This window comes from Copadichromis virginalis, linkage group LG10 (assembly GCF_057382275.1).
Source record: "Copadichromis virginalis isolate Kocher_CV1m ecotype Utaka linkage group LG10, C_Virginalis_male_GT1.1, whole genome shotgun sequence".
NCBI lineage: Eukaryota > Metazoa > Chordata > Actinopteri > Cichliformes > Cichlidae > Copadichromis > Copadichromis virginalis.
The window spans coordinates 7076031-7347690 of record NC_140627.1 but is presented as its reverse complement, the minus strand read 5'-3'; the positions used below and the strand labels follow the sequence as shown (position 1 = coordinate 7347690).

Here is a 271660-nt window from a genome sequence, read left to right as displayed (position 1 = left end):
ATTTTTCTCTCTTGTTTAAACACTCTCAAAGTTCAAACCTTCGTAGAAAAATAAGTCCAGTATTATAGAATGAAACAAGGGGCAATTCTTGTCACGGACCCGGTGCCGGGGACTCGGGGTTCGTGAACAGTGTGGACCTTTATTGTTATTAGTGTATTGGATGTATGTTTGCTGCACTGTGCTCTTGTGTTCCATGCTGGTGTGTGTGTGTGTGTGAGGCTGGAGGATGAAGGACAGCCACCTGCAGGCCTGATGGGTGTGGCCCTGCCAGCTGCTGGTCACGCCTAGCTTACCACACACCTGCTTCTGATCAGGATCGTCGGGGGAGCTACTTAACAGAGCGATGGAGCTTCCTCCGGCGCAGGATCGTTGAGTTAGACTCCATGTCAGTGTTTCTAGTGTTGTTAAAGTGTATGCCTGCCGGAGTTGGTGCCATAACGGCTGTGTCTGTGTTTTTCCCCAGGAGGACAGCGGAACACAGGACTGCAAGACACACGGGGTGTGTGAAGGCACAGGGGCAGAGAGCACGGGATACCAGCACTTGGGAGAAGACACGTCACGGGAGTCGAGGGAGCACTTTTGGAGATTTAATGTGTGGTGTACAATTACCTCACTGTAAATAAACCCACTGTTCATTCCATTAAGTCTGCGTTTTGGGTCCTTTCTCCTACATCCCCCACGGTCTGCCCTCCAGACCGTGACAATTCTAGGATCAGAGCTGTTCCTTCCTGGAATAAAAAAACATACATATCCTAATCTTAATTACTGGGGGTGGATAATGAATGATGCTCATAGTGAGTAAAAAGTGCATGACTGAGTACATTTTTTATGGACAGAGATTCACTTTTAATGTGTAAGTATATTAAAATAAAGATACAAAAAAATACACTCCAAAAATAGAAGAGTCTTCGAAATGTACAAATGTACAAAATATTAATTAAAAAATTATAAAAATGGAGGCAACTTTGCCTATCGTACAATGTACAGCTCCTCATTCCACCAGGGCACTGTTTGGCATTTTCTGAGAGTGCGCAAATGTGGTGCATGTACTGCAGCAGTCATACAGACAACTAGATGGTCCAAAAGTTGGCCTACCTATTATTGGCTGTATATTCATTTTAATCTCCCCAATCAATGACAATGTTACGTTGGAATGTTGTTAAAGAGGTTTAAAAAAATGTTTCAACAAGGCAGAACAGAACTTCCAGATTGTATGAGTAAAATTAGGTTTTTTTGTTTTTTTTTCTTTGTCAGTTTAACAGTTTCTGTTTTGCCTGTCACTATTCCCTGTTTGTTTTCTTACCTGGTTCTTCCAGGCCTTGTACTTTCTCCTCACGTTCCCCACTTTCCTGTCTCCTTCTTTGGACTGACAATCATACACAAATAGATTGTATTCAATTAGATGAAAAAATTACATTAATATGAAAAAATACTATTAAGATCAATAATAAAAAGTCCTCTCTCAGTGTACTTTCAACCAAAAGGCAAATAACCGTGGTTACGTGTACATCTAATAAAAGATATAAATATTGAAACACTGATCCAACATTATTCTTGATTGACGGATCATTTGATCTTACACTTTTACCTGAATGTGGCTCCTTTTTTTGAAAAAACGTCCTTATATCCATTACAGTGGGGCAAAAAAGTATTTAGTCAGCCACCGATTGTGCAAGTTCCCCCACTTAAAATGATGACAGAGGTCAGTAATTTGCACCAGAGGTACACTTCAACTGTGAGAGACAGAATGTGAAAAAAAAATCCATGAATCCACATGGTAGGATTTGTAAAGAATTTATTCGTAAATTAGGGTGGAAAATAAGTATTTGGTCACCTCAAACAAGGAAAATCTCTGGCTCTCACAGACCTGTAACGTCTTCTGTAAGAAGCTTTTCTGTCCCCCACTCGTTACCTGTATGAATGGCACCTGTTTGAACTCATCATCTGTATAAAAGACACCTGTCCACAGCCTCAAACAGTCAGACTCCAAACTCCGCCATGGCCAAGACCAAAGAGCTTTCGAAGGACACCAGGAAAAGTATTGTAGACCTGCACCAGACTGGGAAGAGTGAATCTACAATAGGCAAGCAGCTTGGTGTGAAAAAATCAACTGTGGGAGCAATCATCAGAAAATGGAAGACATACGAGACCACTGATAATCTCCCTCGATCTGGGGCTCCACGCAAGATCTCATCCCGTGGGGTCAAAATGATCATGAGAACGGTGAGCAAAGATCCCAGAACCACACGGGGGGACCTGGTGAATGACCTGCAGAGAGCTGGGACCAAAGTAACAAAGGTCACCATCAGTAACACACTACAACGGCAGGGAATCAAATCCCGCAGTGCCAGACGTGTTCCGCTGCTGAAGCCAGTGCATGTCCAGGCCCGTCTGAAGTTTGCCAGAGAGCACATGGATGATACAGCAGAGGATTGGGAGAATGTCATGTGGTCAGATGAAACCAAAGTAGAACTTTTTGGTATAAACTCAACTCGTCGTGTTTGGAGGAAGAAGAATACTGAGTTGCATCCCAAGAACACCATACCTACTGTGAAGCATGGGGGTGGAAACATCATGCTATGGGGCTGTTTTTCTGCCAAGGGGACAGGACGACTGATCCGTGTTAAGGACAGAATGAATGGGGCCATGTATTGTGAGCCAAAACCTCCTTCCATCAGTGAGAACTTTGAAGATGAAACGAGGCTGGGTCTTCCAACATGACAATGATCCAAAACACACCGCCCGGGCAACAAAGGAGTGGCTCCGTAAGAAGCATTTGAAAGTCCTGGAGTGGCCTAGCCAGTCTCCAGACCTCAACCCCATAGAAAATCTGTGGCGGGAGTTGAAAGTCCGTGTTGCTCGGCGACAGCCCCAAAACATCACTGCTCTCGAGAAGATCTGCATGGAGGAATGGGCCAAAATACCAGCTACTGTGTGTGCAAACCTGGTAAAGACCTATAGTAAACCTTTGACCTCTGTTAATGCCAACAAAGGTTATGTTACAAAGTATTGAGTTGTATTTTTGTTATTGACCAAATACTTATTTTCCACCCTGATTTACAAATAAATTCTTTACAAATCCTACCATGTGGATTCATGGATTTTTTTTTTTCACATTCTGTCTCTCACAGTTGAAGTGTACCTCTGGTGCAAATTACTGACCTCTGTCATCATTTTAGGTGGGGGAACTTGCACAATTGGTGGCTGACTAAATACTTTTTTGCCCCACTGTATTTGCCCCACTGTGCGTTTGTGTGGATACACAAACGCACACACAACAGGAGTTTTAAGGTTAATGGGACTTATAAGGTTATAAGTCAGTTAGCTAGTTAGTACCTTGGGTTTAATATCGGCACATGCGCATATGACAAAATAACCGGCTTCTCCATTTCAAACAGGACAGTGGTAACAACCAGAGGCGGAGCCAGACATTTTATACACCTGGGGCTTAGCCCTAAAGTTTATATAACTATTTAGCCTTGTTGAGCAAACAAGCCTGCATAACTTAATAAATATAGAATTTGAAAAATAACAAACCTAAAAAGATACTAGATACATGTTTTGATGAGTTTTGGCAAACAACCACTTGACTAACATGTCTGTCTCACCTGGCTCTTGTTCTATCTCTGTTCTGTCCTCATTATCCTCTCCATCCTCCTCTCTGTTCCTCTCTCTCCCTCTTTGTGCTAACAAACAAGCCAAACACCAACATCATCAAATATACAGTTGAAACCAGATATTTACATACTCTTCAGATAAAAACACAAACACTTTTTTAATTGTAAAACATCAAATCACACTAAATGTTTATTTTTTTGATTGATAAATATAAAAAACGTATTTGTTAAATTTCACAATACAGAGAGAAATTGTATGCATTTCTTAATTGCAAATGGCACCCAAATTGTATTCAAAATTAAGCCACACTTATGGAGGTCCACAATTCTTTTCCTGGTGTTTTGGTTGATATCTCTTGATTTTCCCATGACAAAGAAACAGGCTCTGTATTTTTGGGGTGCCTTATATGCATCCACAGGTGTGCCACCAATTTACTCAAATGGACTCAACTTACCTATAAGAAGCTTCTTAAGCTTAGAATGGAATCGTCTGGAGTTTTCTTATTAATTGAAGTTTTTCTTATTAATTAAAGACACAATAAACTTAGTGTATATATACTCCTAAATTTATTTCAATATTTATTTATCTAAAACAAAAACGTTTACTCTAAATTGATGTTTAACAGAAAAAGAAATTTCTTGTTTTTCTCTAAAGTGTATAATAATACACTTTAGGGAATAATACACTTTGGGTGCCTTGAAAAGGCCACTATTCATTCACTCTCGCATTCACACACTGGTGGAGGCAAGCTACGGTTGTAGCCACAGCTGCCCTGGGGCAGACTGACAGAAGCGAGGCTGCCACATCGGCCCCTCTGGCCATTGTATGTAAGTATCTGGTTTCAACTGTGGATATACTGCTGTGTACTGAAATTCCTCTTGTTTTGCATAGAAATATATTGAACAACATACAAAGCATAATATATAAAATAACATTTACCTGAGTTTTCTCTTTGAAATAAGCTCCTTATGTCCATTGTTGTGTATATCAGCACATAACTGAAACTGATTTGGAGTGCTTTATTTAGCCGTGGAGGGAGCAACTGAAAATATAAAACACACATGTAAACTAAGACTCTCTAAAAAAAAAACAGCATTGTTGTTCGGCTTTTCATTTCGCCACTTGTTGGTTCACTTGAAGAGCAAGTAACGTAATATGGGTCAAGTGATCAGTTTGATATCAATCTTTTGTGATACACCGTCATATTTACCTTGTTTGTATAGTACGAATGATTTGCTTGGGTACCTGGTCAAACTAAAGCTCTCCTCTGTCTGCCTGTCCGCACTTCTCCAACAAACTCGCAGGCAGCAGCTTCTCCCCCCTCGCTCACATGCGTAAGTGCTGTGCTCAGTTGCCTAGTGTCCGAGCTCAGATCATACCAAAAATAGGGGGGATTTACGACGTGCGCTATGTGCTTCGAATATTGCGTGTAGTTTTTGTTTTATACAGTTGTCAGTCAGGCCTCTAACTATGAAACAAATTACACTATAAAAGACCATACGGTTACGGTGAAACCTTGGTTCTCTTAGTGAGAGACTATCTCTCCCCACCGTTACATATTCCATATGTACAGGGTATGACCCCCCTTGGTCGGGCGTGTGGCTACTTCTTTAAGACACTCCTCCTTCTAACCCGGGCACGCTCCACAGCTCACGTATAAAACAGCTGTGCAGACGTGACACAGATGATAGTTTGATCGGAACGCGTCTCTAAGCGGCGTGACGGTGGAGAGATAGTCACTCACTAAGAGAACCAAGGTTACACCATAATCGTACGTTCTCTACCACATCGAGACTATCTCTCCACACCGTTACATATTCCATATATACGGGGTAACTCTGTAAGACACCCCGCGAGGAGAAAGTGCAACCGAACCGCCGAGAGTGAAGGTACCGGGAGTCAATGACAACACACCAATAGACACACCACCCTGGTCAGGGCTTCGCAGATGCGAAGGCCTACGACATACGGGCAATGCCAGACAGAGAGTTGGCGCTACAGGCTAGAGAACTCTCACCCACCACAGCGAGGTCCAACTGGCGTGTAAGCCGGCGAAGCGGGCAACACGCCAGGGGAACACAGCCAGCAGGACAAGCTAGGGATGTGACCTGTCCATCCTCAAAGCCAAAGCCGCCCCAAGCTGTTGACAGACAGGGTGGGGGCTGGCAGCCTAGCCTGCTGAAGTGGGGGGCACCGTCACCACGTGCTTTTCGGCAGACAGAGGAGCCTCAAGGGTGAACTCGCAAACGAGACGCTCGAGGTCAGACACAAATCCCCAGCTCACTGGGCGTTCCCGTGCTGGCTGTGTAAGCATGACACACAGGCAAAGCACCAGACAGGGAGCCAGCATAGCAGGCTGGGGAGCTCTCACTCACTGGCCAAAGTGTCAGACGCAGCGAGGTCTGACAAGCGCAAACCCACGGCATGCGGTTAGAGCGATGGAAACGCCAGAAGCACGGGCAGTCGGCTAGGACAAGCCCGTGTGCACACACACCAAGGATCCCCAGCTGGAGCCTGGGGAGCCCAGGGCACAAACCTGGAAACCTGGAATCCCAGGAGCGGAGTGAGGAGAGGAAGCGTAGCTCACCGAGCCGCTGAGTGGGGATCCCACTGGCCACGCAACCCTGCAAGAGGCGGGCAACGCCAGACAGGAAGTAACCCTCACGCCCCTGTTAGGGCATGCCGCCCTGCCCCGGGGAAGGCCCGAAGGGGCAACAAGGGATCAGGGGTGGGGCTATCGGGGGAGGAGCCAAAGACACCTACTCCCACCAGCATGGCAGCAACCATCTGTGGACAGGGGACCACAAATGCTGGGAGGCGGGGCACTCAACTGCCTGCCACCAGACCTATCAGGAAGGAGCGGCACCTGAGGTGGGCTGAGGCCGCGTGACATCAACCTCGAGGTCCACTCTACTAGATAGGACCTCAGGAAGGGCTAGTTCCCACACCCGGCATGCTCCAATCAAGAGCTGAAGAGACCCATCTCGCCCAACTCTGTGCCTGGGGACCAGCAGGGGGGCAGCCCAGGGACAGGTGGGCAACACCTGAGGAGAGGATGGAAGTTTCTTCAACATCCGCCACCTGATCGTCAACCTCCACCGGCCCAGGCCTCACAGAGGCGGAGCCATGGGAGGGACACTGTGAGAGGGGCCAACAGTGAATCAGCAACAGGTGTGGGAAGGGACCCAGCCCATGGCCTGCCTATCTGGTGTCCACAGCAGTGGCAGCCATTGTCCCCAAAAAAAGAAAAGCAGGCTTTTGCCTGCTTTCTTTTTTTGGGAGGCATGAGATGGGGGAGGGCGGGCCATTTAAATGCTTTCAGAAAAACAAGCATGGTCTCCCTAGTTCGTGCTGGCAACAAAGCAGTCCATGCAAGAATCAACTTCTCTAGCCAGCACAGCATGCTCTGGGCTCAGGGCTCGCAAAATCGCTAGCCCGACGTCACAGGGCTAGCGATTTTTCCAGTCGGGCTACCAAAATCTATCTCAGCCCTGCCCGTCGGGCTATCATAGGAAGGAAAAATGTATGTCAATGCTTTTGCATGCTTTCGGAAATGTAGCTGGGTAATTATGTCATCGGCATCGGTGAGCCACTGTCAATATGTGACATATTGAAATCGCGTTTGAATTTGCGCTTGTTTGTTGCTTTCACTTTGCAATCGCGCGAACTGTGTATAGAGAGCGACAGTACTGATTGCTGAGTGATGATAATTTGCGCACCAATTCCTCTGACATCGTCTTAGCTTACTATGCAAACATGACAAGTGAAATCTCCCGCAGCAAGCTTAAACATGTGAGAGGTTGATCGCGCAGAGAATCGCTGAGCGTTATGTGAGTGCGTGTGTAAAAGCAGCAGGATATATATTTTAGTTCTGCTGAGCCAAATAAGACAGGTCAGGGTGAAGAGGTGACAGCCAAAGAAAAGCTTACCACAAAACGGAAAAGTTATGACAAATCAGACTATAAGGCAAAAAGAAAGTGCAGCTTTATGGTTTCATGGACAAAAGAATTTCTGTGGCTGCAATATGACAAGCTAAATAATAACCAGGGGTGCACATAAATGGTCTGCAGGTGCGCATTCGCTGTCAAAATAAAAAACGTGCACAAGAGAAGAAGTTGCAATGCGTGTTTGCGTACATAGGATTTTCTGGAGGAAGACAGACATTTGTTTAGAACTCTTAAAGATGTTGAAGAAGCAAGCTCCTTTAAGCAATTACTTTGGTGTTCCTCCACCTCCAAAGAAATGTCAGGAGTCCGAACCACAAAAGAAGCGCGTATTCTCGGAAAAGTGGTTGCAGGAGGTGAGCTGGCTTAAAACAAATGATGAACGCACAGAGATGTGGTGCGAAATGTGCCATGAAAATCCCACTCTAGCGGACAAAAACAGTGCCTTTTATATGGACGCAAACTGCAAACTTGCAACTTCTTATCTGGTGCGCGTCTTTTATTTTGACAGCGAATGCGCATATGCGGACCACTTATGTGCACCCGTGTAAATAACATAATGTTCTGCAGGGTGTGTTGTTGGTTTTCCCTCGATTTCTGAGTCGACAAGTGCCTTTGTTACTGGGACAAGTAATTTTAAGAAAGGATCCCATTAGAACCCGTGAGAAATGCAAGAAACGCATTATTGCTCAGTCTGCAATATCTTTCCCGGAACAAACACCAATTGCAAATAACATACTAAAAATAAACCTGAAAAATCTGATTAGAACAGCTACTACAGTATGTTGCAAAGAGTGAACTATCACTGGCACAATTTAGCAGTCTTTGAAAACTTCAAAAACCCGTGACTTCAGTGGAAAATTCTAAATCAGGATCTGACACAGACTGATTCATGTCCTACACAGTTCTTACAAGTTCATAGAAATTTCTGTTCAATTAGAACCAAGTATTTGAGTTGATGATTGTAATTTTTATACAATGCTGTAATTTGTGTTTCAACAATTTTTTGATTGTTTTGTTTCCGTTACAATATTATACTTTAATGTATAATATTGTAACGGAAACAAAACCTTTTTGCGGTGATTCTAAAGCTGTTAGTTTTATCTCTCTCCAAACATTATTGACCGAACCAGCAGTAAAAGAAGATCCAAACTACGCTTCACAAAAACATCGTCATGAATTCCCTCTGACGTTTGCTGTTTTGCTTCCACCACACTTCATGCACAGCTCTCTCTCTCGCTTTCTCTGCATACTTCAAGAACAGTTTCCCGTCTAAAAATCTGTTTTGTGCATTATTCGCTTGCTTGTTACGCACAAGTCTACCGTTGTTTACAGCGCTGTCGGCCGCTGTTTTTTTCCCTTTTATGTTGCACCCTCAGAGAGACATGACTCCATTCTCCTTTTTTTGCAACTTTATTCTCCTCAGTTCAGGTTTGGAGTTTACAGGAAGCATAGCGTATCATCAGCAAAACATCGCTTCCTCACGTCTCAGAGACAGTTTTTTTTCTGCGCTTACTGATGACATCACACGTCTGAACTCTGACCTCCTGGAGCCAGTAAACTATGAAAATTAACTAGAAATGTGTCCAAAAACAAAACACAATTAAATAAGAATAGTCTTTAAAGATTTTTCCAACAATTCAGAAAAATGTACGTTTTATAACTTCTTTTAGAGCGCAACACCCTCCCCCACAAAAGAAAAATGTTGCAACACATTTTCTTTCTAATCTTTGACAATTTACCAAAAATAGAACATTTAACCGAAGCTGAGTGAGCAAACAAATATTTCCACACATATTACACATTACTGGGTGAGAGGCTATACCATCTCTTAGTATCTCAGGACAAGTCTCTCATGGTCACGATACAAAACTAAATGTTTATAGTCCTTTTGTACTGAAGGGTGGGTTATCCCTCGAGGTATTGGTGGGCCCGCCGAATCTTCACAGTGGGAAAAGGAAAATACCATTTACACCCCAACATCATGTGATTACACACTTCAAAACCATGAGTTCATTAAACCCATATTGTACCCACGTCTTAGCTCTTTGACGCTAGAATGATAAACCTTTTCTCAATTTATAATAGTAATAATGCTCAGAGTACCTGTTTTTCTTTTAACTGTAACATGTGTCAATACCACATCAACATGAACTGCAACTGTAATGTTACGCTTAGATTAAACTCTCTTGTGAAATTGACTCTGTGTTTTCTGTTTTATCTATTCATACTGTAAAGGATACATGAATGATGGTGGGACAGAGGAATGATGGATGGCACTTGAAGGGCTGTTCACACTGACAGGGCATGCGCTCCATTGCTGGACGGTTGGCTGGCCTAGTTTTTCATATGTGTAGACACGCCGGGGCTGTCTCATTCTCTTTGGCTTGTGCCTCCATGTCTCAGCATCGCTCTGCTCACTCTCGGGTCCAACAGCTGGAGCTTCAACCTCCTCCTCCAAACTGCGTCTCTCCTCCACCTGTTCCTCTTCAGGATGCCCCTCTGCTCTGAAAGCAGGCTCAGACTTCTCTCCGAGTGCTTCACTCCGGGGGCAGAAATCCTCTGCTTCTGGGTTGAGGGGTAGATCGGCATATCTGAGTGCTGTCCACATGTGACAGTTGTCTTCACTAGAACTGCCTGTGTCTGTTTGGTCAGTATCGGGCTTGGTCTCATGATGTCTTTCAGGCTGCTTTCGCACACCCCAGACTCGTCAACCAGGTAAGGACATGGCAACAGTAGGTTACGGTGTAACACTCGTCTTCTTCCTGTCCCCTGCAATGGCTCAACCACGTACACTGGACTATCCGGACCTTTCCTTTTGGTGATGACATGAATCATATCCTCTCAATAGCGGCACAGTTTCCCAGGACCTCCTCTGGGTGTGAGATTTCTCACCAAGACATGGTCACCTGGCTGAAGCATAGAGCTCCATGCACGTTGATTGAAGTTTTTCTGTCCCCTTCTTGCACTCTTTCTCATGTTCTGCCTCGCAATTGCATAGGCCTCTTGCATAACTCCTCTCCATTTCTCTGCATAGCCAATGTGTGATTGACTCTTCTCTTCTTCTCTTTTTGGGAAGAGCAGGTCAATAGGCAAGGTTGGTTCACAGCCAAAGAGAAGGAAGAATGGAGAAAATCCTGTTGCTTCGTGCACAGTCGAGTTGTAGGCATGAACTACTTTGTTCAAATGGTCTTTCCATCTTGACTTCTGATTTTCATCACGTGTCCGGAGTAGGGCTGGGCGATATATCAAAAATTTATCGTTACCGAAATTTATGACTCTCATCAACGTCATTTTGCCCATGTCGGTAAATTCGGTATTTAAAAAAAAAAAGAAAAGGCATGTGCAGGTTGGCGATGTTCATGTCCCTTTAAGACGCTGTGCTACGTTACAGACTTGACAGCGTGGAGTCACATGACTCTACTACCTGTAACAAGACGAGACACGGGTGAACAAATGGAGGACGATTTAAATGTTGAAGCAGCAGCGACGGAGGTAGAGCTGGTGGAGGAGGAAGAGGAGACGCTTGTTAACAAAAAAAATGCATCATCAATCGTTTGGCAACATTTTGGATTCAACAAGGATGATATTGATCAAAAAATTGTTAAATGTAAACTGCAAAAAGACTGTTGCGTCAAGTCAAGGTAACACAACCAACCTCTTCCACCACCTGCAGCACAACCATGTGATTCAATTCGAAGACATAAAAAAAGCTCAAAGCGAGAAGAGAGTAGGAGGACCAGCAAAAACGTCTTCCTCCACCAGGCAGCGGTCAATAACCGAAGCATTTGCTAGTACTCAACTATATGAGCGAACTTCAAAAAGATGGCAAGAAATCACAAATGCTATAGGCTACCACATAGCAAAAGACATGGCTCCTATTGCTACAGTGGAACGCAACAGGTTCAGACACTTCATGAAAATAATTGACAAGAGATACGAACTCCCATCACGAAAATATTTTTCAAAAACTATCATTCCCAGCATGTACAGCACAGAGAGGGAAAAGGTTGCTGCTGAATTGAGATACGTTAAGCACGTTGCAGCCACATCCGATCTCTGGTCCAGCCGTACAATGGAGCCGTATATTAGTCTCACAGTTCATTACATCGACAACAAATGGGAGCTGCGTACCAGAGTGCTCGAGACGGCCTATTTTCCATCTGATCGCACGGGGGAGATGGTTGGACAGGGGTTGAGAGCGATGCTGTCTGCATGGGACATCAGTGAAGAGGACCTTGTTGCTATAACAACTGACAACGGCCCAAATATTGTGAAAGCTGTCAAGCTCAATAAATGGACACGGGTGCAAAGTTTTGGGCACAGGCTGCACCTGGCAATCGGTAAGTGTGTACATCTTAATATATTTGGGTGGTGACATCTGGTGTGTTTTAAAGTGACTTTAATTCTGTGCGTCATATTCAAAATTGAAAGTATTAATGTTTGAATAATGTTTATATAGGCATAAAAATACTTAAGACTGCTGAGCAGCAGTGTATCCAGAAAGTTTTTACAGAATAAAGGTAAATACAATAAAGGTATTGTGAGCCAGTGTTGATCATGTTGTGCTGTGAAATGTAGCAAAATGCATGATTTTTAAAATGTTTTATTACTGTGCCAACCCTTTTTAATTTTGTAAATATGGTCTGAGAGGTCTTATTTAATTCTTACTTTATTTTGCTTGCTTTATTTGAGAATTAGACCATGAATTGGGGTGATGTTGGGTGTGAAGATTTGGATAGATATTTAAAATTTATGCCTTTTTTCAGTTTTTATTTTCAAGACTTTTTTTTATAACTTGGCAGTCCCTTTGTAATTTTTCAAATTTTGGTAGAAGTGAGAAGTGTTATTGTTGCATTCAAGTACATCCAATAAAGGTAAATGTAATATTTTTAGTAGCTAAAATCTGATGAGGAATACTTCATTTTATTTTTTCTAGTTTAGTTCAGTTTTTCCCCTGAAAAAGTTCTGTGGTCAGTGGAGGTTTACATGGCAGTTAAATGACTACAACAATTTTTCCTATTCTTAATGTTTGCATGTGTGTGTTTTTGCTTGTTTGTTTCAGAAAACACCCTGAAAAATCACCCCCCTGTGGAACGGGCAATGAAGACCTGCAAAAAGATTGTTAGTACCTTTTCCTACAGCTGGAAAAAGAAGAAGGCATTACGGAAGGCACAACAAGAGATGAACTTACCAATGCACAAGCTCAAAACGGCATGTCCAACCAGATGGGGATCCATGCAGATGATGACAGCACGGATCCTTGAGCAGAAAAATGCCATCACCCGGGTAGGTTAAATGATCCTTCATTATCTATTTTATTGTGTGCATTCAGGTAATGCATTTAGCCTTTATTGTGATTGCTCTGATCTACCATTTAAGATGAAATAAATAATATAATTAAATTAAAATAATAAATAATTATTATTACAGGTCCTCACTGATGACAGAGCATCAAGACATCTTGTTCCGACGTGGTCAGACCTGGATGTCTTGGAGGCAGTCAACAAAGCTCTTGCTCCATTGGTAGAGTTTACGGACGCCCTGTCAGGGGAAGAGTATGTCACCATCTCATCTGTGAAGCCTGTCCTACACATCCTCCATTCACGAGTGCTGGCTGAGAAAGAAGATGATGTGACGCTGACCAAAACCATAAAGTCTGAAATCCTTGCATACCTTGACGACAAGTTTTCAGATCCTCCCACTGTAGAGCTTTTGGACACAGCCAGCTTTGTTGACCCCAGATTCAAAGCTGCATATATTTCTGCCGACCGTGTTACTACCATTCAAGAGAAAGTGAAAATGGAGATGAAGTCAGCAGCTGCAGTCCACCCAGAAAGTACAGCAGAGAGCACAGAGCCTCAGCCTTCTACATCATCCGAAGAAAAAAAGCGAAAGAGATCACTGGGAAGCTGTTACAGGAAAAATGATTCTATGTTTCTTTACCTTCTTTTAAATGTACAAAGATGCCTTTTGTCTGCCCTTTGCCTATGGTTAGATTAGTTTAGAATGATCTTTTTAGACTTTCTCAGCAAAGACATACTGTTTTGGGACATATTGTTTTAGATTGTTTTATCTCTCACAGCCTTCTCCCAGCTCTCTGCTGACGAGACTAGCGCCACATATGGAGTTGTTTATTTTATTTGTTTTGTATTTTCTTATCCTGTTCTCACTGTCTTTCCTATAAAAATTACCAAGCCACTGTGCATGGTGTGAGTTGTCCTTAGCAGCTCACCCGTGTACACGTTTGATAAAGAAAGTAACTTTGTCTCATTGTGTCTTTATTTCTCTTGGGTTTTTTACAGAGTTTTCCCCCAACATTTCTTGGTCCTTCGACAGCCGGATCGCCTCCATCGTGTCCCATCTCCGTGACCAGTCCACGTTGCTCGTCTGTCGACAGCCCACACACTAGGTGTGTGGTCAAAGACCAAGGGCGTTAAATTCGAGTCTTGGCCAACGTTCTTAGAAAGCGACCCACGGTGGTGGGGCCCGATCGAGGTGGACCAGACCCGGCGACACTGACCAGGTAGATACAGACACACTGACACAATCTTGCGTAAAATCGTATTTTAAATTCAGGGAATTTAAAATAGCGAAAGTAGCTCGTCGCGACTGGAAGCTCCCCACTTCTGTGGGTTTAAAGTAGCTCGTCGGCTGGTAGCTTGGAGCTCGTCGACTGGAAGCTCCCCACTCTTGTGGGTTAGGTTTGGAGCTCTGGGTAGCTCCCCCAGCTGGGTCAAGGGAATAAGTAGCTCGTCTACAGAAAGACTGGCAGCTCCCCTTATGATAAGGGTTCCGATCGCGCGAATAAGTGTGAATGTATGTGTGTGTATTGTTTTAATTAACGGAGCAAGCTGAATTTTCACGGTCCAATAAGAGACTGAGCTGCTCCTACTGTGTTTTTCTTTTACTGCTGTTCACTGACGTGCTGGTGAGTTGAGAGAACGGTCGAGTTCCGTCTCGTAAAGTTCACACCGCTTTTGGAAATAGTCCGAAAGTAGAAGGGCGTGTGAGCAACCACTCTCGTCTCTAATACCAGCGAAGGTGATAGCAGCTGTATTGTGTATATATTACTTAAACAAAAAATAAGTAAATACATAAATAAGATGGGTAAACAAGCAAGTGAAATTAAAACTCACTCCTGCTGACGAGCAGTGGTGAGAAAAGAAAAGTCCAGACGCCGGACAAAAACAGTGTCTGTAAACTGAGAGATTTAAGAAAACAAAATATAGACAGTCAGAAGAACAGAACTCAACTGCCAGTTTAGTAAAACCAGAAGACGAGACACTGTGCAGTTCCCACAATCCTTTTAGTAAACCATCACTCACTCCTGCAGCCGCATCTGCAGCAACACCCATATCAGGAAGAACATAATAATCCCTTATTAAGTGAAAACTAGAGATCACAGTAGTTTTGTAGTAATTTAAAAGGGTTGAAAACAGACCCCACTGAGTAGATATAAATATACAAAGTACGAAATAAAGATAAACAAAGGGAAAATTACAGTAGAAATTATCTTTAGAGTATTTGAAATTAATAATAGCAAGGATAACAACCTGTAAAGTGATATTAACAATGAAACACAGTTGGCATGATGACCATGCCCAGCATGTATAAAATGAATATAAAGCAAATAATTCACACGAAAATATTTTAATAAAATAAATAAGGTATATTAAGACTGTGTCATTGTTCAGCCAAGGACAGTGTGTGAAAAGGTAACTGTCTCCACCCTGGGAAAAGGATGATTCTGCAGGTCATCTGAAGCCCTTGATGGATACAAAATAAAATATAAATAATATATTATAATAGAACTGCCTGGTCCGCCATGCAACAGAGAGAACAAATGTGACCGCAGATTGGATGAATTCTAAATTATCTGTTTGCTGAATAAGATGATCCTAACTAACAAATTGGCTCAGGAGTAGTATAGTGGTACACACTGATAAAATATTATAATATGCTATTGCTGTTATATAAGACAAAGAGGATAATATTAACAATGACATAATATTAATATGAAGAGGCACCTTAATCGGTTATGATGTAAGGTGGATAACTGTTAAGCAGTAGTCTGCATCAAGCTTAAGGTTTGCTAAAACTCAGTGTAATGACATGTGAGATGAAGACAATACGGAGAATAACTAAACTAATGAAGTGCATAGAGGCACTTGACCAGCTTGAAACTTATCATCCTAGAATGACACATTGCTGAGATATAGAGCACACCTATAATAACAACCAATAAGCAAAACCCTGTAGACAACAGCTAAAACTACAGGATTGAGAAGCTGAATTAAATATGTAGACACTGCTAAGCTGATGAGCATGTTCCACATTTTCTTTTCTTTTTATTTATTTGTTTCTTTTAGAGCAGAAGCTGCTGTAACACACCCAAAGAAAGACTCTAGGTCTGACCAACCGTCTCAGTCGTGGGCAAAAAGATGTCAGTCAATAAAATTCTAAAAGATAATTTATTGACGAAAAATATATCAAGAGATAAAAGACAAAACAGTCCAGTGTCCCACTTATGAATTGTATAAAAACACACAGTCCCAAGGCCATAGCCAGCTATGCCACACAGCCAAGTTGCACCCCACATGTTGCCTTTAACAGGGTTAGAAGTTGTACTTGGAGACCCACCACCCTGCAAGCATATAGTCAGTGGTCACTCAAGCCTCTGCAACTCTGCTGCCTTTAGGCTGTGGCATATAATAGGCCCTGGACTGTACAGAGAGACAAAACAACACAGCAGTGTTTGTAGTGTGGGCTATATGTAGACCAGTGTATCAGTGCAATCAAGTACACCTGCCTCTAATTAGTCCAACCCCATTCCAGCCATTGGCTCACCAAAATGTGACAAACACAAAACCACTCCCAACCCAGTGCAACTTCACACAATAATATAAAACTGAATTAACACAGGCACATTAGTCTACCATGTTACAAGCTGCATGCTATTAAAAGCCAACATATGCAGACTTCTGCCTTGTTCGGGTGGCAGCATTTTTCTTTTTCTTTTGTGTCCTGACACGTTTATGTTTTTTGTTTTTGTTTGATTATTTTGTTGGTTTTGGAAACGAATTTAAACGAACTTGTGACCATACTTGAGAATCACAGTGACACATAGTGATTAGGCATATGATTGAAAAATGCCTAGGTTTAGAGCTGTGAGCTATGAGCTGTGAGCAATGCAAAGTTAAATATATATATTTGTATAAATGGGAAACAACCCTAACGTGAAAGTTTGAAATGTGTGAGATCCATGCATTGTTTGAAGAACTAGAAATTATCTAAAACTGCCTTAAGTGAAAATGTAGAGTTGCATCTATTCTCCCAAACAAAAAAAACAAAAAACAAAAAAAGGGAGAAGAAGCATTCTGTAACTTAGAAATAAGGCTGACGTGTTGACAACAGACTAAAACACTAATTCGCAGGTGGCTATCAGGAACAGAGAGGCGAGCAAAGTCACAAACACCAAGGCTGCAGACAGCCACGCAGAAACAGCAGATAACATAGAGACAACGCCTGCTAGAACCGTGGAGAGGAAGGTCACTTCACACGAGATTGTTGCGCATGTGAAATACACAAAGATAAACAAATAACCATTTATATAGACAGCCAGTATGTTTTCTCTGCTGTGCATCATTTTGCAAAAAATCTGGAAAACCAGAGGAATGATTACACCAACTGGCAAACCAGCATGCCAACCTCTTACAACGCCTACTGACTCCTTCATTACTACAGGCAACAATTTTGCTGACAGAGCAGCAAAATAGGCGGCACAACAGGCAAACATCACATTGATGGCAGTAAACACACATCAGATTCCACTGGATGTGTTGAAAAATGAACAAAAAAGCAGCAAGCACAGCAGAGCAGGCAAAATGGCTAAAACACGGTGCAGTTCTGACAAACGACTTAATGATGTGTTATGGCAAGCCAGTGTTGCCAAAATTCCTCCACAAAATGGCGGCAATTAGTGACTCATGGCTGTACGCATTTGTCAACGGGGGGACTGACCAGTATTGTCAACTCTCATTTCTACACTGTAAATTCTACACAATACTCTCATTTCTACACTGTAAATTCTACACTGTAAATTTTGAAACCTCAGCAAAACAATTTGTCAGAACATGCATGACGTGTCAAAAATATAATGCTCAGGGAAACCTGAGACCACACAATCCATATGGACTTTATTGAGCTAAATGAATGCCAAGGGTAAAAATACACCCTAGTGGTTATAGATGTATTCTCAAAGTGGCCAGAAATCTACCCAGTGAAAAAGGCAGATACAATTTCAGTAGCAAAATGTATGTCTAAGTTGTAGGAAAATAAAGAGATGATTGTAAATGACGAAGAATGTAATGATGTCTATCAAGTGTCTTGCAGATCACAGCCCGGTGACTGGGTTCTGATCAAAGTGCTCCAAAGGAAAAACTGGAGCTTGCAAAATAGCGGAACGACCATCTTGCATCCATCAGAGCCAGTAAGTGAAGCCATCTAAACACAGCTGACGGCAGGCTCGCCCACTTGTTGTGATCTCGCCCGGTGGAGGGGTCAGCTTTCCTGGCCGGGGGGTCTACTCGCGACAGGAGGGTGTGTTCCGTCGTCATGAGGTGGTGGCTCTTAACAACTGCAGTGGCCCTGACCATGGCCGGGCTCCTCACCTTTGCTTCCGTGAGGGACAACAAGTCACGTTATATGGAGAAAAGGCAGACACTGTATGACAAAGGAAAGTACACCAAGTTTCCCCATGGCTATGCCACTAATTTCTGGTGGCAGTTTATGAACACTACAGCTTACTTGAATAATAAAACTGACTGCTATGCAAATACATATGCACTTTCTGCCCACCGAGGAACGAGAGGAAGTGTATGGACTGTTCACTCAACGAAACCTGTGCCAGTAACACGACGCTGATGAGCCTCAACTGTCGCTCAAACTACAGCTACCGAATGCCACTACAAACAAAGACTCAGTACCAGACAGGATGTGCACGGACGGCACCCAGCAGTAGAGGAACCAGAGTTTTGGCTGACTGGTACTTCCTATGTGGCAACAAGGCTTATCTGTCACTCCCTGAAGGTTGGGGAGGTCTGTGCGCCCTGGTGGAATTATCAGATCACGTTTTCTTCATGCAAAGTGTTGCACATCACCCAAGCAGCCGGCAGAGACGTGAAGTGGACATCGCCTCCCCCAATTCTTTCGGCATTACAGTGGACACTGGAGTGCCAGGAGAGTTTCGCATCTGGGGAGGAGGAGTGAAATTCTTACAGAGCTTGATCCCCGGCATTGGAGTTGCCGAGGTGCGGGATCACGTGGAGATCAACCGATATGCTCTGCTACGACACATCAACTTGACTAAGACCCTGGGAACCGTCTTAGCAGGAGAACAGCAGGCCATCAGAACGATGGTGCTGCAGAACAGACTGACTCTAGACCTGCTAACAGCATCACAAGGAGGAGTTTGCAAGCTGATCGGGGAAACATGTTGCACTTTTATCCCTGATGGATACAAAGCTGGAGGAGACATTTATGAAGCTTTGCAGAATTTGTCCATTCTGCAAAAATATGTCACTGACCACACATCTGGAGCAGCTACACCGCCATGTCTAAGAGTAATGATTTCAAAGATGATAACAACTACAATGACTGCTTATATTGCCGTGCCTGAAGAAGAACAACATCCCGTTGCAATTCTGTTAGAGGAGAACTTGTACTAGCTGCTAATAAATGATGTGGTGATTAAAAATGACTTGTCAAGTGATCATGCACTGATTAAAACATTAGTAGGTTATGCAAGTTTTCATGCTATTATTTTTTGAAGTCTTCAGTTTTAAACATAAAGTTTTCATTTTAAATATGAAGTTTTCATTATTTTACATATAAAGTTTTCAATTTAAGGTTTGCATCATTTTAAATATAAGGTTTTCATCCTTGTATTTTTTGAAGTTTTCATTTTAGTTTTCATCCTTTTATTTTTTGTAGTTTTAGTTTTATTATTTTTTCTTGTTTATTCCACTTGTTATTTCATTTACTATGTTTTTCTTTTTATTATTTTCTTTTGTTTTATTCTTTAGACCAAATGACTGCCATTTCTGCTATGCTGACATTTTGAAGATTTTGGAAATTAATAATTGCCTAACATACTTAATAAATAATTTTCATAGACAATTGTTGTATACATTTAAAATAAGTTAAACAGGGGGGAATGTTACAGGAAAAATGATTCTATGTTTCTTTACCTTCTTTTAAATGTACAAAGATGCCTTTTGTCTGCCCTTTGCCTATGGTTAGATTAGTTTAGAATGATCTTTTTAGACTTTCTCAGCAAAGACATACTGTTTTGGGACATATTGTTTTAGATTGTTTTATCTCTCACAGCCTTCTCCCAGCTCTCTGCTGACGAGACTAGCGCCACATATGGAGTTGTTTATTTTATTTGTTTTGTATTTTCTTATCCTGTTCTCACTGTCTTTCCTATAAAAATTACCAAGCCACTGTGCATGGTGTGAGTTGTCCTTAGCAGCTCACCCGTGTACACGTTTGATAAAGAAAGTAACTTTGTCTCATTGTGTCTTTATTTCTCTTGGGTTTTTTACAGAGTTTTCCCCCAACAGAAGCTTTTTCAAAGAAAGTGAGACTCTCTCTTCAACTGCACCCACTGTGTCACCTGAGCAAGCAATAGAAGCTGAGCTGAGCAGCTATTCAGTGTGTCCTGTCCAGGACAGTGAGGAAAAGTAAACTTTCCCACTCTAAGTAAAGTTGCAAAAAAGTATCTTTGCATCCCAGCCACCAGCTCCCCATCCGAGCGGGTTTTCAGTTCTGGAGGAAACATTGTGACATGCCTCAGATCCTGCCTGAAACCTGACATGGTCAATAAGCTTGTTTTTCTTAGCAAGAACCTGGAGTAAACACTACTCAGGTAAACATCTACAACAGTAGTTTGATTGAACCACTCAGGATACCAAGTCTGCTGCTGCCCCTTTTTGAAGTGCCCTGTTCAAGCCCTGCCTAATTTTAACTATCAGTGTTCTATTGAAGTTTTTTGCAAACAGCACTATTTAATGTTTTTGTTTAAGAGTTTATAGTTTTCACTAGTCACATGGCAGTGCTTAGTATTTATTATAGTTTTTTCTGTGTTCAATTGACATTTGTGTTTGTGACATTATTTGTTTACAAGTTATACTACCTCAAGGCCTTAGCAGAGATAGGCCTTTGTCCATGATGGCATTACATTTGCACAATCATTGTTTACTTTGTGAATAGCCAATGTGAAACATATTTATTATTAAACTATTTTGTTTACAAGGGATACACATTTTTTAGAGAGCATGGTTACATATTGTATCCTACACTTTTTATTTTGTTCAGTTAATAAATCTTAACCACTAAAAGTACTTACTACTATTGTCTTCATTTATTTTCAGTGACATTTTACAGTCCTTTAAAGTGGTAATAATATAATTGCAATGAATAGGTCTAGGGGGAATAATATTATCAAAATAACTGGAGGAACTATGCTGCCTGCCACAGCCCCATCAAATGGAAAAAAAAAAACGTTTGTTTTTTTGGCACTTGGGGTGGTTATCGTCCATTTATCGTTATCGAGGTTAACTGCTCAATTTATCGTGATATTGATTTTAGGCCATATCGCCCAGCCCTAGTCCGGAGCATACCTAGGAGTGTCCTATTGAAGCGCTCTGCAGGATTGGCCTGTGGGTGGTACGGGGAGGTACGAGAATGGCTGATACCACAGTAGCCTTGAAGCTTGCGGAAAAGATTGTTCTCAAATTCTTTCCCCTGGTCATGGTGTATTTTGGATGGGGAAACAGAAGCGCATGATAAAGTCATCAAAGAGCTTTCTTGCCGCAGTCTTCCCAGACTTGTCCCTTGTCGCATATGCCTCAGAGGCGGAGCCAGACATTTGAAACACCCGGGGCTTAGCCCTAAAGGGGGATTTTTTTTGGGGGGGGGGGGGGGGGGGGTTAGAAATGACTGAAAGATTAATAGGCTCTGTTTTGAGTTTTGTTCAAAAAAGAATGACTTCATATAGGGAAAAATATATATCACATGTGCAGGACACCTTAAACTAGTTTTTTTAATTAAGCAGCAAGGCAGAATAAAGTCGGGGCTGTATCAAGACACGAGGACTAAACCCCAATTCAACCAGACCCAAAACTGATCCGGAATTAAAACAGGGCTACAACAGTTCAAAATCAGGACTACTTAGGATTTAACAAAGACAGAGCCACAATCAGAACTAGATGATAGTAGCACTAAAAATCATCATAGACCTGCACTACACTTATTTTTTTAATTCTACCAAAGTCCACTATTTAGATTGAGAAAAGTTTATATAATTATTTAGCCTTGTTGTGCAAACAAGCCTGCATAACTTAATAAATATAGAATTTGAAAAATAACAAACCTAAAAAGAAACACTAGGTATGAGATACATGAGGACCTATGATATGGTGATACTTTTGGTAAACAACCATTTGACTAACATGTGTGTCTCACCTGCTCTTGTTCATCTCTGTTCTGTCCTCATTCTCCATCTCCCTCTCTGTTCCCCTCTCTCCCTCTCTCTCCCTCTTTGTGCTGACAATCATCAAATATACAGTTGAAACCAGATATTTACATACTCTTCAGATCAAAACACAAACACTTTTTTAATTGTAAGATCAAATCAGACTAAATGTTTATTTTTTTAGATTGATAAATATAAAAAAACATGTTTGTTAACTTTAAGAGTAAAGAGAGAAACTATCTGTATTTCTTAATTGCAAATGGCACCAAAGTGTATTCAAACTTGAGCCACACTTATGGAGCTCCACAATTCTTTTCCTGGTGTTTTGGTTGACATCTCTTAATTTTCCCATTTCAAAGAAACAGGCTCTGTGTTTTGCCTTATATGCATCCACAGCTGTGCCACCAATTTACTCACATGGACTCTACTAACCTATCAGAAGCTTCTTCAGCTCAGAATGGAATCGTCTGGAGTTTTCTTATTAATTAACAAACTTAGTGTATGTACTCCTAAATTTGATCAAAGTGATAAAAAATAGACAGCTCTGTCTCTCTTTATTCTGACATTTAACTAATTCAAAAGATATTTCAATATTTATCTAAAACAAAAGTTTACTCTAAATTGATGTTGTACAGTAAAAATGTTTTATGTTTTCTCCCTAAAGTGTATGTAAATATCTGGTTACAAATGTGAATATCCTGCTATGTACTGAAATCCCTCTTGTTTTGCATAGAAATATACTGAACAACATACAAAGCATAATATATAAAATAACATTTACCTGAGTTTTTTCTTTGAAAGAACCCTCTAATGTCCATTCTTATATTTCAGTACATAACTGAAACCGATTTAGTCGGGGAGGGTAAGAACTGAAAATATGAAATAAACACATGTAAGCTAAGACTCTCTAAAAAAATAGCATTTGTTCGGCTTTTCATTTCGCCATTTGTTGATTCACCTGAAGAGCAAGTAACGTAATATTGGTCAAGTGATCAGTTTGATATCAATCTTTCGTGATTCACCGTCATATTTACATTATTTGTACGGTATGAATGATTTGCTTTGGTACCTGCTCAAACTTAAGCTCTCCTTAGTATGGCTGGCTCCGTTTCTCCAACAGCGCACACACAGGCGGCAGCTGCCCCGCCCCCTCGCTCAGTCTCTTAGTGCCTGAGCTCGGATCATACCAATATCAGGGGGGATTCACGCACAGTCGTAAATTCCCACAGTGTGCACTATGTGCTTCAAATATTGTGTGTACTTTTTCTTTTATACAGTTGTCAGCCAGACATCTAACTATGAAAAAATTACACTCCAAAAGACCCCGGGCTTCTGACAAAACAACCCGGGCTTAAGCCCAGTAAGCCACCCCCATGCTCCGCCCCTGATATGCCTGGGCATATTTGGTGAAATGATCCACAACTACGAGTATGTATTCTTTACCTCCTGTGCACTTGTCCAAATGCAGATAGTCAATGGATATCATCTCAAACGGCGCAGAGGTTTCAATGCTCTGAATTGGTGTTCTGGTTATTCTGTTAGGCTTCTTCTTCTTTATACAGCGACACACCTGAGCGACATAGTGCTCCATTTCCTGCCTCATTTTAGGCCAGAAGAAGCGTTCCCTGGCGAGAGCAACCATCCTGTCTGCTCCTAAATGTCCCATGTCTCATGTAGATGTTTATAGACCATGGGCTTTAATGAGTCAGGAACAACTAACTGCTTTCTCCTGGTGGTCTCACGCCTCAGAATGCCATCTCCATCAATCTGGAAATGGGGCCACTGCCGAAGAAGGTACCTAACTGCCTCACTCTCCGCCATCTTTTCTTTATGCTTCAGGTAGGTGTGTGTTCTTTTCAGGGACAAAACGTGGTTTATGGCTATGTCTGCATCCTGGGAGTCTCTGATGTCATCAACTGCAAACGGCTGAATTGGTTCTGAGACGATGCATCCCTCTGGCAGCGCGTTGACATTACAGGTGACAGCTGAGATCCAGTTCATTTCTCCTGTTTTCTCTCTCTATAGGGCTTTCCCAATACATTCAATGGCATCTTGCTGACATTCCTCTGTGCATTCCTGCATGATGTCTTCAATGGGCTTTCCTCTTCTTGATAAGAAATCTGCATCTCGATTCGCTGCCCCTGGCCTGTACTTAAGAGTGAACCGATAATCTGCCAACTCCGCCACCCAGCGGTGTCCAGCTGCATTAAGTTTCGCTGACTTCATGACGTATGTCAGCGGGTTATTGTCACTGTACACAGAAAAATGAGGCGCATGAAACAGATAATCACGAAAGCATTCTGTTATGGCCCATTTCAGTGCCAGGAATTCCAGCTTGCCTGAATGTAGCTTGTAGTTTTTTTTCTGCAGCTGTCAGTGTCCATGATCCATAGCCTATGACTCTCAGGGCAGTCCCTTGACGCTGGTACAAGACTGCACCCAAACCATCCTCAGAGGCATCTACATGAAGAACAAATGGCTTCTCTAGATCTGGATATGCCATGATTGGTGGGTTTTTCAGCTGGTTTACTATTTTGTCCAATGTCTCTTGGTGAACTGTCATCCACTGGATTGGATGGGATGGTGGCAGCTGGGCAGATTTGCGGTGGCACTCCCTACTCTTTCCACGCTGCTTGTGTTCAGACTTAGGCTTTGCTAAGAGTTCATAGAGAGGTTTGGCTGTCCTTGAGAAGTCCTGTATGTAGGGTCTGTAGTAGCTAAGGAAACCCATTAACTTTCTCACCTCTCTCACGGTCGATGGTTTCTCCTGTTTCAGTGCTTGCACTGCTTCAACTTCTTTGGGGTTCATCTTGTATCCCTCTGCTGAAACCACTCGCCCTACACAGCAGACTTCACATTTGAAAAAGTCACACTTCTGTGGCCTTAATTTGATACCACATTCTCTTTGTCGCTGTAGCACTCTCCTCACATTTTGGATGTGTTGTTTGAAGCTTGAGCTAAAGACGAGTACATCATCCAAATATGGGACACACATTTCATCCCTGAGGTCTCCCAGGCATCCCTCCATGTAGCGCTGGAATGCTGCTGGGGCATTAGTAAGGCCGAATGGGACCCTCACCCACTCATAGAGTCCCCATGGTGTTATAAATGCAGTACAGGGTCTGCTGTTCTCACTCATGAAACCCTGGTGATAAGCCTTTCCCTGGTCCAATACTGTGAACCAGGAGTTGCCCCAAGGTTTTCCAGGACCTCCTGTATTCTCGGGATGGGATGTCTCTCGGGCAGTGTCTTTGCATTCAGGAGCCTATAGTCTACACACAGGCGAAGGCCACCATCTTTCCTCCTGACGCATACCACAGGCGAAGAATATGAAGAACAAGATTTTTGGATCCAGCCCCGATTGAGTAAGTCTTGTATGTGTGCTTTTACCTCCTGATAAAGGTGTCTGGGGATTGCATTCTATGTCTTTTGCACAGGCAATTTGTCTTTTAGCTGTATCTCCAGCTCTTGATCTTTAATGCATCCCATGTCCCAGTCATCTTTTGCAAAAACATTGCATTCCTCCCTCAGCATCTGTTTTACCTGCTGCTGTTGGTCACTTGTCAGATGGCTCAAATCCACTGGTGGGTCCCAGGGCTCAGTTTTTGTTGTCTGACTGGACTGCACTGTGGGTAAGGAAGTACTTCCGTCTGATGTCTTAGAAAGCTCACCCTCCATACATTTTAGCTGTGGCATGTAGATAGCATCAACATTGTGCAGCCACCCCAGTGTAGTGCGACCACAGAGGGTGATATAATGGTCAGTCATATTTTCCACAGTCACTGCAACTTTAGCATCACCTTCTGAGGGGAGCTGAATTAGCTGTTCTCTAACAACTAGGCCTGCTGGCCATGGTGTCTCACAGTTCGGCTCCAACACTGCATGTGACCCACTCAACACACTCTTATTTAGCAAACCACTGCACTCCACCATTGCACTGTCATCATGTTACGCTTTGGGATGGTCACAAGTCGCCTTCCTACTCGGGCTATGTGGGGATGGCTGTCAGGCGTTTGTTTCTTTAGGACAGACACGACAGCTCTTGCAGTTTTGTGCCCCACCTCAAATGCTGAGCACAATCTGTCCAGCATATGCCCTGGGGGGATACAGTCTTCACTGGTGTAATCTCTCAAAGCTAATTCTTCTATCACATTAAAGCCGATGATGGGGCATTCAATGTCACCACTGGCGACTAGGATTGGAACTTGGATTGGCCTGTTGGTCATCCCAGCCACAGCATTTTTGGACAGGCTGAACTCAGTCTTCCACTGACCTCATTTCAGCATCAGGCAGGTGTTTCTTTCTCCAATTCGTCCCCACTATCGATACTTGTGAGCCGGTATCCCACAATATTGTGGTGTCCACACCTCCTAAGAAGCCATAGACCTGGCATCTTTTGCCTACCAGCTCGCCATTTGTTGTTGTTTACCAGTGAGGGGTGCTTTGAGGCTGAATGGGTCGGTTTGGTGCTTCTCCCCTTCAGGGTTAAGTATGATTTCGATCTTACTTGAATTAGCTGAGCACTTTTTCCTACGACAACCTGCTGCCCAGTGTTCCGTACTGCCACACATTCATTCACATTTGTGACAGTGGTCACATTTGTTTCCTGTATTGGATGATTGACACTGCTGGCACTGTCTAACGTTTGTGCTCCTAGGCTGTGATTGGTATTTCCGGTCAGGTGGTTCGGCCATTCTCATGTGCTGAGGCTTAATGGTCTGCTAGAGGCTGGCAATGTGAGTGGTGAGGTTCTGCAGAGCCTCACATATAGCCTTGTTGCCTTGATCAACTTTATCCATTAATGTGTCTCGTTTGACCACTCCACCTTGCTTGTTCTTACTGTCTGATGTGTGCATACTGCTTTCTTTCTCCACCTCTTGATCTTCCCCACTTACTGCTGCAACTTTGATCATCTTTGCTCTTGATGCAGCTGACAGTTTATTCTTTCTTTCCATTTCCGGACTGTATGCCGCTGTCATTTTTTCCAGAAGAACCTCATCTGTGATTTTAGGATTTTGCAGATATAGCTTCACATCAGCTCGGATGGTGTCATCATGGAGGCCAGTGAGTACTGTCTGGAGAAACTGATTTTGGATGAGCTCCGAACTGTACTTTAAACCAGACTTAACTCTCTCTGAAGCAAGAACAAGTTGTTGTCTCAAATCCAATGCTCGCATCAAAAACTGGATTGGAGTTTCTTTTGGCTCCTGTACAGCACGTGTGAGCGAGTGATACAACTCTGTGGCATCTTTCTCAATGTAATGAGTCCATAATATTTGCCTGAGAGCTTGCAAAGTCTACTCTACTCTCAAGGTAGCTTTTCAGTTTTGTTCCTGGGGTTATAGCTTGAATGATGGCTTCAACAATTTCTCCTTCATCATATCCCCTCTTCAATGCCCTCTGGATTTGTCTTTCCAAGCTAGTGTATGTTAATTTGTCCTTTTGGTTTGGTTCTCCAATTTGTCCCATTATTTTCAGATCCCGTCGGTACAGTGAGTGTACAAAAGGCCTTCAGATGAGAAACGGGGCATTACTTTTGCATCTCTTTTGCTTCACTTCATTAATTTTGTCATCTAATTCCAACAACAAAGACATTCCTTCATCTTCTCGTGCAGTAACATCCTCTCCCTCTAAGTACTGGAGAATACGCCGCCTCAGTTTACAAGGTAAGTCTTTTTCACTTTCATCCACGGCTAAACTGAGGGCAGCACAAATCTCATTCAAATCCGGTGCTAGCAGTGTAAGTAACTTTTCCTCTATCTCCTCAAGAAGTTGCTCCCAATCAGGAAACATCTGCTGTACTTTAGACATGACGAAAAACTTTTACCTTCACTACCTTTTCTCGGAGGGATGGCACTGCCATACGAGTTCAGGTGGGGGGTAGTGAGCAAGGCTAGTCTGTAGCTCGTCCTTCTTTGCGGTATAAACTCCAAACCGGGCGGAAACACCAAGATTATGTTGCACCCTCAGAGAGACATGACTCCATTCTCCTTTTTTGCAACTTTATTCTCCTCAGTTCAGGTTTGGAGTTTACAGGAAGCATAGCGTATCATCAGCAAAACATCGCTTCCTCACGTCTCAGACACTGTTTTTTTTCTGCGCTTACTGATGACATCACACGTCTGAACTCTGACCTCCTGGAGCCAGTAAACTACAAAAATTAACTAGAAATGTGTCCAAAAACAAAACACAATTAAATAAGAATAGTCTTTAAAGATTTTCCCAACAATACAGAAAAATGTACATTTTATAACTTCTTTTAGAGCGCAACACCTACTTACTTCTGAAAAGAAAGCCTAATTTCTGCTGTTCAATAGGCTACTGAACAAATGTAAACTTTTTAAAATTATGCAAAATGCAAAACGCTTAGCCGTGTCTCTAATAAAACCGCTGTAACTTCAGAGGTAATGTTCATATGTTGATTAATGGTTTTCTTTCGTTTTTGATGTACTGCAGAATATTTTTATAAAATCCCAGGCCAGGAAAATCACCTTCATGTTTTTCTGTGTTTTATCTTCAGCTACTTTGACACAAAGGCATCTGCTGTGATGCTTACACCTTTGAAAAAGTCTGGAAAGTGTCAGCTTCCTTTTTATAGATACAAAAATATGTAAATGTACTGATCTGAATTATAATATTTCTGACTGTCTAAGGCAAAATTTCCCAGATTTAAATCGAATCAAATCGTGGATCGAATCGATTCGGGACCTTGTGAATCGGAATCAAATCGATTCTAGAAATCAGTGACGATACCCAGCCCTACTGCAAAGTACCCAGGCGACAGCGTATGCATGAACGCTGAAGCTGTGCCGCTGCTGTGTTTGCTCACCTAGCCACTGTGACAAACCATCCTACTTTGGCAAAACATCCTACCGTAAGTAGTTTATGCACATTTCTGCAGTCACAGAGTAATTCCACCACAAATTTAAGTATGTATGACGGTTTGCCACTTAACTTTGCCCATCAGAGTATGCTTGTAGCTCATGTTCATAAAGCCAGGACGGTTTGCCACTTCATTTTACCCGTTAAAGTATGCTTTTAGGTAAAATTCACAAAGGTAGCATGGTTTGGCACTTAATTTTACCCGTCAGCGTATGTTTCTAGCTCTTATTAACAAAGGTAGGACGGTTTGCCACTTAATTTCGTGTTTTGCGCATGCGCAGAAAGAACGGGTAGGATGGTTTGCCAGTTTTGATGGATTCCCAGATCACCGGCAGCTGCACAGCGTGGTCTGACCGGCGAATATGGCTGTTTTTCGAGGCGATAAGCCGGGGAAGGGAGACCAACCAAAGGGAAAGCTAAGGGCCAGCTAAGGGGATACCAGGGGAATACCAGGGGAGAGGAAGCGCCCACGGAGGCTGCCGAAACAGGCTCTTGACGGACGCACATACATACAGCACTCTCAAGTAGTGATGTGTGAATCATGAATGAATCGTTCAATACTCGAGAATCACTTTACTGACTCGTAAACAAGCCCAACTGACTCATTCACTGACTCATCCCTGTTGCTGTTAGCAAACTAATTTCATTAGTAGAAATATATCTAGCTTATAATTAAAATTGTGTTTGGGGGGGGGGGAGCAACAGCCAGTTTCCTAACAGAAACATTTCTGCTCTGAACTGAAAGAAAAAACCCTGAGTAGAAAACTCACATCAAGACAATAGCTCCTCAGTTCACAGTGGCATCGCTCTGCTAACTTGCTAACAACACATTTGAGTTCACCCCCTCCCTTACTGTGTGAAATCGTTGAGTAAGCGAATCCGGTCATTAAGTGATGACGTGACGAATCCTACTTCCGGGCCTAAAGTAGTCTGCGTTTAATATGGCTTTTGTGTTGTTAACATGTTTAATGTTTTGTATTTTCTTCTATTTAATCTCAAAAAGCTCCTAAAAAAGTCAGTGATCACTGTTGACCTCCCTCGGCTTTTATTACTGCTAATCATTTATTTAAGCTCAGTTTTTAAAACTGTTGGGAGAAAACTCTGTAAAAAACCCAGGAGAAATAAAGACACAATGAGACAAAGTTACTTTCTTTGCTAAACGTGTACACGGGTGAGCTGCTGAGAACAACTCACACCCATGAACAGAGGCTTGGCATTTTTATAGGCACAAATCACAGAGACAGTGAGAACAGGATAAGAAAATAATAAACAGATAAAATAAACAACTCCATATGTGGCGCTAGTCTCGTCAGCAGAGAGCTGGGAGAAAGCTGTGAGAGATAAAACAATCTAAAACAATATGTCCCAAAACAATATGTCTTTGCTGGGAAAGTCTAAAAGGATAATTCTAAACTAATCTAACCATAGACAAAGGGCATCTTTGTACATTTAAAAGAAGGTAAAGAAACATAGAATCATTTTTCCTGTAACAAAAACCTTAGGATGTAACTACAGTCCAGCCCATGCAGCAGTATATGAATGACTAACCTCGTATTGTGGATGTAGGGTTGCCAATCGTCCCTTAAAATACGGAATCGTCCGGTATTTAGAAACAAAAGTACACGTCCCGTATTGAGCTAATAAGGGACGCACTTTGTCCCGTAATACAGTGAGAATCAAAAGTAGTCTATAACTTTTAATGGAATTAACACTTTGTTTGAAAACATAATTCTCAGCCCCTCTCCTGCTTTGTGACCAATGAGCTGACAGCACATTTATGACAATTCGAGTATAACAATTCAGATTACCGCTCATCTCATTGGTCGAGGAAAGGTCGCTTGCGGAGAAAATACCGGAAGACAACAGATGACCACAACAACAAGCAAGGCCAACAGGGAAACAAACGCCGACACTGCAGTGCAAGTCTCGGATGACAGTACACCAAATGCTGGGCAGACACTGTGCGATTTTTTCAGTCGCGTTATTCAGCTCCTGCTCAAACTGCACGATTGACTCGCAGGGGTTAGAAGTTGGTAGATCACGATGCAGGGTCTCACACTATACCGCCCGATGCTCTGATGCGACCTGAGTGCTCACACTGTGCCTCCATAAAATGAAGGTTATAACAGAAAATCTGTCGCTCGCTCTCTCTGTCTTTCACTCACACAGACACACCACCACCACCATCAACTTTGCTAAATTGCTAATGAAAAACACTGATCAGGCAGCTGTGATTGAGCAGCAATGTAAATCCAACTATTTTCACGGTTGTTGTGGTCATGATAATTTTGTGATGCCACATGGAAAAGGCTCGGATGAGCTTTCCAAAGTTCTACAAGTTGTGCCTCCATCGCTTGTGTCCAGATCACACGCTGCAGTGCCATGCTGCTCCGTCTTTTTCACCGACGTTTACGTGTTTGCGCGTGAGCAGTGTGAGCGCCTGTGGTGACACCCTCACGAGCGATTGATGATCGGGAGCTGGTCGTGAGGTGTTAATCACTTCTCGTTACCCCACGTATACTACACGACGCACGATGAAGGCCAAAATCGGTCCGATCACTCAAAAATCGGCTCAAAATGGGCCTAAAACCACACAGTGTAAGCCCAGCATTAGAGCAGCAATGTTTGTTCCCCTCAGAGAAAGGGAAGAATGGGAAAAGGAAAACACCTGGCTGGAAAAAGTTAATATGGGCATGTGCAGTGAATATCAGCGCTATGTGGCCAGAAGTGCGATAATATAACTTATTCTGTGTAATAAACAACTGCAAGGATAGATGATTACAACAAATTGATGACTAATACATAAAAATAATACATAGATGAATAATGATGATGAGTTATGATGCGTAATCATGGGAACAAGCGGGTTTTCAAACAGGAGCAGCTGATTAGCATTAGAAAAGCTGAAATAATACCTCAACTGAAGCCAATTGTACTAAATGCACTAAATGTGCACTGTTACAAGAATATTTTTCTTTCTATTGTTTTCTATTATTTTAAGTTAAGCAGGACAGAGTTCTTTTAAAGAAAGATTTACTTATATTCTCAAAAGTTAAGCATGACAGGCTTCTGTTTAAGAAAGAGACCTGTTTTATTGTGTTAATGTTGTCATTTTGAGTTAAAAATAAATGGCTAAATGATCATTTGTTTCACATGTGTTCATATCACAAAGAATAGAATATGCATCTACTTAAATCAACTTCAAGTCAAATGGTTAAAAAAATAATTTCACACACAAAAAAAGAGCTAGAAAATTCACCACACTGGGAAGGGTGAAGACAACTGGGTCGCCCGGCCCTGGCCACGAGGTGTCCCTTATTTATTTTTCAGGGAGTTGGCAACCCTATGTGGATGGATTATCTCAGTTGTTCTCCTGGCTGAAGTTTGGTCCTTTTACAGCATCCTGCCATGCGATTACATTTGTTCCTGACCACTCACGTTAACTTTTATCGAGTGGAAAAAAGTTAGCTTGTTTATATTATGCTAACATAGCTGTGTCGCTAGCAGTCACGTAGCACATCATACCAGCTAGCCAAACTTCAGTAACCCTACAAACGTCACTGCTGTTTAGTTTTCTGTCTTCATTTATGCTGGAAGTGATAACAGAGCTGTACATTGTAATTTGTTTCCAAAACCCCGCAGTCAGGACATGCTATATTGTATTTAGATAGAAGCTCGCTAGCTCGCTAGCTTCTATCTCACTAGCTTCTATCTCACTTGCTGTTTAGTTTTCTGTCTTCATTTATGTTGGAAATGATAACAGAGCTGTACGTTTTAATTTGTTTCCAAAACCCCGCAGTCAGGACATGCTATATTGGTCGTGTCCAAATTCATGGGCTGCATCCTCCTGAGGACCTGGCCTTCGCGGTCTACGTGCACCGGGACCTCAGAAGGTCGGGTAGGCCGGAAGTAAACGGCTGGGGAAATTGGACGGGCTAGCATACTGATTAGCGTCACCGCTGTCTCGGTGGAGTTTAATAAACTCGGCCGTCTGCTCCTTGCTATCTAAAATATAACAGGACACTGGCAGAAATTCTCGACCGTCTCACACTTCTGTTTAATCAGTTTTCTGTTTGACGTTTATTCAGCTGTGTGAAATACCCACCCGGGGGACTAATAAAGTTTTATTTTATCTAATCTAATCTAATAACCAAACCAATTTACTCGTGAACAAATAAAACACTGAAAAAAGCCCAACAATAACATGTTTAGGTTGTCTAAGTGACTTATATATTACATTTAACCTGTTGATGTTAAACTCAATTGTTACACCTGGTAGAGCAGAACACTGATCATTTACAGACAGTTTTTCAACTCTCAGTAATGCCATAGTGATCGTTTGATATATGGACCTGCGAGTTTAGGCCCAGACACGGCTAGTGACGTCAGACTTAACGACCGGATAACTTACTCACCCCCTCCTTTCCTGTGCTGAATCGTAGCATGAATGAATCACTCACTCACTCACCCCCTCCCTTGCTGTGCTGAATCGTAGCATGAACGACTCACTCACTGACTCACTCCCTTCCTGTGCTGAATCATAGCTTGAACGACTCACTTACTCACCCCCTCCCTTCCTGTGCTGAATCGTAGCATGAACGACTGAGTGCTATACTTCTTCTTTTGCTACTTGGTAGGCAACCAATGTTAAGGCGCATTACTGACCCCTGGCTCACAACTCAGTGGACATTTAGATGAGAAAATATATATTTGACACATTTGAAGAAAATACTAATAAAATAAAATAAAAATAAATAAAATAAATGTTCCTTTAGAAATCTTAATTTTTTTTTGCTCTTTTTTGCTCTATAAAATAGTTGTTTTTCTTTTTCAATCACTCATCTTAGCAGTAGTATATATATGAAAAGAGAAACAAATTAAGTTTGAGTGAAAATGGACATTTTTTGCACTCTCTGGACAACTGACTCAGTGACTCAAAAAACCTGATTCATTAAAAAGAATCGAATTTACCATCACTACTCTCAAGGCACTCACACACACAACACAAGTGGAGATCAAACGATCACTGGTGTCACATCTCACAGCTGTTTTATACGTGAGCCGGAGTGTCTTAAAGAAGTATCCACACGCCACAACCAAGGGGGGCCGTACCTGTACATATAGAATATGTAACGGTGTGGAGAGATAGTCTCGATATGCTAGAGAACCCGGGCTTCTGGAAAACCACCCTCTCCCTGCTCCGCTGATGGTAACAACAGTAGGCTATGGACAACTTTAAGTTTTTGATTTTAAATAGGCTATATACAATTCAATGGGAGCGACAGGATGGTTGGTTTCTTATCCTGTTCTACATTAGACATGCTAATTCGTGTATGATTTTTGTCATTTTGATATGTCATGTATTTAATAATAATGAGAAAATTCTATAAATTTCATAGAAAATCAGTTTTAATGTCTTTACAGTGTACACACGATCCCCCATTATTTCCCCAAAACAATAAAGAAATAACTAGATAGTATCTAAAACTAAACCAAAGAGTAAAATAGCAAAATGTGGATCATTAACATTAGGTCTCTCTCTTCTAAGTCCCTGTTAGTACATGAATTAATAATTGATCAACAAGTTGCCGTACTATGGTGGCTGGGAAGTGCAAATCGCAACAAAATAAAAAACCGCAACAAAATACAAAAACCCCACAACAAAATACAAAAACCCCACAACAAATTACAAAAAAACCGCAACAAAATACCAAAACCCCACAACAAAATACAAAAAGCCCACAACAAAATACAAAAACCCCACAACAAAATACAAAACCCCCACAACAAATTACAAAAACCCCACAACAAATTAAAAGTCCTTGACAGAAAGGGATTGTCTGAAATACTGGAAGTGACACAAGCGTGATGTCACGAGAGGGGGCGTGGTCAGGATTTTTGGTTGAGGTGCCACATTTCTGGGCCGAACAAAGCGCTAGCGAAAGAGCGAAAGTACACGGATAACACCAGCTATGGTTCGTACTTGCTGTGCGGTCGGTTGTAAAGTTAGATCGCACGACCGGCAAGGGAATAAGGTTGAAAAGGGTTTATCTTTTCATTCTTTCCCCACCTGGAAGCAACATGAGGCAGCTCATGTATCGGATGTTACCAAAAGAATGCGTCTAGTCTGGATAGCAGCTGTGAGATGAGCTGATATCCAGTTCTCTTCCATCTCCAAATATCTGTTGGTGTGCTCCAGACATTTTCATTCCCGTAAGTTATAGATATGTTCATATCAATCTTTATCCGGTCTTTAAGTCTGACGTCACTAGCCGTGTCTGGGCTCAAACTCAGCTGCACGTCCATAAATTACAGGATCACTGTGGCATCACTGAGAGTTGAAAAACTATCTAAAGTCTTTCATCTGTAATAAAATGATCAGCGTTCTGCTCTACCATGTGTAACAATTGAGTTTATCATCCAGGCATCCATGAAAACTGTTGGCAGAGGTATGAAAATGCGCAGGAAAATCTGACATGCATGGCAAACTTCATCAACAGCATTTAGGGAGGAATAAACACACATCAGCCTTCGGCCATTTTTGATGAACGCATACGCCCCCTAGAGCGCGCTAACTTTATTAACAGCCACACAAATGCAAATCACACATCAAACATAAATAAACCATTTGACTGTCTCCATAATTGAGAGCATTTTCTCTTCTTATTTCAACACCCCCACTTGCTCTCATATTATGATGCTCTTAAGTAAACAAAAAAAACAACAAACAAAAGGTTTCTTCCTCAGTACTGTATACATGTCCGTATACCACGTTAATGCCCAAACATAAACTTCTCAAACTTGAACAACTTAACTTTTGTTGCAGGCTTTGTCATTACATCTGCAACCATCTCTTCTGTTGAACAATAATCCTGCACTCACAGTTGACATCACAAAGTGGTACTTTATGTCAACATGTTTACATCTCTGTCTCGTCACAGGATTCTTCGCCAACGCAATTGCACCCTGATTATCTTCATGAACTTTTGGCGGTGCATATTTTTGTCCATCAATACCTTGTAACAGTTGCAATAGGTACAATTTCTTGTAGGGTCGCAGCTAAAGCCATGTACTCCGCTTCACAGGTAGATAATGCAACAGTAGGTTGTCTTTTGGTTTTCCATGAGATTAAAGGACCATCTACAGACAAGCTTATGCAATAACCAGTTGTACTCCGTCTGTCTGTTACATCAGCTACCCAATCAGCATCGCTGTATGCCCACAACCTCAGTTCTTTGTTGTCACATTTCCTGTAACACAGTTCTTTCTCGGTTGTCCCTTTCAGATACCTCAGTACATGTTTTACTGTAGTCCATTGGTCTTCAGTTGGCTCAGTAAAGTACTGTGAAAGTTTACTGACTATAAAACTCAAGTCTGGTCTTGTGCATGTAGCCAAATAGATCAGACTACCAACTGCCTCTCTGTACCTTTTGACATCACTCATCCTTTCTGCATCATCAGCATAGTTCAGTTTTTGCTCACAAGGTGTCTGTCTTTCTTTACAATCCTGCATGTTGAATCTTTCAAGTATTTTTTCCACATATTGTTTTTGTGATATTTTTACACAGTTATCACTCTGGTCAAAATCTATACCAATGAAATGTCTCAGTTTACCCAAATCCTTCATTTTGAATTTTGCTGCAAGCATTTTCTACACAACAGTTAGTTCACTTTCATCACTAGCAGCAATGATCAGGTCATCTACCCATACAATCAGAATCACCTTCTTATTTTCTGTCATTTTTGTGTAAACACAATGGTCAGCGGGGTTTTGCACGAAGTTGTTCTCACTCAGATATTCATGCAACAACTTGTTCCAATTCCGGCCTGATTGTTTTAGCCCATATAGCGACTTTTTCAACTTGCACACCAGTTTTTCATTTGTGTCGGATTTTACCTCATAACCCTCAGGTTGTTCCATGAATACCTCACAATCTATTGGTGCGTGAAGATAGGCAGCTTTAACATCCATCTGATGTAAAAGCATGTTTTCTTGTGCTGCCTTTTGCATCAACACTCTGATACTAGTCAGGTTAGCAGTAGGGGAAAATGTTTCTTCATAATCCACACCTATCCTCTGACTATATCCTTTAGCAACATAACGTGCCTTGTACCTCTCAGATCCATCAACATTGTTTTTGACTGCGTACACCCATCTACCCCCCACTATCTTCTTACCCTCAGGCACAGTGGTTAAGGTAAATGTGTCATTTTCTCTTAGTGATTGCATCTCTTCATCCATTGCACTGACCCATTTCTCTGAGTTAGATGAAGTTATTGCTTCCTTGAATGTTTGGGGAATGTTACACATTGCTCTGTAACAATAATCCATGTTTGTAAGTACTTGATCACAATCCTCCTTATCAGTAACATATTCACTTAAATACCCAGGCCTCTTTCTCACTCTGGAAGGATACCTTGCAGCCTCGCAGTCGAGTTCATTCTCCTGTGACTGGCTGCTCATCTCAGACATGCTTACTGGGATCTGTTCCTGAGTATCTGTGTGTTCTGTACTCACATCAGTCTGTTCTCTGGTCTTGGTGAACCTGTTTGGTGTCTCAAAGTCACCCTCATCATCTGGCACCTTGTCAGTCTGTGTTTGTCTCTCTACTCTTGTTTTAGTCTCAAACTTCACCAGTCTATGCTTCTGTACTTTCCCACTGTCTGGGTAGTAGACCATATAAGCTGGACTGTTCTTGTCATATCCAACAAAAATTCCTTTCTCACACCTTGAGTCTAGTTTTCTCTTGTTCTGCCTGTAGGCATAACACACTGACCCAAATGTCTGCATCCTGGAAAGGTTTGGCCTTCTTCCTGTCAGCATTAAATATGGTGTCTGTTCTGTGCGTCTGTTAAAACATCTATTCCTCACTACAGCTGCTGTTTGCACTGCGTAAGTCCACAACTCTTTAGGTAACTGTTTCTCTATTAACATACACCTGGCCATATCAAAAAGAGTGCGCCAATTGCGTTCTGCAGTACCATTTTGGTGTGGTGAGTATGGTCCTGAGGTCTCATGCCTGATTCCATTTTTGCTAAGGAGTGCCTGATACTCATTTCCCATAAACTCTGTTCCATTGTCAGACCTGATACATTTAACTTGCCCATACGGGGCTGTATCAGCCAAAAACTTCTGTGTTGCTTTTGCTGTGTCACTCTTATTTTTCAGAAAATACACAAACACTGCACTGGAATAGTCATCAGTGAATGATAGTGCAAATCTATATCCATCTCTGGACTCTGGGTCTACTGGACCAGCTAGATCTGTGTGTACCAGCTCTAAGGCGGTTTTGGCTCGTGCATCAGGGTCCCTGTTTCTAGTTTGAACAAACTTTCCCTGTGTGCACACTTCACAATGCAAGACAGATTTATCTGTTTTTCCTTTGATTGCCATACCATCAACAACACCCTGTAATCTCTGAATGTCATCATAATTACAGTGACCAAGAATTTCATGCCATGTTTGCATGTCATAGCAACCCTTACACTGGTCTTTACCTTCAGTGTTTACTGTTTGTAGGTAGTACAGTCTGTTGTACTCATGTATTGGGAAACTTGTACCGTCTTTGTGTTGCAGGGTGTCTTTTCCTTGCTTGAAGATCATAGTTGCTCCATTTGAGGTAGCTGCTTTCACAGAGAAGATGTCTTGTGGATACGATGGGATGTACAGTGCCTGTTTCAAGGTTGTTTTGTGGCACTGCCCCCTGCTGTCCATCAAGCAAAACTCTGCCTCCCCTCTTTGCTCTGCAACTCCAGTGCACTTAGTGTCGTCAGCCAACTCTACGTAGTGTGACTTGGGCTGGAAACTGTCGTTGAATGTCCTGAACTTTGTTACATCTGTAACAATATGCGAAGTTGCCCCTGTGTCCACCATCAGACCCTTTTTGTTGATGCCATGCTCTGACTGGAACGCTGCATCCTCGCTGCTTACCCGGAATGCGTAGTCTTTGCTACCCGACTCCTCGGAAACTTTCCGTGCATTGTCTTGCCGCCGTTTCCGTCTGCATGTTGAGTGGGTGGTGCTTTGTGGTGCTTTTACACTCGCTACACCACTGCTTGCGCTGACACGTCCTGGCTTTGTGTCCCTTTAATCCGCATCTGAAACACACTATGTCTGCGTTGCCGGCCCCACGGTCATTCAATTTTTCAAACGTGGGATTGTCGCTCGGTCGTACACGTGCTTTCATGATGTTGTCATCTGACGCTGCAGCGCGCACTTTCTCTGTGTCTTCAAAGCTTCGCAGTTTAGTTTTAAATTCAGCAAAAGTCACTTCAACTTCACTTTGTGTGACATGGATCGCAAACGGTTTGAACGATTCTGGCAGTCCCTTCAAAACCATTGCTACCAATAGCCCATCACTCAAAGTGCAAATTAGAGTGAGAACATGTGGAGGCTCTGGCTACGTTCACACTGCACGCGAAAGCGCATCAAATTCGACTTTTTTGACCGTATGCGACCCATATCCAATCATGGTATGACAGTGTAAAAACAGCACAAATCCGATATTTTCAAATCCGATCTGGGTCACTTTCGTATGTGGTACTTAATCCGATACATATCTGATGTTTTAGAAAGCAACTGCTGTTTGAATGGTCGTGTCGCATTAAATCCGTCTTTTATTTCACTGACACAAAACATATGCCAATTATCAGCGCTGGAGAAGACATTGAGAACACATGAGCGCTTCGTGTGCATCCCGTGCAGATGTTAGTGAAACTGTTGGGAAGACAACGTGAACATTTTATTTATACTGTATAATCTGCAGATTCTGACAGAAATCTGCAACTATCCTTTGAAGCACCGCTCCTCTCTAAAACAACAATAAGGATAATTATTAGGCCATATATAAATAACAAAATAACTTAAAGCAAAATTGGACAACGTAAAGTCTGAAACAAGTCTTTATATTAAGGGCCATCAGTCAAACAATACTGTTTGGTCTGGGTCTAAACAGAGCGCGTTGTGTGTGACGTCTTCTTTTGCGCATGCGGGCCACTTTGAGGGTTCACAAAGGACCGTATTTGCTGTCACATTTTATTTGTAGTGTGAACAAGCAGACACAAAATCAGATTTAAATTTTTAAAAAAAATCGGAATTGAGCATTAAGACCTCCAGTGTGAACGTAGCCATAGTGAGTTCAGTGCACTGATGTGACATTGTCCTGAAGGATTTAGTTATTCTCAATGGTTAAAGAAATTGCAATTATTTATTCATATTTATTATAAATAATCCTAATTATATATCTTGCTTCCATGTTTGTGTCCTGTGTCACAAAAAATAAATTTTTTACTATAATACATTGATTAATGACCTGCAGAATCTCCTTATCATATTACGTGTCCATAATTGTCACCTAAAGTCAAACTTTATGCTTTCTCCATCTTGAAAGTGATGACATCCTTGCATTACATACTTTAGGTTCATTTTCTGAAGGCAGGTTTCTGAAAGAGAACAGGCAGATTTGGAATATAACATGCAGCGTTCTATAGATGGATACATAAACGACCGGGCCTTTGCATCCGTGGCACCCAGACTCTGGAATAACCTCCCCGTTCATATTCGCACTGCCGAGTCTATCCAGTCTTTTAAATTACGTCTTAAAACGTATTTTTTTACTTTGGCTTTTGATTCTGTCTAGTTGGCTGTTTTAGCTTGTTGCGTTGTTACCTATTGTTTGTTGTCCTCTTTTATTGTTTGTTTTAACTGTCTCATGTTTTTATTGACTGTGAAGCACTATGGTCAACACTGTTGTTTTAATATGTGCTATATAAATAAATTTTGATTTGATTTGATTTGATAAAAAAATGAAAAATTACATGTATGTGCTAACTTTCTAAATACTTTGTTACATTTATGATAAAATGGATTTGAAAGTAGATAAAACACATTTATGTCGGCCTTGGCTCAGTAGAGTCCTTGTCTTTAAATTAACTTTGTATGTTTCAGGTACTGCACTCTCAAAGACTGAATGAACCAGCATTGGGTTCATTGCTGGCTCACAACATTCCCTGTGAGCATCACAGGGGAATGTTGAAGCCGCCCACTGCACCTGTATGGCCGGAGTCGTGGAGACCTGCATCCATGTCACTGCTCTTCTGTTTAATGTAGAAGCAACAGTGCAGATCTGTGGCACAAGGACTGTTACAGATGAACCTGCATACTGGGTTTTTCTGGGTAATATGACCAAGATACAGCCAGAGGTTGGCCATAAGATAGACTTCTCCTCTTCAGCTGCCCAAAAACGGCTCTGGATGAAAACATAAACAGACCATCCGTATTGAAAGGTAAATGGAGCCATCCCCAAAAACAAAAAATCCCACCTGCTAATGTGGAGGAGTTGTCACTGCTATTGGAATCTTTGCTGGAGCACAGTAAAGCTGTGGGTTGTGGGAATGACCCATAATGTTTTATATAGGGATCTAGATTTATGCCTGAAGTGCACTGCCATGTAAATAATTTGCATTTACTGAATATGTACTGACTGAGTACCACTGTTCAAAAGTTGAATAAAGAAACAAACTAATTTTTGCTCTTTTTTTTATTAAAACCACCTTATAGAACATCACATCAGTTACATGTAGAATCCATGTCATTTATAGTTTATAAAGGACAAAATGTTTACACAAAATCATGACAGCATTTACACGATATCACCCACTACTAACGTTACTTTATTTACTATCAATTACTTCAATTTATCTTTTGAAAAATTACCGCTATTTATACAGCACAAGACTTAAGAATATTTGACAGGAGCAGGTTTCATTTTTCCCTGGTTTTATTATCACACTGTTCACCAAAACGCAGCAAACCTTCACCATCTTATCCAGGAGGGTCACCTCTTCATGTGAGGACATGGAAGAAGTAATCTGATTGGCATGGTGGTATGTTTGAAGCAGGTCCCTTGTGTAGCACTGGAACCCAGTCACGATGTCATCCAGGCTGGTTTGCTGCAATAATGCCAAATAATTAGCAAGTCTATAAATAGAAGGTAGTTCTGCAAAATCACTCAGTAGGATGTTTTTTTCTAATTTGCTATGACCTCAGAGTGCATCGAAAATAAAACTAATAGGCTATAAAGAGTGATATGAACATATTCTCTTGCCGGTGTTGTGCCAAAAAGTGATTGTCTGCCAGAAACTGATTGCCGTCTGCGGGAGCGCGCGCAGCTGCTTAAAGCTGCAGCGCCCGGATTACTTGCGTTGCCAGCTACTTCCGTGCAACTGATATAAGGGGGGGGGGGGGCAAACAAACAAACACATTTATGCCTTTGTTATTAGGCAAAGGTATGCATTTAAGGAACTTCAACGTTTCTTGTAACTGAATTATGACGCTTTTCAGAACGTTGCTTTCGGTGTGTAGCGCAGTCACGAATGACTACACGCATCACGATGGAATAATTAATGCCTACAGGTTTAGTATGTCTACTGTCGTTGTTCATATTTGTTATAAGACTGTCGAATAGTAGTTAAAACAATAAAGACCTATTGTGCCAGTATCACCATGACTCTTTCTTGTTTGTTAAGAATAACGACTGAGAGCATGGCATTTTAGCGCTACCAAAAAGTGATTGTGGCCTATAACTCGTCACTGAAACAATATTTCTGCTTCAAACTTGGCGGATGTCATTCAGAAGGGTCATATGTCAAATATTACATCTCAAACAGTCCCTTAGAACTGCTGGATAACCTGTAAAGGAACATTAACATTGATAATATGCCATTTTCAGCCTGCCAAAAAGTGATTGTGGACTATATCTTGTCACTGAAACAATATTTCTGCATCAAACTTGCTGGGTATCATCCAAAAGGGTTATATGTGACATCTATAGCCCATTGTGTAAGCCAGTTCTTGTCATTTAGTTAATATGACATGTATTTCTTGTCTGTGTGTTTCTTGTTGTCAAGCCTCCCTTGTTGGTTCGTGTCATGTCTGTAATTTGTTATACTTGCTGTTTTACTTTGACAGTCCTGTGCTTCTTTCTTCTTAGTGCTTAATTTTACTCTTCTACTGTGATGTCATAATTTTCATTTCATTAAGCTGTTTCCCTATATGTTTCCAATGTCCATGATCACCTCCTGTCTGTATCTCAGACCTTTTTCTTCCTTTGTTTTGCTGTCAAGTCATCTGTGTATTTTACCTTCACGTCTCATCACAATACTCATTGTAGTCATCATAGATAAGATAACATAAGATAAGATAGGATAAGACTTTATTGATCACACAATGGTGAAATTTTTGTGTTACCTCAGATCAAGTAGGTAGGTATCAGAAGGAAAATACAAAAATAACAATAAATACAAACAAATATAAAATACACTTTATACAACGGTAGCATACAAAGTATGTGCTTATGGATGTGCTTGTGGAAATATCCAAGACATAAACTATATAGCTTAACATATTCTACCATTACTGTTCCTGTGAAGTAATAGATATCTATACGTATAGACATGTACATGAACACACACGTAGACAATAAATATACACATATATACATACATATATACCTGCACACCTCCATAAACAGAGAAGGTGCATTTTGCATTAATTTTGATCATATGATGACCACAAAGTCCAGTGAATTATGACATCGTCATTGAGGAGTTATAGAGTTTAACTGCTGTTGGGATGAATGATCTGCGAAAGCACTCCTTCCTGCAGCAAGGATGTTTCAGGAAGGAGCTGTGATATATAAATTGGTTTATATTTAGCATAGTTTCATAACAGTTTTCATAATTATTTTCCAACTTTAGTTGTTTCTCCTGTTCCATCTTTGCTTGAGTTTTGTCATGTTTACCTGCCTTAATAAAATCACTTGCTTTTGGTTCTAGTCTCTGCTCTGTCTCTTCCAGTGTCTCCATTTGTGTCCTCTTTCTTGTTCAACACGAGCACTTACTATGATTTTCTAAAAATAAATATGATTCCAATTTTTGGAATAGCAAATCTTACTTCAAATAATGACTGCATTGTTATATATTTTATTCACAGTTTGCAGAGTGCATCTTAGAAGATGTCCCTTCTTAAATTTAAAAACAAAAAAAATTAAAAAAAATTAAAAACCCACCTGACAAAGAATATTGGCAGAAACTAGCAAACCTGCTGTGTGATTTACAAGGAAAATTGCAGTGTTAATAAGTAGAGTTTAAGAACTCTGCTTCAAGTATTGCAAGTCTGAGACAACAGATTGCAATATGTCTTCTTGAGAATACAGGTATCATTACAAATATAAATTAAATAGTAAACTACAAATTGTTTTATTGAACGTGTTTTTAACATTGTTCTTTTATTGCTATAATCTTATTATGTAGTCATGCAAACAGAGTTCATTATTATTAAAATTAAAGTAATTGCTTCTTGTTGTTGAAGATGACCTGACTGACCTATGTGTGAGAGATACACATATCGACGGGGCCGGGTTATGTTAAAAAGTATAAATGGTTATACTTTGTTCATTGGTTCAAAGGTACCCCACACTTCTTTTTTGGTTGCTTGTTTGTTCTGGTATATTTTTCATTTGAACTGTTATTCTGCCAGAGTACTCATATTAACCAGATGGCATTGAACGCCCCATTGGTGTGTTAGGAAAACTCTTTTGTACATATGTTCCTTGAAGGGGTTTTGGAGTGGTTCTTTTTCCACCGCAGCAAAGGGCTAGGAGTCGGAGAGGAGCTGCTGTATGTTTTTGTTATGATCGGATTGTGAAATAAAGCATATACAGTGAGAAAGCAACTCCAGGAGTCATCCCTGCCTTAAAGCTGCAACATATCATGGCGAGCCAGCCAGGAGGAAGGTTTGAAGAACTTCCCGCACGAGAGTGAAGCAGAAGCCTGGTTAGCGCCATTAGCGGCTAACGTTAGCGCTACCGCACGGCTGAAGAAAAACCTTTCTCCAAGCACCGGACCTGAAATCTGACGGACTAAAGACAAGCTTGTGAGTACCCACAATGGAGATAGAAGCCCGACGAGATAAGATCACCGCCACACTCTGCCAGCTAAGTCGTGATCAGCTCATAGAAGTGGGTTATAAGGTGAAAGGCTTTGCTACACCGCTAAATGAGCCTACAAAAGACACTTCCAGACGCCAACTGATGAAAGTTATAGAACATAAACTGGACGAGGTGGAAAACAGTTATACACCAGACGATGCTGTACAGTTTGTGAAAGAACTTTTATCGTTTTTGGGCGAATATAAAGCTAAAGACAATACGGCCGAGAGTGATTTTTCCCGCCCTTCAGACGCAAGAGACAAGTATGACGAGCTGCAGGAAGAAATTAGAGCGATAGGGCAGAAACTCAAGATGGCGGACGCTGCCCCGAACCTGCTGTCTTCTAAAGTACCAGAGGTGACAATTCGCAGGGAGTTTCGCACCTGTGGCCAAATAGGTGAGGGAGGGCAGCGCGATCGGCTGTCCTATACCAACCTGCTGCATCAGATGGAAAATGGACTCCGCAAAGGCCACAGTGAGTCAGAAGTTATTGAAGCAGTGATAAGAGCCATCAATCCAGGTCTCAAACTGCGTGATATGCTTGAAATAAAGACTGATTTGACACTCACACAGTTAAAGACAATATTAAAAGGACATTACCGAGAAGATGACACATCTGATTTGTACCAAAAACTGATAAATATTTCCCAAGATCCAAAAGAGTCAGCTCAAGACTTTTTATTCAGAGCCATTGAGCTTAAAGATCGCCTCCTGTACGCATCCAAGGACAAAGAAGCAGAACACTACAGTCGGGACCTGGTAAAAAGGAAGTTTTTGAGATCAGTGGGTACTGGGCTGCAAAATGACAACATAAAGTTCCAGATTAAAGCCCTTCTTGACAACCCAGATGTGACTGATGAAATGCTGATTGAGAAACTAAATGAAGCTGCCAATCTCGAGACAGAAAGACTGAACATGTGTATGAGTAAAGGGAAGATGCTTAGTGTTCAGATGAGATGTGGACAAAGTTAATGCCTTTACAGGAGAGTACAAATAGCATGGTAATTTGATAGATTGAATTGTGGACAAAAAAAAAAAAAGCTGAACTGATTATATCAGGAGTATACACAACTACAGTGCACGGTAGTTTGGGTAACTTAAAAAAAAAAAAAAAGGGTGTAATGTAACCTGGTACATAGTCCATGCCATTCTATTGTTCTCTATGGATTGTCGATTATAAGGTACATTTATGTCGGGACGACATTTCTCGAGTGGGGGAGAGTGTGAGAGATACACATATCGACGGGGCCGGGTTATGTTAAAAAGTATAAATGGTTATACTTTGTTCATTGGTTCAAAGGTACCCCACACTTCTTTTTTGGTTGCTTGTTTGTTCTGGTATATTTTTCATTTGAACTGTTATTCTGCCAGAGTACTCATATTAACCAGATGGCATTGAACGCCCCATTGGTGTGTTAGGAAAACTCTTTTGTACATATGTTCCTTGAAGGGGTTTTGGAGTGGTTCTTTTTCCACCGCAGCAAAGGGCTAGGAGTCGGAGAGGAGCTGCTGTATGTTTTTGTTATGATCGGATTGTGAAATAAAGCATATACAGTGAGAAAGCAACTCCAGGAGTCATCCCTGCCTTAAAGCTGCAACATATGCCACTATTGTGGGAACCACGATGGTGACACCGATTGGGTAAATGCTTATGTTTTACATGTCCATAGCCCATTCAGTCTAAAAAGATGATAAAAAAAATCATGAAACAAAAATATAATTTTAAAAATGTTACAAACTATGTGAATACATCATCTGAATTATTGTAGTTGTAATGAATGGTGGACTGCTTTATGATCTGCGTATTTTGCAAAATTGTTATTTAAATACTTCTTTGTATACCACTATTAACATAATACTTGTGTTTCCTTGTTTTGTCTAATTTAGATTGGATGTGACATTTGCTCACGGTGGTACCACAGGGCTGTGCAAAGAAGCCCCGCAAGAGCACAGAAAACAAATTTGTCTGTGAAGCATGCTGGTCAGACAGTTAGGTTCTCTGGCAATTTTTCTAAGGCTTTGAAATGTGTGTTTTGTATCGTTGTCTCCAATAATATTAATTCATTGTTTATTTATTGATTTATTCATTCATTCATTTATGTTTGTGTTGCTGTGTGTGCTTCTGTATTGTTAACAACATTAAAATTCAGCTTTGATTTGAATTAGTTTGTAGGATTATTCAATTATTTCCTGTTTCCTAACATGTTAGCATTATAGTTACTGTGGCAAAAGAATTAATATATATGTTGTTTCATGGTTTACTGGTGTTCAGCTTCCACTATACCCCCTGTTTCTGGTATATTTGTTAGTTTATTTAAATTGGTGGTTTCTTCTTTAGTTGGATGTTATTGTTATTGTTTTTTGTTTTTTGTTTAAATTAATAAGTGCTGTATTGGAATGACATTTTTTTACCTTTTGTTTTCTCTTTCCTATTACTTATTGTTCCTAATTTATTTATGTAGATCTCCTCCCAGCTGTTTCCATTTGGTGTTATATTTGGTTTTATATTTGAAATTTGACATTTTATGCGCTGTCCAATAAAGGCTTTATTTAAATCTTCAGCAGAATGTGTCACATATTATCCTTCTGAATGACATCAGTCAAGTTTGAAGTAGAAATATTGTTTCAGTGACAAGTTATGGTCCACAATCACTTTTTGGCAGGCTGAAAATGGCATATTATGGGTATTATTGTCCCTTTAAAAGTTATTCAGCAGTTCTAAGGGACTGGTGGAGATATAATATTTGACATATGACCCATCTGAATGACTTCCAGCAAGTCTGAAGCAGAAATATTGTTTCAGTGACAAGATATAGGTAGCAATCACCTTTTGGCAGGTTGGAAATTGCATATGATCAGTTCTATTGTTCCCTTAAAGGTTATTAAGGATTTCCTAGAGACTGTTTGGGATATGATGTGCCACATATGATCCTTTTGGATGATACCCAACAAGTTTGATGCAGAAATACTGTTTCAGTGACAAGATATAGGCCACAATCACTTTTGGCAGGCTGAAAATGGCATATTATCGGTATTAATGTTCTCTCTCTTACCCTTTACCCGCCCCTGTTGCTTGTCTTGTGTTTCTATGGTGTATTGATAGTCATGTGCTTTTGTGCTGAGGTGTTTTTTCTGTTATCAAACTGTTCTCCCACTAGGAGCTCAGTCTGAGTGGAGTTTTTTTTCTCCTCCTCTTACCTCATGTAGTGTATTTTTGTTGTTTTTTCCTATCAGCCTACCTTTCTGACATGTCTGCCCAATGTGATGTTTGTGTAAAGTTGGTCAGAAGGTTCCTTTGTAAGTGCACACGCGCCATTAGCGTGCTGCCTGCTGTAATCCTAATTTCCCTCGGGATGAATAAAGTATTCTGATTCTTTTAAAAGTTATTCAGCAGTTCTTGGAGAGTGTTTGGGATATAATATGTCACATGGATGACATCCACCAATTTTGAAGCGGAAACATTGTTTCAGTCACAAGTTATGGGCGGCAATCAGTTTTTGGCAGGTCGAAAATGTCATATTATGGGTATTAATGTTCCTGTAAAAGTTATTCAACAGTCCTTAGAGACTGTTTGAGATATAATGTGTCACATATAACCCTTCTGAATGACATCCACCAAGTTTGAAGCAGAAATATTGTTTCAGTGACAAGATATAGTCCACAATCACTTTTTGGCAGGCTGAAAATGGCATATTATCAATGTTAATGTTCCTTTAAAAGTTATTCAGCAGTTCTTAGAGAGTGTTTGGGATATAATATGTCACATGTAACCCTTCTGGATGATATCCAACAATTTTGAAGCAGAAACATTGTTTCAGTGACAAGATATAATTCAATTCAATTCAATTTTATTTATATAGCGCCAAATCACAACAAAAGTCGCCTCAAGGCGCTTCATATAGGTGGCAATCACTTTTTGGCAGGCTGAAAATGGCATATTATGGGTATTAATGATCCTTTAAAGGTTATTCAGCATTTCTTAGAGACTGTTTGGGATATGATGTGCCACATATCATCCTTTTGGATGATACCCAACAAGTTTGAAGCAGAAATATTGTTTCAGTGACAAGATATAGGCCACAATCACTTTTTGGCAGGTTGAAAATTGCATATTGTCAGTTTTATTGTTCCCTTAATGGTAATTTAGCAGTTCTGAGGGACTGTTTGAGATGTAATATTTGACATATGACCCATCTGGATGACATCCAACAACTTTGAAGCAGAAATAGTATCTCAGTGACAAGTTATAGGCGGCAATCACTTTTTGGCAGGTCGAAAATGGCATATTATGGGTATTAATGGTCCTTTAATAGTTATTCAACAGTCCTTAGAGACTGTTTGAGATAGTCTCTAAGGACTCCAAAGCCCTATTATTAATGTGTCACATGTAACCCTTTTGGATGATACCCAACAAGTTTGATGCAGAAATATTGTTTCAATGACAAGATATAGACGGCAATCACTTTTTGGCAGGTTGGAAATTGCATATTATCAGTTTTATCGTTCCCTTAATGGTTATTCAGCAGTTCTAAGGGACTGTTTGAGATATAATATGTCACATAGGACCCTTCAGAAAGACATGCAGCAAGTTTGAAGCAGAAATAGTATTTCATTAACAAGATATAGGCCACAATCACTTTTTGGCAGGTTGAAAATGAGATATTATCGGTATTAATGTTATTTTAAAAGTTTTTCAGCTGTTCTTGGAGAGTGTTTGAGATATAATATGTCACATAGGACCCTTCTGAATGACATCCACCAAGTTTGAAGCAGAAACATTGCTTCAGTGACAAGATATAGGCCACAATCACTTTTTGGCAGGCTGAAAATGGCATATTATCAATGTTAATGTTCCTTTACAGGTTATCCAGCAGTTCTAAGGGACTGTTTGAGATGTAATATTTGACATATGACCCTTCTGAATGACATCCGCCAAGTTTGAAGCAGAAATATCAGTGACGAGTTATAGGCCACAATGACTTTTTGGTAGCGCTAAAATGCCATGTTCTCAGTCGTTATTCTGAACAAACAAGAAAGAGTCATGGTGATACTGGCACAATAGGTCTTTATTGTTTTAACTACTATTCGACAGTCTTATAACAAATATGAACAACGAGAGTAGACATACTAAACCTGTAGGCATTAATTATTCCATCGTGATGCGTGTAGTCATTCGTGACTGTGCTACACACCGAAAGCAACGTTCTGAAAAGCGTCATAATTCAGTTACAAGAAACGTTGAAGTTCCATAAATGCATACCTTTGCCTAATAACAAAGGCATAAATGTGTTTGTTTGCGCCCTCCGCCCTTGATATATGTGTGAAAGGGAAGTAGCTGGCAACGCAAGTAATCCGGGCGCTGCAGCTTTAAGCAGCTGCGCGCGCTCCCGCGGACGGCAATCAGTTTCTGGCAGACAATCACTTTTTGGCACAACACCTGGTCGTGCGATCGAACATTGCAGCGGACCACACAGCAAGAACAAACCATGGCTATGCTTTCGCTCCTTTTTCACTTAGACCCCCAAAATGTCGGATCGGGCCAAAATCCTTTCCACGCCCACCCCCGTGACATCACGCTCCAAAGCCCTATTAGGCTAATCGTTGTGTCACTTCCGGTATTTCAGACAATCCCTTTCCGTCAAGGATTTTTAATTTGTTGTGGGTTTTTGTATTTTGTTGTGGGCTTTTTGTATTTTGTTGTGGGCTTTTTGTAATTTGTTGTGGGGTTTTTGTATTTTGTTGTGGGGTTTTTGTAATTTGTTGTGGGCTTTTTGTATTTTGTTGTGGGGTTTTTGTAATTTGTTGTGGGGGTTTTGTAATTTGTTGCGGTTTTTTAATTTGTTGCGATTTGCACTTCCCAGCCACCGTACCTTACAGAAACCTGGTTTACAACATGATGATTATGTTAGTATGACTGTTGATTCATTTAAACTAATCGTCAGAATCAGAATTATTTGACTATGTTCTGATCTCAGTCATCTCAGCCGATGGCTGCCGCTCTCTGAGCCTGGTTCTGCCAGAGGTTTCTTCCCCTTAAAATGGCATATTTCCTTCCTACTGTCACCAAAGGATTCTACAATTGGTGTAATTTTCTCTGTAATATTGTATGTTTTTTTCCTTTTATAGATTCTGGCATCCTCAGGTGAAAGTAGGCTGGTCTTGTTTTTGGATTTTGCCTGCTGGTTGGAACCCGTGTTGGCTGGACCATTTATACTACCCTTATCTGTATATAGTGTATATAGTGTATATATATATATGAGTAGTGCGGTGCTCTGAACGGATAATTGGAGGTGAGCTTCCCTCCCTCCAAGACATCTACAGGAAGCGCTGCCTGAGGAAAGCGGGGAGGATCATCAAGGACTCCAGTCACCCCAGCCATAAACTGTTCAGACTGCTTCCATCAGGAAGGAGGTTCTGCAGCATCCGGTCCCGTACCAGCAGACTGAGAGACAGCTTTTTCCATCAGGCCATCAGACTGCTGAACACGTCATAGACACCTCAGCTTCACTACTGGAACTTCAACATTATGCACTCCACACTGTATATAAATGCCACTTGTTTTGCACATATTCAACTCTGTATATTTTATATATTTTTTTATTATTATTATTATTATTATTATTATTATTATTATTATTATTTATTTATTTATTTTTTTTTTTACTATTTAATTTGTAAAAATGTGTATACACACACACACACACACACACACACACGTAGGAAAATATTTAGTATACACATCCAGAAATGCATACACTATTATATATTGTACATATATTTATTAGTTTCAGGTTGGCCATTCTTGTATTTTGCTCGTTTGTGTTGTTGTGTTTGCACATCTCTGTTGCTTGTGGGGCTCGCACACAAGAATTTCACTCGCATGTGCTGTGCCAGTGTGCCTGCACATGTGATGTGACAATAAAAGTGATTTGATTTGATTTGATATCAGTATATCCATACATTTGCCCATAGTACATCTGTATATTTGCTCTCTACGTTTAATAATAATAATAATAATGGATTGGATTTATATAGCGCTTTTCAAGGCACCCAAAGCGCTTTACAATGCCACTATTCATTCACTCTCGCATTCACACACTGGTGGAGGCAAGCTACAATTATATACAGATACGTAACGTATCTGTATATAATTGCTCTTATTGCACTTACAATTTGCATCTAATCAGAAGTGCAAGAGTAGTATTTTGTTACCCTCTATGCGTAATGACAATAAAGTTGAATCCTAATCCTAATCCTTTTGCTGATTTTTACATTATTGACCTCTTGATCAGGTTGTTGTTGTATGTAGTGAGCTATCTGTATCACTGTTTGGAGACTATCTGTTTTGGTTGGTACTCACCTGTGATTCTTGGCTTCTTCCTTCAATGAAAGAATATGCACTGACCTTCTGAGACACATCTGTCCATCCTCCACTATCACCTGGGCCATCAACTCAGTTTTATCCAAATTTTATCCAAGAGGGCTACCCAGCAGCCACAACCGGTTAGGGGTTTTACAGGTCTTTGTTTTTATTTCCTGTAGTTTAAATAATTATTGTGTGTCATCTGACCTAACAGATAGACAAGACCGGGTATCATCTGCATCACAATGAAAATGTTTTGTATCCTTTCTAACGATGACACCTAAGCGAAGTAATGCCATCATGGCAAACCTGACAGTCATATTTCTGAGAGATGAACAATGACTGCAGTTTTTTTTTTAGTTGAACAAGTCTCTAATGAGTCTCTAATGAAATCCAGTTGCATTATTCAAATGCTGTTTCCTATGCTAACCCTTGCTACAGGAAAACTGACTATGTGCACAAAAGAGTTAACATGGTCAATGCCACCAACGCGTTTCTGTCTGATTCCTGAATTAGTGCAAATTGTGAAACATTTATCCTTAATTTTACATGAAACAAGGTTATATTAAAAAGTAATTTTGATTTCTATAATGAACATGCAGTTTTTCTTCACTAAGACTTGAACTGGCAGATGTCAAGCAGTTTGCAGCTCCATACCGAGACAGTCTCCTCAATGGAGACCACAGATAATACACAAACACATCATTCAACTACAGAAAAGGAAGGAAAAAAACACAGTTTGATGCATAACTTTCAACATTCCTTTAAATTGTGTACCTCCAATCACTTTCAAACACTTTTCTCCTGATCTGACTTGAGTAGCTTGTGGTCAGAGGGAAGTTCTGTGTCATAATTACTGATGATATAGCTTTGTTGCTCTATAGTAGTTGGGAGAGCCTCCAGCCCCACGAGCCTGACTTGAATAAGCGCAAGAGGATGGATACCTTTGTTTTTACTGTTGCATGTTCACTAGAAGCCACTGGCTGAAAGAGTGTATTTTAAACACAAGCTGTCAGAAAAGGGCTGTGAAAGGGCATGCACACATCAGATTTAGGGTTAATAACCTTGGCATACATGAACACAAACCATTTAATAGGTAACTGTGACTGTTTATTATTGATTTTAAAAAAAATCAACCAATCAAGCATGAATAACATAAATATAAACATACACTGCACATTATGCATGACATATTATCAATACATTTCCTTCACTAGAGCACTTTCACTGAATTCATTGACATATTAATGATATGTCAATGAATTCAGAACATTAAAATTGCCCTTTGCAACCAAAGGTTATTTAAGCCCATCACAAGGGTGTCCAACAGAATGGACAATACTGAGCTTAGGAAAGATGGTTGCTATACAAAAGAACCACTGCAAAAGCAAACCATCGAGTTAAGGGGGAATGCCACTAAATGGCATATCAGAATGTGGAATATCAGTGTTGTGGTTCCAGATATGTGTAAACTCCCTGTCTCCATTAATACATGAACTAGGCTGGGGTAGAGCCACATTCACATTTTTGCATGTTAATCTGGTAGCTATGTGAGTCTCTTGAACTTTATCATGGAGAAGCCTGTTAAAAACCTTGGCTTGTTCCAAAATATGAACTAAATACTCAAGTAAAAAAATGCCTTCATGCTGGGGATCACACTCACACTATAAATACAACTGGACCATTTAAAGACTAACACACAAAGCCAGTGAGCTGTGTTAGTAGATTTGTGAATATAATTTTCTTGTATTTACGGTATAACAAAGTTTTGACTGAACCATTTTATTTCCATTTGAAAAGGGAGGAGCCTCAATCAGAGTGGGCTCTGTGAAAAATAAACAAACAATGAAACACTATCACTTATCAACTCTGATTATTTTGATAGTCTAACAGTGAATGACCATAAAATTGGAATGTGGAAGTGAAAACAGGAAAATAGGACCTAGTTTAATCTAGGCAGCATGCTGTCTGCGAATGCTATGCAAGCAAAGATTAAACGTATAAATACGACAGTATTTAATCTAAGGACAGTTCAACTTTTTGCCCTCGGTTGTTTGTTTTTGTACTAAGGAGTCTTGATTTACTGACTTAAAAACTCCGAACAAAGGATAAATTGTTCATATGATAAGACACGATGTCAACAAATCCGCAGGTTTGACAAATGCATGAAAGCAATTACAGAAAAATATCAAAATAGGTCTTAAAGAACAGAAATCACCTAGATAAACGATTTACAACGTGTCACATCACCTGAGAGCTTGTTTTCTTCAAAGAAATTGTTCAGGAAATCTCAAAAATTACTTTGGAAAGTAAAATTTTATCACAGTCTCAAATTATGAGGTGAAATTATCATGGAATTTCAGATATTTGACATATTAAAGACACAAATATTAACACCCAACTCCTACAGTGGATTCTGTGAATATGTGGAATTGTTAGGTTCAACTAGTCCCCCTGAAGGGAAAGGTCACTGCAGACCATACAATTTCGATTTTATGGTCTGCATACTCTGTATAAAAGCTGTCTTCAGCTGCTCCCTTATCACAAAGGGATCACCACGTTAGGAAGCACAAGATGTTTGATTTGAGTTTTACACCAGATATCTTTTAATATGCAACCCCATGTGTTTGGCTAAAATTGTAACTTTTGAAAAACAGAATGGGCAGCAGATCATCCAGTTTGGATTTAGGAGACAGGCACTGCACTTTCAAGATTAGGCTTTAAACTTTTCTTTGTGATAAAGAAACCCTGAAACACCGCTTAGTTAGCCTCAGGGCGCCGAGGGGCATCCCATGATAAGTTTCTTTATTATGACACTATTGTGTCTTTTCTTGGTTTAGGCTTTAACCTGTGGTTGTTTTGGTTGATTAACACTGAAGTTGTTGTAGCAGTTTGTGAAGCACCATGTGCTTCACAAACTGCTACAAGTTTTTATGCTTTTTTTCCTGTAGCAGATGCCATATTGTGAGGTAAGGGTTTTTAACATTACAATGACCGTGCATATAATTGGTCTTGCGTTTTGAAACCTGTGCAGTATTTTGTTCTTCTCCATTGTGTTCACGTGCAAGCTATCAAGTCACACTCTCTCAAAATCAGGCTGAGAGTGCTTCCTCCATCATGTGAACATTTTCAGTGTGAGCAGTGGGAGACAGGTGGCTGTGGATCGTCTCATCTCTTAAGATCTAACAGATATGTATGTTTTATGGAACTGCACCCATTCCTGTCATTTCTTTAAACTTGACTTTAGACACAGACAAATCAAACATCCACAAACATTAAACACAGCATCACTTAAAGAAAAAAACTAGGCCTGAGGGAATGAAAAAAGGTAAAGGTCACTTATGGAGAACAAATACATTCCTAGGCTTGCTGCCCAAAAATGAAAAACATAATAATAAACATCCCCCGGTGTAGGAACAGAAGCGAGGAGCATAATTAGCTCCTCGCTAATTATGCTCCTCGCATAATTAGGAGCATAATTTGACAATTACTATGTCAAAATCTGGGCAAAAAATGGAGTATTCTGAAAAATACATACGGGAAGAGGAGGAGGAAGTAAAACAGAAGGCACTAAATAGAGGAGAGGGTGGAAAGCAGCTAGAGAAGAAACATCTTGGAGAAAGGCTCACCCCACTGGTTATGAAAACTGACCCTCTGACAACGTGCAGCTGAAACTGTTTTGCTATTATAAGAATCTTTCAGATCTGAGTAATGTGATACGACAGTAGCAGCAGTAGCATGATCTGGTCTACGCACCCAGACACACAGAAGAATTAAATCCAGAGGCCAGCACTGGCAAAGTTCACTGTAAACATAACAAGCCTCTTCTTTTTTCACAGGTTTAATCATTCACATCCATATCTTTCCCTTTTTTGATTCTCTGTGCTCTGCAGTGATTTGGTTTTAGCCACTTTGTTATGCGTGTCATCTCTGTTTGGCAACAAAAAACTAAGTCTCCCTTGAAATATTTCTGTTTCTTTCCCTCACTATTTTCCCCTAAATTTCTGAGAACAAAGAGAATAAAGAAGCCCTTTTTAGAGGCACGGCTTCATCGCTGTGCTCCACTTTCACACTCTGTTAGGACTAGAGGTTGAGTCTGGGGGCCACTAAGGCAAATTCTCGCAGGATGTTTCGGGCCACATCCACTTTGTACTGAGCAATCATCAGTGCTCGCTTCACATCGTCAAAAGCGAAACCCTCGCCCATCAGTTTAGCTATCTTTGCATCTTCACTCTCCAGCTCCAGGCTGTGTGGTTTTTCTGGTTGTATTTCTGGAGGAATCTTCCTCGGATATGGCTTGGGTGGCCTCGCTGGTGCCTGCAAACAGTCCAGTGATACTTGGAGGAAGAGGAGAGAAATGATGTCAGTGGAAAACTTGGGAAGGAGAAAACTAAACACTGCTTATCAGCGTACTGATCTTTTTCCTGCACCTTCAGATTTCAGACATTTTTCATGAAGTCATGAGATTCTAATCATGTAGAAATCGCCTAGATGTTCCACTGCCTTTCTACTTAGGGCTGCTCAATTAATCGAATTTTAATCTAAATTACGATCTGGGCTTTCAACGATCATTAAAAATTATTGAGCTGATTATTAGCACCTCCCTCGTGCTTTACTCTCGCATTGCTCCGTGTGGCAAATTGAGCGCACCTCTCTGCATTTCGAACACGCGTCACAACAAGTAAGAGGACCCGAGGGAAGCTCGGAAAGCTAAGCAGAAGTTATTTGGAGAGGAGAGTGACTGCCGTTGGTTGAAAAGAGAGGTAAAAAAAAAATCTTCAGTGGTGTGGAAACATTATGGGTTCGTGGAGTCAGACGTGGATCAAGTAGACATAGTGTGTAAACTTTGCTACGGTGTCGTAGCTGCACCACAGAGCAACACTGCAAAGTTCACTAAACATAGATGTTTACATTTTTCATTTCTTTTTTATATTGCAAACATTTGCACTGTTATCAGTATTTGCACACTATTTTATATTATTTTTTGACAATCTTTTAAGCCATTATTCAATACATTGTTATTGTTAAATAAATATTGTCAAATAATCGAGATCTAAATTTCAGTGAAAATAATCGTGATTATCATTTTTGCCATAATCGAGCAGCCCTATTTCTACTCCTCTGACTGAAAGGAATCAAGCCTATTTGTACAAAAGCCGTCTTGCTGTCTTCATTGAAAAGTTGCTAGGGACATAAAGAAGAATCCATGTTGATGAGATTTCTCGAGTCAACACATGAAAAACACCTTTTCTTCTTTGAACCTTTTAACCAAAAATTTCTCCTTTGGTTAACCAAAGGAGAAATTTTTGGTTCTGCACAATTTCAAAGGCATCTAGATCTAAAAAAAATGATCTTCCACTCCCAACATGAAAAGTTTGAAACCTATAAAACATGCAGTCATTTATACACTGACCGAGCACTATATTAAGATCCCCTGTTGCTTAGTCATGGAGTTTACCATCAACTGCACGAATCCACGGATCCAGCTTGCCCAGCACAGGGTTCTGCCTCTGTGACTTTATCTACAATTTAACAACTTTAATACTACTTACATATGTTTTCAGTATTACTAATTGCCCATGAGCTCAGTGAACACTCACTAAAGAGACAGGATGGTCTCTTTAGTGAGAGGTTGTACCTGGATGGTTGTACTCCAGGATGCCTCTGGAGCTTTTCACATTGTCCGTTTGCCTTTTGGCTGGATGCGAGGGAGCAGCACTGTTCACCATTCCAAAAACTGAGTCTGGACAACAGAGAAAGTCAGGCACACAAGCCAACACGAGCAAAGCAATGTTGTAAATAATAAGTTTAACACTTATTACATTGAGAAATATAATGCCCTAAAACGATTTATTTAGCTTGTTTTTAAAAGAAAAACTTTACCTGGAGTTAACAGGACATGCTCGTGTCCAGAGGGGGGCATGTGTAGTTGAGTGATAACAGAGTTGGATGACATGGAAGAGTTACAGGATGAGGGTGATGAGGGCGGCTCAGTAAAGCTGTGTCTCACAGGTGGAGGAGGAGGAGGAGGCTGGGATGGAGGGCAGCTGTTTAAGGTGTCTTCAAATACTGTAAGGGAACACAAGCCAGATGCTAGAGTTCTGTTTTGGGGTTTTTTGCTTGGTCCTGATTGACAGTATCTACTTATTCTATGAGGAGGTAGCTGACTAAGAATTCTAAACTATGTGCAGTCCTACGGATTACATACTAAAGGCATGCTTGGAGGACTGGGAAAGAAAGTACAAAAAGGCTGAAATCGGCATGAATGTGTGACTCTTCTACACCCTGAGGTGGTGCTAAGACATCAAATATACAAAAATGATTATAATCAGTCAGATATATCTGAGTATTCAAATGAGGACCATATGTTGGAGTTCTGGAATGACATCATCACAGTTAAAGTAAAATGCCTGAACATGAAATTTCAGAGTTTATTACAGAGAAATGGCTCTTTCCAAAATAAAAGCTATACTATACGCTTCTTCTGGGCTATATTCTCAGCAGCATATTAAACATATCAGGTAATAAACTCTCTTTTCCAAAGATGAGTGATTTCTCCATCAGATAGATTAATTTTTTTATTACTTTGTTGTTTCAGCAACATTACATTTAAAAACTGTACTTTTGAGTTAAAATATATATTTATAATTTTAATAAATGACAAATTAAAAAAGCATGAACGCCTGTGGAGACGGCTTATGGTTGAGAAATGAACATTCAATGCACGGGCGACAGATCTGGTTGACATTCCTGCTGTCAGCATGCCAATTGCACGCTCCCTCATTGCTTGTGGCATCTGTGGCATTTTGCTGTGAGACAAAACTGCACATTCCAGGGTGGCCTTTTGTTGTGGGCAGTCTGAGGTACACCTGTGCACTACTCATGATGTCAGATCAGCATCCTGATGTGGCACACCTGTGAGGTGGGATGGATTATCTCAATATAGCAGATGTGCCCACTACCACACATTTGGACTGATTTGTGACCACTGTTTGGGAGGGATGGTTATATTGTGTATCTGGAATGAATTTTAGGTCTCTACGTCCATCCCATGGGGAATGGGAGCAGTAACAAAGGTGTTGCGTTTATATTTTTGTTGAGTGTATATATATATATATATATATATATATATATATATATATATATATATGTATAGATAGATAGATAGATAGATAGATAGATAGATAGATAGATAGATAGATAGATGGATATAGATATAGATATATATACATGTATGTATAACAGCAGGGTGCAAGATACTAGCAGCCAAGGCATACATGGAACGGCATAACCAGGTGACCAGCATAGTGTACAAGAACATCTGTGCTGAGTATAACCTGGACGTCCCAAGGTCAAAATGGAAGAGGCCCCCAAGGGCGAAGAATGTCCGAGCTAAGATCCTGTGGGACTTCCAAATACAGACAGACAAAATGGTGGTGGCTAACCAACCGGACATAGTGGTGGTAAACAGAAGAAGACGGCCATAGTGATCGATGTAGCGGTCCCGAATGACAGCAACATCAGGAAGAAGGAACACAAGAAGCTTGAGAAATACCAAGGGCTCTGAGAAGAGCTCGGGAAGATGTGGAGGGTGAAGGTGACGGTGGTCCCAGTGGTAATCGGAGCACTAGGTGCAGTGACTCCCAAGCTAGGCGAGTGGCTCCAGCAGATCCCGGGAACATACATAACATTGGAGATCTCTGTCCAGAAGAGCGCAGTCCTAGGAGCAGCTTAGATACTGCGCAGGACCCTCAAGCTTCCAGGCCTCTGGTAGAGGACCTGATCTTGAAGGACAGCTCACCCGCAGGGGCGAGTGGAAATGTGAGGGTTGTAAGGAAGACATAGTCCAAAGGTTTCATCATACAGTGGGGCAAAAAAAGTATTTAGTCAGCCACCGATTGTGCAAGTTCCCCCACCTAAAATGATGACAGAGGTCAGTAATTTGCACCAGAGGTACACTTCAACTGTGAGAGACAGAATGTGAAAAAAAAAATCCATGAATCCACATGGTAGGATTTGTAAAGAATTTATTCGTAAATCAGGGTGGAAAATAAGTATTTGGTCAATAACAAAAATACAACTCAATACTTTGTAACATAACCTTTGTTGGCAATAACAGAGGTCAAACGTTTACTATAGGTCTTTACCAGGTTTGCACACACAGTAGCTGGTATTTTGGCCCATTCCTCCATGCAGATCTTCTCGAGAGCAGTGATGTTTTGGGGCTGTCGCCGAGCAACACGGACTTTCAACTCCCGCCACAGATTTTCTATGGGGTTGAGGTCTGGAGACTGGCTAGGCCACTCCAGGACTTTCAAATGCTTCTTACGGAGCCACTCCTTTGTTGCCCAGGCGGTGTGTTTTGGATCATTGTCATGTTGGAAGACCCAGCCTCGTTTCATCTTCAAAGTTCTCACTGATGGAAGGAGGTTTTGGCTCAAAATCTCACGATACATGGCCCCATTCATTCTGTCCTTAACACGGATCAGTCGTCCTGTCCCCTTGGCAGAAAAACAGCCCCATAGCATGATGTTTCCACCCCCATGCTTCACAGTAGGTATGTTGTTCTTGGGATGCAACTCAGTATTCTTCTTCCTCCAAACACGACGAGTTGAGTTTATACCAAAAAGTTCTACTTTGGTTTCATCTGACCACATGACATTCACCCAATCCTCTGCTGTATCATCCATGTGCTCTCTGGCAAACTTCAGACGGGCCTGGACATGCACTGGCTTCAGCAGCGGAACACGTGTGGCACTGCGGGATTTGATTCCCTGCCGTTGTAGTGTGTTACTGATGGTGACCTTTGTTACTTTGGTCCCAGCTCTCTGCAGGTCATTCACCAGGTCCCCCCGTGTGGTTCTGAGATCTTTGCTCACCGTTCTCATGATCATTTTGACCCCACGGGATGAGATCTTGCGTGGAGCCCCAGATCGAGGGAGATTATCAGTGGTCTTGTATGTCTTCCATTTTCTGATGATTGCTCCCACAGTTGATTTTTTCACACCAAGCTGCTTGCCTATTGTAGATTCACTCTTCCCAGTCTGGTGCAGGTCTACAATACTTTTCCTGGTGTCCTTCAAAAGCTCTTTGGTCTTGGCCATGGCGGAGTTTGGAGTCTGACTGTTTGAGGCTGTGGACAGGTGTCTTTTATACAGATGATGAGTTCAAACAGGTGCCATTCATACAGGTAACGAGTGGGGGACAGAAAAGCTTCTTACAGAAGACGTTACAGGTCTGTGAGAGCCAGAGATTTTCCTTGTTTGAGGTGACCAAATACTTATTTTCCACCCTAATTTACGAATAAATTCTTTACAAATCCTACCATGTGAATTCATGGATTTTTTTTTCACATTCTGTCTCTCACAGTTGAAGTGTACCTCTGGTGCAAATTACTGACCTCTGTCATCATTTTAGGTGGGGGAACTTGCACAATCGGTGGCTGACTAAATACTTTTTTGCCCCACTGTATTTTTTTTTATAGATATTGTGCGTGTGTGTTCGTTTCAGTGTATGTGTCTTTGTCACTTGAGAAGTCAAAATACGCCAGCTCCACCAGAGGCTGGTCACTACACCCCCAGGGCCCCAGGCTCCGGAGAACCACCCCCACGCCAAAGAAGCTACCCCCAATGAAGCAGATCAACAACCACGCCCGAACATCCAGCCACACGCCCTGGAACCAAAGGCAGGGCCACATCCTGGGGAACTGCAGCAATGTCCCAAAGGGACAGCGAGCTTCAAACACTGGGCTGTGCCCAGCCGTGCCCACACACACACACCCAGGCCATTCACTCACTCACACATACCCATCCATTCATGACACAAAGACATACACATGCTTCCTGCTCATAATCAGATCATACCATAGCAGGGAGCTTATTAAATTGGCTCCAATAATTAGGGTACCACACTTAACTTCACAGAATAAAATTGTGTAATTAAATATCGTGTTTGTGGGTTTTTCCCATATTACTAACATGCCAATTTGTTTGTTGTGATTTATTATCAGCCAGACTCATATTTGCTTTAAATGACAAATTTATTTAAGACGGAGTGATTTATCTAAGTCTGGGATGGTACGTGTTAACGGCCGCTCATAGATCCTACCTGCCGGATCTTCTTTTCATTGATATCGCTGTTATGACTGATGAAGCCGAGCTGGTGAGTTTCTTTGTTAACCAAGTAACGTGTTAAAGCTATAAATATGACTATTACTAAACTGTACTGTCATTAATAGTGTTGCTTTGTTAATGTTGTATGGTTGTTTTATTTTGTGTCTTTCAGTTGATTACCTGGCTTCTGTAAAGGCACGGTTACTGTACTGGTGTTAGTTTATGGTTGTGGAATAAACTTATAAAAGGCAGCAATCAGATGTCCGAGCCTGAGTACGACACAGTTTCATCAGTTAAAACACACCCTTACGGTGGGAGTTTACTAAATTAAAGGTAGTTAGCTTAGTAAAAACCGTAAAGTAATCAACACTTAGCCACCCCCCGCGACGGAGAAGTGCAGGAGGGTCTGTGTCGACTACGGAGAATCCAGCAATTAGACGGAGCCCGGCCGATCGTCACGGCCGATCGATGTGACTTCGTTCTCAAAACACCGTCAAGCCCTCTGTGGAGCAGGGAAATTATTTTACTGCTATTGTTAAATAATCATCATTATTACCATTGCATTAATAATATAATCTGCAGTATGATCATTGCTTTAACAATGTAACAGATAGCTTTAAGATGGCCTTAAGATGTTTATGATGATGTTAATTTTGTATTTCAGATGCAGTTATAACTATTGTGTACACAATGCATATCTGTGCTTATTTGAGTTGATGTTCAGGTTCTTTAAAGGTCTTAAGCTTCACTGACGTGACTGTTCAGGTGATACATGCTGAGGGAAAACTAGAACATAGAAGGAATTGCAATACATGCTTACAAAACACTTATATATCAGGTCATTTCATATTAAGGTTTTAGTAGAGGTTCTTGGTTAAAACATTTATTTAGTAGAAGACATACACATAGTCTCAGTGAGCCTCTGGTCTAGTGAAAGGTCAGAAGTGCAACAGGTGAAGAGGTGACACAAAGAGCATGTGAGGTCAACACACACACACATGAGTTAGATTTATTTAGAGGAGAGATTAGTCATGTCTCGGTAAAAGAGGAACCGTCCTCGTTGTCTCGGCAAGAAAGAGGAACAATTCACTTTAAGACAAGAACGGAAAGTACCAGCCATGAAAATAGAAGATGATCTTCTGGGTTAAAAGTCATTGTGGTGTTGATCTGATCTATGTATAAAATGTATCTGTGACGCATGAAGGGGCGTCAGTAAATCAAACCCTGATGCTATAAAATATCTGTTCATGCTTTGATTAAGTTGAAGACTACTTGCTGTCTGCGTACAGAGTGTCTTCCCACACGTGTGTAGTCATTAAAATCATTGTTTGACCAAGAGCTTCTGGACCATGGGTGGTTTGTACTCTCCTTCCTCAATTTTGAACCTTAACACCTCGTACGTGAGAGACTGTGTGTGGATTTCTTTGCTGGAACTAATAGGGCACTGGCATAGGATAAGCCAGCCGCCGAAAACGAACTTTTAATTCAGTTACTAGCCGCTAAGCGACCGGAAGTGGGTCGCCGCCATCTTTGCTGAGGGCATAGGAATAACGCCGGTAAAAACGAACAAAAAAGTCAGTATGGCATGCCGAGAAGAATTAAAGAAAAGGCGGTCCTCTGCGCAAGCAGTTTTTACTAGGAAAGCCAATTCCATTGCCTTTAACATTGACATTCTGACTGAACATGACCTCATGTCTGAAAGTAGGACACTCAAAGACAGTTATAGTGAGGTTTGTGATAGCAGTTTTGATTACATTGCTGCTATGGAAGAAGAAGATGCAAGTGGGCTTGCAGCAGAAATAGCTGGAGTGGAGAAGAAGCTACAGGACTGCCGCTCAAAATACCAGACCACAGAAATGAAGCTAAAGGAAGCGTCATGGTCTCGTTGTGCATCAGGTCAGTTTGACAGTCTAAGAGTTGACCTAAAAGATGCGATTAGCCAGGTGGAAGCGCTCAAAACGGGTCAAATAAAACAGGATCAGTTTGATTCAATGCTCCCTGCTGTGGAAGGCAGAGAGGAAGCTCTGAGTGAGTTTGTGCATAAGTGGGATCGTTATGTTCCAGAGAAAGAAGTGAACGTTATGCGAGCTTGTCTCAAAGAGCTCAAGGAAAGGAGGAGAGTGGCTATGGTGGTGCTGGCTACCACCCTAGATGGGAGAAGGAGATCTGGGTGTGGCGACCTCAGGAGCAGGACTAGCAGTGAAGGTGAAGGCAGTGATGAAGGTGGCACTGACGGTGGAGTGACGACCAGCACTAGCAAGCCCAGTGGGCCCGCTGCGACCGGTGGAGATGATGGCCCAACGCGTGCCAGTGGTGCGCTAGATGCTGACGTGCACCCTGCTGCATGCCAAAGTGCCGCAGTGGGCAGTAGTAACCAGGTTATTGATGAAGGTGGCCCCGATGGAGCACGAACTACAAGTCCTTCCATTGCAGCCCTTCAAGCGCCACCACAGGGACCACTATCCCAGGGTCTGGGGAGTCCTGTGTTTAACCCTGGCCCCTCAGGCACGCCACAGCAGCTTCGAGGAGTGCATGGTGTGAGACCCAATGGCGCTGGGGTAGGACAGAGCACGTCTACCGTCTCTCAAGGATCACTCGGAACAAGGATCGCACTCGCACCCCTGAGCCTACCAAAGTTCTTTGGGGACAGGAGAAGCTACTGGCGCTGGAAGAGTAACTGGGGGACCCTCCAAGCGTTGGCGGAACCCACAGGTTCCCCGGAGTGCAGGCTCTTCCACCTGATGGACAGTATTGCTGATCCAGTAAAATGTGAACTTAGGCTGTCTCACTGCCGTACAGCGAGTGAGGTTTTCCGAGTTTTAGAGGACTGTTATGGTGACGTATCACAGATAGCAGATGACATTGTACTTGAGCTACAGGAGTTACCGGGCGTGCGCAACAACAAACCCAGAGAGGTTTTACAGTTGATCCAAACTGTAGAGAGGGCGCTGTTGGACTTAATAGACCTAGGTTGTGAAGATGCCATAAAAAATCAGTTAGTGATCCGGTCACTTGAGAGTAAGCTGCCGGACAGTATGAAAGAAAGGTGGCTTTTGTACCGATGTGATCCTGTCAATGATGTCAGTCTACAGAACCGGTTTGATAAGCTATGGCAGTTCCTGAAAGATCAGAAGACAGTTCTGGTGCAACTGGAGCAGTTGCAATCCATCAGACAGTCTAATACTGCCAGGGCAGCCGATCCGAGCCCCCGCGAGAAACCAAAAGAGAGACCTGATCGGAGGATGGAGAGACGTTCGTTCACCAAGGCTACTGCGAGTGAGACGAGAGGTGAGCTGTCACAGAATCCTTGCTGTTTGTGTGGCGAAGAGGGTCACACAGGGCGCTTATACCGCTGTAAGGCATTTAAAAAGGCCAACCCGTCAGAGCGGAGAGTTTACGTGAAAAAGACAAAAGTGTGTCCCAGGTGTCTGGACTCCCATGGGAGTGATGACCCTTGTAGTAAAAACTTTCTGTGTCGTAATGAAGGATGCAGAAGGGGTGATGCCTCATCGGATCAGGAAAGATGCAGCTAGGCAAGGGACAAAAGGGGATAAAAGGAGAGAACCCCGAGGCCCGACGGAAGAGCAAGAGGCTGTGTTTGCTGGCCTAGGTCTGTCCCCGGAGCAGCTGGAGGCTGTTCGAAGGGCTTGCACAAACAAAGTAACTTCAAAGTTGTGGGCTGGCAGAGGCTCGGAAGATGAGAGTTGTCTGAAGGAGCTCCCGGTCCTCATGATGTTGTTGGACGTCACCACCAAGAGGGGAGACTGGATTGGAGCACTCATCGATTTAGCCTCTGACACGAATTATATCACCCACGAGGCAGCGGAGAGGCTTGGTCTGCCTGGTGAACCAATCACCTTAGTTGTTCATGGTGTTGGTGGCATGGAGGCAAAAGTAGAGACAAAGAGATACCTGGTGAGCATAAAAGTAGCCACAAAGAAGGGAACATGGCGACTCCATGAGATGGTTTGCTATGAATTAGAAGAGATTGCCAATGTGGGTCACGTCGTGGACTCGGAGCGCCTGGATAAGTTTTTCCCAGGCTCCGTCGAACCCGGGGAACTGATCCGCCCGGAAAAGATTGAGCTACTCATCAGCACCCGGGAGGGTCGTCTAGCCCCCCAGAGAATGATGAGGTGCGGTGACTTGGTTCTGTGGGATGGTCCGTTGGGGAAAACCATCAGTGGCGCACACCCAGATCTGTTTGAAGATGTGGAGGTGACTGCACGACTCTCATCGACCCATTTGGCATGCTCCATGAGGGCGGAGTCTCAGAGAGTTGTGGCCCTCCATAACTGCTGCCCAAAACCAAAGAACAGCGTAGAAGTCGGTACCACGGCTACATCCAACACTGAGATCATCAAATGGCTGCAGTGGGACAGTATTGGTGCCGCCTGTGATCCCATGTGTGGCGGGTGCCGCTGCGGGAAGTGCGCCCCTGGAGGGAAAGAAATGTCACTTGCTGATGAAAGAGAGTTGGAGATCATCAGAGGGGGTCTAACCTTCAAGCTGAGTGACAATCATAGTGACAAGCCCCATTGGGATGCTAAATATCCCTGGAAAGAGGACCCTGCGACCCTACCTAACAACCGCAAAGCTGTGGAGGCGACTTTCCTGAAGTCAGAAAAGCGCCTCGAGAAAGATCCATTATGGAAGGCAGCTTATGCTAAGCAGGTGTGTGACATGCTGGCTAGGGGGGCCGCTATCCAGCTTTCCCGGACGGTGTTGGACGAGTGGAAAGGAGCCGTGTGGTGGATAAACCATTTGATGGCGCCCAACCCACACTCCAACACCACGCCAGTGAGGCTCGTTTGGGACAGCAGCCAGGTGTACAGAGGTGTTAGTTTGAACAGCATCTTGATGAAAGGCCCAGATGTCCTGAATCCCATTAGGGCAGTGCTGCTCCATTTCTGGGAGGGAGAGCATGCAGCAATAGGGGATGTCTCCAAAATGTATAACTCTGTATGGCTGGAGGATCAAGAGGTGCACGTTCACCGCTTCTTGTGCAGGCATTCCCTGGAGGAGGACATCAAGGATTATGCTGTGGTGCGTGTGAACATGGGTGACAAGCCTGCAGGTTGTATCGCTCAGGTTGCCATGCGAGAGACTGCCCTTCTGCCACAGTTTGTCAACAGAGTGGAAGAAAGACGTGTCATTGAAGAGGATACTTACGTGGATGACATCCTTGTGTCCCACAACGACCCTGAGAGACTGAGCGAGATCCTTGAGGGGGTTGAAACCATTCTCAAGCATGGTGGGTTTTACCTCAAACCTTGGGTGCGGTCTGGCTTTAGTGGGAGGCAAGGTGCTGTTCCTGCCGAACCAGAAACCATCATGTTGCCCAACCAGCTGCGGACCGAGGACAACAAGGCCTTGGGTGTGGGTTATCTCATGGAAGAAGACAAGCTCTTCCTCATGGTGGCTATTAACTTCTCCGCAAGAAAGAAAAAGATGCGTACTCAAGTAGACCTCGCTGAAGAGAACATAGGGGAGAAGACGCCAAATCCCCTCACCTGCCGTATGCTTCTAAGTCAGGTAGCAGGGCTCTATGACCCCCTTGGTCTGGCGATGCCCCTGAAGCAGAAAGGTGTTATTCTTGTCAGAAGAGCCTTTCAGGAGGCCGGGATACTGACTAAGGATACGTGGGATAAGCCGCTGTCTAGTGAACTACGTGGGAGAGCGATCAAGCTCTTTGAGGAGTACGCGCGGCTGAGTACCATCACCTTTCCCAGGAGTATTACACCATCCGGCTGGGTGGGTAAACCCTGGGGGATCACGTTCTCTGATGGAAGTTGTGACTCATACGGAGCGGTCCTCTACCTGTGCTGGGAAACATCTGGAGGGGTTAAGACCCGGCTCGTGGAGTCCAAGGCCAAATTGACTCCAATCGAACAAAAGGGAGATGCTGTCAAGGCAGAGATTTGTGGAGCTGTTTTTGCCACTCGCCTGAAAGGTTACTTTCTGAAGTACAGTCGGTTGGAAATAGATCGTTGGTACCATTTTCTGGACAGTCAGACTGTGTTAGGTGCCATCCAACGGGAGAGTTACGGGTTCCAGACCTTCTTTGCCAATCGAGTGGGAGAGATACAGAAGGCTGGGCCTGTGACCGACTGGTGGTGGCTTCCTGGCCAGTTCAACGTGGCTGACCTGGTCACAAGAGGATGTTCCCCTAAGCAGCTTGGTGAGGACTCTTCATGGCAGACCGGTCCCATGTTCCTAACCAAGCCAGTAGAGGAATGGCCCATAAAGTCAGCTGCAGAGGTGGCCTCTGGGACTAGAGAAGTCGTCAGTCGACTCCAAAGAAAGGCTTTTTCAGCCATCTTAACAAGGTCGCAGCAAAGGGCGCAGACTACTCCAGATGGCTTTGATAGCGTCAAAGCCGTGGTCGGCGGCCGAGTAAGTCCGGAGCTCTTACCATTCAGCAACAAGGTTACATCTTTTGAGACTAAGGGGTCTCCTTCTGTTGCTTCTAATGTCTGCAGGATCAAGGAGTGCTGGGGTTCAGCCTTGATAAATCAAGTAGATCTTTCACGGTTCAATTCTCTAGCCAAGCTCTGTGGGGTCATAGCTTATGTCCACAGAGCCTTGCGCTTTTGGTTATCTGGCAGGGGTCGGACTGCTCTAGGATTAAAGTGGGAGGCGGTGCCCGCGGCTCAAGAGCGGGTAGAGGCATTTCAGGACTTATGCCTTGCCGCTCAAGCAGGTGTGAGTTTCCCTACGACGACGCTCAACCGCCTGGTTGTGCGCAAGGATAAAACAACGGGGCTCTTGATGTGCTATGGCCGGATTCAATCCGTTGAGGAGGAGAGGTCCGGGGTCCCTTTGATCCCCTACAAGTGTCGGTTAAGCTCTCTGCTCGCTGAGGACGCCCATCGTGTCAACCACGAAGGTGTTTCTGCCACCCTTCTTCGGATGAGGAAGAGGGGCTGGGTAGTTCAAGGTCCCAGGATCGTACGGAAGGTGATTGATTCGTGCGTAAGTTGCAGAAAGTGCAGGGCCAAGCTATGCACTCAGGTGATGAGTGATCTTCCTCCCGTACGCACTACGCCAGCAGCCCCTTTTGAGTACACTACTTTGGACTTGTTTGGTCCATATTTTGTCAGAGACTCAGTAAGACGACGAGTGAAGAAGAAAGTTTGGGGCGTGGTTTTTAGCTGTATGGCCTCAAGAGCCGTTCATGCAGACATAGTTGAAGATCTGTCAACTGAGGGCTTCCTGAAGGCATACCAGCGGTTTACTGCCCTGAGGGGTCACCCCAAGAAACTCTGGTCTGACCAGGGGACCAATTTCGTGGGAGCTAAACCTGCGCTGAAGGAGCTCTATGATTTCCTTGCGAGTATTGACAAAGAAGAGATCCAAAGAAAGGCAGCCGTAGTTGGGTCTGACTGGATGTGGGAGTTTAGTCCAGCGGACTCCCCACACCGGAATGGAGCAGCAGAGGCAGCTGTTCGCGTGTTGAAAAGGGCGTTGAGTAACGTTGGTGAGGAGGGAAACTTGACTGCTCTGGAATTCCAAACCCTCCTCTATTTGGCGGCCAACCTCACCAATGAGAGGCCTATCGGGGCCAGAGCTCAAATTCAGGAAGAAATTGTAGATGTGTTGACACCAAACTCTTTGTTGTTGGGTCGGGCAGGGCCCAGGGGCGACAACATGGGTTTTGAGTTCCCTGCCTACCCATTCAGTCGTCTACGTGCAGTCCAGGTGGAAGTGGACAAGTTTTGGAGACGCTGGAGTCAGTTGGCCGGGCCGCACCTGTTTGTTCGGCAAAAATGGCATGCCCCGGTGAGAAATGTTTCTGTTGGGGACCTTGTCTGGGTGGCAGATCAGAACGCACTTAGGGGTCGTTTCAAGCTGGGCCGCGTGGAAGAGGCAGATCCGGATCACCTAGGTGTTGTTCGAGATGTCAAAGTAAGGATTTGTTGTAGTCGTCCCATCAACTGGTCTCAGGCAAGGAAGGACAGGGAACCATGTCATTCCACCATTCTCCACAGGGACGTTTGTCAGGTAAAGTTCAAATAGAGGTGGTTAAAATCATAACTGCCAGTGGTGTTACTGCCAGTAGAGGAGCAAGAGGAACGTGGTTCATCCCCCTGAGTACCCAAGAAATACTTGCAGATTGGGGACTCTTGGGTGTGGGGACCAGGCCCAACCTGTTTAAAACACTGTTATAAGACTTTTTGTTTTCTATATTGGTGTTTATTGCTACTGGTTATTGTGGCACGTAGCCCAAGTGGGAGGTGTGGGTTTTTCCCATATTACTAACATGCCAATTTGTTTGTTGTGATTTATTATCAGCCAGACTCATATTTGCTTTAAATGACAAATTTATTTAAGACGGAGTGATTTATCTAAGTCTGGGATGGTACGTGTTAACGGCCGCTCATAGATCCTACCTGCCGGATCTTCTTTTCATTGATATCGCTGTTATGACTGATGAAGCCGAGCTGGTGAGTTTCTTTGTTAACCAAGTAACGTGTTAAAGCTATAAATATGACTATTACTAAACTGTACTGTCATTAATAGTGTTGCTTTGTTAATGTTGTATGGTTGTTTTATTTTGTGTCTTTCAGTTGATTACCTGGCTTCTGTAAAGGCACGGTTACTGTACTGGTGTTAGTTTATGGTTGTGGAATAAACTTATAAAAGGCAGCAATCAGATGTCCGAGCCTGAGTACGACACAGTTTCATCAGTTAAAACACACCCTTACGGTGGGAGTTTACTAAATTAAAGGTAGTTAGCTTAGTAAAAACCGTACAGTGTTATATAGTAATCATTTGTGTTTACTGAACAAAAACAATGAGTTATACAACATTTTTCAAAGGGCACTTATAGTTAGCACAGCAAACGGCACAGACGCATTGTCATGTCTGCAGGAGGAACACAGACAGGACAGGCAGCATGAAACAGCTGACATGCACAGGAAGCTATGGCTGAGTGAGAGAAGGTACATGCACTGTTAGGGAGGGCTACCTGGTTGGGGAAGTAGAAAGTCATAGTCAGATGGTGTCTTTTGGATGTTGAAGGGGCAGAGGGTAGTATGTGCTGCCCCCGAGACTAACCCACCGATGGATTCTGAACATCCACCTGTGGAAGCAAAGAAACGTTCAAACAGCCAGTCTGACACAATATTGCATCTTTTCTTTCTAAATTAATTTATATTTTTTTAAGTTTTATTGAATAAGGTATGGTAAGACATGTCATTTAGTTAGGATCTAGATTTTTTATTTTACTGTTCATGAAGCAAGTTAATGGATTGTTCCAAAGCAATATATGCTATTGCTGTTGGTCATTTTGTTTATTATTGGTGTGAATGCTGATTCAGTGAAATACTAAGAACACAAAGAATAAAATTATTAATCTTGTTTTGAGAATGTCTTTTGTTTCTTATTTAGTTTATAAATAATAAAATTTGTTACTTTACATGCATATCACCAACAAACTGTTTGAGATGACACTGTTATCTTACAACCATTTTTAGTAATAATTCCCACACTTAAACTTTTGTTGTTCAAACTTTAACACACAGTCAAGAAAATTGTGCAGTGGTTAACACTGCTACTTCACAGCAAGAAGGTCCTGGGTTTGACTCCACCATCTGACTTGGGCCTCTTCCTATGGGCTCTCTTCCACAGTCCAAAGACATGCACTTAACTGAGTTAGGTTAATTGGTTGATTGATTCTAAATTATCAATAGTGAGAATGGTTGTTACCCTTGTGAAAGACTGGTGACCACAATAATCGTCCTCTCAAAGTGAGAAAGAAGTGATGCTGAAAGAAGCATTGATGGGCCAGTGTTGAGTTTATTTGACTTAATAAAGTACTTGGAACGAGTGTCTCAACACTTCTTTTAAGATATTTCTCACTTGTCTAAAGTCTAGATATTTTTTCTTATTCCAAGATATCTTGTGAAGTGTAATTATCTTACAGCACTGAGTGTTTCTTCTTCAATCACCTTTCTCACAATGTGTTTACACCTTACTAGTTATTAATCTCTGGCTCTCTTCCACAGCATGTCTTTTATCCTGTCTTTCTCCTCTCACAACAATGTGGGATTTAATGGTTGTTATTGTTATATATAAATCCTAGCTGTTACGATTTTCTTGCAATCATCAGTACTTTTCATAAAATGGAAGTAAATCATTATGTTTGTTATTTTTTCATGTCTCAGGTCAAACAGGATCTTATGTGACAATAGATAAAATGTGTTCGCTAAAATGAAATGGAGCTCTATAAATAGATATAAACAAATCGACATACAAATTATTGTAGCCTTTAATTTTTCCATTGGTGAGTTTTAAAATCTGTTTTTTGAGATGCTCCAGCTGTCAGTTCTTTCTTTTCCATACTGGGATTGTTTAAAAAGCAGACCACACCAATCTGGAAAGCAAGCTAAAATTACACTACACTAAATTATATACAGGGAGTGCAAAATTATTAGGCAAATGAGTATTTTGTCCACATCATCCTCTTCATGCATGTTGTCTTACTCCAAGCTGTATAGGCTCGAAAGCCTACTACCAATTAAGCATATTAGGTGATGTGCATCTCTGTAATGAGAAGGGGTGTGGTCTAATGACATCAACACCCTATATCAGGTGTGCATAATTATTAGGCAACGTCCTGTCCTTTGGCAAAATGGGTCAAAAGAAGGACTTGACAGGCTCAGAAAAGTCAAAAATAGTGAGATATCTTGCAGAGGGATGCAGCAGTCTCAAAATTGCAAAGCTTCTGAAACGTGATCATCGAACAATCAAGCGTTTCATTCAAAATAGTCAACAGGGTCGCAAGAAGCGTGTGGAAAAACCAAGGCGCCAAATAACTGCTCATGAACTGAGAAAAGTCAAGCGTGCAGCTGCCAAGATGCCACTTGCCACCAGTTTGGCCAAACATGATTTTCATGCAGGACAATGCTCCATCACACGCGTCCAAGTACTCCACAGCGTGGCTGGCAAGAAAGGGTATAAAAGAAGAAAAACTAATGACATGGCCTCCTTGTTCACCTGATCTGAACCCCATTGAGAACCTGTGGTCCATCATCAAATGTGAGATTTACAAGGAGGGAAAACAGTACACCTCTCTGAACAGTGTCTGGGAGGCTGTGGTTGCTGCTGCACGCAATGTTGATGGTGAACAGAACAAAACACTGACAGAATCCATGGATGGCAGGCTTTTGAGTGTCCTTGCAAAGAAAGGCGGCTATATTGGTCGCTGATTTGTTTTTGTTTTGTTTTTGAATGTCAGAAATGTATATTTGTGAATGTGGAGATGTTATATTGGTTTCACTGGTAAAAATAAATAATTGAAATGGGTATATATTTGTTTCTTGTTAAGTTGCCTAATAATTATGCACAGTAATAGTCACCTGCACACACAGATATCCCCCTAAAATAGCTAAAACTAAAAACAAACTAAAAACTATATATATATATATATATATATATAACACCCAGCACGCCCCTGCGGGCGGTTTATCCTTCAAGCTCGGGTCCTCTACCAGAGGCCTGGGAGCTTGAGGGTCCTGCGCAGTATCTTAGCTGTTCCCAGGACTGCGCTCTTCTGGACAGAGATCTCCGATGTTATTCCCGGGATCTGCTGGAGCCACTCGCCTAGCTTGGGAGTCACCGCACCTAGTGCTCCGATTACCACGGGGACCACCGTTACCTTCACCCTCCACATCCTCTCGAGCTCTTCTCTGAGCCCTTGGTATTTCTCCAGCTTCTCGTGTTCCTTCTTCCTGATATTGCTGTCATTCGGAACCGCTACATCGATCACTACGGCCGTCTTCTTCTGTTTGTCTACCACCACTATGGTTAGCCACCACCATTTTGTCCGTCTGTATCTGGAAGTCCCACAGGATCTTAGCTCGGTCATTCTCCACCACCCTTGGGGGCATCTCCCATTTTGACCTCGGGACTTCCAGGTTATACTCGGCACAGATGTTCCTGTACACTATGCCGGCCACTTGGTTATGGCGTTCCATGTATGCCTTGCCTGCTAGCATCTTGCACCCTGCTGTTATGTGCTGGATTGTCTCTGGGGCATCTTTACACAGCCTGCACCTGGGGTCTTGCCTGGTGTGATAGACCCCAGCCTCTATGGATCTTGTGCTCAGAGCTTGTTCTTGTGCTGCCATGATTAGTGCCTCTGTGCTGTCTTTCAGTCCAGCTTTGTCCAGCCACTGGTAGGATTTCTGGATATCAGCCACCTCCTCTATCTGCCGGTGGTACATACCGTGCAGGGGCCTGTCCTTCCATGATGGTTCCTCGTCTCCCTCCTCTTTCTTGGGTTTTTGCTGCCTGAGGTATTCACTGAGCACTCGGTCAGTTGGGGCCATCTTCCCAATGTATTCTTGGATGTTCGTTGTCTCATCCTGGACTGTGGTGCTGACACTCACCAGTCCCCGGCCCCCTTCCTTCCGCTTAGCGTACAGCCTCAGGGTGCTGGACTTGGGGTGAAACCCTCCATGCATGGTAAGGAGCTTTCTTGTCTTTATGTCAGTGGCTTCTATCTCCTCCTTTGGCCAGCCTATTATCCCAGCAGGGTACCTGATCATGGGCAGGGCGTACGTGTTGATGGTCCGGATCTTGTTCTTACCATTCAGCTGACTCCTCAGGACTTGCCTGACCCTCTGCAGGTACTTGGTGGTTGCAGCTTTTCTAGCGGCCTCTTCATGGTTCTCATTCGCCTGCGGGATCCCCAGGTACTTGTAACTGTCCTCTATGTCTGCAATGTTGCCTTCTGGTAGTTCAATCCCCTCAGTTCTGACTACCTTCCCTCTCTTTGTTACCATCCGACTACACTTCTCCAGTCCGAATGACATTCCAATGTCATTACTGTATAGCCTGGTAGTGTGGATCAGTGAATCGATGTCTCGTTCACTCTTGGCATACAGTTTGATGTCATCCATGTACAGGAGGTGGCTGACAACTGCTTCGTTCCGTAGTCGGTATCCGTAGCCAGTCTTGTTAATGATCTCACTGAGGGGGTTCAGGCCTATGCAGAACAGCAGTGGGGACAGAGCATCTCCTTGGTAGATCCCACACTTGATGGTGACTTGTGCTATGGGCTTGGAGTTGGCCTCTAGTGTTGTACGCCACATCCCCATTGAGTTCCTGATGAAGGCTCTTAGGGTCCCATTGATCTTGTACAATTCTGGGCATTCCAGTATCCAGCTGTGGGGCATTGAGTCATAGGCCTTCTTGTAATCAATCCAGGCAGTGCACAGGTTGGTCAGTCTGGTCTTGCAGTCTCGGCTCACTGTTCTGTCTACCAGTAGCTGGTGTTTTGCGCCTCTGGTATTCTTGCCAATCCCTTTCTGTGTCCCGCTCATGTATTGACCCATGTGCCTGTTCATCTTAGCCGATATGATGCCTGACAGGAGCTTCCATGTAGTACTGAGGCAGGTTATTGGTCGGTAGTTGGAGGGGACCGGTCCCTTCTTGGGGTCCTTGGGGATCAGGACCGTCCGACCTTCGGTTAGCCATTCCGGGTGTCTCTCGTTAACTAGCAGCTGGTTCATTTGTGCTGCCAGACGCTCGTGGAGTGCAGTCAGCTTCTTTAGCCAGTAGGCGTGAACCATGTCGGGCCCTGGTGCTGTCCAACTCTTCATACTGGAGACCCTTTCTTGGATATCTGCCACTGTGATGGTTACTGGACCCTGTTCAGGGAGGTCGCTGTGGTCTGCCCTCAGATCCACTAGCCACTGAGCATTGCCGTTATGGGTTGCGTCCTTCTCCCATATGCTCTTCCAGTATTGCTCCGTCTCCAGCCTTGGTGGTGCTGTTCTCTTATTGTTCCCTTGCCACTGAGAGTACACCTTTGCTGGTTCTGTGGAGAACAGCTGGTTTATTCTCCTGCCTTCTATCTCTCTGGTGTACCTCCTCAAGCGGCTGGCCAAGGCTGTGAGTCTTTGCTTGGCAGTTTCCAAGGCCTCAGGTATGGACAGCTTGCTGTATTTCTTATGCACCTTCGTTGTCGCACCTTTCTGCAACTCCGTTAGTTGGCTAACCTCCCTCCGTGCTACTTTGATCTTGCCCTCTAGCCTCCTTCTCCATGGAGGGTACTGCCCCTTGTGGCTGTTCAACTTGTAGCCAAGCATCTCACTGATCACTGCTGCCGTATTGTAGATCAGCTTGTTAGTGTCGGTAATCGTGGTTGTAGGTATCGTCCGTAGTGTATATATATATATATATATATATATATATATATATATATATATAAAACACCCAGCACGCCCCTGCGGGCGGTTTATCCTTCAAGCTCAGGTCCTCTACCAGAGGCCTGGGAGCTTGAGGGTCCTGCGCAGTATCTAAGCTGTTCCCAGGACTGCGCTCTTCTGGACAGAGATCTCCGATGTTATGCCCGGGATCTGCTGGAGCCACTCGCCTAGCTTGGGAGCCACCGCACCTAGTGCTCCGATTACCACGGGGACCACCGTTACCTTCACCCTCCACATCCTCTCGAGCTCTTCTCTGAGCCCTTGGTATTTCTCCAGCTAGATATAATCAGTCCATAAAACCTTAGAAAAATCAGTCTTGAGATATTTCTTGGCCCAGTCTTGACGTTTCAGCTTGTGTGTCTTGTTCAGTGGTGGTCGTCTTTCAGCTTTTCTTACCTTGGCCATATCTCTGAGTATTGCACACCTTGTGCTTTTGGGCACTCCAGTGATGTTCTGAAATATGGCCAAACTGGTGGCAAGTGGCATCTTGGCAGCTGCACGCTTGACTTTTCTCAGTTTATGGGCAGTTATTTTGCGCCTTGGTTTTTCCACACGCTTCTTGTGACCCTGTTGACTATTTTGAATGAAATGCTTGATTGTTCGATGATCACGTTTCAGAAGCTTTGCAATTTTGAGACTGCTGCATCCCTCTGCAAGATATCTCACTATTTTTGACTTTTCTGAGCCTGTCAAGTCCTTCTTTTGACCCATTTTGCCAAAGGAAAGGTAGTTGCCTAATAATTATGCACACCTGATATAGGGTGTTGATGTCATTAGACCACACCCCTTCTCATTACAGAGATGCACATCACCTAATATGCTTAATTGGTAGTAGGCTTTCGAGCCTATACAGCTTGGAGTAAGACAACATGCATGAAGAGGATGATGTGGACAAAATACTCATTTGCCTAATAATTCTGCACTCCCTGTACATATATATGTATATATATATATATACACACACATATATATATATGTATATATATATATATATATATATATACACACACACACGCACACACACACACACACACACACACACACACACACACACACACACACACACATATATATATGATGAACCAAGCATTCCTTTAACATTAAATAGTAATGACTTCATGGATTTATTCACTAATCAAATTTTAACCATTGGAGAAAAAATTAATCATAATCATCTCACAGAAATAACGTACAGTTACTCTCAATATCATTGATGTTTATGTACCCTTTTTCGAGTTAACTTCAGTAATTACTTCTTCCAAACCAGAAGTTATTACTATTTTTAGACCCCATTCCTACTGCTCCTACTGTACTGCTCAAGAAGTCCTACTATTAATTAATGCTTCAATCTTAAATATGATGAACCTAGCTCTAATAATCGGCTATGTATCACAGGTAGGGCTGGGTATCGTCACTGATTTCTAGAATCGATTCGATTCCGATTCACAAGGTCCTGAATCGATTCGATCCATTTTGTATAATTTTAAGTTTAAATTTGTTCAGAAGCCAATTGAACGGCAGAAACTAGTTTTTCTTTTCGGAAGTAAGTAAAAAAATAACGGTAGTCTTGTGCGTAACAAGCAAGCGAATAATGCACAAACAGTGTTGGGGAGTAACGGAATACATGTACCGCCGTTACGTATTTAGAATACAAAATATGAGTAACTGTATTCCGTTACAGTTACCGTTTAAAAAGGTGGTATTCAGAATACAGTTACTTTGTTGAAATAAATGGATTACACTGCGGTACTTTCCTGTTTCATTTTGTCGCGGGTCAGGACTGTTTGGGTTTTGTTTGACAGCTACGTTCTTTCGTTCCAGGCGGCAGCGTTACGGTTGCCATGGTTACAGGGCGACGCTCTCTCTCTCTTTCTGCGACTGTGTGTTTCCTGGGTGAGAGAGCGCCTTTTCGTTGTTGTTGTTGTTGTGCTAAGCTAACAGGCAGAATGCTACAAGCATAGCTCTAAAGAATGTAGCATCATTGGCAGTATAGTCCGTGTTGCAGGGAGAATGCACTGCCATACACGTTATGTGTCTGTGAGCGCGAGGAGGGAGAAAAAGGCGAGTGGAAAGGTACGAGTTGTCGTCGAGGAAAAACGGGAGCTGGAAACATGTAAATATAATAATAACCACTGCAGCCAAGAAGAGTGCCTGACGAGCCCAGTTGTAAGTAAGCTATTAAGACTCGACTGTACACCGTGTTCGTGTTTTCCTCCGAAAACAATAAGTTCCGTTGGAGCAGTCTTTCAACGCCTCTCTCTGTCTCTCGCAAGAAAAATTGACCCACACAACAAAGTAAAGCTATTTTTCGGCTATGAGCCGACAGGGACCCCGCCGTATTAGTCAGAGGTCCCTTTACTACAGTTCGGAGTCGCGGACCTTCAGTAATAGTAATAAATCACACAGCAATAGTACATTCACGTTGTTGTAAAAAGCACGATAATATATTAAGTAATCCAAAGTATTCAGAATACGTTACTGTCATTGAGTAACGTAACAGAATACGTTACAGAATACATTTTGGGGCATGTATTCTGTATTCTGTAACGGAATACATTTTAAAAGTAACCTTCCCAACACTGTGCACAAAACAGATTTCGGGGATAGACGGAAAACTGTTCTTGAAGTACACTGAGAAAGAGAGAGAGAGAGAGCTGTGCATGAAGTGTGATTTTATCGTGGTGGAAGCAAAACAGTAAAAGTAAGAGGGAGTCCATGATGATGTTTATGTGAAGCTTAGTTTGGATCTTCTTTTGCTGCTGGTTCAGTCAATATTGTTTGGAGAGAGATAAAACTAACAGCTTTAGAATCAGCGCAAAAAGGGCGTAAACACAAAGCGCAGGCCCGCTGAAACATCAGAATCAGCGAGCTGTCGGCTTTCAGCCCCGACCATGTCCGTGTCGTTGGGTGAGAAAGGCGACATCTCACTGATTCTGATCCACGGTCCGGGCTTTGTGTTTACGTCTTTGTGCAGAAGCCGTGCACCTGCTCTCATTTACTGTTTTAAATTTTTGGTGGTTGTCAAAATTTTGTGACGTTTCACCTGAGATTCTGGAATTTTGGGCAAAATACATTTATATTAAAAAAAAATCAATTCAGGATTTTAATGAATCGATATCACGTTATCCAAGCCAGAATCGATTTTAATCGATGAATCGATTATTAAAACCCACCCCTAATCACATGCCTTCAAACTGGCAGTAGTTAAACTGTTGCTTAAAAAGCCATCTCTTGACCCAGGGGTCTTAGCTAATTATAGGCCAATCTCCAGCCTTCCTTTCATCTCAAAAATTCTTGAAAGAGTAGTTGTCAAACAGCTAACAGATCATCTGCAGAGAAATGGCTTAATTTGAAAAGTTTCAGTCAGGTTTCAGAGCTCATCACAGCACAGAAACAGCGTTACAAATGATCTTCTTATGGCCTCTGACAGTGGACTCATCTCTGTGCTTGTCCTGCTAGATCTCAGTGCAGCGTTCGATATGGTTATTACAGCAATAAGTCACACATATCTTTTCCCAGAAGTGTGTGATTAGTGAAATGTATAAAAAGTCTCAACAGGATCACCCTGACGAAGACTTGCATAGACTTTGCTGTTGCTCGCTTGCAAGTAATGAAATAAGAAGTATGTTCAGGAAGTTGCACAACTCGTTTACTGACATAATGTGTAACCCGTTCCACAATCCTGGAGACACCATTCAGTCCAAGGCCTTTGACGGGATTGTTTCTGGTACAAACAGATGGTACAAACTGCCTGATATGTCTTTACCCAGTCTTTTACCCTTTATTTTTTTTAAATATGTTAAACTTGCTGTTCTGTGTCTCACTTTATAAGACCATTTTTCTGACAGAAAACCTGGGTGCTCACAGTGAAAGTGAGGACCTTGGTGAGGGAGCACAAGCCAGCAGATGGACTTACGGCTGCTAAGGTACAGTATTGCAATGCTTGTAAAGGGGCTCTGGCTTCATGCTCCACTGGGCACTAAAAAACAGTGCTCCAGTCTTCTCTGCCAGGTCCTTTAAAGACAGAGAGTAAACCAGAGCCACAAGAAAACTACTAAACTCAGAAACCTCTGGTAAGGACCTTGTTTGTTATTATTGCCAGCAGCCAGGCCACAAAACTTCTGTGTGCCCCATCTGCAAAGCTAAGGTCACAGGGGATTGCTATGCACCCCAGCAGAAGATGGAGCCCACAGGGAAAGACAGTGGAAATGCAGTGCTAGAAAATGGTAAATGTCAATAGTCAGCGAGTTACTGCTTTGTTGGAAATGTCTTTGGTTAACCATTGTATGGTACCAGTGAGCAATATGGATTATAGCAGACAGGAGGAAATTTTGTGTGTACATGCTACTAAGCATCGTTACCCCAAAGCTGATGTGACAGTGACCAAAAAGCTCTCCAGAGAGTGATCCGTACAGCAGAACGCTGCTGCAGGATTGCTCTCCCCCCGCTTCAGGACACCTACACCAGGAGATGCCGGACTAGAGCAGCGCAGATACTGAAGGACCCGTCCCATCCTGGCAACAAACTGTTCCAACTTCTGCAATCTGGTAGAAGGTTCCGCATCTTCCGGGCAAGGACAGAGAGACTCAAGAGGAGCTTCTATCCCCAAGCCATCCGTGCCCTAAACACACACACCCGCCCTCTCACATCATCTATAATTGACTGAGACAGGACTCTTCCAGACACTAAACCAAGGAACAATGTCCATTTCAATTCCTTTAATTTTAAATATGTTTATATTGTCTATCCTGTAAAATAGTCAGATGTCCATTCATATTAATGTACAGAATTCACCTGCTTGCTGCTACATTGCTGCACATTCACCCAATGTATATACTACATATATATATAACATTATATATATACACATATATATATATATATATATATATATATATATATATATATATATATATATATATATATATATATATATATGTATATATAATGTTCTTCCTCTACACCCCCCCCCCCCCAATTTTTTTGCACATGTCGAGGAGCGTGTCAGGCTACATTTCACTGTGTGTTATACTTGTATAACTATGCATGTGACAAATAAAGAACCTTGAACCTTGAACCATTAATGAACAGTCCTACATGTTTTCTTTTCTGGTGGTACAGAGCCTGCCTGTTGATGTTATCCCAGGAATGGAGTTTTAGGGAGGATGAGACATTGAAAAACTTGATTGCTAAGGTTACTGAAGGGGAAAATGGAAAGTGAGAGGGGAAATGAAAAGTTCATTTTTAATAAGCATGTGTTATACGCAGTTGACTGTGACCACCAATATCTTGAGATCCCTGGTCCCTAGGTCCTTTATCATGTACCTAACACACACCCTTCCCTGGGTCTTTAATGTTTGCAGACATACAGAAATCCTGAAGTGCATGCTCCATATGCCAGAAAACATGTCCTCCAAGGAAGTCAGACCAAAACCTCCTGTAGTCACTGCCAGTTATCTACACTCATTTCTAAAAGACCAGGGAACCAATCCGTGGCTGCCCTTCCTGCTGTTTGCATACAGAGAAGTTCCCCTACCTTTAACGGAGTTCTCCCCTTACAAGTTACTCTATGGCTGGGATGTACATGGGCCCTTGGATCTACACTCGAAGGGTTGGGAGTCTCCTTCCTTCACTTGGAGTGATAAAGTACTATGTACTCGAAATGAAGCACCATCTGGCAAGACATTGCAAGGAAGCTGGGGGAACATGTCCAAGGCTTATATAACCCAGAAAACCTGGTATGGCCAGCAGGCAAGGCACTGTGATTTCCAGCACTGTCAAAAGGTTTTGTTATTCCTCCTTTCTGCTAACACTTCTGGCAAAATGCCAATGGCCGTACACTGAAGGCTCAACAAAATGAACAGGTCCGTTTTAAACTCTAGCATCTGGCTTGTGTTGCCTTTAAGCCATTTTAAGATCCGTGGCAACGTGTCATGCAGGACGCATCTCCCTTCTGTGTGCAAGTGAATGAGTGAGTTTATGTGTCTGTAAGGAGTATGTGGTGGCTACAGTGAACACTGAAGTTTGGTCAAAGCAAAAAATCTATGATGATTTTTTTTTATAATCGAGTTGCAGCCCTAGTCAACACTGCAGTCTGCTCAAGTTACTGAGCAGTCTCAAACCAATGTTCCAAGTCCTTGGGAACACACAGGATGAGTTATCAAAAGCTGAAATACTAAGCATTGATTATCCAAGGTTTTAAAGGTTATCTTTACCTAAGCTGTTGCGAGATTTAAACAAATAAAAGTTACCGCCTTTTGGACGGGCTGAACTGCTATATGTATTTGACTGACCTGGTGTGGAAATGTTTAGACATTCACAATTTACTGACATCAAAAGGATGATTTATTTTGCTGAGATGCTGAACCACATCAATGTCAAAGGCCTGATCCAATGTCCAAGGAACACAGAGCTTTGCTTACAAGCTCTGTAAGCTCTGTAAAAGAAAACCACCAGACTAAAAAGATCCAAAAGATATTAATTAAGAGTTGTTAATTCTCTTGCATTTTGACGTCACAAAAAAGATGTACACAAATATTGGAATTACCCTAAAACTGGCAGAAATGATGAGACAAGCCATACCTGATGAGACAAGTAAAGGCTGTACACTTCCGGTATGATGGCGCCTGTGTTTGGCTTTGCCGCTGCCGGGTGCAGTTTGTCACGCTCTTTCGTCGTGCTGTTTTTCTCTGCTCTGCTGTTTTCTATTTGTATCAATGATGTACTGGCTGCCTTGGTTTATGATCGTTTGACGCTGTTATCCATCCGATCTTCAATGATGGCTCAAGATGTCTCATCCTCCTCCTCCTTTGGCACTTTCCATCCTCCGCACTCCTTTGGCACTTTCCATCCTCCACCAGTGGCTGGATCCTCCGCCAGTGGCTGGATCCTCCGCCAGTGGCTGGATCCTCGGCCAGCGTCCTCAGCGTTCCCCGCAGACCACGGAGAAGGAGAGGAAGAAGAGCAGGTATCCAGGTGAAGCTTAGGCTTTTCTGGCGGCGGGGTCTGACTAGAAAGCGATGTCGAGCGTGCTTTGTTACCTATGCTCAGAACAGCTCCATGGAGAGGAATTTGTTTTCCACGTCCCTGCTTGGAGATGCAGGGCCCGGCTCTCCGAGACCGTGCTGCCTCAGAAGGGTTCATCCAGACTCTCCTGCTGACTGGCTTTTCATCCCCTCGGTGAGTGGAATCTACGAGCGTGAAGGCTCAAACCCCAAGTATTTACGTCCTTTAACTCGAGCCTCTGCCAAAAATGATGCTTCCACCCCGCTGAACATGGCACTTTTTAATGCCCGATCATTGACTAATAAATCGTTCGTGCTTAACGATTCTATATCTTCTAAAAAACTGGACTTCTTATTTCTGACTGAGACCTGGCAGCGGGACTTGGACTATTCGTCTCTCATTGAAATGTGCCCGAACGGCTATTCCGTCATCAGCCAGCCTCGGGGATCTGGTCGTGGAGGAGGTCTCGCGGTGGCATTTCAGGGCCGTTTCAACTGCCGTTCAGTGAAAGTTGGACACTTTCTTTCCTTTGAATTACAGCTTATTAAAATCAGAAGTAAGGATCCTTTTTATTGTGCTGTGGTGTATCGTCCACCCAGCCCAAATAGCTTGTTTTTATCGGAGTTTAGCGACTTCCTGTCCTCTACTATGAGGTTGTCCAGACTGCTTTTAGCTGGGGATTTTAACATACATGTTGATGATGACTCCGACCTCTTTGCCAGAGGTTTTATCAACATTATGGATTCTTTTCATTTTACCCAGCATGTGTCCGGCCCCACACATAACAAAGGACACACACTGGACCTTGTTTTTACTTTGGGTTTGAATATTGATTCTATTTTTTATTTTTATTTAACCTTTATTTAACCAGGAATGTCCCGTTGAGATCAAAGACCTCTTTTTCAAGGGAGTCCTGGCCAAGAGGCAGCACATTTCAAGACAAATACATACGAACAAACAAAGTTAAAATTACACAAAACAATTACACATTATTGAGGCAGCCTGTAGGCCTTTGAGTTTAGTTTTAAAAACATTTAAAGACAACAATTCAGTTAGTTTCCAGTCTTTCTGTAACATGTTCCATGAAAAAGGCGCAGAGTGGACAAAGGCTTTCTTACCCAGCTCTGTGCGGACAAGGGGAACAGACAACAGCAGCTGATCATTTGAGCGCAAGGAGTAAGAACCACTATTTGTCCTTGTGACCAACGTACAAATATAAGGAGGCAGCAATCCAAGCATAGCTTTGTAAATAAAAGTGTACCAATGCCCCTGTCTTCTAATGGCCAAAGAAGGCCATTTTACTCTTAAGTACAAATCACAGTGATGGGTCAGGTATTTACAATTGGTAATAAACCTCAAGGAAGCATGATACATCGTGTCCAACATTAGAAGACATGAAGAAGAAGCGTTCATATACAGAATGTCACCATAATCTAACACAGATAAAAAGGTTGCAGTGACAAGACGTTTTTTTACTGCAAAAGAAAAGCACTGTTTATTACGGAAGAAAAAACGAAGTTTAAGTCTCAGTTTCTTTACTAGTCTCTCTATATGTGGTTTAAAGGTGAAGGAGTCATCAATCCAGACACCAAGGTATTTATATTCATGAACTATCTCTATGACATTTCCTTCAAGGGTGGACACCACTGGAATTTGTTCCAGTGGTGTCTGAGGACATTTTTTTTTATCTCTGATCATCTCTGTATTCTTTTTAACATGTATTTTCATGAGCCTTTGTCTCCTGTTCACCGGACAATTATCTCGCGCATCATAAATTCCTCCACAGCGGAGAATTTCTCGGATGCTTTTAATTTAACAATATCCCCGCAAAATGGCGTTGATTTCTTAACAGATCTATTTAATAACCATTGTTTTTCGATTTTAGATTAAATCTGTCCGGTTAAAATGAGACCAGTTTCTGTTTCCAAGTCCTTACCCTGGCTAAATGACAACATCTGATCCATAAATCGTGATTGTCGTAAAGCTGAGCGCTTATGGAGGAAAACTCATTTAAATGTTCATCTCCTTTACTTAAAGGATCTTTTAGCCTCTTTTAACAATGCAATTAGAGATGCGAGGGCTGCTTATTTTTCTCATCTGGTTGCAAAGAGCAGAGGTAATCCTAAGGTATTATTTGACACTATTACTGATATTATTACTCCTGCTCCACCTGCTGCCATTATTTCTTCTAATGAAGACTGCGAAACATTTCTTTCTTTCTTTCTAGAAAAAATTAGTAATGTAAGGAAAAAATTGTCCCCATCAGCATCTGCATTGTCAGTTCCTACGCCAGCTCGGCCTGTCGTTTTAGAATGCTTTTTACCTGTCTCACTATCAGAGCTGGAAAAAATAGTTAATGCAACAAAAGCATCCTCCTGTTCACTCGACATTTTACCCGCATCGTTATTCAAAAATGTCTTCCACTCTATTGGTCCCTGTGTGCTCACCATAATTAACACCTCACTGGGATCTGGTAAAGTCCCTGCTTATTTTAAAACTGCTGTTATACACCCCCTGTTAAAAAAGCCTATGCTGGACCCATCTCTCACTAGCAATTACAGACCAATCTCAAAAACACCGTTAATTGCTAAGATATTAGAGAAGGTTGTGGCTAAGCAGCTTACAGCAGTTTTAGACAAACATAATATCTTTGACAAATTTCAGTCTGGCTTTCGTAGAGCTCATTCTACTGAAACAGCCCTTCTTAGAGTTTCCAATGACATTCTGATGCAAAACAATGCAGGAAAGTGTTCTGTACTCCTAATGTTGGACCTCACGTCAGCCTTTGACACCGTTGACCATTATATTTTGCTTGAAAGGCTGAAATACTGGGTTGGTGTATCTGGGTCTGCCTTAGAGTGGTTCTCCTCGTATCTCTATGAACGATACTTTTCTGTGGTGGTTTCTAAGTATAGGTCATCTTCCACGTCCCTGTCCTATGGTGTGCCACAAGGTTCTGTGCTGGGGCCCTTATTGTTTTTAATATATCTGCTTCCTCTCCAGCATATTTTAAGCCCCTTTGAGGACATTTGCTACCACTGCTACACAGACGACATCCAGCTATATATATCTTTTAAACCTGAAGATGTTTCTAAGCTGCAGATTCTAAATGTGTGCTTAGAAACCATCAAAGGTTGGATGGCTGACAACTTCCTCCAACTTAATGAAAAAAAGACTGAAGTCCTTGTATGTGCTCCAGACAGACATGTACCTAACATAATGAATGCTCTTGGTCCTCTTTCAACATTTGTGAAATCGTCTATCAGGAACCTAGGGGTAACCTTTGATTCTGCTCTTACCCTGGATGTCCACGTCAAATCTCTGGTTCAGTCCTGCTTCTATCATTTAAGAAACATTTCTAAATTGAGCCCCATAGTATCTCATACTGAACTGGAAATTGTTATTCATGCATTCATTTCATCACGATTGGACTACTGTAATTCACTGTTTACATGTCTAAACAAAAACTCCCTGGAGCGTCTGCAGATTGTCCAAAATGCTGCAGCAAGGCTTCTGACAAAAACATCGAAATACTCTCATGTAACACCATTGCTTATACAGCTGCACTGGCTCCCTGTTGAATTCAGAGTCCATTTTAAGATTCTGGTTCTGACATTTAAGGCTCTTCAAGAACAAGCACCAGCGTACATCATTGAACTTTTACAGCCCTATGCCCCTAGTAGGTCCCTGAGGTCTTGTGATCAGGGCCTACTTGTTATTCAGTATACAAGACTGAAAACCAAGGGTGATAGAGCTTTTGCTACTGTGGCTGCCAGACTGTGGAATTCTCTTCCTCAGAACTTAAGATCCGCAGACTCAGTGATTACTTTTAAAAAACAGCTAAAAACACATCGTTTTAAAATTGCATTTTGTTAACTTTTGACTGTTTTTGTTTTATACCTTGTGAAGCACTTTGTGATCTTTTATCTAGAAATGTGCTATATAAATAAAATTTTACTTACTTACTTACTTACCTTTCTTTGGAGTCAAGAATGCTAGGCCCTGACATGTTAGAAATTTCCACAGGTGCTTGTGTTACATAATTGGGCCTGTGCACTAGAACATTCCCTAAATGTTAAAACTAAATTAGTCACCAGTGAAATGAATGGTGAGTCACACATCACTAAGCTTGGTTTAGAGCTGGTAAAATGGTAATGCAGAGAACAAAAACAGGCACAGTTGATAATGTAGTGTACATAGACAGAGACAAAGAAAGATACAAACAAAAATGAGTGGTAATTCCAGTACTTGTAGTTCCCCATTAAACTATGCATGTACTCTATACAAGGTTTAAGCAGTGTGCCACTCAGTCTATGTTAAATTCCATCTTACATTGTAAAAAAAAGGGTCATTGTTGCACCAAAGGGAGGGAGTATGTAATCAGTTTGGTTTATTTGTTTGTCTGTCTATCTTTTTGTTAGCATTTTAGTGTCCACAGTTATCGTTTTCAAATTTAATCTGATGGTAGTATTTGTTAAAAAAAAAAAGTCAAGAAAACATGTCAAGTGATATATGGGTTTCTTAGATCATTTGTGCTGCCCCCCCCCCGCCAAAGGTGTGTGTCCCGGCGTAAAAGTAATGCAGCATTTCAGAAAAGGAACATCAACCAACAGTAAAATATAGGGGTCATAGTGTGATGGTCTGGGGCTGCTTTGTTTCTCAGTTTCCCATTATGAATATACAGTATGGGTAAGGTGCACATATGCCATTTTTAAAATGTCTGCCTCTTTAGTAGGTTTTCACTTTACAGCAGCAAACTGTAGCAACAAGGTTTTTAGTGCCACCAATAGCCCCAGACCTACAGTGGGGCAAAAAAGTATTTAGTCAGCCACCGATTATGCAAGTTCCCCCACCTAAAATGATGACAGAGGTCAGTAATTTGCACCAGAGGTACACTTCAACTGTGAGAGACAGAATGTGAAAAAAAATTCCATGAATTCACATGGTAGGATTTGTAAAGAATTTATTCGTAAATTAGGGTGGAAAATAAGTATTTGGTCACCTCAAACAAGGAAAATCTCTGGCTCTCACAGACCTGTAACGTCTTCTGTAAGAAGCTTTTCTGTCCCCCACTCGTTACCTGTATGAATGGCACCTGTTTGAACTCATCATCTGTATAAAAGACACCTGTCCACAGCCTCAAACAGTCAGACTCCAAACTCCGCCATGGCCAAGACCAAAGAGCTTTCGAAGGACACCAGGAAAAGTATTGTAGAGCTGCACCAGACTGGGAAGAGTGAATCTACAATAGGCAAGCAGCTTGGTGTGAAAAAATCAACTGTGGGAGCAATCATCAGAAAATGGAAGACATACAAGACCACTGATAATCTCCCTCGATCTGGGGCTCCACGCAAGATCTCATCCCGTGGGGTCAAAATGATCATGAGAACGGTGAGCAAAGATCCCAGAACCACACGGGGGGACCTGGTGAATGACCTGCAGAGAGCTGGGACCAAAGTAACAAAGGTCACCATCAGTAACACACTACAACGGCAGGGAATCAAATCCCGCAGTGCCAGACGTGTTCCGCTGCTGAAGCCAGTGCATGTCCAGGCCCGTCTGAAGTTTGCCAGAGAGCACATGGATGATACAGCAGAGGATTGGGAGAATGTCATGTGGTCAGATGAAACCAAAGTAGAACTTTTTGGTATAAACTCAACTCGTCGTGTTTGGAGGACGAAGAATACTGAGTTGCATCCCAAGAACACCATACCTACTGTGAAGCATGGGGGTGGAAACATCATGCTATGGGGCTGTTTTTCTGCCAAGGGGACAGGACGACTGATCCGTGTTAAGGACAGAATGAATGGGGCCATGTATCGTGAGATTTTGAGCCAAAACCTCCTTCCATCAGTGAGAACTTTGAAGATGAAACGAGGCTGGGTCTTCCAACATGACAATGATCCAAAACACACCGCCCGGGCAACAAAGGAGTGGCTCCGTAAGAAGCATTTGAAAGTCCTGGAGTGGCCTAGCCAGTCTCCAGACCTCAACCCCATAGAAAATCTGTGGCGGGAGTTGAAAGTCCGTGTTGCTCGGCGACAGCCCCAAAACATCACTGCTCTCGAGAAGATCTGCATGGAGGAATGGGCCAAAATACCAGCTACTGTGTGTGCAAACCTGGTAAAGACCTATAGTAAACGTTTGACCTCTGTTATTGCCAACAAAGGTTATGTTACAAAGTATTGAGTTGTATTTTTGTTATTGACCAAATACTTATTTTCCACCCTGATTTACGAATAAATTCTTTACAAATCCTACCATGTGGATTCATGGATTTTTTTTTCACATTCTGTCTCTCACAGTTGAAGTGTACCTCTGGTGCAAATTACTGACCTCTGTCATCATTTTAAGTGGGGGAACTTGCACAATCAGTGGCTGACTAAATACTTTTTTGCCCCACTGTAGTCTGCCAGTAGCAACAATCCCACCACGATTTCTCCAGAAAGTTTTCTTGTACTCTTTTATTTTAACTATACAGAAGGTAATTTCTGCCTCAACGGGTCCCTTAATCAAAACATGAAAAAACGATGTAGCCTGGCCTGCTTATAACAACAATATATGAGCCAAAAATGTAAATTAATTAACACTTGAAAGACTCACCAGGCTCAAGGCACCAGGGCTTCTCCTCCTCAAAGGACAGCTCTGGAGGGCTATTTTCCAAGGACCTGCATGAGCAACAAAATGTAACTGAATCACAGCACCCCAACTAAACTCTAATGACATACAGACAGAAAACTGTTGAAGGCAAACCAACTGGACATAGTAGTGGTGGACAAGCAGAGGAAGAAGGCCGTAATAATAGATGTAGCTATATAAAGTGATAGCTACATCAGGAAGAACAATGTGAAGAAGAACGTGAGAAGCTGGAGAAATACTAAGGACAGAGAGAGGAGCTGGAGAAGCAAGGTCAAAGGTGAAGACAAGTCTTGGGCAACTGCTCTGTCTAGCAGTAGCTGATGTTTTGTCCTTCTGGTGTTTCGCCAATTCCTCTGGGTTTGCCAAAAACCCAGAGGAATGATTCCAATACACTGCTGAATCTATGTCATGAAGAATGACTGCTGTTCTAAAGGCAAAAATTGCTAAACATTTTTATTAAAAGTCTTGAGTTACAGCTGAAAATCTGCATTCAATCAATTTTATCTTTATGAATGTTTCATTCACTGTGGTGGTGAATAGAGGCAAAACTACAAAAATTATGTCTGACCAACTACCTATGGAACTAACAATATACCATGTGTGTGAAGACCAATACCTGCTTGCTACAGTGATGCAGACAGGAGTCTGACTCAGGCACAGACTGGATGAAGGAATGTGATAGTTGCCCTCCGGTCCTTCCATTGCCCCTTGATGTTGTTCTAACACAGGGCTGCAAAAAGGGTTGGAGGATCTGCAAAGATGACATTTGATTTGTCAAAACAACCTTTGACTACATTAGCTAGTTTGTCTAATGGTTAACTATAAGAGGGAATCTTATGCAAAAGCCCTTTCTAACCCTTTTTCTGTCAGAGGTTTGCTCCTGTCAAAGGGGTGTATTTCTCTCAAAAATTGTTCAAGATGTCTTATTATGTTGGTTAGGTTTGTCAGACCAAGGAAAGTTTAGATACAGTCGGAGGAATAATTATTCGAGCTACTTTGTAAGTTTATTCATTTCCAAAACAATGAATAGTCTCTAATTGCATAGAGACAGAATTCAACCAAAAAAACAACCCAGAAAAAATAAGAGTTAAAACCCCCTGAAAAGTTATTATAAACAGATTTGCATGTCATTGAGTGAAATTAGGTTTTGCTCCACAAGATCAAATACTTGTTTTAGTACTTGGTCAAGAATACTAACTTTCTTGGCATAATTTCTTATTATCAGGTTTTCATATCTCTCAGGTGGGATTTTGGTCTTTTAGGTTTCTTGGTTGCCTGGTTGGCAGCTTCAAGTTTCAGCTTGCTATAGTAATGAGGTCAGGAGACTGATAAGGCCAGGGTGGCTGTAGCTCAGGTGGCAGAGCAGGTCAGCCACTAATCAGAAGATCGGTGGTTCGATCCCAGGTTGCCTCCTGGCTGCATGCCAAATATCCTTGGGCAAGATACTAACCCCATGTTTGCCTACTGGTGGTGGTCAGAGGGCCCGCTGGCGCCGGTGTCCGGCAGCCTTGCCTCTGTCAGTGCGCCCCAGGGCAGCTGTGGCTACAATGTAGCTTGCCAGTGTGTGAATGGATAAATGACTGAATGTAGTGTAAAGCACTTTGGGGTCCTTAGGGACTAGAAAAGCGCTATACAAATGCAGGCTATTTACTTCACAACCTTCTTCTATAGCCACAAGTCCCATACACCAGCGGTCCCCAACCCTCGGGCCACAGACCGGTACAGGTCCGTGAGTGGTCTGGTTGGTGGCTACGAGAGTTGATGCTTGGGTGTCAAATTTATGGTTTTCAGGGTTTTTATTGTTAACTTTTCCCGTGTTGTAGTTGTGTGTCTTATTTTGAAAGAAATATTTACACATTACCATAGCGACCAGAGAGCATTAAGGGGCAGAGAGGAGGACACAACTACACAGTGAATTTGTGTTTATTACTATATTTACAAAATACCACAGTTTTTGTCTTGGTCGTATCATTTTACCTTAAAGGCCAGTCCATGAAAATATTATCTGACATTAAATCGGTCCGTGGTGCAAGAAAGGTTGGGGACCGCTGCCATACACGGCCCATCTTTAGTGATTTGGTTGAGGGAAGGAGGTTCTCATCCAACATTTTACTTTCTATAGTAAAAAGAAACATGGTCCGGTCCTTTTCCCTGTCAATGTAGTGAAGTCATCCTCTACCCTTAGACAAACTGCCCCAAAGCATAATGTTTCCACTTCTTACTTGACTGTGGGACTGGTGTTATTTGGGTCATACTCAGCATTTCTCTTCCTCCAAACACAGTGGTTTGAGTTGATGCCAAAGTACTCAATTTTGGTTTCAGTGGAAGGCAGATGCCAACATTTGAAAGTATATGTACATCAATCGCACAATCACACAATACTTTTTCAGTTTTAGCCTCCTCTTTGGGTTAAATCTTCATCAGAAGTATCAGCTCTATCTCCTGCCTCCAGTACATCTGGATACACAGAATATCTAATCTAAAAGCTAAAAGGCTATTATCATTCAGCCATTACTTTTGGCAGTTTCTAACCATCAGATTTGCCTTAACCTGTAGACATCATTGGTAAAAGATCTGAAACCACAGAGAAAACAAAAGAAGAGTTTCATATATACTCCCTGTTATGGAAAATTCTAGTTTATCCTCACATTTAGATTTATGTGAGGATAAATCTAAATCCTCACAGTACACAGTAAATTAGTGTATGATTTTTGTATAACCTTTGCCTGCTTAAGATGAAGCAAGTGTGTGTCAGTATGACCTCATAAAGAACTGCTTAGCTAGGCCTAATGATGTTTCACTATGTTATCTGCTAACTGTTAGGGTGTAGAAGGACGAAACTCCCAAGATGACAGATGCCAGCAGCTTCCTGGGAAAAGATAGTGGAAGATGCTCTGCCCAGCCACTGCCCATGGGACAGAAGCCTGTTGTAACTAAAAGATACAGAAAGTTGTGTGTGGGGAGGGGGTATAAAAGAGGAGCTGAGACACCCCAAGGGTAGAGCTGGCACGACTGTGAACTGTGATGTTTGATGTGTGTGTTGGCTCTCCTGCGCAGTAATAAATAGCTTGACCGTGTTGCAGACTTTATTTACAAAATTCCATGACAAGTTTGGCATCACAAACAGGATGCTCCGAGTGTGGGAACTCCAAAGACGGCTGATCACCCCAAGGCAAAAAGTCAATCCTCGGTCCCACTAAAGCTTCAAAAAGGGGGAGTTGTGAGGCGAGTCCTCAGCGAAACACCGAGATCATCCAAAAGAACTAGGGGAGAATCTGCACTGGTGAGCTGTGTCCAACCTATGTCATATATGGATGTATAAGTCACTTGGGTTCTCCGTTTGGTCAGGCCAAAGGGTGGGTGAGTCATGGCGCACCTCCGTGATATTTCACGGAGAAGTTCTGGGCTTAAGTACAGAGCAATTTCCTGAGGTCTCAGCTACACACAGGATCTAATGGCCCCTGGGGCAGTGGCTCATGGGAGGTCGGCCGAGTAGCTTAGAGTCTGCAGAAAAAAACCCTAGGCGCCGGGGGACTGGCGTTAGGCGGCAGTATTTTAGCATGTTTGGTCTGTAGAAGGCAAAAGGCTTTGCTAAGGACGCTTACCGAATAACATGGGATGACAGTCAGCACGGCCGAATTAAGGGCTGGGGCGTGGACTGTCACGCACGCTCAACCGGGTGATCAAAGTGAGAACTCAGTCTTTGACTCAATGGTAAAAAATGTAGAAAGAAAGCATGAAATATGTCGTGAGAAAGAAAAAGAAATGTTGAAAAGAAAGTCAGTTGATGTGGATTGAATGAATGATGAAAGAGAGGTGTTTGAAAGTATGGGTGGAGAGAAGAGAAAGCAGTTTTGGAAGGGAAAAAAAGTGGAAGAAAAAAATGTGAAAAAGGAGGAGAGAGGGAGAACCAGAACCAGAACCAGCAGCAGTGGTGGCTGCAAGCAGACTAAGAGGAGCAGGGCAGGACCCCAGGGGACGCTTCAGGTCGTGGTTTTCCCAAGACGCCAGAACAGGGAAGTGACGCAAAAACACAAACCTACATATATACACACACTGATACAGTGAGGAGTGATACAAGAGCCACACACAAACACGGACGCACACACATGCTGACGCAATGAAGAAAGCTTCGCTAACAAGTGCTACGGAAAAAAAGTGCTCCACACACACACATACACAAACACAGAGACTGCTGCAAGAAGCCACACTTAGAACACATTTCATGCCATCCAAAGGGCAAATATGTGCATTTAACAAACAAAGCCTATAAATCTCTGCCTATGTATACAATGTCTGTGTGTGGTGAGAAGGTGGAATTTCTTGTAGACTACGGAGCCACTCTGTGTTACACTCTCACCCTGAAATTCCAGCCAACATTAGAAGGTACACCCACACTGTCTCTGCAACAGGCCATGTTCAAAGAGATAATTTCACCATTCCCCTGTCCTGAATTGACGGACAGGGCCAAAAGTTAAAAGTTTTGTCAGACTCATGTCCAGTAAATTTACTTAATGTGTAAATTAAACATAAATTTGATCTCCTGCCATGATGGCATTACAATCACACAGTCAGAATGTGACCATGCAATGGTGAAATACAGCCCTGTGACCCCTGCCTTCGTGTATGAATGGAAGCTGGGGGCAGGGCTGCTCACTGAAAGTTTTTTTTTTTGTTTGTTTGTTTTTACAAACAGCACGTGACTGCATGCCTCCAGATGCCATTTTTGGCCGCTGATGGCCTGCACTGCACTTTTCACTGTGCTTCGCAGAGCCCTGATGAGAGACATGGGGAGGAGTGGTAAAGAGTTGAACATGATAAACTAACAATGAAATGCTTATTTTAGAGCTTTACATTTGCTGCACTTGCGATTTCCCTCACTAAAGAACAAAAGGTTATTTATAATGGATGCATCCACCCCACACATCTTCCTTGCTAGGTCTGCTGACTACAGGTGGGAAGACCTGGGCAGATTTGTGCACAATTGTAAAAGAGCTTGTGATTGGCAAGTCAGGGAGGACCCAAAAGTGTTGTTCACCCTAAAAAATGATTGCTTATAAAACAGTTATGCTGTCTATTGTTATACTGTTCACTGTTTGCTCATTTGAACTGTTTGATCCCACTGTTGATCAGAGGTGCCTGACGGCCTGTGGGCCAAGTCTAAATACGATGTGGGACTGATTAAAGATTGCAAACCAGCTGTTATCATCTTGTCCTGTAAACTTAGTGGGTTATGAATTGATATGTAAATTAGTTGATTGTTATTAGATCAGGGAACGATCATTTAATTATAACACAAGTGAGCAGAATGTTGCAAATGAGTGGAGACTAACAGACTGAGTTTCCGGTTTCTGATGTATGTGAAGCTTGCACATAGACATACACACACACCTGATTATATGGGAACAAACTTGCTTTGTCAAGTGAAATACATGACATCATCTCACATATTTTTATTTTAAATGCTAAATAAAATGATTGGGTTTATGATTAGTGCAACAGTACAGACCTGAGGAAGAAACTCACATTCCAGGGATGAAACATTGCAATGAGGTGTTTAGGAAGCATCTGACAGTAAACATTAGTGTTGTGTGAACTGTGCAGCTGCTAACAAAAATTTATCTGGTGGAACTATGCCAGTTGACCCCAGACTCTCCAGAACTGTGTGACATCTCAGAGCACTTGTGGGCAACCAGTGGATATGATGCGGGGGAAATGAACGGGGTAGTGAGTCTTAAGTCTGAGTTCAGACCAAGTAAGCATAAACAACAAATAAAGCCAGAAACAGTGAATGCACTACTGCATCTCATGGCACCTGAAGTTCTAATCCTCACACCATACTGTTCCACCAGAAAAACACATTTTTTCTGTGATTTATCTGGCTGACGTTTTTGTTTTGTTTTAGTGTTAGGCTGATCCTATAAGTCAGTTTGGGTCTGTTTTCTCTTTCTAAGAGAATGACAGCCTTATGCTTGGACATGTCCTAAAACTAGACCTAATGTTTTAGGGTTTTTTTTTGTAACAGTGCACTTAAATAAAACCTGTCAGGTGTCACCCCTCCAGGGCATGATATTTTGTGTGCTGATGATTTAACAATCAGCTCTCTTTTCAGCAGGCCTGCAAGATTGATACGAAAGCGCTATGAAACATCCTTACTGGAAACATTTGCAAAGTGTGATTCTTCAGATTACAATGGGCTTTGGAGAAATTCACTCGTCTGGGACACGTGATCTCACGCGACAGTAAGTCCCTCTGTGTAAAAAGGTTGTAGCGATTCAATCCCTTCCAAAATCATAAAGAATTGTTTTTTCTTTTTTTGATATGACATCGTATTGCTATTAGTGGATACTCAAATATGTGCGCGAGAGGCTCCACTCTCAGCAATGACAAATGTGAAGGGACTGACTGGACTGTGACAGACTGATAATGTAAATAAAGCTTTGACTGACTTGAAACTGAGATTAAAGACTGCACCAAGTTTAGGATTAGTAAATGCTGTTAAACAATTCACAAAAAACAGTTAGAAAAGGGTGGATGTTTGTGCGTTGTTTGGTTTTGTTTTCACAGGAGCGGGCAGCGACCAGAGATGGGAAGACTATCTAGGTTCACATAAGCTTGTGGGCCGTGCAAACTCAACCCTTAACTGCCACTTTCAGTGTAACTGTTTCTTGTAGAGAAATCTATGTATTTACTAGCTTTGTTGTTTATGATGCCATAATGTATTGTTGGAAAATGCCAAATGTCACAGTTGAAGAATGTACTGTGTTAAACCCAGAATAACTTATTTCACAGGAGCTGATGGCTAACCACATGATTTTGTTGCAGCTATTTCTAGAATCTATTTGTCCAGATCTGATCTACAGGATGCATAACTGGCTAATGTTGTTTTTTTCCTGAAGGTCTTTGTGGAGGATTTGGCATCACACAGACAGTAAAAATAAAGCAGGATGTGAAGTAATCACAGAACATCTTAGCGTTGGGCTAATTATTATATCAGTATTTATCTCAAGTTGCTGAGCTCATAACATTGAAACAAGTGAGTGACATTACTTATGACCAGTCACTATACCTAATTCTAAATACACACGGGATGATCCATGATTTGGGCATATTATGGGAACAATGACTTTTTTTAATGATTCAGGAAAATCCATTGCACACCCTAAAAAATTATTCAGGGGCTTAGTAAATATCATTATAATTCTAAGTTAGATGACCTTGATTAAATCTTTGAAAATCACAAAAGTGTTATCTTGAGTTGAAAATACTGAAAAGAATGCTTAAATTTTCAACACCAGTTTTTGAGTTGAACTGAGCTCTTTTGTTCAAGTTTATTTAAAAGAAAAAATTCTGTATTTGAAACACAGGGTGCATTATTTAAATCTACTCAATATATCTCATAGAAAGTACTCATAATAACTGAGACACTGGTATTCATACTTATCATTGTCTTTAACTTTAATTATTAATGGTTCAAAAATCAATATAATTTTGTCCCCCAATACTAACTTAAAACTTTGAGTAAGACTAATGACCTTTGGCATGTACCGCACGCGAGGAGCATGGCCTCATGGGAGATTTTCTGCACGTTGAACGAGACAGACACACATCCACTGCAGACTTGGTAACGTTTTCAGGTAAGTGACCAATTCTTACATTAGCTGTCTTTATCCACACCGTTCTTTTATAACATGTTCTGAAGAAAGCGTTTGTCATGGTGGCTCACTTTTCGCAGCGTGTTTGTGCACGTTAATTTAAGTTTTCAACCCGTCTTCCAGTCAAGGCGGCGGGAAACCGCGCCCTTTTATCCTTTTACGTTCTGAGTCGCTATCTGCGTTCCGGGTAATTTGACCGGAATGTCCCGGTACCAGCGACCTGACCGTTTAATCGGGGGCATTTTAGGAACCACGTGAAAGCAGGTGTGCTCAGACATTTCTAGAAAATGGCCCTGTTGAGTCGCGGTGCGGGAGCTGCGGTAGTCACGCGGCCTGACTCACTCTGTCAGGTTGTTCAGGAGGAGATGAACAGACGTCATCAATGGCTTTGGTAACTAAGAAGACCTGCCCGCGGAACAGTTCATAGCAGCAACCATGCTGCTTAGCTTTCTTGTTCTATGTGGGGTCTTTCAGAGCATATAAGACGCTGCTTTCAGCTTTGTCCCAAACAGGGCCAGTTTTTGAGAGAACGCTGACAGGACCGCCCGGTCAGCAGATTACCTCATCCAGGGCCGGTCCAAAGTACTATGGGGCCTTAAGTAAATTTAGACTGGGGGCCCTACTTCCTTTCAGATCCCAGAAAATAATGAAAAAAAAAAGCTTTGGTCCTTTTGGTCAAGCCAAAAGTACCATCATTTCCAGTATAGTTAGTATATAGTTAGTATAGTATAGTTCCAGAAACACTCAGTTTATTTAAATCCAGGTTGAAGACTCACCTATTCTCTGCTGCATTTGAATAAAGCACCAAATCCACACTTTTAAGCTTAAATTTCAAAACTTACATTTAACTACTGATTTTATCTACTGTTGTGATTTTATGTTTTGATTTTATATACTGTTTTGTTTGTTAGTTTGTTTTTTGCTTGCTTTAATCAATTTTAAATCATGCTTTTTATTTGTTTTTGTTTCTCTGTAAAGCACTTTGAATCACCTTGTTGTTGAATTGTGCTATACAAATAAATTTGCCTTGCCTTGCCTAGTTACTCCCAATTTACATAAATAAATGTTTATTTCAATCCAAGCTAAACTTTCTTATAAGAGATTGGTGTTATGGCAGATTACTCAGTGACATGTTTTGTAATGATAAAGTTTTGATTTGTATTTTTTCAGCACCATCTTCACCACCAGGAAAAAAATCTGCATCAACTACAAAGTAAAGCAGGTAATTTTACTCAGAGGACTTGATGTGTTAAATTTTGGAAGGATATGATATTGTTTTATACAAGCTGAGTAGTGGATGGTGATACCACCTAAATATTTATACTGGTTTTGTGGTGGGTTATTTTAGTCATACAAATGCCAAATCTAAATTTTGAGAATTTTTCAGTTCGGTAAATATATTGATGAGTTCATGGCCTGTCATCCAGTGTCACCATGAGTATAGGCGCAGCCCTTTAAGTGGGTATTCCCCTTGTGCGCGCAGCACTGAAGTATTTTAGTCCACGCCCACCTGCTGTGTGGGCCTCACCCTGGTCTAGTATAAGTTACGGTGAGACCAGGAAATCGGCTCTACCGTTTTTCTTCAGCCAGCCAGAAGATGTCCAGCGAGACCATCCGTCTGTGTCCATCCTGCCAGACCGGCTACATCATGTCATATGACCGACATGCCGTCTGCGTGGGCTGCCTCGGTCCTCACCATGCGGACCTTGCCCTCACACCTTAATCCTATTGCTGCTCCTGTTAGCTCCTCCCGCCAGAGGAAAAGCAGCGGAGGTCAGCCTTTTTCAAGGCTGATGCTGAGGAGGCGTTCCCACTAAGAGAGGCACTCGCTGGAAGAAGCCATCGAGTTCTTCGATGGTGGGCCGGAATTGGATGATTCCACCCACCGTGAGGAAAACGGCAGTGGTGGCAGCTCCACTGCCTCCCAGCTGGGCAGCCTGGTGACAGAAGGGTGGATGAGCCGACGCTCATCCACCCCTGGCCTTCACATGTCGGCAAGGACGCCGCTCCCAGTTGTTGGTGCGCTGCTCCTGGATCTGCCTGGCATCATCCAGGAGGCAGCTGGTGAGAAGGAACTTCCCGTCCCTCAGCCTGCTCCACCCCCATCTGATGATCGTGGCTCAAGAGTTGGGAGTTCGCCTTGTAATCGGAAGGTTGCCGGTTCGAGCCCCGGCTTGGACAGTCTCGGTCGTTGTGTCCTTGGGCAAGACACTTCACCCGTTGCCTACTGGTGGTGGTCAGAGGGCCCGGTGGCGCCAGTGTCCGGCAGCCTCGCCTCTGTCAGTGCGCCCCAGGGTGGCTGTGGCTACAATGTAGCTGCCATCACCAGTGTGTGCGAATGGGTGGATGACTGGATATGTAAAGAGCTTTGGGGTCCTTAGGGACTAGTAAAGCGCTATATAAATACAGGCCATGATCTGGCGGGAAGGTATGGCTCCACTCACTCTCGTTGCCCAGATCCCATCTGGCCTCAGTTCCCAGGGATGATGACCAACCTCTCTGAGGCAGCAGCAGAGCCAGCGAAGATTAGAGCGCCGGTCTCTACCTAGGGCTTCACAGAGGGCTTCACAGACCGGAGTTTTCCGCCTGTTCCCCCTCTGGAGCCGAGCCTCGCTTCAGTTTTCGGCACCAAAATGACCAAGGTCGTTGGACAGCGACCGGCCCATCCCGCCAAACTTGACCAGCTGATAGCAAGGTTCACTGATCGCGCACATCAATGCACTGCAGCTGCATTGCCTAACAACACTGATTTGCTAGCGTTTGTCATCTCCAGGAAGGTGGAGGAAGCAGAGCTGCCAGAGGAGCTGAAAGGCTTTCTCTGTAAAGCCGCTGACACGATTCTGAATATGTGCGCCACTTCAGCGGTGTGTTCCTCTCGCATCGCTGCCTGGCAGACGATGGTTCAGAGGGCAACCTGGCTCCGCCTCTTCCCTCTAAGATTATACAATCTCACAGGGAAATAGTGCAAGCAATTCATAACATAAAATTTAGAAGCTTAGTGGAAGATAATACTTTATGTTAAGGGTTTAGTCTGCATACTGAACAACTCCACTTATATGGATTTATGTCTGGATGTGTAAATTAATCTTTTGCATGTTAGAAAATAAGGTCCAGGTTGCAAAAAATGGTAGATTTTTATTTTTTTATTTATTTTTTTTGATTGAATCAGGATTTTGGCCTTCAGATTTTTTGTCCTCTCCCATCCAGGTCAGTGCAGCGTTTCATAGGATCACGACCCTGAACCTTGAACCAAAGTTCATGTCATCGTTGGACTTGTATTCATCCAAACTCCTGTCCTTGTTTCAAGCCAAGAAAGGTGCTGCTGGACAACGCCACAAAGCACAGTTAAACCTTCTGCTTCAGGTAAGGAAGATTGCATTTTCTAACCACAAAAACGTTCCAACACAGCATTGAAGAGGCCCTTCCACTAAAAACGGCTTTTCTTAGGTTTCTGTTCAATATTTTAGCTCCACAGGTGTTCTTACCTTGATGGTGGGTGTGAAAACAGGTCAACAACAGAAAAAAAATAGTTATGTTTAAGCTAGAAATGGTAAGTCATGTTTTAAATGTGCAAATTTTGCCTCAGTTGAGACTTCCTGTTTTACAGAGTGGAAATTCCATCGAGAAAAAACGAGAAGTCATCATCAGATGTTTCATTGACCATCTGGGAGAGGATCCAAGTGCCTTAATCAAAACCTTTGAGGTTGGTGCAATAAATCTGTTTTAGGAATATTAGTACCGTATTTCCCGGACTACAAAGCGCACCTGAATATTAGCCGCACAAGCTAAAATCAGGGGAAAATCTTGGTTTGTACATACATTAGCCGCACCTGACCAAAAGCCGCAGGTGTTTCAATGTTGACTTATCATATGTAAGAGAATATGCACAAAGGGAATTGTCAGGAAAGAGATGGCTGTTTGGAGACATCACTTTTATTAATATCTTGAAAAACAAGTTATGGGTACATATTTGCATAACTTTTTAGGTATATGTACAAGTAGCGGTAATTACAAGTAGGACACATGTACTGTGCTTCATAAATGAGTAACAAATGTAGTACATAACAGTAACCTACAGCACACCAGAAAAATAGATTCGGACTACCTTTTAGGCTCAGGTGCAGCGACACGGCTTTAACAAGAAGAAAAGTCAGTCATTCACCATCTTTCTCTTCTTCCTGCGCACTGAAACCACCAAAGTCCTCTCCTCCAGTGTCGGAAACGAACAGGCTCAGGATGGCTTCGTCATCCACTCTCCGCTTCTCTCCTTCGTTGTCACTTTCAAAACCAAAGAAATCCTCATTGTCAGTGTCAGAGTCGAACACCCTCAGAAGGGCCGTGGCGGTGTCCTCCTCTCCATCATGCAACAGTCCAGCCCTTCAAATCCGTTGGTGATCGTGGATGTTTTCACACTTTTCCACGCTGTCAGAATCCACCGGTGGAATTGAGCATAACTTGCTTTTCGCAAGTTTATCACCGCTCGTCATCCACGCCTCCCGCTGAACGCGTAGCGCTACTTTGAAGTTTGTTTTTCGCGCTACTTGTACGGCACTGTGTTGCCTGGCAGATGGACATGTGACCAACATACCACTCTTGAACCCCGATACTGTGTGTCTGATCACATGCCCTTCCGCCAGGCAACAGCGGAACAAACAAAACAAATCTTACGATATGACAAAAATCATGGACAATCTATAGAAAAGCCGCACCTGACTAAAAGCCGCAGGGTTCAAAGCTGGTGCAAAAAGTAGCGGCTTATAGCCCGACAATTACGGTAGTTTATTTTAGCTTGTGAGATCATAGAAAAGTTTTAAGATACTGTTCTAAAGAAAAAAAAAAACACTTCAAAGCATACAAAAGAATAGCATTTGCATTTGCTATTGCTATAAGATTTTGGAGCACAGTGTCTACATATTATGAGTACCGGTGATGTCATACAAATCAAACTTTTTGTTTCAATGTTTGGAAATATGTGAGCTTAAAACAGTTGTTTCTCTTTTTAAAGGACGGTGCTGATGCTGTCTTTGTTGAAGAGGCTTTGGCTGAGGAGGTGATGAAGATTTACCTGCTGCAGAATCAAGACAGGTCAGGCGAACCTACTGATGTGGGTATTGTTATTGAAGGCGTTACTGTTCTGGGCAAACTTGGGAATCTGAGCAAAGCCTGTTGCTATCTTTTGGGACTGTGCTATGCTCTGGATCTGAAATACCCCAAGAATTTCAAATGCACATTTGAAGCATTTCGAAAAGTGTTCATGGAGCTGGATCCAGGAAACCTTTCTGTCAAGGTTCAAAGACTGAAAAATGACCTCTGTTCATTGTAGACAAAATTTCACAGGGCTGTTCTTAAAGTGTTAGACTTGTTAAGTGACATGTAATGCTCATCAAAAGGTTCAGTTGCGACATTACATTGTTTTGACATTCCTGTTCATAAATAATGTTTGTACCATAAACTGTGTTTTTGTATTAACTTTCCAGATTCACATTAAGGTGTAAATGGGAGAGTATCATTATGGATGTTTTTTGGTCACTCTTTAGTTATAATCTTCCCAATTTTTTGGAATCAAAATAAGATGTTCAAAAACTATGTCACAGTGCAAATGGTTTTTTTTTTTCAGGATTTTTATCTTTTTGGGATCTTAATTTTATTTTTGTCATTTGACCTTTTCTGAAAAGGTAAAGCACTGCGTTCACTTGAGCCACTTTTATTCTTTGTATGGCAGGTACATTTTTCTTGTTGTTAGCATCAATATGCCAGTTTTACAGAGTTTTATCAAGCATGCCAATTTGGATGCAATTTTATTATATAAGGCTGTTGTGACTGAAATTTTATCCAAGTTTTATCCACTGAATGTAGAACAGATTTCAGCTCACTGTGTTCAGAGAAGGAATCTGCTAAATGTGTGATTCACAAAAAAGCTGTTTAAAATAAATCATTGTGAACAATGTTGAATTGACGTGGTTCTTTTTTCCTGTGTGTGTGTGTGTGTGTGTGTGTGTGTATAAATAAAATAAACACTTAATTGTAATTAACGTTTTTGCTTAAATTAACTTAAAAATATTAAGTAAATTGCACCATTATTTAAAAACAAATAATTGTAATGGTGTAGGTTAAATGTGCCAAGCATTTCAGCATTTCCTAATTAATATTTTATGTAGTTTGAACTTTTGGTTACTGTTGTTTTAACTTAGATTTTCAATTGTATTTACTCAATTTTGTATGTTACTGTAACATCTTTAATTGTTCATAACAACTTATTCCATTTTAGTTGGATTTACTCAATTAATAAGGTGTATTTAAGAGATGTGATTGTTTTTGCATTTACTCATTATTTTTGAGTGTAAAAGTGTTGCACCAAAATATTTAAGTAATTATCAGTTTTAGTTCTTAGAGTGCACATGACAAACTTGTGGCTGCAGTGCTGGATGCCTTATTACTCCTCTGACCTACAGTTGTTCGTAAATGTGAAGTTTATATTAACTCAAGATTCTGTTTTCTAGGCAATTACAGAGCAGATGCGGTGGTAAAACCAGTAGTTAAGCAGAATTAACATGAAAACCATGCTAATTTCATTTCCTAGCACAGGTTTAAAACTATTTCGTGATATTTCTATGATTTTCAATTATTTTTTTCTATGATTTGTGTGACTAACAATTCATGTACAGGTATTAAAACTCTACAGGTGGTACAGATTAGTGATGGTAAATTCTATTCTTTTTACTGAATCGGGTTTGAATGCGTCACTCACCAAAGTGAATCGGGTTTTTGAGTCATTTGAGTCACTGAGTCAGTTGAACAGAGAGTGCAAAAAATGTACCCCTAACCCTAACTTAATTTGTTTTCATGTAAATACTGCTAAGATGAGTGACTGAAAAAGAAAAACAACTATTTTTGCTCTCAAAAAAGAGCAAAAAAAAAAATTAAAGATTTCTAAAGGGAACATTTTTTTTAATTTTTTTTTATTAGTATTTTCCTCAAATGTGTCAAATATATATTTTCTCATCTAAATGTCCACTGAGCTGTTTGCCAGGGGGCGGTAATGCTCCTTAACTCTGGTTGCCAACCAAGAAGAAGAAGAAGAAGCTGTGAGCCAGGAGGGAGGCGGTGAGTGAGCGTTGTCACTACCCGATCCGTACCGGAAACCCGATCGGCACCCCGCATGCGCAAATCTTACGTCACTTCCTCTCTTTGCCAACATTGCGACATTCAATATATTTGAATGATACGGTTAAATCTTTGACTTTAGTTAAAAAGAAAAAGGCTGCTTTTTTTGTTTCCTTTATGGAAGATTTTGATTTAGTGAGTTAATAATTTGTTAAATTATGTGAGCCCATCTTTATATTTTATTTTCACTATGTATGAAAGTTGCTAATATGTAAGAAATGTCTATTCTCTGAATCTGTAATATATGGTGCATTTTGTTTGTATGTTTATATTACTAATAAAAAAATAAATAAAAATTTGAATGATACGGTTAGCGCCCAGTTAGCTCCTAGCATTTCTCAACAGCTCTGCCTCCTTTTCGACTGCCCGGGACATTTAAACAATGGATAATCTGTATACAAAGAAATTCATGCTTTTCTCCTCAACAGAGAGTGTCCCCTGATTGAGCAACAGCGCCGTAAAATAAGAAGAATGGCGCCTAATTACAGAGTTAATAATGCAGACTTTGTAATATCTCACGTGTAGATTCATCAGCCAGATGAAGTCTTTACTGACAATTGACAGTGATAGCGCACATCATCATCACTATTCCAACAATCCTCTCCTCACAGACAAGCATAAACACACTCGATTATCACTAAATCAAATTTAACACACGTTTGTAATGACGCTAATTCAGTTTACAATAGGGTTCATTCACTCAGTCAGCAGGTGGCGGTATCCTCGTGCACTGCCATTAAACGAACAGAAGAAGAAGAAAACCCCTGCACATGCGCGGTACGGATCGGGTAGACCCGATTTGTACGGTCCGACTTTGCAAATGCGCAGTAAGGATCGGGAGTCCCGATCTGTCACTATCTTTTTATTTTTTTGTTTTTGTCTACATTATATTAAATGTTTCATTATCGGAAACATTTTAAGGGATACTTACTGTGGCCCTGAGAGGCCAAACTGACTGCAACTTCAGAAAACACTTGCAAAAAGAAAAATGCTGCAAAAAGAAAAATGCTGCAAAAAGAAAAACGCTGCAAAAAGAAAAACGCTGCAAAAAGAAAAACAACACAACGGAAATAGGAAAAAAGACAACGGAAATGTTTCTGGGGAGACAGTAACCGGACGGACCAGTTGCACAAACCAAAACATGCTAACAAGTGCACTGGGACTGGGAGACACTTCAAAGAAGCGGAGCGGCCAAAGAGTAAACTTTCAAAAGTAAGTTCTGAATATTATGTCACTTATTTATGTGCAAATGTTTAACAATGAGGAACATTAAAACATTACTGTTGGCCACATGCCGGCAAAGTTATGTGACATTAGCGATGTTTGTACTTTCAGCATTTACTTTGTTTTAAAGCCTTTACTTTATACGCTGTTAGATAGTCGACCTTAATCTTACAGAGAATCTGATGATTTTGTGGATAATTAAAGTCAGTCATATATCCAAAAACACAACAAGCTGAAAGTCAGTGATGCTGTTTGGTTTGCAGTCCTGAATATCACGGCACAAGCAGGATTCACTGCACTGTTAATGTTAGCTATGTTATATTGTTGCCTCTGTTCGGTGGTGTCGAGCCAAACGGACTTTAACGTGTGTTTGAACGAGCTGACGGTTCACTCGTTAAGCTGAAAGAAAGATGCTTTAATCACAGGAGTCACACATGTGTCCATTGTACCATCTGGGAACTCTTCTTGTTTAGCACTCGTAATAACACAAACACTAAATCCTCCTGTTTGTAGCAGTGTATACACCTGAGACTGTCACCTGTCTGTCTGTCCTGCACTCTCTCTCTTTTTCTTTCTCTCTGATTGTGGAATAAAAGTATGAACATGTATTTATAAGTTACACTTGTGTTTGAATCCTGCAGCTTATCACACATTTGATTTCCATGTGTGACAACTGCAAGTGTCCAGAGTGAGGACAGACTGAGGGACCCACTGCTGCACATCATCTGTGAGGCTTTGCACCCCTGATGATCTACCAGGACAAACTCAGCAGTGTGTGAGGAAGAGGAGGAGGAAGAGCCAGCAGCAGCTGACAGATGGAGAGAATAGACAGACTGTTCCCTGTTTGTGAAGGACTGCTAGAAAAGTTTAAAATCCCTAACTGTCTGTCCTGAATCAGTCTTATTAGGTAATGTTCAAATAATTGTATCAGTGTGGGAGAAAGTACTCAGGGCCTTCAGGTTACACACTATGAAAGGCAGCAACAAGTTTAATGTTCAGAAACCTAAAGTATGTATCAGCAGCAGAATGGAGCTAAAAATAAATGTTTGTTTCAGTTCTATGAAGCTTTGAGTATTTTGGATTAGTAGCACTGCTGTGTTTGTTGCATCATATTGCTGTAATTGTTTATTTGCTTTATATATTCTGAGGTATTGCCCTGCGACAGACTGGCGACCTGTCCAGGGTGTACCCCGCCTTTCGCCCTATGACAGCTGGGATAGGCTCCAGCGCCCCCCGCGACCCTGAAAAGGATAAGCGGAAGCGAATGGATGGATGGATATTCTGAGGTAAGTTGATCTATAGTGTTACATCATATTTTATAAGGATGTTATGTGTTTGTATACTTTCTGCCCAGTTTGACCCATTTAGCAGAAGTCAGCCTGTTTAAGGCTCTGATATCTATTCTGTATGACTTAAAAGAAGTTATGACATGGTCTGATTTTGTCACCCATTAAAGAAATATTTAATATATCAGTCTACTCTTCATTTTATCAGAAACAGTTATCACAGCTCGTACATTTTCTTTTTACACATATATGTAAGCATTGAGCCAAATTTAGTAATGCCAACATACTGAAGGAACAACATTTGTCTCTTATATATAATACATCTATATATACACTGTCAAAGATACTTGAGTGTCTTTGAGTGAAGATTTAAGGTGATAGGACATATAAATAGCTGCAACTTGAATCTTTACTGAAGCTCAGTGTTTGGCACAGAGTTCATGTTCACTGCTGTAATAACTAATAATGATTAATATAATATTGGCCATATTATATTTACATTACCAAAGTGAGATGACTTTAGTCTCATGAACAACATTAGCTAATTGTTATTTACTAACTAATCTTAAATGACTGTTCAGTACAGAAATGAAGCCCAAAAATCATGTTTTACAGTTCTGTGGTCTCAGCCTCAGACACTTATCAAATCACACAAAGCTCATGTAGAAACAAATGTACAAAATATGTTCTCCTTCATTTCTGTCAAACAAAGTTGTATGAAAAGTTTCCAGCTGTTAGTATCATGGTTGCTAGGCAACCTGGGCAGAGGCTAGACCATCCCATCTCACAAGGCTACAAGCCTCACACTTCCGGCCTTAGCGGAAGCCTTGAGTACGCGGCCCTTGAGGACCGTGGAGGCTGCGTACTTTAAGGCTGCAGACCCTGAATTGGGAAACAGTCCCTGAATTGGGATACAGCCATACATAGGCTGTATCCCAATTCGGGGTCTGACTCTGACTCTGCAGAGGGTCCCAGTGATGTGGAAGACATCATGCCTCGTCCCTGTACCAAAGACACCACGTCCCAGTGGCCCCCAGGATTACAGGCCCGTGGCACTGACCTCTCACATCATGAAGACCCTGGAAAGGCTCATCCTGGACCAGCTGCGACCCATAGTAAGACCACATCTGGATCCCCTTCAGTTCGCTTATCAGCCTCGTCTTGGAACTGAGGACGCCATCATCTACCTGCTCAATCGTGTCTACACCCATCTGGACCAGCCGGCGAGCACTGTGAGGGTCATGTTTTTTGACTTTTCTAGTGCTTTCAATACCATCAGGCCGACCCTCCTGGGTGATAAGTTAGCAGCGATGCAGGTGGATGCTTCCCTGGTGTCCTGGATTGTTGATTACCTGACAGGAAGACCACAATATGTACGTCTCCCACAGTGTGTGTCTGACAAGGTAATCAGCAACACAGGGGCACCACAGGGGACTGTCCTCTCCCCCTTCCTCTTCACCCTCTACACCACAGACTTCAGCCACTGCACAGAGACCTGCCATCTTCAGAAGTTTTCTGATGACTCTGCGGTGTTGGGATGCATCAGCAGGAATGATGAGACAGAGTACCGGGCTGTGGTCGACTCCTTTATCACGTGGTGTGAGCAGAATCATCTGCAGCTCAACGTGGCAAAGACCAAGGAACTGATCGTGGACTTCAGGAAGACCAGGAAACACTTGACCTCTGTTTCAATCCAGGGGGTCAGTGTTGACATTGTGGAGGACTATAAATACCTTGGAGTACACATTGACAATAAACTGAACTGGGCTAAAAAAAAAAAACACCACAACACTTTGCAGGAAGGGTCAGAGTCGTCTTTTTTTTTTTTTTTTTGAGGCGACTGAGGTCTTTCAACATCTGCCAGAAAATGCTCAGAATCTTCTGTTGTGGCCAGTGTGATCCTCTATGCTGCTGCATGCTGGGGGAGCAGGCTGAGGGTAGCAGATGCCAACAGACTTAATAAACAAATCCGTAAGGCCAGTAATGTTGTGGGGATGGAGCTCTCAAGGTGGTGTCGGAGAGGCGGATGCTGTCCAAGATAAAGACAATGTTGGATAACACCTCCCACCCACTCCATGACATGCTGGTCAGTCACAGGAGCACGTTCAGTGAGAGACTGAGAATACCGAAAAGCACCATTGAACGACACAGGAAATCTTTCCTGCCTGTGGCCATCTCCCTGTACAATGCATCCACTTAACACACTGGTTACTGCTACAACTACACATGTTTCTTTTCCAGCTATTTATTAAGGAGTGACTTATGTGTATATATTGTACTATTCTTAGTTAGCGTATTGTCTGTCTTGTCTTAATGTTGGTTTATGTTGGTTTATAATAGAGCACTGTAACAAAAAATAATTTCCCCCAGGGATCAATAAAGTATTCTGATTCTGATTAGTTATTACAGCAGTGAACATGAACTCTGTGCCAAACACTGAGCTTCAGTAAAGATTCAAGTTGCAGCTATTTATATGTCCTATCACCTTAAATCTTCACTCAAAGACACTCAAGTATCTTTGACAGATGTATTATATATAAGAGACAAATGTTGTTCCTTCAGTATGCTGGCATTACTAAATTTGGCTCAATGCTTACATATATGTGTAAAAAGAAAATGTACGAGCTGTGATAACTGTTTCTGATAAAATGAAGAGTAGACTGATATATTAAATATTTCTTTATTGGGTGAGAAAATCAGAACATGTCATAACTTCTTTTAAGTCATACAGAATAGATATCAGAGCCTTAAACAGGCTGACTTCTGCTAAATGGGTCAAACTGGGCAGAAAGTATACAAACACATAACATCCTTATAAAATATGATGTAACACTATAGATTAACTTACCTCAGAATATATAAAGCAAATAAACAATTACAGCAATATGATGCAACAAACACAGCAGTGCTACTAATCCAAAATACTCAAAGCTTCATAGAACTGAAACAAACATTTATTTTTAGCTCCATTCTGCTGCTGATACATACTTTAGGTTTCTGAATATTAAACTTGTTGCTGCCTTTCATAGTGTGTAACCTGAAGGCCCTGAGTACTTTCTCCCACACTGATACAATTATTTGAACATTACCTAATAAGACTGATTCAGGACAGACAGTTAGTGATTTTAAACTTTTCTAGCAGTATTTCACAAACAGGGAACAGTCTGTCTATTCTCTCCATCTGTCAGCTACTGCTGGCTCTTCCTCCTCCTCTTCCTCACACACTGCTGAGTTTGTCCTGGTGGATCATCAGGGGTGCAAAGCCTCACAGATGATGTGCAGCAGTGGGTCCCTCAGTCTGTCCTCACTCTGGACACTTGCAGTTGTCACACATGGAAATCAAATGTGAGATAAGCTGCAGGATTCAGACACAAGTGTAACTTATAAATACATGTTCATACTTTTATTCCACAATCAGAGAGAAAGAAAAAGAGAGAGAGTGCAGGACAGACAGACAGGTGACAGTCTCAGGTGTATACACTGCTACAAAAACAACACAAGAGAAGGAGGATTTAGTGTTTGTGTTATTACGAGTGCTAAACAAGAAGAGTTCCCAGATGGTACAGTGGACACATGTGTGACTCCTGTGATTAAAGCATCTTTCTTTCAGCTTAACGAGTGAACCGTCAGCTCGTTCAAACACACGTTAAAGTCCGTTTGGCTCGACACCACCGAACAGAGGCAACAATATAACATAGCTAACATTAACAGTGCAGTGAATCCTGCTTGTGCCGTGATATTCAGGACTGCAAACCAAACAGCATCACTGACTTTCAGCTTGTTGTGTTTTTGGATATATGACTGACTTTAATTATCCACAAAATCATCAGATTCTCTGTAAGATTAAGGTCGACTATCTAACAGCGTATAAAGTAAAGGCTTTAAAACAAAGTAAATGCTGAAAGTACAAACATCGCTAATGTCACATAACTTTGCCGGCATGTGGCCAACAGTAATGTTTTAATGTTCCTCATTATTAAACATTTGCACATAAATAAGTGACATAATATTCAGAACTTACTTTTGAAAGTTTACTCTTTGGCCGCTCAGCTTCTTTGAAGTGTCTCCCAGTCCCAGTGCACTTGTTAGCATGTTTTGGTTTGTGCAACTGGTCCGTCCGGTTACTGTCTCCCCAGATACATTTCCGTTGTCTTTTTTCCTATTTCCGTTGTGTTGTGTGTGCTTTTGCAGCGTTTTTCTTTTTGCAGCGTTTTTCTTTTTGCAGCATTTTTCTTTTTGCAGCGTTTATCTTTTTGCAGCATTTTTCTTTTTGCAAGTGTTTTCTGAAGTTGCAGTCCGTTTGGCCTCTCAGGGCCATCGTAGATACTTGTTATTCTTAACATCTTAACAGATACTCTGACCTGTAACTATCATAAAATGCTTCGACCGGAAGTAGACACCTTTCGCGCATGCGGGGTATCGATTGGGTTTCCGGTACGGATCGGGTAGTGACAGTGAGTCCTGAGTGATTCAGCACAGGAAGGGAGGGGTGAGTGAGTCCTGAGTGATTGATTACCCTACGATTCAGCACAGGAAGGGAGGGGGTGAGTAACTCAAATGTGCTGTTAGCATGTTAGCAGAGCGATTCTACTGTGAACTGAGGAGCTATTGTCTTGATGTGAGCTTTCTACTCAGGGTTTTTTCTTCCAGTTCAGAGCAGAAATGTTTTTGTTAAGAAACTGGCTGTTGTTTGTTTCCCCACACAATTTTAATTATAAGCTAGATATATTTCTACTATTGAAATTAGTTTGCTAACAGCAACAGGAATGAGTCAGTGAGTCAGTTGGGCTTGTGAATCATGATTCACGAGCCAGTAAAGTTATTTTCGAGTATTGAACATCACTAGTACAGATAAGCTTTTGATAACCCACATGTGAAGTTCACTGAACAGAAAGTAAAATGCTGCTGCTGGATGCTTTCAAAATGGTTAGAAGTTTTTCCTTCTAGTAAGGACATACAGCTGCAGTAGCCAGAGTATTGCTGGAAGAAATCATCTGAAGGGTAGAATCTCCAGACTGAGACTGGGTGCTGATCAGAAATCTTCAGAGAACCAGCAGGAAGCAGGGACCAGTCCACGTAAAGCTGACAACCCAGACAGCGGTTAAGGTCAAGAGTCCTGTCGTTTGGGGTCACAGTAGTCATAACGAGAAAATTCCAGAGCCACAGCAATAACCACAAAGGTTAAGAAAGATCCCTACGTTAGACGCTGAGGAAGACGACAAGGGTGTATGGCGTGCTCTGCCCTTTCATCCTACAGCTGCGTTGGAACGCGAGAGTGAGGGGTGAAAAAGCACCCTCCTCCAACAAGGGCGTGACAAGCTCCCAACTTAGTGACTTGCAGAGCGAGGCTCTGTGTCACCTACGAGGGGATCAGCGATGGAACGCAGAAAACACCTGATAAAACAGTCAGGCAGTTTTGCCTGAAAAGTTCAGTGTGTTTTTTAAGTTAAGGTGGTCATTGGTGTGACTTTTCTAATTGTTTCACAGATGACATAAATTTACATGACTCTCCAAACATCACAAACACAGGAAAGGTGTATATGAATTGCTGACTTTCAAACTTTTCTATAGCCCTGATCTGATTAAAAGTAACTAGTGTAAACATGGTATGCAAATTTCTCAGCCATTTGGCTAACAATTCCTTGATGGCAAACATCTGGACATGGCAAGATAGAACAGAAAAGAGCAGAGGAACGAAGGCTGATTTCTTAAAACGGCTACACTATGATATGTTGTGCCTTCAAGAGATGAGATTAAAAATACATGCAGATATAAATGAATTAAATAAAGTGTGGAACCCTGGCCATTCAATAATATCAATGGGGGAAGACAGCTCTGACGGAGTGGGTATTTTCTTCAAAAAGGATACAGTGAATATAATCAAAAGAAGAGACATAATACCGGGACAACTCCTCCTTGTTGATTGCTGTTATTACGGGCAAAAGTTGCATATTATTAATGTATATAACGCACCCGATCGAACGAAAAAGATGCAATTGCTGAAAAAAAATGAAGTATTTGTTAGAGATTGGTTTTAATATTTTTTATGTGGAGATTTTTTATGTGGAGCCACTGAAGCAACTGACAGGATATCCAATGTTGAGGTTAGAGAATCTCGAGAAAGTAAATTGTTGGTTCAAATTTGTAAGGAAGCAGCACTTAGTGATCTGTACAGAGTCTTGCATCCCCATACCATACATTACACTAGGTTCGACTCATTAACCAAAACAAGGATTGATAGACTTTACATATCATCTAACATTCAAAGTCTTAAATATGACACATTCTTAACAGACTTTTCATCCCTTCACCCCAACAGAAAGGAATATTCTTTCTTCTCACATGTTCATCACTCCTACTCTCGTCTGGATTATTTTCTGGTCAGCAGCTCACTGCTGAGTAACATTTCAGACACTGAGATTCATCCTATAGCTGTCAGCGATCATGCTCCTGTATCTTTAACACTAATACAGAAGAATAATACTACACCAAGTAAAAACTGGAGATTTAATACATCACTGCTCAAAGACGAAGAGTTTATCAAATACTTTAATAAAAAAGAATGGACTCTATATTTAGGCTTTAATGACATTCCTGGAACATCAGCATCTGTCCTCTGGGAAGCAGGGCAAGCCGTGATGAGAGGTAAAATAATCTCTTTCTCATCACATAAGAAGAAAGAAGAAAACAAAAATATTCAGGAACTAGAAAAAAACATCAAATTCTTAGAAAAAGCCTTTGTGTCACACCAAGATCAAGAAATATTAAACAAAATATGCAAGACAAAACTAGAATTAAATGAAATTATTAATAAAAAGACTAAATTCTTAGTACAAAGACTTTGTCTGCAAAATTATGAACACGGTAACAAATCCGGACAATTTCTTGCTAACCAGTTAAAACTCAATAAAGAAAAAACAACTATATGTGCTGTTAAAGATTTATCTGGGAATACAATATATGATCTTAAAAAAATAAACAAATTTTTTAGGGATTTCTATGAAACTTTATATACACCACAAATAAACCCATCTAAAAATGAAATTGATCAATTTCTCGACAACATAACTCTTCCAAAATTATTAGACACCCAAGCAACGGCACTGGATTCGCCACTGACGCCAGGTGAACTCCAGGAAGCTCTGATAAGTATGCCCAATAATAAGGCTCCAGGTCCAGACGGTTTTCCAACAGATTTTTACAAAGAATTCTGGACGATTCTGGCACCAGTTTTTCACAGGATGTTGCAGGAAATCAAAGAAAATGGTAGACTACCACCAAATATGAACTCTGCAAATATCAGTCTCTTACTAAAACCAGGCAAAGACCCTGTATTTCCTTCAAGCTATTGTCCAATATCCCTTATTAATGTAGACCTTAAAATAATCTGCAAAGCTCTCTCAAAAAGATTAGAGAAAATAACCCCCCTTTTAATTCATCCTGACCAAACTGGTTTCATAAAAGGTAGGAACTCATCAACAAATACACATAGATTACTTAATTTAATAGACTACTCATGCAGTAAAAACATTGAAACCATAATATTTTCTTTAGATGCGGAAAAAGCATTTGACAGAGTTAACTGGAAATTTCTATTTGCAACTTTACACAAATTTGGTTTTGGATCCTCTTTCATAAACTGGTTAAAAATATTATATAACTCCCCAACAGCTTGTGTCAGAACAAATGACCAAACATCCTCCAGCTTCTCTCTCCTGAGGGGCACCAGACAGGGATGCCAACTCTCCCCTTCACTGTTTGCAATTTTTATTGAGCCACTAGCAGCAGCAATTAGACAGGCTACAACAATTAAGGGCATAAAATGTAAGAATGTAGAACATAAAATCAGCCTTTATGCGGATGATGTGTTACTTTTTCTCCAACATTCACAAACCAATCTCTCTGGGGTACTTGCATTGATAAATTCTTTCTCAAGTGTCTCAGATTATTCAATTAACTGGTCAAAATCTACAGTTCTTCCGATTAATTGCTCCTTCCATAATTCTTCTCCTTCCCTACTGCAATCTGGAAATATAAAATATTTAGGTATTAATGTCTCTCCTAAGCTTTCAGAATTCACTAAATTAAACCATATCCCACGTTTAAAGACAGTAGAAGGCGATCTGGTTAGATGGAAATCTTTATCCATATCACTCATGGGAAGGGTTGCCGCTATAAAAATGATAGTCTTGCCAAAAATAAACTATTTATTTTCAATGATCCCAAATAAGCCATCACAAGATTGGTTCAGATCTCTAGACTCGTATATTTCTAAATTCCTTTGGAAAGATAAACCCCAATGTATCAGCTTAAAAACACTACAAAAGACCAAGGATAAAGGAGGATTAGATCTGCCTAACTTTAATCACTATTTTTTAGCCAACAGGCTTCAGTTCATCTCTACATGGTAGTGATGTTCGATCGTTCAATACTCGAGAATCACTTTACTGACTCGTGAATCATGATTCACAAGCCCAACTGACTCACTGACTCATCCCTGTTGCTGTTAGCAAACTAATTCCATTAGTAGAAATATATTTAGCTAATAATTAAAATTGTGGGGGGGAAAAACAACAGCCAGTTTCGTAACAAAAGCATTTCTGCTCTGAACTGGAAGAAAAAACCCTGAGTAGAAGCTCACATCAAGAAAATAGCTCCTCAGTTCAGAGTAGCATCGCGCTGCTAACATGCTAACAACACATTTGAGCTACTCACCCCCTCCCTTCCTGTGCTGAATCGTAAGCATAAGCGAATCACTCAGGACTCGCTCACCCCCTCCCTCCTGTGCTGAATCATAGAGCGAACGAATCACTCACTCACTCACTAACCCCCTCCCTCCTCTGCAAATCAAAGAGCGAACGAATCACTCAGGACTCACTAACCCCCTCCCTCCTGTGCTGAATCGTAAGCGAATCACTCCCTCCTGTGCTGAATCATAGAGCGAACGAACGAATCACTCACTCACCCCCTCCCTCCTGTGCTGGCTCACAGCTTCTTCTTCTTCTTGGTTGGCAACCAATGTTAAGGCCGCCCCCTGGCTCACAGCGCAGTGGACATTTAGATGAGAAAATATATATTTGACACACTTAAGGAAAATACTAATAAAATACAAATAAACAAAATAAATGTTTATTAAGCAATTTTGATAGGAAATTGCTTAATTTTAGAAATGTTTTTGCTCTTTTTTTCTCTATAAAATAGTTTTGGTTTTTTTTTAATCATTCATCTTAGCAGTGGGATTTACATGAAAAGGGAAACAAATTAAGTTTGAGTGAAAATGTAAAATTTTTGCACTCTCTGGTCAACTGACTCAGTGAATCAAATGACTCAAAACACCCGATTCACTTTGGTGAGTGACTCATTAACACTCGATTCAGTAAAAAGAATCAAATTTACCATCACTGCTACATGGTTTAAACACACCCTCTTAGATGAACCTTGGATAGATGTAGAACAGGCACTATGTAATAACCTACAAATTTCAGACCTACCATTTATCAGCTCAAACATCAAACGACATGAATGCTTTAAAAGCAGCAACATCAGCTCTTCTCTGACAGCATGGTGAGAGTTTCTAAAAATGACAGGGTCTTCATTAATCCCATGAAAACGTACACCTATCTGGAACAATCCGGACATATTACAAAACAATAATATGATCAACTTTCCAGATTGGAGTTGCAAATGAATTAAATACTTGGAACATATATTGGAAGGAACAGACTTTATTTCATTTGACAGAGTAGTTACACAATATGGGATCACCAAGAAACGATTTTTGGAATATCAACAAATTAAATCCATAGTAAAAAAGAAATTTAATCCCAGTGAAGCTGAATTACAAACACCACCAAGTGTGGTACAATTTTTTTAGTCTAAAACCCCCCAAATTATTGTCTAAAATATACAGAACACTTTCTAAAATAGATGAATCAATATCCCTTCCTATTGCAAAATGGGAAGCAGATTTATCGATCAGCTTAGACCAAAACCTTTGGTCTCAGATATGCTTAAAAACCTTTCAATGGATCAGAAATCCCAGTTTGCAATTAATACAATACAAAATATTACATAGAGTGCACTATACTGGTCATAGGATGTTCAAGATGGGCTATACGCCTTCCAACAACTGCTCACACTGCACAGCAAATACACCAGACAATTACATCCACGCTCTTTGGTTCTGTCCACCAGTTCAGCAGTTTTGGCGTGAGATATGTGAAAACTTATCAAAGTGTCTGAAACGTAACATTCCAGCCTCCCCTTTAGTATGCTTGCTGGGCAACTTGGATGAGGTCACTGCAGAAATAAAGTTGTTTTTACGGCCCTATGCATTGCCAAGAAAATGGTCCTCATTAACTGGAAAAATAAAAATAATCTTAATTCTGACCAATATAAAAACCATCTAATAGATCACATTAGTCTTGATACAGCCTCTGCCATCACATTTGATCAATCTCTTTGGGTTCCTTTGATCGGCTTCATCACCTAGTGGGGGTGGGGGGTCATGGTTTGGTCCTGCCTTCACTATTGTGGTTGATATGGGGGTGGGGACGGCAAAACGCCAAAACACAAACTTAACAATGTGGTGTATGCTGTACAGTGCAGCGAGGAATGCTCAGACCTCTACATTGGAGAGACCAAACAGCCACTTCACAAGCGCATAGCACAACACAGAAGAGCCACAAGACTCAGCAGTCCATCTGCATCTTAAGGATAAAGGACACTCTTTCGAGGATGCCAATGTTGACATTTTGGACAGAGAGGACAGATGGTTTGAAAGAGGAGTGAAAGAAGCCATCTATGTCCACTGTGAGCGACCATCTTTGAACAGAGGTGGGGGTTTACGACACCAACTCTCTGCCATCTATAATCCAGTTTTGAGATCCCTTCCCAGACGCCTTAACGCCCACTCACATCCTGGGCCATCTGACCTCAGGAATTCACATGATAAGGTGGGGCCAGGTTTCATAATGAACACACCCGAAACTCTGGCTGATTGGGACCCACACCCAGTTTCACACCTTGGCTCAGGCGATTAGAGGATCATCAGGGGGTCCTTTTGTCCCTCTGTGGGGGGTTACTCCCACTAGGTTTATATCTGGGAGTCTCCACCATTTGACCTTAGAACTGAAGAAGCTTCTCGGATGAGAGGTGAAACGTCTTCAAGCAACTTAAAGAAGTCCAGACGCTTTTCTTTGCAAGCTCCTTTGAGGACGGCCTTAGGGCGTCTGGGGAGTCCCTAGGGACGTTTTCCCTGGAGGGCCTAACCCGGGGGATGTGGCCATGACCTGGTTAGGGGCTCTGGTGGATGGTGTTTTCCTTGTGGCTGCGTACAGCGGAGATGGGGGAGGGTCTGTGCTGGCGGATGTTGGTTACTGGCCTGGTAGCCTGGCTGCCCCTGGGCGGGTCCGGGATGGGCGTGGAGGCTTGGGGGTCTGGGTGCGCTCTGCCCCCGGTCTGGGGTGCTGGCTGGGCCTTGGGGGCTTGGGTCCTGGCTGTTGTGTCACCGGAGCTGTGGGCGGGTGGGTGCAGGGGGGCTCAGCCCCAGTGCAGGGGACCTCTGGTGCATCGGCCCAACTTGGGGGCTCTCTAACTGGTGGGGAGGTTGTTATATCTTTGCAGGTAGTCTCTCTACAGGAGCTCACTCTGCAGGTGGGGGAGAGATATAGGAGAGGTAGAGAATGAACTCAACCTGGGTGTCTATTGTCTTGTGTAGTTTGGGAGATGATTGGATGATGGGGTGGGTGCAGTTTTCTCTGGGGTGGAGTTGGGTGGGCTGCCCCGGACTCTGTGGGGCTGGGCGGTGCTGCTGCTGCGGGCCCTGGTCCGGATGGGCCTGGGCCCTCTTGCCCTGGTGGGTTCCAGAGTGTGGGGGTGCCTACTGGGGTCAGCGGGGGAGCTGGCCCCAGGGAGGGGCCACTTGCCCCTCCCTTTCTTCCCTCCCCATCCTCAGCTGCCTCCCTATTCCCGCTCTACCACACCCACCCACACACCAAGGGCTTGAGGTGCAGGTATGTCACCAGGGTGCAGGGAAGGCACTCCCCCTCTGTCCCCTTCTGGCCGCCTGTGCCTCAATTTTATTCTGCAACCTAGACATCCACATTACTCACACTCTCACATAACACATACATATAGGGCCTTGGGGGTGGGCACGTTTTACAGCATCCAGAGGATGGTCGGTGTATTCCAAACCACCTCTGGCGCTGGTGCCCTACCATCCATCCATCCATCCATCCATCCATTCGCTACCGCTTATCCTTTTCAGGGTCGCAGGGGGTGCTGGAGCCAATCCCAGCTGTCATAGGGCGAGAGGCAGGGTACACCCTGGACAGGTCGCCAGTCTGTCGCAGGGCTAACACACAAGGACAGACAACCATTCATACTCACATTCACTCGCACATTTACACCTAGTGGCAATTTGGATTTATCCAATTAACCTATCCCCACAAACTGCATGTCTTTGGACGGTGGGAGGAAGCCGGAGTACCCGGAGGGAACCCACGCAGACACGGGGAGAACATGCAAACTCCACACAGAAAGACCCCGGCCTGATGGTGGAATTGAACTCAGGACCTTCTTGCTGTGCGGCAACAGTGCTAACCACCGTGCCCTACCCTCAATTTTAAATGCATATAGACACTAAGGGTTTTCGGGAGGAGCCGTGCTGCTCTCTGATGTTTTAAATGCACTTTAGAACAGCACACAGCAACACTACATATGAGCGGGGGTAGGGAGGTTTGGGGTCTTCACTCACCCTGGTTCTGTTAGCCGTCAGGGCTGGGGGGCTGGGAGGAGGTGCTGGCCGTCAGACTGGGGTCTGGGATGCGGGGGCCTCCCTGCTACTGCAGATAAGCAGGTGGTCCGCTTGCCTCCACCACAGAGAGAAGGGTAACATCTCCTGGGTCTAGGTGTGGCTTGCCCCTCCGGGGGCGGGGGTACCTGGACCTGGGATATAGAGTATGTTTGGGGAGTGTGACTGTCTCTGCAGTGTCTATTTGTGTCTGTCTACACGTTGGGTGAGTGCCAAGTATTTGGTTGTGTATATGGGGGTGGGAATGCACGTTTGTGTCCGCGTGCGCCTGTTCGTCTGTGTCTATATGTCAGGTTGGGTGTTAGACTCAACCTCTCTGGGTACATCTCAGGCCCTCCTAAGTACGGAGGCCTATCTCCCCTCACCACACTCCCTGCCGCTGGCTGATGCCCTCAGACGTTGGTGTGTTGGTGGTTCTTGTCGACTGGGGCTGAGCGCTCATGTATGTACCGGCTCACTCCTGGTGGCCGATTGGCGGAGCCTGGCACCTGTGGCTCGGCTGGGCCCCTTCCGGGGGGGGGGATGCCTTCAGGCCTCTGGCCTCTGGACCTGAAGCTCGGTCCTCTCTGACACAGCTGGCTGCCGGCAGAGCCCGCGGGCACGCCACTGCTGGAACCTCCTCTGGCCTCTGCTCCGTAGCTGCTGGGTGACCTCTCGTTTGGGGCTCTACTCAGCTCTTCCCATGAGGGTGGCACGGTTCCCCCCCTTTTTGGTGGTCCTCCTCGGGTCCTTGTACTCTGGGACCTCTGGATGTCTGGGGCCTGGATCTCCTCCATACCTGCTTCATACCCTGGGGGATGGGGCTGTGGCTCGCCACACTCCCTAACAGATCGTTACATGGAGAAACCTTTGGAATACAAGCATGCTGATCCACACAGGTGTGCACACAGGTGTAGACACGGGTGTTCACAGACGCAGACTACACCTTTCTTGGCTGCTGCCTCAAAGCACATTGTGCGCTGTGTATCTTGCGTGCTGCACAATAGCGTTTAATATTTAGTATCTACTGTTATCTACTGCTAGCTAGTTTATTGTGATAGTGCTGTATTTATTATGTTGCTCTTTTTTTTTTTTTGCTTTCTCTTGTTTTTTTTCTCCATACAGGTGATCCAGGTGTTTTGTTTGTTTTTCTTTCTTTCTTCCCCCCTTTCTCACCGTCTCTTCTCCCCTCTGTTTTTCTTTCTCTCCCTCTCTTTCTTTCATTCTTTCTCCCTGTCCTATCCCCAGTCATGTCTGTCCCGTTTGTAGCAACCGAAAATAAAATAAATACATAATTATAATAAAGGTCAATCAAATGGACCAATATGGCAAGGCCATGATGATCCACTTGGTAAAATAAATCCGCTTGGCATCTTTCGTGGCCTTAAGACAACAATTCTGATGGCTAAAGATCCAAACGGGACAACAAAAAAAACCCAAAAAACAAAAACAAAAACAAAAAAACCCCCAGACTTTTCTGATCACATGGTGGTTATGGCAACAATATCCTGTTGCTCCCACAAATTTTTGAACTATTGGAAACTGAATACATCTTTGTTACCAGACGGGTTTGCTTGTGCCCGAAGTTAAATCTGAAATTAAGAAAATATTACATCTTCAGATTTTTACTGCCTCTTTCTCAGAACTTTGCGAGATAATTAAATCATGCTAAGAATATGAAATACAATGAAGATGTAAGTAGATATATATATATATATTTAAGAAATAAGAAGGAGAAACAAGAAGAGGAAGAAAATCAAAGGATGTCTCTTAAGGAGAGCATTGATCGAGTCAACAGAGAAGTTTTATTTAATATGTTGAAATGTACTGAATTTCATGGGAATAGCGATTATATGATTCTAATCTGTCAGTGCGCCCCAGGGTGGCTGTGGCTACAATGTAGCTTGCCATCACCAGTGTGTGAATGTATGTGTGAATGGGTGGATGACTGGATATGTAAAGCGCTTTGGGGTTCTTAGGGACTAGTAAAAGCGCTATATATAAATACAGGCCATTTACCATTTACCATTTAAATAATCAAAAGAAATGTGGAAATGATTTCATTGTCTCAATTAAGGACAAACATGGAAAGTCAGTTTTCAAAGAAGAAGGGAAAAGATTAGAAGTTAGAAGTTATTAGGGACTATTGTTCGGAGATATTTCACCCATAGTGACACTGTTAACAATCTTCTAAGTGAAGTTGAACTATTAAATTCTGTCACTTATGAGACCTCGGTTGGGGAAATTAAAAGAGAGGAAGTGGAATCAGTAATTAATCAACTGGTTTGGATGGACTCCCTTCTGAATTTTATAAACTTGTGAGTAAAGAACTGTCTGAATTATTAACTCAGTACTATAACGAGGCAGCACGGTGGCACGGTGGTTAGCACTGTTGCCGCACAGCAAGAAGGTCCTGAGTTCAATTCCACTGCGTTACAGTCAGTGCGGGAGCAGTGGCTTCGCTCATGCGCGATTCATTTGCAGTTTGGACTCATAGGCGTGGACGTCTCCTGTCCTGATAGCAGCTGGGGGAGGACTATCCTCCACCCGTGAGCGCTTTGGCACGGGCGAGGTGCCCACGGCAGCACACGCTGCTTGTTGAGAGTAGGAGCGATACGCACTTTCACGTCAAAAAGTCGTCATAAATAAGTCTCCAATAACACCAGAAAAAGTCGCCAGATTTGTCGCTGGTTGCTTTTTAGAAAAAAAGTCGCTAAGGGGGTCTGAAAACTCGCTAAATACAGCGACAAAGTCGTTAAGTTGGCAACACTGACGTGATCTCCTTTTTGCCCCCGGTACCGGGGGCGTGGGGCTTAAGTGGTTAAAGAATAAAAACAGCCCACATGGCGAGTAGAGAGATTTTGTTTATACATGTATTAGAGCACTCTTAATCTTACTGACCACTCAAGGCATTTTACAGTTGTCCCATTTGTCCATGTATACAGTGTTTTACACTTTAAGCACTTTATCTACTTCAAATCCATACATGTAAAGCTCACTTGCTGAAAATAAGGTAAAACACAAGTCATGTAGTTTCTCAGATACAGCTTTTTAAAAGCACACAATCTTGACTCAAAATCTGAGACACAGCCTTGTCAAAGGCTGGTTAATCTACAGTTTTAGAGCAGCATCAAAACTGACTTAAAAATGCAGATTAACCAGAAATTTCCAGGATATTTTCTGGGAATATTTGTTCATATCCAGCTAGATAAATATTTATGTGTGTGTGTGTGTGTGTGTGTGTGTGTGTGTGTGTGTGTGTGTGTGTGTGTGAGATGTGATACTCACTTGTGGCTACTACAAAGTTTGGACTGAGTTGGCAACTGCCGTGAGGGAACGATGTCGTACTCATCACTGACTTGCTCGCCATTACAGAAGGGCTGCACAGACACACAAAAGAGAAAATGGATGTGGTATCTGTGATGTGGCAATCAGAAATAAATCAAAATATCTTTCATGTAGAAGAACCCATCCTTAATGATGAAAAAAAAAACCTTTTGTAAAAATATTGGCAGCTGTCATTGCAAGTAGATACATTTATGGTATAAATTTGAAAATCCAAGGGGACTTCCTTCTTGAGTTATATCATTCCCAAAATAGACCCTGATTCAAAATCCTCATAGATTTTTAGTAGATTCACCTGTAGCATAAATATCAAAATCATGCGTTGCTTACCCCATCAGCATTTTATTGCTATGGGGTAAAAACTGTTTTTTCAAATAATGTTTCCTACAGTCACTGAAAAAGTGTTCTGAGAAAGATGAATTACTTTTTGAGAATTATTATTATTATTACTTGCAATAATGTAAAAGCAGTGCCCCCTAGGACAGAAGAAATCTTTAAAACCAGAGAATTCAAAGACATGTTCAGAAGCCTCTGCTGTCCCATTAATCTATTGATTTCTTCAGCATTACAAAAGTCGAATGTCAGTTGTCAGCATTTCCACTTTTACACAGGAAACAATAGTTCCTAATAGTTAATTAACTTTATTTTCAAAATTGAAACAAATACGGTTTTGATCAGGATCCAGTGACGTCAAAGTGACAGACATCCAGAGACTCAAGCAGGAAGAGTTGGACAGCACCAGGCCCTAACATGATTCATGCCTACTGGCTAACTACATTCCACTTGGCAGTACAAATGAACCAGCTACCAATGGAATGGAATGGCTAACTGAAGGCCGGATAGTCCTGATCCCCAAGGATCCCCAGAAGGGAAGCTAAGATGAATGGGCACACAGTTTTAAACATGAAAGGGGCATAGAAAGGAAGAGGTAGAAACACCAGAGGGCCAAAACAACAGCTGAGAGGTGTTCCCACAGGCTGTTTGGAAAGCTGCACCCACCAAGTACCTGCAGAGAGTAAGGCAAGTCCCGAGGAGTCAGCTGAATGGGAAGAACAACATCTAAGGAATCAACACCTATGCCCTGCCAATTGTCAGATACCTTTCTGAGATAATAAGCTGGCCAAAGGAGGAGATAGAAGCCACTGACATCAAGACAAGAAAACTACTGACCATGCATGGAGGGTCCAGCAACCTGAAGCTATACACTAAGCGGAAGGAAGGAGCCCAATGACTAGTGACTACATCCATGAATCCACCAACGGCAGTCCAGGAAAAGTTTGTGTTTAATAAAAAGTAAACTGATCAGTGATCATGATGCTTGTTAAGCTTGTGCTTATTACAAACTTTCGAGCAATCTTAGAGTATTCCCCATCTTAGTTAAGTGAGATAGAACGTCCAATGGAGGCTGTTAAGATAACATTTATTTTTGTAATGGTCAAAATTTTGATCTGACACTGGGTCTAAGAGAAATGTTAGAGAATCTCCAAAAATATTTAGATTTACCATTATAGTCCTCAAGAAAAGATTTAACCAAATGTTAGAGTAACCTAGGGCTGCAGCGACCTATTATTTTAGTATAATCTATCAATTATTCCATTGATTAACCAAGTAATTTTGCAAGAAGTACTTTTGTCTTGTTAACAAGTAATAATAAATATTAAAACGAGAAAAAACACTGGTCTTTTAGAATGAAACCTAACCCTAACCCATTGGTTTCCATTTTAGAAACTGCAATGTTTTAAAGTTTAGCTGCATACAATATCTGTCAAAAAACAACAACTAAATGCTGTGATTGTTTGTACGTGCCATATTGAAATTTAAGCTTTTAAAGAAAACATTTTTAAATGCAAAAATATATAAATAATCTAAAGTACAGTCAAAGTCAAATAAAATAATATACATACAATCTAAACTAAGGCATAAAAAAAAACTTTCTTCTTGGAAGGCTTTCTGACATGAGGAGGCAAGTGTTGTGCTGCCGAAAACAGACATTATGACGTGGTAGTATTAATAATAAATCAGTGTCCAACCTTACAACCCTCAGGTCAGTGGAATGGCCCATGTAAATTTTTATTGGCTTGTGAAATAAACCTTTTATATTTGTATTTTTAAATATTAATGTAATTTAATAATAAGTATTTTATATGATTTACCTTTTGATCTAAAACATGTTATGAAAGCCTTGAAATTAATATGGCATTACCATATTATGGTCAGACTTTTTATTATACACCACTCCAAAATACACATATATTGAAGTTCTTTTTTTAGCTGCAAATTCAGTGACATGCTCACATTTACATAGTTTAACACAGCGGCACGCTACAGAGCCATGTAATCCTATTAAGGTCTCAAGGTGTACAGACTCAGGGAAGCTTGAAGTGAGGACCTAAATGCAAACACTGGGAGGCAGGAAGGAGTTAACTGGAGGTGAGCCGTTTATTAAGGCTGATTGTTGAATGGTACAAAAATAAAAAAACAAAACGGAATGGGGAACTAAAACAGAGAAACTAAACCGTGACATGCTAGCAACAGAGCCCATGGAACCTGAAGAAACCTGAGGGTTAACAAACATGGAAACACATAACAAACTGGGGAGGCAAAGGATAAAATACAGAGAAGAACATGGGAAGGGAGACAGAACACCGAGGTCTGACTGGGATGAGAGAGAGATGAAGTGACACAGATGTAGATAGAGAGAGAAAGAGACACTGAAGGGTAGGGCTGCCACGGTTAGTCGACTAGTCACGATTACGATTTAATAGTCGACGCGTCGTTTGAAGCTTTGTAAGATCACAAAAGACGCAGGAATAAGTAGTAGAATTTAAGAGTGTAATAACGGACTGAAACAGAAGATGGCAGCAGTGTATGTACAAGGATGCCAGCTGCCGTTAAAACCCGAAGAAGAAGCTGTGTCCCAGAATTCATAGCGCAGCCCAGCTCAGTTTCCAACAATGGCGGCAGCTAGTTAGTTTTAATATAACTCTTATTATTCTTTCTGGGTCACAAAATAAACCCATCCATCCATCCATCCATTTGTTTCCGCTTCTCCTTTTCAGGGTCGCGGGGGGGGGGGGGGGGGGGGGGGGGGGCTGGAGCCTATCCCAGCTGTCATAGGGCGAGAGGCGGGGTACACGCTGGACAGGTCGCCAGTCTGTAGCGAGAATGTAACTGTGTAAACCTCAAATATCTGCTCAGTTTATCAAGACACCACATATTTTCAAAAGTGCCCCGACGTTTTCGGAGATGTCTGTTACCCACTAGCTCGATAGCTAGCCGGGAGCAAGGCTCACTAGAGCCCGTGAGAACACCGGACTCCCTGCAAATCGTTTTCAAACCCACCGTGGACTTTCGCTACTCAGGTTAAACATATATAGGTCACTTAGATAACTTAAAAATGTTATTGTTTGGCTTTTTTTTTTTTTTTTGTATTTTATTTGTTCCTGAGTAAATCGGTTTGGCTGAGATTAAAGTTATAGTTTTTACACAGCTGAATAAACGTCAAGCAGACAACTGATTATCAGAAGTGTGAGATGCTGGAGAATATACTCCGGTGTCCTGTTATATTTTAGATAGCAAGGAGTTTATTAAACTTCACCGAAACAATCTGCAAATTTCATTAAAATTTAATAAACTATCATCTTGTCTTTATTTTTAGTTAGCACATACCTTAAACACTTAAAGCTGTAAGCTAATGATAGTTATATAAGAGCAGATGCATGCTGGTGCAATAAGCTGTACGTCTAATGGATGCATGATCTGATTAGTCGACTAATCGCAAAAATAATCGGTGACTAGTTGACTATCAAAATAATCGTTTGTGGCAGCCCTACTGAAGGGTAATAAACAAGGACAGAGGGTAAGACAAAAGGGGAAATGCTAAAGAAAACTAAAAAATCCAAACTAACATGAATCCCTGAGGTAAAACAATAATCAGAAACTCATAAGCACATGGAAACTAAACTAAGAAAAATAAATCAGTCTTTAAGAATACAACAGTGATAATAAACAAGCTTCAAAAGTCCACACAAACAAAACATTGGGTCAAAGAACCATGACAAACCCATCCCACAGTTCTGGACACATCGAACCTCACGGGGCAGAATGAAGAGACTAAACAAAGTCACAGTTAGGATTCTTCCTCCCAGAATTGTGAGAGTTTATCCTTTCTTTTACTTAGTAAATTCAAAAAAATACAGTCCAGTACTGGCTTATCATTTTAAATATTTAAAAGACACGTAATCTTTACCTTGGAGCTCTCTGAATTTCCTGCCCCGTCCAACCTTTGATGTAACCTCACAAATTCCACAGATGGACAACTGAGTGGTCTTCGGTGCAAGTGACAAGGCACAGTGGGTCCCAGCTGGAGTTGGTGTTCCCCTCCAGTCTTGTGTGCATCTGTCAAATGGCTGTCTTTGGAGCACCAAGTCTCAGAGGAAATTTGGAATTCTGACAGCATGCCTGTAGAAGAAGAGGACATGTACGAGGAACTGGGGAGCGAAGAGTGGTGTGATTCAGGGGGGACAGGAGGAGGACGCTCGGGAGGAGGAGGTGGTGGTGGGTCCCTCTGTGGAGGAGGTGGGGCTGGAAGAGGCTTGTCTTGCTTCCTAGATATGCCTGGTGAAGACTAAAGGGGTAGAAAGATAAAGTTGTTCAATTAAATGAGACAACTAATTTGATACCTGGATTTACATTTTTTTAAATTCTTTTAATTAATCTGGTCGTCCATCCATTCTCTTCATGGGGAAACTGGAGCCTCTCCCAGCTACCATAGGGCAACAGGAAGGGTACACTCTGAACAGATCGCAGGGCCAACACAGAGAGACAGATAACTATTCACACTTTCAGGTGTGTGCTAACACAATGCCATAATCTTCCCAGGAGTAAAAATCTCCATAAATTTACCTCTGTAAAATGCTCAGAGAAAATACAGAAAACCCAAGAGCCAAATCTCAGACTCTACAGGACTCTGTTATTATTAGTTAAATGTTAAAGTTCAGTTTGCAAAAGACTGAACAAGTATGACTGTGCCTTGGATTAAAAGGGTTGCCAGAAAAAAAGCATTTTTCTACTTAAAAGAACATGGTTTAGCAGGGCTCGCAAAATCGCTAGCCCAACGGCTAGCGATTTTTCCAGTCGGGCTACCAAAATCTATCTCTGCCCTGCCCGTCGGGCTATCGTAGGAAGGAAAAATATATGTCAATGCTTTTGCATTCTTTCGGAAATGTAGCTGGGTAATTATGTCATTGGCATCGGTGAGCCACTGTCAATATGTGACATATTGAAATCGCGTTTGAATTTGCGCTTGTTTTTTGCTTTCACTTTGCAATCGTGCGAACTGTGTATAGAGAGCGATAGCACTGATTGGTGACGATAATTTGCGCACCAATTCCTCTGATATCGTCTTATTAATCGTTAGCTTACTATGCAAACATGACAAGTGAAATCTCCCGCAGCAAGCTTAAACATGTGAGAGGTTGATCACGCAGAGAATCGCTGAGCGTTATGTGAGTGCGTGTGTAAAAGCAGCAGGATATATATTTTAGTTCTGCTGAGCCAAATAAGACAGGTCAGGGTGAAGAAGTGACAGCCAAAGAAAAGCTTACCACAAAACGGAAAAGTTATGACAAATCAGACTATAAGGCAAAAAGAAAGTGCAGCTTTATGGTTTCATGGACAAAAGAATTTCTGTGGCTGCAATATGACAAGCTAAATAACCAGGGGTGCACATAAGTGGTCCGCAGGTGCGCATTCACTGTCAAAATAAAAAACGCGCACAAGATAAGAAGTTGCAACGCGTGTTTGCGTACATAAGATTTTCTGGAGGAGAACAGACATTTATTTAGAACTCTTAAAGATGTCGAAGAAGCAAGCTCCTTTACGCAATTACTTTGGTGTTCCTCCACCTCCAAAGAAATGTCAGAAGGAGTCCGAACCACAAAAGAAGCACGTATTCTCGGAAAAGTGGTTGCAGGAGGTGAGCTGGCTTCAAACAAATGATGAATGCACAGAGATTTAGTGCAGAATGTGCCGTGAAAATCCCACTCTAGCGGACAAAAACAGTGCCTTTTTATATCAGAATCAGAATCAGAATACTTTATTGATCCCTGGGGGAAATTATTTTTTGTTACAGTGCTCTATTATAAACCAACATAAACCAACATTAACAAGACAGACAATACGCTAACTAAGAATAGTACAATATATACATATATATACATATACATAAGTCACTCCTTAATAAATAGCTGGAAAAGAAACATGTGTAGTTGTAGCAGTAACCAGTGTGTTAAGTGCATGCGTTGTACAGGGAGATGGCCACAGGCAGGAAAGATTTCCTGTGTCGTTTCAGTGGTGCTTTTCGGTAATCTCAGTCTCTCACTGAACGTGCTCCTGTGACTGACCAGCATGTCATGGAGTGGGTGGGAGGTGTTATCCAACATTGTCTTTATCTTGGACAGCATCCGCCTCTCCGACACCACCTTGAGGGAGTCCAGCTCCATCCCCACAACATTACTGGCCTTACGGATTAGTTTATTAAGTCTGTTGGCATCTGCTACCCTCAGCCTGCTCCCCAGCATGCAACAGCATAGAGGATCGCACTGGCCACAACAGACTCATAGAAAATCCTGAGCATTTTCTGGCAGATGTTGAAAGACCTCAGTCGCCTCAAAAAATAGAGACGACTCTGGCCCTTCCTGTAAAGTGTTGTGGTGTTTTTAGCCCAGTCCAGTTTATTGTCAATGTGTACTCCAAGGTATTTATAGTCCTCCACAATGTCAACACTGACCCCCTGGATTGAAACAGGGGTCAAGTGTTTCCTGGTCTTCCTGAAGTCCACGATCAGTTCCTTGGTCTTTGCCACGTTGAGCTGCAGATGATTCTGCTCACACCACGTGACAAAGGAGTCGACCACAGCCCGGTACTCTGTCTCATCATCCCTGCTGATGCATCCAACCACCGCAGAGTCATCAGAAAACTTCTGAAGATGGCAGGTCTCTGTGCAGTGGCTGAAGTCTGTGGTGTAGAGGGTGAAGAGGAAGGGGGAGAGGACAGTCCCCTGTGGTGCCCCTGTGTTGCTGATTACCTTGTCAGACACACACTGTGGGAGACGTACATATTGTGGTCTTCCTGTCAGGTAATCAACAATCCAGGACACCAGAGAAGCATCCACCTGCATCGCTGCTAACTTATCACCCAGGAGGGTCGGCCTGATGGTATTGAAAGCACTAGAAAAGTCAAAAAACATGACCCTCACAGTGCTCGCCGGCTGGTCCAGATGGGTGTAGACACGATTGAGCAGGTAGATGATGGCGTCCTCAGTTCCGAGACGAGGCTGATAAGCGAACTGAAGGGGATGCAGATGTGGTCTTACTATGGGTCGCAGCTGGTCCAGGATGAGCCTTTCCAGGGTCTTCATGATGTGAGAGGTCAGTGCCACGGGCCTGTAATCCTGGGGGCCACTGGGACGTGGTGTCTTTGGTACAGGGACGAGGCATGATGTCTTCCACATCACTGGGACCCTCTGCAGACTCAGACTCAGCATAAACAGTTTATGAAAGACTCCACACAGCTGGGGGGCACAGGTCTTGAGGACGAGGGGACTCACTCCGTCTGGTCCAGCAGACTTGCCTGAGTGAAGTCTCCTCATTTGCATCTCTTGAGTGAAGGTGATGGGTGGGGGAGGGGTGTCTGGAATCTCACAGTTGGGTTCTTCTGGGATGAGAAGGGTTAGGGGTTATGAAGAACAGTCTGAGCTGGAACAATGGAGTCGGTGCAGAAAGTTATGTAGTCTGTGATACACTCAGGAAGCCCATTGATGTCCTCGGCGTGAGGCTCGCAGAGTGTTTCCCAGTTGGTCACCTCGAAACAGCCCTGTAGTTCCGCTAAGGCCTCCTCTGACCACCTCCTAACAGTCCTCATGGTCACAGGTTCCCTCCTCACAATTGGCACATAGCGGGGGATGAGGTGAATCGGGTTATGATCTGACCTACCAAGTGGGGGGAGGGAGGAGGAGCTGTATGCATTTTTGACATTAGCATACAGTAGGTCTAGAATTTTTTCTCCCCTGGTGGGACAGTCCACATATTGTCTGAATGTTGTTAGTGTATTGTCCAGTGATACATGGTTGAAGTCACCCGAGATCACAATAAAGGCACTCGGGTGCTGAGTCTGTAACCGGGCTATGGCAGAGTGGATAGTGTCACATGCAGCTGTGGGGTTAGCAGAGGGAGGAACATAAACAGCCACCAAGATGACGTGAGAGAATTCCCTGGGTAAATAATACAGCCTGAGTCCAACAGCACACAGTTCAATGTCCGGGCAACAAATCCTTTCTTTGATTGTTATGTTGGCAGGGTTACACCACCGGTTGTTAACTAAAACAGCAAGCCCACCTCCTTTCCGCTTACCGCTAGCGATGCTGTCCCTGTCCGCGCGAACAGTGTGGAAGCCTTCCACGGAAGCATTCTCATCGGGAATGTCCTGGTGCATCCATGATTCGGTGAAACAAATCAGGCTACACTCTCGGTATTCCCTCTGACTCCGTACCAGTGCTGAGAGCTCGTCGATTTTATTCGATAACGATCGGACAGTTCCCATTACGATAGACGGCAGACACGGTTTATACCTCCTCCTCGTTTCGAGCCTCCGCTGTCTCACCATCTCCTTCTTTCTTCTCTTCTGTCCTTGACCTCTGCATCGATGTGTTTACTCCAAATTTCAGCTGGTACTTCTGCGGGCCTGGCCAGCGAGCCGGCCGGCATCAGGGCGATCAGCTGATCTCTGGAGTAAACAGTCCGTGAGTGTAGGAGATGTGCCGCGGTCCCGTTCCTTGATAAAAGTAACAGTTCCACGGCCACCAGAAGAACAAAAACTCTCTCAATCCACATGATTGAGTAAAAGATAATAAACGGATGAAAATACAAGTCAGAAAAAAAAGAATACGCAAGAAAAAAAGAGCTAAACTAAGAGAAAAAGCAGGAGCGACTGTAACAGGCTGCACGCTGGTTGGCGCATGCGCACTAATTATATGGACGCAAACGCGCGTTGCAACTTCTTATCTGGTGCGCGTCTTTTATTTTGACAGCGAATGCGCACATGTGGACCACTTATGTGCACCCGTGTAAATAACATAATGTTCTACCGGGTATGTTGTCGGTTTTCCCTTGATTTCTGAGTCGACAAGCGCCTTTGTTACTGGGACCAGTAATTTTAAGAAAGGCCCCCAATAGAACCCATGAAAAATGCAAGAAATGCATTATTGCTCAGTCTGCAATATCTTTCCCAGAACAAACACCGATTCCAAATAACATACTAAAAATAAACCTGAAAAATCTGTTTAGAACACCGTACTATGTTGGAAAGAGTGAACTACCACTGGCAAAATTTAGTAGTCTTTGCAAACTTCAAAAAGCAAATGGCCTCGATCTTGGTTCCACTTGCCTCTTACCCGTGACTTCAGTGGAAATTTCAAATTCAGGATCTGACACAGACTGATTCATGTCCTACACAGTTCTTACAAGTTCATAGAAATTTCTGTTCAATTAGAACCAAGTATTTGAGTTGATGATTGCAATTTTTATACAATGTTGTAATTTGTGTTTCAACAATTTTTTGATTAATGTTTTGTTTCCGTTACAATATTATACATTAAAGTATAATATTGTAACGGAAACAAAACAGGAAACAAATCATCAATCAAAAAATTGCTCTCGTTTTTATTCGGGCTACTTAAATTTATTTTGGGCTACCAAAAACTGAAGAGTCCCTGCCCGAAGGGCTACCAGGGATTTTGAAATTTTGCGAGCCCTGGTTTAGGATTGCAAAACTGAATCTGAACAAATCACAAGACAGGGGTGTCAAACCAGAGATGGCTACTTGCACTCGCGACTTAGACTCGAGTCACAGTTAAGTTGCAAAAACCAAAGCCTTCAGACTTGAGACTTAGACTCGAGGTTTGGGGCTCGAGTCTTGAGAAACATTTTTTACCCATGTAAATACGGTAACTGTAGGTTATTTGGATAGTAACGAGATGTACACAGCAATTTGTCTCTAATATTTAATAAAATGTTCTGAATATGCTAATAATTTGTGAATTTTTGTTTTAAATTTATCATTAATTATGTGAGGGTTGTAAGGAAGACATAGTCCAAAGGTTTCATCATACAGTGGGGCAAAAAAAGTATTTAGTCAGCCACCGATTGTGCAAGTTCCCCCACCTAAAGTGATGACAGAAGTCAGTAATTTGCACCAGAGGTACACTTCAACTGTGAGAGACAGAATGTGAAAAAAAAAATCCATGAATCCACATGGTAGGATTTGTAAAGAATTTATTCGTAAATCAGGGTGGAAAATAAGTATTTGGTCAATAACAAAAATACAACTCAATACTTTGTAACATAACCTTTGTTGGCAATAACAGAGGTCAAACGTTTACTATAGGTCTTTACCAGGTTTGCACACACAGTAGCTGGTATTTTGGCCCATTCCTCCATGCAGATCTTCTCGAGAGCAGTGATGTTTTGGGGCTGTCGCCGAGCAACACGGACTTTCAACTCCCGCCACAGATTTTCTATGGGGTTGAGGTCTGGAGACTGGCTAGGCCACTCCAGGACTTTCAAATGCTTCTTACGGAGCCACTCCTTTGTTGCCCGGGCGGTGTGTTTTGGATCATTGTCATGTTGGAAGACCCAGCCTCGTTTCATCTTCAAAGTTCTCACTGATGGAAGGAGGTTTTGGCTCAAAATCTCACGATACATGGCCCCATTCATTCTGTCCTTAACACGGATCAGTCGTCCTGTCCCCTTGGCAGAAAAACAGCCCCATAGCATGATGTTTCCACCCCCATGCTTCACAGTAGGTATGGTGTTCTTGGGATGCAACTCAGTATTCTTCTTCCTCCAAACACGACGAGTTGAGTTTATATCAAAAAGTTCTACTTTGGTTTCATCTGACCACATGACATTCTCCCAATCCTCTGCTGTATCATCCATGTGCTCTCTGGCAAACTTCAGACGGGCCTGGACATGCACTGGCTTCAGCAGCGGAACACGTCTGGCACTGCGGGATTTGATTCACTGCCGTTGTAGTGTGTTACTGATGGTGACCTTTGTTACTTTGGTCCCAGCTCTCTGCAGGTCATTCACCAGGTCCCCCCGTGTGGTTCTGGGATCTTTGCTCACCGTTCTCATGATCATTTTGACCCCACGGGATGAGATCTTGCGTGGAGCCCCAGATCGAGGGAGATTATCAGTGGTCTTGTATGTCTTCCATTTTCTGATGATTGCTCCCACAGTTGATTTTTTCACACCAAGCTGCTTGCCTATTGTAGATTCACTCTTCCCAGTCTGGTGCAGGTCTACAATACTTTTCCTGGTGTCCTTCGAAAGCTCTTTGGTCTTGGCCATGGCGGAGTTTGGAGTCTGACTGTTTGAGGCTGTGGACAGGTGTCTTTTATACAGATGATGAGTTCAAACAGGTGCCATTCATACAGGTAACGAGTGGGGGACAGAAAAGCTTCTTACAGAAGACGTTACAGGTCTGTGAGAGCCAGAGATTTTCCTTGTTTGAGGTGACCAAATACTTATTTTCCACCCTAATTTACGAATAAATTCTTTACAAATCCTACCATGTGAATTCATGGATTTTTTTTTCACATTCTGTCTCTCACAGTTGAAGTGTACCTCTGGTGCAAATTACTGACCTCTGTCATCATTTTAAGTGGGGGAACTTGCACAATCGGTGGCTGACTAAATACTTTTTTTGCCCCACTGTATTTCACTGTATAAATGAAGTGTTTCTTAAATCTTTGTTGTCCAGATATTAAATATATATATTATAATATAGATATTAAAGTGTCATTTTTTCAAACGATAACCAAGGAGAGATAGCAGCAGCAACAATGTGGCAAAGACTATTAAATAATTATACAGACCATTATAATTACAATTACATCCAGCCCTGAACTCCTCATAGATTACAAAAATATTCCTTTTCATATGACTGACTCAAGCTACGGTGCTTGACAGCTGGAATGACGTGTGTTTGCCAATATTCAGTGTCTGCTTTTGATCAGACATAGCACTGTAGATTATGGCAAAACATCTCCACTTTGGTTTTTGCTGTCCAAAGGATACTGCTCCAGAAATCTTCTGGCTTGTTCAGATGAACTTTTAAAAAAAAAAACCTAAGCTATGCAAACATGTTCTTTTTAGAGAGCAACCTTCCAAATAAGCCATATTTGTTCAGTTTGGTTTTTTTTTTCAAATAGTACTGTCAGTAAACTCTGGGTCTCCATAGCATTGTGATAACACGTACCTTAATACTCAAGACTGCTACTTTTATAGAGATGGTAACAGTTGATAATCATGATCAGTGAGTGAATCAAGTGGATTTAATTAGCAGCATTTGGGGCACTTGGAGTAATTTGTGGATTGTCATGTAAATTCTCTGCTGGTCAGTAAACATTGTCGAAACTGTGTAAATAAACTTAAACACTTGTGTGCCAGGTGAACATATGAGGGGTTTCATAGTGGCAGTGTGCTGAACTGTGACTGACCTTGGGGGAGCAGATGGGACTGGCAGATGGGGAGCGAATGGCACCTTTGTTGATAAGGTCACGTCGTGGTGGGACAGGTGGGAGGCTGAGGTGCTGGACACATTGGCTGGAGTTTCCCCCATGGGCTTTTCTGTGTTGGCTGATAGGTGAAGAACTGGGCGACACCATTGGCGATTTCTGATGCTCGCCACATTGCTAAGGGAAAAGGTAAATAAACTTTTAAAAAAAAAATCTTAGTCGTTTATTACCAGTTCTATCCTGATTAGAGACTGCTAGAATCCACATTCTTTATAGGGGATAGATGGAAGCAAATCTACACCACTTTAAAATGTGGTAAAATGTTATTTCCCGTTTTGATTACCCGAGATTATGCTCTCGCCACTGCTCCAGAAGTGATGTATCATAGCCAACATAATGAGAAGGTTAGATATAACCTAGAGCTCAGTATTCAATTTTCAATAGTACTGTACTATCTATCATCAGCTGTCATGGGGCAAAAGGCAGAGTACAACCTGGACAGACTGCCAGTCTGTCACAGGGTTAACACATAGAGACAGATAAACATTAACACTCATGTTCACACATGCTTGGCCAATGCTCTTTTTTGGACTGTGGAAGTAAGCCTTGGAATCTGCAGTTGTTTAGAAATGGCTCAAATGGCTCCACCATCCTAACTTCTGTAAATTTTATAAGTCTCCGTCTTAGCGTTACTACCAATTGTAGTCAATGGTTATGACTAACAACCATAAGAAGATGTCATCAGATGGTGTCAAACCATCAGCAGTTTTTTTAACCATGAACCACAATGCTTTTAGCTTGGCTGGTCAACAATGACAGCCAGTCACTGCTCATCTTCTCCTGGTCCCCAGCTACCCTGTTCTTTGATTTCTCCAGTGCTTTTAACACCATTCAGCCACGACTTCTGAGGGACAAGCTGGAGCTATCAGGAGTGGACCACCACGTGTCCCAGTGGATACTGGACTACCTCACAGGACGCCCACGATATGTGAGGGCACAGGGCTGTGTCTCTGATATGCTGGTCTGCAGTACGGGGGCCCCACAGGGAACTATGCTGGCACCATTCCTCTTCACCCTCTACACTGCAGACTTCTACATCAACTCCCCACGCTGCCACCTACAGAAGTTGTCTGACGACTCTGCCATAGTCGGCCTCATCACAGGTGAGGATGACTCAGGCTACGTCCACACATCCTGAATAGATTTGAAAAGGTGAAAAGGTCTGAAAACGCTCTGCGTCCACACTTTCAGTCGTTTTCACAGAGATGTGCGTCCACATTGAAACGGCCGAAAACGCTTACGTTCAAGCATTGCACGTGCGTGAAACACTAAGATTCGGCCTGCCTCATTTCTGTCTGCCCTTTATTTACTTTCCGGCTCTTTGAAACGTCACGGCAAACTGTCGAGGAAAAGCACCAGGTTTTTTAAATGGACTAACAATGAGGTGGAGTTGTTGCTACGAGTAACACAAAATTACAAAGTTGCAAAAGCGAGTGAGAATTAAAGAATTTGAAGAAAAGCTATCTGAAGCATGTACAAACTGATATTTTGTACATGGGCGACCGTGGCTCAGGGGGTTGGGAAGCGTATCTGTAACCGGAAGGTCGCCGGTTCGATCCCGGGGCTCTCTGTCCTGGTCGTTGTGTCCTTGGGCAAGACACTTTACCCTACTGGTGTTGGCCAGAGGGGCCGATGGCGCGATATGGCAGCCTCGCTTCTGTCAGTCTGCCCCAGGGCAGCTGTGGCTACAACCGTAGCTTGCCTCCACCAGTGTGTGAATGTGAGAGTGAATGAATAGTGGCATTGTAAAGCGCTTTGGGTGCCTTGAAAAGCGCTATATAAATCCAATCCATTATTAATCTTTAATAGGGCTGTCAAAATTGAGAGCAAACAAAACAACTGCTGTATAATGCCCTCCGCTATCTTTGTTTAATTGGTCACATGACTGCATCATAAAACTAACATGTGTCATCATTTTCAAAAGTCTCCGTTTTCACTGTCCACACTGCGATGTGAAAGCACCGTCTTTAAATGTATTTGTTTTTGAGAGCGTTTTCAATATGATGTGTTTTCCTTCGGGGAAAACACAGTCTCAGTGTAGACAGGAGGCCAAAACAGAGAGAAAACCATGCGTTTTCAAAAGTAAACGCATTAGTGTGGACGTAGCCTCAGAGTACAGACAGTGGACTCTGGACTTGTGGACTGGTGTCAGCAGAACCACCTGCTGATCAACACTGGGAAAACCAAGGAGTTAGTGGTGGACTTCCGGGGAGACAGACCCACCACACTGACACAGGTGAACATCCAGGGAGTGGACATTGAGATAATGGACTCTTATAGGTACCGGGGTGTTCACCTGAATAATAAACTGGACTGGAGCCACAACACTAATGCTCTTTACAGGGAGGGTCAGAGCAGACTCTACCTACTGAAGCGGCTGAGGTCATTTGGAGTCTAGGGAGTGCTTCTAAAGACATTCTATGACTCTGTGGTGGAATCCATCATTTTTTACCGTGTTGTATGTTGGAGCAGCAGTTTATCGACAGCTAAGAGGAAGAGGTTGGATAAACTTATCAGGAAGGACAGCTCTGGGATGCACCCTGGATCCAGTGCAGGTGGTGGGAGACAGAAGGACTCTTGCCAAAATAACTTCTCTGATGGACAAAGTCTCCCACCCCATGCATGTAAATGTTGCTGAACTGCAGAGCTCCATCAGTGACAGACTGTTGCATCCTAGATGCATGAAGGAGCGTTTCTGCAGGTCCTTCCTCCCTGCAGCTGTCAGACTGTACAATCAAAACTGCTCCCAACAAACATAGATGTTTACTAGGGGTGCAACGATACTCGTATCGATATTGAACCGTTCGATACAATGCTTTCGGTTCGGTACGCATATGTATCGAACAATACAAAATTTTTAATTTATTTTATCAACTTTCCTTCTGACGATGCTGTCTGTGTTGAGCGCTCAGTGGATCTGCGCTCGACAGTGCAGCCTAGGCGGAGTAGTCGAACGCAGATTCACTGAGCGCAGGGCAAGCTAGCAAGACAGAAGTTAAGCTCTCCTTGCAACATGGCAAATTGAACCTCCCCCACCCTCATTCAGATGTGGCGTTTGGAACTATTTTGGTTTTCATGTGACGTATGACCCTGAAGGTAAGCGCGTCATGGACAAAAGTAAAACAGTATGTTGGATGTGCCACGTAATGCTCAATTACATTGGAGGGAACTAGTGCGTTAGCGCAGTTAGCTCGTTAACGTGTTGGCCGTCCAGCCCCACGCACGGGGCGATCCGCGGTAGCTCGTTAACGGAGACTTGCGTGTTGTGGCGTTAACGTCATTTCAGATTAACGCTGACAGCACTAGTGGGAACACAATGAATGTGACTGCACATTTACGCCGACATCATCCTAGTGCAAAGACAAGTGGAAGCAGACAAAAACAACAAGCAGCATGCTACAAACTTTATCCGAGTCATTTAGACAGCCGTTAGCACATGATTCTCCTTATGGGGACCTGATATGTTTAATATGCTGCTGAGAATATAGCCCAGAAGAAGCGTATAGTATAGCTTTTATTTTGGAAAGAGCCATTTCTCTGTAATAAACTCTCTTTTCCAAAGATGAGGGATTTCTCCATCAGATAGATTTATTTTTTTAATTACTTTGTTGTTTCAGCAACATTAAATTTAAAAACTGTACTTTTGAGTTAAAATATATATTTATGATTTTAATAAGTTACAAATTAAAAAGGCATGAACATTTTTTTTTGTATCGAAAAAATATCGAACCGTGACACCAAAGTATCGAACCGAACCGAACCGTGAATTTTGTGTATCGTTGGACCCCTAATGTTTATGTAACCCACATATAATTGTACGAAGAGTGACGTGACTGGATTTTCCCCCTATGAATTGATGTTTGGGAGACAACCAAGACTGCCACCCTGCAGATGCCCAGGGACGGGCATACCATCAAGAGGGGAGGGTGTAACCCACATACAATGAGGGTACCACTTTAAGGACTGATATGAGGAGAGATGGACAGCCTGCCCAACCAATCGAAATGCACAGGTCCCAGTATGTTTTGACCAATGGGAGAGCAGTCTGCCGCTGTATGTCCCACCTACGTGCTCTGTGTTTGCTGCTATGTGTGGAGGTAGTCGCGCGCTGGCAGGAGAAAAGAGAGACTGAAGCTTTTGAGCTGGAAAAAAGTATTAGATATAAGTTGCAACCAACTGTGTTGCACATAAGTTCACTGGTTATCAGCTACCTTTCATGTTAAAAGTAGCCACAGTGAGTAAATAGGCAAATGCTGCATTTTTCTGGTGACTTTAGAAAGTACCGCGTGGAGCTAAACTGTTAGCCTTTGTTAGCTCTGGTTGCTATCAACTGCCTGGAAGTTCATCTCAATCTGCTTCCAGAAGTAAGGTAACACTTGAAGCGCAACTTATGTTTATTTTTCCTTCATGTCGTATTACGGTTATTAAAGAGAAAACATGTCCTGTTACGTTATTTAGAGCCCTGCATTTTCCGACCGAGAGACACTATGCCATTGTCTTCGGCCGTGATGCGCTGAGATCGGTGAGCACATGTTGTATGTCTCAGTTAGTTCACGTCTGTTTCACATTTTATTGTTGAGAAACTGAATTAATCTCAATTGTTTGATTAATAATTGTCGCATATGCGACATATATGCATATGCACTGACTTTACTTGGTTTAATGCATAGTTTGTGTAAGAGAAATGTTTTATTTTTGCAAATTTGAGTATTTTTATTGCAAATTTATGTTGAATGTGATTTAAACAAAATCCTAAGTTGTGAATTATAGCTAGAACAGCATAATTAATATTTGAATTGCTCTTCTGACCCTGTCCGTTGACAGGTCAGGGTTTTTTTGTATGCTGAATTGTTCCTGAGGTGGATTCCTCCGGTGAAATAGATGGCAAGCCTTCCCACCTGGACTTAGAGAGACTGAGATTCGCTTCTTTTCCACTTGATGATCTGCTGCACCTTGCGGTGTGGTAGGACTGTATCACTCACACTTTCACGCACAGCTGGTTATACATAAGACCACTGACTGACATTCTCTCATCCCTATTTTCTTTCACACCCTGGGAATTTTTTGGACTTTACCCCTTGGACATTTTTTATTTGGGACTTTAAATAATGAGCTGTTGTGTAGAACATTCTCCACATGTGAAAAGAGTGTGAGATTTTCATTTGAATGTACATTGGATTTGTGTAATCTGTTCTATAAGAGTTAAGGAGTCAGGTTACTAGGGTGCACCCGAGCATTGAAACCCGAACATTGAAAACCAAAAATAACACTTGGCCAAGTCATTGCTTTAGTAGTTTGTGTTTTACTTTTCTTTTAATTTTTGTAAGTTTCCTTTCTACCATTGTAAAGTGTCTTTAACCTGTGCTTGTCAACCTTATGGTTTATGTCACTAAAGTTGGCCGGTTCTTTTGAGTTACATTCTTGTCTCTGTGTCTCATTTGAACACACCCCTGTGCTCCTATAGTCGAGCCTATTGGTCCATTGATATATTCTTTTCAACAATTCCCCTTACTGTGTTACATTTACATTGCACATTACTTTTCTCAGTTTATATATACACAAGTTACATGTCTACTTTTTAATGCACAGGTACAATACGCAATCTACACTTTTCTAATTATTCTAAATATTCTTAACTATTTAATAATAATAATAATGGATTGGATTTATATAGCGCTTTTCAAGGCACCCAAAGCGCTTTACAATACCACTATTCATTCACTCACTGGTGGAGGCAAGCTACAGTTGTAGCCACAGCTGCAGAAGCGAGGCTGCCATATCGCGCCATCAGCCCCTCTGGCCAACACCAGTAGGCAAGTAGGGTAAAGTGTCTTGCCCAAGGACACAACGACCAGGACAGAGAGCCCAGGGATCGAACCAGCGACCTTCCGGTTACAGATGCGATTCCCAACCCCCTGAGCCACAGTCGCCCAATAAGCATTTAAACATCTTTCAGTATCCTGCACTGTTTGCACACTACAACCTGGGTTTGCCACTTATCTATACTTTAATTTTAATAACTGTACAGTACTCTGCTTTGGTAACTATTGTCCATGATGTAAATATGTAAAAACTGTGTTTCTGTTCTGTGTCCTGTTCTGTTTGTATATGTGTGTTTTTGCTGCTGATACAACCACATTTCCCCTTGTAGGACAATTAAAGGATTATTCTAGTCTTCTATCCTATTCTATACTTTTGACCCTGTGTAAATTAGAGAGAATCCTAATACCTAATACCCTTTTCTGTATTATGAGTCCAGTCCAGTTTATTGTTCAAATAAACACCAAAATACCTGTAGCTATCCACAGCCTCAATGTAGATACCTTGAAAACTCCACCCTTTTCCGGCTGAGAACCATGGCTTTAGATTTGGAGGTGCTGATCCTCATTCCCGCCGCTTCAGATTCGGCTGCGAAGCATTCCATTGCGAGCTGGAGGCCAGCACCAGATGAAGTCAACAGAACCACATCATCCGCAAAAAGCAGAGATGAGATTCTGACACCACCTAAGTGAAAGCCTTCTGCCACTTGGCTGCGCCTAAAAATTATGTCCATAAAAATTATGAACAGAATCGGTGACAAAGGGCAGCCCTGGCGGAGCCCAACACCCATTCGGGAATGAGTCCGACTATGTGGACCAAGCTCTTGCTACAGTTGTATAGGGACACCCCATACTCCCGCAGCACCTCAAACAGCACACCAAGGGACACGGTCAAATGGACCAAATAGCATATGGATCAATAGGGGCTCTATGTCCATGTCGCTCTTGGGCGTCACTCCCACAGGCCTTAATTCTGAGACTCTCCACCATCTAAGAACTGAAGACGCTTCTCAGATGAAATATCTTCAAGCAACTTAAAGAAGTCCAGACATTTTTCTTTCCAAGTTCCTTAGACATATAATATATAACTGTATATAATTTCTTGAGCAGTGTATTTAAGTCTGTATTAATACTTTTGATCCTGTGTAGATTACCTTCCTGATGTTGGCCAGTCCATTCATGACAAGACAGTCTTCTCGGTCTTCCTCATCATCCAGGTCCAGCAAGGGGGAGCTGTGTTGGTCCAGGAAGAAGCACTTGGAGCCCTCATTTCGTGGGTCAAAGGGATCCACAATAATGGGCTCTGTGCCTTTGATCTCACAGCGACAGAAAGGGCATCCTTGGCCATCTGATTCCTGAATAGATATAACAGGCTAGTCATACACAAACATACAAAAACACAGGTGGTGACATTTTAACCAAAAAATATAACTAAATGCCACATGTTGTTTCAGTAACATCATGAAATTATTGTGCATTCATTGTAAAAGACCCTGTCAAAAACATAAAAAAATAGCAGTATTTCGAGCATCTATCTGACAAAGACAGAACAAAGCTATGCTTTTGGTAGCCATATAGTTGGGAACGTGACTGTGGACTTGTGGGAACTGATGTCCGTTAATTAAAAGCTTTACCTTTATGACACACATTTAAACTTTATTTTTGAGTGATTGTTTCATTCATAAGTCAACATTTCAGTAGCACACTGGGAGAATTCTGAGTCAAATGATTATTGTCTGTGGGCTTATTACCACACTACTATATCACTATTACCATTATCACAGAAAAAAAAATGCAGGCCGGTTGCATACATTACTTATTGTTTTCTTTGAATAAATAAACCTGCAGATTTTTATCATCCTTAGCTCTTGGACAACTCTTCTAATAATTCTTTTCACTCCTCTGTCTTTCAGGGAGCACCTACTTGTGGCCAGTTTATGGTAAATGAGTGATCAGTTCTGCAACCAGTGCTATCAGTTTGTTTTGCAACAATAAGGTTACAAAGGTGTTGAGAGAACTCACTGGTTTTACCAGTCATGAGATGTTTGTTGTGTGACACCTTGGTAATGACAGACCTTAATAGGCCACCAGCTGGAACTGAACCAGCTCATTTTAATTTGAATTAAGTGGCAGGATTGCTTGGAAATTACTGATAGATTTCAGCTGGTGTCACTGCTTTCCATGCCTTTTACACCTCCCTTTCTTTATGTGTTCAATACTTCTTCCGTGTATAATTTCTCTATTACACATAACTTTTTTCATGGACATCTATGGTTTGATTTCTTTGCATCTGTAGGTTGGATGGGTTGCTACTGACATTTGGTGAGAATGTCACGTCAATACTGCCTTCAAAAATATATTTACTTTGAAACTTGGTGAAATGTTCAACACTTATTTTATTCAACGTTAATCTTTTTCTTTTATTTATTTACTTGTTTTCTTTTATTATTCTTATTATTATCTCTGTGGTTATACACTGCTGAAGGTGACAGGGATAGTAAAGAGAAGGAGTAGATAAAAAAAAAGGGAAAAACTGCAAGACTTAAACAAATAGCTCCCTGTGTCCACCCCAACATCCCTAGAGAAGCTGATGATAACCACATCTTGCATGTGAGCTCTCGTCAATTTTTAGTTTGGAAGGACCAGCATGTCTTATTGATGGAGACATGCGGGCACACACTCCCTTTGTGACTCTAATCTATTGTGGGTGTTTTAACATTCCTGGATAAAGTTCTTTCTTTTTCTACAACTAAGGTTTATTTGGCAACTATATCTGCTTTTGATATTGGATATGATGAGGTGACTTAAGGTGTACCTTAAGTACGCTGTACTGGTGTAGAGTCAACAACCTGTCTCTGAATGTGGACAAAACAAAAGAGTTGAATATCAACTTCATGGGAGCACAGAGAGATCACTGTGCACTTAACATCAATGGATCCTCTGTGGAGGTCGTCAAGAGCACAAAATTCCTTGGTGGTCACCTGGTGGAAAACCTCTCCTGGTCCCTCAACACCAGCTTCATAGTTAAGAAGGCCCAACAGCATCTTTACTTCCTGCGGAAGCTGAGAAAAGCCCATCTCCCATCACCCATTCTCACCTTTTACAGAGGGACTATTGAGAGCATCCTGAGCAGCTGCATCACTATCTGGTATGGTAGCTGCACCGTATTGGATTGCAATATCCTACATTGGCTAGTGAGAACAGCTGAGAAGATCACTGGAGCCTTTCTTCCCTCCATTACAAACACGTATCGCACCCACTGCATCCGCAAAGCTGCAGAGGAACCCACAAACCCCTCACACACACTCTTCACACTGCTGCCTTCTGGCAAGAGGTACCAGAGCATTCGGGCCCTCACTGCCAGACTGTGAAACAGTTTCTTCCTCCAAGCCATCAGACTCCTGAACACTCAGTAACTGGACCTTAATACATGTCACTACCTCAAGCATTTAACTGCACAATCTCATATACACAAACACACACACGCACACCTTCATACATCAAGCTACCTTTTGTACAATGCTCAGTCTTTTGCACAACCCACTGTCATTGTTGCACTTTTCTATTGCACTGTTGTGTCTGCACTGTCTTGTGTCTGCATTATTCTGTTCTGTCTGGTGTTGCACTGTTTTTTTGTTTGGTTTTTGGCAATTTTTGCACACTTGCAATTTATATAGTTCTGTGTTGATTGTCTGTATATGTCATATGTAGCACCATGGTCTTGGGGGAACGTTGTCTGGTTTCACTGTGTACTGTACCACTGCACATGGTTGAAATGACAATAAAGCCACTCGACTTGACTTGAGTACTGCTTCTCACTTTAGGGTCTGCAAAGTGAGTGGGTAGGCTTCATGCATTTTTTTGTGCATCCTTCTTACACACAGTTCTCTTCTGACAGCCTTAGGGTCGTATTACGTCCAAATATGTTAGGGTACCTGGATCGTTGTGTTTTTTTTTTTTTCTTTGACTCTTGTTTATTCGTTGTTGTTTTCTCTGTGTGACTTTTTTCCTAGTTGACTTATCTGTATTTCTAGTTCAGGTTGTCTGGTTAGTTATTAGTTCCCTTGTCATGTCCTGGTCTCGTCTCTGTCCTGTTAGCCTTGGTCTTGCCTTTGTGTGTCCACCCCTGTTAGGTCAGTCTTGTCTTCATGTTTGTCTGCCTGTTTCCCTAGACATGTGTTCTTGTGTCCCTCTCGTCCCTTGTTCTTTCGCCCTCTCTCATCCCTTGCTCTCTCATCCTCACTGTCTTGCCTCCTTCCCCTGGGTTTCATCTGTCTGTGTCCAATTGTATGTGTTTCTTGTACTACCTCCTTTAGATTGACAGACAGATTACGCTCAGCTGTGTTCCCTCCTGTGAGTTGTTCCCTCGTTTGCCCTTGTCGCGATCGCCCTCATTCCCCACTGTGTTCTGCCTGTTAGTTAAGTTCCTGAACAGTTTTTGCAGTCCAGCAATAAAGCTGCCACTTGAGTTTGGTCTACATTTTGGGTTCTTCAAACCTGCGTGCCTCACACAGTGAATGACAGAATGCTGAGTTTTCCTAAAATTATTCCTGTGGCTTATAGCACTATATAGAATTTGAGCTTGTGAGCTCTTGCCTTTCTCTTTTCGCATTTGAGGAAAAAAGGAGGCTGGATTCTCTCTGTCTAAGTCCAGTTGCTTGTCTGCTTCGCTAACCTGGGGCCCGTTCTTCGTACCTCGCTAAGTAAGTTAGCTGGATTAGATTGTTGACGATTTCGCGTGATCTTGGATCGTTCGGTTCCCCGAAGCTCATCCGGGACTTGCTGTCATAGCAACAGAGCCGTAAGCGTAAACCTGCTCGGGAGCAGGTTTACTTTATGTAAACAGGATTAGATCGCGGCCACGCAGGTATGTCCGCTTCATTTATACGAAAGCAACAGCGATATTCCACCACTGTTTCACCATAAATAAATAACATCAATGTAACTAAAGATAATGCAGCACTTGATCCTTTTATTGATGTCACACAGATACATACAGGTCATTTCCTAAAAAAGGGAAATGTACTATTAATCATTCTATTACATGTATGTGATTATTACAGATGTAATTCATATTTCAGAGTAGTAATTGTAAATTACTTCGTGTAATCAAGATGGGAGACGTCTGTGAAGGTTCTCAGTCATCCAGGTCATCGTAGTCAAAGGAGCTTGCAAAGAAAAGCGTCTGGACTTCTTTAAGTTACTTGAAGACGTTTCACCTCTCATCCGAGAAGCTTCTTCAGTTCTAAGGTCAAATGGTGGAGAGTCCCAGATATAAACCTAGTGGGAGTAACCCCCCACAGAGGGACAAAAGGACCCCCTGATGATCCTCTAATCGCCTGAGCCAAGGTGTGAAACTGGGTGTGGGTCCCAATCAGCCAGAGTTTCGGGTGTGTTCATTGTGAAACCTGGCCCCACCTTATCATGCGAATTCCTGAGGTCAGATGGCCCAGGATGTGAGTGGGCGTTAAGGCGTCTGGGAAGGGATCTCAAAACTGGATTATAGATGGCAGAGAGTTGGTGTCGTAAACCCCGCCTCTGTTCAAAGATGGTCGCTCACAGTGGACATAGATGCTTCTTTCACTCCTCTTTCAAACCATCTGTCCTCTCTGTCCAAAATGTGAACATTGGCATCCTCAAAGAGTGTCCTTTATCCTTAAGATGCAGATGGACTGCTGAGTCTTGTCCTGTGGAGGTGGCTCTTCTATGTTGTGCCATGCGCTTGTGAAGTGGCTGTTTGGTCTCTCCAATGTAGAGGTCTGGGCATTCCTCACTGCACTGTACAGCATACACCACATTGTTAAGTCTGTGTTTTGGCGTTTTGTCTTTCGGGTGAACCAGTTTTTGTCTGAGCGTGTTGGTGGGTCTGAAATGCACCGGGATGTCATGCTTGGAGAAAACTCTCCTGAGTTTTTCTGATACACCGGCTACATAGGGGATGACAATGTTGTTGCGTCAACAAGATGGGAGACCACGGCTATAAAAGTGAAGGTGGATTTGGGAAACCTGTCGCAGCCATGTCCTGTCCGTCTACGCGAGCCACCCATTGCGGAAGGTGCAAGATTGGTAAGGAGAGTCCTCAGAATTCAGCGTATATTGCGGGACAGACAGGATCCTTTAGCTCAGCGCGACAGTGTGCTCATTGAGAGATATCGATATTCCCGTGAGGGTATTATTTACTTAACCAACTTGTTGACGAGGGGGTGCAGGACCACCACCTGTCTTTTTTTGCTCTGCCCTTTTCTTGGTTGCTGTTATGAACAAACAAACAGAGTATTTCAGGGTCTCTTTCCAAGAGACTAAAAGCAATATAAGTGATAAATATTACCATTCTGTGGAATATTCTTATATTTCACTTTTACTTGTTCCCATGTTCTAGTGGGTCCTGTTGTGGCTCTAATGTGAAAGGGGATATAATATAACATAATATAATATAATGTAATATAATATTGGATAATATAGTGTAATATAATAAATCTACCCTACCGCCTACTGGTGTTGGCCAGAGGGGCCGATGGCGCGATATGGCAGCCTGGCTTCTGTCAGTCTGCCCCAGGGCAGCTGTGGCTACAACTGTAGCTGCCTCCACCAGTGTGTGAATGTGAGAGTGAATGAATAGTGGCATTGTAAAGCGCTTTGGGTGCCTTGAAAAGCACTATATCAATCCACTCCATTATTATTGTTATTATTAACTTACTTACGAGTTTGATTTGTCAGCAACTTCCTGCCAGCCCTCTCTCCTTGCTTTTGCAGCCTTTGCAGTGTTCCCTTGCGTTCTGATTAAACTCTGAAACTCCTGAAATCCCTCAATCAAGAGTTCTTGCTCTGCTGCCGGAAAATACCGAGAGCGCTCCTTCGACATTTTCGCCGACCAATCAGAGGGTTGCCGATCAATGTTTCTACTATCGATGCGTAGCCCCTTTTGGGGTGGCTGTAGCTCAGGTGGCAGAGCAGGTCAGTCACTAACCAGAAGGTCGGTGGTTCGATCCCAGGCTGCCTCCTGGCTGCATGCCAAATATCCTTGGGCAAGATACTAACCCTGTGTTTGCCTACTGGTGGTGGTCAGAGGGCCCGGTGGCGCCAGTGTCCGGCAGCCTCGCCTCTGTCAGTGCGCCCCAGGGCAGCTGTGGCTACAATGTAGCTTGCCGTCACCAGTGTGTGAATGTGTGTGTGAATGGGTGAATGACTGAATGTAGTGTAAAGCGCTTTGGGGTCCTTAGGGACTGAGTAAAGCGCTATACAAATGCAGGCCATTTACCATTTACCACACCCAGTGATCTCACATTACTTCATCCAGCTGTACTAATCGTCAACAGCAGGTGTGTTCGGAGAACCGGATTAGCGAGCTCAACGTTAGCGCGATGATTTGGTCTTGGATGTGTCATTTGATCTTGGATGTAGTAAGCGACGTACGAAGAACGGGCCCCAAGTCAGAGCTTTGTCTAAACAGAGGTTAACTCGCCGGATTATGGACGTTTTCCTTGGCATATGGCACTAAGGGTCTCTCTTTTCCTCAGGGCGTGAGAACACATTCCACCGGAGGAATGGGAACCTGAAGGGCCCTTTTTAAAGAAAACTTGCAATCAGCGTTACACGGACAGCTTATACACTAACTGGGTAGTGGTGTTCTTAGCAAGGTGAAGAGCGGAAGAACTGAGAGATGACTGTGATGACAGGGGTGTATGTGTGCAGGCAGGTGACCAAAATGAGTGCAGGTAGACATATTATCACAGGTCTTTTGCCTTAGAGCAGTAAATAGATTTTTTATCAGACATTTTATCAGTATCATGGAGTCTTTTCACTTTACCTAGCATGCATCAGCACACACACTGGACCTTGTATGTGTTAAATATTGATTCTGTTTCTTCTGTGGACATTTTGTGGTGTACTTGGAAAACTACACCAGACGGCAGAATATACGCATTGTGGGGATACCAGAGAAGGCGGAGGGCCCACGACCAACGAAATTCATCACCAAACTACTCTTTGATGTGCTTGGGGAGAACAACTTCGAGAGGCCGCCATCGGTGGCTAGAGCCACGTCCGTTCATTGTCAGACTCCACCACTTCCAAACCACAGAGCTGATCCTACGCCTCGCCAGACAGAAGGGCCCGCTCCTATTCAATGGATCAAGATTCCACATATTTCCTGACTATAGCCCAGAAGTCAACAAAAGACAAAAGTCTTCTCCAAGTCCAAAAGGAAGCTCCACAGTGCAAAGGTCAAGTTTGGTCTCTTCTACCCAGCCACTCTGCAGTTCACACACAACGGGAAATGCATGAGATTTACCGACCCTGCAGAGGCGCTGACCTACGTTAATAATTAATATCACTGTTGATAACGAACGCCCCGCATCGCACCCTGCAGAGACTGGTGACTGAGGTAAGGTAACGATTGGGTTAATAACATTGAAAATCATTTCACAGAAGGTGGCATCATTAGACATGGCTACTCTGTCATATTTTGAATATTTCTTTACTCTCATTGTGTTCTATTATCATTGGTCATAGTGGCAATGAACGTTTTATATTTGATGGTGTAAATACACACCACACATAATGCCACTCATGAGCACCTTCCTTTTCTTCATTACTGATGTTATTGCCCTTTTTTTCTTTTCTCTTTTCTCTTTTTCAAATTATGAAAGGGCGTTACAGTTTGTTTAATACCCTGTTGGAGAGGTTCATTAATGGTTCAAACATGTATCCTTTATTGCGGGCAGCATGCAAATGCAGGTTTGCAAAAGTTTCAAGTTTTTTTGGGGTGGTAGCCTTTTTAAGGCCTGTTTATGTGTTATGTGTTGTTTTGGTGTGGCATTTGCTCTGTATTCACTGTGTGCACCTACTGTGATTTTTTTATCGTTTAAATTGGGCAAACATCTATATTTTTGAATTACATAGTTCTGACAAAGAGTAGATTGGACCCTGACCCAGATAATGCTGACGTAAAAATTATAAGTTGGAATGTGAAGGGTATGAACCAGGCAATCAAGAGAAAAAGGGTCATTTCTCATTTACAACATCTTGGGGTTGGTATTGCCTTCCTACAGGAAACCCACCTCTGGAATTGTGATCAGTCTAAAATTCGCAAAGAATGGGTGGGCCAAATGTTTCATTCACAATTTAATTGTAAAGGCTGAGGAGTGGCTATACTCATCCACAGAAAAATTCCTTTCATCGTATCAGATACTATCTTGGACCCTAATGGCAGATATGTGATGGTTGTGGGAGAGCTGTCTCAACTTTCCCTAGTATTGGTCAATATTTATGGTCCAAACTTTGACGATGAGAACTTTTATAAAAAGATGCTAAGCTCTATTCCCAATTTGGATAGTTATCATTTGATTATGTCTGGGGATTACAAACTGGTAATGGATTCTGTTTGGGATCGCTCTTCCCAATCTTTACTAAGACTGTCTAAATCTGTGCAAACAATTCAGTCATTCGTAGAGGCACATAAACTTGTAGACCCTTGGAGATTTAAATATCCCACTAAAAGGGAGTATTCGTTTTACTCTAATGTGCACAAGTCATTTTCTAGGATAGATTTTTTTCTGGTTGACCCCTACTTACTGAGTGCTATTACAGACTGTAAATATGATGGTCATTTCTGATCATGCCTCGGTTAGTATTAAGGTAACTCTTCCGACTCAGAGGACAAAGTGGACATGGCAACTGGACCCACTCCTACTCGCTGATTCAGATCATCAAGCTATTAACAACTATTTTAGAGAGTTTTATGCTAAATTATATTCCTCAGATTCAGCACCAGCTCAAAATAAGTTTGACGCTTTTTTTTCTAATCTGAAGTTCATTACAGAACAAATAGATTTTTTTCTACAGGTAAATAGGACGGATGGCATCTCAGCTTCGACCCTCTGGGAGACGCTTAAAGCGTATCTCAGGGGACAGATTGTCTCTCATTCTGCTTATATGAGGAAGAAGAAGTATAAGAAGTTTGAGGAATTATCCTCAGAAATCAAGACCCTGGACGGACTCATATCTGGTTCTCCGACCCCTGATTTGATTAAGAGGAGAGTGGTCTTACAAGCTGAAATTGATCTATTAACTACCGCCCAAGCAGAGAAGCTCATTTTAAAATCCCGTAGTAGATTGTACGAAGAGGGAGATAAACCATCCAAATTATTAGCTAGCCAGCTCCACCAAAAAGCAGCATCCCGTGTTATTTCACAACTTATCTTATCAGATGGCTCATCAACTGAGGATCATCAAGCTATTAACAACTATTTTAGAGAGTTTTATGCTAAATTATATTCCTCAGATTCAGCACCAGCTCAAAATAAGTTTGACGCTTTTTTTTCTAATCTGAATATTCCTATAATTGTCTCTGACTCGAAAGAACAATTGGAACAAAGTCTGACACTGAAAGAAATTAAAAATGCAATAATGTCCCTTCAGAGTGGAAAAGCCCCTGGTCCGGACGGGTTTCCAACTGATTTTTATAAGAAATTTATGGACAAACTTGCCCTTCTTCTTCTCTTGGTTTGCACGGAAGCAATAGAGAATAACATTCTTCCGCCTACGCTTCAGCAGGCATCTATTACACTCTTATTAAAGAAGAATAAGGACCCCCGAGATTGCACATCCTATATACCAATCAGCTTAACAAACTGTGATGGCAAAGTGGTCTCAAAAGCCATTGCACTCCGACTTGAGAAAATTCTTCAGGGGACCAGATTGGGTTTGTCCAGGGTAGACAATCCTATTTTAACCTGAGGCGATTGTTTAATATCATCTATATTGAGGCTGATACTCCATCCCCAGAAGCCGAAATATCGATTGACGCCGAAAAGGCGTTTGATCGGATTGAGTGGGATTATCTTTTTCACACACCAGTAGGCTAAGTGATTTTTAGCCAATTACAAATTGAATCTGGTAGTTGGGGGTGTTAGCTAAGATACCGTCATTAAGAAGCGGCACAACTAATGTGTCTATGTGAGCTAATTTGCGATGTGCACCGCTGGCCCGGCCATTTGTTTTTAATGCACCCTCCCAGATTAATTCACTGCATGTCGTACCCAGGGCTGGACTGGGACAAAAAATCGGCCCAGGCATTTTGACTGGAGACCACCCCACCAGGTATTATAGGAAAAACCATAAAGCCTTTGAATGAAAACAAACGCTGTTATGACAGTGATGTACACTGTCTTGTTGGTATATGTATGATTTCTATACGTTGTACATCAGATAAAAACTTTGGTTGTAAGATTCAGATAATTATTTAATAAAAGCTAGACATTTTAAATGAGAATAAGAAAGAAAAGTATTTCTTTGTGCCCCCCTTTCCCTGTTAATGCCCTACCTGGCCTCCTGGCAAAACTTTGCTAGAGCCGCCCCTGCACAGTTACCAGCTGTCAGCTACTTAGAAAAGGATCCTGGTGTTATTTGTCTCTCAGAAACAGTTCATAACTTTCCTTCAACTTATTCATGTCACCTAAAAGGTAAACCTGTCCATCACCTGTTCAGCTCTGATGATTCATCTTCATGTTTCCCTCTCACTAGATATCCAAACCGATATCATGACCTTCAGCTTTTACAGCTGTGGCTCCAGCAAGCATCAGCTGATACTAGAAATTAATATTAAATACATTCTAACAGCAGCTCATCAAGCTTAAACGCGCTGCTGTTGTTTAGCGCGACATCCGCTGGTTTCATCTTTCTGGCGCAAAGTCGGTGTGCAAATTCCCTGCTGACTCGGCCTCAGGATGTCTAGAGGCAAGAATCAAGCGCACCCAAAGGAGCGCATCAGTGATCATGTGCGCATCACGCAGAGGGAGAGTGAGAGGCGAAAGGCAGCGGCAGAGCATGGCAGTTTTAACGCAGTTTGTGTGATTCTGTGTGCGTTAATGAAACTGTAAGTTATTACTTTTGACAGGTTAACTGGTATGATAAGAGTTATAGTTGTTTGTGCATGTTAAAGCTAAAGTTATGCCCCGGTACACTGATATCACATTAGTAGATTTATTTAATTATGTAATTAATTTGCACTAAGTTAATACCAGTGGCCAGAATCTCCTCCAATGATTACATCCTGCGGTTAAAGGATTTTTCTGTTGTTTATTGTTTAGTTTAACTGTTGTTAGCTTACCACATTCTTGCCTTAGTACTAGCAACTAGGAAGATATGTGCTATTTAGCCAACTTCTGGTCTCACGGCGACCCCCTGTGGACATTGTAAAATATTGCTGTGTCAGAGTAGATGATGTGTTCTGATTGTTTCTTATTTATCTTTGACCCTGCTAATTATAGTATTACCTGTTTCTGTTTCCAGACAACCATGCTTATAGTCACCTATACTGCATCTGCCACAATTATAATTGCATATCTGGCTGTATCACAGTTGGATTTATCATGGCAAGCCCTGCTGTAACCAGTTCTTCTGTGAAGCTTCATTAAAGACGGTGAACTAAACTCCTGGACTGCTGCAGTCTTTCTGCCCGAAGACTTAGGCCAGACTAGTATACCCAGCACTTCCAGTATATATATATTCTACAGTCGGCGATAAACAAAGGAGAGACTTGCGTCACAAATACCGATCAGCTGATCATTGATCAGTTTCATGATTGAATGAGAGAAGAAAAGGCAGCTGACAGCGTAAAGATGCAGAATAACTCCAGCTTTGTGTCTGTTTTCATCCTAGCTGAAGTACGGGACAAACTGTGTTCCTTTTCAGCTCAATACGAAATGCGTGATTTTTTCTCTGAATACGGGACGATTCCGTTTTTTACGGCACGGTTGGCAACTCTACTAACTAACCGTGCCCAGGGTTGCCGACCCCTGGGCACGGTATCTCATCGGAACCTTTTCCTCTTCACAGAAGGACCAAGCAGGGGGATCCAGTGAGTCCATTACTTTTTGTTTTAGCTATACAGGCACTTGCAATAGCTCTTAGAAGCAATAATAGCATACAAGGTGCGCTGCCACTGCTGGGGTGCAGTAGCTCCATCACCCCACTAGGGGGAGGAAGCGGGTTTGTGTACTCAAGTTTCTCTAGTAAATATTAGTGATGGGATTTCCGGCTCTTTTTAGAGAACCGGCTCTTTCGGCTCGGCTCACTAAAAAGAGCCGGCTCTTCGGCTCTGAACCGGCTCTTCAGGTTGTTTTGTTGCTTTAATTACATTATTATTAACCATAATATAAAATTATGCACAAAAGGAATCACTAATGTAAAAAAAAAGTGGTTTTATTTATATATGTTTATATATAAATATATGTGGTGGACCCTGGAGACAAAGCACGTACAAACTCCAAAACACATTCCTAGAGTTAACTGAACTTCCAAAACAGAGCTACCTAGATCAGTTAAATTACACAATTGAAAGCATATGTGTATGGTTTGTGTATTTATACACAAGCACTCATACATATTCAAATAATAATAATAAAAAAAAGTCGTTGGTACTTGCTGGCTGTGTAGCCACTAGGTAACAAAAGCTAAACACTGCGCCTAGCATTCTGGAGCACTTCTGTTGTGTTTTGTACGTGTTTTGGAGTTTTTACGCGTTTTGGAGTTTTTACATGTTTTGGAGTTTTTACACGTTTTGGAGTTTGTACATGCTTCAGGGTTTGTACGTGCTTCAGAGTTCGTACGTGCTTTGTCTCTAGGGGCCACCGTAAATATACTTTTATTTATTCACTCCACATAAAATGTAATAAATAAATCATATAATACAAAAACCAACTAGTCACAGTTCAACTTTTAGCTATTTAAATTTTCAGCTTTTTCCTTTTAAAAAAATTAAAAATGAAACAACACAAAACACTGCAAACCACAACACAATTAAGTATAAATTAAAATAAGAAAACAAAAACAACATGGAACATTCTCTGTCATATGGACCTGCACGAATAAACTTTCTGAATCCTTTATCATCCGCAATCTTTCTAATCCCTGGCTCTCTTTCTCCCTCCCGCTCTGTTCCTGTGCTACTGCGAGTGTAACTACCGCCCCTCCCCCCTCTGCCCAGCGCAAAGCACAAGGCTCGCATGCGGAGTGAAGGAGAAGGGTCTGGCTGCAGCCACTGTGGAGCTCCACAGTAACCGGATACACGTGACCTCCACAGTAGCCGGAAGCACGTGACCTCCACACTAGCCGTAAACACGCATGGATACCGTGGAAGTCTTGCAAGTTGATCACAAAGGTTGGTTAAGTCTTTCTTAAATAAATTTGCCGTTAGTGATTTTATAATTCTAGGAATCGTCTAGTTTTCTTACAATGATCATGTTGCCACTTATTTTGCGTTACAACCACATTCCTCCTTATTTTAATGTTTTTTCATCGTGCTCCATGGCAGAGAAACACACAAATATGCTTTTTCCTGGGCCTGGTTTAAGTAAGAGAGCTGGATTAACGGCTTCTGTGGGCGAGAAGAAGCAAAAACCACATTTTGCATTAGAGTATGATTTATTGTTGGCGTCAGAGATGCAAAATAACGAATACTTCAATACTGTACTTAAGTAGAATTTTCTGGTATCTTTACTGCTGTACTTTTTTGTGCCTACTGTATACTTCTTTATATTTCTACTTCTCACATTTTAGCACGCGTATCTGTACTTTGTAATCCGTACATTTGTAAATCAGTCCCCCGCACGCGTGCTTTGGACGCAAGATTACTTCAAAATTTTGTACATAAATTATATTTTAGACCCTGTACTTCTTACTTCGACTTGACTAAAAAGTCGAGTCAGTGCTTTCTAAACACAGGTATCTAAACTGTAGTAAGGAACGTGTGTACTTGTGACACCTTTGGTTAGCGTCAACACTGTAAATTTCGTCACAAACAGATTTATAGATTTATCAATACTTCTATTCGTTATTCTTTTCTGTACAGCTTTTTTATTGCCCAGATTTTAGTTAGCCCCTGCTCAATTGACTGTTATATGTCAATAGAAACATGTCTCACAAATTAAAGTGTCTTGTAAAATATTTGTGGGTTTTTTTTTTCAAGAATTTTCTTCCCAAATCTATTACATGCCAACTGTAAATTGTTATTTCTGCTAAATCCTTAACTTAAATGTATATATGGTGTTTATCTGTTTCTCTCTCTGTTTTAGATGCACACATCAATCTGGAATTCGGGCTTAAAGTCAGAATTGCAGGAATGCAACACGTGTTGCAGAGGACTCTTTCACTGCCCTCTGTGCCCCACTTTCAGCCCTACTGTCAGGGCAAAGATTGAGGAGCATCTAAGTGTGCATATAAAAAAAATGCTTTGCCTTTCAAAGGTATGTTTGTATTAAATATACTTTATAGTTATAAATATGCACTTTTTTAAGCACTTCTGCAGTATCTTTGTTGACTTAAAAGTTGCTGTTGATATTGTACAGTTCAGTGCATTCATCTGCAACAAAAATAGTGTTTTTATAAAATATATTTTTATTTACTTTTCACCACTTTTCTTGACATAAGTTTTGTGATCCATACCATTTTGCTTTCATTATTGAGGTTGGCTTGGATGTTTTTGTTAACATGTACAATCTGATTGTTAGACAAATTGATTGCATTCTATACAACTACATTTAAATTACATCTGTTTGTTTGTTTGTTTTTTTCTCTTACAGATAAAATGATATGCCGGTGCAGGCTGCCTTGTAGGACAACAGGACACTTTCACTGCCCTGTCTGTAAGATTACAATCATACGGCGTGGGGATATGGCAAGGCATTTATTGTCTTGTCAGCATTCTTCAATGCCAAGTCAGCCACCATTATCAGGACTGCTCCCCGCTGAACTCTCCGAGGAGACCCGTATTCCTCCGGCAGTACTCTTCGAGGAGCCCCGTTTCCCCCCCAAGGTTTTGTCTTCGGTATCTGAACCATTTTCTGAGTCTTTGTTAGAACATTCATTGGCTCTACCCTCTGTGTTCAATAAAACTGCAGCTGATGGAAAGTCCATGAAAATGACATGCCCTCACTGTGGCCTTACTCTTCATAGCTCTGGCAAGCTATTTGCACACTGGAGAGAGGAAGCCAAAGCTGTGCTTGAAGGACAACACGTGCCCATTTTCAGACTGAAAAAGCGCAAGTTCCAGGAAGTCAGTCAAGTCAGTATTCACTTTAACCAGTAGTGTAATTATATGGTTAGTGAAATTTGAATAACTGTTAAAAAACTGTTCTGCAACAGAGAAATAACTATGTTTTCATCCCCATTTGCCTGACACAGGAGCCAGCAGTTGTTGAAGATCTGCGTCCTGCTGTGCAGTGGGTTGTCCAAAATAAGGCACTTTTCTGTGGACATGTAACAATGCCCAAATATCTGTCCTTAAATCAAGGGGAGCAGCAGAGGGTCTTAATAGACATGTCAGAGGAAGAAGACACTGGAGCAAGGGACTTGTTCCTCTTTGTTTTTCAGTTTGCAGAGGACATGGAGCTCTTTTTGAAAGCATGTGCCAATGAGCAGGGGCTAAGGGTCAGTGCTATGTTTGACATGTAATGGACAAATGAAGGCACTGGCTGTGTTTGTTTGTTTGTTTGTTTAATATGTTGTTGTTTTTTTGTTTTGTTTTTTGCGTAGTACAAAATTCCAATTAAACTTATTTCAAAATGTTGTTCACTTTATTCTGTGTCCATACTTATAATAAAGGATTACAGTGTAACAGCATTAAATGTAAATGTAACAGCATTTTTTTTAAACTTGTAATTTCAAAATAAAAAGCTTATTGTTGATATTAACAGTAAAGAATTGCAATCAATAATATTTTTATACATTTTAAACATTAACACTCTGGGCTCTATCCTGGCCATCTGTGGACACTTCACTTATTCTTTTTTTTGACTACTGCACTGCAGTGGACCAAAAGAATGACACGGGTTTGATCTTAAGGATCTAATAGTTGTGTGTGTTGTGCATGACATTGCCACACAAATATGTATTTGCAAGATAGAGTAGAATAAATTATGACGCATGAAATATTACATAGGCTGCAGTGAATTTCTGTTGATACAGCCTATTGAGCTTTGAGTTTCCCAGTCAAACTTAGCTTTGAAGCACATGCTAAAAACACTTTTACTCTTGTACATTTCAAAACAAGACACCATAGCCAAAATATTAACAAAATATATATTATTAAAAAATTCAAAGCTGCAGCACATACAGCAACAAACACCGTTAGTAAATGTGTCCTGGAGTTTATGCAGGTGCAGAAAGTGCTGCTGCTGTAAGTAAGCCTAACAGCTTCCAGATCACTTATTTTTCTGAAAAGATGGTAGGAAGGGCATCACTGCTCATTTCTACAGTCTCCCAGATCTTGGAATACAATCCCTTTGTACCATGAAACCACTTCGCAGTACTAGGAGTCCACTAAAACCTATAAAGAGAGTGATCCCGGAAGAAATGGGGCACACACTAGTGACCTCAACAATTGCAAGACAGCCTTTTCCCCGATGCTCAGATACAATTTTGATTTTGATGAAAAGGACTGGTGCTATTTTTAAGAGTCACGTCGGCAAAAGTAGATAAATGTTTTAAGAAATATACATTTTATAGCATTTTGTGAACATACACAAAAAGTGGCCATTTTTGGCAACAAACAAGCTGAGAGAGAGTTTTATATTTTTTGCTCTCCTTGAGCAAAAATAATAGTGCATAATAATCAATGTTGATGTTAATCAATTAGATGTCCCAGACACTACTATTAATAATACAGCAGCCCCTCGTTTATCGCTGGTGTTACGTTCAAAAAATAACCTGCGGTAGGTGAAATCCATGAAGTAGCCAACTTTATTTTTTACAATTATTATAGATGTTAAGACTGTAAAACCCCTCACTACTTGCTTTATACACTTTTCTCAGACAGGCATGAACATTTTCACACTTTTCTCTTTTGTTTAAACACTCTTAGAGTTCAAACCTTCGTAGAAACATAAGTCCAGGATTATGGAATGAAACCTAAAGGTGCATTTGAGGGTGCAAAACGTTTCGTCGGCATTGTTGTGTTTGTTTGGGAGAAAACTTACAAACATACAGTATAGCACTTCAGAGTTACACTGCTAGCGATCGAAGATTTATGTAAATTCGACAAGCTAAACGCATTCTGTACTGTACAGCAGGAGTCCCCAACCTTTTTGCACCACAGACCACTTTAATGTCAGACAATATTTTCAGGGAACGAAAAAATACAACAAAAGAATAAAAAAAAGAAACTGTGGTATTTTGTAAATATAATAATAAACGTGACTTGAGCTGTGCGCCAGCAACAATGACAGTGACATCCTCCTCTCTGCTTCTTAACGCTCTCTGGTCGCTATGGTAACGCGTAAATAGTTCTTTCAAAATAAGACACACAACTACAACCATACATTTCACACTGGAGGATCAACTCTCGCGGAACGGTACCAAAAGACTCACGGACCGGGACCGGTCCGTGGGCCTATTAGGGACCGCTCCTGTACAGGAGACACTGGACTAGATTGATTGACAATGGTCTACAGCAATCAGAACGCACAACACGATGTACTGTAAAAAAAAAAAAAAATCAGCGAAACAGCAAATGTCACTTTTGGCCACGAACAATTTAGGGGATGGTGAATTTTTTTGAACAAACCCAGAGTGTTAAAAAAAAAACCCACTTAAAACCATTTTTATTTCTCAGCAGCATCAATAGTAACAAAAACGCAATTTAGTTTTCGCTGTCAAAGTCGATTTAACTGAAGTTACGTGTTTCCGGTTACTGTGGAGGTCACGTATTTCCGGTTACTGTGGAGGTCACGTGCTTCCGGTTACTGTGGAGGTCACGTGTTTCCGGTTACTGTGGAGCTCCACAGTGGCTGCAGCCAGGTGCTCTTGGAGTGAAGCGGGAAAATAGTGCGATAGAGCAGCGGTCCCCAACCTTTTTTGCGCCACGGACCGGTTTATGCCCGACAATATTTTCACGGACTGGCCTTTAAGGTGTCGCGGATAAATACAACAAACTAAAACTAGTACCGGTACCGGAAAAAAAAATTATTCATAACACACGTGAAAAGACCCAGGAAAACCGAGTAAACGATAAAAACAATAACAAAATAACGCTGAACACTGATAAAAACCCTGAAAACTATACATTTCACACCTGAGCCTCAACTCTCGCGGCCTGGTACCAAATGCATCACGGACTGGTACCGGTCCGAGGCCCGGGGGTTGGGGACCGCTGCGATAGAGCGAGAAAGAAAAAAAAACCCACAGCTCGCAATAAGGAGCCGGCTCGCGCCGTTCACCTCAAAGATCCGGCTCTAAGAGCCATTTCGTTCGCGACCGACACATCACTAGTAAATATAGGAAAAGTTAATGGAGTCTGGCTAAGTTGATACCAGCACACGAAATATTAGCTCGGAAGTTGGCTGTACTGGAGCATGAGAAATATATGCTTGTGAGTACGATTATATTCTGTGTTCATGTTAAGCATGTGATGTAAAATGGTTTGTTGACTCTCATATTTGAAGCCGGCATGTTAGCTGCACTGCCTATGCTAATTGTGTTAGCATGTCAATAGGAAATTCCATTATGTGTTAGCATCAAGCCAGCGGGATTTGGAGTTAACATGTTTTCATTTATTTTTCTTGGTTATATCAGCTGCAATTTTATTTGTTAAGTCTTCAGTCAGTACCTTGTAATGTGAGAAATATATTATGCTCCAAATGTATGTTTCAATATGTTTTTTCTTATGTTTGTAGTTTCACAGTGCCTTCATTAGGGAGACAAATAAACCCTGCAATGAGAACTGGAAGCCTTTGCCTTTCCTTTTGAAGAACTGTTTATCTATCTTCCAAACTGGGCATCAACGTACAGGGAGGGCAGAACACAAGGTATCTCATGTGGTGGCATAACTCACACTGTCTCACTGCATGTGGACGATTTGTTGTTATATGTAACAAATCCAATCACATCTACCCCTGAAATCCTCAGTCTTACAGGAATTTGGAAGCATATCTGGATACAAACTAAGTTTAGCTAAAAGTGAATACTTCCCCATCAGTAATAATGCAGGAGAATACCCCAATCTGCTATTTAAGTTGTCTACCGAGTCCTTTACATATCTGGGTGTAGAAGTCACCAAATCCTATGACAGTCTGTTTAAAAGTAACCTCACTCCTCTATTGGAACAGTGCAAACAAGATGTTAAAAGATGATCTATTTTACCATTATCTCTCATTGGGAGAGCTAATTCTGTAAAGATGAATATTGTGCCAAAATTTCTGTATTTATTTCAGGTGTTACTAGGGCTGGGCCATATCATACCGTTCACGGTAATACCGGTATAATGTTGGGCAATGACAAGAAAATGAAATATCACGATAGAATATGGCTAAAAAGCGCATGTGCAGTGCATTTGTTTTCATACGCACATGGCGAAAAAGGCACGGCGGCGACGGAGAATGACAAGGGCGAAAGCGGATCGTTGAATGAAACCGATGAACCAGAATTGGTTTGTAAAAATGCTGCAACTTCAGTGGTGTGGAACTGGTTTAGCTTTCCTCCGTCAGATACACAACAAAGCACTACTTTTGGTAGAGCATGCTAGAGGACCGTCATTATTACCGTGTTTTTTGGAAAATACGGCACACTTAAAATCAATCATTTGATTTTTCTGAAAATCGACAGTGCCCCTTATAGTCCCGTGTGCCTTATGTTTGAATTCTGGTTGTGTTTACTGACCTCGAAACGAATCTGTCAAATGTTTTAGTACGACTTTGCTAAGCTACGAACCCGCACCACTTGATGAATTGTCGGAGCATTACGGCTATCGTAGGCAGGAGCCTGGCGGAGTGATACGTACGGTGCTTCAACATAATATTTCCGTTTTGCGTGTGTATAAGCTCTTTTTAAGTTTTGTGGATATTGTACTTGCTTATGCTGAGGATATGTCGGCCAATTTCCACTGGAAATGCCTTTTGGTTAAACTGTCAGCAAGGAATTTGCATTTGTACTGATACATTTTTATATAACTTTAATGCAAAAAACAGTTGCTTGTTTAAGTGAAAATACATTGATGGTTTTTTTTTTGCACTAATAAAATTGTGGAGTTGTAAAGTATTTTGTCTAGTGTCAATTATCGTCAGTTATATCGTTATCGCAAATTTTCAAATCTATATCGTGATAAATATTTTTGGTCATATCGCCCTGCTCTAGGCGTTACCTGTTTACATATCACAATCTTTTTTCATGTCATTTAATCGAATGGTTTCTTCATTTATATGGAATAATAAAACGCCTCATATAAGAAAAGCATTTATGGAAAGACCAAAAAATTTAGGTGGGCTGTTACTGCCAAACCTGCACACATACTATTGGGTGGCAAATCTCAATACCATCTCTCTATGGCTAAAGGACTGGAATGATCAGATCCCTGCGTGGCTACAGATTGAAAGAGTCACAGGCAGGCCGCATTCACTACCAGCTTTACTCTGTGCACCCCTACCACCTCTAGTTAATAATGTTAAAGATAACATAATTGTTACTCAATCGATAAGCATTGTAAATCAGTTTAAAAAAAACATCTGGGTATTCAGAGTATTTCTATTCACTCTCCAATAATACATAACCATCTTTTTCAACCACCCCTAATGGACAATGGCTTCAAAATTTGGCACGACGGGGGCATTCAGAGTATTGAGGATTTGTATATTAATGATACGTTTGCTAGCTTTGAACAACTATCTAGGAAATGTGGTCTGACTAATAACCATTTTTTGCGATACTTGCAAATCAGAGATTTTATACGTAAAAAGGTTCCTAATTTTCCTACTCTCCCCCCTCCTTCCTGTTTGGATTCTATACTAAGGGTCAATGAGATGAAAAAAGGCACAATATCATTTATTTACTCACATATCATGGACAGCTGTAACCTGTCTATTTCATACATTCGAGAACAGTGGGAGAATGATTTGGGTACCCAGCTGTCTGACGAAGAGTGGCATATGGCTCTTACCAGAGTCCATTTGTCTTCTATATGTTCAAGACACTCCCTAATACAATTTAAAGTGTTACACAGTTAAACTAGCAAAAAATATTTCCGAACATCGTGTGATAGATGCAAACAGACTCCAGCTACTTCCCTTCATATGTTTTGGTCCTGTCCGAAAATTGCTCCTTTCTGGTCATCATTTTTTAAAGTCATCTCTAAAGCCTATGCCTATAACATCTCGCCTTCCCCCTTTGTGGCAATTTTTGGTTGTTTCTCTGGTATCGCGACTTCTGTTCCCCCTGCCCATTTACAGAGGGTCATTGCCTTTTTGTCATTATTAGCGAGACGCCTGATTTTATTTAAATGGAACCTTGAATGTTTTTGTCTGCCCTAGAACAGTCCTGTAAAAACAATTGAGAGGTGCACCGCCCTTTTTTTGTTTTTTTTTGTCTGTGTGTGTGTGTGAGGGTTTTTTTTGTTTGTTTTTTTCCCTTTTCCTGTCTTGGCATTATCTGTCTTTATGATCTGTGGGGATTGTTGTTTTGTGGTTATCTGTAGAATAATAAGAATGCTATGTATAATAATTGTAAAACTACAAATAAAGTGTTAAAAAAAAAATTTTAAGCTTTTCATTTATGTTTACCCTCTTATAATGGCGTGGATCTCTTAACAGATCGTTTTAATAATCATTGTCTTTCTATTTTAGATAAAGTCGGTCTTGTAAAAACAGTAGCTCCTTTTTCATTCATCGATGATTAAATGACAGTATTTGCTGTTCACCTTCTTGTTAGAATTGCGAGAGCTGCCTATTTTTCAAACCTGGTTTTGAAGACCAGAAGTAACTCCTTACTGTAACTCCTGCTGTACCTGCAGTCCCAAGTTTTTTAAATGAAGATTGGGAAATCTTTCTCTCCAGCTACTCCATATACTGTATGGCTGCAGACCTCCCAAGTACAAGCTGGAGGTCACCGCCTGATAAAGCCAGAAGAGCCACATCTGGGAATAGCAGAAACATGATCCAGAGGCCACCAAAGTACACATCTGCACCTAGACATTTTGTCCATAAAAGTTATGAACATAGTCTTGAAGGAGGGTGGGCCTGGTGGAGTCCAACTCTCACTGGGAAATGTGCTCACTTACTACTGGCAATGCGAACCAAGCTTTGCTATGGTTATGCTAGGAACAATCCCATAGTCCCAAGGTAATCCCCACAGGATGCTGTTGGGGTGCTTAATGTAAATTGTTATCTTGTTTAGGAAATATGTTATGGGATAATTAATTATAAATAATGAATAAAACATTTCATCATTTTCCATTTTAAAGATAATTTTTAAATATAACTTTAATTTACTGTATGCAGTGGTCCGCAGTTCACCTTTTGCCGATTTTTTTTGTGCAGCTTTGCATGTTCCCCCCCCCCCCCCCCCCTTTTTTTTTTTACAGAGCATTGTGTTCTGCGTCCTGATCAGCTGTGGACCATTGTCAATCAATCTCCTCCGTGCTGTTTCTCCTGTTAAGTACAGAATGCGTTCAGCTTGTCAATTTTACATAAATCGTCGATCGCTAGCAGTGTGACTCCGAAGTGCTGCACTGTATGTTTGTAAGTTTTCTCCAGCAAACACAAAAATGTCGATGAAACGTTTTGCACCAAAGGCAACCGTGGGTGCCTTCGGTTTTATTCTATAATACTGGTCTTATTTTTCTACGAAGTTTTGAACTTTTAGAGTGTGTAAACCATAGAGAAAAGTGTGGAAATGTTCGAGCCTGTTGGAGAAAAGTGTATAAAGTGTGTAGTGAGGGGTTTTACAGCTATAAAACATCTATAATAATTGTAAAAAAAAATAAAGTTAGCTACTTCGCGGATTTCACCTATTGTGGGTTATTTTTAGAACGTAACTACCGCGGTAAACGAGGGACCACTGTACATACTGTATATATACAGTACATTAAATGGGAAGGAAAATGATAGGTTTAAACACACACTTTATAGATCTGCCAGTGTTTGGTATTTTATATGAATAGCCTAAAGCATTCTAGAGTTATAATGAAAATGGGAAACCATGGACTCATTTTGTATTAACTTTTCAGCAGTGCATTTTAAAGAAGTTATTGTCCGACTCTTCAAGGCTGTAAGCTTGGCTGTTAGGTGCATTTGTACAAGCCATAATGTGTTTGTAGTGTTGCAAAAAACACTCAAAGGTCCTGTGAATGTTTGCCACATTTTTGGTCTTGTTTTAAGCCCCTCAGAGTAAAATGTGTAGACTGTCACATGTTATTATGTGTTATTAATCTGCCCAGAGATTAATAACATCAGGGTCAGTGCAGAACTCTAGCAAGTCTGAAGAGACATGACTACAACACCATGGTCAGCGAAGGGATACGTATGAAAAAAGGGAGAACAGGACATGCTAATGACTCATATGAGAGTAACATTTACAGACACTGCTCATACAGCTTTCAGCGCACAAACAAGAGGCACAATAAATACACTACTGTAGGACAGGTTGCTGTGAGAGACACTACATACAAAGACAACAGGAAGCAGAAAACCACAAGGAGAACCACAAGCAGAAAAACTGGAATATATTGTGTGCATAGAGTCTCAGTTTTCACTTCTGTTGATATGTGGAAATTCAATTTGGACATATTCATGTGTACAGGGAAGGAGTAAGGAAGAGAGGGGGGGTTTGTTGGACTGACTGCTGAAGAAAGCTGCTTTGACTGTATTTTTCAGAAGTCTTTTCAAACTTTATGCAGGCTCATTAATGCAGGCTCACAAATAAAACATTATATTACCCAACTGGACAGAACATTTCTCAGTGTGACAATGAATAAATGCATAAACACATGCAATACCACCAATATTTAATAACTTTGAAATGGACTTCTGTGATAAGATTTGTTACGGTACCTGCCAGGCAGTAAAACAGGAAGTACACATGAGGTGACCGCATGGTTCAATCTTGATGTCTTTGTCATTCTCAGCACAGATCTTACAAAGCTGAAAGGTAGAGCCCATTTCACAGTACAGCTCATACTGCTCCTGTTCATGCAGAAAATACTGCTGTTAGTCATCAAATGGCATATAAAAGTCATGAGAAACATATAAACATGCACTATCCGTACAACACACGTTTCCCATCTCGTCTTGTACAATGTGTTTTTCTTCTCTCACTCGTTCAGAGCTATTCCATAACCTTTTATCTTTAAAGTCCCAAATTTTATTTGGGGATCTAACTGAATAAGTGTTCAGTTCAAAAGAAAAAAACATGTTTTCTCATAGTGAATGGTGCTGCACCAAATTCACAGAAACAGACTATTTTTATTGGTTTAATTTTTAAGGCTTCCCCCTGAAAAACCAAGTCTGATTTGTCACCATTACTAAACAAAAATAAGTACAAGAACAGGTATAGCTGTGTAAGAACTGCTAGCTACTAAAAACCTACAATTTATCTGTACAGTTTTGAAACCACAGAATAATCAGAATTTCCACCCGAGTCAGCATGTAGCATAAACCAAAATGGTTTTAAGCATTTTCTAGAGAAATTTTCCCAAATTACTTCCATTGTGACCATTTAATAATCTACCAAGAAGAAAATCGCTTTTGTAGCGGAAGCCTTGGTGGAGCTATGTTTTCAGTGATGTTTTCAATGATGCAAGCAAAAACTACCAAGCCAAATTCCATGAAATTGTGCAGTGATGTAAATATTTGAAAAAGAGGATCTCATTGGATGGTGATGTAGAACTGGATAACTTTCTTAAAGTGGCCTTGTCAGATAATACTCTTGCTGGTGCAGGAAAAACAAATAAATAATAAGCAGACTGCTTGCTGGGCAACTGTCATTCACCTTTGAAGTTTCCCAGTATTCCCTAACTGATCTCGTTTGGAATAATTTTCTCAGAAAATTAAAATGTCAAAGTACAGTGAACACTACACCATTACACATGAATGAATAAACAAACCACTAGTAAAAAGTGGTTTAAAAACAACTTTTATGTACTATTTTGAAATTGAAAAAATGTGGTTTCACTTCTAGAAAACTTAAAGTTTTTGTCACACTATATGGAAAATTCAGTTTTGTAATAAATCAGAAGTGAGTATAAAAAGCCATTGATTTGTATTACCTCATTTAATACCACACTTTTACACAGTGATTTTCAACATTTAATAGTTTGGAGAGGCTGTAAGTCATGTCGATTTACTGAATGCTGTGAAACACAAAGTCTACCTGGCGAATCATACTACTCACCGAAATGTCACAATTATTTATGTGCCATTACAAGTGGGAAATTTGCAGAGTATTATAAATTTCTCCACGTATACATGTTTTTTTTCCCAGTAACATAGAAATGCTTACACACACACATAACCACACAGACAAACCCACTTGTGTGACTTTGATGTGATCGTGAGGTGTCGGCTCACATAAACCAATGAGGTCAGGATTGTAACTGCGACCATCTGGGAATAAGTAGCTGTGAATTTAAAGCAAACAACCAAACAACAAAGAACAGCATTTCATTATATGTTATATTTATAAGAGTTTAACTTGTGCACAATTCAATAATCATGAATTCTGTCTAGTTAAAAACAGTGGGTATAATTATGTAATGAGTAAAGTGAAAAAATGGATTAGTAGTACTGTTTGTATCAGTAATATAACCTGTTTTTTCCACCACTTGAATTAAATATATATGTCTAACTTTTTTGAAGGCTTTTAATATTATCAGGTTTATTGAAACAGACAACATCAGATAAACACTTCTGGGTCAAAAACCCTTTCTTGATCCATATATATAAACCAGAGATTAGCAACAAATCTCTGGTTTGCTGCTAAACATTTAAAGCGAATCAGATGTGACCACTGAAGATACAATTTGTGACTTTCTGTTTGTAGAAAGCGACAAGCTCACCACATACCTGCAGAGAGTGAGTTAGAAAAAGAGATGTGTGACAGGTTACATACAAGCCCTCCTTGTAGCCATCGATTAAAGCCTGGAACAGCGGTTTGTTGTTGGGAATGGTCTGCAGTATGTTTCCATCAGTGGTCACATAGCCAATGGCCCATTGGCCCAAACGTGTACAACTCAGTCTGAAGATGTAACTATTAGAGAAAGAGAAAGATATGCATGACTCACACTAAAAACATCACTGACAAGGAAAAATCTGGTAACAACTGAAAAGAATGCAGTGACTACTGGCGAGTCAGTGACACCTTGGAACGATGGCATTAAGCGCAAATCAGGCTTACAACAGAGTCTGTGTCTTCTGTAAGGTGGCCCCCCAAACAACACAACACACAGGTGTTCACTCTGTTGAGAAGGAGGCCTGGAGTCACCCAAAGTCAACTTGAGTCTGGCAATGATATGGTCCAAATTATAGAAGCAACCATGATAGGAGATATTGGCAGGAAACTTCAAGCCATGGCAACAATAGGTTCAGAGGAAAAAAGATGAAAAATATCAAAGAATGAGAACGGGAAGGTGAAAATCAAAAGACAGTTACATGTAGGCTTGACACTATATAAATGTCATGGTTACAGGTTTTGGACTTTTGAATTATTTATTAATCATTTAAAGCTCCACTGGAATTCTTAGTATGTATGTATTCGTACACACACACACACACACACACACACACACACACACGCACGCACGCACGCACGCACGCACACACACACACACCTGTAGTTTATATTAGGGCTGGACGGAACTAGTTTAGCCTGGAAACTAAACTCGATCTTGGACACTGGTTATATTAAACAATTTCTTTCCTCTACTGGCTGTCAAAGAAAAAGAACAACAACAATAACAATGACAAATAAAAATAAACTAAAAAATAAACAACTTATCCCATTATCTAAAATACATTGTTGATGTACCACAAAAAGGTACCCCAGACCTGATCAAAAATATCTTCTCTCCCCTTAACTCTGTGCGTAACTTGCTCATATAATGCCATCTTGGACATTTGTTCAGTCCATTCCCTGAAACAACAGGGGTTAGATGACTTCCAGTGACAGAAGTCATCTAACAGAATCCATGGATGGCAGGCTTTTGAGTGTCCTTGCAAAGAAAGGTGGCTATATTGGTCGCTGATTTGTTTTTGTTTTGTTTTTGAATGTCAGAAATGTATATTTGTGAATGTGGAGATGTTATATTGGTTTCACTGGTAAAAATAAATAATTTAAATGGTATATATTTGTTTTTTGTTAAGTTGCCTAATAATTATGCACAGTAATAGTCACCTGCACACACAGATATCCCCCTAAAATAGCTAAAACTAAAAACAAACTAAAAACTACTTCCAAAAACATTCAGCTTTGATATTAATGAGTTTTTTGGGTTCATTGAGAACATGGTTGTTGTTCAATAATAAAATTATTCCTCAAAAATACAACTTGCCTAATAATTCTGCACTCCCTGTATAAACCAACACGGGATCTTTTCTCTGAGTGAAAAAGACCTCTTAAGGTGTAGGAGCCACAAGACTTCAATCGCAACGATAAAAACGATAAAAAATTGAAATATCGCGATAGAATATGGGTAAAACATGCCTGTGTGTAACATATGTGTTAAATACTTGTGAATTTCACCCAAAACGCATTTTTTTTTTGGATTAAATATGTCATTTTTGCATCTCGGTCTCCTACCTGTGTGATCTGAGTCTGTGTGCGTTCGTGTGTGTGTGCGCTGCGTGGTGACGTAGGCGCGTGCATGTGTGCCCCGGTCACAGCTCCTTTCAGCATGGCCGGAGGTAAGTCACTGCCACGTTGCTCTCTGTGAATTAAAGTTTGTTCAGACCCCAAGCTGCAATGTGAATACAGCCGAACCGCCGCGTTTTTGTTTGTCATTAAGAGACTCATTCGGGATAAGTTTTGTGGAGGGCGGAGTTCGCTAATATACGCTTATAATGAGTTTTAGCCGAGAACGCAGCTGAAATGCTAGCATGCTAAGTTAGCCTGATCGGCTTGAGAGCATACTCGCGGCAGTCTTTTTTTTAACAGCATGCACTCTTTTTTCCTTCATCAGGAGAGGTGTACTGGCAGTCGCGTGACACACACAGAACAGACACATATTTCTGTGTTGCAGGTATGGAGATGTTCTCATGTTTTGGAGATGCAGTCTTTCATTCATTGTTTTTATAAGTACAGTGTTGTATTGCCTGTTAGATGGCGGTTATTAATATAATTATACTGAAGTATAATGTTTGAACTATAAGTACCAGAATATTGGATCTTGGTCAGATATTGTATTTATCTGACTGTTTATTTGTTTTTGAATTTTTTTTTTATTGTTCTTATAAGTTGTTTTTGATGTTTTTTTAATGACATATTATTTATTTTGTGCTTTTTGTTTTTGAGAGCTTAAGTTAATGTTTTAAAACAATTTGTTGTATTTGATTTATTATTGTAGTGTTAATGAAGCTGCAGACACAGCTCCTTTCAGCATGGCCGGAGGAGAAGTGTACTGGCAGTCGCGTGACACACACAGAACAGACTTTTATTTCTGTGTTGCAGATGTGCAGTAAACAGCCAAAGACCCAGTACTGTCTCCTGCCTCTTACTTTCATGCCAGAACACAACGCAAGAACAACAGGCGTAACACTTGAACGGGTTACATTGGTGCCGTGACCCTTTGGATTCATCAAGCATCGACGTCATCTCGATCACCGTGGGGAGCTCTTCGCAATTGCCCTTGTTCCAAGTTGGTTGCTTTTCCTAACTTGTGTGGGACTTTTTGAATGAGCTTGTACATTTAATCTGCTCAATTCTCATCCTGAATAACATTAAGTGTTAGTTACCAATACTGTGTTTGCTTTTGTACAGTTGCACTATTTGGAATCTTGTTTCTTGTGATTGTGCTTTATTCATCTTTATGGAGTCAGCATCTGGTTCAGAGGCAACTGGTGTTCCTGATGGGGAGGTTTCCTCTAATGTTGGTTTGGGGCGAGGGTGGTTTCCTGGGGATGGGGTTCAGACACCTAAAGTTGGTGTGTCATTTGCTCCCAAGTTTTGTTCCACTCGTCTCCAGGTTCCCCCCTGTGACATTCAGACCCCGCAGACAGCTGCCAATGCTGAGTTGAGTACACTCATTTCAAATTTGGCCAATCAGATTGGTCAGTCCATTGCAGCCCAGCTGCAGGGTGATAAGGGGACCAGTATGCCTACTGAAACCTCTAAGGCTGAGTTTTCAGGGGTGATGGCAGTGATAAATTCTCCATTCATGAATGGGTTGAAATGATGGAAATGTACTTTGTAAAACGCAACACACCAACAGATCAGCGATCACGTGACATATTGGCTAGGTTGATGGGGAAGGCTAAGGATGTAGTGAGGGTCACCCTACGTCACAACCCCTCACTTGACCATGTCCAGGTTCCTGAATTGATATTTGACATTCTGAAACAGCACTTTAGTGTACTGACTTACTCTTCTATGCCTATGGCTGACTTCTATAACACCAAACCATTACAACATGAGGGAGTGATGGAATATTGGATAAGGCTAAACAATGCTATTGACTTTGCTGACGAGTGCTTGCGTAGGCAGGGGCGTAATGTTGAGGATCCAGGGCGTGAGGTCTCGATGATGTTCATCAAGTATTGCCCTGACCCCATCGTCTTGAACAGGCTCAGCATCAAAGCAGCTGAGGAGTGGACAACCACTGAGTTTCAAGAACGCATTGATAGCTTCCAGCGTGAACTCAGGGCACGCAGTCAGGGCAGTTTCCACACCTCACAGAGGAGAGAGGTTAGCCACAACTGCTCTCTTGTGCCTCAAGAAGCGATGGCATCACAGCCTGTGCAGGAGAGTGTCGGCTTGCAGTCTCAGCCTACAGCACCAGCCTCAAACCTCGCTTATCAGCTTTCGCCCACAGCAGTTTGCTTCACTCCTGTTCTAGCTGATGTTTCGACAACCTGTCCTTCTGGGACATCAGTGTCTTCTTGTCCGGTGCCTACACCTACTCCTCAGTTCCAACAGTCACCAACAAGCCCTGTGACCACTCAGTCTAGTCAGCAGTCAGTTGGTTGCGAGCTTGGTTCGACTAACACCCAAGCTTTTGACGTGACTGGCATGCGCGCTCTGATCAGCCTCTTGGATCGCGTGATTGCATGTCAGAATGTGCAGACTGCAGCCCCTGCATCTGCACCTTCACAGCATTTTACCCGCAGGCCCTTTCTTAAGAAGAGTTGTCAGGTCTGTGGCAACACTGGTCATTCCACTCACATGCACTGCAGGAGAGAGAATCTCTGTCTTGCATGCTTTGCTCCTGGTCATTGGAAAAAGGACTCTCACGGTCGTCGTGAGGGACGGGAGGCTGGAGCTGTCGCGAGGCAGAGTTGGCCTTTGGAAAACTGAATCGCCCACACTTGGAGAGGGGCAGTGTGGGGGATGAACCTAATACCCTCAATCATGATGAATCGGATCTTGAATTTCTTTATGTCAACACCTGTTCAACAATTCCAGAGGGATACCGTGTCGTGGTTCAGGGACCAGCAGTAGTGCCTACATTTAGTGAATTGTTCTACACCCAAGTTGCAGTGAATGACAAGGTTAACTTGAGGGGCATGATGGATTCCGGGTCCATGGCTTGCACTATGAGTGAAGAGGCCGAGAAGTCACTTAGAGAGGCTGGAGCTCTTGTGAGTGGACCGCAGTCGGCCGAACGTATTGTACTGGTTGGCTGTGGTGGGAAGCAGACCCACCCAAAGTGCATTTATGACTTGACACTTACTGTCCACAGTGTAAAATGCATTGTACCAGTTTTGGTAGTGTCGGGCCAGCGTGATGAGCTCATCATTGGCTCCAATGTCCTCAAGTACCTGATGCGAGTTATGAAACATTCTGATGACTATTGGAAGCTTGTGTCTGTGGGGAGCAAGCACTTGCTTCTTGACTATGAGCACTTCTTGGACATGATGTCGTGCACCACTAGATGGAGGGGTGAGGAGGTTCCTGACAAAATTGGCACTGTGAAACTGCCTCGTGCTGTGACACTACTCCCACAGTATGAGCATCTGGAATGGGGCAGGCTGCCCAGCAATGTGCCAGTCTCTCCAGGCAGCACGATTATCGTGGAACCTTGCACCTCTGGGTCTGGGCCGAGAGACATTCTTGTTGGCCGGGTGATCACATCCATGTGGGGTGATCGGTGGGTGCCATTGAAGATGACCAATCTCTCCTCAAAACCGCTAACCTTGAAACGCAACTCGAGGGTTGCTGTTGTTTCATCTTGCCTTGCGGTGGAGGACCTTGATTTCCAGCAGGACTCCTGCAAGATGGCGAGTATGGCCCAGGTACCAGTCAGTGGGCCAGCCGCTACTGAGGCTGTCTTGAATGACAGGTTGTGCTCCCTAGGTTTGGGTGATCTTGACATTGACTCAGCCAGCTTACATTCAAAGAGAGAGCTTGTTGAGCTAATTGAGCAGTATGAGGACATCTTCTCTAGACACCCGCCTGACTGTGGCGAAGCTAAACGCTTTGTACATCGGATCCACCTGACTGATGAACGCCCATTCCGCATGCCTTACAGAAGAGTACCCCCTGCTCACTGACATGGAGGAGAAAGGGATTATTCGCAAATCCATCAGCGAGTATGCATCCCCCCTCGTCATGGTCTGGAAGAAGGATGGTGGATTGAGGATCTGTACGGACTTCAGGTGGTTGAATGCGCGAACTCTTAAGGATGCGCACCCACTCCCTCACCAAGCAGATTGCCTTGCCGCGCTTGGGGGCAATGCCTTCTTCAGCATGATGGACTTAACCTCTGGGTTTTAGAACATTCCAATGTGTGAGGAGGATAAGAAGTACACCGCTTTCACAACGCCTGTTGGCCTGTACGAATACAACCGGATGCCACAAGGGCTCTGCAATAGCCCAGCTTCATTTATGCGCATGATGCTGAACATCTTTGGTGACCTCAACTTCACCAGTCTGCTCTGCAACTTGGATGACCTCCTGGTCTTTGCTCCCACTGAAGAGGAAGCCCTCTGCCGGCTCCGAGCTGTTTTTCAAAGGTTGAGAGACAACAATCTCAAGCTGAGTCCAAAAAAGTGTCATCTGCTGCGGAAGTCAGTCAGGTTTCTTGGTCATGTCATCGACCAGACCGGAGTCGCTGTGGACCCAGCTAAGGTGGAAGTGATTTCCAAGATGCCAAAGGAGGCTCTAATGGAGAAGGATGGTTGCACTCCTTCTGTGAAAAGGATTAAGTCCTTTTTAGGAATGGACTTTTTCTATCAGTGCTTCATTCCTGGTTGCTCAGCCATTGCCAAGCCTCTGTTTGCTCTGACGGCTGGCCAGAAGAGGAAGGGACGGACTAGTCAGGCTTAGAGGGGTGCTGGCATGTTCAGGAAGTTGACTGCTGCAGATTGGAGCCCTGCATGTGACAAGGCCTTTCATAAACTGAAGGACGACCTCCTTAACTGTGCCGTGTTGGCTCATCCTGACTTTTCACGACCGTTCATTTTGTCTGTGGATGCTTCTCTGGATGGACTGGGAGTGGTTTTATCACAATTGCCTATCGACGGGGACAAGGCACGCCCTATTGCTTTCGCGAGCAAAGCGCTAAGCAGGTCACAGCAGAGATACCCAGCCCATCGCCTTGAGTTCATGGCCCTGAAGTGGAGCATCTGTGAAAAGTTCAGCCATTGGTTGAAGGGGCACAAGTTCACAGTGTGGACTGACAACAACCCGCTCGTTCATATATTGACCAAGCCCAAGCTGGACGCTTATGAACAAAGGTGGGTGGCCAAGCTGTCATCCTACAACTTTGATTTGAGGTACATCCCGGGTCGAAAGAATGTTGTAGCAGATGCACTCAGTCGTGACCCCTTCACCTATTCTATTGGTGGGCGCTTGCTTCAGGAGCCCTATGAGCACTTGGTGCGGAATGGAGAAGGTGCGGCGGCTCATGAGGTGCAGGACGCTTTCAGGTTTGGTGTCCAAAATTTTCAGGTTGCCCAACAACCTGTTCCAGCTCTGACCTCAGAAGATTCCTACAGTTCGTCGGAAGTCACAGCTACCTTGGTTCACCATGATTACTGGGAAACCGCTGCGGAGAATAGAGCTGCGTCCCTTCTCCACCTTGTTCAGCAGTTGCAACCAGTTGGCAATGAGGTACTGCCTTCACTTACCATACATGAGCTGGAGGACCACCAACTTCAAGATCCTATCATCTCCGCTGTCCTGCCACTCGTAGCCTGCAGGAGGCGCCCTTCCAGGCGTGAGAGACATGATATGGATTCCAGGGCACTGGCCTTATTGAAGCACTGAATTTACGGGCGCAGGCCTTGAAAGGTGTCCACGATTTGGCAGGGCACCAGGGTCAAGTTCGGACCCTCCACCTAGCAAGGCAACGTTTTTTCTGGCCCAATATGGAGAGGGATGTGAAGGAGCATGTTCGGTGCTGTGGAAGGTGCATACTTGCCAAGACTCCAGAGCCTGCAGCACGAGCCCCATTAGAGAGCATTAAGACCTCTGCTCCCATGGAGCTCATCTGCATTGACTTTTGGTCAGCAGAGGACAAAAAGAAGCGCTCTGTTGATGTGCTTGTGGTGACTGACCACTTCATGAAAACGGCCTTTGCTTTCCTGTGCAAGAATCAGACTGCCAAGCAGGTTGCCAGAAAGTCATGGGACTGTGTTTTTTGTGTATATGGTTTCCCTGAGCGTATTCACTCAGACCAAGGTCCCAGCTTTGAAAGTGAATTATTTTCTGAACTCCTGCAGATTTCGGGCGTTGCCAAGTCTCACGCTACTGCTTATCACCCTATGGGCAATGGTGGCACGGAGCGGTTCAACCGCACACTTGGCAACATGCTGCGCGCTCTCCCTCTCAGAGCCAAACAGGAATGGCTGCAGCAGATTCAGACATTGACCTTTGCTTATAATGCAACTGTTCACAAGACTACTGGATATGTCCCATTCTACTTGATGTTCGGCCGTGTCCCACGACTACCGGTCGACGTTATGTTCAAGTCTGTTTTGCATGATCCCATTGTGGTGGACTTTAACAGCTACTCCAAGCTTCTTCTGTCATACTTGTCTGAGGCTGCCAAGATCGCCCAGGAGCACACCAGCAATGAGCAGGAGCATCAGGCTCATCAATATAATAAGAAAATCAAAGGTGTGTCTCTGAATGTTGGGGATCGCGTCCTGCTTGCCAATAAAGGCGAGCGGGGCAAGAAGAAACTTGCAAACAAGTGGGAGCCTCAGGTTTATACTGTTGTGGAGAGGCATCCCAGGACCCACATTTACAGGATCAGTGACTCTTCAGGCCAAAGTAAGGCTGTACACAGAAACCTTCTGTTGGACGTGAGTTTCCTTCCTGTTCAGGATTCATTGGGAAGTCAGTCCCTGGACGTTTTCTCCAGTGAGGGGGATCTCAGTGCTTGTGGGGATCTGGAGGATCCTGGCAGTCTAGAGACAGAGTCTACCGCAGCAAGGACTTCCTTGTGGGTCCTTTCGGATTTGAGCCATGGAGTGGATGTGGATTCTGTGGCAGGAGAGCATGCCTCACAGGCCACGGATCGTCGGCACGGTTTATGTGATGGTGCAGATGTGGACAATGCCTTACCTGACTCTCAGACTTGCACAAGGCACACTTCAGCAAGCCCTTCTGGTCAGGCCCAGCACTTTGCTCTTCCTACTCCGGTTGACTGTTCCGCTACCTCTGATTTGACACAGTCTGGCACAGTTTCTGCTCCAGGTGCCTGTCATGGGGACGCTGTTGTTCCGCAGACTGTTCCTGTTTCTGGCTCAGACATGAATCAGACCTCTGGTCAGCCGTATACTGGGCAGCCATCCAACTTGCCAAGACATGACCCTGACCATGCCAATGTTCGAGGCAGAGTGGTTACCAGAGTAGGTCGGGTGGTAAAGTCAGTCAACAGGCTGACAGAAAATATGGTCCAGAAGCCTATTACATGGGGCCTGTTACCGCCACGGGAGGCTCGGCCTCTGACATAGACTGTTTTTGGTCATCCCATTGCATATTATGAATGTGTTGTATTTGCTTGAGGCATCATGACACCCGCCCTGTGCGTCTTTAATGGGACCACGTTTGATGAGGTGTAGGCTGCACCTTTGTGTTCTGAAAGGGTTGGAGGCCTGATCAACCTATCCAACTTCTTTTAATCCATTTACGGATAGTTTTTTAACTGAACTATGGGATAAGATCCTTGGGTTGCCTGGTCCGGAGGTGATGGTAGTTCAGCATCGTTGTGCCTCTTGGTATTGCAGTACCATTCAGATGTGTAGTGATTTTGGTGAAATTCAGGGGGGGTGAATGTAACATACGTGTTAAATACTTGTGAATTTCACCCAAAACACTTTTTTTTTTGGATTAAATATGTCATTTTTGCATCTCGGTCTCCTACCTGTGTGATCTGAGTGTGTGTGCGTTCGTGTGTGTGTGCGCTGCGTGGTGACGTAGGCGCGTGCTTGTGTGCCCCGGTCACAGCTCCTTTCAGCATGGCCGGAGGTAAGTCACTGCCACGTTGCTCTCTGCAAATTAAAGTTTGTTCAGATCCCAAGCTGCAATGTGAATACAGCCGAACCGCCGCATTTTTGTTTGTCATTAAGAGACTCATTCGGGATAAGTTTTGTGGAGGGCGGAGTTCGCTAATATACGCTTATAATGAGTTTTAGCCGAGAACGCAGCTGAAATGCTAGCATGCTAAGTTAGCCTGATCGGCTTGAGAGCGTATTCGCGGCAGTCTTTTTTTTAACAGCATGCACTCCTTTTTTCCTTCGTCAGGAGAGGTGTACTGGCAGTCGCGTGACACACAGAACAGACACATATTTCTGTGTTGCAGGTATGGAGATGTTCTCATGTTTTGGAGATGCAGTCTTTCACTCGTTTTTATGAGTACAGTGTTGTATTGCCTGCTAGATGGCGGTTATTAATATAATTGTACTGAAGTATAATGTTTGAACTATAAGTACCAGAATATTGGATCTTGGTCAGATATTGTATTCATCTGACTGTTTATTTGTTTTTGAATTATTTTGTTTATTGTTCTTATAAGTTGTTTTTGATGTTTTTTTAATGACATATTATTTATTTTGTGCTTTTTGTTTTTGAGAGCTTAAGTTAATGTTTTAAAACAATTTGTTGTATTTGATTTATTATTGTAGTGTTAATGAAGCTGCAGACACAGCTCCTTTCAGCATGGCCGGAGGAGAAGTGTACTGGCAGTCGTGTGACACACACCGAACAGACACTTACACTCAACAAAAATATAAACGCAACACCTTTGTTACTGCTCCCATTCCCCATGGGATGGACGTAGAGACCTAAAATTCATTCCAGATACACAATATAATCATCCCTCCCAAACAGTGGTCACAAATCAGTCCAAATGTGTGGTAGTGGGCACATCTGCTATATTGAGATAATCCATCCCACCTCACAGGTGTGCCACATCAGGATGCTGATCAGACATCATGAGTAGTGCACAGGTGTACCTCAGACTGCCCACAACAAAAGGCCACCCTGGAATGTGCAGTTTTTTGCGCTATTGGGGGTCTGGGGTCCCAGAACCGGTCAGTATCTGGTGTGACCACCATTTGCCTCATGCAGTGCAACACATCGTCGCATGGAGTCTATCAGATTGTCAATTGTGGCCTGTGGAATGTTGGTCCACTCCACTTCAATGGCTGTGCGAGGTTGTTGGATATTCGTGGGAACTGGTACACGCTGTCGTATACGCCGGTCAAGCACATCCCGAACATGCTCAATGGGTGACATGTCCGGTGAGTATGCTGGCCATGCAAGAACTGGGACATTCTCAGCTGCCATCTACCCTGAACAATGTGAACCATGATTCATCCGTGAAGCGCACACCTCTCCAACGTGCCAGACGCCATTGAATGTGAGCATTTGCCCACACAAGTCTGTTACGGCGACGAGCTGGAGTCAGGTCAAGACCCCGATGAGGACGACGGGCATGCAGTTGAGCGTCCCTGAGACGGTTTCTGACAGTTTGTGCAGAAATTGTTTGATTGTGCAAACCAATTGTTCCAGCAGCTGTCTGGGTGGCTGGTCTCAGACGATCTTGGAGGTGAACCTGCTGGATGTGGAGGTCCTGGGCTGGTGTGGTTACACGAGGTCTGCGGTTGTGAGGCCGGTTGGATGTGCTGCCATATTCTCTGAAACGCCTGTGGAGACGGCTTATGGTTGAGGAATGAACATTCAATGCACGGGCGACAGATCTGGTTGACATTCCTGCTGTCAGCATGCCAATTGCACGCTCCCTCATTGCTTGTGGCATCTGTGGCATTTTGCTGTGAGACAAAACTGCACATTCCAGGGTGGCCTTTTGTTGTGGGCAGTCTGAGGTACACCTGTGCACTACTCATGATGTCAGATCAGCATCCTGATGTGGCACACCTGTGAGGTGGGATGGATTATCTCAATATGGCAGATGTGCCCACTACCACACATTTGGACTGATTTGTGACCACTGTTTGGGAGGGATGGTTATATTGTGTATCTGGAATGAATTTTAGGTCTCTACGTCCATCCCATGGGGAATGGGAGCAGTAACAAAGGTGTTGCGTTTATATTTTTGTTGAGTGTATTTCTGTGTTGCAGATGTGCAGTAAACAGCCAAAGACCCAGTACTGTCGCCTGCCTCTTACTTTCATGCCAGAACACAACGCAAGAACAACAGGCGTAACACTTGAACGGGTTACATGTTCAGTGGCCGAAAAAGCATGGCACCAATGGAGAATGAGAAGGGGAAAAGCGGATCGTTGAGTGAAATGGACGAACCAGAATTGTTTTGTAAAAATGTTGCAACTTCAGTGATGTGGAACTGGTTTGGTGCTTGTCCGTCAGATACCCACCAAAGCACATTTTTTGTAGAACATACAAGCGGGCTGTCGTTATTACCGTATTTGTCGGACTATAAGGTGCTCGTAAAAGCCTTTAATTTTCTCAAAAATCGACATTGCACCTTATAATCCAGTGTGCCTTATATATGAATTCTGGTTGAGTTTACTGACCTTGAACGGATTCTATGTGGTGCACGGCGCTCAAAAATCTGTCAAAAAATGTTTTAGTACGACTTTGGTAAGCTACAAAGCCACACCACTTTGATAGATTTTCTGGGCATTACGGCTCATGGCCTCGCAGAGTAATCTGGTCCCAAAACTCAGTTTGCTTCAGGTCCCAAAGTCAAACAAACACTGCAGCACACTTAGAGTTAAAAATTGTCTAAATTCTGTCATCTTTTATTAAAGTGATCAGCATTGCTGCTTTACCAGGTGTAACAATTAAGTTTAACATCCAGGCATCCATGAAAACTGAACTTGATAAAACTTAAGGGTTCCTAATGGTTAGGGACAAATGCAATCGCATGGCTGGATGCTGTAAACGAACCAAGCTTCAGTCAGGAGAACAACTGAGAAAATCCTTCCACAATACGAAGTTAATCATTAAGATACCGCAACAACATGGGAATAGAGAAGCTGTGATAGAATACAGCATTAATGAGTCAATGGTACAGAAGTGGAGGAAGCAAGAAGAATGAGTTGAATAAACTTTGAGTTATCTGACTATATATATATATATATATATATATATACATATATATATATATATATATATATATATATATATATATATATATATACATATATATATATATATATATATACATATATATATATATATATATAGGGGTGCAACGATACTCGTATCGATATTGAACCGTTCGATACAGTGCTTTTGGTTCGGTATGCATATGTATTGAACAATACAAAATTTTTAATTTATTTTATCAACTTTCCTTCTGACGATGCTGTCTGTGTTGAGCGCTCAGTGAATCTGCGCTCGACAGTGCAGCCTAGGCGGAGTAGTCGAACGCAGATTCACTGAGCGCAGGGCAAGCTAGCGAGACAGAAGTTAAGCTCTCCTTGCAACATGGCAAATTGAACCTCCCCCACCCTCATTCAGATGTGGCGTTTGGAACTATTTTGGTTTTCATGTGACGTATGACCCTGAAGGTAAGCGCGTCATGGACTAAAGTAAAACAGTATGCTGGATGTGCCATGCAATGCTCAATTACATGGGTGGGAGCTAGTGTGTTAGCGCAGTTAGCTCGTTAACGTGTTGGCTGTCCAGCCCCATGCACGCCCCGCGGTAGCTTGTTAACGAAGATTTGCCGTGTTGTGGCGTTAATGTCATTTCAACTAGATTTACGCTGACAGCACTAGTGGGAACACAACGAATATGACTGCACATTTACACCGACATCATCCAAGTGCAAAGACAAGTGGAAGCAGACAAAAACAACAAGCAGCATGCTACAAACTTTACCCGAGTCATTTAGACAGCCGTTAGCACATGATTCTCCTTATGGGGACCTGATATGTTTAATATGCTGCTGAGAATATAGCCCAGAAGAAGCGTATAGTATAGCTTTTATTTTGGAAAGAGCCATTTCTCTGTAATAAACTCTCTTTTCCAAAGATGAGGGATTCCTCAATCAGATACAGGGCTCGCAAAATCGCTAGCCCGACGTCCATTTTTCCAGTCGGGCTACCAAAATCTATCTCTGCCCTGCCCGTCGGCCTATTGTAGGAAGGAAAAATATATGTCAATGCTTTTGCATTCTTTCGGAAATGTAGCTGGGTAATTATGTCATTGGCATCGGTGAGCCACTGTCAATATGTGACATATTGAAATCGCGTTTGAATTTGCGCTTGTTTTTTGCTTTCACTTTGCAATCGCGCGGACTGTGAGCGACAGCACTGATTGGTGAGTGATGATAATTTGCGCACCAATTCCTCTGACATCGTCTTATCAATCGTTAGCTTGCAAACATGACAAGCAAACATGACAAGTGAAATCTCCCGCAGCAAGCTTAAACATGTGAGAGGTTGATCGCGCAGAGAATCGCTGAGCGTTATGTGAGTGCGTGTGTAAAAGCAGCAGGATATATATTTTAGTTCTGCTGAGCCAAATAAGACAGGTCAGGGTGAAGAAGTGACAGCCAAAGAAAAGCTTACCACAAAACGGAAAAGTTATGACAAATCAGACTATAAGGCAAAAAGAAAGTGCAGCTTTATGGTTTCATGGACAAAAGAATTTCTGTGGCTGCAATATGACAAGCTAAATAACCAGGGCTGCACATAAGTGGTCCGCAGGTGCGCATTCGCTGTCAAAATAAAAAACGCACACAAGATAAGAACTTGCAACGCGTGTTTGCGTACATAAGATTTTCAGGAGGAGGACAGACATTTGTTTAGAACTCTTAAAGATGTCGAAGAAGCTCCTTTAAGCAATTACTGTGATGTTCCTCCACCTCCAAAGAAATGTCAGGAGTCCGAACCACAAAAGAAGCACGTATTCTTGGAAAAGTAGTTGCAGGAGGTGAGCTGGCTTCAAACAAATGATGAACGCACAGAGATGTGGTGCGGAATGTGCCGTGAAAATGTAATAAATGACAAATTAAAAAGGCATGAACATTTTTTTTTGTATCGAAAAAATATCGAACCGTGACATCAAAGTATCGAACCGAACCAAACCGTGAATTTTGTGTATCGTTGCAACCCTAATATATACATATATATATATATATATATATATATATATATATATATATAGTTTGTTATTTATTCCTACTGTCTTACCATTTATATTTTATTTCCACACAGCTTGTGTGGAACACCCATAATTGTGTTGTACATATATAATGACAATAAAGAGCTTTGTTTGTCTTGATCATTGTCTTGAGGTTTTGGTTTCAGTTAATAATTTTGCTTAGGGATTAGTAGAGTTGGATTTCTCGAGACCGGTCTTGGTCTCGAGACCGGTTTCGAGACCACTTTTACGTGGTCTTGGTCTCGTCTTGGTCTCGACTGACTTTTGTCTTGGTCTTGTCTTGGTCTCGAGTGACTTTGGTCTCGGTCTTGGTCTCGGTCTTGCGTTCTCAAATCGACATAGTGTTCGGGAGATTTGGAGTCAACCATCAGCGGAGCGAGGGGGTGGCTTACTGGGCTTAAGCCCGGGTCATTTTTTCAGAAGCATGGGGTCCTTTTGGAGTGTAATTTGTTAGTTAGATGCCTGACTGACAACTGTATAAAACAAAAACAATACAAGAAGCACAGAGTTCAGGCACTAGGAGCACAGCACCCATGTGAGTGAGGGGGGAGAAGCTGCTGCCTGCGAGTTTGCTGCAGACAGAGGAGAGCTTAAGTTTGACCAGGTACCAAAGCAAATCATTCGTACTGTACAAATAATGTAAATATGACGGTGTATCACAAAAGATTGATATCAAACTGATCACTTGGTTGCGTTACTTGCTCTTCGAGTGAATCAACAAATAGATAAATAAAAAGCCGAACAACAATGCAAATTTTTTAGAGAGTCTTAGCTTACATTTCATATTTTCAGTTGTTACCCTCCACGGCTAAACAAACTCTCTAAATCAGTTTCAGTTGTGTACTGATGAACACAACAATGGACATAAGGAGCTTCTTTCAAAGACAAAACTCAGGTAGATGTTATTTTATATATTATGCTTTGTATGTTGTTCAGTATATTTCTATGCAAAACAAGAGGAATTTCAATACACAGCAGTATATTCACAGTTGAAACCAGATATCAACATACACTTTAGGGAGAAAACATAAAAACTTTTCTTTTTACTGTTAAACATGAATTTAGAGTAAACTTGTTTTGTTTTAGATAAATAAATGTTGAAATATCTTTGAATTAGTTAAATGTCAGAATAAAGAGAGACAGCGCTGTCTATTTTAATCACTTTCATCAAATTTAGGAGTACATATACACTAAGTTAATTAATACGAAAACGCCAGGCGATTCCATTCTGAGCTTAAGAAGCTTCTGATAGGTTAGTAGAGTCCATGTGAGTAAATTGGTGGCACACCTGTGGATGCATATAAGGCCCCCCAACACACAGAGCCTGTTTCTTTGACATGGGAAAATCAAGAGATGTCAACCAAAACACCAGGAAAAGAATTGTGGACCTCCATAAGCGTGGCTCAATTTTGTATACATTTTGGGTCCATTTGCAATTAAGGAATACAGACAATTTCTCTCTTTACTCTTAAAGTTAACAAATATGTTTTTATATTTATCAATCTAAAAAAATAAACATTTAGTGTGATTTGATGTTACAATTGAAAAAGTGTTTGTGTTTTTATCTGAAGAGCATGTAAATATCAGGTTTCCACTGTATATTTGATGATGTTGGTGTTTGGCTTGATTGTCAGCACAAAGAGGGAGAGAGAGGAGCAGAGAGGGAGAGAGAGAGGAGAATGAGGACAGAACAGAGATGGAACAAGAGCAGGTGAGACACATGTTAGTCAAATGGTTGTTTGCCAAAACTCATCAGAATATGTATCTAGTACCTAGTGTAACTTTTTAGATACCATTTGTTACTTTTCAAATTCTATATTTATTAAGTTATGCAGGCTTGTTTGCACAACAAGGCTAAATAATTATATAAACTTTTCTGAATCTAAATAGTTTACTTTGGTAGAATTAAAAAATAAGTGTAGTGCAGATCTATGATGATTTTTAGTGCTACTATCATCTAGTTTTGATTCTGGTTCTGTTTTGATTAAGTCCCAAGTAGTCCTGATTTTGAACTGTTGTAGTCCCGTTTTAATTCCGGATCAGTTCTGGGTCTGGTTGAATTGGGGTTTAGTCCCTGTGTCTTGATACAGCCCTGACTTTGTTCTGCCTTGCTGCTTAATTAAAAAAATAGTTTAAGGCGTCCTGCATATGTGACATATATATATTTTTCCTACATGAAGTCATTCTTTTTTGAACAAAACTCAAAAAGGAGCCTAATAATCTTTCAGTCATTTCTACCCTCACTTAATTTCCTTTCGCTGCTCAGCTCTCACACAGTGGCTCAGCTATGCTCCAATCCCTCCATATTGTGGCCAATCACATGCAAGGATATAGGATAATATCATTATGTGAAAAACAGAGAGGGTGAGAGATGCGACAGTCAAGTGCAGCGTGTGTCTGTCCTCTCAGTAAGTGAGTGAGACAGTAGACAGCGGTGAGGAGGGCTGTGCGAAAGCAAAAACACATAAATATGCCTGACACCTGTAAACGAAGCAGCATCTGGCTGCAGTTTAAATACTTTTTTTGTCTCGGTCTTGGTCTTGGTCTCGGTCTTGGTCTTGGTCTCGGATTAGGCGGTCTTGACTACAAGTCTAGGGATTAGTACTGTGTGGGAACACTACACTACTACACTTGACTGAATGAACAAACCACTAGTAAAAAGGGGTGTAAAAATATTTTTATTTAATATTTACAAACTGGAAATATGAGGCAGTACTTCTAGAAAACTGTTTTGTCACACATAAATCTGAAGTCATTGGTTGACAACAACCTGGAGACAGAGCAAGGAGTTTCCTTTTAGAGGTTGAATAAAGTGTTTTGCTGATCAACTTCTATCTAAAGCCTTTGGCTTATTAGGTGTTAAAGGTGTAAGGAGACACAGTCACTGATGGCTGTGGCTTAAAAGAGGAGAACCAATGGGGACAGAAGTGGAAGGTCCTATTAGGGGTGGGCGATATAAACGATATACGATAGAAACTTTCCCAGCTGAAACAAAGGGACCAGCAGGACTCATTGAAAACTAGCTTTAATGCAAATTCTGTGTTCATACTATGAATATTAAGTCACAAATGCTCAAAGTACAAACCTGGTTAAAATTCTGTGCCATATTTTGTGTCATATTCTTTATGCCAGTATTTTTGAGCATTCTAAGCCGAAATAAGCTAAATTAGAGTTAACTGCATTAAGCAGAAGTGTCATAGCAGTTGGAAAGTCCGCTCTACAGCTTGGTAAAATAAGTAACAGGGACAGAACAAATGGCAAAATAAAATTTTTACAAGTTAAGGAAGCAATGACAGTATCCATTCATCCTGAGACCCTCTGTGATCCAGCCCTTTCTGCATGCTGAAATTGAAGGATTACATACCTGCCAGGCTTGTTGATGTACTTGTGCAGTCGAGCTTTGACTTCATCATAAGTAAGGAAGGCCATATAGCCAGGGTGTGTCACCGCTAGGAAATTCCAGTTCCTCAGAATCGATCCCCAAGGCTGAAAAAAAAAAACCATGTTATTGTGGTTATGCAGTTTTTGTAAGTATTAATGTTTTATATTGTAAACATAAAGTAAATGGAAGTTGGGTCATGTATAACAGCATACACTCATTGCGTTGCCTCTTCAAGGTAAACTGTTCCTTAGGGATGGGTACGGCTATCTGACGGTTCTGACATAAACGTTAGTAACCAGACCGTAAAGCAGCGCACATTTCGGTGCTTTATTTCGGTGCTTTTTTTTCCTGAGATGTCAGACACTTTGGATTCCAGCCAATCATTTTACCTTTGCAAGCGTAGTAGGCGGGGCCAGGTACGTACGTTCTTTTAGAGCAGAGCTACAGATTAAAAATGCCCGAGGCGAAGCGGTCAAAGTCTGGCTGTACTTCACAGCAAAAGATGCAAACTCAGCAGCCTGCAACAAGTGCTTTAAGGTGATACTGTGCAAAGGAGGTAACTCCTTGAATCTGTTGAAACACCTGGCGACGCATAGCGTTTTTTTAAAAGCCGAGAAATGCGCCGTATTTGATAGCTTGCTGCGAGACCTCACACCGTGCACATCTACTGCGGGTGTGGTTCCTGTTATCGGTCCCGGAGTTAGCAACATCCCCCAAAAACCCGAAGAGGAGAGTCCTGGCCCCTAGCCCTGCCAGTGTAGCAGGAATGATGACGGATGATGATGGCAGCAGCAGCCGTTCTTCTCTGGGTCAGTAGCTTAATGTTGTCCGTGTGTAATTTACGTTGAGTAAGCTAACCACGTTATTAAATTAATGCATTTAAGGTGAACTAGCAAACACCGTCATAGTTACATGCGGCTGTCTTCTTGTTTGATGGCAGATACTCCCTTCACCCTGGCCAAAAAGGCTAAAATGACCAAAGAAAAAGTGGAAAACAGCTAAACATAAGAGGTTTTTGGACAAAGTTGGTGTTTTTTCCATTGATTAAGCACTGCTTCCAGCCAAGAGTGATACCATAAATCCCCTATAGCTGCAGAAAAGGCTAACATTGTTATCTTTTTACAAAAAAAACAGATAAACATGAGAGGTTTTTGGACAAAGTTTGTGTTCTTCATTTTTTAAGCACCGGTTCGAGCACCGTTTAAACACCAGCACCGTTTCAAAAGTACCAGTTTGGTACTGGTATCGGATAAAACCTAAACGATACCCATTGTTGTGATATTTTGATACCATGGTAGCATTTACAGGATATTGTTTTATAGTGATATTATACAGGAAAACTGTTACTCAATAAGGCCCATTTACTAGTTATTTTTCTCTTTCTCTGTGACCCAAGAATTAATGTGTAAGAATCACAGGATGGTACCTCAAGGTCGAAAACACCACAGAGATCACTCCCTTACTCCCATCCTCCCTTCTTTATCTCCTAGAAAAGGCTCGTTAAAGGCCAGGTGGTTTGTTTCAGAATTCACTAATGAAAGAACTCTGTATTCTATGTCTAGGAGTGTATTTCGCTGGGATGATCATAAATTGTAGCTGAACTATACAAAGGATACTTCTTTGCTCAGAGGGCAGGAAGACGCTTCCTTATTTGGTCTGTACCGGTTTGAACTGAGAATCTGCTGACACACGAACCTTTTTCCTCTATATAAACTGTTGTACTTGTGAATAAAGTTGAGTCAGTTTGGAATGACAACCTAGGACAGTCTCCGCGTCTTCTTGTTCTTCCAAACTGCTCCCGGTACTCCGGCCGGTACCGTGATTAACCGTTGATCATGCATGAGAATATTTTAATTTTGTTATATGTTAAAGGATGAACTCTGCTTATTGGTGCCCACGCCTTAGGAGGAAACTCGATCTACGGATGACGGAGATTTCCTTCACCCATCCCTACTGTTCCTTGCTGAGGGACCAGACAAAGAGTGATTTAAAAAGAAATCCATAAAGGAGGCAAAACCATGGCGCCCCACGAGGCAGACATGTTTGCTTGCTCTGCTCTCGGATGCCGACTTGTTGTTTGTTGTTGTTTGCTTTTGTTCTTTTTGCACTAGATAAGTGTTGTGCACTGTTAACATAGCCGAGACAGACACTACTGGACTTCGGTAACTCACACAATCTTCTGGACTTTACCCTTCCACCGGAGTTTCAAGTCATTGTTCGCCCAGGTAGACACCAGGGACTGCAGACTCACTCTGTATACCAAGGAAACTGGACTGCAGATCCCCCAGATCACCCATGTTACTGGCTACAGGACTTTCCCAGTCCGACAGGATCGGCAACAGGACTTCAGCCAGCATTATTACAAACACTGGCATTCCACAGGGTTGCGTCCTCAGTCCTGTAGACCCACAACTGTGTCGCCTCCAATAGGGATAACACCATACTGAAGTTCGCGGACAACACTGCAGTGATTGGTCGCATCACTGGAGGGGACGAAGCGGCTTATAGGAGAGAGGTGGCCGGTCTGGTGTCATGGTGTGAAGACAACCTCAACCCTCAACACTCATAAGACAAAGAGATGATAGTGGACACGGGAAAGAAGAGGAGGGCTCACCAGCCGCTGTTTATCTGGGGGCGTTAAGTGGAGAGGGTGAGCAGCTTTAGATACCTAGGCATCTACATCACTGAGGACCTCACCTGGACACTGAACACCACACAGCTGGTCATGAAGGCTCAGCAGTGGCTGTATTTCCTGAGGAGGCTGAGGAAATTTGGTATGTCGGCCAAGATCCTCAGCACCTTCTACAGCTGCATTTCCGAGAGCACACTGACCAAGTTGCATCACTGCATAGTATGGCAGCACTACTGCTATGGACCGCAAACGCATGCAGAGAGTGATAACAACTGCGGAGAAGATCACCAGGACTGCGCTGCCCTCTCTGCAGAGCATCTACCATCGCAGAGTCCAGAGGAGAGCTGGCTCCATCCTCAAAGATCCCACACACCCCCAACACGGACTGTTCACACTTCTGCCATCGGGACGGTTTTAGAAGTGTGAAATCCAGAACATCCCGACTCAACAACGCCTTCTTCCCCACTGCTATCAGACTCAGAACAGCAAAGAAAGAATTTCATTGCACAGAGAAATGCTTTTCTTTGTACACATGACAATAAACAATTTGAGTTGAATTGAATTGAAAATATTCAATCACCCTCCTTAAGTCAGATTTGTGGAGGGAACTTGACATAGACCATCCGGTGGCCGGAACTTAGCCTTAGCCTCCTGTATGCCTACCACCCACAGAAGGCACTGGGGGTGTCAGGTGCATTGTGTCATGGGTAAGGATCAAGGGCGGGGGCCCTGGCAAACCGATCTACAGCTATTGAGGTTGACTACTGGGACACGGAACTCCTCTCTTATAGGGAAGGACCCTGAGCAAGTGCGTGACGTTGAGAGATACCAACTAAATATAGTCAGGGTCACCTCAACATACGACTCTGACACTGGAACCATTCTCCTGAAAAGTCACGGGACTCTGTTATAGTCTGGAGTTACCCTTGGTGACACGTAATGGGCAGGGGTAGGTATTCTTGTATGCTCTCGTTTTGCTGCTTGTACACTGGGGTTCGTGTCATTGGACAAGATGGCCATTTCCCTGTACCTTCGGGCTAGAGAACGGGTCCTGACTGTTGTATGTGCTTATGGGCCTAACGACAGTTCAGAGCACCCAGCCTTCTTGGAGTCATTGGGTGAGGGTGTTCTTGGTGCTTGTCATGGTGGTAATCTCCGAACCAGATGTTGGAAACTGGAGGTGAAGGGACCCATCAAAGCTGAAGAAGGAGTCCTATTGGACTTGGTTAGCCTGTGGGACTAAGCTGGGAAACAGCTGACGGGTACTAGAAGGCCAACTGGAATGCAGCCCGGGGTGGTAGCTGAAGCAAAAACTCAGGGGAGTTTGGTGAAGCCATGGAAAAAAACTTTTGGTCTGTCTCAGAGCAATTCTGGTAAACTATTCGGCAACTCAGGGAGGGAAAGTGGTGCTCTACTCACTGATCTCAAGTGGGAATACAGTTAGGTGGTGAAAGGAATACTTTGAGGACCTCCTCAATCCCACTGACACCTCTTCCATAGAGGAAGCAGTCTGTGAATGAGAGGGACAACTCGCCCCTCACTAGGGACAAGGTCACTGAGGCAGTTAACCAGTTCCTTTGGTGGCCAGGTCCCTGGGGTGGATGAGGTTCGCCCTGAGTTCCAAAAGGCTCTGGATGTTTTAAGGTTGTCCTGGTTGACATGTCCAGACTATATCGCATGGAGATCTGGAGTGGTACCTGTCTGGGTTGTTGCTACAAAGCTTTTCAATCCTTATGTGACTACTGCAGGAGCTTGGTCCAATTTGCTGGCAATAAGTCGGACTCGCTTTCAATGTGTGTTGGACTCCCCTAGAACTGCACTTTTCCAGAGATTTGGTTCATAGTTTTTATGGACAGATTTTTTTTAGAAGTAGTAGAAGTAGTAGTAGAAGCCTCCCACCACATGGTGGGAGGCTTCTACTTTGGAGGCCTCAGAATCTCATCACTGAATTTTGCAAATGATGTGGCTGTGTTCATCAGGTGGCGGCCTCCAGTGCACAGATGTGCCAGGAATGGGGATCAACAAGTCCAAATTTGAGGCCATGGTCCTCAGCCGGAAAAGGGTGTAGTGATCATTCCAGGTCCGGGATGACTTGCTGGCACAAGTTGATGAGTTTGGGTATCTCAGTGTCTTGGTTATGAAAGAAGGGAGTAAGAAACAAGAGATTGACAAACTGTGGCACCAGTGTCCTTGATTGGACTGCTGCCCCTGCCCGGATAAGCCGAAGTAAGTGAAATAAAACCAAACTACAGTCTAAAGTAAAAGGTCATATGAGTCAAAATAATCAGATTAAGTAGTTGGAAATTAATTTACTTGATATTGACCAACCTGGAAGAGGCGTGTGAAGATGTCAAACTCGAACACAGAAATGTAGTCATTGCAGGTGAGGTCAATGGTGGATTTGAGAGCCATAGCCTCCAGACCGCTGCTGATGGGATGTATGTCATGAAGGCACTGACGGAAGACTTTCCATGGCACTATTGTCCTGCAAAAGAACCAAGTCGTAAAAGTCACATACAGGATTGTGAGATATAAGTTAGATATCCAGACATGCATCTTTACTGATATAAATGTGCAAATTACCAAATGTATGTGGTGACTGTGATTAGCCACAGTGGGCCTTTAGACACTGGGCTTGCAGTCAAATCAGCAAAGTTACTTAAACACAACAGTATCTTATACCCTGACATAGTTTAAAACCTAATATTCAGCAATTAAAAAAATTGATTCAAATGTTCCCAAGATGCCAAATGCATTAACTACACTGTTACAAAAAATAGTAATGTCAAAGTATCTTACTGTATATTTTACAGTTTTGTACTGTCTTTCTAGAATATCATTATATTTACATAAGTAGACTGTGATTTTACATGTCAAAGGTAAAATAACATAACATCACTGTAAATATAGTAAAACACAATTTACTTGTTTTTTAAATATATTTTCTGTACATATTTAGATTGTAAAACTACATTCAGAAATGTATCATAATTTCACAAATATTTGTCTGTTATGTGAGAGAATGATCTGTGAAATTCAAATGTAAAACTATGGAAAAATATATAAAATGATCGAACAGTAATGAGAATAATCAATAATTAAAGGAGTATTTGATTTATAATTTTGCTGAAAATTCCATGTCATCTGGGTCTGATTCAATAATTCAGAGGTAACAAGTGAAAATATAATTAATAGGAATAAAAACTAAAAAAAAACATATAAAACATTGCACGGCCAACGCTGTGCTAATTATATATTTTAAAAAATAAATGTAGAGGTAGGAATTGCAATTAATATAAATCTCAAAGTATTCACAACATTCCTAAACAGAAATAGGCCTCTGCACCTGGGGTGAGGGTGTGGCCATGAAAACAACGTGACATGCCATTGGATGTTGGGACACATAATAACATGACGCTAAGCATCGGCCAATGAATGTGAACTAACAACCACAAGATCGCGGGTATGGCTGTACTGTAGGAAAAAATCCTAATATAAAAGTATTTTAGTGTGCAGTTTACAGTTTACAGTTTTGTTCTGTTCTTCTAGAATATCATTAAAGTTATGTAAATAGACTGTGATTTCACATTTCAAATGTACATTAACGTTAAATCACTGTAATGCAATAAAACATAATTTTCATGACTATTAAATGTATCTGTCTGTACATATGCATATTTAGATTGTTAAAATACATTCACAAATGTATCATGATTTCACAAATATCTGTCCGTTATTTGAAAGATTGAACTGTTGAATTCAAATGTAATGCTATGGAAAAGTATATAACATGATTCCTATAAGCTTGTGTTACATCACATAAGTTTTATTATCATTGCTATTTAGGGCGATCGTGGCTCAAGAGTTGGCAGTTCGCCTTGTGATCAGAAGGTTGCCGGTTTGAGCCCCGGCTCGGACACTCTCGGTATTGTGTCCGTGGTCAAGACTCTTCACCTACCGCCTACTGGTGATAGCCAGAGGGGCCGATTGTGCGATATGGCAGCGTCGCCTCTGACAGTCTGTCCCAGGGCATGCAATCCATTATTATTTAAACTAACTGTTAACTGTATATTTCTGTACATTTACATATTATGATTCATATTGCCACATTCATTGACCTTGTTTATAGGTAATTCCATTGTTTGATCACGTTAAAATGTTCCTAATTTAATGTCTAAAAGCACTTGGAAAAGGCAGAATCCCATGTAAAATTAGCGCAACAAACTCTATTTTCATTACTGAAAATAACTGTATTTTCATGAGAAAGTTATTTTCTGTTATTTTACAGTAGTATTTTGGCGCCCCAGCTGCCGGAATACTACCGTTTTTTTAGGATTTATTTTTTTTCCTATTTATAGATAATTTCATTGTTTAATCACATTAACATGTTCCTAATTTAATGTTTAAAACCACTTGAAAAGGCAAGATCCCATGTGAAATTAGCGCAACAAACTGTATTGTCATTACTGGAAATAACCGTATTTTTATGAGGAAGTTATTTTCTGTTATTTTACGGTAGTATTTTGGAACCCCAGCTGCTGGAATATTACCATTTTTTTAAGATTTTTTTTTAACAGTGTAAATTACAAAAAGGAAAATACACAGAGGCAGTAAATATTAAACATTAAGCATTCTGGAACAAACAACATGTTTATGAACATAAGTGAGGATAAGACTGTGAGCAATATGCAACATCTTTTACCCAGCAACTGGTAAACCTAAACAATGAGGTAGCCTAAAATTTCAACAACACAGTAAAGATAACACAAACATTGCATGAACCAAATACTTTCTATGCCTAAATATCCTTTAGCAGCATACTAACACCAAGTTGCTCTCCGATGCATCCATTGGCGTGTGAATGTTGAGATAGAAAGCGCATAGATAATGGATGATGGTGTGAATGGAGCATTTTACACTGAACAAAAATATAAACGCAACACTTTTGTTTTTGCTCCCATTCCCCATGGGATGGACGTAGAGACCTAAAATTCATTCCAGATACACAATGTAACCATCCCTCCCAAACAGTGGTCACAAATCAGTCCAAATGTGTGGTAGTGGGCACATCTGCTATATTGAGATAATCCATCCCACCTCACAGGTGTGCCACATCAGGATGCTGATCTGACATCATGAGTAGTGCACAGGTGTACCTCAGACTGCCCACAACAAAAGGCCACCCTGGAATGTGCAGTTTTGTCTCACAGCAAAATGCCACAGATGCCACAAGCAATGAGGGAGCGTGCAATTGGCATGCTGACAGCAGGAATGTCAACCAGATCTGTCGCCCGTGCATTGAATGTTCATTTCTCAACCATAAGCCGTCTCCACAGGCATTTCAGAGAATATGGCAGCACATCCAACCGGCCTCACAACCGCAGACCTCGTGTAACCACACCAGCCCAGGACCTCCACATCCAGCAGGTTCACCTCCAAGATCGTCTGAGACCAGCCACCCAGACAGCTGCTGGAACAATTGGTTTGCAGATACTGACCGGTTCTGGGTCCCCAGACCCCCAATAGCGCAAAAAACTGCACATTCCAGGGTGGCCTTTTGTTGTGGGCAGTCTGAGGTACACCTGTGCACTACTCATGATGTCAGATCAGCATCCTGATGTGGCACACCTGTGAGGTGGGATGGATTATCTCAATATAGCAGATGTGCCCACTACCACACATTTGGACTGATTTGTGACCACTGTTTGGGAGGGATGGTTATATTGTGTATCTGGAATGAATTTTAGGTCTCTACGTCCATCCCATGGGGAATGGGAGCAAAAACAAAAGTGTTGCGTTTATATTTTTGTTCAGTGTATATAAAGCACCACTGGTGCTCAGGTAGAGTACAAAAGTGCTATATAAGGTAACAACCAGTAGATTTATTGACCTCTCAGGCAGAATGTTTACTGCACTGACAAGATGATGAATGCAACTCAACAGCAAAAATAGAAATATTAAAGTAAAACTTCTTTCAAGTGAAATTAAGAATAAATGTGCATGGGTGTGTAACTAATCAGCTGTTTGGGCTGTGTTTTATAGGGGGCTCTCTGGCAATGTGTATAAAAAATGAAGCAAACTTGGGACATTAGACGGACCCCAAAAGACCCCAAAAAATGCAATCTATATTACTATGTGAATTCCATAGATTTGAGTTTATATTCAGTTTTGTTGGTACTACTGAAGCCTTCAATTTGTTGAAAGGAGGAGAGTCCATATGCTCTCACAGTTACCACAAGATAAAAGAAGACTGATATCCTTATGTCCGAGTTTTCATGAACACAGCTCTGCGCTGAAAAACGTTTCTGAATGAAAACAATGTGGACGAAATGTTTTGCACTGTCAAAAGCACCGGCGGTAGCATCCAAAAGGCAGAGGAAGATGCTAATCATCGCACAAAAAGTTGGACTTCTGGACATGCTAAAGGAAGGTAGAAGTTACCGTATTTTTCGGACCATAAGGCGCATTAACCGACACAAAACAGTCAGATAAGTCAAACTTCACTCAACTCATTCTTCTTGGTTCCTCTACTTCCGTACCATTGATTCATTAATGTTGAATTCTCTCGCAGCTACTCTATTCCCATGTAGTGGACCTGAAAACAGGGTTTGATCTTTGGTTTCATTCTATAATACTGGACTTATTTTTCTACGAAGGTTTGAACTTTCAGAGCGTTTAAACAAGAGAGAAAAGTGTAAAAATGTTCATGCTTGTCTGAGAAAAGTGTATAAAGTGTGTAGTGAGGGGCTTTACAGCCTGAAAACATCTATAATAATTGTAAATAATAAAGCTGGCTATTTTGTGGATTTCACCTATCATGGGTTATTTTTAGAACATAGCTCCCACGATAAATGAGGGAACACTGTAATGTAAAAATCTAAAATCTAAAAAATGTTTGTGATTAATTCTTATTAAAGGACAAAACATCTCAATGGCATTCACTAATAAGGTTCAGGAAATACAAAGACAATGATATATTTTATAACAGTGTTCTGTAAATAGCAGTCATTTCTGGAGATGTTCATGGCCACAGTTGAGGTGTGCCAGTGTCTAGTGGCAGAATGGATGTTGCGGATGCTGTCCCTTTTTTTGAGGGAGGCCCAGACAGTGGCAGGTATTGTGGGGCAAATTCACAAATGTCTGCAGGGCAACTCCAGGGAAGAGGGATATAGTTTAAGGATTGACCCTTCACCTACATGCAACAGCTCTGAGATGCAGGAGCCAGGTGGTTGCACATAGCTGCTGGATTTAGCCATGTTGGAACAGTTTGTGGGGCTCCCGGGACAAACAGATCTGGTAGAGTGGGTCTCTGTTGGTCAGCGAACCTGGAAGTGGTGGATATGTTGGCAGAAGGGTTCCACATAGATCTTAGTCCACCAAATCCAAGGGAAAAGAGTCAAGGCTGCAGTTAGCTCCCTTCTGGAACATCGGTTAATTCTGGGAACGGAATGGTTCCAGTTTAATAAACCGATGAGGCATTGTTTAGGGATGTGCACACAACTGGTAGGCACATATGTCTGTGCTGTGTTCAGCGGTGATGCAAATTCCTCCAACACTCTCCAGGCAGGAGGAAATTGGAAGTCTCTCAGGGGCATCCCCAGTTCCGATGGTTTACTTCATGGAAGATTTTCCCCTTGAGCAGTCTTCTGACAACACTGTGAAATTAGGCTTTGGCTAAGTGATGAAAATTGAAAATTGGGGCAATTCACTATCGAAAGGTGTTTCAGGTTATCTCCTGAGTCGGCATCCAGAGAGACTGACGGGTTGGTGAAGTGTCTGAATAAGACTTTAAAGTCCATAATTCTTAATAATTCTCCAGCTCAAACAAGAGTATCCTGACATTGAGTACAGCCTCCAGCATGGTGCATTTGGCCCAAGTCACTCACTCAGGCAGAGTCATGCTTAAAGTGGTCCCAGTTACCCTCCACAATAATGGGCGATCTCTGTCCACCTACGCCATTCTTGACGACGGATCAGAGTGGACTATTGTTTTATCTGCAGCGGTTCATTACCTGCAATTAAATATCACAGAGGAGTCCCTCAAACTATGAACCATCAGGCAGGAGGTGTCACAGTTACAAGGCGCATGCGTTTCTTTTGAACTAAGCGCACCCAGCTCTCCCCAAAATCAAACATCACATCAGACGTGTTTTTACTGCTAAAGAACTTAATCTGGCAAAACAATCCTGTCCAGTGGACATACTCCGTCAGAGATATCCACATCTGGCCGACGTTCCCATCAAAGCATTTAAGGATGTGCAGCCTATGCTTCTTATAGGCTCAGATAATGTCCAGCTCATCACCCCTCTGTCACCTGTCAAAGTTGGTCCACTAGGCAGCCCTGTTGCTGTCAACACTAACCTCGGTTGGGCCATCCAGGGACCGGCTACCTTTCTACATCTACCTACTGAAGCTTCATGTCTGCACACATCCCTGTTACCAACTCCCTCTCAAGCGCTAAGACAGAACGTTGAGAAGCTGTGGCAGTTAGATGTGCTCCCCTTTCGATCAGAGAAAGAGGTAACTCGCTCTAAACAAGACAAAGAGGCACTGGAGTTACTGAAGAAAACCACAGAACGTGTACAGGTGGATGGAATAGCTCGCTATGCTACTCCTCTGCTCCGCCGCAGAGACTCCACTAAACTACGAACTGACCATGGCAGTGATGGCTCTCCTTCGGTCCACAGAGAAGCGCCTGATTAAAGATCCTGATCTAGTGGCTGTGTACAATGCAGAAATACACAAACTGGAACAAGCAGGTTATGTAAGAAAACTCACTCCTGAAGAGGCAAACCGCACAGATGAATCCTGGTTCATTCCCCATCATATTGTGCATCATAACAATAAACCTAGGATAGTTTTCAACTGTTCCTTCCAATACAGGCAAGACTGCCTTAACGATCAGCTGCTACCAGGTCCAACTCTCGGTCCATCCTTTATAGGTGTCCTGTTGAGATTTAGGGAGCACCCTGTTGCTGTGAGTGGGGACATACGAGGTATGTTCCATCAGGTGCGGCTTCTTTCGCATGACCGGCCCCTGCTGAGATTCGTGTGGAGAGATATGGAAAGAGATCGGAGCCCGGACATTTATGAGTGGTGTGTCCTGCCCTTTGGAACCACATGCAGCCCCTGTTGTGCCACGTATGCCCTTCAGCGCCATGTGCAGGATCATAAAGATGGCAATGAACAAGTACTAGACTCCGTGCTGCACTCATTTTATGTCGATAACTGTTTGCAATCTCTGCCCTTTGCTTCGCAGGCACGACCACTTGTCGATGTTATCATCAGAGAGTTGCTATCTACTGGTGGTTTCGAAATCCGACAGTGGGCCAGTAACTACCCAGAGGCCATTGTTCATCTCCCCTCTGAAGCAAAGTCCCCTACCTGCGAGCTGTGGTTGACTGAACACCAACCACATCCCCAAGAACCAACCTTAGGCTTGGCATGGCACTGCTCCACAGACCAGATCGCCTACAGATGTCAGCCAGTGGTTCCTCAGGAGTCAACCATGAGAAACATCTACAGCATCCTCGCCTCTCAATACGACCCACTGGGTTTCATCATCCCCTTCACGACCCGGGCAAAGGTTATTGTTCAACGTCTGTGGCAGAACGACAGGAACTGGGATGATCCCATCGAGGGCGAGTTACTCCAACGGTGGCAAGAGTGGGTGAGTGAGCTACAGTATCTACAAGAAATCTGTCTGCCTAGATGCTACACAGCCCCAGCAACCCAAGAGGGAACTTTCCAGCTGCATGTATTCTGTGATGCGTCAGAGTGTGCTTACGGAGCAGTGGCATATTTGAGATTTAAATCGGCAGAACATGAGGTCCACACTGCCTTTATCATGGCCAGATCACGTGTAGCTCCCCGCAAGAAACTGTCAATTCCCCGTTTAGAGCTGTGTGCCGTACTGGCTGGTGCACAACTGTCTAGACTCCTCCTCAGTGAGCTTACTCTGCCCATTAGTGAGACTACTTTATGGACCGATTCTACCACTGTGTTGAACTGGATCTAGTCCGAGTCCTGCCACTATAAAGTGTTTGTAGGTACTCGTATTGCCAAAATACAGGAGCTGACTGAGGCCGCCAGCTGGAGGTATGTCCCCTCGGCTTTGAACCCAGCAGATGACATCACCCGGGGAAAACCATTACGTGAGCTGTCAAAACCTAGCCAGTGGATGGATGGGCCCCCCTTCCTGAGACAAGCATCTGAGCAGTGGCCAGCATGACCTACTGTGAGTACAGACACTGAAGATAATACTGAGTTAAAGAAATCAGCTTTCTGTGCCTATGTCACTACAGATTTGGCACAGTCTGATCCTGCATACAACACCTGGGCTGATTTGGTGCAGGCCACCTACCTGTCTTCTCACGGGGCGGCTGTCCTCCCTATGTCAGCGGCACAACGCTTAGAGACAGAAGTTCAAATTCTCAAACAGGCACAACAAGATAGCTTCCCTGTTGAAGTACACACACTTAAATCTGGGAAAGAGGTGTACAAAGACAGCAGACTGAGCAACCTTTCTCCCAAATATGACAGTCAGCTTGGCCTCATACGAGTAGGTGGACGTCTCCAGCGAGCAGAGCAGATGGATGTTAACACTCTGCATCCTATCGTGTTGTCACCAGACCATCCTGCTACTCAGCTCATCATCAAAGACTAGGATACACGTCTCCTGCATCCTGGCCCAGAACGTGTCTTTGCCGAATTGAGACGCAGGTATTGGATTTTAAGAGGCAGACAGGCCATAAGGAAGCATCAGTATCGCTGTTTTGAGTGTAAGAAGTGGAGAGCCAAGCCTGTTTCACCGAAGATGTCTGATCTCCCTGCTACCCGCTTGCGATTAAATCAGACGCCATTCTGGTCCACAGGAATTGACTGTTTTGGCCCTTTCACTATAAAGATACAGTAGGTAGGAGACAAGAGAAACGGTGGGGAATTATATTTAAATGCCTTACGACCCGCTGCATTCACCTCGACCTTCTCACTGGTATGGACACTGACTCCTTTCTCATGGCTCTGCGCAGATTTATTGCTTGAAGAGGAAAACCTTTTGAAATACTGAGTGATCAGGTCACCAATTTCAGAGGAGACAGAGAGCTGCAGGAGGCATTCAAAGTGATGGAGCCACGACTGCAGGAGCTCAGTGAACAGAGCATCATTTTCCACTTCAACCCTCCGCATGCTCCACATTTTGGGGGAGCCTGGGAACGGGAGATCCGTTCAGTCAAATCTGCACTTCAAGTTGCTCTCAAAGGTCAAGCGGTGCCAGAGGATTTGTTGCTTACTGTTCTTATTGAAGTAGAGGGCATACTTAATTCCAAGCCACTGGGATACGTTTCCTCGGATATTGCAGATGTTGATCCAATCACGCCAAATATGTTGCTCATGGGGCGGCGCGATGCTTCCCTTCCCCAGGCAGTTTATGGCACCAGAGAAGAACTTGGAAGGCGGAAATGGCGTCACAGCCAAGTCATAGCGGACCAGTTCTGGACTCAGTTCATTCAGCGCTACCTGCCTGGACTGCAGCCTCACCAGAAGTGGAACCAGACTACTCCACCTTTGAAAGTGGGACAGACTGTCATGGTGGTGGACTATCAGCTCCCACGGGCTTCCTGGCCCGTAGGACAGGTAACACACGTGTTTCCCAGCCCGGATGGACAGGTGCGAGTAGCTGAAGTCGCCATTGGGAAACATAAATACCAACGGCCTATGTCAAAACTTATCACTTTACCTGAACTGTCAGCTGAATGTCCTTAGTCATATTCACATGGGTTTTTTAATGTTTACTAATGTGCTATACACATTAGGGGGCGGCTGTATAAAACCCCTGTGATTTGTGTATATAGACTGTTCCACGGACACCCTCTAACCACTGCTAAGATGGTACATTCCTCCCATCCTTTGTTTGAGTTTGCGCTGGTTCACCGTGATAGCGCTGGTGGAGCTGGGCTGTTGTACTGAACATGTGTCGTGCGTGTGCGTGAATGATAAGTAAGTGCCTTGTATTTGTTTGTTCTATGGTTGTAACTTATCAAATACTTACCTATGTACATTGGGTGATGCTTTTATAGAGTTTTCCAGCGGTTTGTGTAGCCACGAGACAATGTATATTCATGCTGATTTGACCAAAATGGCGCTACCCTTGTGAACTGAGCTGCCCAAAGTAAAGATGGAGTCTATCCCTGTGCAGCAGCCCATTTGTGTCCACCAGGGGGTGGGGTTTAGTCATTTTCGAATTAGACTTTCTGTTCAACCCTTTCTGTATTTTTTAGACCAGTTAGGTTGACTTTAATTGTTTGCTAATTGTAATTTCTGTTATTTTACAGAACCACACACATACATATACTCATACGAATTCACTTCTGGAGATGTTTTGGATTAAAGGAACCCTAATTATCATTGCTGTAGACCCCCTCTTTCATCATATAAGTCACCTGTGCCTTCTGACCGAGGATAGGAAAATCCTGCTGTAATTTGCCAGTTTATTGAGCACACACATGACCAGTTCAGGACTGCTCATGTAGTTGTAAAGTATCTCTAAAATTAGAAACATCCTGTCATAGAGCTGAAAAACTAGTTTTTGCATTTATTACTTCTCGGCTGGACTAGGCTTGTCCTAAAAACTCCCTGAAAAGCTGTCCATTGATCCAACATGCTGCAGCGAAAGAGAGAGCATTCCCTTCATTGGCTCCCTGTTAGATTCAGAATTTAATTTAAAATCCTTCTCCTCACATACAATGCATTGAATAACCAGGACTGATTTTATCTTCAAGACCTTATAGTACTGCCAGAGATTTCTTTCTGATAAAAGGCAGTATTTCCTCCCCACTGTCGTCAAGTGCTTGCTCATAGAGGGACGTTTAATTGTGGGGGGCTTTCTCTCTCTATTACTTCGGGGTCTCTACCTTAGATTATAAAGCCCTGTAACAGAACTCTCGTGATTTAGTGTTAATACATACATAATTGCTATTGTATACATAATACAATATACACCAAATCACAAGGGGGTGGCTGTAGCTCAGGAGGTAGAGCAGGTACCCTACTGATCGGAAGGTTGGTGGTTCGATCCCTGGCTCCTCCAGGCTGCATGTCAAGTATCCTTGGGCAAGATACTAACCCCAAGTTACTTTCTGATGCATCTGTCAGCGTATGAATGTGTGACTGTAGTTAGAAAGCACTATGTATAAAGAAAGTGCTTGCGAGATTGGGTGAATATGGCATGTTATATACAGTGCTTTGAGTACTCCGGGAGAGTAGAAAAGCGCTATATAAGAATCAGCCCCTTTACCATATACAGTGGGGCAAAAAAGTATTTAGTCAGCCACCGATTGTGCAAGTTCCCCCACTTAAAATGATGACAGAGGTCAGTAATTTGCACCAGAGGTACACTTCAACTGTGAGAGACAGAATGTGAAAAAAAAATCCATGAATTCACATGGTAGGATTTGTAAAGAATTTATTCGTAAATTAGGGTGGAAAATAAGTATTTGGTCACCTCAAACAAGGAAAATCTCTGGCTCTCACAGACCTGTAACGTCTTCTGTAAGAAGCGTTTCTGTCCCCCACTCGTTACCTGTATGAATGGCACCTGTTTGAACTCATCATCTGTATAAAAGACACCTGTCCACAGCCTCAAACAGTCAGACTCCAAACTCCGCCATGGCCAAGACCAAAGAGCTTTCGAAGGACACCAGGAAAAGTATTGTAGACCTGCACCAGACTGGGAAGAGTGAATCTACAATAGGCAAGCAGCTTGGTGTGAAAAAACAACTGTGGGAGCAATCATCAGAAAATGGAAGACATACAAGACCACTGATAATCTCCCTCGATCTGGGGCTCCACGCAAGATCTCATCCCGTGGGGTCAAAATGATCATGAGAACGGTGAGCAAAGATCCCAGAACCACACGGGGGGACCTGGTGAATGACCTGCAGAGAGCTGGGACCAAAGTAACAAAGGTCACCATCAGTAACACACCACAACGGCAGGGAATCAAATCCCGCAGTGCCAGACGTGTTCCGCTGCTGAAGCCAGTGCATGTCCAGGCCCGTCTGAAGTTTGCCAGAGAGCACATGGATGATACAGCAGAGGATTGGGAGAATGTCATGTGGTCAGATGAAACCAAAGTAGAACTTTTTGGTATAAACTCAACTCGTCGTGTTTGGAGGAAGAAGAATACTGAGTTGCATCCCAAGAACACCATACCTACTGTGATTCATGGAGGTGGAAACATCATGCTATGGGGCTGTTTTTCTGCCAAGGGGACAGGACGACTGATCCGTGTTAAGGACAGAATGAATGGGGCCATGTATCGTGAGATTTTGAGCCAAAACCTCCTTCCATCAGTGAGAACTTTGAAGATGAAACGAGGCTGGGTCTTCCAACATGACAATGATCCAAAACACACCGCCCGGGCAACAAAGGAGTGGCTCCGTAAGAAGCATTTGAAAGTCCTGGAGTGGCCTACCCAGTCTCCAGACCTCAACCCCATAGAAAATCTGTGGCGGGAGTTGAAAGTCCATGTTGCTCGGCGACAGCCCCAAAACATCACTGCTCTCGAGAAGATCTGCATGGAGGAATGGGCCAAAATACCAGCTACTGTGTGTGCAAACCTGGTAAAGACCTATAGTAAACGTTTGACCTCTGTTATTGCCAACAAAGGTTATGTTACAAAGTATTGAGTTGTATTTTTGTTATTGACCAAATACTTATTTTCCACCCTGATTTACGAATAAATTCTTTACAAATCCTACCATGTGGATTCATGGATTTTTTTTTTCACATTCTGTCTCTCACAGTTGAAGTGTACCTCTGGTGCAAATTACTGACCTCTGTCATCATTTTAAGTGGGGGAACTTGCACAATCGGTGGCTGACTAAATACTTTTTTGCCCCACTGTATGTGAATTTAATTAATTCATAACATATCGTTTTAACATATTAAAACAAAATATATGATTCACAGTTTAAATTTCATTTTCTGAAAAATATCCAACAGTGTATCTGTGAAAATGTGAAGCTATTGCCTTAAACACTATCTTCTATTAGGGTAAAAAAAAAAAAAACTGTGGATAAAAAAAAATCCACACAAAACTGGCATTTCGGGCATTTTGAAAATTTACAGAATTTGGTGCCCAATGTTTAATGTATTTGTTTTTTTGTTTTTTAAGTCATCCTTTTTACATCGCATTTTTAAAATGACACAACTGTAACCGTAATTTGGACTGTACCATTAATCCCAGAGGAAGAGAAAAGTATTCACAGTGCTTTGCTTCCTCCACAATGTGTTATGTTACAGCCTTATTGTAAAATGTAAATGTAAATTCATTTTTCAACTCAAAATTCTACATACATTATCCAATAACAACAAAGTGGAAAAAGTTTGCTTAAAATTCAGAAGTGTAATTCTTGCATGACACCGAAAACTGAGCTCAGTTGCACCCTGACACACACCTGTCTATATAAGGTCCCTTTGATGACAGTGCAAGAAAGGTCAGAGGAGTTGTCTGTAGATTTTCAAGACAGGACTGTATCAAGTCACAGAACTTGGGGTGGGGGTATAGCACAGTGACCGCCATCATCCATAATAGGAAGATTTTGAAACACCGGGACTGTTAGCTACTTGGCCAGTCTGAGCAAGTTGGGATAGAAGGAGTATCATTTCTGCAGCACTTCACCGATCAAGCCTGTATGGTAGAGCAGCCAGACGGAAATCATTCCTCATGACAGGTCTCTCTTAAACAAAGATTTAACTTTTTGGCCTGAATCCCGTGTGTCATGGAAAGCAGGCACTGCTCACCACCTGGCTAATACCATCCCTACAGTGAAGCATCGTGGTGCCAGCATCAGCAGCAGAACTGGGAGATTAGTCAGGGTTGAGGAAAAAATGACAGCAGCAATCTACAGAGACATCCTTGATGACGGCCTCCTTCAAAGTGCTCTGGCTTTTGAAATGTGGCAAAGGTTTATCTTCAACAGGATAATAACCCTAAGCACACAGCTGCCGGACACTGGCGCCACTGGGCCCTCTGACCACCACCATTTCATATACCTCCAACAGCTTCCTATCTGACACAGTTGGCTAATTTGGCTAATAGTGGCCATAGTGATGTTTTCTGCTTAAATTTATGAATGTTTATTTATAGTGAGCATCAGCATCAGCTTCCTTACAATATAAACAGTAAATTCATCTGAAAGACATTATGTGCAGTTAGCCTCAAGCCAAGTCCTGACATCTCAATCTTCTCTCAGGATGGGTAACAAGTGTGACCCTTTGACTGATTAAAGGGCTATACCTCAGCTTCGGTTTGCAAAAATCTAATAATCTAACAGATTATACTATACTTAGTTTCTAAGGTGGCTCTGAACACAGTGTAGGATGAGCAGAGATAATTCAACTACATTGAAAAAAACACATTGTCTTAGAGATAATTATGAGGTTTTACAGAATCAAAATAAAGCAGTGATAGTGCATCCAGTAGCAATTTATATCTCTCTACACAAGTGGATTTTTTTTAACATGACATTTTTCATAACAAACACTTTAATTCACTATTATACTGAATTACATATATTGTGTAATGTATTGAAATGATAGGAACAGGATCTTCTAATATTCTCAAAATTCCAAGAATATCACAAAATAAGTTTTGCATTTTTTATGCAAATAAAAAAAACATTTTTATGAGGAAGGTATATGAGCAAAACATATTCTTTTAAGACATTTATAAAATCATGGAAAATACTAGCCAAAAATGTCCTCCTGATAAAACTGAAAAGAATTAGAAACTGCTTCACAAGGAAGTAACCATTACCCTACTGCAGACTTTTGTCAGTATGAATGGAAAATGGTTATGATCTGAAATTATATGCTTAATGAAAAATACTGCTAAATTACTCTTTCTCGTTTGGCTCTTGGCGAAGGCAGTTGCACTTTTCTCCTCTCCTCCTTCCCCTTATCTTCCCTGCTTAGCCTCTTGTGTCCTTGTCTTGTCTCATGTGTATTACTTTCCCTGGAACACTCTCTCACAGTCTGTTCTCTAAAACCTAAAAGAGAATTATGGATTTGATCAACTGGTCTCTGAATGCTATTGACACCCTTTTCTCAACGAGAAGTCTGGGCTTGGGAGAGCCCGAGTGCCCTGGAGGGACTTTCCCTGCCGGATACACGATGGACGGGTGGCAGAAATGGAGGATCGTGTGCCTGGCGGGACTGTCGATCGAGGACGCTGAAGATATCTACCTATTCGGAACCATGATAACAGGGTTCTTGCTGATCGGAGCTGGCTTGGCCCTGGCTTATCGGAGAATTAAGAAAGCGGAACCAGCTGTTTAAACCCCCCCAAGGCTGCCCGCTGGGATTGAAACGATGGGACGAGGCGCGACTTCTCAGAAAGAGCTCACTGAATGCAGCATGGTTAAGACCTTGGAGAAGCTTACGGCTGCCGTGAATACTCAGAATAACACCTCCGAGCGTATATTGGATTACATCAAGGGGAAGTTCCCTCAGAATAACACCTCTGAGCGAAAGTTGGATTACATCGTGGAGCAGCTCACTGCAGTCGTGAGTTCTCAGAATCGGCTCTCTGAGCACAAGAATGACAAGACCACGGAGTGCAAGTTTGACAACATCATGGAGAAGCTCGCGGCTCTCCAACGGGAGAGTGAGAGACCAGTGTTGGAGTGTTAAAGAACAGCTTTAAAATTCTCATGAGTTATTCGCATAAAAGAAAAATCAACAACATCAACATGATAATGCGGATATCCCCTCGGCGCCAGCTGTGGGCTTAAGGCTGGAGCCGAACAAAAACTCCCTGATAACGACTGTGTTTTGACTGTTCCTTCCCATTATAAGGCCACCTGGGTTGGCTGGTAGACTGTTTACTTAGCCTGGTAGGGCGAAGGACACTGTCTCAGCTGAACTATGGACACGCACACACATACACTTACACTGATGAGCACTCACTCATCCCCCTTCCCCTTCCAATGCCTTCGATGCTTGTTGCCTCCTGGGAACACGAGGCGGGTCTGGGCCCGCGCTGGAGAGACGGTGCAGTGGCAGGATGGCTGCTGTGTTGCCTGGGATTACTCCTCATCCCCTACCCAACCCTGTTGCTGGTCACGTGCTCTGTAATGTTGTACTGTGGACATTTATGTGCTTTCTGTGCAGAGGAGTTTTTTTGTTTCCTGTTCTCATGCTGTCCTCCTATAGCCCAGCATGAGTAGAGGTCTCTTTTTTCCTCTTGCATTTTCCCATTGTAGTGTACATTTCAGTGTTTTTTTTCTGTAATGCAACCGTTCTCTGACTTGTATCCCCATGTGATGTCTGTGTTGTGTGTGTAAGGTCGGGGGGCGGGTTCATTCCACTGCAGGGCAACATGCCACTGCATGTGGCAAATAAAATTTGAACTTGAACTTGAACTTGAAATTTAGCACCAGTGTGGAATTTGACAAACTTTTAGCTAGCCAGCTCTAGAATAGGCTTGGTACATTTGTAGTGGTGTTTTACTACTTTTTACCATTACACGTTAAAAGTGATGGTGTTGATTATTTAATGGAATATGTCATTCCCAACTATTTGTGTGCATGTCCAATTTGGACAAGTGAATAACATACACATCTATCAAAAAACAAACAAACAACAACAAAAATAATACTGAGGTGACACTTACTTTTCACCAAAAAATCTCCTCCAGAAGTCAGCAGCATCAGCTTTGGTAATCCTGAACGTGTCTCCTTGGAATTGTCCTCCAGGGAAGATTGCCTTGATTTCTGCCAGCATATGACTGAAGATCAGAGACAGCTTGGTCAGGTTCCTCCTGCAGAGGCCAGAAAACAGGAAATAGTTCATGTAAAATTATAGCCTCACATGTTTGACAGACACCACATGGAAACTATTTGACCTGTACAAATATACTGTACATGTTCCTGACTTCTGATTTGTTGGTAATAGCTGGTCAAATCAGACATTTCGAACACTCTCTTAGACCAACATATGCTAGAACACAGTTTATAGATAATTTAATGTTGGATTTCCTTTAAAAAAGTTAACTATAATATGAACTACATGAGCACATTAGAAAACAAACTGGCTTAAATAACGACTACAGAAGGATCTCTGTGCTATATCACACAACATATCACATCTATCACACACTAGATAAAACTGAACTTAAAAAAAAAAACAGACATATTATAACACTTAAGGATGTGTGGGCATAGGATGTGAGAACACATTTTTCTCAGGGTTAGGGTTAGGGTTAGGGATCTCATCATCTGATAATGATAAATGTGACAAATGCAGAGCCAGTGTCAAGTTTTATTTTGCACAGTTATTTATGCAGCCTAAAATCCAATAACATATTGCCACTTATTTTCTGAGTGTACAAAAAGGGTGATAATGTTAGTGCTTTGTAAAAGGAAAGTAAATTTGTTCTTATTCACAAAAACTAACCAGTATAGACAGGTACATTTCCTTCTTTTGAAAGCAAAACCCAGACAATCATAAATGTGACATAGAAAGATTCATCAGTCAAATAAACCACTGACTTGTTGATCCAGAAGACCCTCTATGGCATAGGTGTCAAACTCTGGCCCGCGGGCCAAATTTGGCCCGCAAAGCCATACCAAATTACTATTAGAGCTGGCCTACTGGTATTATACAGCTAATATATACATTGTTTAGTATTAAGCTTTGCTTGTTCCATATTCAGTTTTCCAGCAAAACCTATTTGAGTCCATAAGAAAAGATTCATTCTTATATCTGGAGGAAGTTTTTTTTTTTTAATAAATATTATTGTTAGCCCACGACTCCAGTTTTGAATTTTGGCCCACTGTGTATTTGAGTTTGACACCTCTGCTCTATGGAATGGATTCATGTCATTTGTTTTTGAATTACTGCATATGGACACTATCTACACATTGCAACAAGTTTTTTACACTTCCCAGGATGACTTAGAGCAAAGAAAACCTATGTGTGAGAAGCTGCTTCTTCAACAGAAAGATTGCACACTGTCACTTTGTTGCCTGCTACTATTACTTCCTATTAGACCCTGGTTAAAACCAACAGATGGCATAGCTATACTTTCAACTTTCAAATGGTCATAACCCCAAATGTCAATCAAAGAAAATCCTGTTTATTTGAACAATTATATTTGACGTTATATTCCATCTTTGCTATGAGGAAGGGCAAAAATGAAACTTCGTAACTTCCCAAACACTATCATAAGAGATTTAGCTTTACATGTGATTTTTTTCCCATCAGATGAGTTTTAATGTTGTTGTCTTGTACAATTCGCCATCACACACATATTATTTTATGATCAACAACTGATGACTATAATATGAACTGGTTGACAAAAATTGAAAATGGCAATGTCAAAATTTTATTTCAAACAAATAATCAAAGGACTTAAAAGAGTCACTAAAACAGTAGAACCCTAATTGATGTCTTACCAATAAAATGGGTCAGATGACAAACACATCATCTATTAACTGTAATGTAAACACAACATGCAAATATTAATTGGAATCCCCTTATAGAAATAGATAACCAGGATTTGTGTTGTGATTGCATTACTACTTTAAAGTGGACATAAAACACTACACATATTGGGGCTCTTTTTATCTAATTGCTATCATTTTAATTGATGCCCACTCATGGTAAATGATGGTAAACTGTTGTTATGTTATTCAGCCATATTCAGAAACACTACAAATCCGTTATGCACAACGTGCATCACTCATACACTGCATCACACTTTTTGGATGTTAATTTGTCCTATTTAACCACAGTTTAGTGTTTTTCTTCATTGTCTGTTTGGAGTATAAAATGTAAGATTAACTTGATATCTGAGTGTCTCTTAGTCTCCTATATTAGCTAGTTAGTCTAGTTTTTTATTTTTTTTTTTTTTGGGGGGGGGGGGGTGCCTTGTTTAATTGACTAAGAAATCAGTTGCCATGAACAGTTAAACGTCAATCAGAGCTGTAGTCAATTTGATAAATTATACAATAATTTTACAATTATTCATAATATTTTTCAACTTTTTCTTTATTTCTGATTTAATTTTGGAATGTTTGCCCATCTACTGTCTTTCTCCATTTCCTTGGAAATGGAATAAAGTATTTGAGTAATATTAGGTTAAAGTGGGAAAGGTGAGCATCAGTATTCTGTGGTAGCGTTCCACTTCAGTTGGTCTGCATGTGTATGAGCATGTGAGTGTGCTTGTGTGTATGCCTGCACTGAAAAAAAGTAATTTCATGCTTCTTTGGTTACCATTAGGCCTCTAATCAACCAAGGGCCAACCAAAATAACTTCTCATTGGGATGCAAAGGAAAAGACCACACATCCTTGTGGGCGAGGGCTCTGCTCTTAAGCACCCCCAAACAAACAGAAAAAGCAGCATGTATTCTGCGCTATATAATGTATGCATGGATACATGGATACATTTTTTGGATGTAAATTTTCTCCCTGCTTACAGCATCACCCCACTTTAATGCTCAGTGCAAAGTACAAGACAGATATATGGTCAGTCTCTCATGTGTCCTTGCCATGATCTGTGCTATCAGTCTGTAATCTGCCTCATCTGACAAGCTGCCCATGAAAGGCAGCCTAGGGCTAATTTATTCAGCGTGTCTAGGGTAGCATGGCCAGAAACTGCTGGCTAACTTATGTAATTTTTTGATTGTTCTGTTATAAGCAACACATAAATGAAATCATACTAAACAGCTTTTCAACATGTTAAATAAAAAGAACAATTTCAGATTCCCCATAAATAAAATAGAGCAAAGTCACAAATTTGCTTACACAGTTGCTATCACACTGCTGTGCTGACAAGTGCACTCCAGCTGCTCAACTGCTCACTATCTCAATTTCTATTGGCTTCCTGCCATCTCAACAATTTGTCTCCATCACAAACGGCTTCCTCTAACTCACTATGACATTGTAGACTTGCTTTAAATGTCAGGGTCACTATAACAGAAGTCTCTAAATAATAAATGAATTGTTCATTAAAAGTAATATGGTAAGGACCATACAGTTGTGCTGTATTCAATATTCAGTCTTGCGTATTTACTTTCATTCTGGATAAATGTATTACCATTTCTCCAACATCATGTACTGGTATTCAAAAGCTTCATTTGAATCATTTTTAGGCTCTTATGAATGATGATGAAAGCTATTATTATCAATTCATAAATGTAACATTTCCTATCATACTGGGAACAGTATTCTATTAAAAGGGTGATGTAAGAAAGATGTTTCTAGATTTATTAATAAAAAGCACTCTCTTTTCTGCAATTAAGGGTTATCTGTGGTTGATGATAACTATGATTATAAAGTCTGGATGTTAAAGGGTAGAGCGATCAACTGGAAAACGTGGTCTGGCATTGTAGGGCCAATGCTAGGTTTGACAGCACACTTTTGGGGAGAGATTTCCTCGACCATTTCCTTCACACTGTCCCCCAGCTGCATCCGTTCAGTAGAGCCCCCCAGTCAATACCAGTCATTACAGTGTCCCCCGGTCGCATCCGTTTGGTAGTGATCCCCAGTCAGTACCAGTCACTACAGTGTTCCCTGGTTGCATATGTTCGGTAGTGACCCCCAGTCAATACCAGTCACTATGGTGTCCCCCGGTCGCATCCGTTCGGCAGTGACCCCTAGTCAATACCAGTCACAAGAAAGCATTGCTATGGTTAAAAGCTTTGAAGATGCTGTAGTTTAAAGCTTGTCTGCCACAGCCCCTGTCTCTCATGTACCTCAGTGCTCATAGCTGAGTGTCCCGCAGAAGCTTGGAAAGAAAGCGTCTGGAGTTCTTTAAGTTTCCTCGAAGATGTTTCACCTCAAGGAAACTTAAAGAAGTCCACATGCTTTTCTTTCTAAGCTAAGACTACAATGAGCTGGATGACTGCGAACCTTCACAGACATATAACTCATGAAGTAGAACTGGATGCAGAACAGGAGGTAGAGCTAATTCACAATTTGAAGGTTGGTGGTTCAATCCCTGGTTTCCAAAGTATCCTTGTGCAAGTTGCTCAATTCACTGGAGTGTGAATGTATATGACTGTTAGGCCAGCATTTAGAAAAGTGCCTGTGTCAACGGGTGAATGAAGCACGGTGTATAAAGCACTTTGAGTGCTCCAGTAGAGTAGAAAGGCACCATTTAAAGGCTACATTTCCCATTTACAGCTGGGGGATGTGGACAAAAGAAATAAATGGGCCCTTTGGAACCAAATGACTCAATCCAAGCTTTGATCCAACAGTGGAGGGGCTGTTCTTTTTTCTTCATGTGTGTTTGAAGGGTGGGGGCATAATACTGCAGGTCAAAGCACATTGATATAAACCCTTAGTCAGAAGGCAGTGAGTAAACCTCTCAAAATAGCTTTCCAGTCCTTTGTATGTATGTACTCTCACAAACACACATACATTTATGCTGAGACTTATTCCTACCCAGGTTCTACTTTGTGGAAGCTTACTCAGGCTCAGACCTTCCATGGGAACATGTGACATCATCATTTCAAAGGACTGCTCACTATGACACATCAACAAGCGTAATAAAAATCCTTCTGCAGAAGTACATTCCAGATCAAGCCTATACATGTTAGTTGCAGAAATACAGTACTGTGCAAAAGGTTTTAGGCAGGTGTGAAAAAATTCAGTAAACAAAGAATGCTTTCAGGAATATATGATTGTTGTAATGTTTGTTTATTTTTATCAATTTACAAAATGCAAAGTGAGTGAACAAAAATTTAAATCAAATCAGTTATTTGGCGTTACTGCCTTTAGCCTTCAAATAAGCATTAGTTCTTATAGTACAATTGCACAAAGTCAGGGATTTTGTAGGCCAAACTCTGCTACCAAGTTGAGGTTGTGAAAGACAGTTTCATGTCATGGCAAGATTGAGCACAGCAACAAGGCACAAGGTAGTTATACTCTCCCAGACAAAGATTTCAAAGCAGACTGGGGTTTCAAGATGTGCTGTTCAAGCTCTTTTGAGGAGGCATAAAGAAACGGGCAATGTAAAGGATCATAGACACAAGTGGTCGGTCAAGGAAACTTACTGCAGCAGTGCTTATTACCCTTTGAAATCAGAAGATGTCCAGCAGTGCCATAAGCTCAGAACTGGCAGAAACCAGTGGGACATTCCATCTAATGTCTGGAGAAGTCTGGCCAGAAGTGGTCTTTATGGAAGAGTTGCAGCCAAAAAGCCATGCCTTTGACGTAGAAACAAGGCCAAGTGACTCAAGTATGCACGTAAACATAGGAAATGGGGGTGCAGAAAAATGGCAGTAGGTGCTCTGGACTGATGAGTCAAAATTAGAAATATTTGGCTGTAGCAGAAGGCAGTTTGTTTGTTGAAGGGCTGGAGAGCGGTGCAATAATGAGTGTCTGCAGGCAACAGTGAAGCATGGTGGAGATTCCTTGAACGTTTGGGATGCATTTCTGCAAATGGAGTTGGAGATTTGGTCAGGATTAATGGTGTTCTCAATGGTGAGAAATACAGGCAGATATTTCTCCATCATGCAATACCATCAGGGAAGTGTATGATTGGCCCCAAATTTATTCTGCAGCAGGACAATGATCCCAAACATACAGTCGAAGCCATTAAGAACTATCTTCAGTGTAAAGAAGAACAAGAAGGCCTGGAAGTGATAGTATGGCCCCCACAGAGCCCTGATTTTAACATCATCGATGGTGTCAGAGATTACATGAAAAGACAAAAGGATGTTAGGAAGCCTACATCCACAGAAGACCTGTGGTTAGTTCTCCAAGATTTTTGGAACAACCTGCCAGCCGAGTTCCTTCAAAAACTGTGTGCAACTGTACCTAGAAGAAGGCAAAGGGTGGTCACACCAAATATTGATTTGATTTAGATTTCTCTTTTGTTCATTCACTGCATTTTGTTGATTGATAAAAATAAATGATTAACACTTCCATTTCTGAAAGCATTCTTTGTTTACAGCATTTTTTTTACACCTGCCTAAAACTTTTGCACAGTACAGTAAAAGCATGCCCATTCTCATGAACAAATTGAAAGAAATAACTGATACAGTGAATATCAAATTAAACAAAGAAAAATGGACTATGCTTTTCTTTTCCGTCTATACTTTTATTCTCTCTTTTCTTTACCCTCAACTCTCAACTAGCCACAGAAGATAACTGCCCCATGCTAAGCCTATTTTTGGAGAGGATCACTTCCCTTCCTATTAAATAAATGTTTTTCTTGGCAGTTTGCTGAGTGGTCATATGCTAAAAAATATAAACAGTCCTTGCTAATGCTCTTTTGAGATTTTAATAATCTTAACACCTTAACTATTCTGGTATAAAATGTCACAGAAATATAGGCTACATAAAAATGTATATGAGAGTACAAAAGTATGTGGTGTAGTATGTGAACTATCAAATGAGGATCACAGAAGAAAAAAAGTTGTTTCAGCATAAGTTGACGCAACCTTCAGCAAGATCAGGAAAAAAAAATCTTTTTTAGCAGAGCTAATTTACTGCAACTTTGTTTTACGGCTCAGTTTTAGCAAATGACATTTTATATAATAAATTTATCATTTTCAGCCATGAATTATGAAACCACTCATGTTTGTCAGTGTCATTTTAGGCTGTTTGATGGGCTCTTTTCTAAAAAGGGTTTACCCTTGCTTAAGAATGACATCATCTGCTTTGGGCATTAACTGCCAATGGGCAGGACAAATAGAGAGAGTCACTAAAGTACTATGGTGTCAAAGATTTGTACTAGAAAGTAAAAAATTGAAAAGGAAGAGGTTAACTTGCTCAATTAAATAAAACAGCCATGAGTCTGTTTCTAATGAGAGGCTCAAATTTAATACAAAAGAGACTGCAGATCATTCTTAAACTTTTAGAAATGCTCTTCTTCACATAACCTTCACAGATGTGTGCTTGAACGTACTTCTCCAGTTTAAAACACAATTACTCAAACAGACATAAGCAAAGACACACAGACACCCTGTCTCTCAGTCTTTTGTAGGATGAAAGAGAGCCTCTTGCCTGTATGTTTAAGAGTCTACTTTCTCATGATATGAATAAAAAGATGTATGAATAAACTCGGACTATATATTTACAACTACATATTTTTTCACACTGTTCTAGCTAGGGTCTATTTAAACATTGTATGCTAGTGAAATTGAGTTGCTTATGTTAAAAGAGTCATTGCTAGACAGCAAAAAAGGATGCATGTATTTTTGAAACTGTTTGCCATTCTTTCAATGTGTCAGCAGAACATCCACTTGAGAACATTGAGAAGAGTTGATGAATAATGCCCCTATCATTTTCCAGTTTCACATCTTTAACATCTATGTATAGTATTTGTGAAAATATTTTGAAAAATATTTGCTGATATGTAAATATCAGGATGTACTTTCTCCCTAATAATCACTGGTATAGGTTCCAAAATTCAACTATGGGAAAAACTGCTGGAACACTTCTCACTTAGTCTGGTTTAACAGGCATCCTGCAACATATGCATATAATGTAAAAGCTCAACCTCATGTTGTAACTGCAAAAGCTATTTGATATAACCGGAAATCAATTTGATTAACACAGAAATCAAACCCTGCAACTGGTTCAACTGTTCTTTTAGACTTCATTGAAGCAGAAGGAATCATCACGAACCCACACACACCGCATGACTCTTAGCTTTATGCAAATGAAAACAGCTATCTTAAAAGTCTAGAAATACTGACTCATACAACATCATGTAACTACCAAGAATGTACTAAATAGCTAAATAATTTGTCAGGTGATTCAGATATGACATTTATAAATTTTCACACGTGAAATATATGTTTCTATGGTTTCTTCTTTACCATATTGCAACAGCAACATATAGTGTTTATAGTAAACACTGTGTTTTACTGCAATAAATTAAGCCTATACAATCAGAGGCAATAAGAGAATAAAAGTAAGAAAAAAAGAGAGAAAGAGTTTCACACATACAGATCAAAAAGGGTGCTGGATGCTTCTTCAGCTGAGATAAAAAGGAAATATATGAAGCGGATGTAAAGTGTGTGGGGATTTTCCCTCTGAAGCTCTGCACATAGCTATCAGAAAGGGCTCCTGAGAATTACTGGAGCCTTACACATTTAAATTACCTATTGCAAAAACAGTTTTTAAATGACATAAATCATTTAGTTTTTATACCTGTTGACTCATAGCAAGAAGTTTCTGGAATTGAATACAGCATCTGGCTGGGCCTTCTGTATATGTTACATGACAGGCTTGCATTTGAAAAAAATCAGAATTTCATATCAAATCTTTGCAATGCGCAAGATGTGTAGTGGCATTTATCCTTAGATAGTTTGGGAAGAAAGCCAGTCAGAAGGGCTGTCTGGACATCAGTAAAAAAGAATAAAGTAAAAAAATCAGTAAAAAATAATTTAATATATGTGTGTTTTATTAAGCTCCAATATGGACTGCAGAGTACAGTGAAGCAGTGCACCTTGAAAACAGATGAAATTGCAGCAGAGACTCTCTGCATAGTTACTTTTTGGATTATATGACTACTTTGCAACTCGAACCATGGAAAGAATGTGAAGTGTTCTTCCTGTAACTCTGCAATGGGTAAAGTTTTCACAGAGAATCATCTTCATTCTGCTATCACAGTATTTCAGCTGGCTAACCAGCCATGTACAGTTACAAATATCTGTCATCACGATGTGGCTGAGATAAAAAAAAAAAAACAACTTAAAGTTGTCAAGATCATTCCAACATATTTTTCAGATGAATCAACCTGCAACTTAATATTGAGCGTTAAGACAAAGAGCAGGAGTTGGTGTGTTGAAGTACTTATGGAAACTTTTGACTTTCACAGTTGTAATTGCAAGTGTGACACATATGAGTTGGTTGTAAGAGGCTGGAAAACTGAGCTATTAAGATTTTAAGAAAATGTTATTTAAATAACATTTAAAGGTGAATGGTAAGACATGTAAGTAAGTAAGTCATGTTGTCTCTGTGACTATGGTTATCATGAGTAAAACAAAAAGAGAGCACCGTCTCGTACAGTATTCAAAAAGGAAACTGACATCTGAGGGCATCAAGGAGCATCTACTGTGCATATCTAGCCCAAATGTACACAAATATATATAGCTTTGGAATGAAGTGGCCAGAACAGAGTGTACCTCCAAAAAGCTTGTAATTTTTAAATCTGAAACAAAACTGTTAATTATTATTGTTCCTATTCTGTCTGAGAGACATCATATGATAGCTACTTCTCTTAAAGCAGTCTTCCAGAGAAAACCAAGAAAATCTGTGTTAACATAAAACACAAAAGCCAGGAAATATCCCGTCGTCATACCTGTCCTGTGACTGCTCCTCGTACATCCTCTCTCTTCCCTCTTTGAAGAGCCGGATAGCTCGTTTGGATTTCTTCATAAGGCTATCAATGTAGATTTTAAAGTAATCATTCTCACTAAGCTGTATGATCATCTGGTTCTCTTCATATTTGCCTAGTATGACCCGCAGGTGTTGGTAGGCATCAGGTAAAATATCCAGGATATATGGTGGACTGTTTTTCAGTTGGAGTCTGGGATTTTGGCAGAGCCGCACCTGTTGCAAAGGAATTAATCAATAAATGAAAAATCAATGTTTTCTCAATGCACATCAAATTTTCTCCTGCCACTCTACCTGAGCAGCTGTGGCAGCATGAGAGGAACAACAGGAACAATATTATGCATATACTAGTTTCATTATGTAACTCAGGTATGTATATGACGGATTTTGATAAGGACTTTTGTAAATAAATGTAGTTCTAAAGGTTCTATTGAGATGAAATTCTCACCATATGTCGGTAAACCCATCCAACCCACATATGCAAAGAAATCAAACCACAGATGTCTCTTAATTAAGTTGTGTGTAATGATGATAAACAACACAGGGAAAAAGTATTGAACACATGAAGAAAGGGAGGTGCAAAAATACATGGAAAGCCTGACACCAGCTAAACTCTATCAGTAATTAGAAAGCCATCCTGCCAATTAATGCAAATTGATATCAAGTGCTTCAGCTGTTTTCTGGACAAAATTTCTAGGTGTAGCTAAGTAAGGGAAGGTTTCCACTTAAGTGGTCTCCACTCATCTCTGCTTTTTGCAGAGGATGTGGTTCATTTGGTTTCATCATTTGGTGGCTTGTTTACAAGTGAGGGGAGAGGAGAATGGGAAAGCAATAGGTGGATTGGTACTGTGGCAGCAGTGTTGCCGTCATGGTCAAAAGGGAGCTGAGCGTGAAAATTGAGCTCTTGATTTAGTGGTCGATCTACATCCCTACCTTCACCAATGGTCACGAGCTCTGGGGGGTGACTGAAAAAACAAGATTGCGGACACAACCAGCAGAAATGAACTTTCTCTGAAGGGTGGCTGGACTCTCCCTTAGTGATAGGGTGAGGAGATAGACAATCCGGGAGAATAGAGAATAGAGCATCTAGGCCCTGTAGCAGACCCAGGACACGCTGGAGAGATTATATCTCTCAACTGCCTTAATGTTCCCCCCAGACAAGCTAGAGGAGTTGGTTCTAGGGAGAGGGATCTCTGGGCTTCTCTGCTTAGGCTGCTGACCACATGGATAAGTGGAAGAAATTGGACAGATGGATAGATAGACTGATGGTTCAGTCCCAACTGATGCCCTATTAAAAGCTGTCTCATTACCAAGGTTTCACACAAGAAATATCTTGTGATGGGTAAACCACTGAGTGCTCTCAAGACCTATGGAACTTTATTGTTGCAAGAAACACAATGATGGCATTGTTTACAGAAGAATTTCTAAACTATTGAAGATTCCAGTGAGCACTGTTTGGGCTATAATTCAGAGGAGTGAAAACAACTATCAGAAGAGTTGTCCAAGAGCCAAGGACCATTTGTGAAGAGGTACAGAAAGGCTTGGAATCAGCAGGTACAAGTGTTTTAAAGAAGATATTAAGTAATAATCTCAAATGCCATGGCCTGTATGGATGCTCATGATCCAAGACTCCATTGCTGAAGAAAAAGCATGTTGAAGTGCGTTTAAAGTTTGCTGAACAACATTTAGACAAGTCTGTGAGGATACAGTCTGGTCAGATGGGAACAAAATTGAACTTCTTTGATAACATAATATATACCATGTTTGGATGTCAAAAGGCACTGCATATCACTTTAGAAGCACTGATGGCCAAGGTCATTTCTCAAGACTTACAACTTTATCCATGAGTTTCCAAGTTTTTTCTACAGTCCTCCGGTCAGCAACTGCTTGTTTGGGTGGCCCCACTGCATCCTGGATGGCATCAATGATGCCTAAAATTCGCCCCTTACTTCTATTTGGTCCACGTCCACCAGGATATCGACTACTGAGAGCAGTTGCCATTTCCTACAATCACACAGAATTTGTACTATCAAAACATTAAATGGCATGAAAACATTTGAAAAAAAAAAGTAAATTTCTAATAGAAAAAGAAATCAGCGAAAACAGTTACAGTTGTTATTTTTTCATTAATATGTTTTCAGACAGAGAGAATGATGAGAGAATATGCACAGCCTATATAAGATGTTTATTATACCGAGCTTCTTCTTAGTCCCCCCCCCCCACACACACACACACACACACACTTCTCCTTGGTCCTGGACTTGTCAGTTAAACCCCTGCAATATAGGTTTTAGTGTCTTTCCTGATGAGTGCATGTCACCTGATTTGCATGTTAATTTTACACATCCAGAACTTTAACTGCAAAATTAAGCTGCACAAAATAAGCTGCTTATTATATTCCGTCCTCTTCCTTTGTGGTTTGATTAAGGATCAAGTTTTTACTTTGTGTGCAGTGATCTTGTCGTATGTTAACTTATTCGTTTTTCTGGTTTTCATGAACTACCTGTTATGAACGTAAGTTACCATATAACCACTGTTTCCGGGAGGCAGATTTTTCGTTTTAAGCGACTGTGACTGAGGTCACACAAGATTCTTACACTTATATAGACGGATGTTGGAGGGGAACAAAGTCCTAACTTACCAAATCACAGGGGAATGTCTGCTGGGATCCCTACTGAATTCGGTCCACATCCAACACAAAAACAAGAACTATCCCAGAGTCCAAAGCTGAAAAAAAATGGGCATGAAAAGTATCCAGCCTATATAGTTCTGTTATTTCACTATAAATCCTCAAAATTTATAATAAGAGCAACTCCCTAGGAGTAGCCGGAGGAGCTGTATAAACCCGAGGCACAATACGTTTTGTACAACAAAATAGGTGTGAAGTTAAATGCTCTAAACATTATACTTCCAGTGGAACATTTCAAAATAAAGTGACGATTGATGAAATCATTTACATCTAGATTTTCAGCTCCGTGGTCAGCTTGTATTCGATTTTCTTTTAAATTAAAATCAACACCCAACAATCATGCTCTTTTAATAGACCAGTTGGACAAAAATGACGGCCAACAACAAGATGAATTTAAGGTGATTATGTCATCACTGTCTGTTGTAATCAAAGATAGGACTGTTAGAGATTATGTAAAAATAATTTTGTCGACTTCTTTCCTTTTATTTTGGTCAATATAAGAATTAGACACTGTAGCCCATATTATTAACACTCAAAATAATAGATCACAGGACTATATCTCTTGATTAATTTATGATTATCGTTTCAAGTGGCAATGGTTAATCAGGATGTAGTCTTATGAAAAACTAAAGTAGTGCATAGCATAGCACTCGACCTCCCAGGCCCATCTCAGAGCTATGAAGACTCTATTCCTTTATAAATATTGCAAAATTGAATTTGACATATCTTACATTCAACACAAGATATGTAAATTTCCCAGCACAAATGTGTTTTGTTTAACTTTTGCCTTTATTTTTTAATTTGTCTTTTTGTGTCTGTTGCTGGCTACATTCATCTTGTCTTTTTTGCGTCACACAAACGCAACTCATAGCGTAAAGTCTGTGCTTTTATTTTAGAGGTACAGTAGTCTAAGTTCCTGCATCGTTTTAGCCTTGTTCTGGAATCTTGCTACAACCACAACGTGACATGAGGGCCGCTCCCACTCCTTTCAGTCGGAACGAGCAGTGTTATACCGGAAGTGACAAGAGTGCTTGGGTGTGACAAATGTGCGCCCTCAAATAAACGTGTTATTGAAGTTGTGTAGTAGTGATTACAGCATTTACATATAACTCCGCTGTGATTTGTTAGATCTTAATGGCTGATGTTCTTCCTGATACAACCACTGAGAACGTTGTCTTTATTCTGATGATCGAACCACGGATCTTCCCAGCAAACAAGGAAACCATCTGCAGCCCCCCAACCCCCCACACACTCAGTTCCCCAACCGTTGCGTCGTATAAGGAAGTTCTCTGGAAGTTAGAGAATCGGTTGCTGGTGGTAAAAATGACAGGTCGGTAATCGTTTTGCGAGCATTAATCGGACCTTCAAATTTACCGTTAAGGCGGCGGACCTCACCGTTCGGATTAACGCTGTCCTCGGTGTCCTACGAGGATAGCGCTGCTATTCTTTCACCGCCACCGTCCTCGAGAGAGTTCCAGCTGGCGCTGCTTCCGGGAAGTTGTGTTAACTGGTGTTAACAACGTAAAAAGACCATTGCACGCTAATAAATTTTACCAATGTTTAATTAACAGTGTCATATATTGGCAGCAACTGGCAGGTCTGCCCGGGAGAAGCAAATCGCACCAACTCTAACTGCTATCTCTTTTCCCTTATTCATTGCCTATGGCAGTGCTTTTAATTATTAATACTACAAATAGCATCTGTCAGCAAGCATAACACAGGGAAAATCTTATGCAAAAATAAAATGTAATAAATGTGAGATTGATGATTACAACATAAATTTTATATAGTCTTGATTTTGACAAGTGCAATCTGTATACTGTCTTAAACTGGTAAGGGTAAGTCTTGCACATGAGGATGAGGTATGGATTCTGTCAACTACTTTTGGATCAGATCAGAGAGACTTTATTTATCCCCAAGGGGCAATTAAGAGACAACAGAGCATCATGACCTTAAAGATAAGGACAGGGCATAAACAGACAATAAAAATGAGATAAAAAAAATACTTAGAATATACAGTATATACACAGTTTTAAAATTAGAGAGACAAAATAAGTGAATAAATAACTATAAGTGACTAAGAGTGAATAAAGTGTCAGCAGTATAAAAAAGAGTAAAGAGAAGTTTATGTTTATGGGTGTGAGAAATGGTCCTATCGGCTGGAGTTAAAAAGCGGAGCGGCAGTGTCCCAGTAATCTTCCCCAAACTTAGGACACAGTTCCTATTCCCAACTGGAAGTGATATTTTTGGTTGAGTAATTGCCCAATGCAATAATGAAAGTATATATTCTTAATATGAGAGTCTTACTGTGAGGTTTCAATTAAAATAAGTCCTTCCATGAATGCTTGGGGGGCTGATTTGGAAACTGGGAAAATAGAGGCTGCACAGTATCTTATTTGAGAATAGCGGAATAAATGGAATGAGGGCAAATCGTACAAATAAGACATATCACTAAAAGTGTTGTCTTTGAAAAAATGATTTAAAAAACATTTTATACCATTTCTTGCACATATATGGAGGGAAGATTCCAAAGGAGATGGGGGAGAGATGATTGTTACACATTGGGGCCAGAGCAAAGGCAGAGACAGAATTAAGGTGTGGCCGGATTTGATACCATATTTTTAGACAGGGAATTGCAACAGGGTTATCTGTATATTGTCACAGGGAAACAGGAAGGGATGAAAATAATAATGGTGAAAGTGAGGTAGAGAGACATGATTGAGCCTCAAGGTAACACCAAGTAGCATGAGGATCCTGTTACCTTGGATCCTACGCTGTTAAAGTGAGGCTGAAATGAACTAGTAATATGAACAGTGTCATGGTGGACTGAACGGACTGAAGTGCAGACTCGAGGAAAAAGTGCAAAAGGTTTATTACAGCAATAATAAAAAGTGATCCAAATGTAATATTGTATTTAACATGTGTTAAGTGAATCTGAAATTATTCGAGAGCTAAATTTTAAAGGATAAAATACATTTTCAAAGCAAATGAATTCATTTTCAAACTATAACATTCAATTTCGGTTTAGTGATGATCATTTTCAAACCAATAAATTGAATTTCAAATTAGGCTAATTCATATTCAGTTTTTAAAAGCATTTATTCAAGTTACAAGTCACATTCAATCTGAGCAATTTAAATTTGAATTTAACTTATTCAAATTCAGTTTCTGATGTCACAGATTTCTGCCCATATCCACCTCACTTCCAGTCAGTGAAGGAAAACCTCTGGAGATGAAAGGCTTGAACACATCTATCTCTACTGCTGGCACCTTGTAAGACAATGGCTTACAAGGTGCCAGCACTAACACTGTACTGGCCCTACAGCAGACAAGTTTCTTATGTTTTGGGGCATTAAGTAGAGAATGTCCATGACCTGCGAGCCATACCTTCAGCCCCACCTGATACCTGGGGGCGGGTGTCCTGCGGCAGTTAGCATACTGGTGCTGGCGTTTGACTGAACTGAGAAGCCTTTCCAAGGCCTGTGCCCAGATGTGTTGGCATAGTTGGAAGTGGTACTGAAATTAGGGAACTGCCAGATCTATATCTGCCTCTGGGAAAAGTGGTGGTTGATATCCTAGGGGTGCTTCGAAAGGCGAGGGACCAGTAGCAGAGGCAGTGAGAGAATTGTGAGCAAGCTCTACCTATTTGAGATATGATGACCAGGTTTCCGGGTTGTGAGAGGTGATACAGCGGACACCGGATTCCAGTTCCTAATTTAGTCATTCAGTTAGGCTGTTGTTTTGGGGTTGATAACCAGAACTGAGACTGACCGGGTCCTGAGTGCCGAGCTCAAGGACTTCCAGACTTGCAAAATGAACTGGGGACCACAATCTGAAATTATTTCAAAAGGGTAATTTGTCCAGAGCAATGACATGAGCTCATTTGGAAAACCTGTCAACTATGGTGAGTATTACAGTTCTGCCTGAGGAAGGCCATTAACAAAATCCAGTGCAATCTGCGACCAGGGTCTGTGTTAGAGCAATCCGGTGGGGTGTCGATTATGGTGTTTATACAGGCACAGTTTGGCAGGCAGCTGCATAGCTCCTCAGATCCTTTTTTAGGGACTCCCACCAAAAGTGATGCGTGAATAATGAAATGGTTTTACTCACGCCAGGGTGGCAGGAGAATCTGGCGGTGTGGATCCAGTTGAGTATGGTGGCGAGGGTGGATGTGGGAAAGTACCATAGGTATTTGCTGCAGTAAATACTGTGGAACTGTGGATGGGCTCAAATGTGAATTAATAAACAGCAGAGGATACTTATTTTTGACAGTGATTTCATTCAGCCTCCGGAAATTTATACAGGGACAGAGTGTGCCGCCTTTTTTTGAGCCAAAAGGTAAAATAAAATGTGAGTCTCCCAGGAGTTGCTTGACATGACCAGACAGACACGTTCGGTTGGATGGGTTATTATGGATGCATTATTACGCCAAACACTTGATTGTTCAGAGCGGTAACCGGGACAGGTGGGTTTAAAGGGATGAGTGATAGATGCAGTTGGTTCGCTAATTCCGTGTCTATGATGTTCTGTTCACCCTCTGAATCTAGAAGGGCCTGTAGTGACCGAGTAACCTGGTTTAGGCTAAGTTTTACTGATAGCAATAACCAGGGTTTAGAAGAGGTCATGGATCTGCTATCCGTATCCCCAGATCCTTTTGACCCAAATCCTTGAAAGAGGAGTCCCATGAGGCTAATTGATCCCTTATCTGATCATTCAGATAAGGGATGCCGCAGGAAAACTCTCTAACAGTTTCTTAGCTGTGCTGCCCTCAGAGATGAGGTGAGAAAAGGTCTTTCTCAATTCCCCATGGAACTCATCATACAGGCAGGAAGAAATTGGGTTGAAGGAAAAATATGACTATAACCCATTAACTGACATATATTCACCTCACCGTGGCTCAGGGGGTTGGGAAGCGTATCTGTAACCGGAAGGTCGCCGGTTCGATCCCCGGGCTCTCTGTCCTGGTCGTTGTGTCCTTGGGCAAGACACTTTACCCTACCGCCTACTGGTATTGGCCAGATGGCGTGATATGGCAGCCTCGCTTCTGTCAGTCTGCCCCAGGGCAGCTGTGGCTACAACCGTAGCTTTCCTCCACCAGTGAGTGAATGAATAGTGGCATTGTAAAGTGCTTTGGGTGCCTATAAAAGCGCTATATAAAATCCAATCCATTATTATTGATCATATTTAAGGTTGTAGGACTTCTTTGAGCTGTCTTGTAAGAATGGGGTCTAATAGACATATTGATAATTTGAAGATAATTATCAAAAGTTAATTCAGAAAGCTCAGATGGTTATGAATATTTTTGCCTATTGTCTATCTTCTTCAATCACTAATAGTAAGATGTTACAAGCTTTTAAAAAAAAATAAAAAATAAAAAATATATATATATATATATATAAAGCAACAGACTTTTTTACTGGTTAAATAAAGACCTTTTAAATTAGTGAGACACAATTTCGTCTCCAGCTCACAGGTTATCTGTGGTTTGTGAGTTATACCAGGCAGAAGAGCACCTCTGATTTCAGGCTTTAGCCAAAGAATTCAGAGCCATACACAGTGAAGATATAACACTAACAAGATAATCAATCTCTGTTGGAGTAGAATTGATGTAGTGTCAGAAGGGGCCGAAATGCCAGTACGTGGGGTGGACCCAAAAGCAGACTCAAGGGACAGACAAGTTTGTGAGAAAACAAAGCTTTATTTAACTTGGGGTTTGTGATGCTGAATATTTAGCTGAAGCAAGAGCCTCTGGCATGGATTCAACTGAAAGCAGAGAGAGAGGACAGTTAATACTGAGCGGAGAATGGTTGACAGAAGGTGAGTCATGGCAAAGGTGGAGGATCAATGGAGGAAATATATCTTTAAACTTAGTTACAACACTTTCAGAAAGACGTCTATATAAGTGACGGTTGGAGTCGAAAGGGACCATCATTCTGAAGGAGGAGTCCCGTTGTGCTTGGTTAGCCTGTATGACTTCAGAGGCAGCTGATGGCAGTCCCAAAGGAATGAAACTCTGACTCAAAGACTCAGTGGGATTTTTGCAAACCATCAGACGACTTAGCTCTACTGACACTGTAGAAAGCGGAAGTGGGACACTGCGGACACTTTGAGAAATGTTGCATGAAGGTTGAGGTTTTGAATTGTCTGAGTAGGGTATACAAGGGTAAAAGTCACAAATCACAATCATAAATATCACACAAAAATAACAATAATTACAGTCTGATCATAAAAGACAACAATTTTAAACAACTGCCCTTCTGGCTAATCATCTGAACAGTTTTGTCTGCATTGGCCTCTGCCTCTAGACTTAGTAGGCTGGGCCATCTGGACTGTTTTCTGTTTTTTTTGTTTTGTTTTGTTTTTTTTTATTTTACGTTGGCTGTTTTTCTGGGACATCTCAAGTCAAGTTGGCTTTATTGTCACTTCAACCATATACAGTTTAACAGTACACAGTGAGGCGAAACAACGTTCCTCCAACATAATTTAACAGAAAAACTCTAAACTAGCTAACTAAGAGGCCTAGTTAGCTGGCTAGCAGAGACAAGACAGACTGACCTAACATAAATTACAACATAAATTAACAAAAAACTATCTAACTATCTAAGGATGACTTTTTTTTGTTATCAGACCAATTCAAATTCATCTGATTCAAGATTCAAGACTATTTATTTGTCATGTGCATAGTTTTACAACTATAACACACAGTGATTGATGTCCTGATTTAACACACGGATGGCCTGAGGATAGAAGCTCCTCTTGAGCCTCTCCGTTTTTGCTCAGATGGTGTGGAAACTTCTGCCTGATTGCAAAGGTTGGAACAGTTTATTGCTGGGATGAGACGGGTCCTTCAATATCTGGGCTGCTCTGGACCAGCTCTCCTGGTGTAAATGTCCTGTAGGGAGGAGAGAGCAGCCATGCAGAAGTGTTCTGCTGTACGGATCACTCTCTGAAGAGCTTTTTGCTCCTTAACATAGCTGTTCCCATACCAGGATGCAATGTCCTGTGTGAGGATGCTCTCCACAGCGCTTGTATAGAAAGGAGGAGATGTGGACACCAAGATACTTGAAGCATGGCACCCTCTCCACTGGAGCTCCGTTGATGACAATGGGCTTGTAGTCTCTGTCCTTACTCCTTCTGAAGTCCAACACCAGTTCCTTGGTCTTGCCAACATTCAGCTGGAGGAGGTTATCCTGGCACCACGATGCCAGATTCTTCACTTCAGCCATGTAGGCCGCTTCATCGTTGTTGGAGATGGCACCCAACACCACTGTGTCGTCAGCAAACTTCACAATGGTATTGTAGCCATGGGTAGCCACACAGTCTGAAGTATAGAGGGAGTAGAGTAGAGGCGAGAGTGGTGCTTTATGGTGATGCTGACGGAAACGCACCTACCCACCCTCACCACCTGAGTTCTGCCAGTGAGGAAGTCCAACACCCATACACACAGACAGCTGTTGAGTCCCTCAGCTTTGTGAACAGTCTACTGGGCACTATTGTGTTGAACGCTGAACTGGTGGTGTGCAGAACATGGGCGATGATGTACTCAGTGGATCTGTGGTGTTTGGGATGGAGGATGAGATGATGTTCTTCAGTAGCCCCTCAAACACCTTCATTACCACTGAAGTCAGTGCAACTGGCGGTAGTCGTTCAGGCATGAGGGCTTGTTGTTCTTGGGCACAGGGAGGATGGTGGATGTCTAGAAGTATGTGGGGACCACAGACTTTGCCAAGGACTCGTTGAAGATGGAAGTGAACACACCTGCTAGTTTGTCAGTACAGCAACGCAGCAGACGGCCGGTGATGCCGTCTGGCCCCACCACTTTCCTTGTGCTCACTGTTGGGTCTCTCTAGCACAGGCCCACCGCTGGAACGAGACAATTTAACTACACAGCAAAAGCACTGAACACCAAGTAGGCAAAGTTCTTCGTGTTACTCATGCATGAGGGAGACCTGCCTGGAGCCAAGTGTTGTTCCACCCACTTGACCTCCGTCAGACTCTCAGCCAGGTTCCCCATAGCACTCCTTTTATTGAGCTCACATGAATATACATAGGCTCATTAACATATGACGTCTACATACACACAAAGAGTACCTAGCCTGTGCGTTGTGTAAGTATGTGTGTGTGCGTGTGTGTGTGTGGGGTCAAGATGTGACCCTGTGAAGACTCCCCAAAGCTAGTGCCAGGAGTCTAGCGGTCCATCTAAACAAAAGGCACTTAGCCTAAAACTGACATAGCTACGTTTATCCTACCATAAAACAATAAGACAAGGTACGACCTCTTCCCATGCTCCCAGGATGTAGGTGTGAATGCCAGAACACGCTGGAATGCACACCAAGCCTTTGCAGACTATTAAGGATCACACATCCTATCACTACACAATCGATTATACACCTCTAAGCATATATGGTTAAATATTTCTAAGCATAAATGACAATAAACAATACAAATCTAACACTCACTCTCCTCAGTGCCACTCGGACGTCATGCTTCGCGATGCTGATCACCGGTCCCTCACTGATGACGTCACCGTCCTCAGTTGTCAGGCAGTAGTTAGCATTAGCTGCCTGGCTAACCTCGAAATGGGCGTAGAACGTGTTCAGCTCATTGGTGAATGCAGAAACGTTGATTGGCGCTGTGTCCCTGGCTTTATAATAGGGCTGGGTATCGTCACTGATTTCTAGAATCGATTTGATTCCGATTCACAAGGTCCTGAATCAATTTGATCCACGATTTGATTCGATTCGATTCAATTCAATTCAATTTGAATCTGGGAAATTTTACCTCAGTCAGAAATATTAAAATTCTGATCAGTATATTAACATATTTTTGTATCTATAAAAAGGAAGCTGACACTTTCCAGACTTTATCAAAGGTGTAAGCATCACAGCAGATGCCTTTGTGTCAAAGTAGCTGAAGATAAAACACAGAAAAACATGAAGGTGATTTTCCTGGCCTGGGATTTTATAAAAATATTCTGCAGTACATCAAAAACGAAAGAAAACCATTAATCAACATGTGAACATTACCTCTGAAGTTACAGCGGTTTTATTAGAGACATGGCTAAGCGTTTTGCATTTTGTATAATTTTAAAAAGTTTAAATTTGTTCAGAAGTCTATTGAACGGCAGAAACTAGGTTTTCTTTTCGGAAGTAAGTAAAAGGAAAAAAAACATCGGCTGACAGCGCTGTAAGAACGGTAGTCTTGTGCGTAACAAGCAAGCGAATAATACAGAAAACAGATTTCGGGGATAGACGGGAAACTGTTCTTGAAGTACACTGAGAAAGAGAGAGAGCTGTGCATGAAGTGTGTGGTGGAAGCAAAACAACAAAAGTAAGAGGGAGTCCATGACGATGACAATGTTTATGTGAAGCTTAGTTTGGATCTTCTTTTGCTGCTGGTTCGGTCAATATTGTTTGGAGAGAGATAAAACTAACAGCTTTAGAATCAGCGCAAAAAGGGCGTAAACACAAAGCGCAGGCCCGCTGAAACATCAGAATCAGTGAGCTGTCGGCTTTCAGCCCCGACCGTGTCCGTGCCGTGAGAAAGGCGACATCTCACTGATTCTGATCTGCGGGTCCACGCTTTGTGTTTACGTCTTTGTGCAGAAGTCTGTACCTGCTCTCATTTACTGTTTTAAATGTCTGGTGGTTGTCAAAATTTTGTGACATTTCACCTGAGATTCTGGAATTTTGGGCAAAATACATTTATATTAAAAAAATCGATTCAGGATTTTAATGAATCGATATCACGCTATCCAAGCCAGAATTGATTTTAATCGATGAATCGATTATTAAAATCCACCCCTACTTTATAGTCCGTGATTGTGCGTAGTCCGTGCCACATGCTCCGCGTGTCGCCCTGGTGGAAGCGAGACTCCACGCGCTCCTGATACCAGCGTTTGGCATCCCTCACCACGTGCCGCACGCCGTATGAAGCAGTTTTGTAGGCGCTCATATTGCCAGACGCGAGACCTGCGTTGTAGGTGGCGGTCCTGGCGTTCACTGCAGTGCGGATCGATCTGTCTGTTTCTGGTTCGGGAATGTCACGGCTCTTGCAGTGCGGATGATCTCCTCCATTAGCATGCTAATGAAGCTTACTGCTACTTCCATAAACCCATTGATGTCAAGTGCACATGCCCTGAACATGTCCCAGTCTACGTCATTGAGCGCGTCCTGTAGTGTTTGGCAGACCAGCGTTTCAGCTCCCTTGTGGTTACTTCATCTCTCTGGTATGTGTTGTTTACACTGAGGAATTAGGAAGATGGCATTATGGTCAGACTTCCCAAAAGCTGGGTGTGAAATAGCTTTGTAGCCCTGCTTGTATGGCGTGTGGCAATGGTCCAAGATTCTGTCTCCCCTTGTCGGACATGTGACATGTTGGTAAAAGTTCGGCATGACTTGTCAGAAAGTCTCCTGCCACAATGAGGGGTGAACACAGATCCTTGTTTTGAAATGCACTCAGCACATAATGTAGTTTAGACAAAGCCATACCTGTGTCTGCTTGGGGTGGGTTGTAGACCAACTCACGGGACAGGTAAAAAGGGCGACACTTAATGCTCAGGTATTCCAGATGTGGAGAGCAGCCGCTGGAGAGCGTAGATATGCTCCTGGTGTCACACCACTTTCTCTTTACCATAAGACACAATCCTCCACCTTTGGTTTTGTTTGACTCTGCCGTTCTGTTCAGATCAATCAGATGCAGTTACAGCACGGTCCAGCATGGCGGGGGTCAGCCATGTCTCAGTGAAGCACAGAATGTTGCAGTCCCTCATGTCTCTTTGAAAGGTGACTCTTGCCCTCAGATTATCTAGTTTGTTCTCCAATGATTGAACATTACTAGCAGGATATTGGTCAGAGGTGCACAGTCGCCTGCTGCCTCAGTCTGTTCCGAACGCCAGCGCGTTTCCTCCCGGCGCTTCTTTGTTCTTCGCCTCGGGTGAGCGTCCTGTCCACGCCACGTAGTATCTCAGTCAGCCAGGACCAGTCGGGTTTAAAACTGCTCAAGATTACATGTGCAAATTGTTATCGATGTTGAGAAGTGATCTGCTGTCGTAAACTATAAATCTAGAAGATTTTGCAATGTATAACAAAGCAATAAATAAGTTAACAACTAAAAAGGTGCATAGTCTGTGCACAGTTGTCCGGAAGGCATTTGGATGTGGCTGTGCCATCTGAGAAGCCATCTCTTAAGGGGGATAAATAAAGCTGCAGTTTACATTTTGTTTCCAAAATTCTGCAGTGCTAAGTCCTGTTGCTCTTAAATTTCTTTTCACCTGTTTATCAGGAGTGGGGCCAGTGGAGGTTTGCCCAGTGCCCAGTGCCCAAAGTAATGTCAGTACATCCAAGCTTTTAATGCTACATGGTTGTACTCTCTCCCGCACTCCATATTATCCATTGTTGATCCACACATGTCTGTTGCTGCCACGGACGTCACACGCTTGTACGTCATTGTCATGTGACACTGTCACAAACAAAATCGCAGTTTAGTAACGCAGTAAAGCAGTAACACAGCGTGCTCACGGGAAAGTAACAGTAATCGAATTACTTTTTTGCAATAGTAATCTCTTATTTTACTTGTTACTTAAGAAAAAGTAATTGGATTACTGCCCATCTCTGCCTGCAAGACAAAACAGAGAAACATAGAACATACAATTTTGCTATGATGTGTGTGTCCACTCAAGACCAGCACCCACCATCCCCAATACAAATGGTTGTAGTAGTACCCGAGCAGATGGGCCCCTAGACTTGAGCCCCAACACCAGTAATCCACTAAATCTCTAATGAATAAAAAAATGACAAGACAAAGTAGTCTGTGTCTGAGATAAACTAATGCACAACCCACCTAAACTATCTCAAACGTCACCAACACTGCCGAGAAAGAGACTGAGGCCCAGACTCCTGACAAGAAACATCTGTAATATATTTTGTGACGAACCAATAAGTTGCTACGTATTTTATTTTCAACTTTCATAAATTTATAATCTCACTCTTTCTCTGTTTTTCCCTCTGTGCACTGAGCAGAGGAGGAGGATGAGGCAGTGCCTGCAAGACCATTAAAAGTATGGCAGCTTTTCCTTATCTTGTCTACAGTTGTAACCTTTCAGCCGTTCAAGTTGTTCTGAATAGTTCATATTTCTGACATATGCAATTAAAACTGAAATATTTTCACATGGCTTTTTTTTCTGTAAAATCGGAGACACTTAAAATACAGCCCAATCCCCAAAAGTGAGGACACTGTATAAAATGTGTAAGTCATTTAAACCACTCTATGACTGTCTTAGAAACAGTGAAGTCATATTAAGTTATATTTATAAAATATTTTAAGAATAATGCAATTGCAAAGAATTTGTGGTTTTGATATACCACTTTGTAAATACCAACATGGTCTCCTCTGAACCTGTAGAACTGTGGTTTTCCTGTATTGTCAGATACAAGTATATGGTGTATGTAAATGTTGTTAAATACCGTATTCCCTTTTAATGCGGGTTTCAAGTCAAGGTTTTATTAGTTTGAACAAATTCTGTACATAATCACACTGCACACTACTTTTCACAAGCGATTCCTACTAAAAAAGCTAGCAGATGTTATTTGTATCTTTAAAATGTTGGAATACGGAAGCATAGTAAGCACACAAGTCTGTGTGTTTTGCATACATGGAGAATGGCTCTATGCAGCCAAGTATGGACCCCACCCTTATCAGCTGAGACCAGACTCAGGGAGCATGACGTTTTTGCAGCCAAACATTACCTATTATCCAATTAGACACAGTTATTGGATGCCATGTTTATCTGATAATCAAAGTGGTGGTGTGGACAGAGAAGATATACAATGTTTAGGTCAGATTAGTCCTCACTTGCTACACTACCTCAGAACTGCCGTCAAAGTGAACCAGCACAGGACTCTCAGATGACCTGCTACACAGCTTTGTTTTTAAATTTACAAGGCAAAAGAACATGGAGGTAGGATGAATTATAGTTTTTCTACTCATCCAAGGTTTGAAGTGGGGACTGGGGGCAGGGAACTGACATAGGATAGATAGAAGGCATAAAAACAATACTTTTGATTTGGTTCAATACATTGACTCAGTTTTACTAATATGTTGTAATTTTATTAGTTTTACATTCAGGATGTATTTATATTTATTATTATTATATATTATTTATATACATATACTTAAAATATTTATAAGCTTTCACAGAGAGAAAGTAATACCTAATACAGTTATTTATCCAATAGTAGACTCACACTTGTTTGATAAACTCTGTATAGTAGCCAACACATTAATGTGTTGCAAAAAGATTCCTAGAAATGTTTAGAGCACAGGTCATCACTGGAATATCTATCTATATATTCCAGTTTTTTTTTTTTTTTAATGAACAGTATAACAGAGTCAACCTGTTATAAAAAAGGCCAGTCTTCAGCAAATAAATATGTTTTAAGAAACATTTTAAACTTAGAAAGAAAAGAGGCCTGCTTAACGTGGAAGGGCAGATCATTCCAAAACTTTGGAGCAGTTACAGCAAAAGCACAGTTACCTCTAAATTTACGCTTAGTTTTTTTTCACCTCAGACTTGTGAGTCTGTGTCATAATGGTAAAATTTGGTCTGGAGATATCTACTACAAATGCAGTTTTGAATACATTGCCAGGTGTGTTTCTCAGTCAGTTAGCAGAATTTGAACTTGAACTTAAACATATGTTAATCCAACTAATGAGTTATATGTTGAAAACAAAGTTATGCTTGGTTAATTAATAGTTTTTAATGTTATTTTCACTTGTTAAATGAAAATGATAATCCCCCCCCCCCCATGTAAAATCTTTAGTCATCAGGGTAATTCAATGCAAATTGGCTATGTTTACATTTAAAGTCTGAACATATCCAGTTACCTCTTGTTAAACCAAGATAATCTCATTGTAATTCTATTCCAAACAACTATATAACATGTTTGCAGCTTATGCATTTGTGTTATTATTATTATTATTGGGAAAAAATATAACAACAACAACAACAACAACAACAATAATAACAACAATAACAACAATAACAACAATAACAACAATAACAACAATAACAACAATAACAATAATAACAATAACAATAACAACAACAACAATACATTTTATTTATAAGCACCTTATTTTGTCTTTTAACAATCAATGTAAATCTATTTTAGATACGGTGGCACCTCTGAAACTAAATGTTGTCCATTCTTCAAATTTCTGTCCTTGGATAAATGAAAGTATTCGAAATTTTAGGAGATATTGTCGCAAATTAGAACGTTTATGGAAGGCTTCCAAGCTTGAGGTCCATAGGGTACATCTCAAGGAATCAATTTTCTCACTTAACAACATGATAAAAAATGCCAGAACGGAATATTTTGCTAATTTAATAGCTTCAAAAAAGAAAAATCCCAGAGTATTGTTTGATACAATTAAAAACATTGTCTCTCCTGATATTCCTCATGTACCAGTCTATACTAAATCTGACTGTAATGACTTTTTAAACTATTTTGTTAATAAGGTCGCTGCTGTCAGGTCTAATATTTCTCCATCATCCTCTCAGTATCACATTGACACGTTGTTTACCTCTGATACCTGGTCCTCTTTTACTCCTGTTACCTTACAGGACATCAGTGCTCTGCTTGGTCGAATGAAACTGACTTCAAGCCACCTTGATGTACTTCCTCCATCATTTTTCATTAGTGTGTTTGACTCTATTGGCCCCTGTATTCTGGAAATAATTAATACTTCTCTTTATACTGGCTCAGTTCCCAGCTATTTTAAACAAGCTATTGTTGAACCAATATTAAAGAAACCAAATTTGGACCCATCTCTTCCAAGCAGTTACAGGCCAATATCAAAACTTCCATTGGTGTCAAAGATTTTGGAAAAAATAGTTGCAGAACAACTTATAAACTTTTTGGAAAAGAACAATGTTCTGGACATTTTCCAGTCTGGTTTCCGCAAATTGCACTCCACTGAAACCGCTTTGCTTAAAGTGTCTAGTGACATTCTGATGGCAGCAGACTCTGGAGAGTACACTGTTCTGGTTATGTTGGATCTCAGCTCTGCTTTTGATACTGTTGATCACAGCATCATGATAAATAGGCTGAAGGACTTGTTTGGGATTACTGGCGTTGTTTTAAAATGGTTTATGTCATATCTATCTGAGAGATCCTTTACTGTCTGTATAAATCATGTGCTGTCGGAAACATCAGTTCTGTCTTCTGGGGTACCTCAAGGATCTGTTTTAGGTCCTATTCTCTTTTTGCTGTATATCCTCCCTCTAGGCCACATTATCAGACGTTACAATAATATTTCTTATCATCTCTATGCTGATGACATTCAGTTGTACTGTTCTTTCAAAGCTTCTGAGTTGTATAAATTGTCTTGTTTAAATAATTGTCTGTCAGAAATCAAACAATGGTTAAATGACAATTTCCTTCAGTTAAATGCAGATAAAACAGAAACTTTGATTATTGCACCTGATCACATGCTCTCAGAAATTAGGCAGCATATCAGTTTTTTAGACCCTTCATTTCAGTCGAGTCTCAGAAACTTAGGTGTTATATTTGACAGTTCAACTTTTCTTAAACACCTCTAATGCAAAAAACAAAAATACAAGCTATCTTCATTTCAAAATCTACTTGAATATGATTTTAAAAAGCATTAAACAACAATCATACAGAGTAACACATGCAGTGAAATGTTTGTGTCCAAGCTTTGGACAGGCTGCAGACGTAGCCGCGCTATGGTCTTGCAAGGAAACAGTCACATTCTTTAGAACACCGAGTTATATTGGCTCTTCTTAAAACATTTTTTCTACATTTGCTATAGAACAGACCTCAGATAACCCAACTACATTATTACATTGTTGCCAAAAAAATACTGTAAATGTGATATAAACAATTATGTCATTTATCCATCTTCTCTGTGGCTGGGTCGTGGGGGCAGCAGTCTAAGCAGAGAACCCCAGGCCTCCAGGGCACACAAACCACCCGAACTGGCTTCTTTCAATGTGCAGGATTAGCAGCCACCCTTCAGAAAAAGCTAATGTCATGCTTGTATCTGTGATCTTGTTCTTTCAATCACTACCCAAAGCTTATGACCATAGGTGAGGGTAGGGATGTAGAGCAAACAGTAAATTGAGATCTTCGCTTTTATATTTAGCTCTCTGTTCACCATGATGGACTGGTACAGAATCCACATGACTGCAGTTGTGGCCCCAATCCATCTGTCAATTTCTGGTTATCCCTCTTTTACTTGTTATCTTCCAACACAGTATGAGTTTAGAATGTCTTGTCATTTGTTAGTTATGGTTTGGCCACTTTGTTTATTCATTTATTTTTACCAACAGAACAAAGACAGCAGGATGACAACAGAATGGAACTCAACAATGGAAAACAGAAAGCAATCAGATAGCAAACAAACAAGAACTGACATGAAAACCCAAAAAGAAACTTTAAAAAGACAAAGGCAACTGATATGTCAAGCAATGGAGGAGATCGAACAACTCTGGAGACAGACAGAAAGAAAGACAAATGAAATTGACTTCTTAAAGACAAAGACAGAGGGGCAACAGGAAGACATTGAGAGACTGACATCTGAAAAAAATAAACATCACCTACTATTAAAGCAATTTAACTTCCAAATAAAAAATATAACTGAGAAACTCAAACAAAGCAAAAATTCAGTTGCTAAGGAAAAAACAAACTTTCTGAAAACGTGGACTAAAATATATCAAGAAAAGGATACTCTGGACAGAAGACGTCAATACTTCATCAACGAGCGACACAAGCTAGACACTATAAAAGCTAGTAAGACAGAATCACCAATAAGGGAGGAACCCAAAGAGCCCCTTAATGAGCAGGTAAAGCGGGAACTGGATATACTGGAGAATGCAACTGAGAAAAACAGGGAAATAATGCTTGAAGTAAAGAAAGTTAAAGAAAAAATGGAGAAAACTAAAGCAAACATACAGCAAGCATTAAAAAGAAATAAAAAGGACATTTCAAAAAACAGTGAACAAATTAACCACATTAAACATATTATGTATGTAAAGATCAACATGGTCAAGCACAGATGGGCAAGCATTATAAAACAGGCTGAAATGAAGAAAATTCACATGTATAAAGAAGGACAGAGAGAAAGAAACGATGGAAAAGCCACATTTGACACAGTGAAGAGAAAACTGTGTAGAATCCAGGAAGAGATGGAGAAACTTTGGGATGTGCTGGAAGACAGTGAACAACAACTGGAAGTGACTCAAAGTGCAAAGCAGCAGCTAATGGCAGAGAACAATCACATGAACATCAAGATGAATATTGATTATCAAAAGCAACAAGATTCAGATCTAAGCTTTAAAGTGACACACATCCAGCCTGAAAGAGATGATTTAAAGAGAGTTGAAATGAAACTAAAGACAGGAAGGGAAAATGTAGAAAAAGACAAACCAAATACTTACATGCAGAATTTGATCTCTGAGGAAGAAGAAAACAATGAAGTGCTTTGTAACAAGGGTGAAGAAACAAAGCAGAGCATGAGGGACTTTACAGAAGTAAAGGCTCAAACGAAATGGACAAATTTTCGAGAAAAGCAAAAAAGAAGGGAGCTTGAGCGTTTGCTGGAGAAGATAAGGAAAGAGAGGGATGAGTTAGAAATCATGAAGACAAAAATACAGCGACAAAAGGAAAGGGTTGAACAAAAACTGGAAAATACTGTCACTGAGATAAAAGGTAAAATAGAAAAAACTGGTGCAGAAATGAACAACACTTGGGAGAAAATGCAGAGAACCCAAAGGGAGATTAGTAAGAACCAGGAAGAAGCCAAGAACTATATGGTAAGTATTTATTCTTTCCTTTTAGGTATTTCTTGTCAGGATCCCCTGATTTTTATTGAACCTGCTTTTAGTTGATAGACATTCAGTATTTGATAACGATTCCTTTATTTACCGACTGGAATTGTTGGAAGAAATACTCCATTAAGTACTCCAATAAAACTGTAAAAAAGTAGTAAGATGCCTGATATAACAGTTTGGGTTTAACTGAGCTTGAAATTGTAATTTGCGTATACATAATTTTTTAATATTCTGACAATTGAAAGGGTATGGTTACTGATATCCACATACTGTAGTTGCTGTTGTCAATAAGTTGTGGAAATTATTCTAGCCATCCTAAAGATGATAAGAACTATCCCCAGGCTATGCAAAGTTAACATTTCTGACTTTTTCTCCAATGTTTCCCACTTGGTTCAAGCATGGAATGTTAATTACATAAGTAATTTTACTGTATAAACCTAACAAACTGAAATGCAAAAGAATGTGTAAAAATAATCAGTTATGCATTGGGAACGGTGGATTTTGGAGTCAGTGGCGAAAATACCGCCTACCACCAGATGTGTTTTTTTGTTTTGGGGTGGGGGGTGCCCTTTAAACATGGAAAAGATAGACATACACCAGTGGCAGGCAATAGAGAAAGAAAGGTGAAGAATGATTGAGTGCACTTAAGTCTGCTATAGTAAAGTAAATTATGTCATCAGACGGTGGGCACAAATGTCCATGCAGACATCAGTGTGCCTGTGTGTAATCAAAGCTAAGTCTGCTACCAGAATGGCATCACACTGTGCTGATAAGATGCTGATAATGTTATATTTAATTTAATGAAAAAAAAGAACAGTAAACATTTACAGTTAAGCATGAATAACTTCTGCTCAAAAAACTCATTCCATGTCATCTTGATCCTTATCCATGTAAGGCTACGTCCACACTTACATGGGTATTTTTGAAAACTGAGATTTTCCATTTTTTTAAAAAAATCCCATCCACACGTAAAAGCCAAAAACAAAGGAAAACGCTGCTAGGAACATGCCAAAGCAGCAGGTGGCGCTATATTGCTATCCGTGTAGAAATGTTGGCCAATCAGAAGTCAGCCTGGGTGGGAAAGCGTAAACAAAGATGGCGAATAGAAGCAGAACTGAGTCCTATGTGTGGAGGGACAGCAAATGTGTAAGCATTTAAACACTGCAGAGTAAAATTAACAGTAATGGTATTTTGTGTAAGTCCACCATTGTAGAAACTCATTTCATCGAAACAATAACGTGGCGCACAGTATGACGTCAAAAAATGCGCACACCTTTGATGCTGCGTTTTCTCCTTTTTTCTCGTCCACGTAAACGCAAAAACTGAGGTTTCAAAAATATCCACCCTGGCTGGAGTTTTTAAAAATCTCTGTTTTCAGTGACCGAAAACACCGTTTGCGTGTGGACGAAAGGTGCAAATGCATAGAAAAATCTGTGTTTTCAAAAATACCCGGGTACCTGTGGACGTAGCCTAAGTGAGATAGAAGATTTCTACATTTATTGCAACTGCCAGGCTCAGGAGCATAGCAGTGTGTGTAAGATCTAGGGTTGGGTGATTGGACGAATATATCAACTATAGGCTGAGCCCACTGGCGATTTATTTATTTGCCCATGAGTAAGTTTGCTAATAATGATGGAGCAAATAGAATCAGTCAAAAAAAAAATATTAAGAGTACTGGTTTAAAAGCACCCTCTGTCATCTGTGAGCAAATGCACCCTCCTGAGAGTGTGCCCAAATGCTTGTTGATGGAGCTGCAGAAGCTGGTGATAGCCTTGTGTGGTGGCGCAAATGAGGGATAACCAGGGAAGGTGACAACGCCACCTGAGAGGAGAGTTACACCCCAGGAAAGATTTTTTTATAGCCAGTGTAGATGTTACACTATCTACCTAAGCCCACAGGCTAGTTATTAACAGCAGAGGTGAGGCAGATCAGTTTTACAAATCAAAATTTATTAAGAAAAACTACTAAAAAGCATAGAACTGAAATCAGAGTTCTTAGGGTAGCAGGGCCAAGACTGCAAGACTGTTAATTAAAACAATTAACAAACAATGATTAAAACCACAAGGCTCGCTGCCACCCTAGTAAAATAACTCGATAAAGTAACTAAACAAAATAGTTGAGACCGGCCACTTGAGGCAACCTACAGAGAGGAGTGCCCAAGGGTACCACCAATTACTCACCAATGTAGTTCCACAGCAAACCTCACCGTCACTCACACTGAAATCTAAATGGTGCGGTCTACCTATGCCTGGTGTGTACACTCTCATGCATCGAGGAGGGGATTCCACCTCATGTGCCTAGCCCCTCAACAAGCGGCCGCACCTCCACTAAAGCAATAAAACAAAGCGTAAAACATTAAACAAATTAGTAAAAGAGATAAATAAAACAAACCCACCCTAAGTTACAGTTCTTTATAAAAGCAAGATTACAATATATAAAACAATTCCAAGTAAAAGATCATAAAGAGTCAGTCGAGGCCAGTCCATAAACATTTGTAAGGCCACAACAAGACAGAACAAAACTGAACAAGAAAGAACGACACAAAACAAGATAGCACAAAACAGCAGCAGTATGGCACAATCCTGTAACAAAAGAGGGAAACAGTCGTCAAGGTCCACCCTACTATATGCCACATTATGACAAACGCAAGAGTCCCTCTTACCATTCTCTAAAGGGTAGTGATGGCCCGCTTGAAGCTGAAGCTCTGGTGCGTGTGTCAAAAAAATCAACACACTGCTTCAGAAGCACTGTGTCGAAGCTTGATTCGTTTGGCCAGAGTCACGTGATCGGTGACGTCCGAAGCTTCATTTAGAGCCTAACTGCTTCGGTATCTGATTCAATGGTTTATAAGGAAGCGAATCATTCACGGGATTTGTGGAGTGTTTTGATGGTGACAGCGAACCACTGATCATTCCACTGAGAGATTTGGAGCCAGCGAGGAATTGAGGAGGTTCTGTTGTGTGGGAGAATTTTGAGTTGATTTTTTGTCAATCCGGTGGGTTTTCCAGCTTTGTGTTCTGGCCGTTTGCTTTTGTTTTGTGCGTGTTTATTATATCTGAAAACGGGAAAAAGGTAAAATGTCAAAAATCTGCTTCCATAATATAAATATCATTAAATAACTTTAGAAAAACTTCCACTTGACTCTTTACATGTAATGTTGTAAAAATATATATTTTATTGTTTAATTAATCTGAAAATGTTAGTCTGCCAAATGTGCAGCAATTGAATTTATTTATTCTCTTTATCTGATCGTTTGTGGGGCCCAGGTAGACTGTATAACTGCATCTCTACCAGTTTCTCTGCACTCCAGCCTCCTCTGGGCCATGTGAAGGGATTTTCCTTAAGGCAGGAGAAATTATCTCCACGAAAAGGAACAGGTTCGGCCATCGCACACTAGAACAAATTTTCTTTTTAAATAAAAATGAAAAAGGGTTACCTTAAATGCATAATGTTTTTAATTTGCAAGTTCATAAGCATTTTCCTTTTCCATTTCACAATCAATTCTACCCCCAGGTCAAAAATATGTCTGGGGAAATTTCCCTAATATAATATTATTTATAAATACACCTGTCTAGCGATTGATTGCATAAGTGCATGGAGGCAGGACCTCAGAGCAGAAGCATACTCCATAATGTGTTGTACATATTATATGTAACGTGGTATTTTTCAATTATTGTATTTACCAACATCAAGAAGTCACAAGCAAAGGAAGACCACACCATGGTGCATAACAAGGAGAGTTTACTGGTCAAAACTATTTATTAAACAAATAAAACACATTTTTTTAACCACCAAAAAATACACGTTCAAAGCAACACAACGGCGGCCCAATATCAGACAGAATTCCACTCAGTAGAGTGGGCAATCATAATGAAGCAGTTGGTTTTATTTTGTGGATTCAAGCTGCTCTTCGTATTTTTGGCCACCAGATGTCACCAGAGAGGACTGTGTTGAAAAGCTTCGAGTAATGAACCGTTTTTCAATACAAGCTTCAGTGCTTCGGAAAGCTTCATTTGGCCATCACTACTAAAGGGCAATACTAAAATGAGCAGCTTTCCTGAGGAGCTCTGCAGTGCTTAAGCTGCCTAATGCTCTCAGCCACCTTGGATGGGAAAAGACTGCCAAATACCTCCATGTGGTAGTGAAGCGCAGCTGTTTCTTATAAGGTTGCTAATTATCAGCTGGGAAGGTGGATGTTAGTGCTGCAATCGAGGACATCACGTAAAATCCTACCCCAAAATCTGCTTCACTACACTAGCATACTCAGCCAGATGGTGGACACGTACATGCTCATGCAAGTTAGTCGTGTTTGAGTACTTATACTTATACATCTGCACAAGGGGCAGACCGTTTTGGTTACATCCTTAGGTTTACTATTTTCATCTGGTTTAAAGCCAAAGAAATCCCAACTTGGCAACTTTATATTTCTTTAGTGCTGTCAACGTTAAAGTGGCACCATCACGACTAACGCGTTTAACAATTAACCCATCTGGATCGCAGACTGAGTCAAAATCCCTTAAATGTCTCTCTCAACGCATTTCGAGCAGTTTGTCCAAAGTTTATTCATTCTGCACTCCAGATGGGTTAATCGTGATGACCGCATAAATGTTGACAGCCCTAATTTTTTGGGGAAATTAGTTCGTCCATGTTTGGACTTCATCTGTGTTGTAAATGTGCAAATCACTCCATGCATGGCTACATTGCTCTGCCAATCAACAAGTCTGCGTATGCGCGAATATATCGCCCATCGTCGATTATTGGACTGACAATTGTCGGTTGGAAAATTTTTACATATGGCCCAACCCTAGTAAGATCCATAAATGTGAAACAAAAAATTAAAACATAGATGTTTTAAGAAGATCTTTATTGTTGTCTTGGTGTCATCAAAAACAAAAAAAGCTCTTTTTTTCTGTTTTTGTGAAGGAAAAACTGACATCCATGAAAACTTGGGTCAACAAATGGATATCGGCACAATCTACAATCAAACATACTTTTTCAGTGAACGCATCCAAACTTCAAGAATCACAGTATGAAATAGACACAGACTCCCTTGAGGATCAAGCATCAGCAATTCCAAAGGACAAAAAAGGGAAAAAAAGTATAACAGATACAACATCATTACAAAATTCTGTAACATTAGATGATCAGCATCAAAATAAAAAAATAAAAGAACAACAGAAGGAGCATTTTGAATCCAAATATTGTTTTGCAGAAGGCAAAAATGGGGAGCAGGACTTTTGCTTACAGATGCGAACTGAAATTCATGAAGAAGTAGTGCATGATAAAACTGAATTACTGATAATTGTAAGAGAAAGGGAAGAAGTGGAAAAACTGATACGTAACCTAAAGCAGCAAGAGGGGGAAATAAAGGAACAAATAAAGTACACTATTGATAACATGAACGAAAAAACTCAAGATATAAAAAGGCTCATTTTGGAAATAAATGACCTGCAGAGGGCAGACACTGTAATTACAGTCGGGGAAACTGAAAATGCCCAGGAAGTATTAACTAAGCTGTTGGAAGAAACTGAACAGAGAAAGATTTTGATGCTGAACACCAAAGTTTTCAAAAATGAAATAATAAAATATGAAGTACAAGAGGGGGACGATGCCAAAAAAATAAAACAAGAGTCTAGCTTGATAAGGCTTAATGTTAACAAGCAAAAACTAATTCAGAAATCAGGAGAAGAGATGAAAAAACATGTTGAACACACCGATGAAGATAAAAAGGACAGAGGAGCCGATATACAAAGACTCAGGGCAGAGATTTACAAAACACAAGAGATTATAAGAACGCTAAGAGGAGGACTTGAGAACCTAGCGGAAAAAAATAACATGGACAAATATCAACAGAATGAAGGCAGTGAAATTGAAGGATTGCTAAAAGACATCAAACAGTTTCAAGAGTTTTTGGAAATTGTAAAAACCAAAATAAAGCAAAGTGAAGTACATATGACAGAAGAAATGAGCAATATAAAATCAATGAAAACTGCAGTGAAAAAGAAGAGAAGAGAATTAGATCAAAGGTTAGAAAATACTTTGAAAGAGAGAGATGGATTAGACATCTTTAAAATAAAAATGCAGAGGCAAACTGAACTGATTCGGCAGAATTTAGAAAAAATGGCAAAAGTTAAGAGCACAGTCGAGAAAATAGCTGCTAAGACCAGAAGGAAAATTGAAGAGATAGAAATTAGTATGAAGGAGACTGAAATAAAACTAAGACAGTTTAAAGACCTTGACTGCATTAACCTTAACTTGACAAAAGGCGCAAAACCAGACATGGAACATGGTAGTACACCTAAGCAAAGAACTGCTCTTGAAATTTTCAAGACTGAAATTAAGAAGACAATGGACAATAAAAGAGATAAACTGACAAAAAACAAAATGGACAAAGAAACTGAGGGAACAGAAAGCCTCAAACAAGTTAATGAGAAACTGGAGGAGGTAAAACTTTCATTAGACAGTCTGGGTCAAAAAAATAAAAAATCAGTTAGTGAGAATGTAAAACAAATAATCAAGAGAGAAGAGACTGAGATGACAGAACAGATCCAAACAGCGATAAAGAATGAGAAAATGGTTAAACAGCTAACTGAAACAGAAATACAGGATGAACAGGTGAACCATTTGAGGGAGAAAACTGAAAGAAAAGAACAGGAGCTTGATGACGGAGTACACATGACCAAAAGGCAAATAAGAGAAATGGAGCTGCTGCAATCAGAATTGAAAATAAAGGTAAAAGAATTTGAGCGTTTTTTTAGAAAAAGTATGAGAAAAAAGGAGGAAATTGAAATAATGTGGTATGAAATACAACAAGAAAAGGAAGCATTGAGGACCGAGATCAAAAAGAAAAGAAGAGAATTAGACCAAAGACTGGAGATGACTATGAGAAAAAGGGATGAACTAGAAGTGTTAAGGGTAAAATTGAAACGACAGATGGAAGAGCTGGCTGAGGAGAAGCAGAGAGACCATAATCTGTTCATCCATCTACCCAATGAACATGAAAAACATTTTGGAAGGAAAGATGTGAAAATGTTAATGGAGAAAATCAAAAACCACAGCTTAAAAGTTTCTCAGTATACTATTTACATCCAAGACATAAGAGACAAGTTTAATTTACACATGGGAACAATTAGGACAGAGATGAAAATTCTAGAAAATGTGAATGCTCATTTAGAAAAGGACAGAAAAGGATTCAGAGAAGTTGAGGCTGAAAATAAGAATATAACAAACAAAATGAAGAGGTTAAAATATCAGCTTAATATACTCTTTGGAAGAGTTACCATACAAGACACTGCAGAGATGGATGAAACAATCAACATCTGGGAAAAAATCCAAAGAGAAAAACAGAAGCTTGATATGAGACTAGAAAATATTAAAAGGGAAAGACAAGAGATAGAAGTTCTGGTGGTTGAGCTGGAGATGAAGAAAAGAGAAAACCAACGTGTAATCAAAAGAAGCATTCAAAAAGAACAGAAGATAAAAAGAATATGGGCTACTTTCAAAGAAGAAAGAACTGCCCTCGTGAGAGAAACAAAGCAGAAAAAGGAGGTTGAACAACGACGAGAGGAGATCATCAAACATCAAGGTGAACAAGAAATAAAGCAGAAGTTGCAAAAAGAAAAGAAAGGGATGCAAAGTGAAATTGAAGACATGAGGATGAAAGAAAAAAGGAAACAAATTCAAAAACAATGGGAACTAATCAAGAAATACTTAGGGGAATATAAAAAGGTAATTAAAAACACTCAATTCATCATTGGAATAATTCAGAATGAAAATAAACACATGCAAGACCAAAAAAATTTCTACATGACCAAAAGGAAAGAAACACTGAATATTAAAAGTGAATTAAATAGGCAAAAGGAAATTATACGGTGTGCATTAAAAAACATACAACAAGAGCCAAAACATGGGGAACAAGTGGAGACAAAAATCAAGACGGAGCAAGGAAAGCATGAAAATGAAAGGAAAAAAATATATGAGATAGAAAAAGATGCCTTGGATGACTTGAGTGCAGACGAGAGTCAAGACAAAGAGGATCTTGAAAGAGTGAAAGAGTTGTTGAAAAAGAACCAGAAACTTGACATGAGAGGCTGTAAAATCAAAAAAGAAATAGACATATTAAAACAAAAAAATGAAAACATAAAAGAGGAAAGGAAAACAACTGAAATAAAAGAAACTGAAAAAAAAATGAAACTGAAAGATTTCAATAAAATGTTTTGGGGCAAACAAAAAGAAAAACACAGTACTGAGTATCTGACTGTAAAGAAAGAATATAAAAGAGAAACAACTAAGGATGGTATAAAAAGGGTGATCTTACAAGACACAAAACAAGACTTGATAAAAAAAGAGATCAAAAAATGTAACCAGGAAAAAGAAAAAGTCATCCAGATGAAAACTAGACGTGAGAATAGAAAAGAACTGTTGTTGAAGGTAAGGAGAAACATCAAAGATGAAGAGAAAGAGATGGAAATGAGAGGAGACCAAGTCATGGATGAAATGAAATCGCTAGAGATTCTGAAAGTGAAACTTCAACAACTGAAGGGGGATATAAAAGCCAAAATGGAGAGATTACTACAAAATGTTGACAACAGGTCAAGGCTGCAAACAGTGTTGGAAGAAAAACTTCCAACCCAAGACAAACTGAACGAAAGCATTCGCTGTTTCACTGAAATGTTAGAGAGAGAAAAGGAAGGTGTGAGAAGTATCCTTTCAGACATGGTCACCAAGAGAGAATGCACAGAAAATGAATGGAAGCAGCAGTTTGAACTGGACAAACGAGAGCTTGATAAAGTGAAAGAAGATCTGAGACACGACAGAGAAGATCTGGAGAGAGAAAGTGAGGTGCTGAATAAAGAGAAAATGGATTTGAAGGTGTTGATGTCTGACATCAAGAAACAATTTGAAATATTGGAAGAAAAGAAACAAAATATAAAAGAAGAACGAGACTCAATGGAAACCATAAAGCTTGAACTGCTCAATAAGATGGAACATGTAAACAGGCTGTTACATGAGACAAATGACGAAAAAGCCAAGATTAAAAATTGTATCCTTCAGGTTCAAACGGAAAAAGAAAGACTTGAAGACATTTTAAGCAAGATTTTCTTAACACATAATGAAGAAAAAGTCAAGGAAGATGACCTCAGAAGACAAACAAAAGAAGTGGAAATCATGAGTGAAGAAAAAGAAGAGATGAAAGAGATGAAGACTGACATTGCCAAAGAACGAGAACTGTTGTTGAAGGAAAGGAGAAATATGGAAGAAGAGCGGTCTGAGATGGAAATGAGAGGAGACCAAGTCATGGATGAAATGAAATTGCTAGAGATTCTGAAAGTGAAACTTCAACAACTGAAGGAGGATATAAAAGCCAAAATGGAGAGATTACTACAAAATGTTGACAACAGGTCAAGGCTGCAAACAGTGTTGGAAGAAAAACTTACAACCCAAGACGAACTGAAAGAAAGCATTCGCTGTTTCACTGAAATGTTAGAGAGAGAAAAGGAAGGTGTGAGAAGTATCCTTTCAGAAATGGTCACCAAGAGAGAATGCACAGAAAATGAATGGAAGCAGCAGTTTGAACTGGACAAACGAGAGCTTGATAAAGTGAAAGAAGATCTGAGACACGACAGAGAAGATCTGGAGAGAGAAAGTGAGGTGCTGAATAAAGAGAAAATGGATTTGAAGGTGTTGATGTCTGACATCAAGAAACAATTTGAAATATTGGAAGAAAAGAAACAAAATATAAAAGAAGAACGAGACTCAATGGAAACCATAAAGCTTGAACTGCTCAATAAGATGGAACATGTAAACAGGCTGTTACATGAGACAAATGACGAAAAAGCCAAGATTAAAAATTGTATCCTTCAGGTTCAAACGGAAAAAGAAAGACTTGAAGACATTTTAAGCAAGATTTTCTTAACACATAATGAAGAAAAAGTCAAGGAAGATGACCTCAGAAGACAAACAAAAGAAGTGGAAATCATGAAAAAGGAATTACAGAGTGAAAGAGCAAAAGTGGAGAGTCTGATGAGGAATCTGAAGAAGAAGCAAGAAGAGCTTGAATGTGCAAAGGGAATCATGAGTGAAGAAAAAGAAGAGATGAAAGAGATGAAGACTGACATTGCCAAAGAACGAGAACTGTTGTTGAAGGAAAGGAGAAATATGGAAGAAGAGCGGTCTGAGATGGAAATGAGAGGAGACCAAGTCATGGATGAAATGAAATTGCTAGAGATTCTGAAAGTGAAACTTCAACAACTGAAGGAGGATATAAAAGCCAAAATGGAGAGATTACTACAAAATGTTGACAACAGGTCAAGGCTGCAAACAGTGTTGGAAGAAAAACTTCCAACCCAAGACGAACTGAAAGAAAGCATTCGCTGTTTCACTGAAATGTTAGAGAGAGAAAAGGAAGGTGTGAGAAGTATCCTTTCAGAAATGGTCACCAAGAGAGAAAGCACAGAAAATGAATGGAAGCAGCAGTTTGAACTGGACAAACGAGAGCTTGATGAAGTGAAAGAAGATCTGAGACACGACAGAGAAGATCTGGAGAGAGAAAGTGAGGTGCTGAATAAAGAGAAAATGGATTTGAAGGTGTTGATGTCTGACATCAAGAAACAATTTGAAATATTGGAAGAAAAGAAACAAAATATAAAAGAAGAACGAGACTCAATGGAAACCATAAAGCTTGAACTGCTCGATAAGATGGAACATGTAAACAGGCTGTTACATGAGACAAATGACGAAAAAGCCAAGATTAAAAATTGTATCCTTCAGGTTCAAACGGAAAAAGAAAGACTTGAAGACATTTTAAGCAAGATTTTCTTAACACATAATGAAGAAAAAGTCAAGGAAGATGACCTCAGAAGACAAACAAAAGAAGTGGAAATCATGAAAAAGGAATTACAGAGTGAAAGAGCAAAAGTGGAGAGTCTGATGAGGAATCTGAAGAAGAAGCAAGAAGAGCTTGAACGTGCAAAGGGAATCATGAGTGAAGAAAAAGAAGAGATGAAAGAGATGAAGACTGACATTGCCAAAGAACGAGAACTGTTGTTGAAGGAAAGGAGAAATATGAAAGAAGAGCGGTCTGAGATGGAAATGAGAGGAGACCAAGTCATGGATGAAATGAAATTGCTAGAGATTCTGAAAGTGAAACTTCAACAACTGAAGGAGGATATAAAAGCCAAAATGGAGAGATTACTACAAAATGTTGACAACAGGTCAAGGCTGCAAACAGTGTTGGAAGAAAAACTTCCAACCCAAGACGAACTGAAAGAAAGCATTCGCTGTTTCACTGAAATGTTAGAGAGAGAAAAGGAAGGTGTGAGAAGTATCCTTTCAGACATGGTCACCAAGAGAGAATGCACAGAAAATGAATGGAAGAAGCAGTTTGAACTGGACAAACGAGAACTTGATAAAGTGAAAGAAGATCTGAAACATGACAGAGAAGATCTGGAGAGAGAAAGTGAGGTGTTGAATAAAGAGAAAATGGATTTGAAGGTGTTGATGTCTGACATCAAGAAACAATTTGAAATATTGGAAGAAAAGAAACAAAATATAAAAGAAGAACGAGACTCAATGGAAACCATAAAGCTTGAACTGCTCAATAAGATGGAACATGTAAACAGGCTGTTACATGAGACAAATGACGAAAAAGCCAAGATTAGAAATTGTATCCTTCAGGTTCAAATGGAAAAAGAAAGACTTGAAGACATTTTAAGCAAGATTTTCTTAACACATAATGAAGAAAAAGTCAAGGAAGATGGCCTCAGAAGACAAACAAAAGAAGTGGAAATCATGAAAAAGGAATTACAGAGTGAAAGAGCAAAAGTGGAGAGTCTGATGAGGAATCTGAAGAAGAAGCAAGAAGAGCTTGAACGTGCAAAGGGAATCATGAGTGAAGAAAAAGAAGAGATGAAAGAGATGAAGACTGACATTGCCAAAGAACGAGAACTGTTGTTGAAGGAAAGGAGAAATATGGAAGAAGAGCGGTCTGAGATGGAAATGAGAGGAGACCAAGTCATGGATGAAATGAAATTGCTAGAGATTCTGAAAGTGAAACTTCAACAACTGAAGGAGGATATAAAAGCCAAAATGGAGAGATTACTACAAAATGTTGACAACAGGTCAAGGCTGCAAACAGTGTTGGAAGAAAAACTTCCAACCCAAGACGAACTGAAAGAAAGCATTCGCTGTTTCACTGAAATGTTAGAGAGAGAAAAGGAAGGTGTGAGAAGTATCCTTTCAGAAATGGTCACCAAGAGAGAAAGCACAGAAAATGAATGGAAGCAGCAGTTTGAACTGGACAAACGAGAGCTTGATGAAGTGAAAGAAGATCTGAGACACGACAGAGAAGATCTGGAGAGAGAAAGTGAGGTGCTGAATAAAGAGAAAATGGATTTGAAGGTGTTGATGTCTGACATCAAGAAACAATTTGAAATATTGGAAGAAAAGAAACAAAATATAAAAGAAGAACGAGACTCAATGGAAACCATAAAGCTTGAACTGCTCAATAAGATGGAACATGTAAACAGGCTGTTACATGAGACAAATGACGAAAAAGCCAAGATTAAAAATTGTATCCTTCAGGTTCAAACGGAAAAAGAAAGACTTGAAGACATTTTAAGCAAGATTTTCTTAACACATAATGAAGAAAAAGTCAAGGAAGATGACCTCAGAAGACAAACAAAAGAAGTGGAAATCATGAAAAAGGAATTACAGAGTGAAAGAGCAAAAGTGGAGAGTCTGATGAGGAATCTGAAGAAGAAGCAAGAAGAGCTTGAACGTGCAAAGGGAATCATGAGTGAAGAAAAAGAAGAGATGAAAGAGATGAAGACTGACATTGCCAAAGAACGAGAACTGTTGTTGAAGGAAAGGAGAAATATGGAAGAAGAGCGGTCTGAGATGGAAATGAGAGGAGACCAAGTCATGGATGAAATGAAATTGCTAGAGATTCTGAAAGTGAAACTTCAACAACTGAAGGAGGATATAAAAGCCAAAATGGAGAGATTACTACAAAATGTTGACAACAGGTCAAGGCTGCAAACAGTGTTAGAAGAAAAACTTACAACCCAAGACGAACTGAAAGAAAGCATTCGCTGTTTCACTGAAATGTTAGAGAGAGAAAAGGAAGGTGTGAGAAGTATCCTTTCAGAAATGGTCACCAAGAGAGAATGCACAGAAAATGAATGGAAGCAGCAGTTTGAACTGGACAAACGAGAGCTTGATAAAGTGAAAGAAGATCTGAGACACGACAGAGAAGATCTGGAGAGAGAAAGTGAGGTGCTGAATAAAGAGAAAATGGATTTGAAGGTGTTGATGTCTGACATCAAGAAACAATTTGAAATATTGGAAGAAAAGAAACAAAATATAAAAGAAGAACGAGACTCAATGGAAACCATAAAGCTTGAACTGCTCAATAAGATGGAACATGTAAACAGGCTGTTACATGAGACAAATGACGAAAAAGCCAAGATTAAAAATTGTATCCTTCAGGTTCAAACGGAAAAAGAAAGACTTGAAGACATTTTAAGCAAGATTTTCTTAACACATAATGAAGAAAAAGTCAAGGAAGATGACCTCAGAAGACAAACAAAAGAAGTGGAAATCATGAAAAAGGAATTACAGAGTGAAAGAGCAAAAGTGGAGAGTCTGATGAGGAATCTGAAGAAGAAGCAAGAAGAGCTTGAATGTGCAAAGGGAATCATGAGTGAAGAAAAAGAAGAGATGAAAGAGATGAAGACTGACATTGCCAAAGAACGAGAACTGTTGTTGAAGGAAAGGAGAAATATGGAAGAAGAGCGGTCTGAGATGGAAATGAGAGGAGACCAAGTCATGGATGAAATGAAATTGCTAGAGATTCTGAAAGTGAAACTTCAACAACTGAAGGCGGATATAAAAGCCAAAATGGAGAGATTACTACAAAATGTTGACAACAGGTCAAGGCTGCAAACAGTGTTGGAAGAAAAACTTCCAACCCAAGACGAACTGAAAGAAAGCATTCGCTGTTTCACTGAAATGTTAGAGAGAGAAAAGGAAGGTGTGAGAAGTATCCTTTCAGAAATGGTCACCAAGAGAGAAAGCACAGAAAATGAATGGAAGCAGCAGTTTGAACTGGACAAACGAGAGCTTGATGAAGTGAAAGAAGATCTGAGACACGACAGAGAAGATCTGGAGAGAGAAAGTGAGGTGCTGAATAAAGAGAAAATGGATTTGAAGGTGTTGATGTCTGACATCAAGAAACAATTTGAAATATTGGAAGAAAAGAAACAAAATATAAAAGAAGAACGAGACTCAATGGAAACCATAAAGCTTGAACTGCTCAATAAGATGGAACATGTAAACAGGCTGTTACATGAGACAAATGACGAAAAAGCCAAGATTAAAAATTGTATCCTTCAGGTTCAAACGGAAAAAGAAAGACTTGAAGACATTTTAAGCAAGATTTTCTTAACACATAATGAAGAAAAAGTCAAGGAAGATGACCTCAGAAGACAAACAAAAGAAGTGGAAATCATGAAAAAGGAATTACAGAGTGAAAGAGCAAAAGTGGAGAGTCTGATGAGGAATCTGAAGAAGAAGCAAGAAGAGCTTGAACGTGCAAAGGGAATCATGAGTGAAGAAAAAGAAGAGATGAAAGAGATGAAGACTGACATTGCCAAAGAACGAGAACTGTTGTTGAAGGAAAGGAGAAATATGGAAGAAGAGCGGTCTGAGATGGAAATGAGAGGAGACCAAGTCATGGATGAAATGAAATTGCTAGAGATTCTGAAAGTGAAACTTCAACAACTGAAGGAGGATATAAAAGCCAAAATGGAGAGATTACTACAAAATGTTGACAACAGGTCAAGGCTGCAAACAGTGTTGGAAGAAAAACTTCCAACCCAAGACGAACTGAAAGAAAGCATTCGCTGTTTCACTGAAATGTTAGAGAGAGAAAAGGAAGGTGTGAGAAGTATCCTTTCAGAAATGGTCACCAAGAGAGAATGCACAGAAAATGAATGGAAGCAGCAGTTTGAACTGGACAAACGAGAGCTTGATAAAGTGAAAGAAGATCTGAGACACGACAGAGAAGATCTGGAGAGAGAAAGTGAGGTGCTGAATAAAGAGAAAATGGATTTGAAGGTGTTGATGTCTGACATCATGAAACAATTTGAAATATTGGAAGAAAAGAAACAAAATATAAAAGAAGAACGAGACTCAATGGAAACCATAAAGCTTGAACTGCTCAATAAGATGGAACATGTAAACAGGCTGTTACATGAGACAAATGACGAAAAAGCCAAGATTAAAAATTGTATCCTTCAGGTTCAAACGGAAAAAGAAAGACTTGAAGACATTTTAAGCAAGATTTTCTTAACACATAATGAAGAAAAAGTCAAGGAAGATGACCTCAGAAGACAAACAAAAGAAGTGGAAATCATGAAAAAGGAATTACAGAGTGAAAGAGCAAAAGTGGAGAGTCTGATGAGGAATCTGAAGAAGAAGCAAGAAGAGCTTGAACGTGCAAAGGGAATCATGAGTGAAGAAAAAGAAGAGATGAAAGAGATGAAGACTGACATTGCCAAAGAACGAGAACTGTTGTTGAAGGAAAGGAGAAATATGGAAGAAGAGCGGTCTGAGATGGAAATGAGAGGAGACCAAGTCATGGATGAAATGAAATTGCTAGAGATTCTGAAAGTGAAACTTCAACAACTGAAGGAGGATATAAAAGCCAAAATGGAGAGATTACTACAAAATGTTGACAACAGGTCAAGGCTGCAAACAGTGTTGGAAGAAAAACTTCCAACCCAAGACGAACTGAAAGAAAGCATTCGCTGTTTCACTGAAATGTTAGAGAGAGAAAAGGAAGGTGTGAGAAGTATCCTTTCAGAAATGGTCACCAAGAGAGAATGCACAGAAAATGAATGGAAGCAGCAGTTTGAACTGGACAAACGAGAGCTTGATAAAGTGAAAGAAGATCTGAGACACGACAGAGAAGATCTGGAGAGAGAAAGTGAGGTGCTGAATAAAGAGAAAATGGATTTGAAGGTGTTGATGTCTGACATCATGAAACAATTTGAAATATTGGAAGAAAAGAAACAAAATATAAAAGAAGAACGAGACTCAATGGAAACCATAAAGCTTGAACTGCTCGATAAGATGGAACATGTAAACAGGCTGTTACATGAGACAAATGACGAAAAAGCCAAGATTAAAAATTGTATCCTTCAGGTTCAAACGGAAAAAGAAAGACTTGAAGACATTTTAAGCAAGATTTTCTTAACACATAATGAAGAAAAAGTCAAGGAAGATGACCTCAGAAGACAAACAAAAGAAGTGGAAATCATGAAAAAGGAATTACAGAGTGAAAGAGCAAAAGTGGAGAGTCTGATGAGGAATCTGAAGAAGAAGCAAGAAGAGCTTGAACGTGCAAAGGGAATCATGAGTGAAGAAAAAGAAGAGATGAAAGAGATGAAGACTGACATTGCCAAAGAACGAGAACTGTTGTTGAAGGAAAGGAGAAATATGAAAGAAGAGCGGTCTGAGATGGAAATGAGAGGAGACCAAGTCATGGATGAAATGAAATTGCTAGAGATTCTGAAAGTGAAACTTCAACAACTGAAGGAGGATATAAAAGCCAAAATGGAGAGATTACTACAAAATGTTGACAACAGGTCAAGGCTGCAAACAGTGTTGGAAGAAAAACTTCCAACCCAAGACGAACTGAAAGAAAGCATTCGCTGTTTCACTGAAATGTTAGAGAGAGAAAAGGAAGGTGTGAGAAGTATCCTTTCAGACATGGTCACCAAGAGAGAATGCACAGAAAATGAATGGAAGAAGCAGTTTGAACTGGACAAACGAGAACTTGATAAAGTGAAAGAAGATCTGAAACATGACAGAGAAGATCTGGAGAGAGAAAGTGAGGTGTTGAATAAAGAGAAAATGGATTTGAAGGTGTTGATGTCTGACATCAAGAAACAATTTGAAATATTGGAAGAAAAGAAACAAAATATAAAAGAAGAACGAGACTCAATGGAAACCATAAAGCTTGAACTGCTCAATAAGATGGAACATGTAAACAGGCTGTTACATGAGACAAATGACGAAAAAGCCAAGATTAGAAATTGTATCCTTCAGGTTCAAATGGAAAAAGAAAGACTTGAAGACATTTTAAGCAAGATTTTCTTAACACATAATGAAGAAAAAGTCAAGGAAGATGGCCTCAGAAGACAAACAAAAGAAGTGGAAATCATGAAAAAGGAATTACAGAGTGAAAGAGCAAAAGTGGAGAGTCTGATGAGGAATCTGAAGAAGAAGCAAGAAGAGCTTGAACGTGCAAAGGGAATCATGAGTGAAGAAAAAGAAGAGATGAAAGAGATGAAGACTGACATTGCCAAAGAACGAGAACTGTTGTTGAAGGAAAGGAGAAATATGGAAGAAGAGCGGTCTGAGATGGAAATGAGAGGAGACCAAGTCATGGATGAAATGAAATTGCTAGAGATTCTGAAAGTGAAACTTCAACAACTGAAGGAGGATATAAAAGCCAAAATGGAGAGATTACTACAAAATGTTGACAACAGGTCAAGGCTGCAAACAGTGTTGGAAGAAAAACTTCCAACCCAAGACGAACTGAAAGAAAGCATTCGCTGTTTCACTGAAATGTTAGAGAGAGAAAAGGAAGGTGTGAGAATTATCCTTTCAGACATGGTCACCAAGAGAGAATGCACAGAAAATGAATGGAAGAAGCAGTTTGAACTGGACAAACGAGAACTTGATAAAGTGAAAGAAGATCTGAAACATGACAGAGAAGATCTGGAGAGAGAAAGTGAGGTGTTGAATAAAGAGAAAATGGATTTGAAGGTGTTGATGTCTGACATCAAGAAACAATTTGAAATATTGGAAGAAAAGAAACAAAATATAAAAGAAGAACGAGACTCAATGGAAACCATAAAGCTTGAACTGCTCAATAAGATGGAACATGTAAACAGGCTGTTACATGAGACAAATGACGAAAAAGCCAAGATTAAAAATTGTATCCTTCAGGTTCAAACGGAAAAAGAAAGACTTGAAGACATTTTAAGCAAGATTTTCTTAACACATAATGAAGAAAAAGTCAAGGAAGATGACCTCAGAAGACAAACAAAAGAAGTGGAAATCATGAAAAAGGAATTACAGAGTGAAAGAGCAAAAGTGGAGAGTCTGATGAGGAATCTGAAGAAGAAGCAAGAAGAGCTTGAACGTGCAAAGGGAATCATGAGTGAAGAAAAAGAAGAGATGAAAGAGATGAAGACTGACATTGCCAAAGAACGAGAACTGTTGTTGAAGGAAAGGAGAAATATGGAAGAAGAGCGGTCTGAGATGGAAATGAGAGGAGACCAAGTCATGGATGAAATGAAATTGCTAGAGATTCTGAAAGTGAAACTTCAACAACTGAAGGAGGATATAAAAGCCAAAATGGAGAGATTACTACAAAATGTTGACAACAGGTCAAGGCTGCAAACAGTGTTGGAAGAAAAACTTCCAACCCAAGACGAACTGAAAGAAAGCATTCGCTGTTTCACTGAAATGTTAGAGAGAGAAAAGGAAGGTGTGAGAAGTATCCTTTCAGAAATGGTCACCAAGAGAGAATGCACAGAAAATGAATGGAAGCAGCAGTTTGAACTGGACAAACGAGAGCTTGATAAAGTGAAAGAAGATCTGAGACACGACAGAGAAGATCTGGAGAGAGAAAGTGAGGTGCTGAATAAAGAGAAAATGGATTTGAAGGTGTTGATGTCTGACATCATGAAACAATTTGAAATATTGGAAGAAAAGAAACAAAATATAAAAGAAGAACGAGACTCAATGGAAACCATAAAGCTTGAACTGCTCAATAAGATGGAACATGTAAACAGGCTGTTACATGAGACAAATGACGAAAAAGCCAAGATTAAAAATTGTATCCTTCAGGTTCAAACGGAAAAAGAAAGACTTGAAGACATTTTAAGCAAGATTTTCTTAACACATAATGAAGAAAAAGTCAAGGAAGATGGCCTCAGAAGACAAACAAAAGAAGTGGAAATCATGAAAAAGGAATTACAGAGTGAAAGAGCAAAAGTGGAGAGTCTGATGAGGAATCTGAAGAAGAAGCAAGAAGAGCTTGAACGTGCAAAGGGAATCATGAGTGAAGAAAAAGAAGAGATGAAAGAGATGAAGACTGACATTGCCAAAGAACGAGAACTGTTGTTGAAGGAAAGGAGAAATATGGAAGAAGAGCGGTCTGAGATGGAAATGAGAGGAGACCAAGTCATGGATGAAATGAAATTGCTAGAGATTCTGAAAGTGAAACTTCAACAACTGAAGGAGGATATAAAAGCCAAAATGGAGAGATTACTACAAAATGTTGACAACAGGTCAAGGCTGCAAACAGTGTTGGAAGAAAAACTTACAACCCAAGAAGAATTGAAAGAAAGCATTCGCTGTTTCACTGAAATGTTAGAGAGAGAAAAGGAAGGTGTGAGAAGTATCCTTTCAGAAATGGTCACCAAGAGAGAATGCACAGAAAATGAATGGAAGCAGCAGTTTGAACTGGACAAACGAGAGCTTGATAAAGTGAAAGAAGATCTGAGACACGACAGAGAAGATCTGGAGAGAGAAAGTGAGGTGCTGAATAAAGAGAAAATGGATTTGAAGGTGTTGATGTCTGACATCAAGAAACAATTTGAAATATTGGAAGAAAAGAAACAAAATATAAAAGAAGAACGAGACTCAATGGAAACCATAAAGCTTGAACTGCTCAATAAGATGGAACATGTAAACAGGCTGTTACATGAGACAAATGACGAAAAAGCCAAGATTAAAAATTGTATCCTTCAGGTTCAAACGGAAAAAGAAAGACTTGAAGACATTTTAAGCAAGATTTTCTTAACACATAATGAAGAAAAAGTCAAGGAAGATGACCTCAGAAGACAAACAAAAGAAGTGGAAATCATGAAAAAGGAATTACAGAGTGAAAGAGCAAAAGTGGAGAGTCTGATGAGGAATCTGAAGAAGAAGCAAGAAGAGCTTGAATGTGCAAAGGGAATCATGAGTGAAGAAAAAGAAGAGATGAAAGAGATGAAGACTGACATTGCCAAAGAACGAGAACTGTTGTTGAAGGAAAGGAGAAATATGGAAGAAGAGCGGTCTGAGATGGAAATGAGAGGAGACCAAGTCATGGATGAAATGAAATTGCTAGAGATTCTGAAAGTGAAACTTCAACAACTGAAGGAGGATATAAAAGCCAAAATGGAGAGATTACTACAAAATGTTGACAACAGGTCAAGGCTGCAAACAGTGTTGGAAGAAAAACTTCCAACCCAAGACGAACTGAAAGAAAGCATTCGCTGTTTCACTGAAATGTTAGAGAGAGAAAAGGAAGGTGTGAGAAGTATCCTTTCAGAAATGGTCACCAAGAGAGAAAGCACAGAAAATGAATGGAAGCAGCAGTTTGAACTGGACAAACGAGAGCTTGATGAAGTGAAAGAAGATCTGAGACACGACAGAGAAGATCTGGAGAGAGAAAGTGAGGTGCTGAATAAAGAGAAAATGGATTTGAAGGTGTTGATGTCTGACATCAAGAAACAATTTGAAATATTGGAAGAAAAGAAACAAAATATAAAAGAAGAACGAGACTCAATGGAAACCATAAAGCTTGAACTGCTCGATAAGATGGAACATGTAAACAGGCTGTTACATGAGACAAATGACGAAAAAGCCAAGATTAAAAATTGTATCCTTCAGGTTCAAACGGAAAAAGAAAGACTTGAAGACATTTTAAGCAAGATTTTCTTAACACACAATGAAGAAAAAGTCAAGGAAGATGACCTCAGAAGACAAACAAAAGAAGTGGAAATCATGAAAAAGGAATTACAGAGTGAAAGAGCAAAAGTGGAGAGTCTGATGAGGAATCTGAAGAAGAAGCAAGAAGAGCTTGAACGTGCAAAGGGAATCATGAGTGAAGAAAAAGAAGAGATGAAAGAGATGAAGACTGACATTGCCAAAGAACGAGAACTGTTGTTGAAGGAAAGGAGAAATATGAAAGAAGAGCGGTCTGAGATGGAAATGAGAGGAGACCAAGTCATGGATGAAATGAAATTGCTAGAGATTCTGAAAGTGAAACTTCAACAACTGAAGGAGGATATAAAAGCCAAAATGGAGAGATTACTACAAAATGTTGACAACAGGTCAAGGCTGCAAACAGTGTTGGAAGAAAAACTTCCAACCCAAGACGAACTGAAAGAAAGCATTCGCTGTTTCACTGAAATGTTAGAGAGAGAAAAGGAAGGTGTGAGAAGTATCCTTTCAGAAATGGTCACCAAGAGAGAATGCACAGAAAATGAATGGAAGCAGCAGTTTGAACTGGACAAACGAGAGCTTGATAAAGTGAAAGAAGATCTGAGACACGACAGAGAAGATCTGGAGAGAGAAAGTGAGGTGCTGAATAAAGAGAAAATGGATTTGAAGCTGTTGATGTCTGACATCATGAAACAATTTGAAATATTGGAAGAAAAGAAACAAAATATAAAAGAAGAACGAGACTCAATGGAAACCATAAAGCTTGAACTGCTCAATAAGATGGAACATGTAAACAGGCTGTTACATGAGACAAATGACGAAAAAGCCAAGATTAAAAATTGTATCCTTCAGGTTCAAACGGAAAAAGAAAGACTTGAAGACATTTTAAGCAAGATTTTCTTAACACATAATGAAGAAAAAGTCAAGGAAGATGGCCTCAGAAGACAAACAAAAGAAGTGGAAATCATGAAAAAGGAATTACAGAGTGAAAGAGCAAAAGTGGAGAGTCTGATGAGGAATCTGAAGAAGAAGCAAGAAGAGCTTGAACGTGCAAAGGGAATCATGAGTGAAGAAAAAGAAGAGATGAAAGAGATGAAGACTGACATTGCCAAAGAACGAGAACTGTTGTTGAAGGAAAGGAGAAATATGGAAGAAGAGCGGTCTGAGATGGAAATGAGAGGAGACCAAGTCATGGATGAAATGAAATTGCTAGAGATTCTGAAAGTGAAACTTCAACAACTGAAGGAGGATATAAAAGCCAAAATGGAGAGATTACTACAAAATGTTGACAACAGGTCAAGGCTGCAAACAGTGTTGGAAGAAAAACTTACAACCCAAGAAGAACTGAAAGAAAGCATTCGCTGTTTCACTGAAATGTTAGAGAGAGAAAAGGAAGGTGTGAGAAGTATCCTTTCAGAAATGGTCACCAAGAGAGAATGCACAGAAAATGAATGGAAGCAGCAGTTTGAACTGGACAAACGAGAGCTTGATAAAGTGAAAGAAGATCTGAGACACGACAGAGAAGATCTGGAGAGAGAAAGTGAGGTGCTGAATAAAGAGAAAATGGATTTGAAGGTGTTGATGTCTGACATCAAGAAACAATTTGAAATATTGGAAGAAAAGAAACAAAATATAAAAGAAGAACGAGACTCAATGGAAACCATAAAGCTTGAACTGCTCAATAAGATGGAACATGTAAACAGGCTGTTACATGAGACAAATGACGAAAAAGCCAAGATTAAAAATTGTATCCTTCAGGTTCAAACGGAAAAAGAAAGACTTGAAGACATTTTAAGCAAGATTTTCTTAACACATAATGAAGAAAAAGTCAAGGAAGATGACCTCAGAAGACAAACAAAAGAAGTGGAAATCATGAAAAAGGAATTACAGAGTGAAAGAGCAAAAGTGGAGAGTCTGATGAGGAATCTGAAGAAGAAGCAAGAAGAGCTTGAATGTGCAAAGGGAATCATGAGTGAAGAAAAAGAAGAGATGAAAGAGATGAAGACTGACATTGCCAAAGAACGAGAACTGTTGTTGAAGGAAAGGAGAAATATGGAAGAAGAGCGGTCTGAGATGGAAATGAGAGGAGACCAAGTCATGGATGAAATGAAATTGCTAGAGATTCTGAAAGTGAAACTTCAACAACTGAAGGAGGATATAAAAGCCAAAATGGAGAGATTACTACAAAATGTTGACAACAGGTCAAGGCTGCAAACAGTGTTGGAAGAAAAACTTCCAACCCAAGACGAACTGAAAGAAAGCATTCGCTGTTTCACTGAAATGTTAGAGAGAGAAAAGGAAGGTGTGAGAAGTATCCTTTCAGAAATGGTCACCAAGAGAGAAAGCACAGAAAATGAATGGAAGCAGCAGTTTGAACTGGACAAACGAGAGCTTGATGAAGTGAAAGAAGATCTGAGACACGACAGAGAAGATCTGGAGAGAGAAAGTGAGGTGCTGAATAAAGAGAAAATGGATTTGAAGGTGTTGATGTCTGACATCAAGAAACAATTTGAAATATTGGAAGAAAAGAAACAAAATATAAAAGAAGAACGAGACTCAATGGAAACCATAAAGCTTGAACTGCTCGATAAGATGGAACATGTAAACAGGCTGTTACATGAGACAAATGACGAAAAAGCCAAGATTAAAAATTGTATCCTTCAGGTTCAAACGGAAAAAGAAAGACTTGAAGACATTTTAAGCAAGATTTTCTTAACACATAATGAAGAAAAAGTCAAGGAAGATGACCTCAGAAGACAAACAAAAGAAGTGGAAATCATGAAAAAGGAATTACAGAGTGAAAGAGCAAAAGTGGAGAGTCTGATGAGGAATCTGAAGAAGAAGCAAGAAGAGCTTGAACGTGCAAAGGGAATCATGAGTGAAGAAAAAGAAGAGATGAAAGAGATGAAGACTGATATTGCCAAAGAACGAGAACTGTTGTTGAAGGAAAGGAGAAATATGAAAGAAGAGCGGTCTGAGATGGAAATGAGAGGAGACCAAGTCATGGATGAAATGAAATTGCTAGAGATTCTGAAAGTGAAACTTCAACAACTGAAGGAGGATATAAAAGCCAAAATGGAGAGATTACTACAAAATGTTGACAACAGGTCAAGGCTGCAAACAGTGTTGGAAGAAAAACTTCCAACCCAAGACGAACTGAAAGAAAGCATTCGCTGTTTCACTGAAATGTTAGAGAGAGAAAAGGAAGGTGTGAGAAGTATCCTTTCAGACATGGTCACCAAGAGAGAATGCACAGAAAATGAATGGAAGAAGCAGTTTGAACTGGACAAACGAGAACTTGATAAAGTGAAAGAAGATCTGAAACATGACAGAGAAGATCTGGAGAGAGAAAGTGAGGTGTTGAATAAAGAGAAAATGGATTTGAAGGTGTTGATGTCTGACATCAAGAAACAATTTGAAATATTGGAAGAAAAGAAACAAAATATAAAAGAAGAACGAGACTCAATGGAAACCATAAAGCTTGAACTGCTCAATAAGATGGAACATGTAAACAGGCTGTTACATGAGACAAATGACGAAAAAGCCAAGATTAAAAATTGTATCCTTCAGGTTCAAACGGAAAAAGAAAGACTTGAAGACATTTTAAGCAAGATTTTCTTAACACATAATGAAGAAAAAGTCAAGGAAGATGACCTCAGAAGACAAACAAAAGAAGTGGAAATCATGAAAAAGGAATTACAGAGTGAAAGAGCAAAAGTGGAGAGTCTGATGAGGAATCTGAAGAAGAAGCAAGAAGAGCTTGAACGTGCAAAGGGAATCATGAGTGAAGAAAAAGAAGAGATGAAAGAGATGAAGACTGACATTGCCAAAGAACGAGAACTGTTGTTGAAGGAAAGGAGAAATATGGAAGAAGAGCGGTCTGAGATGGAAATGAGAGGAGACCAAGTCATGGATGAAATGAAATTGCTAGAGATTCTGAAAGTGAAACTTCAACAACTGAAGGAGGATATAAAAGCCAAAATGGAGAGATTACTACAAAATGTTGACAACAGGTCAAGGCTGCAAACAGTGTTGGAAGAAAAACTTCCAACCCAAGACGAACTGAAAGAAAGCATTCGCTGTTTCACTGAAATGTTAGAGAGAGAAAAGGAAGGTGTGAGAGGTATCCTTTCAGAAATGGTCACCAAGAGAGAATGCACAGAAAATGAATGGAAGCAGCAGTTTGAACTGGACAAACGAGAGCTTGATAAAGTGAAAGAAGATCTGAGACACGACAGAGAAGATCTGGAGAGAGAAAGTGAGGTGCTGAATAAAGAGAAAATGGATTTGAAGGTGTTGATGTCTGACATCATGAAACAATTTGAAATATTGGAAGAAAAGAAACAAAATATAAAAGAAGAACGAGACTCAATGGAAACCATAAAGCTTGAACTGCTCGATAAGATGGAACATGTAAACAGGCTGTTACATGAGACAAATGACGAAAAAGCCAAGATTAAAAATTGTATCCTTCAGGTTCAAACGGAAAAAGAAAGACTTGAAGACATTTTAAGCAAGATTTTCTTAACACATAATGAAGAAAAAGTCAAGGAAGATGACCTCAGAAGACAAACAAAAGAAGTGGAAATCATGAAAAAGGAATTACAGAGTGAAAGAGCAAAAGTGGAGAGTCTGATGAGGAATCTGAAGAAGAAGCAAGAAGAGCTTGAACGTGCAAAGGGAATCATGAGTGAAGAAAAAGAAGAGATGAAAGAGATGAAGACTGACATTGCCAAAGAACGAGAACTGTTGTTGAAGGAAAGGAGAAATATGAAAGAAGAGCGGTCTGAGATGGAAATGAGAGGAGACCAAGTCATGGATGAAATGAAATTGCTAGAGATTCTGAAAGTGAAACTTCAACAACTGAAGGAGGATATAAAAGCCAAAATGGAGAGATTACTACAAAATGTTGACAACAGGTCAAGGCTGCAAACAGTGTTGGAAGAAAAACTTCCAACCCAAGACGAACTGAAAGAAAGCATTCGCTGTTTCACTGAAATGTTAGAGAGAGAAAAGGAAGGTGTGAGAAGTATCCTTTCAGACATGGTCACCAAGAGAGAATGCACAGAAAATGAATGGAAGAAGCAGTTTGAACTGGACAAACGAGAACTTGATAAAGTGAAAGAAGATCTGAAACATGACAGAGAAGATCTGGAGAGAGAAAGTGAGGTGTTGAATAAAGAGAAAATGGATTTGAAGGTGTTGATGTCTGACATCATGAAACAATTTGAAATATTGGAAGAAAAGAAACAAAATATAAAAGAAGAACGAGACTCAATGGAAACCATAAAGCTTGAACTGCTCAATAAGATGGAACATGTAAACAGGCTGTTACATGAGACAAATGACGAAAAAGCCAAGATTAGAAATTGTATCCTTCAGGTTCAAATGGAAAAAGAAAGACTTGAAGACATTTTAAGCAAGATTTTCTTAACACATAATGAAGAAAAAGTCAAGGAAGATGGCCTCAGAAGACAAACAAAAGAAGTGGAAATCATGAAAAAGGAATTACAGAGTGAAAGAGCAAAAGTGGAGAGTCTGATGAGGAATCTGAAGAAGAAGCAAGAAGAGCTTGAACGTGCAAAGGGAATCATGAGTGAAGAAAAAGAAGAGATGAAAGAGATGAAGACTGACATTGCCAAAGAACGAGAACTGTTGTTGAAGGAAAGGAGAAATATGGAAGAAGAGCGGTCTGAGATGGAAATGAGAGGAGACCAAGTCATGGATGAAATGAAATTGCTAGAGATTCTGAAAGTGAAACTTCAACAACTGAAGGAGGATATAAAAGCCAAAATGGAGAGATTACTACAAAATGTTGACAACAGGTCAAGGCTGCAAACAGTGTTGGAAGAAAAACTTCCAACCCAAGACGAACTGAAAGAAAGCATTCGCTGTTTCACTGAAATGTTAGAGAGAGAAAAGGAAGGTGTGAGAATTATCCTTTCAGACATGGTCACCAAGAGAGAATGCACAGAAAATGAATGGAAGAAGCAGTTTGAACTGGACAAACGAGAACTTGATAAAGTGAAAGAAGATCTGAAACATGACAGAGAAGATCTGGAGAGAGAAAGTGAGGTGTTGAATAAAGAGAAAATGGATTTGAAGGTGTTGATGTCTGACATCAAGAAACAATTTGAAATATTGGAAGAAAAGAAACAAAATATAAAAGAAGAACGAGACTCAATGGAAACCATAAAGCTTGAACTGCTCAATAAGATGGAACATGTAAACAGGCTGTTACATGAGACAAATGACGAAAAAGCCAAGATTAGAAATTGTATCCTTCAGGTTCAAACGGAAAAAGAAAGACTTGAAGACATTTTAAGCAAGATTTTCTTAACACATAATGAAGAAAAAGTCAAGGAAGATGACCTCAGAAGACAAACAAAAGAAGTGGAAATCATGAAAAAGGAATTACAGAGTGAAAGAGCAAAAGTGGAGAGTCTGATGAGGAATCTGAAGAAGAAGCAAGAAGAGCTTGAACGTGCAAAGGGAATCATGAGTGAAGAAAAAGAAGAGATGAAAGAGATGAAGACTGACATTGCCAAAGAACGAGAACTGTTGTTGAAGGAAAGGAGAAATATGGAAGAAGAGCGGTCTGAGATGGAAATGAGAGGAGACCAAGTCATGGATGAAATGAAATTGCTAGAGATTCTGAAAGTGAAACTTCAACAACTGAAGGAGGATATAAAAGCCAAAATGGAGAGATTACTACAAAATGTTGACAACAGGTCAAGGCTGCAAACAGTGTTGGAAGAAAAACTTCCAACCCAAGACGAACTGAAAGAAAGCATTCGCTGTTTCACTGAAATGTTAGAGAGAGAAAAGGAAGGTGTGAGAAGTATCCTTTCAGAAATGGTCACCAAGAGAGAATGCACAGAAAATGAATGGAAGCAGCAGTTTGAACTGGACAAACGAGAGCTTGATAAAGTGAAAGAAGATCTGAGACACGACAGAGAAGATCTGGAGAGAGAAAGTGAGGTGCTGAATAAAGAGAAAATGGATTTGAAGGTGTTGATGTCTGACATCATGAAACAATTTGAAATATTGGAAGAAAAGAAACAAAATATAAAAGAAGAACGAGACTCAATGGAAACCATAAAGCTTGAACTGCTCAATAAGATGGAACATGTAAACAGGCTGTTACATGAGACAAATGACGAAAAAGCCAAGATTAGAAATTGTATCCTTCAGGTTCAAATGGAAAAAGAAAGACTTGAAGACATTTTAAGCAAGATTTTCTTAACACATAATGAAGAAAAAGTCAAGGAAGATGGCCTCAGAAGACAAACAAAAGAAGTGGAAATCATGAAAAAGGAATTACAGAGTGAAAGAGCAAAAGTGGAGAGTCTGATGAGGAATCTGAAGAAGAAGCAAGAAGAGCTTGAACGTGCAAAGGAAATCATGAGTGAAGAAAAAGAAGAGATGAAAGAGATGAAGACTGACATTGCCAAAGAACGAGAACTGTTGTTGAAGGAAAGGAGAAATATGGAAGAAGAGCGGTCTGAGATGGAAATGAGAGGAGACCAAGTCATGGATGAAATGAAATTGCTAGAGATTCTGAAAGTGAAACTTCAACAACTGAAGGAGGATATAAAAGCCAAAATGGAGAGATTACTACAAAATGTTGACAACAGGTCAAGGCTGCAAACAGTGTTGGAAGAAAAACTTCCAACCCAAGACGAACTGAAAGAAAGCATTCGCTGTTTCACTGAAATGTTAGAGAGAGAAAAGGAAGGTGTGAGAAGTATCCTTTCAGAAATGGTCACCAAGAGAGAATGCACAGAAAATGAATGGAAGCAGCAGTTTGAACTGGACAAACGAGAGCTTGATAAAGTGAAAGAAGATCTGAGACACGACAGAGAAGATCTGGAGAGAGAAAGTGAGGTGCTGAATAAAGAGAAAATGGATTTGAAGGTGTTGATGTCTGACATCATGAAACAATTTGAAATATTGGAAGAAAAGAAACAAAATATAAAAGAAGAACGAGACTCAATGGAAACCATAAAGCTTGAACTGCTCAATAAGATGGAACATGTAAACAGGCTGTTACATGAGACAAATGACGAAAAAGCCAAGATTAAAAATTGTATCCTTCAGGTTCAAACGGAAAAAGAAAGACTTGAAGACATTTTAAGCAAGATTTTCTTAACACATAATGAAGAAAAAGTCAAGGAAGATGGCCTCAGAAGACAAACAAAAGAAGTGGAAATCATGAAAAAGGAATTACAGAGTGAAAGAGCAAAAGTGGAGAGTCTGATGAGGAATCTGAAGAAGAAGCAAGAAGAGCTTGAACGTGCAAAGGGAATCATGAGTGAAGAAAAAGAAGAGATGAAAGAGATGAAGACTGACATTGCCAAAGAACGAGAACTGTTGTTGAAGGAAAGGAGAAATATGGAAGAAGAGCGGTCTGAGATGGAAATGAGAGGAGACCAAGTCATGGATGAAATGAAATTGCTAGAGATTCTGAAAGTGAAACTTCAACAACTGAAGGAGGATATAAAAGCCAAAATGGAGAGATTACTACAAAATGTTGACAACAGGTCAAGGCTGCAAACAGTGTTGGAAGAAAAACTTCCAACCCAAGACGAACTGAAAGAAAGCATTCGCTGTTTCACTGAAATGTTAGAGAGAGAAAAGGAAGGTGTGAGAAGTATCCTTTCAGAAATGGTCACCAAGAGAGAATGCACAGAAAATGAATGGAAGCAGCAGTTTGAACTGGACAAACGAGAGCTTGATAAAGTGAAAGAAGATCTGAGACACGACAGAGAAGATCTGGAGAGAGAAAGTGAGGTTCTGAATAAAGAGAAAATGGATTTGAAGGTGTTGATGTCTGACATCAAGAAACAATTTGAAATATTGGAAGAAAAGAAACAAAATATAAAAGAAGAACGAGACTCAATGGAAACCATAAAGCTTGAACTGCTCAATAAGATGGAACATGTAAACAGGCTGTTACATGAGACAAATGACGAAAAAGCCAAGATTAGAAATTGTATCCTTCAGGTTCAAACGGAAAAAGAAAGACTTGAAGACATTTTAAGCAAGATTTTCTTAACACATAATGAAGAAAAAGTCAAGGAAGATGACCTCAGAAGACAAACAAAAGAAGTGGAAATCATGAAAAAGGAATTACAGAGTGAAAGAGCAAAAGTGGAGAGTCTGATGAGGAATCTGAAGAAGAAGCAAGAAGAGCTTGAACGTGCAAAGGAAATCATGAGTGAAGAAAAAGAAGAGATGAAAGAGATGAAGACTGACATTGCCAAAGAACGAGAACTGTTGTTGAAGGAAAGGAGAAATATGGAAGAAGAGCGGTCTGAGATGGAAATGAGAGGAGACCAAGTCATGGATGAAATGAAATTGCTAGAGATTCTGAAAGTGAAACTTCAACAACTGAAGGAGGATATAAAAGCCAAAATGGAGAGATTACTACAAAATGTTGACAACAGGTCAAGGCTGCAAACAGTGTTGGAAGAAAAACTTCCAACCCAAGACGAACTGAAAGAAAGCATTCGCTGTTTCACTGAAATGTTAGAGAGAGAAAAGGAAGGTGTGAGAAGTATCCTTTCAGACATGGTCACCAAGAGAGAATGCACAGAAAATGAATGGAAGAAGCAGTTTGAACTGGACAAACGAGAGCTTGATGAAGTGAAAGAAGATCTGAGACACGACAGAGAAGATCTGGAGAGAGAAAGTGAGGAGCTGAATAGAGAGAAAATGGATTTGAAGGTGTTGATGTCTGACATCAAGAAACAATTTGAAATATTGGAAGAAAAGAAACAAAATATAAAAGAAGAACGAGACTCAATGGAAACCATAAAGCTTGAACTGCTCAATAAGATGGAACATGTAAACAGGCTGTTACATGAGACAAATGAAGAAAAAGCCAAGATTAAAAATTGTATCCTTCAGGTTCAAATGGAAAAAGAAAGACTTGAAGACATTTTAAGCAAGATTTTCTTAACACATAATGAAGAAAAAGTCAAGGAAGATGACCTCAGAAGACAAACAAAAGAAGTGGAAATCATGAAAAAGGAATTACAGAGTGAAAGAGCAAAAGTGGAGAGTCTGATGAGGAATCTGAAGAAGAAGCAAGAAGAGCTTGAACGTGCAAAGGGAATCATGAGTGAAGAAAAAGAAGAGATGAAAGAGATGAAGACTGACATTGCCAAAGAACAAGAACTGTTGTTGAAGGAAAGGAGAAATGTGGAAGAACAGCAGTCTGGGATGGAAATGAGGGGAGACCAAGTCATGGATGAAATGAAATCACTAGAGATTCTGAAAGTGAAACTAATTGCGAGGAAATCCCTGAAAGGTGAACTGTCTGATGTACAACCCAGAGAGGACATCCTCAGTAGTGTTACAATCTCTACAAGAAACCTTATAGGAAAACTAAATAGACTGATTCATCAAGACTTGCCGACATATATTAAGAGAGTAGAGGGGGAAAATGAAAAAATATTACAAGTGATCTCCACATATGAACAAAATTGTGTCAGAATTTATAAGCAGAAAATTAAAATTACTGCAGATTATGACAAGATACAACAACAAAAGAAACATGTGTTTAAGACAACATTTGACAAAGCAATCCAAACTGAGGATGTTGTAAAACAATGCTTACATGAGCATCAGGATGAAGAGACCAATGAACATGAATTTAAGCAGAGGATGAAGGATGTTGCAGTTAATCTTGAAGGAAGCAAAAGATACTTGACACCTGACAAGGAAGGTCTGCTGTTAGTAGGAGAAGGTGAAGAATTTGGAAATGTCAAGAAAACAAATCTTGCAACGTTGTCCATCTTGTCAGCAGAGGAAGATGACTTCACACAGAAGGGAATTTTAAAAACTGAGTTTTTGAAACAAATCTGGAAGGACACTAGAATAGAACGAAATGAAATAAATCAGATGAAGCTCAGAGGTCAAAAAATGAGAAACAATATGGATAAAAGAGTAAAGGTGATCAATCATTTTGTTAGGAGATCAATATTTCAGAAAGAAAAGACATCAGTTGAGAAAACAAGAAAAATGTTGGAACATGGGCAAAGTAATACGTTTTTATCTGTAAGTGGCAGGGATGGAGAACACAAATCACTTGATGAAAAATATACCGAGCTCCAACAACTTAAGGTCCGCATGCTTAGTGAGATTGAGAAATTCTACATACAAAACAAAGCGTCTAAGACACTGACAACTAGCAACAAAGCTAATCAAACAGTTCAACTAGATTCTCCAAATATCTATCAAGAGCAAATAAAGGTAGAAGAATCTGAAGCAGCACCAGAGAGATCTCCTGGACTCCTCAGTCAGCTCAGACTTTCCTGTTATCACTGTTGCTCCCGTTATTGTGCCTACTGCAAGCAAGGATGTATAAAGAAAAAATGAGAGGCAAGAAAAGTGCTACATAAAAATCAGTCCATTTACCTTTTGTTTTACTTTTTAGTTATATTAATATGTGTGTATTTGGAAAATGTGTTTTTCCCGTTAATCATATTAACCTAACAACGTAAGAGTACCAGTCTGATGTCAATCATCTAATTTTTAAACAACTAGTTATGTAATGTAAAAGTATTCCTTTAACATGTTATTTTTTTCACAAATGCAAAATATTAAAGTTTAACAGATAATCTTAACATTTCTAATTACATTTTTATGCTGATTTCTAATTAATCTTCTTTCAACATATTTATTCTGTTGTCTTGTGTTAGAATACAGAAGCACAAAGAATACAGTAAAATCAAAACTAACAAGAATATTTGAAAACTGTGACTCCATATATATTCATATTTAAATGAAAGAAAAATGCATGTTTAACATAAATTTGATCCCTAAATAAATCTTTTTCCAAAACCATTCACATCACTGCAATATTTTTCTTTTGGTAAATTTCGAATTATATAAGAACCCAATTGTTTGAAACATTATTTAAATTAATTACACAGTTAATTGTAAATTGACAAATTAAATATAAAACTCATGCCATCTAATTATCTTCATTGGGGTATATCATGTACACATACATATATATATATATATATTTATATGTCATATATAAACCCTTTGTCACGGCTGCCGAGGCGAGCCGTGTGGTGTAGAAGGGAGAAAGGACCCAAAACGCAGGCAGTAGATGATAATGCTAGTGATGTTTTATTTACACAGTGGTGAGATGGCAAAACAGGCAAAGAGGGAAGACAAAACTAAAGACCT

The 271660-nt window shown here is 41.2% G+C and overlaps 4 protein-coding genes, 3 long non-coding RNA genes and 1 pseudogene across 17 annotated transcripts; 5 read left to right on the top strand and 3 right to left on the bottom strand.

Moving 5' to 3' along the window:
• Window positions 1-12762: 12762 nt before the first annotated feature.
• On the bottom strand, window positions 12763-13340 carry LOC146699761 (uncharacterized). Its single transcript, XR_014922460.1, has 3 exons — window positions 13239-13340; window positions 12994-13106; window positions 12763-12824 (listed from the first exon to the last, which is right to left on the bottom strand). It is a non-coding gene; the product is annotated as an uncharacterized LOC146699761 (long non-coding RNA).
• A 31037-nt stretch (window positions 13341-44377) lies between these two features.
• LOC146699760 (uncharacterized) lies at window positions 44378-47533 on the top strand. Of its 2 annotated transcripts, none has more exons than XR_014922459.1 (2): window positions 44378-46613; window positions 46860-47533. XR_014922459.1 is itself a non-coding variant. In XM_085469615.1 (2 exons), the coding sequence occupies exons 1-2, from the start codon at window positions 44931-44933 to the stop codon at window positions 46868-46870; spliced, it is 528 nt and encodes a 175-aa protein (XP_085325741.1). In that variant the 5' UTR covers window positions 44378-44930; the 3' UTR covers window positions 46871-47533. The 2 variants fall into 2 exon arrangements, 1 of the variants encoding a protein (XP_085325741.1); XM_085469615.1 differs by having other exon boundaries at window positions 44378-45447.
• Window positions 47534-53423: 5890 nt separating this feature from the next.
• On the bottom strand, window positions 53424-222292 carry cblb (Cbl proto-oncogene B, E3 ubiquitin protein ligase). Of its 7 annotated transcripts, XM_085469607.1 has the most exons (20): window positions 222205-222292; window positions 220762-220847; window positions 219954-220124; window positions 218086-218336; window positions 208438-208584; window positions 192090-192246; window positions 187112-187233; window positions 169102-169239; window positions 168523-168610; window positions 167046-167177; window positions 143388-143588; window positions 136337-136531; window positions 128027-128404; window positions 123721-123812; window positions 90927-91061; window positions 90275-90339; window positions 71419-71532; window positions 58219-58404; window positions 57974-58078; window positions 53424-56672 (listed from the first exon to the last, which is right to left on the bottom strand). In XM_085469607.1, exons 3-20 carry the CDS (start codon window positions 220119-220121, stop codon window positions 56419-56421), a joined length of 2928 nt encoding a protein of 975 aa, XP_085325733.1. In that variant the 5' UTR covers window positions 220122-220124; window positions 220762-220847; window positions 222205-222292; the 3' UTR covers window positions 53424-56418. The 7 variants fall into 7 exon arrangements, with proteins under 7 accessions (XP_085325733.1, XP_085325734.1, XP_085325732.1 ...); XM_085469608.1 differs by lacking the exon at window positions 220762-220847; XM_085469606.1 differs by lacking the exon at window positions 222205-222292 and having other exon boundaries at window positions 220762-220989.
• On the top strand, window positions 97932-103917 carry LOC146699759 (uncharacterized). The gene is made up of 5 exons (XM_085469614.1): window positions 97932-97947; window positions 99136-99187; window positions 101173-101328; window positions 101573-101668; window positions 102971-103917. Exons 3-5 carry the CDS (start codon window positions 101224-101226, stop codon window positions 103286-103288), a joined length of 519 nt encoding a protein of 172 aa, XP_085325740.1. The 5' UTR covers window positions 97932-97947; window positions 99136-99187; window positions 101173-101223; the 3' UTR covers window positions 103289-103917.
• LOC146699758 (uncharacterized) lies at window positions 110306-114461 on the bottom strand. Its single transcript, XR_014922458.1, has 2 exons — window positions 111661-114461; window positions 110306-110994 (listed from the first exon to the last, which is right to left on the bottom strand). It is a non-coding gene; the product is annotated as an uncharacterized LOC146699758 (long non-coding RNA).
• LOC146699757 (uncharacterized) lies at window positions 157355-158800 on the top strand. Of its 2 annotated transcripts, XR_014922457.1 has the most exons (3): window positions 157355-157478; window positions 157815-158296; window positions 158416-158800. It is a non-coding gene; the product is annotated as an uncharacterized LOC146699757 (long non-coding RNA). The 2 variants fall into 2 exon arrangements; XR_014922456.1 differs by lacking the exon at window positions 157355-157478 and having other exon boundaries at window positions 157700-158296.
• On the top strand, window positions 206775-207966 carry LOC146699756 (uncharacterized; annotated as a pseudogene).
• Window positions 222293-233653: 11361 nt separating the features above from the next.
• Window positions 233654-271306, top strand: LOC146699754 (uncharacterized). Of its 3 annotated transcripts, none has more exons than XM_085469605.1 (5): window positions 233654-233767; window positions 237164-238645; window positions 243587-254686; window positions 255593-262670; window positions 263577-271306. In XM_085469605.1, the coding sequence occupies exons 1-5, from the start codon at window positions 233762-233764 to the stop codon at window positions 270836-270838; spliced, it is 26928 nt and encodes an 8975-aa protein (XP_085325731.1). In that variant the 5' UTR covers window positions 233654-233761; the 3' UTR covers window positions 270839-271306. The 3 variants fall into 3 exon arrangements, with proteins under 3 accessions (XP_085325731.1, XP_085325730.1, XP_085325729.1); XM_085469604.1 differs by having other exon boundaries at window positions 255593-267370; window positions 268277-271306; XM_085469603.1 differs by having other exon boundaries at window positions 255593-271306.
• Window positions 271307-271660: the final 354 nt, after the last annotated feature.

Coding starts and splice junctions, on each gene's coding strand:
- LOC146699754 (XM_085469603.1), top strand. Junction 238,646..243,586: donor AAGAAGCCAAGAACTATATG/GTAAGTATTTAT, acceptor GTTTTTGTGAAG/GAAAAACTGACATCCATGAA. Junction 254,687..255,592: donor AAGAGAAAATGGATTTGAAG/GTGTTGATGTCT, acceptor ATGGATTTGAAG/GTGTTGATGTCTGACATCAA.
- LOC146699760 (XM_085469615.1), top strand. CDS start 44,931: ATGGAGATAGAAGCCCGACGAGATAAGATCACCGCCACACTCTGCCAG.
- cblb (XM_085469607.1), bottom strand. CDS start 220,121: ATGGCAACTGCTCTCAGTAGTCGATATCCTGGTGGACGTGGACCAAAT. Junction 169,240..187,111: donor TACATCAACAAGCCTGGCAG/GTATGTAATCCT, acceptor TTTCTCTAATAG/TTACATCTTCAGACTGAGTT. Junction 136,532..143,387: donor GACTGGCCAACATCAGGAAG/GTAATCTACACA, acceptor CTTTTCCCTTAG/CAATGTGGCGAGCATCAGAA.
- LOC146699759 (XM_085469614.1), top strand. CDS start 101,224: ATGTCATCGTTGGACTTGTATTCATCCAAACTCCTGTCCTTGTTTCAA. Junction 101,329..101,572: donor AGTTAAACCTTCTGCTTCAG/GTAAGGAAGATT, acceptor CCTGTTTTACAG/AGTGGAAATTCCATCGAGAA. Junction 101,669..102,970: donor CCTTAATCAAAACCTTTGAG/GTTGGTGCAATA, acceptor CTCTTTTTAAAG/GACGGTGCTGATGCTGTCTT.